Source organism: Culicoides brevitarsis, chromosome 1, assembly GCF_036172545.1.
Source record: "Culicoides brevitarsis isolate CSIRO-B50_1 chromosome 1, AGI_CSIRO_Cbre_v1, whole genome shotgun sequence".
NCBI classification, from domain to species: domain Eukaryota; kingdom Metazoa; phylum Arthropoda; class Insecta; order Diptera; family Ceratopogonidae; genus Culicoides; species Culicoides brevitarsis.
Window position 1 is genome coordinate 14,512,037 of NC_087085.1, and position 256,964 is coordinate 14,769,000.

Genomic DNA, 256,964 nt, shown 5'->3' on the forward strand with positions numbered 1-256,964 from the left:
GCGAGGAGCAACGAAACATTCTATCAAGCTTAATGTGCTTTATGAATAATTTTGTGCACGTAAAATATAAGACGGTACTCAAAATGTAAGATGCAGACATTCATGCGTTTTTTTTCTCTTGATTTTTATTTTATTTTTTTTTTTGCTCGACGAGTGGTCCTCTAGCTTTTTTTTTTGAGAGCAACAAAAAAAAGTTTTGTTTTATTCAATTCATACATAAAATATTCCCTGAGACACGCATTGTTGCTTTATTTTCTAATTTTATGTTGTCTTGGCTCGTGTTTCTCATATTTTTTTTCTCTCGTCTTTTCCTTTTAATGTTTGACCCTTTTTCATTGTTTTAAATACACACGCGCCAAACACGAAATATAGGAAAGTAGTGTCGGTGCCATTAAACGCAAGAAGACAATGAACGAGCAAGAAGAGTAAATTAAACATTCATTTATAAGAAAGAAGAAAAAAAAATACAAAATATAAAGAAGTTGTTGTGTCATACAGGCGTTTTTAATTAAAGAAGAGGAAGTTAAAATAGGCAATTAGCGAAAAATAAATAAGACAAGCGGAAAATTGACCTATAAACATGAAACGTTCGTGAGCTGAGTTGCATTTTAAGTTTTAAATTTTTCAAAAAAGTTAACATTTGACATCCTTAAAATTTTTATTTTAATAGTTTTTGTCAAAAAAAATGTTAAAAAATATTTCATTTTAATTTTTCGTGATTTTTAGTATAATTCATTTAATTGACAATGTATTTTTTTAATGAAATTATTTTAATAATTATAACAATAACTTTTTTACTCACGTAAATTAAGCTTTTCAATATTTTTAACAAAAAATAATGTTTTTGTTTCAAATATTTTAAAAATTAATAAAAATCAAAATAATTAAAAACATTTAAAAAAATAAAAAAAAATATTTTAAAAATCGGTATTCTTTATTTTTTTACCGCATTTTCGAAAAATTAAGGAGATTTTGAGGGAAATCATCTATAGAATAAATATTTATTCAATTTTAGCTTTGAAATCCATCAAAAGTTTGTTAGATCTTGACTTGAAAAATTTCATGACCGTTTTTATTTTTTTTTTTTTTTCGAATAAACGGTCATGAAAAATTTTTTACCGTGTGTGTGAGGATCCTGAAGGTCTGTAGGCAGTTCCTTGGGTTGTGAGGTGTATGGAATTGTGAAAGGACCATGAGGAGTACGAAAATGTTAAATTAGGGGTACAAAATTTTAAAATAAATATATGCATTTCAATGGAAAAAGTCTTCGGAAAATTTAAATGAGGAGTATGAAATTGTAAAGTGAGGACTACAATAAAGAGTAGGTATGTAATATCGAAATGCGGTATAGTATGTCGTCCTTTAGACGACTACTTTTCTATTTTTTTTTTTTTATTTATAATAATAATTTTCTTAATATAAATTTCAATTAAATCAATTAGAAATTGATATTAATAAATTTTAAAAATATTATTATCAAAAATATTCATTTAAAAATTGTTGTCAAAATTATTTCACGAAAAAAATCAGCTAAAAATTATTTTTTCTATAAAAATAAAATAAATTTTTCGAGTGAACTAGTTGATCTTCTTTAAACAAAAATCTCAAACTTTCAAATACTTTCAACTTTGTTAGCCCTTGAATGATAATCTTGAGACTTTTCCTAATTTAGTTGAATTTCCTCTTCTCTTCTTTTGCTTTTTGTTTGAATTTTCTTGCAAAACCGCAACCATAACATGCCGTTTCCGATAAAATTCGTTCTCTTCTGTAATTTTCGCCATGTGAGCTTCAAATTATCACAAAGTTTCCTTTTGATGTCCGTCAGACCAAAACTTTAAATTAGATACAGTGTCATAAGTACTTTGTTCAACAAAGTACTTTTTGCAAGGAAAAACTTTATAATTTGACTTGTGTTCACATTTCACATGTTAGCAAGCAAAAAAAAAGCACTCGAATTACATATATTTACCTTGTCTTGCTTTCTTGTTAAAAAATTGGCGTAACGAGTAATAAAAAAAAAAGTTTTTCCAACCTCTCACATAAATATGTGACTGACCAAATCTATTTCAGTTTTTTTGCTTGTTCTTCGGTACTTGTGCTGCACATGTCGAGTCGAGTCAAAAATTGTTTTAAAAAATGTTTAACAAATTTTCTCGTTGTTCACAAAAAAAAAGTTTTTTTTTCACGAACAGAGTGAAAAAGTTCGGTCATATTATTACGAAGAAGATTAGTTGGAAAATTAGTTAAAATATGTTTTAATTATAAAATTTTTCGTACTATTTCGACGCAAATTTTTATGTTATTCGTGTTCGCGTGTCCAACATTAAAAAATAAAGTTGCTCGATGGGTGTCCAGTTTCTTCCTTCTCTGATAAAATTCTTTTCTAGCGTTGAAAATTGCTTGATTGGACACCTTTTTCAGCAGAAATTCGTGCAAATACAAAAAAAAAACTTTTTGATCATAATATTTTAAGACTCGAATAATATAATTTTATGTGTGTCTCAAGTTGGACCGACTCGGTAGTCATTTTACGAGTAAAACTGAAGTTTTTTACACACACAAAGTACAAGTGCGAGTAGAAAAAATATAATGATAGCATTACTTTTTGAATAAAAATTGCCCATTTATTTTTTGGCATGCTCTCGTTGTTCTTCAAGCGACGACAACGGACCGACGACTTGCAAATTTATTGTGACACTGACAACGGTCTTGATAGAAAAACTTTTGATGTTACATTTCACACATGTGTGCGGGCGGCAGAAATTTATTTCGAAAATTTTCATTAAATTTGCAAAAAAACCAATCAAATGATCCCGAACGAAAAATCATAAATTTGCCCTTTTTTGCCTTACATTGTCAAGCCAGCTGTTTCGTATGACTCGAAAATCTTCTCCACGCAATAGATATAAGCAGCTGTTCTAAGATCCAGACAAAGTTCATATTGATTGGCAGTTGTCATAATACCAATGGCAGCATTTTCCATCACAGATTCTTGTCCCGAACGAACGATATCGGCCTCGGTGGCGTGTTCCAGTTGTTCTTTCAACTTCTCATTCGGGCTCACATGAACACAAGTCCCCGATTTGCGGATGGAATCTTGAACGGATTTCAAAATTTCATAAGCGTGGTCCTTTTCTTGCTTGAAAGTTAATTTTCCGTAAGAGATGTGATTGATATTTTTCAAGTATTCGAAGTAAGATCCTATTAATCCGCCGGAATTGGCAAAAATATCTGGTATTACGAGGACTTTCTTCTTTAACAAAGTCTCATGAGCACTTGGAGTTGTGGGTCCATTAGCACCTTCGATGATGATTTTAGCTTTGATTTGATCGACATTCGATGAATTTATGGATTTTTCCATCACAGCAGGGATTAAAATGTCACATTCGTAGGACATTAAGTCGTCAGTTGTCTCTTGGGCGCCCGAAAATCCAACAAGTGACTTGTTATGGAGTTTGTAATCGATGAGAGCTGGGATGTCAATGCCTTCGGGATTGTACAACGAACAATCTTTTTCAATTATTCCGATTATTTTGCAATTTCCGTGCTCATGGAAGTGCAAGGCGCCATAAGAACCGACGTTACCAAAGCCCTTTTTGAAATTTTTTCATGAAAAAGTAAGTTTTTTATTTAAAATTTTAATTTTTTACCTGAACAATGACAGTTTTTCCTTCAAATCCTGTCTCCAATCCGATGGCTTTCATCCAACTTGGTTCCCGTACGAAGCATTTGGCAGCATAGAACAATCCTCGTCCCGTCGAATCAATTCTTCCCTTCAACCCGCCTTGATTCAGTGGCTTTCCCGTGACAATTGCCATCGCATTGATGTCATTGTGCCCTAAAGTCTTGATGTACTGATCTGCAATCCACGACATTTCACGCGGGCCTGTTCCGTAATCGGGCGCTGCACAATCAATTCCGGGTCCAATGAAGTTTTTCTTGATCAATTCGATCGCATATCGTCGCGTAATGGCTTGCAGCTCTCTTGTCGTGTAATTTGTGGGATCAATACAAACTCCGCCCTTGGCGCCGCCGAATGGGACATTCACCAAGGCACATTTGAAGGTCATTATCGAAGCAAGTCCTCGCACCTCTTCACGCGTCACATCCGGCGAGAAACGAATTCCGCCTTTTGCTGGAAGACGATGCAGTCCGTGATGACATCGATAGCCCGTGAGAAGCTCATATTCGTCATTTTCACGTTGAATTGGAAAAGTAACCTCAATTGTGTTGGCTGGCGTGGAAATCATCGCAAGAATCGCTTTTGTACGGGAAATGCGACGTTGGTCGGACCATCGTGGATACTTTTTTAAACTTTCACACAACTTCGGGGCTGATATTTGAACGCTCTTGTGGAAGTAATACTCAACCATGTCCGATAACTGAGGATCTTCAGCAGTTCCAACTTCTTTCAAGCGATCTGGGATCTCATGGAAACGACGAAAAAATAATTTTTGTTGCCAAAAATTCTTTAAAATCGCGTTTCTAATCATTTTAGCTTGAAAAAAAATTTCAACTGCTGAAAAAATATGAATTTTCAATGGAAACGCCGCCTACTATGCAAAAAAAATAAGTAATTTGCTTGTTTTGACTTGACACGAGAAACGTTACCTAGAACATACAAGAAAAACATAATATTTGTCTTCTACAAGTTAATCCACAGCAGCAGCAGCAAGACAAAATACTCGGATCCGAGAACGAAGAAAAAAAATATATGACTTAAATATGAAGCTATCGCATCGCGGCGTGTTTTTCTGCATGTGTACCGTGTTATATTGTTTTCTTCGTTCTTTGGCAATAATATATTGAAAAAACACGAGAAAGTAATACCAAAACAGAATTTTGTGTAAAAGTTTTCGTGTGTAGGTAGCAGAAATGAATGGAGAACATCATTTTTTGTTATTATTGTTTTTTTTTACTTTATCCAAAAAGGTTTTCGAGACGATTTCTGAAAAGAGACGCAAAATTTTTATTTATTGGATCGCACTTTCCTCTTAACTTTGTATTTAAATTATCATTTCTCTGAATAATAACAAATGATAGTCGATAAAAAAAAATTTCTTACCTTTTAGAACAAAAAAAAGCAAGACACGTGAATCCAATTTAACGTGGTGCGAGACATTTTCCAATTAAACTTGGTGTCTGTCGATTTTTTTACGTCATTACCACTGAAAAAAATTACAATTAAAATTTGCTAATTACTAAATTAACGTTGATTGTCTCTCTTCTTTTATTTTTTTTTTTTTTTGTAAAAAAAAAGAAATTAAATAAAATTTCTTTATCTCATTTCCAGACGATTTTAGGCCAAAGAACGAAATTTTGCACTTTGAACCCATTTTTCGACATCTGTTATTTTTTTCTTTTTATTTTTTGTGAAGAAATGAAAGAAGACAAAAAAAAACGAATATTAACAACAAAATTGAAGATAAATTTTTGGGACATTTTTTTTTAAACAAAAGCAACGAACGACTCGTGAACAAGAAAATCATCAAGAAATTTCCATTTTTTCTTGTATTTTTACATCGGGCTTTCTTTTAGTTTTTTTTTTCGCATGTCCTTCTACAGAAAGTCTCTTTCTACGGAATATACATAACGGAAAAACCAAAACGTGACTCAATTAACAAATGCCTTTATTCATTTTGAGAATAGAATACGTCGGTTGAACTGTAGCCCTTTCTTCTCTTCTTGTTGCTTTCATTGATATATCTAGAGAGATGTGTGCTTCTCAACAACTTTTCTTCTCATATTTTAGGTAAATTAGAGTGAAATCGTCTGTTTTTTCGGCCGTCCCGAGGAAATCCAGTGCAGAACATTTGAATAAAACGAAATAGAAACAAGAAGTTGATGATGATTATTATTGTTGCGGCATCTAACTGAGACGACGAGGACGCGCGACGAGTGAAATAGATGCGAGAAAAGGATGAAAATACAATTTTATCCTATCTATTTGACTGTAATTTTGGACAGAATTTTATGGTAAGTGGATTTTCTATTTTTATTTCTTCTTACTTGCTTGTTTCTTCTTCTTTCTCGTTATTTTATTTTATTTTATTCATTAAATTACTGCGTTGCCTTTGATTATTCGAATGAATTTTGAATGAAATTGACTTTCTTCTTCCTTTGGCACTAATTTTTGACTGTATTTATGATCTTCAAACTTTTTACCTTTTTTTTTTATTCAAAAAACATGAGAAATCAAACCCAATTTAAATACAATTATTCGTTAAAAGAGAAAACGTCATAAGTTTCGCCATTGGAACGAAAGAAGAGAGAAAAGGGTTTAAATGGATTTGAAATGTAAATTAGCGAAGGCCAATTTTAATACAATTATTTCTCTTTTTTAAGGACTTTCGAAGAAAAAATTTCTTGTAACGATAAATTTTCTTGTTACTTTTGCCAGTAATAAATTCAAAAACACTTGTAAATGAAAAAAAGAGGTAAAAAATTGGGAGGCAATAAAAAATTGAACAAGGACGATAAATCCTTCGTCAATTTTTTTTTTCGTTATTTTTTTTTTAAATTAATTATTTAATCAAATTATTCAAGAAAAATAAAATTTTATGTTGATTTTTCGTATTTTTACGAAATAATTTTGTGATGAAAATACATTTTGTACAAAACAAACAATAAACAATTCTTCGAGTAATCTCTGTTCTTTACTTTTCTGAGCAGTAATGCTTAACAAGAAAATTATTCTCCTACAAAAGTTAGTTTTACGCATAAATAAACAAAATATTTATTCTCCAATGACAAAAACAAACAATTCCTAGAAGCACTTTTCGCCAACTTGTATTTTTCCTTGCGTTTCTCGCTGTATAATGATAATAATCAAACACGGAAAAAATTTTCTCGAGTGTATTTTCTGCTGATTTTCTTCTTCTGAGATCAACCTTGAGATGATTTTTGCTTCTGAAATAAAATAAAATCAGTTAGTCAGTTAAAGAACAAACGCAGCATGAGTTTTTTTTTTGCCATACAGAAGAAGTCTCCTCACATACTTTTATTTTTTACAACCCTAATCATGTGCGAAATATAAAAATAATAACCATAAGTGTGTGATGTTGTGGAAAAACATTTCCTTATTTTTCTCCATATTCACTGTCCAACTTCATGACATTGAGCGGCAAAAAATATTCAAGCTGAAAAAAATAAAAAAAAAGTTTCTTTGATATTTTTTTAAAGATTACACAGAAAAGTTTTCGATATATGACCGAGAGATGCCAAAAAAGACAAACAAAACTTTTTGTCAATGTCTTTTTTTATATATATTTAAATAAACTCTGAAAATTCTTCGGTAAGAATTAATTTACAGTCTTGACAAGTCCTCTACTGGGATTTAGTGGTTGGCTCATCTCGCATGTACTGAAATAAAGAAAAACATAAATTATAATAAATCTTCTACATCTTCTTCTAGCTTCTACATTTGCGTGCGCGTCTTTGGTCATGGACGACTTTTTTTTCAAGTTTGCCAAGTACCTCGAGAGAAAACGATGAATATATGATAAAATTGCCATAAAAAGAAGAAAAATTTGAGTTCAATATTGTCATCATCATCATAAGAGAACGACAGAAACATGTAACTTTTTCGTATTTTGGGCAAAATGTCTCTCACGAGTGTCGCTTCTATGTGGAGAGATGGCATGGAAAAAGGACGACGAGTATCATAAAATAATAAAGGATGAAAATGATGACAATCAAATGAAATGTTTTATCAATATATGATGTGATAAGATGCTGAAATATATAACACCTAATTTTCTCACCTTTTTTATTTCGATGTCGAAAACGACACAGCAGAAGACTTGTAACGTGTCGTGCCATCTGAGAGCTCCAACATTGAATATTATTTTGTATGTAAGATATTTTTCCCGTAGCGAGGTACTTGGTGTATGCAAAGTAGCGTAGAGCGACATTTATTCAAATGAAATGTCATAAAATTAGATAAGAATAGGTAATAAACGAACATGAAGATGACATCAATGTAGCTGCGTTGTGCCTATCAATGTTTGAAAGCCTTAGTTGGAACAATGGAATAATTTTTTTGAGTCAATGAGTCACAGGTTTTTCTTGAAAGTATGACCATGAGATAGTTTTCGCATCTGAAAAAATTAATAAAAAAATTATTTTCTACAAAAATCTCTATTTTTAAGCAGATTTTAAATTAAAATAATTTAATTAAAAGTAAATTAATTTAAAATTATTTAAACAAAAAATTGGCAAATATTAATTTTTCATGATCTCATTATCTATATTTTTAAGAATTAAAATAGTAAAAAAAAAACATTTTTTAAATTTCTATACATAAATTTTAATTTTTAATTAATTAATTAAACATACCTAATTTAAGGTCACTTCAATAAGAAATATATAAAAAAAAAATTAAAAAAAATAATTTTTGAAATAACTTGAAAAAATGTTTCAAAATTCGTAAAAAAATTAAATTATTTCGCAAAATTTTGTTAAAAAGTAAAAACTTTTCTACTCAACTTTAGATTTTTAAGCCTAAGCTTAAATTCAAAGCCTTTTGAGTCAAAATATAATTTTGCTTTTACTCAAGTTTAAGTTTAAATCTTTTTAAACTTAACTTAATGTGATAAATTTTTACAGTTCTATTATTTTTAATTTATTATTTTAAAATATTGAAATTTCTTTAACATATTCAAAAAAAATTTTTTTACCTTTAAAATTATTTTTAATTTTTTTTTTTGCATAATTTGCTTGAATTTTAAATCCTAAAATTTCATAAAAAATCGATTTTTTGATAAAAAAAAAAAATAAATTAAATAATTTTTTATTAAAATTACAAATTACTCACCTGAAATGGTTGTTTTCACAAAATTTAAAATATTATTTCAAAGAAATTTCTTCTTAATAAATAAATGTTGATGAAAGATCAACACCTGTATCAAATTAACGATGAGATTGTGGTCTTCACTGCCCATGTCTTGGCAAAAATAAAAGTTAAGCAGAACATGTGTGCAAAGAAAAAGTCGGTAATGAGTGTGAAAAAAATAAATAACACTCCGCAATACTACCAGAGACCTATTCTATCTACCAGCGAGCGGCTTTTATCTCTTCTGTACGCAAAGACACACACACGCATATGGGAAAAAGAAGATGAAAAGTCCTTATTCATTTTCAATTCACGTCTGTTTCATAAATAAATGCGTGTCACCCCTCATAAAATGGAATAATTTTTTCTTCAGCTAAAACTTTTTTTTTCTTTTTCCTACCGTGTGCGACTTCTTGCGTGCATGAGACTTTAGCAGTTTTCTTAACGCAGTGTATATGTTTCTAATTATTTGTAGAACGAGTACACACATGGTCGGTACATGGCATTATTTTATAATATTGAGTGTCGGAGTTCTACGTGAAAACTTTGAAAGGACGAGGACATCTGATTTGCTTTGCGTGTGTTGGTAAGAAATACAGAAGAAAAGTGTTCAATACATGTTTCGTTGATGGAAGTGTCGGCATCTGTTCGATTTTCCAAAAAAATTTCCCCTTTAATTTTTTTTTCGTTAGGGCTTCCATTGATTCATGAACGAATCACTTCGGAAAATGCCATGAAAACTGTTCCCATCCTAATTCACGTTCATGCAATCCCCATTTTCCAGTGACCCCATTGCGCATGTGTCCCTTCCGCATACACGATACACATCCTCGCCATATGACGTCACACATTATTGCCGAAAGGAACGCAGAACGCGCGAGTTACCACCTCACGGTTCACGTTCCCAATGATTCACCATTGAGTTTCAATGAGACGTCAACTTTTCATTGGTTAGGATTGTGTGCGACATTCCGTCTGTCTCTCCAGTTTGTGTGAAATATTAAGTAATCTCACTCTCTGTTAAATAATAATAATATAATTATTATAAAAGAATAAAGATAAAAAATATTTACAAGGAGACAAAGGTTCAAGTGACAAGGCTAAACACAGATTAACGCCTAAAGTTGGTCAAAAGTAACGAAGATAAGACGCGAAGAACGGAATATTATGTAATTTCAGTGAAACTTGTTCGAACAAAAAAAAAATTAAATTTAAAAAAAAAAGTTTTGAAAAAAAGTTGATTTGTGATAAAAATTTAAATGAACCTTTTTTCATCACACGTGTCTAAAATACCAAAAAACAAAGAAAAAAAAAGTTTTCAAACAAAAAAAAAATTCGACGGACAGTGTTTGTGTACCGCAACTCGATATAAATTTTATTGATTGCGTAGAATATCGTAAGAAGAACTGTGAATAACATTACAACAACAACAACAAACGCAATATATAGAACATTAAAGTTACAAGAGACAAGTGAGTGAATAATTTTATGAAGGGTGATTCTATTCATTTTTACCACGATGGCACGTACGGCGGCACATACCCATACGATTCACGATAAAAAATAAAAAAAAAGTTTGTAAGGGGGATTTTTTGTGTCGTGAAAAGTGTCTCCATGCAACAAACACTTGCATTGAAATTTTATATTTTTGCAAAAAAAAAAAAATCTTCAATCAAGAGGAATGTTGAATTCCAATTTATGAACAACTCAACTTTTCTTTATATTAAATTTTATTTACCTACTCTCATTGTTTGAAAGTACTCGGGCAGGCTTGTTGCTATCTCTTGCGTTATTTTTTCCGTACAGCAGTCGGGATGGCTTTAATAAGTGGAAAAAATTGCTAAATTGATTGGAATACATTGATATTGCATTCTATATGATGTGCTAAAATAGACATTCAATTTATTTATTTATATATAATAAAAAAGTTTCCGGTATTTGCGTACCAAATAACATGAACCAGTCCATCACTTGAAGAAATTCCCTCATTCTGCGCCCCGTATCGTTGTCGCCGTGCCTTTTTTCCATGATTGACACAATATTTACTCCTTTATTTTATTTTTCTTGCAGTGACCTGCTCCACATTGTAACTGAAAGAACGCAATAAACGAACGTGAATGACACAAAATTACTGATCAATATCGAAAAATAATAATCAAAAGGAAAAAAAAGTACATTTCCATTCAAATAACAATAAATATAATAATAACAGTTATAAAAGGAAAACATTCATATTCATTACCACCATCATTATTACAGTTATTATTAATATTATTAACTTTGTGTGACAAAATATTTTTTTGTGTGTGTACAGAATAAATAATATAAATTATTAAAAGTTACCCTTACTCGGTATAACGAAAAATCATCAGAACATTCTTGCAATTATAACATAAATATTATATACTTAACGCAAACCATACACAAATATCAACGTTTCAAGAGAAAAAGGAATTTACAAGAATTTTTGGGACTCATAAACTAAAATATAAATATAAAATTACATGGCTTTGGCAAACATTATTTCATGTATTTAAATAAAATATACATAAAATTATTAATAACATACCTAAAATAACATAATTTATTGTGTGGAAACTCATATTTCGTGTTTGTGAAAGAAGTAAAAGTTACAAGAAGAAAAATTTATAAACTCAAGGAAAAACCCAAAGAAAGAAAAAGGATACGCAAAAATTTCTTTTCATTAAAATTAAATATTGATATGATTTAAATGTTTAACACTCAGCTACAAACTAGCTTTGGTAAGGAAATTTATGATAATTATTAAATTTTTTAGCAATAATTAATTATATCTTTAATAATAATAATGTGGATCGTATGTTGGGCCTTTTCATTTACATTTTGCCTTATGGATATTTTTGCAGATAAATATAATTATAATGGAAAGAAAATATTATTGAAGAGAAATTGAATTTTATAGAATTGGCTTGAAAATTCCTTTTTTAAAATTATATATAATATAATATAAAAATAAAAGATAATTGGTATATAATATAATTGGTATTGATATATATAAAAAAAAATAAAAAATTCAAAAAATCTTGTTAATAAAATAATTAATCAAAAATAATTGAATTTTAAAATAATATTATATTATAATATAATTAATATATATTTAATATTATTATTCTTAATATTGTTTTACGTTGAAATTAATTTTTTAAGATTTAAAATTATTTTTTTTTTTTTTAATTAAAAAATAATAAAATAAAATATTTTTTTAATGAAGTATGACTTTATTATTAATATTACTAAACATAATTAAATAAAAGTTTTATTAATATTTAATAATATTAAAAATAAATAAAAAATTAATAATAATTTATTTAAAAAAATAAATTACACAAAAAAAATAAAATTAAAATTCAACCAACAAAGGAAAAATATCCTGCATTTTATATAATTATTATGAATTATTCAAGGCATTTCTTGCTTCCTTTTTTAATTTAATGTGATTGAAAGAAATTACTTTAATTATTTACAGCTTCACACAATTATCACAATTTGCGGAAATGTGTTTGTTACTTGTGATTTCTATGGTTCTTCTCTTCACTTCGGTCCTATATTTCACGTACTTTATCATAAAATATAAAGTATTTTTCCGTTAAAACCGGAAAAAATTAAAATTTATTTTATAGCAAACACAAAAATGGTAAAATAACACGTTTCTGGTCACTGCTAACATTTCAAATGGAAAATTTCCAATGCAATCAAACCATAATGAGACAATTTCAATGACAATTTGTTGTGGAAAATCACAACCAGACGTCTCCTTATTTTTTTTCAGCATTAACCTGAATTCAATTTGCAAACTTATATAATAGTCAAAAGTTTTTTTTTCAATATTAAAAAAAAGAAGAAGAAAAAATCTTTGAAAAATAAGAAACATTAAAAGTAATACCGGAAGCATTTAACCTACATTCTTTATCGTCATCGTTGTCAGATACATTCAAAAGAAGATTTTCAGAAAAAAAAACTTCAACCTGTTCAATTTTCAAGCGAAATAACATAACAAAAGAGTAGCAAAAAGGCAGCGAACATGCATCAACTTCTCCGTCAGAATATAAATGTCTATAAATTGATTTTTAAGCACGAAATTGCTTTGTGTAAAAATAGCTGCAAGGTATCATTTCTCAAATTCACTCGCAATATCTCTCCGATTTATCTGCAACTCTTCTTCTTCTCCGGCGATGTGAATGTGATCAAAATGAATCGCTTCAAGTAACATTTTTTGACGATTGTAGCGATAAATTCGATATCTATCGCTTTTTCTTGCAGAAATTGAGGCAATATTATTCATTTTTCCAATAAAATCGAGAATAAAATGATGAATTTTTCAACATGTCGCATCATTAACCTACTTATCGTTACAATATATCAAACAATAGTCGTTCTTGATGAATGCTGCAAAACTTTCTGAAGCACCTACTTGATGAACAATCACAACTTTGTCATAAAACACAACATTTAATGGAACAATGAAGTGTTTCTACACACACATTCATAATTTTATTATTGCTGCTTTATTAATTATTCATCGTTCGTAATTATGCGACAATTTATTTTCATATTTTTGAAGCATCGGGAGTCGTTTAATTCATAAATAAAGCATAAAAATGACAAAAAAACGAAAAATCTGATGGATTTTCATGCATATTTTATATCAAAACAAAAATCTCTTTCCAAAAAAAATTTTTTTCGGCAATATTTAAATAAATAAGCAATTAATTTGTCCGACACTAATGCAATTATCTTTATTGCTCGACCTCCTCATGTCACATTGTTGGCTTCGAGTGCAAAATGTCACACACATGAAAAATTCGTTCATATTTGACCTTTTCCGATAGATATGACAATCGTGACATGTGAAAGAAACCAATTATTAAAATTGAAATATTTTTTTATTGATTTCAAGCTAAAAATGAAATTCAAAGAAAAACCCGAAAAAAAAATAATAAAAAAAAAAAAAAAAAAAAATTGATGTCAGTCAGAATCTATTCAGGGTGCAAAAACAAAAAAATATTTTTTTTTTGTATAAAAAATTCACCTCACATTTGATTCCATCGTTTTTTTTTTGTTTCACGTATCACTTCCGGAAATCGATATTAATAGAAAATGTGTAAAATGACATTTTTCGTGTGATATTAAATTTTTGGGGTGTTATTTTGCAAAAATTATTCTCTATTTTTAGCGTTGTGTGCTCTAGATCTAGATTTTGTGACGTGCTCGAAAAAATGTACAAAGTCATGCTGTGCAATGTTGATCAATTTTCATTAAATGGGGACTTTCTGAACAAACATGGGGATTATTTTCTTTCATATGAGGCTTTTGAGATTTCTATTTAAAAAAAAAACGTTTGTGGCGAGACGCATCTGTGAGTTTTTGACCGAATTACTAAAAAAAATCCTTTTTTAAGCTAAAAGTAATTTCATTATAAATTCGTTAAATTCTTTTTGCCTTTTTAGTAATTTTTTCTACCCTTTCATTTGTCTTGAATTGCATGTCGCGCGATTTAGAAAGCACAAAAAAGAGAAAAACCAGCGGAAAATCCAAATTTAGTCATATAAGATTTTTTTTCTAATCAGATTTTCGGTTGGAAATCCACTTTCAGTGTACAAAATTCACCTCGGAGTAGTTTTTTTCGTATCAATTTTGCATGCAGGTGTCCTGATGATACGAAAAATATCTCTGAAGAAGAAGAAGATGAACAAAAAATGTCAAATTATTTTGCAAGACGAACGAACGAGCGCCATGCCAACAAGGATAAAGGCAATCATTTATCACATGTGTTGTACCTTTATTATTCGTTTTTCTTTATCTCGTGCTCTTTATGTAAAATTTTTCATTCTTTCTTTGTTACAATTTTTTTTTCGGGTCACATAAAAAAGACAGGTTGGTAGTTTTGACTTTTGCACAAAGAAAAAACTCAATTTTGTAAATATTTGAAGAAAAAAACTTTATTCACAATAAAAAAAAAAGATATTCGAACCAATTTATTTATAAAAGCCCGTCATCCACTAACTCAACAACCAGTTCAACCATCGTCAGGCGACACAAATCGTTCACTGGAATGCCCAATTCGGGTGCTTGTGTCACATGCACGTCGTCCTGCGTTGTCTCATCTTCTTCCTCATACACATCGGGCGCCTCTTCGCTGTCGCACGTCATTATCGGGATCATATCCATGCCAACGTACAACGAAAATTTGGAAAATCGCTGCAAATCCTGCTGAATGAGCTCCCACAAATGATCGCGCGATTGTAATTCCTGCGGCAGTGGTCCATAAAGACACAGTTGTCTCACTAAATTGTCGTAATAAAATCTAATCAAGTCCATTTTATGTGTTCGTCGAACCTGATAAGGTACTGATAAGTACAGTGCGTATGCGAGATCCAATGTCAACGAACCGTATCGCATCAATTGGAAGTCAATAAAGGCCGTGCGATGAAGTTCGCCCGTCGGTGTGTACGAAAAAAGCAAATTATTGGTCCAGCAATCGCCGTGACACAGCACCGAGAGCGGCGTTTCGCATGCCAGGAGATTTGTAAAGTCTTCGAAAAAGTTTTTGCAAAAGTCTTTCACTTTGTTAATGTACTTGGGCCGTTCCGGTAAGCCATCGCACACCATCCCGATGGCATTCGATGTGAGTGCGCCGTAATAATTTTCGTACCAATGCTTGTGCTCTCTCCGAAAAATCCCCTCGGAAATTTGTTCCTTCTGCAGCCGGAAACGTTCAGGCTCTTTGAATTTCATCGCGAGATTCAAAGCGTGAAATTTCGCCAACTCAATCAACACTAACTTAATTTGCTCCACAGATAAGCCTTCTTTGCGGTCCTGCATCCGGTAACCAGTCTCCCGCATATCTTCCAGCACGAGTACATTATCTTCGGCATAAAAGCACTTCGGGAGTGCCGTAAAAGCGTCATCATCTCTCACCCCATGCTCCCTCTGGAACGCCTGAAACTCCGGATAAATGTTCTTATAGAAGGCGATTTCGTTGTGAAAGAGTCCAACACTTTTGTACGTTTCACGTCGCGCTTCACTCTCCGGCAATCTCTTACAAAAAACGGATTTTTTCCATTCCGAAGGCGCCGTTGTGTCCGTGGGAGCTTTTATTGTACCTTTTAACACGACACTATCCAGTACCGACGTGTAATTATCACCTTTTTGACTGCCCTGCGTCTTCTCAACTGTCTGAATCACCAAATTTGGCTCACATTTTTCGAATATTTTCTGATAAAAGTCTCGCTGATTACCGCGATTCATTTTTATTTTGTGACTTTTGTAGTTTGTTCAAGTGCTGCCTAGCACATGTGATCGCCGGAATCGCTACTAATCGACTGATATGTGATGTGTCGCGCCGATTTCGACTTTGCTACCGACGACGACGACGATATTTAACTGGCGGGTTTCGATTCTGATAAGATACAGTGTTGCACTTCCTATAAATGGCACACAGCAAGCAAAAAAATTCCAATGACGAGATGATGACGTTTGGCAAACGGATTATTTGCGACAAAAGAAATTCACTGCGATCTTGTCGAGTACATGTGTCGAAATGACAATAATTTTTTGTGCTGATAAGACGTTAACGTTGCCTTGCCTGCTTGAAGAGATAAAACACAGCTGATAATTTATGAATAACGCTTTTGTTTATTTTACTGTACACTCGATTTATTTACTATTGACTATCAGCGAGAGACTTTGGCAGTTGTAAAACAGAAAATTTTACGGCTCACGGTGCGACGCGTCTGACTTATCTGACGTCCAACTCGGAAATGAAACCCATGAACAAGTGTATAAGATGCGTTTTTTCTATAAAATTTACACCAGTACACTCATCACGTGTGTATTTTTAGACGAAAATGAACAACAATCAAATTTTGTGTGTAGGTAGGTAGCTTTCGGTACGCGTTGTGAGTGCTTGTACAGACACACAATGACGACAACGGCAACGACGACGAAACACCGGTTATACAGAGCATAACATCATTTGTTTATTTTTTTACAAATAGAAATTTCACTTTTAAGACATGTGTTTGTTGCGTTCATTCATGAAATATTTTTTGATGTTTTTTTAACACATGCTTCGTCTTGCAGTAACAGGCAGGCGCAATTAAAAAAAAAATACGAAAACCGGTTCTGAATTCATGACGAAGAACGATGCAAAGGGTTAAATGGTAATTTAATGAGGTCGTTAGAACTGATTTCGGTTTTTTTTTGCTGCTGTTTTTTTTTCATTTCCGATTTTTTTTCCGTTAATTTTTTTTGGTAATTAGAGATCGATTTTAATGTGACATCATCCATTACTAACTAAATATCGGAAATATTTAAAAAAAAATTCTTACCCAAAAAAAATGATGAATTTCTGTCAGCTGTTGCTCCAACTCAATTATTGGCCAATTCCCTTCCAATTATTTTTCGGGTCACATGTGGTACAAAAGTTTGCTACATTTTGCACTAAAATTAATTAAATTACAAGTTTCGCTTCATTTCACCATTAATTGAACAAAAAGTCCCTCCAAGACACAACAATAACAATCAATCTAGGGAACTGCCTGCCATTCAGTGTAAAGTGCTTTTGTTCGAAAAATCATTTTAGAGGAGCACAAAAGACGAAACAAGGACCCATATTATTAAATGAATGTTTTTGAATCATATTTGTGAACAATGTGTCACTTAACCCGAACGAGAAGAAAAACAAGGACTTGCCGATGATAACATAAAAAAGGTACAAACACAACATGTGTCGGCACTAAATAAATGGCGGCGTCTGGTTGATAACATCGAGGGATTTTTTTTTAGTTTTTCATTTTTTTTTTTTTTTTTGAGAAAAACTACACATGTTTAATATAATAATCTAATCATGGCTTTCATGTCTTGTTGTCCTGAACTTGCCCAGTGGGACAAAAATAATTTTTAAGGATCTTGATTTATTTAATTTTTTTTTAATTTTCTTGTTTTTGATTGATTGATTTATACTATTTTTAATAAATTTTTTAGTTTATTTAAAAAAAATTAAAACTTTTTAAATTTATTTTTAAGAAATTTACAATTTTTTTATAAAAAAAATTTATTAATTTTTATTTAAAAAAAAAAAATTATTTTATTAACTTAAAGTTTTATTTTATTAATTAAATTTAATTTTATTAATATTTATTTTAATTTTTTGAAATTACATTATTTTGAAAAAGTCAATAAAAACGATTTTCATTATATCAACAAAAATTTTTTTTAAAAAAAAAATTTTTAATTAAAAATGTTTTTAAATTTTTATTTATTTAAAAATATAAAGAACACAAAAAAGTCAAATTTAAAAAAAATTTTTTTTAATTTAAAAATTAATTTATATTTTTTAAAAAATTAAATAAATAAATTTGAAAAATTTAAAAATAAATATAAAATTTTCATTTTCATATTTTTTTCGTATATTTTAATAAATAATAATAAATAAATAATAATTTTATAAATTTATTTTTTCAATTAAATAATTTATTTATTTCTTTTATTTTAATTTAAATTATTTTTTTTAATATAAATAAATTAAATAAAGTTTATTAAATTAAATAATTTTTTTAAAATAAATTAAATTTTTTAAAAAAATTAATTTTGAAAAATTAAAAATTAAAAACATAACAATATCTTGTAAAAATTTGAAAAGCCTTAACAAAGCATTTTCATCCCACTGGGTAACAATTTTTAAGACAAAGTTTTTTCAACTATCTAATAACAAGCGGTCTTCTTCTTTATTTTTTCTACAAATATGAGACATGGCACATCTTAATATGGTAGTTTGTTGGATTAAATTTTTTTTCTCTTAAATAATAAAAAGACAAGTTGGCCAATGAATGTACAATGGACTAAATTGTGTGAAAGAAACATCCCTTGAATGCCTAAGACGAAATCCACAAAACATCTGTGAGTCGACATCGTCCCACTTTTATGAAAAGTGGTTTTGTTTACTTTCATTTTATTTTTTCGGCTTCTTTTCTAGGCTTGCCTGCATGCATGAAGTGAAGAAAAGAAGAAAATTGGTTTGCTAAATTATCTGCGAGCAACATAATTGGATTGTTTTTACATTTCCGTCTCTGTCTCTCGCTCGAGTGTAAATAGCAAAGGGAGTCTCTTGCGAAAAAATAATTATTGCGCTCGTGTCAGACATAAAAAAAGAGTCGTTGATGCAGCTGCGAAGAAAAAAGAAAAAACGCTCTTGTCAAAATATTCCATAAATGTTTTATGTAACGCGTTATAACAATAATGACGGAGGCAATCTATCGAGCATGAGGAGCATTATAAAACAAAAAGCCAATAACCTTTAACGAATAATGTGTCGTATGTGGGTTCTTGTTGGTTTTGGCAGTGAATGGTGCTAAAATAACTTTGATGTCAAGCCAAGTCTCGTTTTCTCTTCGGTTAGACTTGATCTTTTTGTCACGCAGCATTGATTGATAAAAACCCGAAATCGGCAAATTTCTCGACCACCCTACTAATTTCGTGTCTATCATTATAAATAAACGACGCTCCTGTGTGTGTTTGTGTGTTCATTAGCACGACAAATCCATGGAACAGATTGAACGGAGCAGCTACGAGGAATAAACCAACAAAATAAACAGAAAATAGAACATTTTCCAAATCCAATTATAACTTATGATGACGCAAAATAAAAGCAAACAACTTTATACGAGGGAGCTGCAGTTCGAAATGATGACTAACATATGTGAGCGTCGCCTCGTTCTGCTAGTCTATAAAGTAAACATACATTTTTGCAAATTCACACACAGGCTTCTGAATTCTCTCATTATTGTTGTTTAGTTTGTTTGAAAAAAATTGTGTGTGTTGAAAAAAAAAATTTTTCGCTAAATTTAAAATTTTTTGTGAGTCCTTGACTATGAAAGTCCATGATGTAATCAAATTAAATAAATTGATTTGTATTTATGGAAATTTTTTCCTATTTTCATATCATAGCAGCAGCACTCATAGCGAATGAAAACATAACAAGGATGACCTGAATAAATTTTCAAAATATAAAAAAAAATATTTTAATATTTTATATGCATGTCTTACATCCAAATCAGCCTAGCGCATGACTAATATTTGCTCAATGTTTCATGAAAATAAAAATAATAATAATATTAGCGTTTTTCGTTTTTATATTTCTTTTGTAAAAAACAAGTGCGCACACATGTTGCTGAATAAGCAATCGAATAAAGCGCAACAAGGGTGCTTTGCAGAGCCATTTTCTTTTGTTTTTCTCTCGTGGGACAATATGAGAGACATATGGGCGAAATTCAATATATATATCGACCACTCCTTGATCCAATTTAAATAAATAAAAACATACAAAGTTGCTCGGAACAAAGTAATTCCATCTCGGAATATTGAACATATCAATCTATTTGATTGTATAGGTTATGCAAGTTTATTTTATTTTTATTATTTATTTAAATTAAGTAAGCAAGCAAAGGCTTCGCTTGTGTTTTCCTCTCTATCTGTTTCTGATTTTTTTCTGCATTTTGAAAATAAAATGAAAATGTGCGCCCGTGTATCGAAATTAAATTTAAAAAATATTTTTTTATGTAAAAAATTATTTTGAATTAAAAAAAAATATTAAATAAATTTTAAAAAAATTATTATTAAATAAAATAATTTAATTAAATTAATAAATATAAAAAAAATATTAATTTTGAAAAAGTTAAATATTTTTTTAATTTTAATTTACTTTTTAAATGAGAATAAAATTTTCATTTAATTTTTTTAAATTTTAATTATTTACTCAAATAAAATTAATAAAATTACAGTTAATTTTTATGGTTTTTTATTAAAAAAATAAATTGTTAAATCACATTTTAAATTTTAAAAATTAATTTTTTTAATATCAGAAAATTTTTTAAAAAAAATAAAAAAATAATTTTTTTTAATTTAAAAATAAAAAAAAATAATTTAAAAAATAAAAAATTTAAAAATTTTTAGAATAATTTTAAATAATTTAAAATTAAATAAAAATAAATTAACATTTAAATCCATTAAAATAATTCAAAATGCGACTAAGTCGTTCATTTTTTCTCAAAACCAAAACTTTTTATTATCTGATTTTCTCCATACAAGTGTCACATTTCACAAAAGCAAACTGCAAGTAACTCGTGTCCAATGAAAAAAAAATACTTTTCTCGCATAAGAGCACTAAAAGGAGGATGAGATGCAAATATCACACACACAATGTTTGTTTGGCAAAGTCAATTTGCAAAGAGTAACGCTTTCCGTCAGTCAGTCTCTTGTTTGTACTTGTGCAAGAAAAATATCAATTCAATTTTATGGTAATGTAATTTTGTATACAACTAATAAAATGTTACTGATATTTTTTTTTAGTGTAATGTTCCTTTTGAAACGCAAGCAATAGCAAGAGAGAAAAAAAAATATAATGGACTCTGCTTTTGCTTATTGGAAACTTATTGGCATCTAAAGCAAAGTTCTTTGAATGTATCTGACATTGCTTATTGACTTTCTTTTTTCAGTTAGAACTCTCGGTAATGCCTTTTTTGCGGAATAAAAATAATAATAAAAGAAGAAAATTTCGTTGCAAACCACTTTCGAACTAAAAGCCAACGATTTTATTATTATTACACATTTTTGGAATCATGAATAATATAGAGTAAGAAAAAAAAACACTCCGTGTATCGATTTATTGACTTCGATCATCATCAAATATTTACTCGTGAACAACGTCTTCCATTTGGCATTTGATATGATACCACATTATTGACGCACGGGCCTGTCTTTAATACTTAGTATTAGGTTGCACAAAAAATAATCAAAAAATATTTTTAAAAAAAATAACATAAAAAATTTTTTTTACATTTATATATTTAAAAAAAAAAATAACATAAAAACATTTTTTTATTAAAATTAATAAAAAAATATTTAATCAAAAATATTTTTTTAATAAAATATCCCTTTTTTCTCTTTTTAGGTAAGTATCAACTCCAATTCCGCTTTGAACCAAAAAAAAAAGTTGTAAGTAAAATTGAACCCTCTCTAGTCATTTTGGGTAATGTCCATCCTCAAGCGGAGTCGAAGCTCGAACATTAGTAACGGTGCATATAATTTCGTTAATATTTAATAAGAAACTCGATATTTTTATTCGGCTCCGTTTTATGTGTAAGAATAACGTTCATTCTCCGAGTAATGTCTCCCAAAAGTATCGAAAATGGTTCTTTTGCAGCACAAAAAAAAACTCTTGTTGTGTCAATATAGACAGACAAAAATGTATCAAGTAACAAAACTCCCCCCGAAAAAACAAAATGTTTATTGTGTGGATTAAGTTCTTGTACGAGGAAAATTTTTGGGCTGTGCAAAAAAAATATGTTATTAAAACTCTTACCAATGTCGCATTCAAACGTACGAAAAAAAAGCAAGTGAACCAAAAAAAGCCATAAAATGTAATGTGAACACCTATGCTCTTGTGGTACTTCTTGTTATTTCGATATGTGTAAGACTTCGTGTGTGTGCAAGTTTATTGTCGGTGGCTGATGTGACACGAAAATAGTCGCAAGCAATATAAAAGTGTATTTAAACTGCCATATATTAGAGTGTTTTGTACATACCAAGCATTAAATAAGTTTCGTCTTAATAATAAATACACTTTTTGGCTTCTTGTGACTTTTTATGTCCTTTGTACTTAGACAGAGAGACGATTAACGGCAACATATTATATGGTCATGTGTCTTAGATATAGACGAATACAGGGATGTGTCGATTTGTTTTCCAAATTCCTTTAAATATCTTAAAAAAAGTTCTTAAATTAAAAAATACTCGAATAATAATTTAAAAATAAATTTATGAATATAATTTAGATTATTATTAACAAAAATTATTTTTAAAAAATTTATTTGAAAAAATATTTTTTGTAATTTTTTTAAATAAAATAATAATTTTAAATAAATTTTATAAAATTATTAATTTAATTTTTTAAAAAATATTTTTTATTAATTTTTAAAATGAAGAAAATTTAAAAAAAAACTAAACTATAAAAATTCATAAAATTAATTAAAAATTAACAATTAATAGTTTTTCAAAGAAATAAATATTTAAAAAATATTTTTTTATTTATTTTTAAAACGAAAAAATTTAAAATTAAATTTTGAAAATTCATAAAACTAATTTAAAATTAAAGAATTAATAGTTTTTCAAAGAAAAAAAATATTTAATAAATTAAATAAATATATAAAAAATTCATTTAAAATTAATTTTAATTATTTAATAAAATCGTTAAATAAATTTATTTTTTATGAGCTTATTTTTTTCTTCTTTTCATTTATTTATTTAAATTATTAAAAATGTAAATTTTATTAAAATTATAAAAAACTTACTCATTTTTTGTTCTTTTTTTTTATCCCAATCCGCACCTGAACGAATGACCACTGTACTTGCTGGTTATTTTATTACACTTTTATTTTATTTTTATATGTGTCTAATAACCCACACATCTCTCTCCTTCTCTCGGCATATCGCTCGCCACGAAAATTTTATTATTATATTAGGTAAAAGTCGTGTTACGGTTACAAAAATTTATTGTCCTTTGGTTCATTTCAGTGCCTCCGCATGGCTTCCTGCCTCAACTAGCCACAGATCTCTCTTCGTGAATGAATAAAAATCATTATATGGCATAATTTATGTCCATGTGCCGCTGCACATTTAACGAGAAATACACGAAAATTAGATTAGCTTCGTTGCCCGTTAAGTAGGACAAATTATCTTGCGTCGTTGTAGTTTCGTGAAGTAGATTAAGGAAAATTCTGCCAACCTTCACGCCCACTCGTAGCATAATTACCACAAATATTTATTACTGCAATGTAATTATACCGAAGACGTGCAAATCCAATGACTTGACTTGTGTTGTCAGAGGACGTAAAAAAAAAGTGCCTACCTAAACAAACAGCAGCATTTCACGTACGGGCATCACGAGGATGACACCTCTTCTTCTCGTTCACTTCCTTCTCACATTTTGCTACGTTAGACGACACTTTTATGACTCAATTAAAACCTTACTTTAATTAATCGGTTGTTGTAATGTGTTAAAACGGCAATAAATTGTGTTTGAACGTGCAACGACGGAAGCCTGAAAATAGTTTGGAGACAATTAAAATGAGTTAAAGTGGATTAAAATGTCGAGTAATTGAAAAAAGGATCAATTTTATGTAGTAAACATGCAGTTTATTGCATACTTTGGGGATTATTTGACAGAACTGACCTTCGAACTGTTTTTGTTGTTGAGCATCGGAACAAAAATTTACCAGAAAAGATAAGAAAAAATCTTATCACGAAGAAATTTTAACATTTTTCAAAATAAATCAGTCTAAAAATTCCCTTCCAGAAGAAAGCATCATGAAAAAATTTACAATTTTACTCTTAATTGCGAGTATTTTAGTCGTTTACACGACAAATCAATCTCTTGCATGGCCCTTTGGAAATACTGACGAAAAAATATTAAAAATCGCAGAGTTTGTGAATAAATTCCAATCGAATGTCGTCGAAAATGACCGGAAATTACGAGAATCCATCGAAAGTAACCTAAAAGTAGTGGATAGGTCAATCGAAATGATCCAATACAAGTTGAACGAAGTCATCGTAAACGTCAATCGCTTGCTGGAGTCACGACAAATGAACCAAATTTCGCAATTGGGAGAGAAGGAAATTGAATTCTAACACAATTTATCGAAATAAAATAAAATTTTTCAAAAAACTTGTCTACCTTGAACTTCGTTCTCTCTGTTACTCTCATCTCTTGTCCATAAATTTCATGAGTATCTGTCAATAAATTCAATTAAGCATTTAAATTCAGTTATTAAGTGACACTCGACTTGATCAGAACTTGAACTTGGGTTGAAATGAAGACATCCACAATTGTAATTTGTTTAGTGATTGCAGTGACTTTTGCTCTTGTGCATGAAAGTCGGGCCTGGCCATTCGGTGATACTGAAGAAAATCTCAATAAAATCACGAAAAAAGTATCAAACATCGAGCAACTTTTGGTACGAATTGTTTCGGCAGTCAAACAAAACGCTCACGACATTGAAGCTTTGAAGACGGGTGGCTTGGTGACAAACGCCCGAGTTGATTTATTGCGGAAATTAGAAGAGCTCGAAGCGGAATTAGCTAAAAATTTGTCATAAAGGCGACTAACGAAGCGATCGATCGATTTTCAATCAATTATACAAAAATCCATCAATAATTCGTTGTGTGTGACAGTTGTTTGGCCATATTGTCTTCCAATGCAATAACGTAAATGCATATTTTCGTGTGAGTTGCTGCAACACAAAACGTGAATAATTCAATTTAATGAAACATTTATTTCAATTTAATTCAAATAAATTTCGCATTTATCAATAATTTGTGTTTATCTTTGTGCCACAGCCATTATTTCTCGTTGTAAGTGCAAATGAAAGCTATAAATAGAGGAATTTTCCGAGAAAATGTAATAACTCAATTAACATTTTTGGTCAGTGACTTGACTTTTCTTGTCTAAAAGACTTACTTTTGAGGTTCTAGCCACAAATCAGAGGTCCAATAATATTAAATATGGATCAAAAAGTTGTTCAAGAGCACAAATTTCAATAAAATTATTCAGTTATGTTGTAAAAAAAAGCAATTATTTCGCTTTTTAAGGCCATTTTAATTTTTTTTTTAAAAAATATTTTTTTTTTTTTGAAAATTTTTAATTTTTATTTTATTTTTTTAGCTTTTCGGGAGAATTTATGTGGATTTAAAAAAATTATATGATTTTCTGTCCAAAACTTCTATTAGTTTTTGATGCAAAAATATATTTTTTTAAAAAATATGCTCGATTTTGTAAAAAAAATTTTTTTTTTGATTTAGGAAAAGAAATTTTTTCAAGAGTTTATCAATTAAATTCATTTTTGATACCAAATAAATCATTATAATTACTGAAAATTACATAATTTTTCCCGAAAACATCGTAAAATTTGAAAAAAAAACCATTTGGATGAACTTGAAAACATTAATTTTAGGCCAAAATTTGGAAATATTTTAAAAATTTTTTGGAGAAAAATAATAAAAATTAAAGATTTCAAATTTTTTTTCAAAAAAATGTTTAAATTGCATAAAAAATTATTTTTAAGAAAAAAATTCTTTACAACTTAAGAAAATCAAATTTTTTCCCCTTTAAAAACGACTTAAAAAAAACAATTTTTTTAAAATAAATAATTTTTCACAAAAAGTCATCCAAGCGCAATTGCCAAGAACGCCACTAAAAGAAAAATCTTTCATAATAATTACATCTCTTAATTCATTTTTGCAACAAGAATCGGATTATAAAACAAAATTAAAAACTAAATGAACGACAAGAAAAGGGAAAAAAATGAGATTTACCAAGAAAATTAATTTAACACGGTTGACCTGCAACCACAGAAATCTGTTCCTCCTTGTTCAATCTCTTAGTTTTCCATCGTTAAATGGATGTCTCTCGTTACCATTTTCTCCGTATAATAACGACAATATTGAGTCTATAAAATTTTATGTCCAGCTTAATCGCAGTTACGAAGAAGAAAAAAAAATCGTTCGCAACATTGTGCATTAAAATGTAAACTTTTGTCATGCACGGAACACTTTGTTCATTGTTTCATTTCTTTTAAGTGTTAAATGAAGCATAAGCCATTCTTGCCACTAGTTAAGAAAAAAAATGTAATGAAAAAAAATTTTGAAATTATTACCGCTGCCGAGTGTTTTATTTTTATCAACAACGAGTTTTTTTTCGTTTTTCTCGTAATATAATGGAAGCTCGGGGAATAAATACGGCGAAAGAATGAACTAAAACAAGAGATGATGAAGAAAAAAATGTACAAGAAAAGGAAAAACTATGAAAAATTCATATTAATTTTCTATTGTACTCGAACCACTTTTGTTCTTTGTGTAAAAAAAAACGTACGAAACCAACGGAGAAATGAAAAAAAGTGCTTTTTTTGTTAAACGAAAATGAAAAAAAGTAAATGAATAAGAACAAAAACGATCGCTTCCTCATTATAAAACATTTTTACCTGTACGTTTCTTCCTCATTTAATATTCAGGCTTCTTTTCATTTGTGCATGAATTCAATTCAATTCGCATGTTAAGTAAATTAAAATAAAAAAAAATCGTATGAGTTTTTTTTTCATGTATAATCTAAAATAAAATCATCCTCATAATTTTCTATAAATATTTAAAAAATTCTTTCCCAACTGAATGAACTTTTTTTTCATTGTGAAGTGCTTAAACTTAATAGAAAAGAGGAACTTTGCCCTGTTTAATTTAATATGACTTGATTCCTTTTGCATTTCTAACTAACTCGGTCTGTTATCGATATACGTTTTATTTTTACCTCATGTACATTACAAACAACAAACATGTACTTAGATAACGGCAGCAAAGATAGAGTCATTGTTGTCACTCTTTCTCTATCTCTCTTGAGTAATTGAAATCGAACCTCTTTGAGCAAACTTTCTTCATTTTTATTTTATTTTTTTTTTTCGTCGAACATGAACTGAACACAAAAGATAACGAAAGAACTTGTGTGCAATGTCGCATTTTTCTGCCTGAAGGGAGTACTTTACTCACAAAAACGTACAAAGATGAGTTGAGAAAATTGTCTTTTTCTTTTCAACAATGGACTTTTTTTTTGATACACTTTTTTTTTGTTGGAAGCTCAGCACCTGTGTCATGATTTGCACTTGAAAGCAACCTTGAAAGGAACACCGAGAAAACCATAAAAATGATGTATTGAGGTCATCCGAGTACTGCTGGAAAGCAAAAAATGAATAAAATTTAATAATTTTTGTAGGAAAGGAGGGCATAAAAATGTGTGTTAGCATGCCAAGAAAAAAATTCTTTAATTAAATTTAAAAGGATGTAAAAATTTTTCATAAAAAACGACACTTGTTGAGCTGCAAGACTCGAAAAAAATGAATAAACGCCATAAATTGTGTGTAATTATGTGCATTTATGTCAGACTTATTATGTGGTTGATCAAATTTATTATTATTTTTTTTTTGACGCGAGACTTTACTGAAATAATTTGAGATGTACTTGAATTTATTTAAAAAAAATATTTTTTTATTCACAAAAAAAATAAAAAAATATTTTATTTTCATTAATTAAATTATTATTTTTTAAAAAAATTGATTTAATTTAAAAAATTAATAATTAATTTATTTAATTTTAATAAATAAAAAAATTAAATAAATATCAAATAAATTTGATTTTTTTTCTTCAAAATGCGATAAAATTAATTTTAAAAAATTCAAGATTATTAATTAAAATATTTAAAAAAATTTAATAGTTTGAAATTTCAGTTATTTTATTTTTTTTTTTAAATTATCTTTAAAAAGTTAAAAAAAAATTAAAACCCGATAGAAAATTCAAAAATTTATTAAAAAATTTTTTATTCTACATTTTTTTTTTTTTGAGAAATTTCAATCAAATTAAGTACGAAGAAAAACAGTCCTCAAATCAACAACAACAACCAATCAACCTTGAATGTCAATTTCCATACAAATTTGTGTTAAATAACAACCGAATCACCATAAATCTGTCAAGCGCCATGATTTATTTACCAGCAAGAATCAATATTCTCACTCCCTGCCTTGTCTCCTTTTCAACTATCGACATTATCATAATTTAATATAAGGTTACAAATTAGAGGTCATCGCATCGTAATCGACAATTTCCTCGAGAAAAACACAAAAAAAAATCTGCGAGCCCAATTTAAAATTTCATTTCATGTAAAAATATTCATGCTCGTAAAAAAATTATGTGTATCGTAAAGTCAAGTTGAGACGCCACATTGTCTGTAATCGATCCAGTTGGCTGGTTGAGTCATACAAAAATATTCAAGTTTTTTTTTTGTTCAACACAAACACGAAACAAACGCACCCACACACAAAAAAAAACTCGCTAAACCGATCCTAGTTTGACGGTAATAAGGGTGGTTTGTGTACGACGACGCGCCGTACTTTCATCGGAAAAGCGAGCAAGCAGGCATAAATGAATGAATGACAAACAAAATAAGTATCCATGCTATGTAATGTCGCCTGCTAAATTATTACTTTTCTTGTCGGCGGCGTCGTTGTCGTTTTCGTGCGTTTCATAGGAAAAGCCCGTACAGTGGGTACGAGAGATGACAAGAGTAACGAGAAACGTTGTTGTTTTGAATAAATAATCAGGAATGAAAAGTAGGTACCTTGAGTAGATAGGAATGATTCAACATTATTTCTGGAAACTTGTCGATTGGATGTAACAAGAGATTAGGAAAGTATTTTCTTTAAAGTCTCTTTAGAAAAACTTTTTTTTTTCTCGAAATTGGTTGATTTATGAAATTTTCTTTTTTTTCTCGTTTTATAATGATGACCTGACCATGAACGAGCGACCTCTTTCACTGCACACAAAAAAATTGGAGATAAAAGTTTTATAAAAAAAAACTTTTTTTTTCCTGCAACATTTTAATTCGTTATGGATCGTCGACAGGTACATACATTCATAGACTTAACTAACAACATTTTTCCTCCCATGAGCCCTTATTGCGCCTCTTGCGATGTAAAACATAATTTACTACGTGACAGACTTTGTTTCTTCACCTTTAATTTATGGGAGAGAGAGAGAAAAGAAACTTTGGTTTCGTTTTGTGAACATTATTTTTCCAAGGACTTTTTTCTAGGTTTCTCGTTATTTTTATTTATTTTATGATTACAAGTTGAGCTTTAATCAGGAATTCATTATATTTTATAGCTTTCGGTGAAAATGTGTCGAAAAGGCATTAAAACGAGAGGTCGCTTAGAGGCGATAGGCAAATAACGAAAGTTATTGCGTCGCAGTTAATCAATCAATCAATAAGCAGCACGCAAAGCAAAATAAAGAAAAACAATCGAAAAATATGTCACAAATTAGCCATTAAAACTTCAGGAGCCCTCAATAACAAATAAATCACACGAAAATTCAATCTTAATCCAATCAACACATTACCTTGTTCTGCTTTTCTTGCCTCGCCTTCTTTGGCAAAACTGGCTAGACTCACACCAAAAAAAAAAAAATACTCAGACACACATGAAAATAATAATAAAAGTATAATTTATGGACATCAACGATATTCATTTATGCATTATTACCGTTGGTTATGGATATGTGGATCGGACTCCGATGACTTCTCCACGACGACGCATAACAATAAAAGTCCGTTCGCCGTTCATCAGACAAGAAAATGGAAAAATATACTCATATAATTGAATGTAATAAATATCCGAAAAGAAAGGGAGAGAGAGAAAACAAAAAACGGAAAAAGTTGCCGTTTGGAAACTGACCAACGATTGTATCGCATTTCGAATTTGTGAATCACGATTAACTCAGAGATTCACAAATTCCAAATGCGATACTTAATCAGTTCGCGCGGGGCTTTTTTGAAATTCACATAGTTCACGTCGATATTGAATCCGAAACGCATCATGTCATTCAATAAATTCACTCCCTTGTAAAATAAACAATTCTGTGCAAATGCTGATCTCATTGGGAGCAACCTCAGTTCGTTTCCGCTTCTCAGCAAATATGGTTGAACGTCTCTCACATATTTCAGGTTTCTTGACAGATAATTCGGCAACATTTGATTCTTCATTTTGTAAACAAAGACCAGAATATCATAATAAATTCTTTGCTTCACATCTAAGATATCAAGATTGCCATTTTTTTAACCATTTAATTTAATTTTTTTGTTTTAAATTTATCAATTTTTGTTTTAAAAAAAATAATTTTTATTAAATTTTTTCAACTAATATTTAATTTTTTAAACTTATTTAGGTCGCTCTAAATGAAAATCAAAAATAAAGTCCAAAATTTTTGAAAATAAAATGGGGGGGGGGGCAAAATAAAAAAAAATTTGAAATACTTATTTTCATACAAAATGACAGAATTTTAGCAATTTTTGATTGTTGATCAACATTTTTGTTGTTTTTTAATAATCTTCTTTGAAATTTTCAAATTAAAAATTGATTTTAGATCATTTTAAGTAAAAAATTGAAAAATTAAAATTTCATTAAAAATAATTGTTGAAAAACCGATGAAAAACTTTGAAAAAAAAAAAATTCAGTAATTTTATGAAAAATATTTTTAGAGAAGAAAATTCAAGTTAAAATATGATTTTCAAAACAAAAATTAAAATAATTGAAAAATTTTTATAAATTTTTTTGAAAATGTCTTGAAAAATTATGAATTTACAACAAAAAACGATCAATTTTGATGAAATTTTTAACTTTTTTTTTTTGCCCCATTGGATTTTTAACTTTTAAAATGGGGCATCGGACTTTATTTTTGATTTTCGTTTGGAGCGGCCTTAATTCAAATTTTCAATTTTTTTAAATTTCTATTAACTATTATTTATTTTTTGTTCAATTTTTTCAACGATTTTTTTAATCATTTTACTGATTTAATTTTTAATAATTTAATTTTAAATTAATTTTTTAATTTTATTTAATTTAATTTAAAAATTTAATTTATTTTTAATTTATTTAATTTTATAATTTTTTATTTAATTTAATTTAACCACGTGGTTTATTTAATTCTTTTTTTACCACGTATAACCGAATAATACCACTTTTTTCTTCGAAATGCGATAAAAACGGAAAAGTACATCTCACATGTGTTCCGCACGAAAGAAAGAATGGAAATGGAAAGCAAACGACTGGTATTTTATTGTTATTTGTTATTTTTCCCACTCTTGAACACACAATAATATTTTTGTGTTCGTGCAAAATGTTACAAAATATCTTATTTGCAACATACCTTTTTTTCTCCTCTCCCATGTAATATAAATGAACGAGCTTGATATGAAATTACGACGAACACATTTTTGTTTTTTTTTTTTCTTCTTCTTATGTTTTGTTTTCGGTCGGTGGTTGTTGATTACTTTCATACACACCGCCTCGACGACGGTAGAAGAAAATGCGAAAAAATCATTATTTGTGATAAGGTAAATTTTCGTTTGTTGCACATTACTCGTAATTTGTGATTTTCTTTCGTTCGTTCAACCACCGAATTAAAAATCTACTTGAAAAACAAGATTTTGATTATCTTTATCTCGTGTTTGCTGGCAGAAATCCATTACCGGAGCTTTGTATCTCTCGTTCAGTTAATGCTCGGATAAGTAGAAAATATTGAAACATTTTTCATTGTCTGCCGCTTTTTTTCTATTTTATCTGTGTTCGACCGTTTGTAACAACGCCGTTCAAACACGATTGCAGACATTCAACAATTTACGGCATTTGCAAGTTTTTTTTTTGTGTTTTTAGGTTTTTGTTCGAATACCTTGGAATGCAAAAAGCACTTTTGTTGTCCGTTTTCATCGATAAAAGGAATTTTCACGAGAAAATTGAGTCTTTGTGTGGAAATATTTCATCATATATTATCATAACTGCATGCACGGAAAAATTCTTGAACGTAAATAAATGTTTAGAGACACTCTCAACGGTTCAACAACCTTCAGCGATACTAAAAAATAAAAAAAAAATCTAGTTTAAAGTGAAAAAAAGAAAGAAAATTTGCCGAGGGCATTGTCATTTCAAATTTACAACTCTTTTGTAGCGTCAAGTGAATATTTGTGAAAAAAATAGCAGGAAAAGCAGTTGACAATAACTCAAACTCCAAGAATTTTGTGAGGACAAAGGATCCATGCAGCATAAAGTGTTTTATTCACGTGTGTGTGTGTCGAAGACAAACAAAAGAAAAGTTTTCTGACAGCATTGTCTTCGGTGTCATATACACACACATATGCAGATTCATAGTGAAAAGCAGTCTTGAATACCAAAACGGATTTCCATTGTTTAGCTGCTGGGCGATGAGAGATGTTTGATGCAGTATTCAACAAAAGTGTCGTATTGTTGAGGCGCTGATGTACCAAATGTGTCTTGTGAATTTGAACGTGACGTGAAATTAGACTATGAACTACTTCTGGCGTAGTTTAATCATATCGAACGTTCAATTTCCTATGAACGAAGTATTTTGCACCAAAATATGCTACAAAAAATATAATAATAATATTATGAGAAAAAAAAATAACAGAAAAAAATATATAAATAAACATTTTTACGACAGATCGACGAATCACAAAAGGCGCGACCAAATATCACGTCTCACGTTATCAAAACAATAAACTTTTCTTCAACTTATCGTCCTTGATGCGCGTCACACACACACAAACTGGCTGCTATTTAGTTGTGGCTTTCCTTCGTTCTTTCCTTTGAATGTTGACTGGCTTGCGTGTTTCTGAATAATTTTTTTTTATATTTATTTTTGGAATACATTTACAACTTGTGGTGACATATGTTTTTGTAGAAATTCTGAAGAAACTCAAAGAAAAATAATTTTTCGCGTTGGACAAAGACAAAAGAACTTTACATCACTATCTTCTATGCCAATTTGTTTAAAAAGCGACATGCCGGTGAAATATTTCCTATTTTCCTTAAAAGGTTTTTTAGTACCAGTCGTTATTTTTTCTTCTGCCTCAATGGAGTATGAGCTAAGCGTCTTTCACACAAAATAACATAATCTCCCACAAAATCCTATTATCTTTTTCGATTTTGTTGTTTTTACCTTTCGCAACTCGTTTGTTCAATTTTTCGGTACAAATTGAAAATTTTCAAATTTAACCGAGTGACTGACCTTGACGGTTAGATGAGTTCCTTCTTGTTATCAAGTACCGATTGCATAATCGGCTTTTCATCCGATAATCTTTTTTTATCGTTTTGAAGTATTATAAAGTGAAGTGAATGATCATTGAAAATTTAATAACAGGATAAATGGTGCATGACGTACATAAAAGGAGAAGGAAAAGAGATTGCAATTGATACTTTGTTCGGCATTGTTTATTTAGGATATTGCTTTTGGCATAGTTTTTATTACCTTTTACTGGTTTTCTCATCTGATTGCTCTTTTTGTTTAAAATTTGAATTTTTTACAAAGAAAAATGTAACAATTTAAAGAAAAAATTTATTGAAAATTAAAAAAAAAAAAATTTACTTTGAAATTTCTTACATTTTAATATATTGTATTTTTAGATATTGCATCATTTGGATTTTTAAGTAAAAATTAGGCACAGAAATTGTTGAAAAAATTATTTAAATATTTAAATTTATTAATTAAATTTTTTTAATTTAATTAGTTTAAATAATTATTAATAATTTAAAAAAATATAAATAATTAATTAATTAAATTTTTAAAAATATTCTTAAAAATTTATAAATAATTATAAAATTAAAATAATTTATTTATTAAATAAATTTAAAAAAATTAATTTGATAAATATTTTAATAAATAAATTTTAACAGATTTATTTATTAATTTTTTGTCAATTTAACTTTAAATTAAAAAAAATATTTAAATTTATTTAAATTTAAATTAATTTTTTTTTAATAAATTTAATAACTACCTAATTTTTAAAATAAAATTCACAAATTCAAAAATTAAAGCGATTTATTTAATATAAAAATTATATTTTTAACTCACGAAAATTAATCTGTGGAAAATTTTTGCTTATTAATTTAAAGCAAAAATAATTTAATAAAATTAATTAAAAATTAACGAAGACCACGCATTATTTACCTACAATATAATAATATTAAACAATAAATCAGAGGAAAAATTTAATTATTATCATACTTTTTCTGCAACAGCAACAATTATTATGTTTATCATTAAGTATCATATATTTTTAATAATTGGAGTTTTATTCAATTATAAAATTTTACAAAGTCAAAATTTTCACCTGTTCTCGTGCCATTATCACTTTTTTGTAGAAAATAATTTAATATAATGAACGTTCAAGCCCGAGATACGCAATTAATGTCTTGCGTTATTCATGAGAGAAAATGAAGTGGATTCACATTAAAAGCACTTCAACACCTTCTTACAAAATGTTGCATAGTTATCTATATTTTCCAACACCATCGTCGTTGTTGTAAAAAGACTCTCGAGTTCGAGCCAACCAAAATTTATATTTAATTTAAGCAATATCTTGTTGCTGGTTCGGTTCTGTTCACGGCAATTTTGCTGTTATTTCATACGATGGAGATAAAAAAAAATATTTACATAAAAAATAATTGTATTAAAAACGAGAAGCAAGGCAAGTGTGTTTGTGAGAAAACAAGGTTAATTTCATTTCTATATCCTTTTATTATGTGTTGTTGTTGTTTTTTCGTTGGGAGAACATTAAATTGAAAGATAAAGGAAACAAGAACTAGAAAAATGTAATAACGAACAAAAACAGGAAATCCATTAAAAAACGGGGGGAGAGAATTTTTTCAAAAAAAAATTTTCTCATCGAGACAGAAAGTTGTTCATAGATAAAACAAACTAGGCGTCCACTTTTTTTTTAATTTGCATGAAAATTAATCCTCTGTTTGCAATAAAAGTGAATGAATACGATAGTTGAAGCAATTAGTCTATTTTAAAATCTCCTCGTCTCCGAAAATTTTCTCATATATTTATTCAAAATGAGCGGAGATAAGGTAATGCGATATTATGACGACGACCGAAAATGGAGTCATTTTGCGGTGTAAAAGATGGAAATATTTGTTTCTCTTGACTTTTGAATGGTTTTGCGTTAGATCCCTTTTTCCTTTTCATTGTCTCACTGTCAGTCGTGTTAATGTATCTCCTGATACTTGTTTGGCAAAATATCGCCCGCACACCGTTTTTTGATGAATTTATGCCGTAACTCAACCATAACTGGGAACAATTGCTCACGCAATAGATCATTTTTAATGAAAAAGGTGTGAGCGAGAATTTTGGCGCTGGATGACACAAAAAATATATTTATGGATACGCCAAATTTGCTGACGAACAATGCGCGGCAAGCACACGTAATAAATATCGCATTTCACGTGTTTTGTCATGTGGGTCTCGAAACTTTTCTCCTTTTGTGTGTGACGAAGATTTGTGCTTTCTCGCTTGGCTTAGTGTTAAATGTGTTAAATATACGAGAAAATGATTGAAGGAACGAGAACAAAGGAAAAGTTTGTAAGATGAAAAATTGCTCTCCGATGCAAAATTAAATCGATTTTGTACTTTTCCACGAACTGAGAGGCAATTAAAGACAACGACACAAAATTGCATCTAATTAAAGGGTAAGTTGCTTGGAAAATTGCATAATAATGCAATAAAGTAAACTTCCTTTGACACGAAATTCTAAAGTATTTTGTCGTGCTAAAAGAACAAAAACATGAAAAGTGCATGAAAATTTCCTTTGAAATGAAAAAATAAAAGAAGAAGGCAATTAAAAGTGTCATGCATGAAATAAATTAAATTTAAAATGTTGAAGTAAATAACTAAAGTAGCTACTCTGTGACATGTTTGACATTCCAAAATGGTTTGAAAGTGGCAATTTTCCGCATCTGTGTCCTCCGAGAATTTCTGTTTGTGTGACATCAATCTAAAAATGTGTCCATGAAATCAGTTTTAATCCCAAGGAAATTTTGTCATTAAATTTAATTCTCATTCCTTAAAAACCGAAAACTATTTTTTTTGTTTGTTCTACGTGCCAGAGGATATGAATAATAAAATAAAATAAAATTACACTATCGTTATAAAATATTTTCCTATGAAATTATCATCCATATTCCAAAAGCAAGTTGGAACTAATGTGAATAATTATTGCTGAATATTGTGACTGCGGCTTTGCGATGCTTTTTTGTATCATTTCCCAAATGTACCAGCTCGTGTGTGTGTGGTTTATGGAGAAAATTTCAAAATTGAAAATTAAAATTAAATATTCATGAGTGAATGGATGGATGGAGTCTAAAGCCATATTAAAATTTTAACTGGGAAAAAATGTTCGCTCGACTGGTTGAAAATTGTTGTTCATACGTTTTTTGCAAAAGTAACGATTGCAATATTCATTTATTTTTTTGTAACTTTAGAGCTCTTAAATTTAAGTGAATTGGGAATTATGATGCATTTTTAAACAAACATGCACGTTTTAATTCGCAATTTTTTAAAAAGAGATAATTTTTTTTAAGTACCGGAAAAAACTTTTATTTGTGATGAATTAAAAATTCATTTAAAAAAATAATTTAATGAAAAAAAAAATTAATTGTTTCTACCCAGTCTCGATCTGGGGATCTTCTGTGTGTTAGACAGACGAGTTAACCACTCCTCCATAGAAACAGATACTAAGCCTATGTATAAATTCGCCTTTCGCTCGTACAGTGACCTACATTAAATTTATTTAAACAATTTTTTGACTTTCACTCCTCAATAAATTTTAAAAAGTAGAGCAATTATTCATTAATGAACTTTTTTTGACCTGCGGCTGTTAAAATATGAATAATTTAATGTTCAATTAAAACGTTTGTATTTTTCGAAAGTTTATTTTTAGCGCTTTCGTAATTGGTTTTATCAATATTTTTGATGAAATTTCAAATAAATTACTTTAATTATTTTAAAATTATTTTTTAAAGGAAATTTTCTTGATTTTTCTTCGATTTAAAGACCAAAAGTCAAGCTAGATCAATGAAACTTTATATAACTTCATCGACCGATGAGTTGCCGACGAGCGAGATAAACTTCATTCGCCAACACAAATAATAACCATTGAGGGATCCGTGTATAAAAGTGCAAAATATGCATGTGGGAGTCATCAACTATACCTTCTTCAACATTTTCTATCTCTCAATTTGAATTATCATCGCAACTTCCTCTCTCCCGTTCTCGTTCTGTCTCTCCATAAGCCTCTTTAAGACTAGTTTTCAGCACATTATCGGTATCAACACGAAAAAACAGACAAGAAACGGCATTTTTTTCGTCTTTATTCCCTCAATTTCATTTTGTCTGAGTCAATACCGGTCCTTTTATACGTTTTTTTTTCGGCTATCATTATCGTAAAAATATACGTTCAACCTTTATTATTATTATAATTTCCTCCCTTTTTCTCACTAAAACATACAAATATTTTTTTTTTGAGCATACGTTAATGTTGTTATTTTTACCGCACACCTTACCTCGTCGATATCTAACTATTTATAGCATTTCCGCATGATTATTTTTCTTTTTCCCATTTTTTCCGCTATCCTTGGCAAAATTATTTTGCTGGTATTGATGCATCCGTGCTTGCTTATCCGTTCCTCCGCTTCACTCATGGCCATAAATTATTTTCAACAAAAATGGGAAACCACCATGAAAAATTGCACTCCAGAAAATTTCATTAAATTCACATAAAAACATGTTTTTCAAAAAAGAAAGATTTCGTTCAACTCTTCCTTTTATATTTGTTTTTTTTACACGTTCCCTTGATTCTAACTTGTATCTGCTTTCATCGCAAAATAGGAGGCGATAGGAGAGAATGTGTGCGTTTGTTTAGCAAAAACAACACCTTTTTATTAAGTATTTGTCTTTTGCCGAAGACGAGCAAACTTGGTGAAAATAACATAGTACCTTGTTATTTTATTTACGGTAGAACAGACTCAATGATGCAATGCACAAGCAATAATAATGTTATTTTACTCAAAAAATTTATTGCCTGGGAAGAACTCAATAAAATTTTATGCCATATAATTTTTTAGTAGACATTTTTGCTTCTTTATGTCTTTCTACCGAGACGTTCTTACTGAAAAATTTTAAACTTGACTCGGTGTTTTTTTTTAAAGTCATAAAAAACCAGTGAGTTTTAATTTTCACTCCGGCAAAATCTCTAGAGAGCTTTTAATTTTCTTTGACTTTTGACACGATAACCGTATTTTTTAATATGTTTCTCTTTATTTTTTTTTCTTTCCAGGTGAGTTGAATATCCATCTAAAAAATAAAAACAGAACTTGTTAGTAAGTAGAAAAAAAACCTTCAATTTTGCATCACTTTACGAACAGGCATCATGCAAATATGATAATTTTCCATGAAAAATGAGATGGAAATGAGTTTCCAATTTTCTGCCATTCACATTTTCTGCTCTATTTCTCCGTTTGCGAGAAATTTTTAGCATCTACCTTGCTGCCACAGTTTATTTATCGCAAGTCCTTGAACATTTTATGATGATGATGTCTTTTTAAATGCAACAAAACTTATGCTAATGTTGTCTCGAGGAGTCTTTCTCCGTCTTTCCCAAGCACAAACTTAATTTTAAAACAACAACAACGTCAATGGATGAAAGAAACTGCGCCGCGCTGTGCACTGCAAGCATGAAAAATGCTTTTTGTCGCCATTTTGTTCCATCTAGTTGCCTGAAAAATAAAAAAGAATTAAATATTATAACAAAACATCCTTTTTCCATATAAACGCTCGCACACAGACTCACTAGAGAGCAAAAAAAAAGTTGTTTGTGAAAATTAAGTGCGGTTCTACTTTTCACTTGCATGCCTCCTTGCCACGATGCATTAACTTGTGCGAAAAAATCTCTTTTTTTTTTGGTACGTATGATTTATGGCTGCACCGCATTTTATTGCATAACATAAATTTTTCAAGTAAAAAAAAAATATTCTGATACAACAAACACGATTTTTATTCCGAGAATGTTCGGAAAAAATCTTTAGCATATTCTGTCTCGATTATTTATGCAAATGTATGTTAAACTCATGACATCAAAATTTATCTAAGCATCGCGCAAAATATCAAAAAATTGGTCATACGTAAGCAAAGTAGCTTTAACCCACAAAAAAAAATGTGGAAAAGCAAAAAAGGAGGGGAGTTATTGGCACATATGAAGAAATAAAAAACCCATCCGTGATCTTAAAAGACTTGTTTTTGGAGGAAAATCTCTTTAAATCTCCTTGTTCGTGCTTTTTGATGTATTTGTCATACTTTCGTTTGTGGCAAATATGCAAAATAAATTTTTAAAGTTGAAGGATTTGTCGCGTGCATGGGAAGAAGAGGCAGAAAAAAGAGCAAAATGATTTTTATTACAGTTATTACTTTGAGTATATGTGGCTTTTATGCCACATTTGTGTCTTTTTACATCTTCGGTGACCTTGAAAAGTTCAAAAAACGCAAAATTTTTGAATAATCGAGATAATCGAGCGGAAATACGACGACGAATTTTTCTTTTGATCTGCAAAATTTGCTGAACCGACTTTTCATTCCGTCAACATTATCATCAAGAGCAGCAAAATGACAAAACCACAAAAAAGATTACATGCAAAACTATTCTATTCATAAAAAATAATGACGTCGTCGTCCTTCATCGCTCCTTTTGTCGTCGCAAATTTGCGGTTTTGGCAAAAAAACAAAAGACGCACAGAGCAAAAAGCACGTGTCAAGAATATTAGTTTTTGTGCCATGGCGCTTTAATGTTGGAATTAGAAAATTTATCTCGTGATATTATCGTTTATTGTTGCAAATATGCGAGAGAATATGGGGCGGCACAATGGCTTAAGACGAACGACAAAAGAAAGAAAACGCAAATTGAATTGAATTCTTGTGCGAAAAAAGTAATGTGAGTCTTAGGCAGCATCACAAACGGCAAAGAAAAAAATTATACAAGATAATAAAAATTAAATAACTTACATGTGTGTGAGTGTGCTTCTTCACCGTGAACAAGAGATACCACTTTGGCCAAGTGCCAACTGTTCGTTTGATGTCCCTTCCTGACGACGACGACGACGACGACGTTACAACAGCAAAAATGTATTGTTAACTTTTTATTGGCTGCCACTATCAAAGCGAGCCGAACAAGATAATGCTCTTTGCATGCGAACTCGTCCACGGGACGTGAATACTTTTGATATGCGATAAAATTTAGGTTAAAACTTCGTTCCATTTGTCTTCATTTTCTCGGTGTGTTTTTTGGCATTCGCTTGATTGACACGATGACGACGACGAGCCAAGTCTATGCGTAACTTCTTCCTTTTTTTTCTTGGCAACTGAAATGGAAAAATTAAATAAATAAATACACGTACGTCTTATCAATGCGAAGTGAGTGAAGGAAAAGATCTTTGATTAATTTACTGACGAAATTTCATTTAAAGAGACGAAGGTTTTTCGTTTAATGGTTTAAGGAATTTTTCTTTAATTTTTTTTTCGAGTTGAAAATTATTAAAAAATTGTAATGAAATTAAAATTATTTTTTTTTAAATAGGTACCAAAATATTGTTAAGATAAGAAGAATTAATAATTTATTAAAAATATTTTTGTACTTAAAAAAAAATAATTTTATTTTTTTTTTCTAGAATATTTTACTTCAAAATTTAATAAAAATTATTTTTTTTAATAATAAATAATAGGTATTTTATAATAACTAAAAATTCGTTAAAAATTTAATTATTTTTTTTTTAATTTTAATTAATTAATAAATTTTTTTTTTAATTTATTTTAATTAATTTAAAATTTAATTTTTTATTAATAATAAATTTAATTAATTTGAATAAATTTAAAAAAAATAAATAAATTTAATTTTTAGTTAAATATTTTCAGTTTTTATTATATAATTTTATTTTATTATGATTTTTCTATAAAGAATTTTTGAACAAAAATATATTTTTTTTTACTTTTTTCTTATTCAGGTAACAAATTATAAAGTTTTTAAATATCAAAATTTTAATTATTTTTCCTATTTTTTTATTAAACAATATTTTTGTTGTTTTTTGGTCTATGAAATATTTTTTTGTATGAAAGTCAATAAAACTACCTCAAAACGACAAAAAATCGTAAATTCTTAAATAAAAACTTGCACGTCAGGTCGTGTCAATGTCTGATAAGATATTCAGACTAACCACACACACACAAAGCAATCAATTAGTCCTAATAAAATCTGAATTGACTCTGTTTTTTAATTCAATACACTCAACACTGATTACTTGACCTATAATAATAACAACAAATCACCGAGTGAGCACCGCTGCACGACGAGCGCACAACGAAAAATTCTAACAATAAAAATCAAACAAAGTGATATAAAAGATCATTAAAATGAATGTTTATTACACTTTTGAATATTCTCTTTTTTTCTAAGCTTTTGTCGTGTCCAAGTGAGCAAGTGAGTGTGCGAAAGAGGCAATTCCATGTTAGAATGCAATAAAATAAAATAAATTCAGAGACTGCTTTATTGTTATTTGAATTAAGGATTTTATGGTGATTTAATTAAGGTGAAAAGTGTTTTTAATACCGAATCTAAAGAAGGAAAAAAGTGTCATTGACTCCAAACTCCATAAAAATTCATGCATTCCCCGAATCGATTGTCTTCTTACTTTAAATTACTATTTATCATGCCCATTCAATTAACGCAAACATTTACGGAGAAATTAAAAATTCTTACCTGCTAAGTGTACCACGACACGAAATGAACTGAATAAATTTTAATTTAGAATTTGATCCTCTTTTCAAAGCAACAAAATAACAACTACAGGCAATCAACGCGCTCCAGTGAACTTAAAGAAAATTAAATTTTATGTGAGTGAAAAGAAAAGCCAATCAAGCGATTCACTTACAAACATTGTGCAAAATTTTAAAGTAGCTTTTTCTTTCGATATAACATTGGCGAAACTTTTAAAGTGCTAATTGAAACATGAATTTTATGGTCGGTACCTGTGTCTCGTTTGTTCTAATCCATTAGCAACGATAGCTAGCTAGCTAGACACGAAGCAGACACACTTTTCTTCTGATAAAATCAAAACCTTTTTTTTTTGACCAGCGATGAAAGGCGACCTTTAAATATTTTATTAAACCCAAGGAAAAAAATCTTCACGTGGCTTTAATGATCGAAACTGACACATGTACAAGACAGTAGGCAACCTACAGACAAAGAACGGGTTAGATTGATCCATTTAGGGATTAAATTGACCTCTTAGAAGTCAAATTGACCTTGAATTGACCTCTAGAGTGAATCTTCCGTTTTTTTAATGGATCAACTTAATCTCTTTAGAAGTTCCTTAAGAAGTCAATATAACCTTTGAACTTGGTCATCCACAGACCCAAAAAATCATTTTGAGGTTCAGTTTCTACCTCAAGGTCGAGTCAAGGTCATTTGATCCACTAAGAGATTAATTTGATCCCTTTTAATGATTCCTTTAGTTCTTAAGGGATCAAATTGGCCTCTTAAGGGTTGAACTGAACCTCAAGAAGATCATGATGCTGATGAAAGACGATGATATGAAGGCGATTCAAAAGATCTGCAACAAGGCACTGCGAGCGATTCTACTTAAAGACAGATATGCGAATTTGGAGAGTATGATAAACGACGCAGAGTTACTTGACGTGAAGCAAAGAGTTTACTTTAATGCTCTGAAACTTATCGACAAAGCCAAGAATTGTTTGCTCCCGAAATACTTGACAGAAAGATTAAAAACGTTGGGCAAAGAGGGTTATGTTGACCTCTTAAGGGTCAGATTAATTCTTCAATGGATCAAATTGATTCCTTAAGTTCACTTAAAGGATTAATTTGACTCCAAAGGAATTAATCTGATTCCTTAATGGATCAAATTCACCCGTTTTTCATCCGTAAGGCGCTGGCGGAAAACTAAATGAACTTCAAAGGGAAAATTATTCGCAGCCACATTAAACATTGAATTTATTCTCTTCCGCCAGGCAGATCCGCCGTATGTAATGTGAGCCAGCACGGAATTTATGCTTCGATAAATGAACATTGACCTAGAAAGATGCACGACACGGAAGAAATCTGCCACGGGATAGACATACCTTGAAGCAAGCAGGAAAAAAAACGTTATCGTAAATTTATGTGAAACACATGCCTTTTTACTCGGTCGACTCAATTCCTTTCGTTTTCATATCTTTTTGCAGGATCAAAACGTTTTTTTCGTTTTGTTCCTTTTCCACTGTTTTCTGTATTTTTTTTTTTTTTGCTCTGTTGTTGAGATTGGTTTCACGTGTAACGACAGAAGTTGATAAAATGTTTATGTCTGGGCCTTTGTGACATGCTTTCCTCCTTATGTCGTTATTTATGACTCGTATGATGAACACGTGTTCCTGACACACAAAGCAAGCACATAAATAACGATTGAGACATTTTACCTGTTTCATATTGTTTTCCTCTCAATTTTCCGGCAAAAACCAATGAATTCAGAGTCAAATCAGGCTTATTTATCGCCTAAATAGTACAAAACACTTCCATCAAATAACAAATCAAATAAATATTTTTCCCTTTTTTTTTTGCTCTTCGACATCGCTTGTCGATGCGAATTTCCGATGCCGTGACACATATTGACAAGTATCGTGTTCCTTTCATTACTTTATCGGGGCAAAAATTGTAGTATACTGTCAAGAATAGTAATAATATTACCAAAACGTGACTTTTTCATGAACGACAGGATTAATGATATAACTTTTCCGATAAATTCCCCTTTCCCAGCGAATATTTTCATGTCACGACGGAGGAATTTTTGTGTTTGTCTTGTCCAAAAATAACGAATTTATACTCAAAAATGTCGTTTATTTAATTAGAATTAGGGGAAAAACAATTCAAGACGATCAAGTTTGCAAAATTTTTGGGGTTTCCGTTAACGGCGTGGTTGGGAAAGGAGTTTTTGGCGATAATTTCATCGTAAATGCCAATTTAGTGATCAATTTTAGCTGTCTTAATAGTTGACGAGGGAAATCCAAACCCATTGTCATCCTAAAATACTTTTTAAATTCTTTTAAATCTCAGCTTTAATTTGCATAAAATTTAATTAGAAAACTTTTATCATTATTTGAGCCGTTCTTCATGCCATCCTCGCAAAATTTAATGGCAAACATTAAAAAAGAATAATTTCTCGCTGTTCATTAATTGAGTTATTTGATAATTTTATGCCATTTTTTGCTTCTGACACTCGTTTTTATGCTGGTAGTCGATGGATTTTTTTTTCGTTCGAACGAAGGACAAAAAATGTTCAATTTAAAAAGTGACAATCAGTCGTTAAACTAAATGTTGTGTCATTTATTTCATTTTTATGTGGATGCGTGCCTTTTTGGGCTCAGTTTGTTGATTATTCATCCATTTTATTGCATCCAAAACATTGAATTTTCTAATTTTTAACGCAGAAAGTTCGAGTCACATCTTCACAAAAAGCCTCTTGAACGCAATTTACAATAATTAATGATCATTTGAGCGGCAACAACTGTCACTGGATGGCGCGTCATAAAATTCTCGTTAATGGAGTGAAAATTAAAAACACAAAAAAAAATGAAGGTTGTAATTTTTTTGTTGCCGCATCATCATGAAAATCCACTCCACGTGTGATAATCGCGCGAAAAATGTAAAAAAAAAGGAACAAAGGAGAGGTAATGCCACATAATTGTCGCGGTTTTATGACGACACCACGAGCAAGCAAACACATCCCTAATGACCAATTTTAATCAAACAGTCAATCATCATTTCTATTTTTCGTCCACAAATGACGAGACGAGACTGGAAACATAATTTAATCATTCGTCGCAACACAAAACTTTTTGTCATTTATCACGACGAGCAACGACGACGATGAGTTGATGTCACAATATTATCCAAGTTAGGACATAACGGATTTTTTCGGTAAATAAATTACGCTGAATTAAAGTGAAGGAAAGCAAAGCAAACATTTTTCTGTGTACTTTCTCATTGGAGAATTAAGAATTATGACGAAATGATGGATAGAAGAGAACGGAGTTAGTCAGGGAGTAATTTAATCAAGTTCGTAAAAAAAAAGTAAAAAAGTGAGCTACACTTGCGGGATTAAAAGAGAGAAACTTTTTAAAATCATACGGAAATAAAGAAAATAAATGAAAATGGAAAAAAGAAATAAAACAGACACTGTAATGAAGAGTAACAATGTAAGAAGGATAATTTCATCAAAGAGTTTTTGACTTTTTTTTTCTGAGAAAAGCAGATAAGAAAGTTAAAAATGTACCTAAGCTCATGAGTGCAAAAATGATATACAATTTGTTACTTTTTTAGTAAAAAATAAGCAAATTTGAATAAGAAACAAATTTTTCCATGAGTAAAAATAAACTTTCAATTTGCTTTAAATTTAAAATTTTTTCATAAAGACTTAATTCTAAATTCAAGTAAAAATATTTAAAATATTTTTACTAAAAAAGCTCTTGATAAGTTTTAAGATATTAAAATTTTTAAATATAATTTTTTTTTTCAAATAAAGTAATAATTTTAACTCTAAAAAATAAGTTTTTTCTTTTAATTTATTTTTTAGTAAAATTTTTTAAAATTAAAATCAATAAAATTTATTCTTAAAAAATTTTTAAATAAAAATTAGGTACTCGATTTTCAAAATAAATCAATTAAGTCAAATTTATTGACTTAAAATTTTTAATTTTTGGCAAATGTTTTTTTTAAAAAATTTCAAAATAATGATAGTTTTCAAAATTTTTATTGAGAATTAAAAAAATATTAATTTTTGACTTATTTTTATACTTAAACTTTAACTTTAAGGCCTTTTAAGTCAAAAATTCATTTTTAATTAAACCCAATTTTTTAAAAATTATTTTAAGTCAAAACCTTCTAATTTTATTCCAAAAAATTTTAAAATATTTTTAAAAAATTCAAGAAAAAAAGTAAAATTTTTAAAACCCTCTTAAGAACGTCACAACTCACAAAATATAAAAAATAAAACTTTTTCATCAAATTTTTTTCACTTTCATGTCGATGAAAGATTCCCTTCGATGGTATCGAGTGCACGCTCCCCATTTATGACTACAAAAAAACTTTTCCTAATATAATTTTAGTTAACAGCTTTCCTCAACAATGTCATGTTTTACAAAAAAAAAAACTTTCCTCTCATCGCTTCTACTTTCTTCAACCAGTTTCATGCTATTCCAATAAATTTTTACAAAATGACACAAATTACTTTCTGCACATAAAATTGTGCAAACTTTGTCCAATCTGGTAATTTGGCATAATTTCAACATTCACAAAGGAAAAAAATCGTTCACAATGGAACTCTAATTAAATTGATATTAATTTTCCATTCTCAAACAGAAAATTATATTTCGAACAAAAAACGAAAGCAAACGAATGCAAGACAATGACAACTAAACCAATATGCCTTTTTATTATCATGAACATACAAAACTTTACAGCTGTTCCGGTTATCATTATCATGAATATTGTCGGATTTTATTATTGAAAAGTATACGATATAATAATAATTTGATATTGTTTGCATAACAATATGCTTCAATCAAATTATGTACAAACACGAGACGAGTAGACTTGAGTCGAGTCGAGTCGAGTGTATCTCGGTAATAATATCGAGCTATAATTTTCGAATAAAAAAAGTGTACGACAAACAGGATACGACCAAATATACACTGATAGGGACATCAATCAATAATGGGTTGTAAAATTGATGAATTTCTCTCTCTTTCGTTTTTTTTTTCAATAGAGTTTTCGACTATAGAGCGCTTTTTATGCGTTTCGACATCAAAATTTATGACTTTTAGTTCAAATTATATCAAGAGGGGAGTCAAGGTCGGTTGATTCGATACTTTTTTTTATTTATTTTTGGTGACATTATTGATTATGATCGACATTTCCTTATGAAATAAACGAAAAAAATCCATCGATGGAGACGCCAGGTATTTAAGAAAAATTCAAAATTTCATCGTTTCTCTCAACGGAATTATCATTTTAATATGATATAAAGCTCTTAAAGCCTCCTTGATTGGCATATTACAGTCGACGACGTCAATGTAGCAACAGCTTCGAATAAATGATACTCTTCGTGTGACACTCTTCCCATATTTTATGATGCCAATCTCGAAAAAAGGCTTTTTCATGAAGCACAAAAGCGATGTAGTACCAAAAGGTCAAGGTGAAACGAGACAAAGCAGTTTCCAAAAAATGTTTTTCCAATGATCAAAAAAAAAATATATATAAAATCAACACAGACAGTGAATGAGTCATACAAGTTGTTCGAAATTTTACTCACCACCCCTTTTTTGTGTGATTCCATGCTGAGAGAATCCACCACAACGAAAAAATGTTCGCTCTCTCTCATGTCGGCTGCTATCCATGGAACGTGTGCAACATTTGTGGCAGACAATGAACAGACGGGCGGTGAATGTACGGAACACAGTTGCAATTTTTGTTGTCATTTGCCACGAAAAATGAGAAAATTCTCAATTTTTCAACGAACAAAGACACTCTTGAACGACATAATTACAAAAAGCTAGTGTTTGTTGGTCCTTTATAAGAGACAATTCAATTTAATTTAAAAACAAGAATTCTTTGTCTAGTGCTTCCTTTGAGTTTAGTGGTTAAAAAAACAACAAAAAAGGCTGATTTTCATTAATTTAAGAGCTTTTTTGTTTAATTTTGCGAAAAAATTCAAAAAGTGAACTCAAAAAAAAACTTTTGCATATCGATTTCGTTTCCGGCATGTGCCCTTCCTAAAAAAAATATTAAAGTAAAAGTTGATTCATGACTTTGCGTGCCATACGTGCATCGATCCATCGTTCTAGAACAAAGCAACACACTCCGGAGCAAACGTAAAACCTATGAATCAAGTTCAATGAGGTCATAAAAAATTTTATGGTGTTTTATATTCATGAAAATTATGTTTTATGTCAAAATACGGCATCAGTTCAATAATAAAAACATTATTCTATAAATGGTAACGATGCGGATTTGAAGTTGCGACAAAAAAAAATCCAAAATTTTCGGTTATCACAGTTCGTTTAATTCTGCAAAAAAACAATCAAAGTGGCGCCATTCGAGCATAAAAATTACTTTGCCGTGCAATACACGTCCGCATTAATAACGTTATGCATATTAATTAATGCGATAAATAGTGTTCTATTGACTGCATTAATTAGACTGCACATTGGCACGACGCTGTTGTTGTTGTCGATGAAATTCGCTAATGAAGGATATTTGAAAATGGGATTAAAACGTGCCAGTTTCCTAATAGGTATGTAGGTGCTAATGAGATTTTTATTTTTATTTGTTTGTCGAATGCATTAGTAATTAAGCCCAAAAATAATTTTGAACGCAAAAAGTCAAAATGTTGGTCATTTTAATAATGTTTGTTTGTTTTTTTGGATCGATAAAAAGTGGGACAAAGTCAAAATTTGTATTCGTTTTTCGTGCTTGATGAGTTTTTGTCATTTTTGCTACTAAAAAGCTACAAAAAATTAGTTATGATGTGCGTGAGTGTCAAAAGTTGTTATGGAAAACATGATTTTTTTTAAATTTTAACAAGTGAACAGACGGATTATCTTATTTTATCACCTGAAAAACATTCAGAAAAAAATTAGGACTTCAGTTTAAAAATTGAATAAATAAATCTAAGCGCTTTTTAATAAAATTTTTAATTTTATGAGACAAAAACTTTTTTCTTTGATTAAAATTTTGAATTTAAAATGAACATTTTTCAAAATTTTTAGGATTTCAAGTAATATTTTTTTTAAAAGGCATGAGTTTTATGAGACACAAAAAATTTTCAATTGAGTTTTTAATTCAAAATTATTTTCATTTTAAATTTCAACCAAACCAATTTTAGTCAAAATAATTTTTTATTTCCAACAATTTTTTTTTAGTTTTAAAATTTTTTTAATTAAAATTCAGAACGATATTTTTTAATTTCAACAATAAATTTTCTTAAAACTGCGAAAAATATAAATTTAAATTAAAAAAAAATATTTTTTACAATTTTTAGCAGATTTAATTGCCAAAAGCCTTGTTTCATGCAACATTTTTTTTAATTTATTTAAATTTGAATTCAGAATGATAATTTTTAAAAATTTTACAGTTTTCAGTATTTTTTTTGTTTACAAAAAAAATAAAAATAAAAAAATTTCTAAATTTAAAAAAAAAAAAAAATTTAATTTTCTAAATTTAGGTAATGCAATAAATTTTAAAAAATCGTTAAAATTAGGTAGTAGAAAAAAATAAAAATTTTAAATATTTTTAGAATTACTGACAAAATTCTATTAACAAGAGTTCAACAAAAAAATAAGCAAAAAAATATCATGTCACGAAACACGCCACTCAGGAAACTGTTTAAAAAACCCCCCTAAAAAATTTCTCTCAGACAGTCACGTCTAAAAAAATTCATAACATTTTTTTTATGTCTCTAAAAACTTTTTTTTTACAAACAAAAAAAAAATGTCTACGTCAAACTGACATGAATTTATTAGTTAATTTTGCTACTTTATGACATTTTATTATCTTCATTATTATAACAGCACTTCAGTGTCTACTGCTCTACTGCGACTTGCATTATTTATGTTACGAAATCATTTGCATTTTTGCTCACAATATTTTTTTTCTGTATATTTTTTTATATAAACCCCTTTTTGTTGTTTGTCGCTCCCTTTATATATTTTTCATTGTCCTTGTCATAATATTATATTATAACAACACACACAGAATAATGAGCAACGCTGCATTTTGCTGCTTCCATAGCGTACAAAAAAAATAACGATGAGCAAAAAAATGAACATTTAACTAGAAAATAAAAATGAATGTTACATGGCGAGCTTTAAAAAATGTTTAAAAAATATGCAGAGATAGACGATGGTGATAAGAGCAATTTTATGAACGTTCCTCCTTTTTATTTATATGCGACTCGTTTATGAGCTTGCACTGTTTTTTTTTGTTTTTTTTTTATGATTTAGCACCGTCTGCTTTATTTATTTAAAAATTCGAAAAAAAAAATATTGTGTGAAAAAAATCAAAAGTGCATGACTTGAATTAAAGAGTTAGAAGACAAAAAATGAATTATGTGTGCTTAGCAATATTTTTAAATTTTTTTGGGACTTTGTGCGAACATGAAATGGAGACGACTGGCAATGAGACACGTGACATCCATATTTTATCGACATAAAAATTGCACCGTAAAGTGCATCAATTTGCAGGCCATTTGCCATTTTTCCAACTTAAGCACCTTTTAATGCACATGTCGATGTTGCAACGCGGCACAAAAATTGTTCGAAGCAATAAATTCCGGCCTCGTGTGTCGCAAACAGATACCGACCGGTGCCAAAATTAGAGTTCACACACTCATCAAAACGGCAAAAGACGAGATAAACAAACATATTGAGTGCTAGCTAATATTTATTTTAGCACGGAATGAGGCAGTAAATTTATCTTTTCGTTCGTTCGGCTCACTATCATCCATTGTTGATGCGTTTTCCTAACAAAACAAAACGAAACGGAAAAAAGGGACATAAAAAGTTTAGTTTAATAGTTTTTTTTTTCGATCCTTCGATGTTTCTAGATGATACAAGGAAAGAGATCTGACGAAAAAAACATCAAAAATTTTTGAGCTGCAGTAAATTTATGGGTAAACATTTGGTCTGACAGTAAAAACAAAAGATGTTTGCTTGTCTGCAACACTTTTTCACCTCTTTTTGCTGCCTTTTTGCACGAAGCACTAAGCAGGGTCCTCACTCAAATATTTATGATGGCGATAAAATTTTTAGATAAATGTGCATTGCACTGCCAGATGTGACGCATCTCGTCGTCCTTTCCTACGATTGTTGTTCCGAATTGAGCTTTAAAATATTGTGAAAAATTCATTTTTCGCAGTCAAAATTTTTTAAAGTTTCAAATTTTCAGTTTTTAATAAAATTTCGATGCAAGTTGAAAATGAAAATAAAAATTTTGAATTTTAAAATAATTTTTTATAATTTTTATCAATTAAATTCTCGTTTTAATTCTTCTAAAAAATAAAACAAATATGAAAAAAATCTTAAAATTAAAAAAAATAAAATATTAAATTTTCAAAAAAAAAACTAGTTAATTAAAATTGAATGAAATTTAAAAGTTTAAATTAAAAATTTTAAAAATTTTAATAAAATACTTTAATTAATTAAATAAATTTTTTTTAAATAAATATTTAAAAAATTAAAAAAAATATATATTTTAATTTTTTTATATAAATTAATTTGTTTATTTTTTTTAATTTTAATAGAAAAAAAAATTGAAAAATAATTATAAAAAAAAGGACTTTGATTCATCGAAGGAATTTTTAATTTTTTTGCACTTATATTATTGAAATTTGTTAAAATTTTATTGGATAACATTTTATTTTTTTTTGTGAAAATTTTATTGAATAATTATTTTTGTTTAATTTTTTTCATTTTCTTTATGTCAAACCTTAAAAACTCATGATTTTATAACAAAAAAATTTTTTTTTCATTTTTCATATTTTTTTTATGAAAGTTTTTTCTTCACGAATTACCAATTCCCACAAAACAAAAAAAAACGAAAAAATGTTAGATAGAGATTGAAAAAAAAGATGAATGTGAATGAATTCGAATAAATTTCGCTGGCTAACCAGACAACAAAACAGACTCCATCGACATGACCACATTTTTTGCCAAATAATGAATATTAACTGCGACATTTATCTACAACCACGACGAAAAAAAAATCGAAAACAGAAATTACATTATTATTACATTATCCACAACTACGGCAAAAAATGTTCCACATGTCTGTGGTTTCATTACAAATATTAATCCACAATTATTTGCCAGCTACCCTCTCAACGAAATTCATGTAGCGTGTGGTTAGGACAAGTAAATGTCTCTTTTTCTCCCGTGTGCCAGGCTATGCGGTTTCAGTAAACAAAGATAAATGTATTTAATATTCAATTTCCATACTAATCGTAACTGATACATGTTGAAATGTGTTTGCCTTTATCCTTTTCCACTCATGATAATGATGATGTTGCCTGCTTGCAAGATAAGACGACGCCAGAGCATAAATGTAAATATTGAAGGCAAATTAAATAGAAATCTTCTCATCATCGTCTTATGACGAACACGAGAGTTTGCACAATAAAATTAAGCCATTTCATTTGATTGTAATCACTTATATTTTATCATTAAACTACTTTGGCATTATTTATGGAGCGAGAGAGAGACGCCGTTGTAAAATTTATACACACTTCTCTTATCATCAATTTGTGCCTGTGCGAGAGCATTTCAATCAAGCATGACGCAAATTCACACGAAAGAGACGAGAGATAATACAAATTTATTACCTCAACTTTTGTTTGTGTCAATTTCGTGTAACGAGAAGAAAAAAAAAGCGAAATCGGATGAGATGATGAGAAAACGAATTCAATTTTATTATAAAATTATTATCCTTTATATGTCTTATCTTTATGCTCGCATAATGTATTCCTTTGTGCGCAATAAAAAATGCCAGAAATATATTTTCTTTTATAATTTCCCCACAAAGAACACTCGAGAACAGTGAAAGCAATATTTTTCGTATTATTTATTCATTCACATGAGAAGCAACTTTCCTTCGTTGTTTTTTTTCTTCTTGTGACACACACGTTTGAGTTTATTTTTGTCGCATTTGTATCAATATAAAAGTTTTATCTCGAGACAAATTTATTCGGAATTTATAATAATAATAATGGTAATCTGGATGTTGATAAAGGGGATTGAGAACAAAAGAAGTTAATGAAACCTAACTTGAGTGAGCAAATGGCCTTTTTATACAAAAAAAAATACAAATGAGCTAATTTGTATCGTTTTTTCGATGGATATGGCTTCATTTCAATAAAATATTGGTACGAAAAGGCGATATAGAGTGAGTTAAGCTTATTACGTGTCGCGACAGTTCAATTAGAATTTTTTTATTTTTTTTAATTCAATATTTTATTTAAAAACTATTTAAATTAATTTAATTAACTAATAATTTAATTTTTTTTTTTTAAATTTTAATTTAATTTTATATTTTAATTATGCAAAAAAAAAATAACTGTTTTTTTTATTTTCTCTTATCGAGTATCAAAAATAAAAGAAAATGTCCTAATTAAATTATTTTTCTTGAAATTTTAATTTTATCAAATTTTCATTCTCTTACTTGTAAATGTATAATGAACACAAATATTAATTTTTTAAAATTAATGTTAAAATTAATTTATTTTTTAAAATTAATCATTCATAGAATTTAAAGAAAATTGTAATTTTTTTAAATGTTTTGATACCTTTCTATTTTTGAAATATTTTAAATATTCCTTAACTTGAAAATGAAAGAAAATAAGTACATTAAAAATGTAATTTTTGGTAATCTTTTTACGAATTTAAATTAAGTAAAAATTCACGTATTTTGTGAAGAGTAAAATTTTTGTTTTGAAAAGCTTAAAAACGAATTTTTAGACATAAAAAGGTTTGATTTTGATGAAAAACTGCTAACATAGTTCTGATTTTTTTAAATTTTTACTTTAAAAATTCTTATAATTAATTTTTCTCTCTACTTTTTTATCTTTCCAGGTAAGCACAAAATTCTACATTAAATGGATGTAGAAACACGGGACCTAAAATAAAAGAAGTGCAAAGTGGTGAAAAATTCAAAAATAAAATAAAAATCCTCAAGGTATTTAAAGAAACAAAAAATTAAGAAAAAAATCGCTGAAAAAACCTCCGAAGCGTACTTCAATTGAATGTTGTCGGGTGAAATTTTGAATGGATCTGCGTTAAGCGTGGCCATATTACCGCCGCCTTCTTATCTCGAATTTTATCAAGCCATGGCGGCAATTGTCACGCTCGCAAATCAACAAGACGATGAAAGTTTTTTAGGTAAATTCAATTAAAAAAAAAAGTTCAATTTTATTTTTTTTTCTCAAAATTTAATCGCTTTCAGTGTAAAAAAAGAGCGCTTTCCAATTTTATTATTTTTTTATATTTTTCTTTAATTGTATCATTTTATTTTTTATTTCTTTTTGTCCATTGTGTCCAAAATTTAAATTTTTTGCTAACGGCAAACATTGCAATTGAACGCTGCTGCTGCACTGATAAGCATTTTTAGTTGATTTTTGGCGGAATTACATTTCAAACAATTGGCATGTTAATAAAGATTGTAGGATTGTGAAAAATTGGCAATTTTCGGTTCGTTGCGTTTTCGATTAAAGTTACAGCGAACATGAAAAAAAAGTTTCCATGACTAATAATGACATTAAAATAAACAAGCGAGTCAACAAAAACTTTCTTATGCGCGCCAATCACTTCAGATTGGATCTTTTATTCCCCTTTATTGCTATCAAACATCAAATGAAGGCTAATAAATTTTATGTCTCGCTCACATGTTCGTTGTCGATGTGTCGCTAGACGTGAAACAAAGTAAAATTACGCTTACGTAGCTACAACAATTTTTTTTTTAAATGGAACTGTTTGTTTGGAAGCAGAATGTCTGGCGCCCTACTCGGTTCTGATTCATGTTCGTGTATGATTGGCGCTGCTTTTCGTGATATTACGAAAAAAATAAGTTGAAGTAGCTGTAATTTGTTAGAAAGAATTTTTTCCGGGTGTTATTAACTTTATAGCGTTATTACCGCGCACACAAAAAAATATGTTGAAACTTTTTTCATATTTACGTCAAAAAAAAAAAAAAAAGAGTTCAAAAGTCCCGATTTATTTTTACAAGAAAAATTTGGCAGGAAGAATTAAACGGAAGTCCAGCCATTAAACACATCAAGGTCTCAAGTCATTCTCTTTGAGATAACGAACTTGAGTGATTATGCAAATGACCAGAAAAATTGAATTAATTAGAGTTCTTCCCCTATCTAACACTTTTTCGCATTTAAAGCACCATTAAACTTTTTTTTTGATGAATATTTAAAAAATTACACACCTTTTTCCTCGAATTTCCCGCCACGTCGCTTCATAAATAAGCTCATAAGACAAAATACAAACAAGAAAATGGAATGATTTGTTAAACGAGCGACTTGAAGCAGTACATTTTTCATAATATTAACAAAATAATACTAACGCACACCCAAGTCAAGTCATATTGCTGCGAACACACACGAAAAAAAAAATCCAGAGGCAATTCATTATTGTAGCACCTCACAATTCATTCTTTCCTCTTTGTTTGACCAGCAGTGCTTGATTTAATCTGGCAATAAAAATAGCTAATATTTTTCGGTAGCGCAAATATTTTTGTGCTAATAAAGCAAAAAAAAAAGTATAATAATAAAATTTAGTCACACAGGACTTGGTTTGTGTGTTTGTTTGAGTCATGAGTCGTGTTTATCAAAAATAAAAGGAGATTGGAAGAATTAATTGTGTGGCTTGTTTTTTGTGATTCGGAAGACTTGTTCGACATTTTTTGAAAAATTAAGCTTTTTCAAGCGGTTTGATGTCTTTCGGGTCAATTTTGACACATTAAAATCTTGAATTTTAAATTTTTTTTGATAAAATATTTATTTTAAATAAAAAATTAACTGAAAATTAATTTTTTGGCATAAATTTATCTTTCAAAAATATTTTTTGGATTAAAATGTGTGCAAAAATTAAAAAAAAAAACCTACTTTAATTTTTATAAAATATCCAAGGAGATCATATTTCGTTTTTTATAGTCAAAAATATCAAAAATATAAAAAAAACATAAAAAATTAAATAAAAACTAAAGTTTTTTTTTTTTTAATTTTGCCCGTTTTTAATATTTACAAATTATTAATTTAAATTAATAAAATAAATAAATTAAAAATGAATGAAAAATAATTTTAAAAAATAATAATAAAATGAAAAAAAATTAAAGAAATAAATATTTAACTTATAAAAAAAGATTCAAATTAAAAAATTGTTGAAATTATTGATTTGGTAAAAATGGTTCAAAAATCTTAAAATTTATTTCTCTTTATGAATTGAATATTCTATTAAAGCTCCTTAAAATATTAAAATTAAATTATTTTTTTTAGTTTTTATTATTTTTTTAATTAAATTTAATTTAAATTTAAATAAAAAAAATAAATAAATTAAAAAAATAATTTAAATTTTTTTTTAAATAATTTTTTTAACATTTCTTACCATTTTAGGATCCAAAAAAATTAATTTTAGAAAAATTAAAGGTTTTTTTAATTTTTTTTCATTACAAATTTTTGACTTCGATAAAAGTCGCATATAAAAAATATTTGATAATTCATGACAAAATTTAATTTTCTTCCAATTTACGCAAAATCACAAAAATTTTGTAAAAAATTATCTAAGAAACGTTGAACTTTTAAGTTAATTACTCGCAAATTACTTTACGCCATGTGTCAAAATAGAGCAAACTAACGCATGCAACCGGAAACATCGTTGATTAAATTCCACATCAACGTCAATGTCCAAGAAAAAAGAAGACAAAATCGATTTTCTTTCACGCTATCGCATCGCGTCATTGTCAGCGTATAATTAATTACCGTCCAATTGAGCCCAATAACAAAAGTGCTTTCTCCTTGTTTATTGCGTGTAATTTCTCCGCTAAAACTATTAACTTGAACAAACAATGCAAGCGAAAGGAAGAAGGGTGCGGCTGGTTGTTTTTTGTCCATTATTGTCGTATTTAAAGTGCCAAGCGTAGAATTTGCCCCACGTTAATCTTTGATTAAGCCCGATGATTACCCAACAAGAATTGGCATGTTGTCGTAGGTTTCCACAGCGGGACAGGTTATTTTGCTCAAATTATGATGTGAGAGTCGTGTTCGCTGGTACCAACTAAAAAGGAGAGGGAAAATAAGTTTTGATAAATTACCGGGATCTACTTTAGTCACGCAGCAGGGACAAAAACACGGAACAATCATGTTTCGCAAAATATTGTTTTGTTTGCGTAAACATATTTTTCTCGTCTTTCTCGTCGGCAAAGTAAAAAAATAAACATGAGAAATTTTATTTCTCCTCATTTAAATATCGTAAATCCTTGGTGAGTCGGTAGCAAGTTAAATGTTGTTGTTACAAGCCGCAGGTATTAAACGTAAAAATGTCGTAAAATTCATCTTGGAAGCAAAACCCGAGAAAACCTCTTAAATATTTTATAAATTATTAAATGCACAAGCAACAAGGTTACAAGGTTGATGTTTTTTTTTGTAGTTATTCTTGCTGCGATTATTATGTTATTTTATTTTAAGAAGAAAAAAAACCCGTAAAATTGGACGTTCCCAGTTGAACGCCATCACGTACTACCTTCGATCTGACACGCAACGCACCTATCTAGGCAACATGTGAAAAATAATAAAAACGAGCTTTTATTACTTTTTGCATGCGTTCGCACACACACATCACACGCATCACTTCGCCCACGACGAGCTCCGGCTAACACTATTTTTTCCGTGTTGTTCGGTTCACTTCTCTCACAAACCAAATTAATTTTAATGATTGCGGTCATTCAAGAGTCAAATGAATAAATAAACAACTGGAGAATAGAGTTCTTGCGCTGACACCGAAGACGATGACGTCCCTCTGGTGATTCCGAGAAAATTACTTTACGTGTGTGTGTGTTTGTACCTACAAGAAAGAAAAATAAGTTTAAGATACATTTTTTATCAGTTTTGGGTAACATTTTGGGTCATTTGTTCGTGGAGGGAAAAAATGTGTCAGAAAAGTATGCAAAGGGAATGGAGATTGCAAGTTCGAGATCAAATTCGAGTCTGCTCGAGCTTTAATAGAACTTAGATTTTGTAAAAATTAGTTCATGAAAGACGAAATTAACATATTTTTTAGTATTTTTGATGAAACCGTTCAAAAATATTTAATTATTTTTCAAAAATTTTTAAAGATTTTTTGAAAATTTGACTATTGAGTAACACAAATTCTAGAATAAGGGTTTTTAAATTATCAAAAATTTTTTAAATTTCCTACTTTTAAATATTTTTTAAAATTTTTAAGTATTAACTATTTAAAAATTAAGAGATTTTTATATTTTTAACTAATTTTTAATGAAATAAGAATTGAAACAAGATTTTTTCAAACGAATTTTCTTAATTTCTAAAATTTTTAGAACAAAATATTCAAAATTTTATGAAATTTTATTGTAATTGGGACTTTTTTTGATTAATTTCGATAAAAGAATGGAAGTAAATTCTAGACTTCGTCTTTGTTTATTCAACATTAAAATTTTTAGAATTTTAAAAATAATTTCTGACACAAAATCCGAAAAATTGAGCAAGAAATTTTTTTAAAATTTATTTTCTCGAGAACTCGAGCTTTCAGAAAATTTATCAAATTTCAAGTTCGAAACTCGAGCTTTGGAAAAGTCGAAAAATTGCAATCTCTAAAAAGGAAAAGTCAATCAGTAGGACATTATGACCCTAAATTTGGGTTGTCGTGTCATTTATTTCGTCATGGGCACGAAATTGAGGCTTTTTTGCTTCTACGCTTGCTTAGCCTTCTTTTCTTTTTTGCGTCGTATCCAAAATTTGCATCGCACTAAAATTTATTTTTCCTTTTTTTTTTGTATTTTATAGAAAACGGACTTCTCAGCTACGAAAATCCCAACTACCACATGGATCCGCAACACATTGAACGAAACTCCCATCTGTACGATGAGATTCTGTCGGAAATTCATCAACAACGCGCCAACAATCATCACGCGAAAAACAATGAACTTGTTGGACGTAAAAATTACGCAAAATTAGACATTGGTCAAATGGGGGTGGATCTAAAAGAGAATTTTAAGTGAGTTTTTTTTTAACAAAAATTAAATTTTTTTTCAATTAAAAAAAAAATTATAAATTAGGTCACCCGACTCCGACACAAACAAAAAATCCTTCATAAAAGACGACTCGTCGCCGAGCGAAGCGAAAACCAAGTCCGACCAAAAGCCCGAAAAGAAAGACAAAATTAATGAAATTCGGCACATCAAAGGGGACATGAACGAAAATGACTTGTACGCACTTCCAAACAAGAAACGCGAAGAAATCGAGGAACTCGAGGCGGAGGAAGAGCGTGCCGTGATGTGCTGTGAAGATGACGAAGAAGAAAAGGGAAAACAGGAAGACATTGAGTGTATAGAAGATAAAGATGCGAACAAAGACTTACCGCCGGGATGGGAGAAACACGAAGGTGAGATAAGATTTTTGCTTATTTTTCGCAGAGATTAATTTTTTTTTCTTATCATTTCGAAGATAACGAAGGTCCCTATTATTGGCACATCAAGTCGGGCACGATTCAACGCGAGCCCCCTACTTGGCCTAAGGAACAGACAAAGGAATTACGGACACCAGTATTACCACCTCCAAACATCAACCAATATTATCAACACCAAACTTCTAGGGAAATTAAAAGCTCATTTTCAAGTACGCTAAGTAGTATTTATGGCAATAGGGACGTCCTGAGTGGCAAGGTGAGCTGCGAAAAAAACAAAAGAAACAAAGAAAAGATAAGAATTTATTGTTTTACTTGCAGGACTCGCAATGTTTATCGTCGTCCGTTACGCGAAGCAACACAAGTTTCGCCCTGGATCAAGATGACGAGCGTCGAAGGAAGGAAGAAATGGCGTACAAGTAAGAATTTTCTTCAAAAAAAAAATTTTTTTTTTACTTACGATTTTTTTTTCATAAAGACGTCGTAGTTACCCACTCAAATCCGAATCTGACACGAGGCCCATCCGCTTTGCCGTGCGATCTCTCGGTTGGGTCGAGATAGCGGAGGAAGATTTAACGCCTGAACGATCATCAAAGGCTGTCAACAAATGTATCGTGGATTTATCTCTCGGCAAAAATGATTTGCTTGACGTCGTTGGAAGATGGGGCGACGTAAGTTTTCATATTTTCTTCAAAAAATTCCTAAAAATAAATTTTCTTTTATGTTTCTTCTTTCTTCTTTTGACCGACACAACAAAAAAAACGCCGACGAATGCAATGTAGGGCAAGGATTTATTTATGGATTTGGATGAAGGTGCTTTAAAATTGATTGACCCGGAAAATTTGACAATACTAAATACACAACCGATTCATACGATTCGTGTGTGGGGCGTTGGTCGTGATAATGGAAGGTAATTTATATTATTTTTTGTGTCCAGCTACCGTTCCGTTACACTTTGAAAGTGATAGGTCAAACAAAAAAACAATTTTTTATTAGTTTTTTCCTCCTTTTTGACTGTTTTTCTGCTGTTTCGTCGTGCCAAATGAACCTGAAACGAGGAAAAATAGTGAAAAAGGAGCTGTTTTAGTGAAAAATAATACAAAAGTGTCTCTTTTTCATGCCATTTCATTCATTCATTTTGTTTTTTGTCTCGGTGCGCCATCAAATTTGAATAATGCTAATTACAATTTCATCCTGGTCACTGTTGATTTAACAGGGAAAGGTAAATAAAAGTTCAATTGTCGCATTTTTGTGTGTGTGTTTGCGAGAAATATTTGTTTTACTGATGATTTATTTGATGTTTTAATTTTCTTGTGTCATTTTTAGGGACTTTGCATATGTTGCGCGTGATAGGACGACTAGAATACACATGTGTCATGTTTTTCGTTGTGATACTGCAGCTAGGACAATTGCTAATACATTAAGGTAATATTTATTTTTTCCTTCTTTTGAGTTTTTATTCATGATTTTAATTTTTTTCGCAGGGATATTTGTAAAAAGATAATGATAGAGAGAACGATGCAATCAGACACGAGTAACTTGAGTGCGTTAAGTGCGCTAAATAACTTTTCGGCGTCGAGTATGGCTGCCGGCGGTATCGGAGGACGTGTCATTCGTCCCACAGACTTGCCAACGGAGAATCGCCGATGGATACGACAGCATCGTAAGTTGCATCTCGTATCGCCACATCTCCCATCAGTTGCTCATAGTTCCCATTCGTCCTTACTTCTTCACTCCCAATCCAAAATTGTAGCTCAATCGTTCCCGACGCCCATGGAAGAACCGAAGAAAGTTCTCAAGGCGCAGTACATTGGCGCGACGGAGGTGCTACAACCGACGGGTATGGATGTACTAAATGGGGCTATTGATCAACTATTGGAAACGGTGCCTGTGGAACAATTTGAGAATGTCAGTGTTTCCGTGGCGCCCAGTATGATCAGTATTGTTGGGGTAAGCATTGTTTTTTTAATTTCTGAGCAGTTTTTGATTTTTTAATTTTTTTAGGAAAACGGACAATTGTTCTCCGAATGCCGAGTGCGATATTTGAGCTTTTTAGGCATAGGCAAAAATGTGAAAAATTGCGCGTTCATCATGCATACTGCCCAAGATAAATTTGTAGCACATGTTTTTAACTGTGAGCCGTCGAGTGGACCCCTCTGCAAAACTATTGAAGCTGCTTGCAAGGTTCGTTTTTTACAAAATTTTCAAATTAAAAGATTTTTTAAAAGTTTTAGATTTATTTGAGACTTAAACTTAAGCTTGAAGTTCAAAATTATAAATTTTTTAATCAGTTTTTCAATTTTTGGAATTTTTTTTAAATTTTGGGAAAATTTTTTCAATTTTTGAGAAACAAATTTTCAATTTTGGGAAAAATTTTTAAATTTTTGAAAAAAAAAAAATTTTTTTTTCTGGAAAAAAATTAATTGTTTAGAAAATTTTTGATTTTCGGGAAAATTTTTTATTTTTCAAATTTTTGGAAAAAAATAAATTTTTAAAATTTCAAATAAAAACTAAAAAATCAAATCAATGTCACTCATTTTTAAGATTAAGTCAAAAGTTGATACATATTTTTTTTTTGCAAAATTCTAAAAAATTTAAAATATTTTTAATGATTTTTTATTTCTAACAGTTACGCTACCAAAAATGCTTGGATGCGCATCCCAATCATCCGAACCGCGAATATATCGACGACTCACCAAACTCGACAAAAGGACTCGGAGCAACAATTAAAAACTTTGTGAGTTCATTTTCACTAAAAAAGGACAAATCTAGTTCTTGAGAACGGGCCAAGTCCCTCCAGGTAAATTCAACTGAGTACTAAAAAGTAGCTGAAATGACGTGATTGTTGTCGTTGCATGCTAAAAAAAACTCAAAAAGTGCTCAAAAGTAGAAAATTTTCAAGTAGTTAGAAATAATTTTAGCTTTTATAATTTTTTTCCATGAACTTGTGAAGCAACCAATTCTTTTTTTTTCTATTTTTCTTTTATATAAAATTGAATGGCTATTGTTGTTGTTTGAAATTTACCAAAAAAAAAATTATAAAAATCAGTAAAATCATTTCCAACAAACCAAAACTTAGGAATTGTGGCCCCTACAGACATCAACGATAACATCACTTTTCGCCGCCACATCAAACTCATCATTAACGACATCCACATCGCCAGCGACGACAAATAATACGCAAGTAGCAGTAGCATCAGTACCGACAAAGCCCACCACATTATCAACAGACACGGATCGAGAAGTAATTCCGCATCGGCATCTCCTCTCGCCCACAGCAACCAACAAGCAGATGGACTTTGAGCATGTTGCTGCCATTGCGAGTCCTTAAAGGGAGACGACTGGTTGAATTTTGTGTATGAATTGAAGGGAAGACGCAGGTTTGTTGATCAATGATATATATTTTAAAATGTTACAGAAATAAATTTAAATGAAAAATGGAGATTAGGCTTTATAAATATGTCAAAAAATAATAAAATTAATTAAAAACCAAGGAATTAAAAAATACAAAAAATTGCAGAAAGACATGAAAATAAAATAAAAAAATAAATTGTATCAAAAATAACAATTAAAAACTTATCGCTAGAAAAAATATTTATAAATAAAATTAAATTATATATTATAGACTCAAGAAAAAAATATAAATTTAAAAACAGAAGAAAATGTGTGCTTATAATTGAACAAAAAAAATGCTAAAACGCGCTATTTTTATATAGAATTTTTCTAATAAGTGTGTTCGTTAGTTTATTACAACAAGCAAAAAATTGGAAATAAATACAAAAAATATTTTAGCTATCACGTCCCATGAAAATATTCAATCAAAACAGGACATATCGAATTATAATTTTACTTTCGCGATTTTTCTTTCGGAACTCTTTCATAATTTTTTCCACAAAGCTCACATAAAAAAATTAAAAAAAAAACCGATTACATTCTTAAATGTGATATTTATTCAAAAAAAAAAAAAAATAAAAATTAAAAAAAATCGACTAACCAAGACACTCAAAAAACATGTAAAGCAAGCCATCCATCATTTAGAACTGAGAGGTAGCTCAATAATAAGTGAATTAAAATATTTATCAAAAAAAAATTAGCTAAAAAATAATAAAATATTTTATTTTTGGCGCTGGCGTCCCCAAAAGCAAAAAACCCCAAAACTTACACTAAATAACATACATAAAATAAATAATTAAAAAAAAATACCACCATATCTTAGACAATTCTTGGACATGTTCCTTACGACAAAAAAAAATCCCTCTCTTCTTAATAATTGTAAATAAAATTAAAAAATTGCGTTTTTTATTCATTTTTTCCCGAATAATATAAGAAAAAAAAATATTATTGACAAAAAAAATATAATTTCATGCCTTCAAATTTTATAAATAACTAAAAAATTAAAATTACAGACGATGTAAGTAGGAGCTTTTTGTGAATGCGGAATTATAAATATTTATACTCACGCTTTAGATGAAAATAAAAAAAGATGTTAATCAAATCAATCAACATAAAAAAAATTAACACAAAAATGGACGTAATTAAATAAAATATAAGCTTTTGCTATTTTTTGATGAAAAAAAAATATAAATTAAAAAAATATATATATTAAAATTAGAATTATAAATATAGCATTAAGAAAGAAAAAAAATGAAAAAGCTAATTTTGCAAATAAATTTATTCATTTCTTCAGCCATAAAGTCGATGTTATTCTTTCAGATGGTAGTTAATAAAAAAAACAATGAAACACGCTTACAACTCTCTCGCTCCCACTCACGTAAAACTACACAATATGAAAGATGGAACCAATATATATTAAAAAAAAAAATAATAAAATTGTTGTTTGCTTTTGCATCATCCTTTACCTGCAGCAGCACAATCGAATATATTTAATCGCATCCCACTCATTCACTCACTAACTCACTTTTGCAACAAAAAAAAAATAACCATAGAAAATATTTAAAAAAAAAATAATAAAAAAATAGAGCAGCAATTTTTTGTGTTAAAAAGCTAAAAAAAATCACATTTAATGCCGATCAAAAAAAAAATATTTAATAAAAAAAACAGTTGTTTGCCTTCTACACACTACTGATAAAAATAATTAATATGAAATCGTCAGACTTAAAAAAAAAATAAATATATAAAAAATAGCTGATGAATGTTTTTCATGCTTTTTGGACTCGAATAAGGATAAGAAATATTTTTAATATATATTGTCTGATAAAACGTTGATAAAGTGAGTAGTAGTTGATAAATAATATAAAAGAAAAATATGTAAAACACTAAAAAACTCATGAAAAATAGAGTCAAAAAAATAAAAATGAAAAAAAAAACGACGAGCATGGAAGGAAATGTAATAAAATTGTAAAAAGTGATAATAAAATAATAATAAAAATAATTATTATGATAAAAAAATTTCGTTTTATTTATTATTATTTTCACTTGTTAACAATAAATTTTTATTTTTATGGCAACGTTGATTGTTTTATCTTGATTTTGTTCACTTCTTTAATCACTTCGTTCAACTTGCCTGACAACAATCGCATGTCTTCTTTCACGGAATCTCGAAGTTTCAGCAAATTTGTCCAAATATCGTCGTCAGCTCCTTTGACACGAGCTACCAAGTCATTAACTCTCCTTGACAAATCTTCGTATTTCTCGTCGGCGCTCCCAAAGGGCCATGCTTTCGATGGTTGAAGGAACAGGAAGCAAAAAATTAATGATAGGAAGACAAAAAATGATCTCATGATTTCCTTCAGAGGTAAGAAATGCACTTTTACGCAACAAAATCTCGTTTCGTACTAAATAAATCGTTACAAATTTCTGTATCTAGTTCAGTTCATCATCGTTGTTGTTGCTCAATTCGCTAGTTAACTGTAATTTGCGCGAATAAAGAAAATAAATTGATGTGCCTAAATAAAGACGAAGAAGAATCACAACATAGAGGCATGAATTCTTGAACTTGAATAATAAATTGCTTCTTTTGTGTTCTAATTTGGCATCGTTTTTGGTGTTTGTTTATTTTGCAACGTCTGAAAAAAATATAAAAAATTGTGGAAATTTACGAAAATTCGGGAAAACAGAGGAAAATTGCGGGAAATTCTCGTATATTCGTACAGCGTATGGAAACAAATAAAATTCTGCGCTGTGATTGGTTGATTGAAAAAAATTGTGAGACGAATGAAAGTGATATGTTTGACAGGTTCCTAAATAATCAAAACAAAAAATGAAAAATTAAGCAGCTTGCGTGAAAATTTAGGATTTTCCACGTAAATTTCAACGATTTATTCCTAAAAATGTGTTAAAACTGTAAAAGAAGCAGGCAAGAACGAAATTAAACACGCAATTTCTCGAGTAATGTGTTAGTTTTGGCAATTTTTGCATTCAAAAATACGATCCGCCCATCAGACGACGAAATCAACAGAGAAAATTTTTGTTTTCTCTTCAAAAATCACGAAATGTTTCATCCGAGATGTGGAAAACGCGTTACTTTGTCCAATAATAACAGGACAGCGAAGCGAAATATCACGGAATTCAATCATGGGCTGGTTCTGAGTGCGGAACCCTTGAAGGATGATGTCTTGTTTGAAGTGCGAATTGATGAAAAAGTTGCTAGTTGGTCGGGATCCATTGAGGTAATTTATTTGTTTTTCCTTTTTGACCTAAAATTTATTTAAAAAATTATTTTTTTTTAGATTGGAGTCACAACAAATCAACCGGATAAAATTGAATTGCCAGCGTGTGCGACAAAATTACCTGCTCAATCGTGGATTATGTCGGGAATTTCCATTTTGAAAGACGGTTGCTCATTAATCGAGTACTATGGCACAGATTTAGACAAACTCGAGGAAACCGACAAGATTGGCGTGGTCCGTACAGCAAATGGCGAGCTCGTTTTCTACGTGAATGGAGAGTCTCAAGGCGTTGCAGCAATCGACATCCCCGAAACAGTTTACGCTGTCGTCAATTTGTACGGAAAATGTGTTCAAATATCCGCGTTGCCAACTGACAGTTTGGAATATAGCAACGAAAGTACCCAAATAACGCAGAATTTGGACATTCCGATGTCCGTTGATGTGCATATCAATGGAAGCACATCGACTGCAGGCTCAATTGTGCAAATGGAAGACATAGATTTGGCAGATAAATTACGTTTTCATACGAGATGCGGATCTTTGGTGAAATTAAGTGCGAATTTTCGAACTGCTGAACGTCGAAGACCTCTGGATGAGTTCAATAACGGCGTCGTGATGACCCATCGAGCATTGCGAGATAATGAAATCTTTGAAATTCGCATCGATCGTCTCGTGGATAAATGGAGCGGATCCATAGAAGTCGGCGTAACATCTCACAATCCGGCAAATTTGGCGTTTCCAGCGACAATGACGAATCTCCGATCGGGCACAATAATGATGTCGGGATGTGGCATTCTCACAAATGGCAAAGGGACAAAACGAGAATACGGGGAATTTAATTTGGATGAGTTGCGGGAAGGAGATCGCATTGGAATGGTTCGAAAATCCAACGGGAATTTGCATTATTATATAAATGGCAGAGATCAGGGAATTGCAGCGACACGCGTGGCTCAAACGTTATGGGGTGTCATTGATTTGTACGGGATGACGATAAAAGTGACGATTGTCGATCGTGACGAACGAGAACAGAAAAATTTGGTTACCCGAAGGAATAATATTTTGGCACTTCCGGTTGCGGAACAAGAAGCGCAGATTTTGAGTCCTGATACGGATTTTATTCAATCCGATCGATTGTTGTTTCATTCAGTTTGTGGATCGCATGCTACAGTAACGCAATCTGGAAGAACAGCGTTGAGACCAAGTGGTAAGAAATTCATTAATTTGGAGTTAAACAATAGTCGAAAATGTTTTGGATTTCCTTTTTCATAATTTTTAGTAAATTTTCATGAGACGAATATCGAATATTAATGTCAAAAAAATTGAAAAATTTAAAATTTTGAAAACTTACTTTTCAAATTGAAGGGAAATTCTCTAAAAATTTTCTATTTTTCGGCAATAGCTGTATCTTAAAAGCAAGAAATTGTTTAATTTCAAAACAATTTTTACAAATATTTACCAAAAAAGTTATAAAAATATCAAAATTCGTGGATTTTAAAGTCAAAACTTTTAAAAATTTTCAAATTTATAGTCAAAACTTTTATTTTTTCAAAGAAAAATAATGATTTGCATCAATTAAGAGAATCAAAAGGGATGAATTTTTGAAATTTATACACAAAAAATGCAAAATTTCAAAAAATTCTATTAAAAATTATACTTTTTAATTCTGCTCGATAGTCAATATTCGATAATTTTGCATCGTAAGTTTCAAAAATCTATGAAATTCAAAATATTTTCTACTATTTTACTTAGTAAAAAAAATTATTTCTAATTAAAAATCTTATTTTAGCATGTGAGGATTTCAACAACGGAGTCGTTTTAACTCGTCGCCCTCTTCGACCCAATGAATTATTCCAAGTTCGCTTGGAGCGTGTCGTCAGCAAATGGGCTGGAAGCATCGAAATTGGAGTAACAACGCATTCGCCAACCGAATTAGAATTTCCCTTTACAATGACCTCCGTACGAAACGGACATACAATTATGATGACGGGAAATGGCATAATGCAAAATGGCGTCACAATTATCGAGCAATATGGACAAAATTTAGACAAACTTCAAGTAGGCGATCGTGTCGGAGTTCAAAGAAAAGACGACGGCACCTTACATTTTTGGGTAAATGGCGTCGATCAAGGACAAGCAGCAACAAATGTGCCCGAAAGAGTGTATGGCGTCATTGATTTGTACGGACAAGCAGCTCAAGCAAGCATTGTAGATCCCCAATTGTCAGAATGTGGCAGTCCTGATACCGGAAATTCAACCATATCAAACACAACTCTTTTTAGTACGGAGCCAAAATTAAGATTTCACACGGTTCATGGCAGAAACGCTCGTTTATCGAATGGCTTCTTGACAGCATGTCGCCCCAAAGCGCTGGCAGAGTTCAATAACTCCATTCTCTTCAGTAATCGTCCGTTAAAGCAAAAGGAGCTGTTTGAAGTGCAACTCGACAGTATGGTAGAACATTGGAATGGCAGTATTGAAATTGGGGTATCAGGAATTCGCCCGGATGAATTAATTCTCCCAAATACCGCGACAGATCTCAAACATCAAACCATCATGTGCAGCGGAAATGTCCTTTCCTTCAACGGAATCACCGTAAAAGACGATCTCCCCTTCAATTTGGACACTCTCGTGACGGGATCTCGTGTCGGCGTTATGCGAAACAACGATTTTCTGCACTTTTTCATCAACGGCATCGACTTGGGACCCATTTACGAGTGCAAAATCCCGAATATTTACGCCGTTGTTGATTTGTACGGGCAATGTGCGCAAGTATCTATCGTCGGACAACAAACGGAAATTCGTGCGCCATATGCAACAAGTGAAAATTCCGTAAGTCTTCAAGCGACGTCAGTGATTCAACCGGCCCTCGAGTCAAAACATCGTTGGTCCTGCATTTCTGGCAACGTTTCGTTGATGCAAAATTGGACAATGGCATCGAGAGTTAACACGCCGTCGCCAGCATTGTCCCGATGTCTCGTTTTTTCCGAACGACAACTGATTGTCGGTGAACCGTTTGAAATTAAAATTGCCGAAGTGAATTTATTGTATGCGGGATGCTTGAAAATTGGAGCGACAGATTTGAATTTGGCAGACGAACATGTGCGAAAAAACATTCCATCGACAATGAAACGAATTCCAGCGAATGTTTGGTATGTGACGGGAAATGAGGTCCGTTTCAATAATAATTTGGTCGGGAGATCACTTGCATCACTGGAATGGTTACGCGTTGGCGATAGAATTTCTGTGGAATTGTTGCCATCACGGAATTTACGGATTTTATTGAATTCTGAAGACATGAATATTCAATTTAATAACGTTTCAGAGGTAAATTCTTGAAAATTTTTATAAAAAAAAATTGTTAGTTTTATTTTTGTTAATTTTTAGGAATTGTATGTGGTAGTTGAACTACAAGGATGTACATTGAGCGTTCAAACGATATCCAGTCAAGGTCCTCTTTCACCATTGAGACCTTGTTCACTCCGTTTGCAAGATTCCTTGGATTTAGGACTCGATCCGCTCAATAAACATGACTCAATGTTAGAGTCAATCGATTCTGATGGCATGTTTTTCGAATTTTCTGACGTTTGTGGTAAAAATATTCAATTGTCTGAGGATAAAAAGACAGCTTTTCGTACAAAATCCTATAATCATGGAATTGTTTGTGTTAGTAAGCCATTGTGTAAAGGTCACAGTATTTCCGTAAGTTACATTTTTTCTCGTTTTTCTAAAAATTTCTTTTAAAAATTATTTTTTTTTTTAGTTTAAAATTGCACAAATCAACAACAAATGGAAAGGTACCTTCATGATCGGCGGAATTGGTGAAAATCCGAACACCCATTCAACAGTCTTGCCATCATCCGCAATTTTACTCAAGAAACCTTGTTGGATAATAACAAACGACTACTTAAACTTGAATGAAATCAAGACACCATCGAATTACGGAGCAGCAATGGAGAAAATTCAGTCAGGTCAAACAGTGACAATGAGTTTATCGCATGCCGGATGTCTCAGTGTCACAATTGGAACTGTTGTACTCGAAGATATTATCAGTGGATGTCCTCATCACATCTACCCAGTCTTTGATTTGTATGGAATTTGTGAAAAAATCACAATTCTCAATGGAGATTTGCGAAACGGGACACCAATTATCGAAGATATGCCTCTGTCAACACTCAATGCTGGTCATGAAGGCGGCGAATCTTTGCCACATTGCGAAAAAGCTGATTTGGAAGTGCACGAAAAGGAAACTGAACCACCTGTGCCGCCTCAGGCAAGCAGCTCGATGAGTCGATCCGTCATGGAAAGTGTCTCAGAAAATTTACTTATGAACATTTCCATTAAAAATCGCACCGCAGCTGAAAATCGCACGCATGAAATGTCAAATTCATGTTGTTTGCGCGACACACTGCAATTGCAACATTCCACAAATTTGAATATTCAACGGAGTCAAAGCACGCACAGATTTGTATCGTCTTCAGCTACTACAACAAATCAACCGCAAGATAATCGAGCAGATGTTTTTCCATCGTCAAGTAATGAAAACGGATACGATGAGGGTTTTGAAGATTATGAGCTTCTTCGACCGATAACTCTTGCCACAACTGCTGGAACGAGCAACAATAATCAACAATCAACTGCCGAAACGACAAACAACGACTCAAATTATCTCAATGAAGGCGAGAATAAAGTCGAAAATGACGATGAGTCCAATGACGAAGATGAAATTAGCGAAACCGAAGCAGAAATCGATACAACGAAAGAACAAAATAATCGAGCGAATCTCGCGTTGCCCGTGCAATCAAGAACGGATTACACAAACTCGATTAGCGATCAATCCTCGGCGAATGTTAGTTTAATAGATACCGTTTTGGATCTCTCGTTGGCTAGTAATGTCTCTGCGATGGCAACTGCTATTCCGTCAATTGCTCCGTGTGATTATTTAAAGCTTGTGATGAGTTTTAAGAGGACTCTGATGTTGCCAGAGGTGTTTTTTACGACAGATGCTCCTCAGTGCTATTGTGAGACGTGTATTGGAGGCACAACAGTCACAAATCCGTTGAAAAATTGGACTCGTTTTGTAATTAATCAGCAAGCGGTGCACGGAAGTAACTTGCAAAATACAACAGATCCCAATGTTTGGACGACAGTTTATTATAATGCGCGAGTTGATAAGATTCGGACAGTTTTGGATCAGGGACAACCGTTGCCAATGGGTAAGAATTTTTTTTTATTTTTTTTGTTTTTAAGAAGCTTTTATGTCAAAAGTCGATAAAAATTCAAAAGTAAAAGCATTAATTGCTTGAAAAAAGATTAAATCAAACTTAAGAGATCATTCTTATTATCAAGTAAAATTTTTACGTTGATTCAGTCAAAACTAACAGCTGAAATAATTATATTTTTCAAAAAAAAAAATTTTTTTCTTCAAAAATTGATGTTAAATTAATTGTCTTTTGATTTTTTTTGTTAAATCAACAACCATATTTAATAGATTTCAAAGCTGAAATTCAAATCTCCTCGATTTTTGAAGAAATAAAAAAAACAACGGTTTTATCATATGAGGAGCAAAAACCGTTGTTTTTTTCTCACGTCAAGTTTCAACCAATTTTTGATGGATTTCAAAGCTAAAATTGAATAAATATTCATTCTGAAGATGATTTCCATTCAAATCTCCTCGATTTTTGAAGAAATAAAAAAAACAACGGTTTTATCATATGAGGAGCAAAAACCGTTGTTTTTTTCTCACGTCAAGTTTCAACCCATTTTTGATGGATTTCAAAGCTGAAATTGAATAAATATTCATTCTGAAGAAGATTTCCATTCAAATCTCCTCGATTTTTGAAGAAATAAAAAAAACAACGGTTTTATCATATGAGGAGCAAAAACCGTTGTTTTTTTCTCACGTCAAGTTTCAACCCATTTTTGATGGATTTCAAAGCTGAAATTGAATAAATATTCATTCTGAAGAAGATTTCCATTCAAATCTCCTCGATTTTTGAAGAAATAAAAAAAACAACGGTTTTATCATATGAAGAGCAAAAACCGTTGTTTTTTTCTCACGTCAAGTTTCAACCCATTTTTGATGAATTTCAAAGCTGAAATTGAATAATTATTCATTCTGAAGATGATTTTCATTCAAATCTCCTCGATTTTTGAAGAAATAAGAAAAACAACGGTTTTATCATATGAAGAGCAAAAATCGTACTTTTTTCTCAAGTCAATTTTCTAAAAAAAAGTACGATTTTATCATATGAGGAGCAAAAATCGTACTTTTTTTCTCAAGTCAATTTTCAACCAATTTTTGATGGGTTTCAAAGCTAAAATTTAATAAATATTCATTCTAAAGTTGATTTTCATTGATATCTGATCGATTTTTGATCAAATAAAAAAAAAGTACGATTTTATCATATGAGGAGCAAAAATCATACTTTTTCTCAAGTCACTTTTCAACCAATTTTTGATGGGTTTCAAAGCTGAAATTGAATAATTATTCATTCTGAAGATGATTTCCATTCAAATCTCCTCGATTTTTGAAGAAATAAAAAAAACAACGGTTTTATCATATGAGGAGCAAAAACCGTTGTTTTTTTCTCACACCAAGTTTCAACCAAATTTGATGGATTTCAAAGCTAAAATTGAATAAATATTCATTCTGAAGAAGATTTCCATTCAAATCTCCTCGATTTTTGAAGAAATAAAAAAAACAACGGTTTTATCATATGAGGAGCAAAAACCGTTGTTTTTTTCTCACGTCAAGTTTCAACCAATTTTTGATGGATTTCAAAGCTAAAATTGAATAAATATTCATTCTGAAGATGATTTTCATTCAAATCTCCTCGATTTTTGAAGAAATAAAAAAAACAACGGTTTTATCATATGAGGAGCAAAAACCGTTGTTTTTTTCTCACGTCAAGTTTCAACCAATTTTTGATGGAATTTCAAAGAAATTGAATAATTAAAATTTTTGAAGAAATAAAAAAAACAACGGTTTTATCATATGAGGAGCAAAAATCGTACTTTTTTTCTCAAGTCAATTTTCAACCAAAGCTAAAATTGAATAAATATGCATTTTAAAGATAATTTCCATGCATATTTCTTCGATTTTTGAAGAAATAAAAAAAACAACGATTTTATCATATGAGGAGCAAAAATCGTTGTTTTTTCTCAAGTCAAGTTTCAACCCATATTTAATCGATTTCAAAGCTAAAATTGAATAATTATTCATTCTGAAGATGATTTCCATTCAAATCTCCTCGATTTTTGAAGAAATAAAAAAAACAACGGTTTTATCATATGAGGAGCAAAAACCGTTGTTTTTTTCTCACGTCAAGTTTCAACCCATTTTTGATGGATTTCAAAGCTAAAATTGAATAAATATTCATTCTGAAGATGATTTCCATTCAAATCTCCTCGATTTTTGAAGAAATAAAAAAAAAACGGTTTTATCATATGAGGAGCAAAAACCGTTGTTTTTTTCTCAAGTCAATTTTCAACCTATTTTTGATGGATTTCAAAGCTGAAATTGAATAAATATTCATTCTGAAGATGATTTCCATTCAAATCTCCTCGATTTTTGAAGAAATAAAAAAAACAACGGTTTTATCATATGAGGAGCAAAAACCGTTGTTTTTTTCTCACGTCAAGTTTCAACCCATTTTTGATGGATTTCAAAGCTGAAATTGAATAAATATTCATTCTGAAGATGATTTCCATTCAAATCTCCTCGATTTTTGAAGAAATAAAAAAAACAACGGTTTTATCATATGAGGAGCAAAAACCGTTGTTTTTTTCTCACGTCAAGTTTCAACCAACTTTTGATTTTTAAAATGAATAAATATTTTCTGAAAAGCTAAAAAAAACAACGGTTTTATCATTATGAGGAGCAAAAACCGTTGTTTTTTTCTCACGTCAAGTTTCAACCCATTTTTGATGGATTTCAAAGCTGAAATTGAATAAATATTCATTCTGAAGAAGATTTCCATTCAAATCTCCTCGATTTTTGAAGAAATAAAAAAAACAACGGTTTTATCATATGAGGAGCAAAAACCGTTGTTTTTTTCTCACGTCAAGTTTCAACCCATTTTTGATGGATTTCAAAGCTGAAATTGAATAAATATTCATTCTGAAGAAGATTTCCATTCAAATCTCCTCGATTTTTGAAGAAATAAAAAAAACAACGGTTTTATCATATGAGGAGCAAAAACCGTTGTTTTTTTCTCACGTCAAGTTTCAACCCATTTTTGATGGATTTCAAAGCTGAAATTGAATAAATATTCATTCTGAAGAAGATTTCCATTCAAATCTCCTCGATTTTTGAAGAAATAAAAAAAACAACGGTTTTATCATATGAGGAGCAAAAACCGTTGTTTTTTTCTCACGTCAAGTTTCAACCCATTTTTGATGGATTTCAAAGCTGAAATTGAATAAATATTCATTCTGAAGAAGATTTCCATTCAAATCTCCTCGATTTTTGAAGAAATAAGAAAAACAACGGTTTTATCATATGAAGAGCAAAAACCGTTGTTTTTTTCTCACCTCAAGTTTCAACCCATTTTTGATGAATTTCAAAGCTGAAATTGAATAATTATGCATTCGGAAGATGATTTCCATTCAAATCTCCTTGATTTTTAAATAAATAAAAAAATTTTTTGGGGGTACAAAATCAAGGTACCATTTTTCCCCAAAAAAATTTTTTTTGAAAAAGAATTTTATATTAAGCTCTTAGATTTGACTTAATTTTCCTCGAACAATTTCCTTAATAATTTTTTTTTTTCAATTTTCAGAATTAGGCCAAATCCTCCCTGAAAACTGCAACCAAACAGATGATCTCATGCCAGGCACCCACATCCTGCTGCGTGCCATTCCCGAAACCAGTGAACGTTCGCAGAAACCGTTTATCCATCGATACATGTCCGATTCCGTGTATTATCGCATCTGCACAGCCTTCGAGGTGCGTGTTCGTTCGCAATCAATGTGTGCCATTGACCTGTCTGAAGCCTCGGAAGAGTCTCAAACTGCAGGCGCCGCGTGTTCGAGTCAAGTTTCCGGCACAAAATTGTGGACAACCAAAGAAGCGAACGCTTGTATCATAACTGCACTGTTGCTTTGCCTAGTTCCTGCTTAAAAATAGCAAAATTTTTGACACAAAGCATCTTTTTTAGCCTTTGAAATGATATTCTTGAATAGAAAAATTGAATCTCTAGTCTTTTGTGGTAGCTGTACTTCACACATCTGGCACCTAGAATTATATTAAGTCGAATATAGAGTGATAAGTTGATATGTTACATTCATAGAGAGAGAAAAAAGTTCACTAAAAAAAATAAATTATACAAAAAATCTTAATTTTTTTGAATTTTCATGAAAATTTGAACATTTATTTATTTTTTTCAAAAATATTTCACCTATTTAAATATTAGCAACACCTAATAATCTCACAATTTGAACAAATTTCTAATAAACAAGATAGCTTCACTATCCAAGCCAACTTTCTTCAGTTGTGCCATTATTTGTAATTTACTCGTCGATCCTTGTGGCAAAATCTGCGCATCCAAAGCAATGCCATAAAATACTAAAATTGTAAAAATCTCGTTCAATTCCTTGTCATCTTTTATACTTCGCAGCAACATCACGTCATTTGTGCTCAAATATTCCTTCAGTACGGTCTCTCGCTGTTTCACCAACTTCTCAATACGTTCTTTGATCGAAACGAGAATCGAACTAAGAATTTCATAAGATAACAAAAAATCATCTTCATTCACGTGTTTGTACATTTCCAGAATTTTTCCGATAATTTTTATTTGCCACACGAATTGCAGAGGATTTGCCGAGGTATTGAGGTCTCGCATGGCATCAAGCAGATCGACGTAAATTGAGAGAGCATGCATTTTGTCTTTTGTGAGGCAATTGTATGCCAGCAGCACGAGTTTTTGAACTAAAGTGTTTTCCGTAAGTGAAGCAGGTCCCAAATCTGCCACTTCATTGCCAGTTAGAGGAAAAATGAATTTGTTCGTAAAATTCAAAATGTTTTCTTCGTGCGAGAAGGAAAGAAGACTCTGTGGATCAATTTTCCATGCCTTGAACTGTTCCTCGGTTAATGTTTGTGACAAAATTGTCTTGAGCCTATTTGGATCTTCTAAATGCGAAAAGCAACCAGCTCGTTGTTTGATGTCGATGCATCCGGAACATTGAAGAATTTTCACTAGTTGATCCCAATTTCGTTGACGATCGAAATAAACAGGCCAATAACTCGAGTCTTCGACACTGACAGTTTTGAGGGATTCCAATTCAGGCAACATGCAGGGAGCGACGGCTTCTTTACAACCAGAGAGATCGACGTAGCTGTGAAAAAAAAAGAAATTTTAATAAAAAATTTTGGAAAAAAGCCTTTCAACTTAAGCTTAAAATTTAAGAACTTAAAGTCAAACTTAAGAAAAATAAAAATTTTGACTTAAGCTCAGGTTCGGAGATTTTTAATGACTTAATGCTAAAAATTTACTTCAGTTTGCTTGAGAGTCAGTTAAAAGGCTTAATACTAAAATTTTATTTAACTTAATAAATTCTTAAGTTAAAGTTTTAAGTCAATTAAGTCAAATCTTAAAGCTAATAAGAGTTATCATTAAGCTTAAGTCAAAAGCTTTTGATATTGATTTAATAAATTTTACTTAATATTCAACTCATTTTAGATTTTTTTTGCTTAAGTCTCACAAAACCTCCATTAAGTTAGAGGTCAAGTAAAAGTCATAAATTTTTTTCGAACATGCTTTTAAGTTCAAGTTAAGTTTAAGTTCAAGAATAAGTCAAAGCTCATTAGATTTTGGATTTTTCATCATTTTTGCCCAAATAATTTTTGAAAACTTTGAATAAATTTGTAATTTAACTTTTTTTAAAGTTGACTTAAGCTTTTTTAAGTAAAAATTCAATCAGGGTTTTAGTTAAAAAATCAATTAAGTAATTTTGACTTAAGAAATTTTTCACAGGGTTGCAAAACGTTTTAAGTCAAAATCCAAATCAGGTGACTCATAACTTAAACTTTAGATTAAGTTACTTAAGATTGACTTAAGTCAAATTAATTGACTTAATTTAAATTTTTTTAAAAATTTTCAAAAAATAAATAAATTTCTCTTGAAATTTGGTTGAAAATCCAAAAATATTTGACTTTTGACTTATTGCAATTTATTCTTAAACTTAAACTTAAGTAAAACTCCTATCAAGTCAAAATGTTTTTTAGACTTAAGCTCTAATTAAGGTTTGAATTCATAAATTTTGCAAATACTTACGTCATATTACACAAAGCTAATTTTCCGGTGTCGATATCTCTCGTCAGAAACAATCTCGGTTCAATCGCCAGTACATACAAGTGTCTAAAAGCTTGCAAATGATATCTGTTATCGCTACTGTGATTCGGGAACTTTGGGAAAAGCGAAATAACTAACGCAGCAATTGCTTCCGGTGATCTTGACAACGTATAACGTCCTGCGCCCAAAAAGAGAAAACCAAGCGCCATATGAATTGCGATGTGACTTCCGTACGTTACTTGCGAATAAGCTGTTCCAATGCGAGATCTCATCATTCGGATCATCTTCAAGATCGTCAAGTCTCCGCTTCCAGCGCAAACCAACGAGAGTGACAACAAAACCATAATAGCACAAGATTCAATGGTGGCTTTTCCCGTAAATTCACTGATGTACTGCCATTGCGTGTTGATATTAAGGAAAAAGTCGATAACTTTCTTCAAAGTATTAAATGCTTTTTCATCGTTCGTTCCCGCATATCGTAATCCAATGCAAACCGCAGCTCCGGTGATGATATTGCAATAAGCTTGGCAATTCGCTTCGTGATCAATTTCGATATTAACGTCATCCGGGTCAGGACGTTCCTTGATAATTGCTGCTAATGACGCCGGAACATTCGAATTGATCCAATCTGTGGTCGGTTGAACTTTATCCCACATTATGAGACCTTTCGAGATGATTCGCAACTGCAGCAAATCCGGTCGAATAAAATCCAACAAAAATTTCGTGTCGGGCGGTTTCATCCAATTTGCGACAGCTTCGTTGCCAGTATTGAAAAACATCAGTCCAAGGGCGAGAGTTGCTCCGGGTGCTGTTACATCAATGTTCACCGTGTCTCCTTCCCGTATTTGAAAACTCGGCAATTTGTACTTGTCTTTTTGTGCACCGCCCAAAGGACGTTTATTTCCGCCTACCATGTAATAATGCAACGTATCTGACAATCCCAAATCCCGCAAACCGCTCGTTTCTTCGCCCATTCCGAGAGTTACGAGGCCCAAAGCTAATCCAGCGGTCAAAGCATACGATTCTCGTTCGACGTAATTTTCCATTTCGGGCCCTGGAGGTCTTCCGATCTCTTGTAACAGCACTTCGGCAATGTGTCGCTTGGCAGTTCCTTGATAAACGAGTCCGATGCCCATCAACGAGGCAATTTGAATGTTTTGAGGGATATCCAGTTCAACGGCAGTCGGAGGGAGCAACGCTTCCATGTGAACTGACAATAGTTTTGTCGTTTTGAGGTCTTGAGTGCCTCGATGCGTCGCGGAAATGCCCAGCAATAAACCAACGTTTGTCATTTCGTCACATTTCACGAGATATTCGTAAATACTCATGAACGAAAGAGATTTTAGAAGTCCATTCAAGCCGAGAGCCATCAAAAATCCCGCATGATCGCTCGATTGTTCGGCATTTGTCTTCGGTTTGTTGTAAATAATCCACGTTGAATCGATGTCTTTGGAGTCGGAGGAGATTTTTAAGCCTGCAGCGACGCCATTGTGAAATTGAGGCCACGTTGTCATGTTTGCAGGCACCTCAATTTGTTGCAATTCGATTGTCGCACCGCGATTTACTTCTTTTCCGCTCAAACAAAGTTTTGGAATGGAAAGAGATTCAGTGCATGATGGGGTTGTTGTTCGAATTGTGAACATGCCACGACCAATGGGCAATGCCATCGTTCGAATACACAAAGAAAATAGCTGTTTCTCTTGTTCTTCGATGAATTCGTGATCCGAAACGGAAGGCAGCTGCGCAATATCGATGATAACAGGCTTGGAACTGTTCAAGAAGCTACGAACGGTGTTAATTCGCAGATCTGAGGGGAAGCGAAGACGTAAAAGTTCGGTGTCGGTATTTTCCATGCCATCTTCCTCGTTTTTCTTATCGGGTTTTATCTTGATATCGTTCTTTTGACGCTTTCGTTTGGAAATTGAAGTTTGTTTAAAGTTATCCGAAGCATAATTTTTGTCATTTCCTTCCATTTTCTTCAAGACATTTGCGTGTTCGGTCAGTTCGCGTCGCAATAAGAGCTTGTACGCCTCTGCTGAACATCCGATGGGGGGATTCAAGCGACTATTTTCCAAAGATTGCGCCAAAATGAAATGGATTGCTACTGGAAAGCTTTGAATATTTTTGCGAGTGATACCTGAAAAAAAATTTAAAATTAATTTTTATCTTGAAAGAAAACTATTAAAGTTTATTACAAAAAAAAAAAAATTTATTTTTTTTTAAATAAAAAAATAATTTAAGTTTTTTTTTTAAATTTTTACATCAAAATTTGTTCAAAGAATTATTTCAAATTTTTTAAAAAAAAAGTTTTTTTTTTGAAGAAAAAAAAGGCCAAAAAAAATTTTTTTCTATAAAAAAAATAATTGAAAATTGAAATACTCTGAGATTAAAAATTTTTTTTTAATTTTTATTCATTAATAACCCAAAAATTTGTTCATTTTTTATTTTATTCAAGAGCATTTTTCAAAAATCTTTTTAAAAAAATTTAGAAAAAAAAATTTAAAAAAAAATTTTTAATATAAAAAATTAATTTTTAATCATCGGAAAACATTTTTCGAGCATTTAAAAAAAATCTTGCAAAAATAAATAAAAAAAAAAATTTTTTTTATTTTAAAAAAAACATTTTTCGGGAAAAAAAATTTAAAATCAAAAATTTTTTTTTTTGAATTTCCCAAAAATTTTAAAAAAATTTTTAATTTAATGAAATTTTCAACTTTTTTTAAAAATTTTTTTAAAAACTCACCCATATCAATCAAATGATAAATAATTTTGTGCGGCAATGTAGTTTCCTCATCATACAACGGCTTTTTCTTCTTTTCCTCGACAGCGGCAAGTTCATGTCTTCCCCCGGGAGGCACAACTTTCTTCACGCAAGTACTCAAGTCAGTTACTCTCTCAAAAATTAACGACATTATTTGAGCAATATTTTTCGAAGTCACATTCAAGTCTTTTATGTAAGGATACGGATTTGTTGGAACGCCACAAATCACCGTGTAGACAAATTTAAACAAGTTCGGAACATCAGCTCCAAAATAAAATTGAGTATGAAGTAGCTTTTTACTGTCGACATCTTTAATTACGGCTGTTCGATCATTTCTCACCAAATCAGGGAAATCCATGACGTAATGCGACGCAAAATTACTGAGATTCAAATCGATCGCCAATTGATGCAAAAGTTGAGCCAACTGCTTAATTTCCGTCAAAAGACTCGTATCGAGCTTCAAATCTTCGTACAACAAATGTAAAGTGTAGAAAATTAACGGAATATGCGGAAAAAGTGGAGTTTCCGATTTGTAAGTCAACATCGGGCGATTTTCAATGTCACGGGGATCAGGATGAATCGATCGATGAAAGTTCAAGAGGAATTGCCAATCAGCATCGGTTCCGTTTATTAAGTCACTTTTACGACGTTTGCTGTGAGAATTTTCTGTGGAAGTATCTTGTTCCATATTTTGCTCATTTTGCACGCCGTTGTTGTCAAATTCCTCCGTTGGACGTCCAATTTGTTCGAATAACATCGACATAAAGAGTTTCCATTCCTTGTTGGGACTGAAATCTTTTGTGCCGGGAGCGTTGCGAGTGCCATACCATTTGATAATTAACTAAAAATTTAAAAATTTTTAAGAAAAATTAAATTTTTGAGCAAAAATCGATCCTTACATGAATTGCCAACTCCTTTTGCAGTACTTGTCGAAGCGTTTCCAAGCATTTAGTCACCAAAATTGATTCACACACCAAAGGAACGTTAATGCGATACATTTTTCCTGGATATACTAATGTGAGACTCGATCCTGTAGCGTCACGTAACTCCTGACAATTCGTTCTAAAAGGTAAAATTCAATTTTAAATAAATTTCTTTAAAAAAAAAATCATAAAAAAATTACTTTGACGACGAACTATTCGTTGAAGAGGCATGTAACGGCAGTACTGGCGACAACATGTGCAACTCATCATCGAATTTGGAGTCTGCTGAGTGTCGAGACATCGGTAATAAACTACTTCTGCGTGGAAATGATGAAAAAGATGACACATTGATGCTCGATGGCGTCGTAAGTCCCGATAAAATTCCACTTATATGAACTTTTCCTGTCAAATATGGACCTGAGTACAACATCACGTTACCACAAGGAGCTAAAACAGCGATCATGTTGATGTTCTGTAACGAAAAAAGTAAGAAAAACTCATTTATTTAATGTTTTTTATCAAAACAAAGAAAATTTTTGAAGAAAAATGCTTGAAAATCCTCAAAAAAATCACTTTATTGACTTCAAATCATTAAAATTTAATCATCAAGTGGATTTAAAACTATTTTTCCAGCCTTATTTTGCATCAAAAGGTAAACCACGATAGTTAACGTGCCCGTTGTAATCGTTTTCACACCATAACGACTGTGATTGTCCGTAGGCGATGTCCTTTTAACACTAAAATCTTCTTGGAAACCCTTGTCACCGATGAAATATCGTTTCAACCGATCCAACAGACTGTCAGTTACTACTCGATAACACTCCAACTCTCGTTTTTCGGATAAACCAGGCCTTAATTGAACTCGAGTCATGGTAAAACCCTCAATTCTTTCTCTTTTCCACTCATCAATGGAGATAACTTTGAACGTCATATCCAAAAAATCGTTAAATTTGAATCCCGTTGAACATTCCAGCGCTATTTCATGACAATAACTAAAATTCCAGAGTCCTTTTGAGTTTTTGTACGAAGAATGTGTGCTCCCATACAAAATTCCTGTCTCATGAATCGCTTCTGTGGTCGGAGGAATGCCAATGTTGAATTTTACATGCAAATTATCGTATTCAAAACCCTTTCCTTGCACTATTTGAAACAAGAGAAAGGCTCGTTGAAGCGAAATTTCAGAAGGAAGTAAGTGTAGTTGAGCAAAACTTTGTTCTAATGTCCGAAAACGGTTACTTTGCGTGAAATTTTGAACTTTTTTACAAATCGAGATGTTTTGAAGTCCAAAATGGTACATTTGTTTCGTATCTGCATCAACTTCCAACATATAAGGATTACTCTTGAAGTCATTAAAGTCTGGAAAAACCACCAACAATCCATCAGTTTTGCGATAATTGATTGTTATCAAGACCATTTCCGTGTGCAACTCGATCATAATGTAATAAGACTCAAAACCGCGATTCGTTACATCCAACGAATGACCAAATTTGCGTTGATTTGACTTCGATACGGACGAAATGAGGTCCGACGATGCACTACTGCTCTTCGAATGACTTGAATCCGCATCAAGTTTCGTCGTGTCATCGGGCATTTCAACAACAAATCGCGTCAAATCTCTTTTATCCTCGGCAGTGTAAGTAAAAATCTTGCCCGGAGTCTTTCCTTCCTTCGTTAATTTCTTTTTCTGAATGATTTCGTGATATTGCTTCTCGAGATCCGTTTTGCATTGCTCCGAATACTGATAAGATTGGATTTCCTTGCAGCTCAAACGCTTTTCCTGCCATTTCAGGTCGACAATTTCGATTTCGTCTCTTTGCATTTCCGCGACATTCTCGTCAATTGCATTGTACGGCGGGATTTTGATAAGCGAGAATATCGTCTTGAACGTCACTCTTATCTTGAGGTTTTCGATTTTGTCTGCGGTGCGGTAAATTCCCGTCATTTGGTTGCATTTTCTGCGATGTGCCATTTTTTTACTTGATTTTCAATATTTTTATTTATTTTTTGTGTTTTTGTTTCAACGGCATTGCCATGGAAACGCACGTGGCGGAAATTTGAAAAATGCGTACCGCTCGTACCGTAACGCCGAAACGTCAAATTTGACAGAAAAATTGTAAACAAAAATTTTGGGAATATTTCGATTGTTTGTTTTTTGCAAATCACGGAGTAAAAAGCGGAAAGTTTGGTCGCATTTAGTGACGAAACTGCGGAGAAACGTTGTTCCTACGGATAAAACACACTTTTGCACGGGGATTTTGGGCGCAAGGCAACACAAAAAGCAAATATGTTATACCTCGAAGACTATCTTGAAAGTACGGCATTTGTGTGGCGTTCCTTCCGATGAAATTATTAATTTTTTTGCTTTTTTTTTCAAACAGTGATCGAGCATCTGCCGCAGGAGCTGCGTGATCGCTTCACGGAGATGCGAGAAATTGATTTGTCAGTTCAAAGTGAGTTGCTTAAAAATTTTTCTTTGAATTTTTCGTGATTTCGGATGTTTTTTTCGTTTGCAGATAACATCGACTCTCTGGAAAAGCGCGTTCGGATGTTGTTCGCACAGTGTCGAAGGAACGAGATTCAAACTGCAGCAGCTGATGCGGAATGCGGCAGTATCAAGAAAGACTATTACCGTGTGCTGGAAGAAGCCGACGAAAAAGTCACGATAGCCAATCAAACGTACGAGTTGGTAGAGCGGTATCTGCAAAAGCTCGACGACGAACTGCACAAATTCAAGTGCGAGCTCGAGGCAGACCACAATGGTATTACAGAGGTTTTGGAAAAGCGAGCGCTTGAACTCGAAACGAACAGCATGCAAAGCTCGCAGAAGGAAAACAGGTATTTTGGCGCGATAAGTTCCGGGACGCCGGGAACGCCGAGCGAACCACGACATCACAAAGCCACCGACGGGCGATATCGACACAACAAGCCGGAAAAACGACGCGATAGTGCGTCTCTCACTTACGGGTTACCGGAAAAACGCCCGGTATTGACAGCTAGTCTTAGTGCACCAATTCGAACGCCAACGGGAACTGCCGCCGGCGCCGCAGCAGCATCAATGTCACCGCATCCCTTACTCGCAACCACGACAACGACTCCGAATACGCCAACGCTGCCCTATAATTTGCAACATTTGGGCGCGAATAATGCGATTGCAGCTGCGGCGAGTCAAGCAATTGTTGCCACACAACAAATGCCTCAGGGAAGACGAACCGCAAGTCTCAAGGCGTCTATCGAAGCAATTGCCGCTTCAAATCTCGGCGCTCCAGAAATCGTAATTGGCCGAGAATTGGCAGGAGCGACACAAAATGTCATCCAAGCCGTCGAACGAGACACAAACAACATGACGAATCAAAAAAGACACAAAAAGAAGATGGGCACTGCCGTGATGGGAGGTCCTGCGGGCATTGGGTTACCCGGATCCTCGATGAATCCGATGGGAAACAACTCAGATGGCGATATTTCGAGTAGCGGACCGATGCTCAACGAAAACGGAATGGTAGTTGAACAAACGCCCGAAGGCGAATGGAGTTACGATCCCAACGAACCGAGATACTGCGTTTGCAATCAAGTGTCATATGGCGATATGGTGGCGTGCGATAATGAAGACGTAAGTTTCTCTTCAAAAAATTTCAAAAAAAAAATTAAATTAAATTTTTTTCTGTTTTAGTGTCCCTTTGAATGGTTCCATTATCCATGTGTCGGAATAACATCCTCACCGAAAGGCAAATGGTATTGCCCGCAATGTAGTGCGAACATGCGTCGTCGCGGCGGAAATGTCTCTCGAAAGGCATAAACCCAAAAATATTTAAAAATTTTCGCTATTTTTAAAAAAAATTATCGTTTGACGTGTTTTTGGGTTTTCATGTCTTTTCATTTTTTGATAAAAAACAAAAAAATTGAAACTGTTCGAACGAAGTCAGGCACAACTTTTTCTGTAAATTCAAAATTTTCGCGAAATTCGAGTTAAAAAAAATAAATATTGTAAGCTTAATCTCTGTCAAACTAATTTTTTTCTCTCTCACGATTAAAAATTTCCATTGAAAAAAAGTCTAGACGATTTGCGGTTACTTTAAGATAAGATCTTCGGGTATAAAAGCGAGTGAAAGTAACATTTGTTATTCAAAAATCTTTTGAAAGTCACTCAAACAAGTCAAAAATTGCTCGAAAATCATCGAAAAATGGAACGTTGGCAGGGAAAAGTTGCTGTTGTCACGGGCGCCAGCACCGGAATTGGCGCTGCAACAGCTTTGGAGCTCGTCAAAAGTGGCATGATTGTCATCGGGATGGCTCGTCGCTTGGACAAAGTTGAAAGTCTCAAAGCTGAACTCCCTGACGACATGAAATGCAAGTTGCATTCACGTTTTATCGACGTCACCGATGAGGAAAGTATCAAAATGGCCTTCAATTGGATCGAAAAAGAGTTTGGAGGAGTCGATGTTATCGTAAATAATGCGGGAACTATCAAAGCGGGACGTTTCAGTGACGCCAACAATTCGGATGCAGTTAAAACTAACATCAACACGAATTTCACAGGAGTTGTTTTGTGCACACGCGAAGTCTTGTTATCACTTGAGAAACGAAATGTTGACGGGCATATCATCAACATCAACAGCGTTTGGGGTCATTATTCGCCAACAAAAGAGGAAATCGCTCCCGTTCACAACGTTTATTCTGCAACGAAATTCGCCATAACTGGATTCAGTGAAACTTTGCGACAAGAATTGGATTATTTGAATCGCAAAACGAAGGTTACGAGCATCTCGCCGGGCGCTACAGGCACTGATCGACTCAAAACTCACTTGCCCGCGGAGAAAATCGCGAATGCACTTCGCCCAGAAGACATTGCATCAGCTATAAAATACGCTCTGAGCACGCCGCCAAAGGTACAAGTCACGGAATTAACTGTTACTCCAGTCGGGTCTTTGTAAAAATCGAAAAAATTGACAATAAAATGGACTTACCTTCAATTCGACGGCATCTTTTGCGGGAACACTCGTTACAATTCCAAAAACTTGCGTGTCTGGCGTGTGAGATTTCTCCATGCGAGCTAAATTAAGCTTAAATGTGTGCGGCAGTAGATAACAAAGGTAAGATTGACCAATGAGATCTGTGTGAATGAATCCATGACTCGCTTCTTCATTAAAATCACGTGTTCCGGAGTTGTCGGTCCAGATAATTTCCAAACACAATTCCGGTACAATCGGCTTAGAAGGCTCAATTTGATCAAATTTTCGTAAAGTTTGATAAGAACTTGTTGGCAACATCGAATTTTGAAGATTTCGTAAGGGAGATCCGATCGGTGTGCGACTAAAAATTACAAGAATCCATGAAATTTTTAATTTTTTCATTAAAAAAATTTTTTTTTTACCTGATAGAAAGAAAAGTTCCGGGCTCAGAAACAGATACATTGCTGTGATGATGGAACGATGAGGTATTTGCACTTTTAAACAACCCCGTGTTGTTATGTTTTGACGTGCCTTTACTCAAAAACGAATGATGTCCCGATAAGCTGTGCATCCCAATGTTGCTTGTAACGTTCAATGGGGTTCCATTTAGCGTGTCATTCGTTCCTGCCACTGTTTGAATCTCATCTTCCGTTGCTTTTCTCAAGCGACAAACGAAATGTTTCCCGATTCTCAGGTCAAACATCAAAACCAAGTCCGTTTCGTATGACGAATAAATAATTTTGTAGTCCGCTTCGACTAAATAACTGCAATTTATCTGATTTTTAATCAAAATCGGTGACATTTCCGCCAATGGATGGGTTAGAGAGAAAAGTCGAGGCATTGGAACTACTAAATTTTCAACATTTGCGTTCGAGGGATCTTTTTCCATCAATAAAGCTTGTCGCGTGACCCATACTTTGGAAATGGGATTCTCAATTGCGGTGACATAATCTTCGCCGTTCTTGAAATAAACCTTGAGACACGTTCCATCCAACAGCCCAACGCCGTAATTGAAGTTGTGTTCGTCTTCGACGAGTGTTTCGGATGCTGGTTTTGTCGAAATGAAGCTCGGCGGGCAGAAAAAGGCGAATTTTATGGTCGATTCGCATGTTAGACAAACTCTCGCCATTTGATGTTCGGGACTTAATCCTTGGGTCCATACTGCAGTATACCCTTTCACGTATAGCTCGTCTTCCAAATTGACGTCACGCGTACTGAACGATTGCCCGTTGCTGTTATTGTTGCTGTTTTTCGGGCTACAGAGACTTTTTCGCATCGCCGTGACATCTTGGATCGTCCAAAATTCATTGGGGTTATCGGTGCTTAGATTTACGTTTTGCATCCGGGACAACAACATACATTCAACTGGTAATTGTTGTTGTTTTTTGATGACAAGGGGGCCAGCATGTTCCTCCACCGCTTGACGTCCCCTAGGAATAAATTCCTGCGTTTTCGTGAAAAAAACGAGAAAAATTCATGTAATTTATGCAAATTTTGGATGGAATATGGATAAAAATGTGCGAAAAAAATGGCAAACTTACCACAGGTTCTGAGGCGGTGATCATAATCTCGCTATGTTCATCCAGATTTGCGAAACAATGTGAATGTAGAGTGATATTACTTGGTAAAGTAATTGCCGCTGCTGCTTTTAAAGACAAGTTTTCCGCTTGAAACGAGTAAACTTTGCTTTTCCGATGGAATTTCTCGCAGTCAGCTTTCCGTTTCTTTTTGTTTACCGGTTTATGCTCGTGTACCGCAATCCCGTACCGTACGTTTGACACATGAAACCGCAGTACCGCAGCCAACCCGTAGTAAACAAACGAGTGAAATCATCACAAAAGAAATTCCTTTGCTTCCAATTAATTGAATTAACTCACGAAAAATGGGTCTCTTTGGCAAAACTCCCCAAAAAACTCCGAAAGATCAAGTAAGTGAACGTGAAAAATTAAAAAAAATAATAAAAACTTAAAATTTCCGTCTTTTTTCTAAAGGTAAACGAATGGTGTAGCAAACTCCGAAAAGAGGGCTACAAATTAGATCGACAAATCCGAACCATTCAGCGAGAAGAAGACAAAATCAAGAAATCCCTCAAAGAAGCTGCCGCCAAAAATGACAAGGAAATTTGTACGATTCTCGCAAAGGAAATAATTCGATCGCGCAAGGCTGTGAACAAAATTTACGTGTCAAAGGCGACAATCAACTCCGTGCAATTGCAAATGAAAAATCAACTGGCGACCTTGAGAATTGCTGGTTCCCTCCAATCGTCGACGGAAGTGATGCAAGCGATGCACAGTCTCGTACGGCTTCCGGAAATTTCGCAAACGATGCGCGAAATGTCGATGGAGATGACAAAAGCGGGCATCCTCGAGGAAATGATCGACGAAACAATGGAAAGTATCGAGGATACGGAAGAGTTGGAGGAAGAAGCGCAAACAGAAATCGATAAAGTTCTGTTCGAAGTGACGCAGGGAAAAATTGGGGAAGCACCGTCTGTGCCATCGGACTCCGTTTCTGTGCCTGTTGCGAGCACGAGCGAAGTTGCCGAGGAGGACGACGAAGAGGATATGAAAGAAATGCAAAGCCGATTACAAAAATTGCGGTCCTAAAGTCATTAAATTACTTATTTTTTTTAGACATTTATGTTTTTTTGAAGAAAGTGGAGAATTTACTAAATTAATGAAACGAAAAGAAATTTATTTTAAAGCCTTAATGTAACAAGTGAAGTAATAAAAGCTCCAGAAATTTAATTTTTAACATTATAAAAAAAATATTTTTATTTATTTGTAATGTATCTTGCTCCAAATGGATAAAAATTTGTCAGAGGGCTCTAATTTATCATTTTTAATCATTTTATAACTCAAAACTGCCAAAAAATTGAAACTGAGAAAAAAATTTTCTTTGACATAGTTTTGTTTTGAAAACTAAATCAAGAGCAAAACTAAATCAAAAACTGTGTCAAAGCCATTTTTGTCAAATCTTGCTCCAAATGGATAAAATTTTGTCAGAGGGCTCTAATTTATCATTTTTAATCATTTTATAACTCAAAACTGCCAAAAAATTGAAACTGAAAAAAAAATTTTCTTTGACACAGTTTTGTTTTGAAAACCAAATCAAGAGCAAAACTTTGTGTGTCAAAAACTGTGTCAAAGCCATTTTTGTCAAATCTTGCTCCAAATGGATAAAAATTTGTCAGAGGGCTCTAATTTATCATTTTTAATCATTTTATAACTCAAAACTGCCAAAAAATTGAAACTGAAAAAAAAATTTTCTTTGACATAGTTTTGCTTTGAAAACTAAATCAAGAGCTGTAAAACTGTGTCAAAAACTGTGTCAAAGCCATTTTTGTCAAATCTTGCTCCAAATGGATAAAAATTTGTCAGAGGACTCTAGTTTATCATTTTTAATCATTTTATAACTCAAAACTGCCAAAAAATTGAAACTGAAAAAAAAATTTTCTTTGACATAGTTTTGCTTTGAAAACTAAATCAAGAGCTGTAAAACTGTGTCAAAAACTGTGTCAAAGCCATTTTTGTCAAATGTTGCTCCAAATGGATAAAAATTTGTCAGAGGGCTCTAATTTATCATTTTTAATCATTTTATAACTCAAAACTGCCAAAAAATTGAAACTGAAAAAAATTTTTTTCTTTGACATAGTTTTGTTTTGAAAACTAAATCAAGAGCTGTAAAACTGTGTCAAAAACTGTGTCAAAGCCACTTTTGTCAAATGTTGCTCCAAATGGATAAAAATTTGTCAGAGGGCTCTAATTTATCATTTTTAATCATTTTATAACTCAAAACTGCCAAAAAATTGAAACTGAAAAAAAAATTTTTCTTTGACACAGTTTTGTTTTGAAAACTAAATCAAGAGCAAAACTAAATCAAAAACTGTGTCAAAAACTGTGTCAAAGCCATTTTTGTCAAATCTTGCTCCAAATGGATAAAAATTTGTCAGAGGGCTCTAATTTATCATTTTTAATCATTTTATAACTCAAAACTGCCAAAAAATTGAAACTGAAAAAAATTTTTTTCTTTGACATAGTTTTGTTTTGAAAACTAAATCAAGAGCTGTAAAACTGTGTCAAAAACTGTGTCAAAGCCATTTTTGTCAAATCTTGCTCCAAATGGATAAAAATTTGTCAGAGGACTCTAGTTTATCATTTTTAATCATTTTATAACTCAAAACTGCCAAAAAATTGAAACTGAAAAAAAAAATTTTCTTTGACACAGTTTTGTTTTGAAAACTAAATCAAGAGCAAAACTAAATCAAAAACTGTGTCAAAAACTGTGTCAAAGCCATTTTTGTCAAATCTTGCTCCAAATGGATAAAAATTTGTCAGAGGGCTCTAATTTATCATTTTTAATCATTTTATAACTTAAAACTGCCAAAAAATTGAAACTGAAAAAAAAAATTTTCTTTGACACAGTTTTGTTTTGAAAACTAAATCAAGAGCAAAACTAAATCAAAAACTGTGTCAAAGCTATTTTTGTCAAATCTTGCTCCAAATGGATAAAAATTTGTCAGAGGGCTCTAATTTATCATTTTTAATCATTTTATAAATTAAAACTGCCAAAAAATTGAAACTGAAAAAAAAAATTTTCTTTGACACAGTTTTGTTTTGAAAACCAAATCAAGAGCAAAACTAAATCAAAAACTGTGTCAAAAACTGTGTCAAAGCCATTTTTGTCAAATCTTGCTCCAAATGGATAAAAATTTGTCAGAGGGCTCTAATTTATCATTTTTAATCATTTTATAACTCAAAACTGCAAAAAAATTGAAACTGAAAAAAAAATTTTCTTTGACACAGTTTTGTTTTGAAAACCAAATCAAGAGCAAAACTAAATCAAAAACTGTGTCAAAGCCATTTTTGTCAAATCTTGCTCCAAATGGATAAAAATTTGTCAGAGGGCTCTAATTTATCATTTTTAATCATTTTATAACTCAAAACTGCCAAAAAATTGAAACTGAAAAAAAATTTTTTCTTTGACACAGTTTTGTTTTGAAAACCAAATCAAGAGCAAAACTAAATCAAAAACTGTGTCAAAGCCATTTTTGTCAAATCTTGCTCCAAGTGGATAAAAATTTGTCAGAGGGCTCTAATTTATCATTTTTAATCATTTTATAACTCAAAACTGCAAAAAAATTGAAACTGAAAAAAAAAATTTTCTTTGACACAGTTTTGTTTTGAAAACCAAATCAAGAGCATAAATTTCTTTTAAACACTCTAATGCATTTAAAAATTTCCAAAAATTGGTTTAAAAAATTAAAATTAATTCAAAAAGTATAAAAAAATTTTTCACTTATTCACAATAATATTATTAAGTAATTTAAATTCTACAATTAAAAATGTGTAAAAACTTCCCTTGAAGAACATCTAACCGGTTTTTCGATGCACTTGTCTCATAAAATTCCATTCTGTCTCGTAACTTCTTAGATTTGCATAAAGGCACGATCGCAACATCGCCTCCGTTACACATACATCAACTGTTAAGTCATATAAATTAATGAATGAATGAATGGCTCACATCATTTTTTACATATTATTAAATTTATTAATTGTATATATTTACCACACGTAACAACAATACCTGCAAATTGGCTTGTTAAACAGTACATCCACGTACAAAAAGTGTTGAATGCTCGAAGCATATTCGATTCTGTTACTTGCTTGAACGCGTCAGTCAGTTTCTTACATTTGTCTCGTCAACAACTCTTGACCAAAAAAAAAACCTTTTGTTGACTTAACTTGAACTCAATAAAAAAAAATTACAGACGATCAAAGGTAAATAACAATTTTTTGCTGTAATTAAAAGCCGTCATTTTTCAGATCAAACAAGTAAAAAAACTGGCGTGTGTCTAATTTTACACAAGTTTTTTCAAGCATGAAATCCTCAACAGTCTTGAACTTTTTTGAACTTGACCAAGAAAACACCCGCGTGATCCACTTAAATAGCAAATAGAAGTAATTTAATAAAGTGTTACTATAACTTAACGTTTTTTCAATTGCTCATGAGATGCAAAACCTGATTTGCATTCAACTTGACTTATCTCAAGAGAAAACTTGTATTTGAAAAACATAATGCAATTTCTGATTTTCATCAGAAATAAGTATTCAGTTGCTTTTCGTCGGTCTTCGGATAAAGAAGTCGCATCTCAACCGTTAGTTGATGACTTACTTACCAAAAACAAAAATTATTTCACGTGCGTTACTCGTAGAAAGTTTATTATGTAAAAAAGTTATAAAATTCAGAAGTGAATTTAATTGAAGGACAGCCAAAAAAATCAAAATTGCATAAGTAGTAATTTCACTTTCGAATTTACAATAAATAGTATTTTAAACTGGTTTTACTTGTTTGTGACAAAAATGAAAGAGCTTTTAATGCAGTGTAGTGCTATTGTTCTTGCAATTCTCGTAATTCTTTTAATGTATCGTCTCTATCATTATTTGACATGCGGTAGATTTGTAAAGTACAAAATGACGAATATGGAAGGAAAAGTTGTGATAGTTACGGGAGCGAATTCCGGCATTGGCAAGGAAACTGCAAAAAGTTTGGCGAAAATGGGAGCAAAAGTGATTATGGCTTGTCGTAATATGGAAACTGCGAATCAAGCAAGAGGTAATGATTTTTTTTTTAATTTTAGGCAAGTGCGGTTTGAAAAAAATGTTTCATATTAACGTTAGCCTTTGAAGTAATGAAAAATTATAATTTTGAAGAAAAAATTCGTTTTCAAATATTTTTTGAAGTTTTTAAAAAAGCTTCAAATTAAAATCAAATAATATTTGGCGCAACATATGGTTCAAATTTTAAAAACAAATAATTTTAGTGAAAAAAAAAATTAAGGAAATTTTTTAAAGTATCAAAATTTTAAAAATATAAAATTGAGGAAATTTTTTTTAAAGCTTTCGTTGAAAATGTATCTTATCAAGTATAGGTGAAAATATCATCAAAAAATTTTAAAAATATTTTTTTTATTAATTTTTTACGATTTTTTATTACAAAAATCTTAATTGATTTCAATTTTGACAATTAAAATAAATTATTTTCAAAAAATTATTAAAAATTGTTACAAAAAACGTAAAAATTGACAAATTTGAAATTTTTGAACTATTATTTTACATCACTAGTTTTTTAGATTTTCGAAGGAATTTTTTTTATTTTTGAGCAAATTTAGTTTTTGTTAAATTAATTAAATAAATTTTACGAGCTTTTAGTAAAAATTTTGAAGAAATTGAAAATTTATGTCAAATTTTATTAAAAATAGCAAAAAAAAAAAATTACAAAAATTTCATATTTTAATTGATTTTTGATTTGTGACTCGAAAAATTAAAATTTTTAAAATCCATCAAAATCTCAAAATTTAAAAAAATTAAAAAAGAACATATTATGAAACATTTTTTTAATTACAATTGCCTTTTTTTTGTAGAGACAAACCCTTCCATCCGGTGTTTGAACTAACCAACATTTTCCATTAAAAAAAATATTAAAATTATTTTAGATGAAATTATAAAAGAATCGGAAAATCCAAAAGTAATTCTGCACAAACTCGACTTGAGTAGTCAGAAATCCGTGCGACAATTCGCTGCGGAAATTCTCAAGACCGAACCAAAACTCGACGTACTCTTGCACAATGCTGGTTACGCCAACACCTTTACCAAGTTGAAGAGCGAAGACGGCATTGAACTCACAATGGCGACAAATCATTACGGATGCTTCCTTCTCACGCACTTGCTAATTGACTTGCTACGGAAATCGGCACCGGCTCGCATTGTCATCGTTGCGAGCGAATTATATCGCTTTGCGAGCGTCGACTTGAAGAATCTCAATCCGGTGAACACGTTTCCGGCATATTTGTATTACGTGTCAAAGTGCGCAAACATCATGTTTGGACAAGAGCTGGCGAGACGCCTTGAGGGCAGTGGCATTACGGTGAATTTGTTGCATCCCGGCATGATTGATTCGGGAATTTGGCGAAATGTTCCGTTTCCGTTGTCGTTGCCGATGAATTTGATTCGACGGTGTTTCAAGACGCCCGAGCAAGGGGCGCAAACGAGCATTTATTTGGCATCGTCGCCAGAAGTGGCGGAAACGCATGGGAAATATTTCATGGATTGCAAGGAGGCAAGTCTCTCGAAAGGCATTCAGAATGAGGAGCGTGCCAAGCAATTGTGGGAAGAATCCGTCAAAATTGTGGGACTTAGTGCCATGGACCCTAAAATTTAGACTCAGACTTAGTTTTAATTTTTTTTTACATTTTGAGATATGGGAAATAAATGCATTTAACATTTTTTTTTTGTTTTTGTAAATAAAAAATCACTTAATTTTTCTAATTTCTTTTAGACAACATTAAAAAATGGTTTGGATTTAATACTTTTATTTTTATTTTTTTTAATTGTCAGAAGGAATATCGAATAATTTTTCCTTGAAAAGTAACTATTTTTTGTACATACGAATTTTTAATAAAAAGAAAATTAAAAAATATTAAAATTTATGTTAAATACTCTAAAAATTAGAAAAAAGTAGGCAAATCTCTTTTATAAAAATAAAATTTCTTTATATTTTCAAATTTTCAATGAAAAATATTCAATTTTTTAAATAAAAATCTTAAATTTTCCATCTTATTTTTCAAAATTGATGCCTAAAAACTACAAATCCTTAAAAATTATTTTTTTTTTTAATTTTTTGATACTCGATATCCTTAATTTCTAATAAAATTATATGAAATCCAAAACATTTTCGACTATTGAAAGACCCTAACGTTATTTTTTTCTGCTTAGATGAAATTTTACTGCAGTATCCTGATGCCAACCTCGTAATTCGTAAGCTAGATCTCAGCTCGTTCAAGTCAGTACGAGAGTTTGCCGCCGTAATTAATGAAACAGAGCCCCATCTTGATGTCCTTTTGCACAATGCTGGCTTAGGAGGCGCCGTTTATCAATCTTTCACTTCCGTAGATGGCTTGGAAATGGTCATGGCGACAAATTATTTCGGTAATTCCTGAAAAAAAAAAATAATTTTATTCAATTTTTGATGCAAAAACCTACTTTTAGGTCAATTTCTTCTCACTCACCTGTTAATCGACTTATTAAAACGTTCTGCACCTTCCCGAATTGTCATCGTGTCATCTGTGCTTCATCAAGCGTGGCCATGTACAACGGAAAATTACCTCACACGTGCCGTTCCATTTTTCCAATATTGCAAAAGTAAATGCGGAGAAGTCAGATTTACAGTTGAACTTGCCAAACGACTCGAAGGAACTGGCGTGACTGCGAATTGTTTGCATCCAGGAGTCATTAATACCGATATTTATCGAAATGTGAAATTTCCAGCTTCGATTCTCGTATTTTGCATGAAAATGTGCATGAAAAAGATCTCGGAGGGTATTTTGACGAGCATTTATGCCGTAACGGCGGAAGAATTAAGACACACCAATGGAAAATATTTCGTGGATTGTGCCGAAAAAGAGCTTGCCAAGAAATATCTCGACGATAAAGTGAATATTGAGCTTTGGGATGCCACGAAAAAAGTTGTCAAATTAACGGATGTCGATCCCAAAATTTAGTCAATGATGAAATTTATTCGAGTTTTTAACAATAAAGGTCAAAAAGTACAATTTTTGTCGATTAATTGAATATTTTGTACAAAAAAAGTCAAGTAATAAAGTAAATACTTGTCAAAAAAATTAAGAAAATTAAGCGAAACTTAAAGTATACATGTCGTCTTCGAAAGATTCAACCTTGAAACGGTACTTGCCGTATTCCTCGATAGTTTTTGCCTTGTCACTGCTGCATGGGAGCGATACGAAATGCGATCGGGGCGGCGGATCGATGAGCGTTTCCGGCAATCGCATAATTTCCTTGGCTTCAACTTCGTGAACAGTTCCAAAATCTACGAGAAGTGTTATTATTACGTTTTCTGATGCCACGAGACATTGAGCGCGATACCATGCTCCATCGGTATAACGAACCAAACACATTTCCGATTCTCTGCGGGATTGAAAATTTAATTTTTTTTAATTTTTAGGAAAAAATTTAAAAAATACTCACTGAGGACGATATCCAACGAGATCCTTCAATTTTACGTTCGAAATGAAATTTTCGCATTGAACTATGATATTTTGAAGGTATTCATGATTAGCAGATGTATCGGGGCAAACACCTAAAAATCCGTCTTTGAAGCCACTTGTGACGATAAACTTCGATGTCTTGCCAATTTCGAGTGGAATGATGTTCATGTCCTTGGCAAAAATTTTTCGATCAACTTTTGGGGTGTCATTTTTCGAAGTAATTGCTTCGTTATTTTTCTTTTGTGGCTTTTCTTCATTTAATTTTGCTTGTTCAACGGCTTTTTCAGCTTTTTTCTGTTCAACGCGTTTCTTTTCTTCTTCAATTTTGCGCGCAATTTCTTTCTTGTCGAAGAAATTTTTGATCAATTCTCCCAAAGACTCATTTTGGCTGTTAACAAGTTTGACACGAGTGTTTTCAATGGACTTCAAAATGAATTCATTGTTATAAAAGTCGTTATTTTGCAAGAAATCTTCCATTTCTTTAACATCATAGCATTGAGGACCATCGTTAATTGTCACAAGTCTTCCGTAAAACGGTAAATTTCGAATAAACTCGTTGCTCAACAGGAGTTTCTTCCATTGACATTGCTTCTTTTGACCGTTATCGAAGTCAAAACCTTCAACCAAATCATTGGACAAGTGATTTGTGATCATTAAACGTACCCCACGTGTTCCTTCAATGTGCACTACGACACAATTTTTCTCCGGAATCGTCTTACATGGCTCCAATTTGCTCGATAATTGATACAAAAGACGTTCATAAGCCACTTTTTTGTCAGATGGCACGATCCAAGCACGCATATCGGGATCAATGCGACAAATTGTGACTTTAGTACCTGCGATAATCTTCACTTTCCATCCCGCGATCTTGCAATTGTCGATATCTGACGTGCTTTCGTAAAGACAAACGTGTCCAGCAACCTTTTCATTCACACTTACTTGACCATTGAAGATGCCGTTGCGCTTCTTTTCGATGTTAAACGAAAAAACATTCTCAGGACGGAAGAAATCCATCAAAAATTTCTTGCGATCCGGTTCGGCGTGAGACACAACTTCAACTAAAATTGATTTTCCCGGCATTTGTGTGTATTTTTGGGAACAAAGCTTGATGTCTGCGGGTACGGGCATCAAAAAATCAAAAGTTCCAATGTCGCAATAGTAAATTACAGCAGCATTTACTTCCAAATCGTAATTGACAACGATCGCTCGAACAAATTTCTGCTCAACGGAGTCTTTTACGACAATCATTGAGTTGCATCCAATTTCACCAGTTTTGAATTCCTCAATATTTGAGTCGAAATTCTTCATTAGATCATCGTACTTGTCCGCCATTGATTGGGGAAAATTAACGACGACACTGAAAAAGTTCTCATTGAAAATTGTGCCCAATTTTCCGGTGAATGTCATGATTCCTTGTGTAATTAAAGTGCTTATCAACGCAAATGGTGCATTTTGATCAACACGTTCTTCAGAAACGCTCTTTGCAATTGGCATATTTTTTACCGAATGCTTCGGAGGTCGAGGAAGCTCAACTTTCCGGATCAATTTTTCATTTCTTTCCTTTGTTACCTCTGAATTCACGTCAAATTTCTGAAAAACATTGCCATTGAATGCGCTTGGCGGCTTCGGTAAAGCCAATAAATGAGGATTTGCTTGTGAACGTTCAATTAATTTCCTGGAAAAACAAAAATTGACATAACCTCAAATTTGGAGGGAGATTTTTAAGACTCACGGAAAAGGCATACAAATGTATCGATGAGTTTGCCAATCTTCCTGTTGGCATTTGATGCTGCAGTAGGTGTCGTAACATCGAGAACAGACAAAAACTGAAGGAGTTTTACAAAAATTACAAAATCCAAGATCCTTCTGCTGATTAGAAATGAAAGCGTCATTTTTAAATTATAGATTTCGCGTGGAAAAACTCGTTTTTAACACTTACCTCCATCGTTTTCGGGATTTATCGGTTCAGTTTTTCTTGTTTTTGTTGAAAAATTTTAGTTTTTCGATGTTTTTTGGGATTAAATTGTAATTTTATGCTCAGCAACAAGTACGCGTGCCATGAATTTCAACGACGTGAATTTGACATGTAAACAAATGGAGGATGGAATTAAATTTTTCATGAATTTTAGGATTAAAATGGCTAAATTAAGAGATTTATTGATGCTAAAGGTGAATTTTGAGCAAAAAATTTAAGAATTTATCTATGTTTCGTCAATTTTAAAACAAAAATAGATAAAAAATTAAATTTTCAAGAGAAAAAATATCAAATTTTGAAGGAATTTCATTAAAAATTAAACAAATTATTATTAATCATAATTTTATTGATGCTTTTCAACATATTTTTTTATGCTAGGGTACTAAAAATATTTTCGAAATATTTATTAATAGACAAAAAGAAGAAAAAAATTCGCAGAAACAATCAATTTGTTTTCTTTTTAAAGGGCATTGTGAGTTCATCGGGCTTTTAATTACATTTTCATTCATCTTTTTCAAAAATAAGAAATTAATTTAGTGGATTCTAGTCAAATCCTCAACTAGTTTTATGACATCTTCTACCGTGCAGTCTCGTTTTTGTCCATTTTCTGTCGGAATCTACAAAAAATTTAAAAAAAATTATTTTTTTTTTTATGAAAAAAGAAAATTCAATGAAAATTCTTACTTGTAAGTCTTTAACAACTTCTCTCATTTTCTCTCTGTCCAGATCAAGTAGCTGCTCAATTAAATCGCCATCCAAGAAGTTATCGCACGGCTCTGTCTTGACATCTGTGTGGAAACTCCGCCAGAACGAATGTTCGATTTTTCCCACAGATTTGATTGTTTTTGCCAGTCTCTCCTCCAATTGACGGAGAAATTCGTAAAAATCTGGCGGTAGTTGTGTAATTAAACCGATGCAGCCACTAATTGTTCCGAATAATATACAGCCCGATGTTTGGGTAGTGCGTTCACCAATATTTTGCATAACTACAAAAAAAGTTTTAATAAAAAAAAATAAGAAAAGTTGAAATTCTTACCTAAACTTCCATGACGGAACACATTTACCATGTCACCCAAGTGGAAAAGAGCAACTTCAGGCATTTGTTGTCGTTCTTCGTCTGTTGTAGCGGCACTAAAAATATTTTAAAAAAATTAAAATCAGAAATTATAGAAAAATCATCAAAAATTTTACCTGTCTTTCTGGCAAATGAATAAATTGTTGCTATTTTCGGCGCCCAAAAAGTTGTCATCGTCAATAATCTCAACAGCTGTCATCCAATTTGGCTCGTAGTCGCGTGAAATTTCCTCGAAACTTCCTTCCATCTGTTTGTACTGCAGCAACGTGATTGATCGCATCAAATCTCCAACCAAAATAAAGTCTCCCTTGGTTTTAATGTAAAGAGCGAACACATTATTAAAGTGACTGCACTCCAATCGCAAGTCTTTTTCGTTAGTCCATTCATAGAGACGCACTGTAGTGTTGATGCTTGCCAAAACTTTTCCATTAAACTCAACCAAGGAGTAACAGGCACCTTTAACTTCCTTCTCCGCTACTGGTTTCAACTTTCCATCGGCATACTGATAAATTATAATGCGACCTACTTTCGGTTCAGGCTCCTCCGGATGAACGAATCCCGTGCCTACGAGATAATATGTGTTCGGATCGTCGCCCAATTTCGCCGAAACAAGCGATAAAACGTATTCCGTTTGCATAAATTGATGTGCATGCAATACTTCAAAGGTATTTTGATCGATAATCAGCAAATTATGCATCTCAATTTCCTGTCCGTATTCGACATTGATGCCACTTCCGCCGGCTCCGGGTTTCGGCAAAACACTCGAAGCATACGATATGCTCTGACCTTGGGTTGAAGCACTCTGTCTCGCTGGTACAAGTCCTGTAGAGTCTTGGAAATCCATGCGAACTGTCACAACGCCAAATGTTTGTGTCGCCTCTTGGTATGTGATGCGAGTTGCCGTTTCGCCCAAGGGCACTGTGCGGATGTGTAATTTCTGGATTTCGTCAATGGTGCCCAAAATGACGGAATTTTTGGTGGCTAAGGCTAAGCTATCGGGGTATGCTTCGGCATTTAGTGAACACATGTGATTGACTTCCTTCAAGTTGACATTCGAAAAGACGAGTTTGTGGTTCGAGGAGTAAATGACGGTTGGGCGATCGGAGCACGCAAAGACGTTATTTGTCGAAAGTGATCGAAAAGTGCGCAAAATTATCGGTTGTGTGCCCAAAGTTACTTTCTTTTGATCCAAAAGTACACCAGATTCCTTGTTTAGTGTGAAATAATACATCGCACCGTCACCCAAAGCGCACAATAAATAATTAATTCCCTCGAAATTTGCCATCAAGATTGAACGTGGGATAATTTCACCGCCAATTTTCTCCTTGCAAATCTCTTTCAAGTCGGGTAACTTGAGAATTCGCACGGAAATGTCTGTCCAAAGCCCAACGGCGATCAAATCGGAGCGCGTTGCATTATCTTCGAGCGGTGAAATGTCCAAACATGCCACTTCGTACTCCAATGTCGTTGTACTCTTTTGTGTGAGGGCTCCCGGCGTGATTTCAATGTAGTAAATTTCACCCGCTGACGCACAAACGATCTGTGTCACATTTGAAGCTACCAAACTGATCCGTTTATCACCTGGAGGTTTCCATTCACTGACCATTTCCTTACTTTCGCACGAAATGAGACGTGCGCTAATTGGCGTTACTTGCAAAATTTGATTTCCTTCAACGTTCGCGCAATAAAAAGTTTGTTGGTCACTCAAAAATCCGGGAATTTCCGTTTCTTCGACTTCTTCGCCCGCCAGTGTCAAAATTCTCGTGTGCCCTACGAAGGCAAGTACGAGTGTGTTGTCGAAATTTTTATCGTCGATGCCGACTTTTAAAGCCCACATGCCTTTGATGCCCGGCAAATCGATACAAGCTTGTTCCTGTATGCCAATTCCGTTGCGAATGATTCGCAAGGAGCCATCTTTGAAGCTGCCTGAACAAGTAATCATCTGTCCCTGTCCTTGACGCTCCAAATCAACGACACACATGTCGAGAATGGGTCCGAGATTTGTAAAAGTTTCCATAACGGAGACATAATTGCCCGATTCGTCGGCTGTCGTGTTGAGTTTTATCAGTTGCGAGTCTCCGTGACGAGATCCGATGAAAAGAACGCCGTTATCGAGATACGTGATGCATTCGGGGATGGAAATCTCTCCCAAAAGTTCAACTTTGATGTCTTTGACGAACATTTGGCCCGTTCCCGGCTTTTCTTCGCATTCCAGGAACAGCATGAATAAATTTCCCGACATGTTGCCCAATAAGTACCGCAATCCCTTTGAATCGACACGCGCATAGCAATTCATGACAGATTGTTTGATAATTGGGGGTGCAACGGCGACATATGTAATGCCATCGTGATAGACAATTGATTCCTGACCAATAACGATGGCGCCTCCCAAGGGCGACGGTACGGGAATCAACATCGAGGCATCCATTTCGACGTTATCTTGCTTCCATGCGAGCTTCACAAACTCCTTTTCGCGCAAATTTATCTCGTGTGTCTTGATGTGACGCCCATGCAAGTCCTGATGAATGAGAATGAGGGTCGGCGTTGCACATCCATGCAAAAATTCGATATCTTGCACCGATTGCTCGTCCATACGGATACTTGTGGCTTTCAATTCGACCGTATCCTTGTCCAGCGGGATAATTTTGAAGAGCCCCTCGTACAACCGCATCCCAATTACACGCGCTTTTGGATCAATTACCGCTAACATGCCCGTTTCCGCGGGCTTTCCAATGCGATCCGCCACATTTCCATGTGCCTTTGTAATTATTTCGATATCGTCATCCACTACTTTGCATTCCAGAATCATCACATTATACCGCGATGTTAATATGAAAACTTGATCTTTTGTAGCGTCCTAAAAGAGAAAAAAATTGAAAAAATTAAAATTTACATGAGAAACAAAAAAAAAACGCAATTACCGGAGGACGAAACATTTTCATAACAGTAACTCGCCCATAGATTCCGACTTCTTTGAGGGGCCGCAAGCCTTCCGCCGTCACGACATAGATCTCGATGCGTGTATTCTTCGCCACAAGCAAGTTAATATCGGTTGGCGATGTGAAATTTCCTGCAAAACAAGCGAAAAATTGGCAAAATAAAAAACAATGCTCAACCTAACCTGCCAAAAGTGCGACGGATTTGAGGAAAGTCGTTTTTCGAGCAAATTACGAGGAAATTCACGAGATTTTCATTACCTGTTACGCAAGCACTCACTGCCGTCGCTTTTTGTGCTGTTACAATGTAATTATGAGCCATTTTTCTAGCGATTTTTCGAGTTTTTAAGAACGTAAACAGCGAACTCCATTGAGGATTGTGCACTGGAATGCGAGGGAAAATTCAAATAGTGACATGGGACCTTACAAGTTTTCCATACAAGTTGGATCGGAGACTTGGATCGAAACTTTGACCATGAATTGCTTCCATTATTTGTTGTAATAGTCTCTTTTGACTGAGATTTGCTAGTTTAAAATAGTTTTCACAATATTTCATATTAAAATTTAAAGAATGAAATTTATTGAAAAATAATTCAGTAATTTTATAATATTTTTAGAGAATAAGGCCGCTCCAAATGAAACTCAATAGTTTTGTCCGATGCCCCATTTTAAATTCGAAAATCCAATGGGGCAAAATAAAAAAAAAAGTTAAAAATTTCATCAAAAATTACCGTTTTTCAGTGTATTTTCATAATTTTTCAAGAAATTTTCAAGAAAATTTTTCAATTTTTAGTAATATTTGTATTGAAAATCGTATTTCGACATGAAATTTTCCTTTAAAAATAATTTTCATAAAAATTACTGAATTATTTTTTCAAAAAAATTTTGACCGTTATTTTTTATGATATTCAATTTTTTTTTTTCAATTTGATTTTAATGTTTTTAAAACAGTTTTCAATACCCAAATATCAATGTAAAAAACTCAAAAGAACAAAAATATTGATTAACGATCAAAAATTTTTTAAAAATTTGGCATTTTGTATGAAAAAAAGTATTTCAAATTTTTTTTTTTTTTTTTTGCCCCCCCCCATTTTTATTTCAAAAATTTTGGACAAAACTATTGAGTTTCTTGGAAAGTTGAAAGAAGGAGTCAATTTGAACATTTCATGGAAGAACTTTTCTCTGAAATTATGAAAAACTGCCGAGATATGGGCTCGCAAAGTTATACGCGTTTCTGTAGCATCCTGTACGGGAATTCTAGGTCGTAAAAACACATTTAACGTCAAAATTTTAAATGTCAAAATTTAACTGTCAAAATTTTAACTGTCAAAATGAGTATTTTGACAATCAGCTGAGCGGCCCCAGCATGCAAAAAATAATTCCTTCCATGCTCACTGGGGCCGGCAGGAATTTTTTTCTGCATGCTGGTGCAGAGGTTCAGTCGAGAATGAACGTCGGTCGTGGAAGGATGTATTTCCGCATTTCGCACAAATATTCTCAATTTACCCCCCGAGTCCTTCGACAAAAGTGTAAATAAAGCACAAAAAATTGCTAAAAGTGTCCAAATTAATTAAATTTCATGAAAATAATACAGAAAATCGAGCTTAAAATTAATTCTTGAATAAAGCCGGGGGAGACGAACCTGTTGAACAACATTCATTCATTCATAAAACAAAAAAATCGTCTCCCATTGATGCAATTCGAATAAAATAAATAAATGTTTTTCGTAAATAAATAACAAAAAGTGCATGTTAAGAAAAAAAAATTAAATTTTTGACAAATTCTGTGTTAAAAAAAAAATAAAGCCATTAATGAACCGAAACTAAAGCGGGAATTATTGGGCAATCAAACAAACACCACAAAAGAAGGAGGAATAAAAAAAAGAATGCATGTCTGTGAATAAAATAAATGTTTATAACAAAAAAAGTATCGTGCCCGGATGTCAATGTGTGTGCGCGAATGATGTGATTCAAATATTTAAATAAAAGACGACGACGACTACGTTTGAAATTGCATTCAAATAATAAATAATAATAAAAAAATTATTATTACTTTCGTAATTTGCATTAATTGAAGAGTGTTTGTATGGAAATGTCCCCTCAATGCATCCGAGTTAGCCATAATAAAAAGCAAAAATAACAAAAAATTAAATAAAATTCATCAAAATGGGCTTAGCATTCTCGAAAGCCGAGTCCGAGGACCAAATTGACACAAGTCATCACAACGGTCATCATCATAACAATGGAACGATACGCGATGAAATCCGCTTGGATGCAGCTGGCGACGTCAAATTTCCCACGAAACAACTGCCGAACTACCATTTCCGTCAGAACAGCGTTCGGAGCAAACAACCACTGCCAGATGCGAGCGAAGTCGAGAAACAATTCGCCAAATTACTGGTGAGTCAACTTCCTTCTTAGATTTTGTTTCGTGTGAAGAAGTGAATAACCTACTTAATAGGGTCAAGCATCTCATAGATCACAATGGGTTAGAAAAAAAACGATCAATTTCAAGAAAAAAAAAATAAAATTGTTCCATTTATGGATGTCTCTTTTATTTATTGTTGTTCTTCTACATTTCTCTGCCACAACACAGCACTTTTTTATTTTTTTGAATAAATACTTTTCTCGAGTAACACGATTTCTTGACTCGTTCTCGACAATCAATCGTTAACCCAAGCAACCACAAAGATAAATAAAACGCAATCTTTTTTTTATTTGTATAAAATGGGATTCTTTGTATCACCTTGACAACAATTAAACGAACGTTACTCTCGGCTGATACCCCGTTAGGTTACATGATGAAGTGGGTTTGGATCGGTTGTTGTCGTCGATCGCGTGAGAAAGGTGTCGGAAGTGCTTTTCAAACCTCTCATATGATAATGAGCCTTTTAATTTCCGGAGGTTAAATTTTTTTGCGACTTAAAAATTGCAAAAAAAAAGTTTTTTTTTGTATGAAAATAATTTTTTCGCTTTAAAAAAGCTTTAAAAAATTTAATTTTCATAAAATTTTTTTTTTCATTTTTATTAAGAAACTTTCGAGTTTTTTTTAGACCTCTTGTATGTTTGAAAAAATTTCCTTATGTAATTTTTTTTTATTAATTGAAGCTCAAATTTGTCGAATTATTAAGTTTTTATGCCTTTTGCTTCCTTCTGAAATCCTCCTTAGACGATATCTGGTCTCTTCAATTTCCAAATCATTTCGATTGTTCCTCAAGAGCCATTGAAAAGCCTAAAAAATAAAAGAAAAAAATTCATAAGTTCTCAATGTCTTAAAACTCATCTTTTTTTTGTAAGAATTTCATAATGCATGAAAATTTAAAATTTTGACATAAAAAATTGTAATGTTCCATCTTTGAAAATGAAATTTTGATTCATTTTATGCCTCTTGCCTCAATAAAAAATTATCCTGAGGCCATTTTTGGTCTTTTGAACCTCGAAATTATTTCAAGAGTTACTCAAGAGTCATCAAAAATCGTTAAAAAATTAAATTTAAAAAAGAAGAAAGTTCATAAGCTCTCTTAAGACTTTTTAAGTCGACTCAAAAGCGACTTTCTTCTCCTCAAAATCATAAAAATTAAAAAAAAACTTGTTTTTTCTCAAAACTAACAAATGATCCTCATAAACTTTTTTTTAAAAAAATATCTCAAAAATTGATCACATCAATATTTCATCCATTATTTCGCTCTCTCTACCAAAAAAAGTCTCCAGTGTGCATCAATGCAATCATCATTAGTCTTAACTAACCGCCTTATCACTTCAAATCTGACCCTTTTAACTTTATATTTTCCCCTTAAACTATTTATTTTATTTTTTTTCTTCGATCCGTTCAAACGAAACTTTCTAAAGATTGCATTCCTTGCCAGCGCTTTGCATTTTAATAAATATTCCGCAGCGCAAACACAATAGGCGTAATTTAAATTTGATTTGCAACAATTTGATAAGTCCCAACATCTGCATGTCTGCCTTTTTGATGTCATGTTGTTTACTTGCCGAGTGTTTGTGTATCAAATGTATCAATTCACCGTAAATCACTCGCAACCACAGAAATTTCTTTTTATTTTTTTTTCCTTTTCCGTTGATTCCATTTTGATAAATGTACGACATTTATTTCCAAGGGTTTCTATCTCTCTCGGTAATTTCTCTTTGCATTAGAAATTATTTTTTGTCGGGTCTCTTTTGATTTATTGCAGAACAAACTGGTTTCCTAAAAAAAATAATAAAAAAAAAATTATTAAAATATATTTTTTAGGAATTTTACGTGAAATTTTTTGTTCGAACCCTAAAAGGATCAAAATCATTGTGAAATCGGCAGAAGAAATCCAATAAAATTTCCATCAAAAATTATTGATTCAAAAAAATCAATTTAAAAACGCAAGAGTTTCAGCCAAAACACGTTCCGTTGCCCCTCGAGCCAAATTTGATATGGATTTATAATTCCAAACACATAATTCAATTATAAAAACTTGACATTCTCCGAACACACCCAATTTCAAAAAATTGTTATTTCTCGTCTGTACATCTGATTCTGACGTGAACGATGATCTTTCGTTTCAATTAACAGCAATACGTGGTTGTGTGCATGGTTTTGGCATACATTTGAATGAAATGAGCTAAGAAAGAACAAAAAGATAGAAAAAATTAAATAATTACATGTTTGGATAAATTTTTTATGTCTTTATCGAGATGTGAAGGAATTTCATCACACGACACGTTGATTGAAAAGGGTTCTAAATTGGATTTTATGATAAATTTTTATTTAAATTCATTTCCGCTGGGTTTTTTCCGCTTTTCCATCATCAAATAGCGATCCAAAAGACAAACTCGTTAATTTCTGTGAAATAATAAACAAAACATGTGTGTTAAATTCTATCAGCGAACGAAAGAATTTTAAATTGTAAACAACTCGCTTGATACAAATACATTCAAACAACGACGACGACGAAAAAAAAATGCATCTCGTTAACATAAAAAAAAAGTCGGTGTGACCAAAAAGAAGAGATTAAAAATGAACATTAAGAGCGATTTTGTTTGAAAAATGGGAATATTCGAATTTTTATGTTGGAACAAGATTTTTGAAAATGATAAGAAATAGAAACATAAAAAATTGTCATGAAATTCCTTCATTAATTTCTTCGCTCGAGTCGATGCAAATAAAATAAACGACGATAATGATAAAATTACAAACTTTAATCATTTTGCGTTTCTCTTTTTTTGCACGAAAAAATTCCTTAAATTCGTCAAAACCTGATAAAAAGTTTAATTCGGCGAATTTTCGAACTTCACGTGTGGTTCATTTTATTATTACATGACTCGAATCGACTCGAAAATAAATACATTATTATTTTTTTTTTATTGAAACAAAGTCGTTGTTGTTCAATTAATTTTTTCTGTAAGAAAATAAGTTCTTGTTAAGAGTTAAAATTAAATGAAAATAGGAACTGGGAGTGTTTTTTTGTTGTTTGAAAAAAAAAATTTATTTATTAACAACATGTTGCAGTATAATTGCTTTGAATGTTGTTGTAGTATTCGCATCTGTTTGAAACAGCTGAAAATATAAAAGGACAAGAGAGGAGTGTTTCGACGTTCGGTTCACTCAAGAGTGAGTGAAAGGATTATGTCAAATGTTGTTTCAGTTGACAATTCGAATGTACTTTAAAAGCAATTTATCATTGAAATATTTGAGAAAATTTGAGATGACATCGAGTTGTGAAATTAATAAGCAATGGAATGAGAAGTAATGACAAGCGTCGTGTCGTTAATTAACACTTGTGAGAATTGGTTTTGGCAGTGACAACGAGTATCGATGACAAAGATGGCTTTGAGAGGAAATTCGATTGAATTGACTAATTTTCACCCAAAATTATCAGGAAAAATTTTCAAGTTTTATGAAAAAACATTAAATTTAAAAAAAAATTAAATTTAAAAAAAAAAAAATTAAAAAATTATAAGTTTAAATTAATTTTTTTGAAAAATTTTACGAAATAATTTTCATTATTTTTTTAAAAATCTATCAAGTCTGTAAAATAATTTTCAAAAAGTTAATTAAAAATTATTAATTATTATTATGATTAAAAATTAAAATTAATTATTTTTTAAATTAAATTAAATGATTTTTTTTAATAAATTAAATTAATTATAATTAAATTAAATTATTTTTTAAATTAAATTAATTATTATTTTTATTTACTTAAATAACTACGTTCTATCAATTTTCAAAAAATATCTCTTGAATTTTTAAAAATTAAAAATCTATTAAAAAAAAAAAAAAAAATTAAAATTTATAAAAAAATGATTCGAAAGAAAAAATTACAAAAATTAAAAAAAAAATAAAATTTATCTAAAAATAAAAAAACAATTTTTTTAAGAGTCTTCTAAAATTTTTAATACAAATAAATTTTAAAATAATTTTATTTTTATTAAAAAAAAAAAAAATCTCTAAAAGTTAAAATTTCTTCAATATTCGTAACTTAAGTAAATCTTCTTAACTTTTTTTTTACGAAAAGAACCTTAAATAACCTAAAAGCATGTAAATGCACGCCAAAGGTCAGTAATCCTGATAAATGTCTGTGACACGAGGCGACATGACTACTTAAACAAAGGCAACTAGACCGACAGTAGACAAAGAACAAACGAAAAGATAAAGCGACACAAATATTTTTCAACGTACTTACGGCTCATTGCTTGATAAAAAAAGACGCTTGTTTACTGCCTCAGGTGCGATTTCCTTCTTAAATTACCGAACGACTGCTGCTATTTGATACCGAATAACTTGACATCGCGCAGAAACTTGTAAATATTTGCGTTGATATGCTTTGGGTGGCCTCTTGTTTGCTAATTGTGACTCAATGCCGACTTAGCAAGAACAACAAAATCGCGTCATCATCAAACATCTTCATTCGGATCCATTCAAATTCCAACGATGATCGCGTGACTCGTTAGACAACAACACACAATTTTGTGCTTAAAACTTTAATTACGCCAATTAACGTTCATGCATGTTCTATTCACGTTCACTTTCGGTTCTAGGCATGTCGTTGTAAGTCCCATACTCGGTATTGTTCTAGTTTTTTTGCTTTGGCACATAAGGCCGCAGCAGTTTCAAATGTTTTTCCTACAAAATGCATTATGCATGCATTCTCTCCCCTTTTTCATGTGCACAACATGTGTGTCGAGTCGAGTTGCCGACTCCGTTCAATAACTTTTTAAATGAATAATCAATAAAATGCCCGCATTATGTAAGAGAGTCTCCGCTTTTTTTCGTTGCTCTTGTTGTTGTTGTGGGTGTATTGTTGCAACGAAATGTCATTCAATCCGATTCTGAAAAGAAAAAAAAAGAACAAGATATTTATCCGACTACGACAACAAAAATATTGTAAGACAACGGCAATAAATATTTTTTCATTCAACTGTGAAGGACTTGAAAGGAGAATGAGCCAGCTATTCGTTGGTAAAATAAATCAAGATGAAAACTTTTTTTCTGTAATAAAAAAAATATGAATGAATAGCTGATAAGACAAGTCTCACGTTTCATGACCGAGAACGTGTTCAAAGTTAGCGGAGGAAAAGTATCATTAAGCACTTGATGGTTCTAGATGATTATTGAAGCAATTGCTGAAACGTGGCTTTTGTGACGATGATTTGGCGAAAAAAATGCATCGACGATTTTAATCAATTTGGAGCTCATTTGAATAGAAATCGTAATTTTTCGCAGTAAAATGCCTAAAAATTAATTATAAAAAAATATTTTAATTAAAAAAAAATAAATTTTATTAAAAAAAAAAAAAAACATTTTAAATTCGTTTTCGGTCTACCTCAAAAAAATAAAAAAAAAAATATCAAATTTACAAAATTAAAAAAAGAATAAAATGTATAAAAATTAAAAAGTATAATAAATTAAAAAAATAAATTTAAAAAAAATATAAAAAAATATTAATTGATAAAATAAATAAATTTAAACCCAAAAAATATAAAAAATTTTTAGATTAAAAAAATGTAAATAAATTTTTAAAAAAATTTAATTAAATAAATTAAAAAATGAAGATAAATTCTTAAAAAAAATTACTTTAAAAAAAATAATAAAAAATTTTTCTCCAGACCAAAAATGTATGAAAAATTGTTTTAACCCTCAAAAAGATCCCAAATAAATTTAAATTTATTACCTTTAATTGATGACTTCGATTGAACAAATTCCTCATCGTCGTTTTCGTAACGCGCATACAACTCACAAAACTTACGAGAGTGCAAACGGGTCAAACATATTAAAAAAAAGTCTCCAACTAACGTTATCAATGTTTTGACCTAAAAAATATATATCATTAAAATAAATAACAATAATGACCGCTGAAGGTCACTTCACTTGAAATTCATACAATTTCAACTTGTCAAACATAAAAAATTATTCAACAATCCCCTTTAATGTTCGCCTAGGTCGGGTCCCGTGTGTCTTTTATTATATATTTTTTTCTTATGTCATCAAACCCAAAATAAAATAAAACATTCGAAAAAAAAAATTAAGTATTTGCAACAAAAAATAAAACTTGTTTGGATGAGCTCATTCATGAAACTTTTTAAAAATATTTGCTTACGTCTCTTGCTTTGTTTTTACGAGCAATAATCAACTTTTTTTTTCGTTCTTATCAGTCAAACAAAAATTTGTGTCGACTTTCATGCGATCGACTAACTTTTAAATAATATAAATACTCGGAACGATTGATTAGCCACAATTATTATCAATTTCTGCAGTATTTCAGAGCCGATGGACATGAGTCATCCTTATCTGAATGGATTCTTCGCCGTCTTGTCATTGTGTCAGGAAACTTGATTTCCGTCGTCGAGGCGGTGACGAGAACGAAAGTGACGAAAATAAAAGTTTTCTAGTTCATTTCAAAAAGTGAGAAAAGAGAGAGATGAAAGACTTAAATAGACGAGAATTGTTTATTTTAAATCCTTTTATCTTCGTCACGAGTATTGTAGAATAGAATGTTTTTGACAGATTTCGAATTACTTAGTCTGAAAAAATATAAAAATAAAGAAAAGAAAGACATGAAAGAAGGAAATAAATAAAAAGAAAGGAATTTTAATACCTTTTGATTGAATTATTGGTGCAGACAAATATTTTAAGTCATCATGTTTCGTGTATTTCTGAAAACAAAATTCTCGAAATTTGTTAAAAAAATATTTTTGGAATAAAAAAAATATTTTTTGAAATAAAAAAAAATAATTTTCGAAATAAAAAAAAAATTTTTATAATAAAAAAAAAATTAATTAATCAAATTTTTCCGTATTTTTAGAATTTAGGAATGTGAAAAAATTTTGAATTAAAAAAATGATTAGAAATTAAAAAAAAAAGTTTCACAAACACTTTTACTAAAAATGTGAAAAAATAAATTAATTCATAAACAAAAAAAAAATGAAAAAATTATTAGTAAAATTCAAATTTAATCTTGTTAAAAAATAAAATAAAAATAAATTAAATTTAAAAAAATATTTAATCTGTCCTAAAATTTCAACTTTTTCTTGGATTAAAAAAATAAAAAAAATAAATTAAATTAAAATTTAGAAAAAAAATGAAAAAATTGATATTTTAGCAAAAATTTTGACATTCATCAATTTTTAACACACAAAAAAATACTTTGTGCATTTACCCGGAAAATATTTTCGACACAAAAATCGTCTCCCTCGCACAAAAAATATCACCTTTCAAAGCTCAACAAGCATCATGCCCATCAAAAAATTAACACATCACTAAAAAATTATACATAACTTCCGTTCAGCTCATTTTTTGTCAAACATTTTTTCGTCTAAACAAACAACCGTCAACTGTAATCTGATTACCACCGTACTTAACAACAAACAAAAAAATTACCGCAAAAATTTTTTTTTGCTTCAAAGCTGACGATGATGATTACCAGTGGCAATTCAGTGGCACGGCGACTTGTTCTTTAAAATGGCAATAAATCATGCTTTGCCATTAAAATTATTTACTGCCCAATTTATTAGCAACGACTTACGTGTTACGCAATAAAATTCGCTCTCTCTCGTCGTCGTTGTTTTTGATAAAAATCATCGGATTGGAAACAAAAATTTACACCTTTAAATGCTTGCGACATTGATCTGCCGTGTTTTGACTGCTACCAGTGCGATATTTACACAAATTGCAATTATTATGCGCTCTCTGGGGTGTTGTAAGGTACTTGCCGTGTAATAGCATTTAAAGCGAAAAGGGTGACGAGCGATGTAAAAAATAATAATAGTAATTGAACAAGAACAAAATTCCTGACATGCTTTGTAAAAATTCCGATAGAGAGAACACGTTTAATGTTTATTTTACGACATACGACAGTTTTTTGCCTCTTTGTTGTTGTTGGCAAACGTGTTCTTGCTGGAATTGAATGAATGGCTGGAAAAAAAGAGAGCGAAAGATAGGGACTTTGTTATCGTAGGTAAATCGCTTCTTATTTGCGACACGACAACATTAATGGTTTATTTTCTAGTAAATATCACAGACGGAAGCAATTATTATTTTACCAACATTGTTGAGGTAGCAAGCCAGGCAAGGCAGATTGTTAATATTTATTAATAAAAATAAATAGAAATATTAGAGGGGAGATTAAATTTTGTTCTGTTTTTTCGTTTTTTGTAGTGGTTTTGAGGCATGATGATGCATTTCGATGACGATGACTTGTTCATTTTAAGAGGAATCTCTTGACTGGAATAATTGCGAGGAATTTAAGGGGATAAGGTTTTGTCATGAAACCATGTCTACTTTGAAATTTATGACAAAGCGAATTGATATTGATGATGATTAATTCCTTGATAAATATGACGAATTGTCTTTTTTTAACACAAAAGAGGCCAATGGGACTTTTTTCTTCTTATCGCTATTGAAAAATTCTTTTGAATTGAATTGCGATATGGAGTGTTGTTGGGTAACATGATGCAACGAGAATGTCAATGGCAGGCCTTGGTTCTGTTTGTTTATTGAGAAATTTGCATTGTTTATGAATTTTATCTTCATTTTTATCATATTTCTTATCTTTGTGATTTTTTTTTTTTTTTTTGAAAAGAAAGTAAATTGAATGAAGACGTATTTGACGGAAAATAGGTCAAAAAATATTTATTCAAATAATTTAAAAAAATCAAATTTTAAAATAAATATAATTTTTAATATATTTTGTAAATTTTAAATAAAATGTTTGAAAAATTAAAAAAAAATTAATTTTATTTAAAACTTTAATTTTTTACGTTTTTAATTAAATAAAATTTAAAAAATAAATTTATTTTCGATTAAATTTTAAAAATTTAATTTGTATTTTTCATAGAACATTTTAAAATTTTTTAAAAACTTGAAAAAAGCAAGAAAATATTGACTTTAACTAATTTGAACAGATGTTGAGAAATTGAGAAATTTTTTCTATTTTTTGTTTAAAATTGGTCAAAAACTTTTGTTAATTAATTTTTGATTATCTATACTTGAAAAAATTTAATAAAAATTTCTCAAAAAATTAAAAAGAATGAAATTTAAAAGATTTTCGCATAAAAATTTTTCATAAGTTTTTATATTGTTGTAATCATAAAAAAATATAAATGAAAAATTGACACAAAAACACATCAAAGCAAAATTATTTTAGGAAAATTTTTGAGACGTACCATATTTTTTCTGTCAAAAATTATGTTCAAACCTCAAAAATTCCAAGAAAAATAATTCTTTGTTAAAAATAAATAAAATTTTTAGACCATTCCAATTTTTATCTCATATTTTTATTTGATTTTTGCAAAGAATTTTGCCATTTTAAGACATTTATTTAATCATCATCACGTTTTTGCACGCAATCTTCTTCAGCGATGAACTCATTTGCCAAAAAAAAAAAAATTTTTTTCTTCAAGAACATTTTTTTCGCACTTCTTACACGTTAAAACCAATCCTACAATTCATTGATTAAGTAATTCTAATAAAAATTAAGTGTCAAATGATGTCATAAAATGACCGAATTCTCACATCATCAATTTTTACTATCAAAGAAACTTTTTCGATAATCGAAAAAAAAAATAAACAACAAATAGTTTCTCCTTTTACGTCGTTTCCATTGCAATTCCATGCGAAATGTCGACAAGCGCGTGAACGATGACTCATGAGAATATTTATTATTAAACTTCTAATAATAGGTTTGCCATGTCGTCGTTTTGTGCCGTATTGAGGTTGATAAAATTCTTCGAATTGGTCAAAGAAGTGATTGACTACGAATAAATTAACGGAATGTCTCATTTCCGATTTTTGTTTTATTTCAAAAAGAATTTTGTGTGTTATTGTTACGGACCAGCCAAATATGACGACGACGATCAATATCTAGAAATAATTAACTGCGTGTTTCGTAATGGATTTGTGATTAAAAATTCAAGTGTGTTGACAAACGACATGGAATCGCTCTTCATGAGTCAACTTTCATCTAAAATTCATTCACAACTACAAAAAGAGGGGAATTTAACAAGAAAAAAATGTAAATATTGTCTGCTTCTAGTCTGGAGTCTATTAAAAAAATGTTCTCAAACTCAGTCAATTGCCATGAGCAAGAAAGTTCCTCCCCCTTTAGTCGTACAAAATTTATGATTGCAGTTAAAAATAATAATAAAAAGCATAAACAAACAATAATTTTTGTGAGAAAGGTCAAAAAATAAAATTTCAAGTGCGTTGAAGTAATTCATGAATGATTTTTTTCTTCTTCTTTCTCGTTTTTTGTTTTGTTTATTCTTGTCAATCATCAAACAGCACTCGAAAGTTGTATCCTGTGCCAATGTAAAAAAGCACTTCTTTTGTGTAAATCCGGGAAATGGAGAGTCACGACGAGGAAGTGCAATGATTGCGCAGTCATGTCATGAAGTTTTATTGTTTTTCTGTTTTATTTATGAGTTTCAATTATTATTATGCCGGCGACGATGTCGATGAATAGAATTGCATGTTGTACGTTATGCAAGATGATGGAAATTAGACCACCTACAAAAAAAAAGAAATTTTTGAAATTTGATTTATTGAGTGATTTTGATAAAAATGGGTGAAATCTTACGATTTAAAATTTTTGGTTGAATTTCGTCAAAATTGTCTAATCGGGTTTAATGAAAGATCGAATTTGAGGTTTTTTGAGTGTTCGTTAAATTATAGATGATCAAATATGGCTTTCAAATTCACTTTTTATCTTAAAATTTTGTCAAAGTAACTCTAAATAACATAAAACAAATAAACGAAGCTTCAATTAAGCACACCTAAGATCCATATTTGTACAAATTTTTAGATTTTTTCGATTTTTATAATTTTTAAGTGAATTTTTTCAAATTCAACCAGAGTTCTCACTGACATTTCTAAACTTTTAATAATTTTTCTTTGAAAAAAATTTTAATTTTTAACTTTTTTGTTAATTTTTCACACATTTTACTGAAAAAAATAGCATTCAGACATCTTAATTCAAGTTGAAATCCATCAACAAACAACTCATTAAATGACATTTTAAGCTTTTTCATTGATATTTTTCTCCAATTTCAATTGAATTGTCAATTACTTCTCCTTTTCTAACATCGCAATTCACTTAAAATCTCTCTAAAAATGGAAAATTCAATTTTAACAAGTAAAGTGTTTAATTCTAAATTATTATTCAAATGAATTAAATTAAAATTCAAGATTACCTCACCTCACCCATTGCCACACATTACGCATTATCTCATTCACTCGCACTGGTCGATGACTCACAAGTAAATGTACTGATACGTAATTTATTTACTTGACTCGAGCGACTCAATAACAACGAAATATTGAAGAAAACAAAGTACAACTTTTTTTTAACACATTCAATGTCAAAATTGACTAGAACCTGTTAAAACTCTTTTTTTTTCCTCCATCGTGACGTTTACATGCATCAACTGTACTCGTATATCACTTTTATCTTTATAGGCAAAGATAGGCATAAATTGTAAGTGTCTTAGCGAGCAAACACCGCGTCGTGTTTTATTTTACATTAAAAGTTTTGTCTTGTTTGTATTCGTTGTGTGATAGATGGTTGTTGTCAATGAACTCCCGAAGACAGGTAGAGGAAGGTGTGGAAGACCTCCGGCAGTTTTTGTCCTAATTTTCAAGTTGCTTGCATTTTTTTACAGGAACTGAAGACAAAACCTAAAAATGCAAAAAAAACTTATAACTTAAACTTAAGCACATTTTAACTTAAGCTTAAGTTTAAAAGAAGAAAAAGTTAAAAAAAAGGTCTAAGGTCAATTATTTACTTTTTTGGATTTTTAACCAAACTTCGAGAAAAAAATATAATTTTTTTGAAAATTTTCCAAAAATTTGAAAATTATATCAAATTATTTGACTTAAAACTAACTTAAGACTTAAACTTAAACTTAAGGTTCAAAATTAAGAAAAAGTTGAAATAAATCAAAAGTCAAATATTTTTTTGCTTTTTAAATTGAATTAAAAAAAAGAATATAATTCTTATTAAGTCAAAACTAAATATTTGACTTATGACTTAAGCTTGAGTAAAAGTCAAAAAAGTTTGACTTAAGTCAAATTAATTGACTTAATTTATCATTTTTTTTAATTTTTAAAAATAAAAATGAATTTTGTCCGAAAGTTTAATTGAAAATTTAAAAAATATTTAACTTTGACTTAATTTAATATTTTTTTTAAACTTAAACTTTAACCAAAAATCAATTAAGTCAAAATATTATTTTGACAAAACCTTAAGTCACAGTTTAAGTCATAAGTTTTCCATATATTTTTTTTTATTTTCAAAAAAAAAAAAATTCAATCAAATAATTTGACTTAAGTCAAACTTAAGTAACTTAAGTACTTAAGCTTAAGTCATAAGTCAAATATTTTGAACTTAACAAGTTTTGCAGCCATATGAACGAACAACAAAAGTGACAATGACCTTTTTTCTTGCATGAATGTCTCCGTCATAGTAATAATTAAAATATTTTAAAAATAGATTCTCGAAATGTTCCTACACACATTTTTTTCTGTGTGTTTTGATTTTTTTTATTGCCGCGTTGTTTATGCTTCTAAGTCTATCCCATCCCATTCTCATTAAAGATAGGCCAGAAATTTATGATCCAAAATGTTCCAAAGTCTCGTTTCAGATTTTTATTGCATTTTGCAGCGTTCGATCGACATTTTCTTACATAATAAAAGTTATTTATTCATAACAAGCCGGTTTTACGTACAACCAAGAGCGCAAGAACACCCATACACACATGAAGTCGTCGAGTTTGTTTAAAAACGCATCGAGATGTGAACTAAAAGAAGAAATACTTTGCATATTTTGACGCGGTTCAATCCTTTCAAAGCTCCGTTCCTTTGTTAAATGCCTCGTTTAAAAGCGCTCTATTATTACGACGATAATTTTATAGCTCTTTAGAGGAAGAATAGAGGAGAAAATTGCGGGCTTATCATTTTCTAGTTAATCATTGCGAACTATAGAAGCGGTACAAAGTGCGCAAAAAATGAAACTATTCTATTCAAATGCCGTTTTTTGTTGTCTTTTTTTTTGTTTGTTAAATGAAAAGCCGACACACGAACAACACGAAATATTTGTGCCTTTTTATGGTTATTTTAATTTAATTTGTTGTAAGACTGCGGTGTATTAGATAAAATGCAGCCGCTGTTGTTTTTTTGAGAAAGAAACACAAATCTGGGTCTTGTCTCGATTGTTTTAACATTTAATAAATAAAATTTATACGAAAATGTTATTAAACTTACCTTGAAAAATTTATTGTTTTATTAAAAGCGAACCTTTTATCAGTTTTTCTGCATTTGAATAACATAAAATTTTTACATGAATGAATTTGATGTCTTTTGAGGCTTTTTTGAGAATTTTAATTTTTTTTTTATTTAAAAAAAAAAATAAATTAAAATAAATTAAAAATAAATTATTTTTAATTTTTAACGAATTTTTCTTTAAAGTTATTAAAATTTATTTACCTATTTTTAATTTTTAAAATTAATTTAATTTTTTTAATAATTAATTAATTAATAATTAATATTTTTTCTTAAAATAGTAAAAAAAAAATTAGAAAATTTTAAACTAATTGAAAATATATTTTTTTTTATTTTTTTTTTTTTATTAATAATTTCCTGAAAAATTTTTTTATTATCTTAAGAAATTAAAATTAATATAAAATTTAATGAAAATTTAATTCAATTAATAAAAATTTTTAAATAATTTTATAAGCTTGATTTAAATTTCAAATAAAATTTTTTAAAATTAATTATGTTTAATTTAATTTTAAATAAATTTAAAAAAAATATTATTTATTTATTTAATTCAAAGTTTTATTTAATTAATGTTAATTTTGAATAAAAATACGCTAAAATATTTTTCCATCGACTTTTTGTTCAAAAATTTTTATTGCATATTTTTTATTACTTGTTTATTTATGTAAAATCGTAAAAGTCTATACCAAAATCGTAAATGAATAAATTATTTCAATGCTCGTCTTCTTTTCAAAGAATTCATCGAAAGAACCACGTAAATTTGGGTCAATCTTCATTAATTGTTGTTTTATTGAAACAAATAATCATCATAAAAAAATACAATTAAAGCACTTCCTCGTAATGATAAAAAGGACTTATCAGAAATTATTTTCCTTTGACGGTCGAACGCAGTGAACCACAAAATTTGCGAAACATTTTTGCTATAAATACGAGTCACAAGTCTCATCGTGAGGTTAGTTCAAAACATCATTAAGTGAAGAAATTTCCTGCACTTGGTGAGTTCAAAACGAATTTGTTGCCATAAATCTTGAGCAATTCACGACAATCCGTCATTTTTACTGCAATTTTAACTCGTCATAAACAGCAATTTTTCATGATTCTCTCGAGTTTCGTATTTATTTTTTTTGTTTCATGTAAAGAGAAACTTAGAATATAATCAGACATGCATTCATAAATTCATCTATTTATGGCATTAGACATTCATTTAAATAGATTTATGGTTGAGTTTAGTTTTAGACAGTTTGTATTGCCTGTTTATACACGGAGGACTTGTACCAGGCTAATTTAACAAAGACGTAAATTGTAAATGCAACTAATACATTACGCATAGCGGCATGACATGTATAATGGAGACAAAACCAAGCGTTTTATATTGAAAAAGTTTCTATACTTTTTTTTGTGTAAATAAGACGCCTGGATTCTTTATTATTATTATTCTTATGGAGACGCGGTATTAGTGAGTGAATAATAAAATACTGTATTAAATTGATATGGAAGATAGAATTAAATTACTTGAGATTATTAAGAAAAAATAGTTTTAGCTCTATTTTTGTAAAAAAACTTAAATATCAACTTTTTAACTCACAAAGTTATTTTTTTACCAAAATTTCAAAATAATTTCACGAAATATGAGAAAATTTTGGCAATATTATTAAATTTTTTATCCATTTTTTTCCAAATTAAATTGATTTTTTGAATAAATTTTTATTTTTTTTAAAATAATTTTTAAAAATTTAAAAAATAATATAAAAATGTTTTGTTGAGTAAAATTTTTTATCTTAAAATTTTTTTTAATTTCGAAAAATGTTTTAGAATGTTCTCGAAGAATAATTTTTTTTCTGATATTTAAAAAAAAAATTCTCCAAAAAATATTAAAAGATTATCAAAAAAATTATTTTAAAAAAAAAAATTCAAAATTTTGGTAATTTTACTACTAGAAAATCTAAATTTTCTTCCAAGAAAAAACGATGTTTTAAAAAAAATTGTCAAACGTTCCTCCCTAACTGCATTTGCCACTGATGTAAAAAGCGAAGCAGAACAAGATGATCGCTTCCGTAAGACGACATATGCGTCATTATTAATAACGATCAACTGTGCTCCATAATAATTAACCTCTATATTAAGATTAAGACGATTATTATACTGTTGGGAGACTAATGAAAATGTTTTCTTTTTTTAATTTCAGGCATCAATGGATCTTCCGCCGGATAAAGCACGACTTCTCAAAAATTACGACCTCGAGAAGAAATGGGACATGATATGTGATCAAGTAAGTATTTCTTCGCTAAAAAAAACTTTACGTAAACTTAAATTAGAAACAATTATCGTGTTTAGTGAGCATTTTTTCCATTGTCTTCATTATGCCAACTAAAAAGTTTAATAACAATAATTTTGTTTTGTAACCAAAATCGCAAGTTAGGCGAAAATGACTGAACAAAAAATATCGCACGTCTCGCCGTGGCTTCAATTAAAATCATATTAACGGCGCGCGATAGACAGCAAAACAAAACAAAAACAAAAAAAAACTTCGGTCTTTGACCTGAACCCCAAATAAAAGCATGTAACAAAGATTATCTGGTTTCCATCAACTCTTTTTCCTGCTCAAAAAAACAAAAATCAAAAGCCATAATCTTCACGTATTATAATTAAATCTCGCCAAAGTTTAAACTCGACGAGATTGAATCTCATACATTGTTTTTGAAAATTTTTATTCCATGTGATTATAATATCAAGTATCCAACTTATGGAAAAAAAAGAAGGTCAAACCATCATAAATGCGATGCAGAATTTCATTTCGTAAACATGAAATTCGTGAATTTGTTTCCTAATTTCATAATTATACCTAAACTAACGAACGAGCGGATTTTTTGCGGTCTCTAAACAAGCGACAAGGTCATAATGTCGAAGATTTTAAAAGTGAATACAAAAAAAAAGTAAATGTTCAAAGTACCTCTAACTTAAGTTAATGAGTCAGCGTGAGTTGATTCGTGCTCTGCGCTTGTTTTTTTTTCTATTAGATGACATGACGTTACATTACATGAAAACAACTTTATTTCAGAAAAATTGTCATGCCACATATGCGCATAATCCGAGAGTGAGCTCATTAAAAAATAAAAAGATCGCAATTAAAAGTCAACTCTCATTATTACATCTGAGAGCTGTGTGTCGTAAAATATGAAATTAAAAAGATTCTGTGATAAAATATTTTATTTACGACTTTTTTCTGTGATAATGAAAATTTTTCATTAAGTGACTCATTATTAGAATTGAAATCAAAAGCCGTGACAGAATAACTAACAGAACAGCAGCAATAACAATTTTACGCAGTGATCATTGAAAAACGAAAGTGTTACAATAAATGACGATTACAATAAAACTTTAATGTAATTGTAGTGCATTGATGTTTGTTTTTTTGTTGTTGATGAACAAAAAATAAAGAGAGAAAAAAAAATAAATAGAAAAAAATGCATGGAAAAAATGTATCATGTTCAACATTATTAACTGAAGTTTGTTTGTAACTACAAATGATGATGACAAAAAAAAATACATCTACAGGGCGGTCGATGAGAAATTTTATCGTTTGAAAAAAAATTAATTTTTTCGAGGAACAAATAGTATTTTAAATATATTTTAAAGATACAGTTAATAAATTAGTTTAACTGTTTGAGTAAGCTGAATTTTCATTGTCAAAAACATTCGAGAAAAACGAAACGAACAAAAAAAACGAAAATATTTACCAAATTTATATTGTAATTGCTCAAAAATTTTGAAACCAATGATTTTTTGGCAAAACTATACGTTTCGTAAAACTATGGAAAAATGTTAATTTGAACATATGCTGTTGGGATAATATAAAATAATATAATAATGATTTCTTTATAGAGACAAATGGAAAAAAATAGTTAGGGGGGTTTTGAACTTAACTTATGCTAATGTTAACAATACTCATTATTTTCTAGGAAAATTTGAAAAAAACCTTTGAAACTTCAATATGCTGTTGGAATAAGAAAGAAAGTAGAAGTAGTATTTTAAGGATTTTTATTTAAGTATGCCTTTTATTCAAACAGATGACAAATTTCAAGTTTCGACGACAAATTTCATTCGAGGTTTGTGGGTACATTTGTTTGCGACGCTCTTTATTCCTCGAAATACAAGTTTATCCAGCTTTTTCATCTTCTACTTAGTTTCTGCATCGGAAGATGTTGTACCTTCTTATGCTCGTTTATGAGCTTCTCGGAGCTATACCCCTTAGAGCATGTATCGAACCTGGCATTCTTTGACGGTTTTTAGGCGTTTTATGCGCTCGTCAACGAAGCAAGGGGAGTTTTGCATATTTGATCCTAATTGCTTTGCATTAAAGGGAAATCCACGTATCGAAATGCTGGGTCGATTATTAATTTTTTTTTTGATGTATTCTCATCTAATTTGGAGTATGTATCGTAAATTTTAAATATGTAAAATCTTTATTTTAAAAATTTCATTTAAATCAGTTTGAAATTCGAAAATTTTTTTATTTTTTTAAATTTTCCGCGTAAAATACTGAATTGTGTAAAAAAAGTTATAAAAATAATAATAAAAAAACCCTAAAAATTAAAAGAACCACTCTGTACTTGCGCTCAACTATGAAATTCACAAACACAAGGTCCATTCCTCTCTCCGTATAACGATAAATAATTAGGTTTGTGGTGTAAGTGTAATTATTATTAAATAATAATATTATAACACAACTCGATAATAATTTTACAAACGAGATTTTTTTTTCTTCTTAATTCTCCTTTTCTTTCTCTTTCAACTACGTCTTTAAAATTTCAATTCGAATGAAAGTAAAAACGTGATTTATGGCGTCAGTTTATAATTACAATTCTGAAAAACAATCAATTGATACATATTTTCCGTGGGCGTTTATTAGAAATTCGCGTCAGATTACTCACTCATGGAATGTTTTTTTTTTTAATTTTTTCTTTGAAAAACCTTTATTGAATTCTTTATTTATTTTATTTTTTCTTTTCAGGAAATGGTCCATGCAAAGGATCCGCCGTCACATTACTTGACCAAAATGCGAACGTATCTAGACCCAAAAGCATCAAAAAGTATCAAAGTAAGTATTTCAATTAAAAATTTTTTCGCTGATCCATGTAAAAGATATCAAATCCAATATAGTTACAAAGTTACAAGAGCTCATTGTTTGAATTTCAATTAACTTTCATTCAGTGCACAAACAGAGTTCATTTAATAAATTTATTCTACCTAGTGAGTTGCATTGCGAAAAAAAGTGCATTTTGCACATTTTGTATAAGGCAATTTTTATTAAATTAAAATGAAACAAGGCGATATTTGATGCCACGCTTTTTGCAGCGATTTTAATAGTTTTTACATGAAATGTTTTAATTAAACATTTTTTTAGGAGGTAAAAATTGAAATTTTGCTGACAATGCGGTTCATGGAGGACAATGACATCGATCGTTTCCTCTATAAATCTTTGTGCAAAAGTGATTTACTTGAGTAATTCTTAAGGTTTATTGAAAAATATTGTTAATTATTATGCAAGAATTCGTGAAACCGGCATCGAAGGTCGTTATGGTTATGGATTTTCGATATTGCGAATTGAAATTTATCGTTGAGGGACTAATTTTTGCTTTTTCTCTTTCTTTTGCAGAAGCGAAAAATGGTTGGCGAAAGCACAAGTACGCAAGTCTTGCGTAATTTGGAGATTTCGCTGCGAACCAACAACATCGAGTGGGTGAAAGCATTTCTCAATGACGAAAATCAAGGTCTCGACGTACTAATTGACTACCTGTGCTTCCGATTGGCAATGTTGCGGAATGAGCAACGCATCGAAGAAGCGCTTATCGAGTCACGTGAAGGCATGAACAACAGTTCGCAAGCGATCAGTACGAACGACGTGGAATTACGACCAAATAACAACAATGGTTACTTGCGACCTGCACTCGGACAACTTCTCGATAGTCCGACGAACAAACGGAATGCCAAACACATCCACAAACTAAATATGGGCAATACGACAGACGATATTCACGTCTGCATCATGTGCCTGCGTGCAATCATGAACAACAAATATGGCTTTAATCTGATGATACAGCACCGGGAAGCCATTAACTGCATAGCTTTAAGTTTAATTCATAAGTCGCTGCGAACGAAAGCACTAGTCCTTGAATTATTGGCTGCCATTTGTCTCGTAAAGGGCGGGCACGAGATAATTCTTCAGGCATTTGACAACTTTAAGGTTGTTTGTCACGAAGAACGACGTTTCGAGACACTCATGAAGTACTTTATGAAGCCCACGGACTTTAATATCGACTTTATGGTTGCCTGCATGCAATTTGTGAACATTGTGGTGCACAGCGTCGAGGATATGAACTATCGCGTGCACTTGCAATACGAATTCACGACATTAGCCTTGGATGAGTATCTCGAAAAGCTCCGGAGGAACGAAAGTGAGGAGTTACAAGTGCAAATATCCGCTTATCTGGACAATGTTTTCGATGTGGCGGCATTAATGGAAGACAGTGAGACAAAAACTGCCGCTTTGGAACGCGTCAATGAGCTGGAAGACGATTTAAGTCGCGCTAAAGATCGAATCGAAGACTTGGAACGAGAAATGCTCTACAGAATCGGCGAACTGGATGCTGAATTGGCAACAACTCGTGTAGAACGCGAGAATTTAATGCAAAAATTGACGGCATACGAAGAAGAAATCAACAATTTGACGCAAGTAATCAACCAATTGGAACAATCATCGAAAAATCGCGAATCTCTGGCACTCGAATGGGAAGCTGTAAGCAAAACATTGCCGAAAGGCATCTCAATCGCTGACATTCCAAAACTGCTGGAACAGAAATCCACAAGCAACTCACCTACATCGAATGGACCAACAACTGCTTCAGACGCTTTGAAGGTTACTCAACCACGTAAGTTGAAAATTAATAATTTTTTTTTAAAGAAATTTCTAAAAAAAAATTAAAAATTTCAGCTCCTGCACCTCCAAAACCTCCTCCGCCGCCAAATGCTGCACAAAAATCATCTCCTCCGCCGCCGCCTGCCCCGCCAGGTTCGATGGGTCCTCCTCCGCCCCCAGGAATGCCAGGAGGAATGCCTCCCCCGCCGCCAATGATGGGAGGAAATGTCGACATGAAAACGCTGCGACGTCCCGTACAAACTTTATACAAGTTACCGACACTCAATTGGCAGGCATTGAAGCCGAATCAAGTCAAAGGCACAATTTTCAACGAACTAGATGACGATAAACTCCATAAAACGATCAACTTTAGCGAATTCGAAGAGAAATTCAAACTTGGCGGAAGTTTGGTGAATGGACATGATCAAAGAGACGGCGTTTCGCATACGATGACGAAAAAACCTGAGAAACAATCGTTACTCGAATCGAATAGATTGAGAAATTTGGGTAAGATTTCTATAAAATTTCATCGATTTTGAAGGTTTTTCTAATTTTTTTCTCATTTGCAGCAATCTTACGACGGAAACTCGACAAACCCATTGAGGAAACGATAATCTCTGTGAATAACTTTGACCTTCGATCATGCTCGTTAGAAAATGTAGAGTTGCTACAAAAGATGATGCCGACAGAACAAGAGACGAAACTTTTCAAACAGTTTGTTATCGATCGGAAGGATGTGAATCAACTCACCGATGAAGATAAAATGTTGCTGCAACTGACGAAAGTTGAACGACTTTCAGCGAAATTGTCTATTATGAGCTACATTGCCAATTTCGTTGACTTAGTTCATCAAATTGGACCTGTAAGTATTTTTTTCTTCAATTTTCAAACAAAAAATTAATTAAAAAAAATTTTTTTTAGCAAATTTATTCCGTTATCTCCGCATCAAACAATCTCAAGTCATCCAAAAAATTCCGTGAAGTTCTCGAAATCATCTTGGCGTTCGGAAATTACATGAACAGCAGTAAACGAGGCCCCGCATACGGATTTAAGTTACAAAGCTTAGACACCTTATGCGACACAAAATCCAACGATAAACGAATGAGCTTGTTGCATTTCGTGGTTTTGACAATTCGTGATAAATTTCCGCATTTACTTGATTTTGACGCTGAACTATCAGGCATAGACCAGGCAGCGCAAGTAACGTTGGAAATTGTCATGGGAGATGTCAACGAATTGGATCGCGGCATGGAAGCTGTGCGCAAAGAAGTGAATGGCGTCAAAGGAAATGCCCAACAAAATCCCGTGCTGAAAGATTTCCTTGCCAATAGTGAGGAAAAGTTGAAAAAGATGAAAACTCAAGCGAAAAATGCACAAGATGCGTTCAAGGATTGTGTGGAGTTCTTTGGAGAGTCACCTAAAAATACGGATGCCAATGCTTTCTTCACGTTAATCGTGCGATTTGTCAAGGAATTTAAGGTAAAAATTATTATTTTCAATTTTTTCATGAAAAAATATTTAAAAAAAATTTTTTTTCGTAGAACTGTGATCAAGAAAATGAAAAACGTCGCCGTTTGGAAGAAGCGACAGCCAAGGCATTGAATGCCCCGAGTCCCGTTATCAGCAATGGCGAGCCCCTAGCTTTGCGACCACGCAACACCAATCTCTCAAAGGTAACACGAGGACGAAGACCCAGTTTTTCAATAGCAGACACCACAAGACAGAGTTTGCTAACGATTAACGAGGATGTGCTAACAGTCCTAGCGGACGATAACGTAGTTGTAGTGTAGTTTAGAGACTAACATTTGTGTTTTGTGTTAATTTTCATGCACCATCTTACTAATATTTGCTATCCTCTAGCTTAAGAAAAGTACTTGGACCATCAATGATCCAAATAACACGGAACCAAAAACCAAATTAGTGTTTAATAAGAATCTCGAACGTCTCTTACAATAAAAAATCTCACTTTTCTATCATTTGTAAGTCTCTGTTGCACGTTTCGTAGAATTAAAAGTAGTTCCATGTTGATTGTTAAAAAACTTAAACAAAAAAATAAATTTTTCATTCAAATTTTCTCCTCAAGGACTTGTTGAACGAGTTAAGTCACGCCGTACAAGCACAAAAACGCAAGCTGCTGGATCAGGATCAAGTCAATCACGGAACTTTCGAAGATTTGTTAGTGCAACTCAAGAGCGAGCCGTACCGCAGAGCAGATGCCGTTCGACGAAGTCATCGCAAACACCTGGATAGCAACCGATATTCACGAACGTTTGAAGAGATGAACGTCTAACACGAGAAAATCGACCCTCGCCAACGCGTTTATGTTACTATTTTTATAAGAAATCCATTTATATTGAGAAAAAATATATATTTTTTGTACATACCTATATTAAAGACTATATCAAAGCTTCTTGTTGCTTGTTTTAATAAAATTTTTAATTTTTAACTTTTTTGGAGATTTCCTCAAATATACAAAACGATCAATGTTGTAAATATTAAATATACAAAAAAAAAATCCAAAAAACCGACCAATATATAAAATTGTTGCCTTATTTTGCTTTTTATAAAAAAGTGTAAAATAAAGATAACTAAGATACATATATCTAGTTTGTAAGCTTTTAAAGACTTGTAAAAGCACAAAAATAATCATTTTTATCGAATATTAAAATTATATGAATCAAAAAATAATGGAAGTTAGGAGCAAAAAAGACATTGTGATAGGATTTTACTTTTTAAATTTTTCATAAAATTTTGAGAGGAATAAATATTTGCTTGTTAGTGGCATATAATTGATAAATAAAAATGATTAAAATAGTTAAATTTTGAGTTTTAATTAAACATCATCACTTTTTCTCGATTTTAAGGTAAGAATAAATAATTTTTTGAATAATTTTAAATTTAAATTAATTTTAATTACAAAATTATGAAAGTTTCAAATAAAATTCCATAGTTTTCAAATTATTTAAAAATATTTAAAAAACAGTTTAATGTAGGAATTTTAATTAAAATTAAAAATTTAATTAAAAATAATACTTTTCTATTGAAAATGATATTTAAAATTTAAATAAAAAAAAAAAATATTGTTAAAAGATTTAATTTAATTTAATAAATTTTTTTTTTAATTTTTTTTTTTTATTTTAAAATCATCCAACATATTTTTTTAAATTTCAAAATTTATTAAAAGATTTTTAAAAGAAAAAAAATCTTTATTTAAATTTCAAACAATAAAATTTAATTTTTTCTTTGGAAAATTTAAAAATAGGTATACTGAATTTATGACAAAAATCGACCATTTTTTTTAATTTTTTTTAAATTTAATTTTAATTTTTTTTATTTTAAATTTTTTATTAGCAATTTTTTGAAATTTTTTTAAATTTATGACAAAAATCGACCATTTTGGTACTAATTTTTTTTATTAAATTTTTGAATTGTTGAACTCACATAGAATTATTTGGAGTAAATTTTCATATTATAAAAAAAGTTTACCTATTTACTTGAAGATCAATATTTCTGTTGAGATTTGAAATATTTTTTATGAAAATTAAAAAAAAACGTGCACTTTTTATGTTTATTTATTTTATTTTTTCCATCAATATGGTTCTATTAGTATTAAAATTTTTCATAAAACAAAAAAAAAACAAATTTTCTTGCACTTATAAAGTACATCTGTTGCATCGCTAACATTCATCACAATGATTCACGACTGTTAGTTGTTTCTTCAATTCAATCGAAATATCTTTAATCGTCTCTTTGCAGCTGTAATTAAAGTTACAAACTTACGAATCTAATAATAATCAATATAATAATAATATAATGTAATCAACATTCAATACATAAATCGGGCAGTCAAAATGTCCTTTTCTTATAAAGTTTTCAGTTTTACAATTATAACATCACTTCTTATTAATCTATAATGATATCAGGGTTAACATCTTATTGGACTATCAAAAAAGGTCTAGAGAGAAACTTTGTGAGGATTCGATCCCTAAGAGGTTTATCAAAAGCTAAATATTATTAATTAGTTACGAGTACGGTCTCAATGACCCTGCATTGAGTGTTTTTTCGTGTCTGGTTGTGTGTGTGTGTGAAAGAGAGAGATTACTACGGTGGGGCATTTTCATCAAATGACTTTTCTTGTTCGCGCATGAAACGTAAGTGGGGTGAGACTTGCGTTTGTGGCGTACTCCAAATGCCGTACATCCCGCCTGGTTCCTCGATGAAGGGCGCTCCAATCGAATGTTGCATCGGCAATGTACGTTGCACGGGTTTGCATGACAGCAGCTGTATGGCTTCCGTCAAACCATCGACACTGGATTCCGATGTAATACTATGACTGCGATCGCCACTCGTTTTCGCGGGAGGCGGAGGACCGGTTTGATGCATGGGAACCGCTAATTTACTTATCGGCATGCGTGAACTTTGTTTGTCAGTCTTGTGCTCCCACGGCATACTCCAACGACGTGCCTGGTTTTCATCTTCTTGCGCCGCAGCACTTTGAACAGCTGCCGTTTCGGACCATCGACGTTGCCCATTTGACGGAAACAGCGGAAAATTCAAGGGACTTCGTGAACCGCGATAAAAAGGAGTCTTCATCGTCAACAAATGCCCCGGGTTTGGTAAAGGACCTCGAATGTGATCTAAATGACCCATACCTTGAATGGGACTTGGACCACGAATTTGCTCAAATTGATGATCGGATGATGCGTGAGTCGATCCGGAGCCGAAACGTTCACATGCCTTGACTAGATGATCCGCTTTCAATAAACCCGCGGGACTTGGCGTTTGAGATCGCATATCGGTCAATGTGAGTCCCTGCGTTGTGCACGAAACAGCATTTGTTGGTTCAACCGGATAGCCCGATTGGAAGATGCATTGAACGAAAAACTCACAACTCGCCACGGAAAATTGATGTTGCAGGTTTGTGAGAGTTTGGAAGGAATCGTGCACGACATATTGATTGTGTTCGCGAGCACGTTGCAATTCGTTCTCATTTTCGAAGGTAGCAACGGGCTGCGTAATGAAATCCTGCAATTTCGAGACAATGTGTGACTTGACAGTGGATGTCGCGATGCTCGTTGCTTTCGCCAACTCGTCCCATGCCGATAAAATTTGGTAGGCTGTAGCGCTGGCGGGCGTTGCTTGCGACTCGGCATTTGTCCATCCCTCTAGCGTGGAGATGCATTGCGTTAAACGGTATCCTGAAGCAACCAAGTTGTTCAACAACTGCAAATAACTCAACCAGGCGCCCAAACATTCGGAAACGGCACTCTTTGCGGAGCCCGTGGATGAGGTTGTCGACGAAGTTGACGGAGAAATTGAACTGCCAGAGCTGAAAATGAACAAAAATGGGAGAAATTTTCGTGCAAAAAGTTATGGGAAGAACTCACCTTCTGGGCGTACTCCGTTGCGTTGCATTAATCTCTTGGTTTTCCGGATCGCTCATTGCAATTTCGTCAAATATCTGCAGTTACGAGTCAAATGAACCCTTTAAATCAAGGGTTTTTACACGGTAAAACGAGGGACTTTTACTAAAAATTATTTTTTCATCACAAAAAATTTTCCGTCAAGTTGTCAATTTTTTTTGACGTTTAATTTTCTTGCAGTGCCGCGAAAAATGAATTTTATTTTTAAATTTTTTTATAATTTTCTTTAAAAAAAATCATATTAAAATTTATTTTTGTGAAAATTTTTTAAAATATTTTCGATAAAAGAAAATTTAAATAATTTTTATTGAAACATTTATTAAAATGGGGCTCAAAAACCCTTTTTGAACTCCGTCACTGCAAATGTCAAATGAAATTTTGAGCGCGAATTTCAGTTGATTCCAATTGACGAGCAAGCCGAGAGTTTCTTGTTAAAAAATTACATTCCAAACGAAAAATTAACAATTTTAACCTTCATTTTTTACTCAAAACTGTCCCGTACTTTGAAATAATTTAAAAAATGCCTGGTAAGTCAATTTTTCTCGTAAAAAAATGAAAAACTAAACAACTTTCTTTTAGGTCCTCGCAATCCCGACGCTTCCCAAGAACGCAAGGAATCCATGAAGAAGCGAACTCTCTCCTCGAGAGCTGGTCTTCAATTTCCCGTTGGTCGCGTACATCGCAAACTCAAGCAAGGCAACTACGGAGAACGGATTTCGGTCGGAGCTGCTGTCTATCTCGCTGGCATTATGGAGTATTTGAGCGCTGAGGTCCTCGAATTGGCAGGAAATGCCGCGCGTGACAACAAAAAAGCCAGAATTGTTCCTCGTCACATCACACTTGCCGTTAAAAATGACGACGAATTGAATACTTTCCTCGGCGGCGTCACAATTTCCGAAGGCGGCGTCATTCCAAACATCGAGAAAGTTCTTTTACCTGTAAAAACCACGAAAAATCAGAGTGACAAGGAAAATATGTCGCGCAACAACATCCAAAGCCAAGATTATTAAAAATATTTGACGGAACATTGACGAAAAAAAATAGATTTTAAGATTTTTTTTTATATTGCTTGTATTTTGATAAAAAATTTTACTAAAAAAATAACATTTTATGTAAACTTATCGCAGGAATGTTTCCAATTTTGAATTGCAAGTGCAGGAATGTCTCCGCTAAAATTGCAATTGACACATTTGAACTCTTCCACGCAATGAGGACCCAAATGTTCAGACAAGTACGCAATTCGTTTCGTGTTAAATCGACCTAATGGTGAATTTCCATCTTTTCGACAGCCAACGCAGTACAAAAAGTATCCCTCTGGGATCATCGTATCAAAAACTTCTTCTTCACCTTCTTTCATTCGTTCCAATAATTCTTTAAAATATACGGAAATTTTGTCTTTATCGATTTCTGTCTCTTCATTCGTTCGTTTAATGCTGAAAACGATCTCAGGATTGAAAGTTTCACATAAATTCAAGACAATTTCCGATTTGCTTGTTTCAACGTCTTTTTGCTCGAACACTCGATAATACTTGAAATCGTTCAGAAAATAGCTGTACGAGACATTTTCCGTGCAAGTTACTAATTGACTGAAATCCTCCAACATTTTCTCTAAAATGTACTTGATTTGTCCTCGACTCACATATTCCGAATATTCGAGACATTCAAGCATCGAGTTGATATAACTACAAATTAAGGCACCGGAAAAGACTCTATTTGAAGTTTTACTTGTGTCGTGTTTGAAAAATTCGCTTGAATTGCGTTCGTTGTCAATTTTCACGTAATTTGGTTCAAATAATTTGTACTTTTTGTTCGAGGCGCAATAACGGGTAATGGTAAAGTCAGGCAAGACGAGTTTTATTCCCACATCTGGCCAATAAGGCAATTCTGTGAGCTGAAGAGTAGCACGAGAAGACCTTTCAGCGGGAGATCCGTTTAAAATGTATTTTTGGGCGTCTTTTGATATATAGAGATGATCGTAAATAGCTCTGCCGGAACCTTTTTTCAAAGAACAAGTTTTGAAATGAGCTTCTTCTGACGGTGTAAAGTCAAAAGAAATGTATTTTGAGCGGGAACGTGGCTTTTTTCTGTGTTCCAATGGAATTTCGTCTTCTTCAAGTGTGTTTTGTGGATCTGGAGCGATATTTTGGTCATTTATTGTTTCATCAATATCCATTGGAGGATTATTTTCAGGAGTTTCTGTCGTTTGTTCTTCTACAATTTCTTGGTTTTTCGCTTCTGATGCCAAATTTTCATCGATAAGCTCTTGTTTTACTTGAAGAAGCTCTCCGTCGTTGCCTTGAGGGACAACTTCGCCAGATACAATTCTCGAAATTGCTCTGTTGATTCGACGTCGGAGATATTCCTTGAGCCATTCGACCTTTAAAACGGCAAATGGGATGTTGCGACGCTTTACGCACTCTTTAAACGCTCTCATGTTCCAATGAACTTCGTTGTAGGCTTTTCCTCTTTGGTCTCCCGTGAGATGAGATACTTTAATATTTAGATATTCTTTAAGAACTTGCGACAAAAATGACTTTTTCATCAAGTTTTCAGGCACTTTGGTGTCTTTTGACCGTAAAAACGACTCAAGTTCAGTTTCGATCGGATCTAAAATGATAAAAAAAAATAAAAATTTTGGAAAATTTTAAATTTTACGTCTTACCATCGTTGTTCACTTCAACTTTTATTGGGATAGGAACTGATTCAGTTACTGTTTCAGGAGTATTTTCAGGAATTTTCTCAGGAACAGTCTCAGAAACTGTTTCAGCAACTGGTTCGGCACCCATTACGTCAGCTTTTTCCATTTGACGCTCGTTCATTTCCAACAATAACTGTTTCGCCTGCTTCTTCAGAGATCCCTTTAATTCTCTCAAGTCAATTGAAGCGTTGAAACGTTTGAACCGCAGCAGTACTGATGGCAGTTTGCTGAAAAATTCGTCTAATAATGCACCGCAAAGGTTAATTTCCAGCTGAAGGTAGACAGTAACAAGACACTCGAGGAATTCCCTGTCTTCAAGTATCTCAGAACTGTTTTGTCTGTCTTGCATGTACTTTTGCAATCTTTTTTCCACATCTTTTTCTACATCTACTGAATAAATTTAATTAATTAAATCGCCTGAAATGCTTGAAAATACTTACTTTGAGCCATTTCTATCCAAAAATCCAAACATCTGGAGTTTAAAGTCGATCTCGAACAAGAAACGACATCGTCATCGAGTCCCTTTTTTCGTTCTCGACACAAACAAATCACAACAAAAAACAAAGAATGCCGACATATACTCATGAATGTAAGATTTTTTGTCCCTTTTGTTATTTAAATGAAAAGTAATTAACAATTTTTTCAGATGTGATAGCTCACATACAGATGTTTTTGCTGGAGCGACGCCATGAAGTACCTTACCGAATGCGGGAACCGGAATTTCTGGAAAATATGATAAAGCATTACCTGGAAAAGAACATAGAATTGAGCGCGTTGCAGAAAGAGGAGCTTTTTGATCGATTGATACTGGCGTTGGCTTATTTCAAGGAAATTTATCGGATGGAAAGGAATACTACGGCGCTCAAAGAATACCTGGATGCGGAAGTGGATGAGATTGTGTTCGACATCATCTCGTTACAAAATGGAGAGGAATGAAAAAAATATTAGAATAAGAAGAAATTAGACTGACAAATCAATAAAATCAAAATAATTAATATTTACAAAAATTTAAAAACACAAATTTAAGATCCATCTGAGATGATTTATAATTAAAAGTCAATAAAATCCTGAAATATTTCTACTTTACCAATTTTTGTGCATTTTTTGCCCCTAAAAATATTTTTAAAAAATATTTTGTTCAGAAATGTGTGAAATTTGATGATTCATAAAAGGTACGTAAATCCTTCTCTTCAAAAAAAGTTTCATTTTTGATATCTTCAGTTAGAGACCGCACGCTGACGAGTTAATTTGCATATCTTCTTTGCCGCTGGGTTTCGAAAAATATTTCGATTCGACAAAAACGTAAACAAAAAGGTAATTTGAGAGCAAACGAACAAAAAAAAATTAAAATCATGTCTCATTCGGAAAGTAAGTCCTTTTATTTTACCAAAAATTAAAAAAAATCGTATTAAAATTATTTTTTCTCTATTTTTAGCCGAAAGAATGCAAGCAAAAGTACAAATGTTTTTGTTGGAAAAACGCACAAATGAATTACCGCCAGAGTGGAAGACGCCTGAATTCTTAGACTCTTTCATCAAAAAATTTCTGGGACAGAAAATAAAGTTGAAAGAAAGTCAAAAAGAACCTTTTTACTCGAGTTTCTACAACAAAATGAAGACATTCAAGGACTTGCATCCATCAGACAAGAATACTGAGTCGTTCAAGAGATATTTGACGAACGAAATGAACGCATTACTTGGTAGATCTTCCAAAAACCGGGATGAGTTTGATATTGATTTGGAAATGGATGACTACGAAGACACAAAAAAGGACGAAATAAAATCCAAAAAATCTGAAATTAAAAAGCCAGAAGTACAAAAGAGCTCGACATCTACAAAAAAGGTCGAAGAAACAAAAATAAGTGATAAAAAGAAGGAAAAAGAAGCTGAATCTCACACGAAAAAGTCGGAAGACACAAAACCCTCGAACAGTTCGGAAAAGAAGACCAACACTCTCTTCGACAGTTGGAAAATACCGAAATTATCAAAGAAACAGGACGAAGAGAAGAAATGTGAGAATGACACAAAAGGAACAATAGACACAAAATCTGACATTTCTGCAGAAAAGAAATCACAACAGGTAGAAAAACAGGCAGATGATGCAAAAAATAGTACAAAAGAATTCTCAAAACCTGCCAAAATATCTGAAACTCGACGTCTTTCACAACGACGCTCAACTTTAGAAGTCAGTCCTACTAAAAATACGGAAAAAATGAAGCGAAAATCCGATGATATCTCAAATGAAACCCCAAAATCCGAATTTGTTGAGCCCGTTGAACGCGTCAAAGCAACAGCTAAACGTCGCTCAAGCATTAACGTCGATTCAATCGCTTTGTCGAATCCATTAGAAGCAATCAAAAAAATCCAACAACGAAGACCATCGCTAATGATCGCACTTGAAACTGTTCCATCGACATCTACTGCACCTGTTGAGTCTGTAGTTAAGCCTAAAATCGTAGAAAAGCCTGTAACTTCGTCGATTTTGAAGCCAATTGAAGAAATCAATCGTCGTCAAGTCACTATTGAACCCCCTGTTGAAGAAGAAGCCGTTCCTGAAGACGAACCGAGAATGGAAACGCCAGTAAAAGCTAAAAAAGGCAAGAAAAAGCACAAACCTGGTCCAAAATCGCGAACCAGAACGAATTCGACGACATCTTCCAACAACGATGTTGACTTTAGCTCGCCTCCGGTACAAGCAAATGTCGATAAAAGTCAACAATCGTGTGACATTTCAAAGTTGCTTGATGAAAAAAGCCCAAAAGACTTGAGTTTAAAGATTTCTGGCACCCAATCGCAACTTTGCAACAATTATATGGAGCTAAATGAGCAACTCAACATCCTCACGTTATCCAAAGGTGTCGAACAAGAAAAAACTCTTATTGATTTGTTGACTTTGAAGGAGCTTCTCTACTGGCCCGGCGTCGGAATCAAAGTCGAACTCAAAGGTTTCACGATTCAGCGACATATTGTAGGCAACATCCGACAAGAAGCCGTCAAACAAAACTGCACGAACAACCTTTGGAATCACAACCAGCCAAACGATCAATCGATTTATCGTCACTACGCCTCGAAAGCGGATAAGAGTCTCGCTAGTTTGCAGGAAAATGTTGACATCTCCCTCGACTACATTCGTACAATCATCGAAATTATGCTCGTTAAATGTCTTCCGCTTTGCGGCAAGAAGCTCCAAAAGACGTTTGAGACGATTTTCGATGCGATTCTTATTGATCTCGATCACAAGGACTTCAAAAGGTTCTTCCAAAATACGCCTTACAGCTACTTTCTGAACAAGTACAAATATTTCCGTATCTTCGAGCACGACGTCGAATTGAGTTCTGATGCAGTTTTGCTCGTGGAACGGGAATTTTTCAATCCGGAAGTCGTTTTTAGTGTTCCAAAGTGCGATTTTCAGGAGTTAAAGCCCTCGAACTACACCGAGTACATCGAATACTTCAAGAGTATTTGCGTGTCGAAGAACGAAGAAGACGTCGCCGACTTCCAAATTTCCCTAAATAACGGATTCTCGCTTTACTGTGTCGAGTGTGGCGTGCAATTCAAGTCTGCGAACAAAATTCGTGAAATGAGCGAACATCTCAAGTCGTACCGTTCGAAGAAATTGAACTGCGTCAAGTGCGAGTTCTCCGCCGACATGCGAGAAATCATCAAAGGTGAATGGGTTCATGAATGTTTAGTGCCTTAATGTTCAATTTTTCCATTAAAAAAGCTTTTTATGAATAAAAATTCCATTTTTTACAAGAAAAATACTTTTTTGAAACCCGAAGACGGTAAATTTGAGTCAAAACGTGACCCGATGTCGTTCATTGTCAATGACGGACTCCTTTTACAACGTTTTACTCATTAAAATTTTGTTGAACTTGCAAAATTTTTGCACTCTCTCAAACAATTTTTGTTCATTCATGTTAGTTTCGTTTGATTCATCGTACAAAATGGTCGGAATTCTTCGAATTTTGGTTCTTTTAGCAACATTTTTGGAATTTTCCTTCTCCTGGGACCTCCGATCCTTGAATATCACTCATTTTTCCGTAATTCACGTCTCAATTTACTGCAATCGTGCCTTTTTATCGATCGAAAGTCGCAAGCAGAAAAAAAGTAAGTATCCATTGTTGACAAAATTCAAACAAAAAACTGTTTTTAAAGTCATTTCCTGTCTAGTTCCAACTCTAATTGAAGCATCATGGCCTGAAAACATTTTGAGTGTTCGTCCCAAGGTGTTTGCTGAAGACCCAACTTTGAGATTTTTGCGTCCCGGATTGGTTTGCGATGAAATAATCAGCTCTCGTGTCACAGATATCGATCGAAAGGGCAACTTGTGGGTGTTGGATAATGGCGGAAGTCATTTCGGAAAACAATGTTTGCCAAAGTTGTCCATTCACAGTCTGATTTTGCTGAATGAAAGGGTAAGAAATGATATTTTTTGATTAAAAAATGAGATTTTAATTAAATTTTTTTAGATACACGTTCATGAATTCCCGGAATTTCAATTTTTGAAGTTTACGTCGATGGTAATGGATCCCGTGGTAGTTGACGAATACGATACTCGTGTATTTTTTACGTTTCACGAGAGTGATTTTATTGTTCTTTATTCATTGAGGGAGCGAAAATACGTTAAAGTTACTTTTGAGTAAGTTTTTTCCTCAAAAAAAAAATTTTTTTAAATTAATTTTTGGTAATTTTTTCAGAACTAACGACATTTATCTTCCTCGACAACCATTTTTCACGGAAGCTGTTATCGGTAGCAACGATGTCATGTATCTCTTGGACAACGGACGACTTTTTTCCACTTACATCACGTCATTACGCTTCACTCCCATCAAATTCATGGAAAAGCAACGCGGGAGAAAATATTCTCATTCAACGGTTTCGATTCGCGTTCCTTTAACGTACAACGGACCACTTCTGGGACGCGCTAAAGGTCTCGCTGTTCATCCAAAAGGCAAAATTTATTACATTTTACCACGAGATGGCGCTATCATGTCATGGCACCCAAAGATGCCGCTTGCTGCGGAATATCACGATGTTGTCTACTTGCATGGGGGAAACATGTCTCAAGTGATTTTCGGTTGGAAAGGCAGTGTTTGGGCAGTTTCCAAAAATTACCTTTACGAGCCAGGAAGAAAGTTCAATCACGCAATTAGAATTAAATACAATTAATATTTATTTTTTTTTAGAAGAAAACTTAAATTAAAAGACCTGTCACATGCAATTCGGGCAGTGTTTGTACAACTTTTGCTAAATCTGGGACTTTACAAGCGTAGTAATAACCATCTGAGGGTCTTTCTTGTATGTTGCGAACCCATTTTATCTCCGGACTGACATCATCACAGTAAATATAGTCTCGTTTGATCTCTTTCAAGGTCACGTAAGGGTTATTGACGCCAATGAGAGCGACTCCTTTCATAGATTTCCGATCCACGATGACTTTAAAATAGATTTTCGGCACAGGAATCAATCCATTTCCATTTTCATCGTAATTTAAATAAAATTCTTGCTTCGTCCCGTTGATATCGCGATAAGAAATGACTCCATGGGTGCCTGTATAGACGTCAGCTATCAAATCTCGTTCTGCCACGAGCTGTCTGACACTCTCTTCGATCTTTAACCAGTTCCCGGAATTAAAACTCGCCCATTGAGGTGCTACATTTACGAAATAAAAGGTCGCTCGTTGTCCTGTACCCATAATTAGATCTGCTTTGGGCGTCAAATGACCTCTATTAAGAAATTGTTTCTCAGTAACGAGGATTTTTGGAGCAATTTCAGTCCCCAAAAGTTTCGTTAATTGCTCAATTTGATTATTTTTGCCATATAATGCGTTTAAATTCTTGCTCGTGAAATGATCGCGCCCTGTGAGAAAACTTGGTCTTGATACGCCACTCTGTTTGCCCATATTTGCTGCCGTTAGCGTGACATGACTCCAAAAAGTTCGATCTCTGATGATGTCGGTGCAAGTTGTGATCAATTTATGAAAAGTTTTTTCCAAATTATTGTTGATGTCAGGTACCAACGACGGGATTTCATATCCGATTTCTATGAGAGTTCCATTATTTTTGCATTTTCCCGCCTTTTGTGTTGTGTGAAAGGTATTTCGCTTGCACGAGACTTCTTTTAGTGTCATTTTACGATTTTCGATGACGAAAGTTGTTCCTCGCAAACATCTCGCTTTAAGGGATTTCCCATCAAAAGTTTCTTTGAAGCCATGACTGCAATGAAGTTCAAACTCCTCATTGGAATCGAGATGAATTAAGCCTTTGCTGTTGTTCAGCGGTTGTAAAAAGTCACGTTTTGTCCCTTCCGCATGATGTGTCATCAAAAGTGGCTCCGGAAATTTAAAATCTTTGTTAATATCAATTGTACATCCAACAATTTCTGCATCTTCGATGAAAAGTTTCGGAATTTCTGATAAAATTTCTATCAAACTATTCGGCAAGGCAACTCTACTTTCGAGCACCGCGAGAAATGACGTTAAAAATAAAACACAGATAAGTGTTTTCATGGCAAAAGCTAACACGATAATGAGATATGAATAAAAATTTCTCACAAAAAATAGTTTTTTGTTTAAACAAACAAAAAAAACTCGCGAATGAGAAAGAGAAGAGATGTTAACGGGATGCGTTGTTTTACGGTACTAAAGTGGCTCGTAAATTTTTCGTTATTTTTATGTAGAAAGTTACGAGAGCATCGTGATGACGTGGGGAGATTCCGTGAATCTGGTCTGTAAATACTTTCTAATGATTCACAAGAAGGGCTTTTATTAGAATTTCGACGAAACAGGTTTAAAAAATTATTTATAATTAATTAAATTGACATTTTTTAAGAAATTCTAACGATTTAAAAAAAAATATTCTTATTTTTTAAAATATTTATGATAAATTCAGTAAATTTGAGAAAAATCTTTTCAAAAATTATTAAAATCGTAAAATTAAAAATTTAAAACTTAAGAGATTCATTTTTCTCGCAAAATTGCATTTACTATTCAAGGATAACGAAGTCACGATCTCAACATTTATTGAAGTCTTAACTCAATATCAATAGAATTTGTATGATTTTTAATAATTTTTTTCATAACAAATTCAAAATTAATTATTTTTAACAATTTTTTCTAATTTTAATATTTTTTCTTTATTTTTTTTTGAAATTTAACTTTTTAAATCCCTTAAAATTAATTTAACGACATGAAAAAAATTAAAATTTCAAAAAATTTTTCCCCTTTTAACATTTCAGCTTCTCTGTCACATTCCCTCGCATGTCAATACAAACGACAACAAATAACAGACAAAAATTACCGGGTAAAAAATTTCACAATCATGTCTTCTCTGTACAATTTTCCCCACAATCCAAATGAAACAACGAATTTCGCGAAAAATGAACGAATGGTGACGTCGCTGCCTTCCATCGAGCTCAATGCTGGCTCCCTTTCGTTCTCAAATTACCCCGAAATCAACATAAATCGCGAACTTTTTCACGCAAGTCGTGCTCGCGACGAGAAAAATGTCCTCGTTCAAGTGGAAGAATCAATCGTGAAAGCTGTTATCCGAACGTACTTTGAAAAGGGGCTATTTTCTGCGCTGGAAGCTGCCGCAAAGGAACAGAATTTGGTCGGCGCAGGAGCTCGTTATGTCATTCGAGTGTTGGATGTTGGGAGACAAATCAAAGTTTTCTTCAGACCACATTTGAAGATTCAAGGCGTTGAGAGTATTGCAAAATTTTCGCAAACACGCAACTGGGCACAGAGTCCTATTCGATGTATTTGCTGGCATCCGAATTTTTTCAAGTTGGCTGTTGCTGCGGAAGATGATAGTGTTCGGTTGTACAGTGATAAACAAGGAATTGTCCCGATTTTGAAGGTAAATTTAATTTTTCTTAAAATTTTTGACGAATTTTAATCATTTTTCTTCACAGCATGGCTTACAAAAAGGAATTTGTTGCATGGCATGGCGCCCATGGAGTCCCTCAGAACTCGCAATTGGCACACAAAACGGCGTTCTCCTATGGACAATCGAAAATTTCATCCAAAACGCTCCGATCAAGCAACAAACGCAACTTCTCAAACACGAATCCCACGCTCCCGTCACTTCGCTTCAATGGAATCCCGATGGAACTCTTTTGGCTTCTGCGAGTTCATCAGATGCCGATGTCTTGATCTGGGATGTCGATCGTAACAAGTGTCAACCATTGAAACGTGTTGGTTCACCAGCAGCTCTTCTCGCATGGGCCCCAAACGCAAGCACACTTTGCACCACAACAACCACAAACGTTTTTCGCATCTGGAAAGCCAATAATTGGACAATGGATCGCTGGATTATCGGCTGTGGCACAATTCAGAGTCTCGTTTGGTCGCCGTGCAGCACATTTTTGTTGTTTATTACGACGGAAGAGCCGTTCCTGTATAGCTTGGGGTTCGTTGATGATTATGTCTTCACGAGCGGAAGTAATAGTAAGCAAGCGATGCCTGTTGTGGACTTGTCTAAGATGGAAGTCGATGGAATGGAGATCGGCGGAAAGGCACAAACGATGTGTATGAGTCCGCAGGGGAATTTGTTGGCAATTTCGTTCAAAGAGACAAATGCTATTGCGGTTTTCAGTGTTTCTATAAGGAAATTTTTGTTAAATGTAACAGCTCTGGGTTTAATTAATGGATTGGGCAATGAATTTCCGTCGACAATTTGCTTCCAAGACACGAAAGAGACAAATGTGCTAACAATTGGATGGTCAAGTGGGCGAATTCAATATTTTCCTTTCGTCTAAAGTCGTACTTTTCATAAAGTTTTTCGTTAAATAAAATATTTTTTGTATAAATTTAGTATTTTTTTTAAATTTTTCTCATAATTAAAACATTTTAAGTCGAAATTATTTGATTTTTGACTTAAGCTTAAGTAAAATTCATTTAAGTTTGTCTTAAGTCAAGTAAAAAAATTTAATATAATTATTTTTCCTTTAATTTCTTTCAAAAAACTTATGACATATTCTTAAACTTATTAAGTTACTTAAGTTTGATTTAAGTCAAATTAAAAAAAAAATATATTTTATAATTTTTTTTATTTAAAAATAAAATTAAATTTAAACTTAAGTCAAAAGCCGAAGAAGTTAAAATTATCTCTTAACTTTAACCTAAGTCAAATAATTTTTATAAGTTTAAGTCATAAGTTTTTGCTTATCAATTAACTTAAGTTTGACTTAAGCCGAATTTAAAAGTTTTCTTTACAAGATATTTTTAACATATTATAATTTTCCCATAAATTTGGTCGAAAAGTCAAAAATAATTGATTTTTGATTTATTCTTAAATTCGTTAAGTCACTTACGTTTTCTTTAAGTCAAAATTAAGGAAAAAATAACTTAAGGAAAAATTTTTTTTTTCAAAATTAAAAAAATCCTTTTTTTTCGAAAAATTTGCTTAAAAAACAAAATTTTATTGACTTATTTTTAAACTTAAGCTTAAGTCAAACGACTTTAAAATCAAAATATTTTCTACTACTAAAAATATTTAAATTTAAGTCTTCTAAACTTAATTTTAACTAAAAAGTTTTTGCATCCCTGTTCATCTTTACGCATAAAACGTCAAAAAAATCACTAATTACGCATCAATAAATGCCCCCCTCAAAGAATTTTATTAGCGATGATGTCACCTTCACGTGTCAAACCGACCTTTGGCCTCATTATGCTTTCATCCGAATTCAACAAGTCAACACGTGCATCGACCAAACATAAATGTGCATCAATTCTTATCACCACTCAACTGTCCATACGAGATAAAAACTCTCTGTTTACACTTTTAACTCACATTTCATTCAACAAGTGTTCGAGTATCGAAATTTACGTTTCTCTCTTGTAAACACTGAATGAGTTCCCTTTTTCATTCAAACATTTTTCATATATATTCGAAATCGTGTTCGCGAGAGTGCCATTTCAGTTGTGAACGCGTAACAAAGAACATCGGTTTTCTTTCCCTCTACAATAAAAAAATACGCCGTTTTGGCCGTTTAATTATTATTGAATTGTATTTTTAGTCGGTTGTCGTCAAGACGCGGTCAAATCTAAGGCACAACTAATATTTGTGCAGTTGAACTGTGAAATTAAAAATTATTGTAGAGGGCCAAAAAAGCAACAAAATTATTATTAACGTGTGATTACATAAAAAAATAATACGAGACAAACAAAAAGTAATTTGCGCATCATTTTTATGTAAAAATACACACGTTTTTTCTAAAAAGTTATATTCAAATGGAAACTGCGTGCGACCTATTTTGACATCATTTAACAGTCAAATCTACGCACTGTGAAGAAAAAAAAACGAAAAATGTGAGAAGTGATAAACTGAAAAAATAAAATGAAAATAGTTTATTGACTCGTTTTTCTCAAAATCATTGATAAACATACAAAAAAAAGCAATAAAAGTGAAAATTTGGTGAAATATTTTTTTTTGCGGATATTCTTATCATCAAATGTAAGTCAAAAAAAGTAAAAATTCTATTTTTTCAACATAAAAATGTGTTTTGCAACTCTTCGAAAGGCAATCTATAAATCTCTTTACACGAGAAGTGTTTGTTGAGAAACGATGTGAAGAATTCAATAAACTTAACGCGCGCGTCACACGTCTCATGCGTGATATTTTTCTCTGACAAGCGTCTTTATAAAGATATAATTATCGCAATATGAAACATTACTTACATGTCAAATGCTGGTGAATTGTGTTTCTCGTGGCACAAAGTCTCTCGCTTTGTTGTTCCCAGAATTCAGACGAGTAAAGTTCGCTTATAGATAATGGAAGAGATCGGAATAAGGCGAAAAAACAATGAAATTTATGATCTACATATTTTCATTGTTGTTGATTTTGTGAATACGGAAGATTTGGATGATGTTCAAAAGTGCACGAAAATATTTAAAATTGCTGTTTTTGATGATTTTAGTGTAAAACGCGGGAAAAATGAATAAAAATATTGCGGAAAATGACATCCAATGTAACAAAAATTTTTAAATGATTTTTTTTTAGATTTTTTTTTTTTTGAAAAATATTAAAAAAATTTTTAATTAAAATTTTAAAAGTAAAAATTTCAAATTAAAAATGTAATGTCAATATTTTTTTTTATAAAAATAGTTTTAGTAATGACCATCATCGTATAATTAAAAGGATTTTTTGAAAGAAAAAAAAACTTGGAAAAATTTCTTATGAAAACTTGGAGGACCTTATTTTTTAAAACCTCAGGTATTAAAAAAAATATTTCCGACCGTTGGAAAAAATTATCGTAAAATTTTACATAAAAAATATTTTTGACCCAATTTAGGATTGAGAAATTGTCTAGTTTTTACCTTAACATCTTCATTAAGGGCCTTAAACGACTATTCCGCTTTCACATTTGAGTCAAGTTTTGAACAAATTACGCATAAAATTACTCTAAAATGCATTTAAAGTGAAAAAATTGAGTTAATTTGGGAATTTAATGACAAATTTATTGTTTTGAAATTTTTTTAACTGTTATTTCATTGAAAATTTTTAAGTAATCTTGATATTTAGAATTTTAAAAAAATTTAATTTTCAACTCCAAAATGCAATTTTTTCATATTTATAATGATTCAAAGACAATAAACCAAGAAAACAAGACATACCTATGCATCAAATAAGGAAGTAAATTAATTTTTAATTTTATTGATATTAAATTAAGCATCAATTATATTTTATTGAGCCACATATTTGTGTTCATCAAAGCGAGATCGATTTAAAATATGCTGAAATATTCCTCATTGACTTCACCTACGCTTCTAATTAACCTGACTTGAAGTTACAAAATATTTTTTTACCTGCGAGGACGTAAATCATCGAAAAAATATTAAATAACGGGCCCTTATGCTTCAAATTTACTACCTACTTACTATTGCTAAAGCGATCAAAACACACCCATAACTCATACAAACAAAAAATAAAAAAAAAAATATTAAATCAAATTTTGAATTGCGCGCCATGTGTGCGAAATCGACAGAGATAAAATTCATGATCTAAGAGTCACATAATGCCACGATCATCGCACATGTGTGTGACATTTGAATAGCTTACCGCTAGAACAGAATAAAATAAATACTTTGCCGGTTTATTCAAGGCCTAATAATTTAAATGGTTCTGCATATCTAACACAAATACCGCACAAAAGGCTCTGTAGAATGTGTTTGCGAAGCGATTGGGAAGAGAATGTAAAATAAAATAAAATTAAATAAGTCCTCAGATAAGATAACGTTTATATGTTTCTATAGATGGAGGTGCCTTATCACTTTTTTTTTGTTTGTCGTAAATTAAATACATGTCGAGACTCGTAATTGTCTGTTCAATTTTGATTTTTTCTTTAAATATTTGCAGCTGATAAGCGGGAAATCCAATAAATTTCCTTGGAAACACACGACCAACCTCAACATAGTTGTGAAGTAGTTCATTAAAGGGTCATTTGCCTGATAAGGAATTTAATTTATCAGATCTTGACAACAAACAAGAACAAAAAAAAAATTATTTCCTTGTACGCCCTTTGTTTTGTTTTTGTTTGAATGTTTGTGAGAGTTATTGTGTAACGATATCACCCAACGTCGATCTTTGTTCAAATTAAGCGCTTAAATTCACAGCTGGTCTTTGTTTTTACATAACAAAACATCTCTCAAAAAATACAAAATAAAGCCGTATAAATTAGTCGCTCTTCTATATTCAATGGATGAATCGTGTCTCTTGAGTATTTAATGCGTGCACGTTGATTTGTGGTTCTCTCAATTTTATTTTGTTACATACAGGGCAAACACGTGAAGTTGTTTTTTTTTTTTTTTTTTTTTTTTTTTTTTGTAAAATTATAAAAATTATAAAAATAAATTAAATTGTAAATTTAAAAAAAAATAAAAATTATAAAAATAAATTAAATTATAAATTTAAATTATAAATTTAAAAAAAAAATAAATTTTAAATAAAATACTTAATATTAATTAAGATTAATTAATTAATAATGATTTTATAATTAATTAATTTTTTAATATTTATTAAAATTAATTTAAAAATTAAATTTAAAAAATAAAATTCAATTAAAATAAATTTAATTATAAAAAATTTTTTATTAATTACCTATATTAAAATATAAAAAAAATATATTAACATTAATCAAAAAATTTATAATATTTAATTTCAAAAAGGTTTGAATAAAATTAAAAAAAAAATAAAATAGTGAATAAAAATTTAAAAAAAAATATATAAATTGTTTTAAATTAAAAATTTTGTAAATTAAAAAAAAAAATAAAATTTAATTCAAATGATGTTTCCATCAATTCTTTACCGAAATTTATATTTTTCAAAAATAAAAAAAATCTACCATCACGATTGAACCCTTCTTTGTACTTTAAATGAAAAAATAATACACAAAACCCAAATGTAAACGAAAAATGTTGTAATAGACACTCACACAGTCGACGTCAAGGTCATAAAAAAATTTAATGTCTGATTTTATTTAATATTATTATATATAAAATACGTTAAACGAATACGGAATCGACGATAAGATATTATTATTTTTGTGTGTTTCTTTAACTTATGTAACACTATTTTCGGTCAAGCCGAAGTCAATTTATGGTAACGATCGATAGATAATGAGGACGCCTTGTCATTAAAGCGATCAATGAGCCATTCAGTGTGATCTCACCGAACAATGAAGCGACTTTCAATTTTTTTTTTCTTGCAGACTTGTACTTTAATTAACAATTGACAGCGTTCATTCAATTTATTTTAATTGAACGAATTTTGCAAACTGCAAACAACTTGAGAGGCTCGTTCATGTAGTGTCGCACACTGTTTATTCGTCTAAATTCGATTCAATTTCAAATCACGTGTGACTAGATGATATTCAATATTTGTATTTTAATATTCACGTTGCTGTAGACGATCGTCATTGTTATCAATAATGTCTCCTTCTCTCTCTTGCACGCAAAAAAAATGTCGATCTCCTATTATTTGCTTTAATTAGTGCCGCTTCATTGACGTTTCATGACATTTTTAAAGCATCGGTTGGACAAAAATCATCGTGCTGCGACGTCGATGGGCATGCATCTGGAATGTCAAAGTGCAGAACCACCAAAAGCATCCAATGGCAAGTCCGATAATTTGTATCGCAAACACAAAATAGCTCTTGAGGTAAATTGCTGCTGCGATGTACACGAGTCGCAACAAGAAAATTGGCAGACAAATGTATGCCAACAGTAGGACATAATTTGGTATTGTCTATAAATATTTAATTTGACGAAAAGTGTGACGTTAATAATAAAAATCCAGGGCTGAAGAAACTTTTTTTGACTTAAGCTTAATAAATTGAGAGACTTAAGCTTAAGTTTGAGTAAAAATATTAAAAATTTTGACTTAAGTTTAAATTAATTAAGAATAAGTCAAAAAAGTTTTGAATTTTTGGGAAAAAAATAATATTTTATTTTTGAAATTATTAAATAAAAATCAAATTAAGTTTTAATATTTGACTTAACGTGACTTAAGCATTCTTACGCTTTAAGTCAAAAGTCATTTGAACTTAAAATTTTTTAATATTTCAAAAAAATAATATTTTTTAAGAAATTGTTAAAAAAATTCCAAATTAAGTGACTTAACGTAACTTAATTCTTAAGTTTTAGTAAAAAAATTAATTGATTTTCGATCTTTTTTGTGAAAAAAAAACTTTTTCAGTTTTTTACGTAACTTTAATAACTTAACTCAACTTAATTCTTAAGCTTAAGTCATTTAATTTCATCTAAAAAAGTTTTTTCAGCCCTGTTAAAAACAAAGAAAACAACTTACAGGAATCATTCCGAACAATTGCAACGCGTCACAAATTAGTGCCGGTATTGTCACCACAATGTACAAAATTCCGCTAATGAATGAGATTAACCCGCCAATTGTGAGAAACCATATTTGTGCGCAAAACTTATCGATTTCCTGTCGAAGGACGTCTTCAAAGCCCGTGAAACAAATCATTGTCAAAGAAACGCTCGTATTAAAGACATGAATATCCAGCACGATCCCAATTGACGCAAAAATCGCCGAAATTATCCTAAAATCAGCTTCACAGCAACAAAACCTCTCAAAATGCGGGAACCGATACAACAAATTAATCGCTTTTTGTGTGCGAGACGGTGACATTTTGCCAAAAAATTTCAAAAACGCAACAGGTCACTTTGATTTTTCGGCATTTTTGAGTGACACTCACCTTATTTTATCGATTGCAACTCTAGAATCCGCTGTTGGTCGATACACGTGAACGCCTCATGATGATGCACTTGAGCATAGCTTGACTCATCGGCACATTTTTGCAGCGCTCGGATATAAATGTAAACAAAAATTCCGTGTCTCGATGCCAAAAGTAGCTAAACGCGAACCAATGTCACACGTAACAACAAAAAAAAAACGAGGAGCGTCGTCAACAAAAATTCGCCTAAAATAGAACGTTCAACGGAAAATACGGATAAATATTGAGTAAAGCAGATCAATCACCTTTTGCAAACAATTTTCGGTATTTCTATTTGGGTTGAATTTTTTTGGCCACCTGCCAAGAGTTGAATTGATTTTGAAAAAAAAATCATCATTATTACAACTTTCTTTCGGTTAAAACCTTGAATGTGTGTTTAATCACCCCTTTTTAGCGTTTCAAGTGTTTCGCCTTTCAAATAAATGTGAACAGCTGTCGTAAAATTTGCCGGGTGCGCGCCTATTTTTTACGTTTCATGAGATAATAAAAACGAAAATTCGCAAAATATTGCCGGTAAATATTTTTTTTTCGTATTTTTAATTTTTTTTTTCGTCATCCGTGATTTATTTATTCGTGTCAATGACCTTTTGTTAGTGACAGAGATTATCTCTTATCAAATAATTTTTGTGTAAGCGAAAAGTCGTTCATGTTATTTTATTTCGAAATGTGGGTAAATTCCATTCTAAGCATTTCAAAAAGTTTTCAATTAAGATTTTTTCGCTGTTTCCAACGCCCGTCGTCGACCATATGTGATAAAACTTTAAATCGGTCAAACGCTATAAATAGCCCCATAATTGTGTTCTCTCACGTTTCAACATTCATGGAGATGTCGAGACGAGGTTTCTTCGAAATGTTTCGGTTTTTCATAAAAAAATTTATTTTAATAAATTTTTTGGCATGAATTTTTATTCAAAGTAAAAATTTTTGGTGTGACTGAACACAAAAGACGACCTTCGATGAATTAAATAATTGTTAATTTCAAAGTAAATATTGTCTGCGTTTGAGGTGCATTTGCCTACAGCTGATATAATCTAAAAGTAAATATTTATTTTTGTTTGCTCAGAGCTCGCTGAATTAGCAAATAAATATTAAATAAAAAAATATGTGAATTTGAACAAACAGCTGGTGAAAATTTTATATAAACAAGAGTATATAATTAGTTTAACTGATAATAAATTGAATTTATTTAATGAGCAATTAATTATTTACAAGAGAATCATTATCAAGATTGTTTGCAAAAGAGAATTCTTCGATGATGCTCATGAATAAGAGTTCAATTAATATTATCAAATAGGTCAAGTGACACGTTTTGTTATGACAAATGAATGGAATGTTTGGCAAGGCGTCTCCATCAATTATAAATTAAGAGTTAAAGGGGTGAATGGGTGCATGTGTACTTAAAAAATTAAAATTTTCAATAAAATTTCACTTTAATAATATTTTTAAAAAATTTAAATTAATGAAAAAAAAATTATAACAATTTATTTTAAATTTTTAGTAAAAAAGTTTAACAATTTTTAAGTTGTTTTTTAAAAAATTTTGAATTTTGAATTAAATCCAATTTATTAAAAAAAAATAAAATTCAAATTTACATTAGCTTTAATAAAAATAATGAAAAATTAAAAAATTTAAATTAAATAAAATTAAATTAATAATCAAATAAAAAAAAATTAAAAACTAAATTTTAATTAAATTTTTCATAAACTCATAATTTTTAAACGAAATTTTTTTTAATTTAACAAATGAAATAAATTTAAAAATTAATTAAAAATTAAATTTAAAAAAATAATTAAAATTTAAAAAAAAATTAAATTAAAAATTAAATTAAAAAATAAATTAAAAAATTTAAAAATTAAATTAAAAAATAAATTAAAAATTTAATTTAAAAAAAATAAAAATTTAATTAAAAACCAAATTTAAATTAAATTTTTCATAGACTAAATTTCACGAAATTTAAGTTTTCATAGAAAAATTGACGAATTTTATTTTCAAGTACATAAAACATCAAAAGTGCTCTAGTTTCCCATTTTCTAAATATGTTAAATTCTCGAAATTTATTTTTTCGTCTCACCATCACGTTCAAATCATATTTTGATTTCCACGTATTCGGCCAATTAAAAGTAAAATATGCCAAAAACATTGCTAAACTTAATAATAAAAATAATGCTAGAAAATCCTTTTTTGACAGATTCACTGGAAATCACTTTATTTGCTTCGAAACAAAAAAAAAGTGTTTTATTCGAAAAATATCTATTTTTACGAGAAAAATTCTCAGAAACAACAAAAATAGCAAGACGCCTCCATTGTTATGAAAAAATCAAGGTAACAATAAAAATCGTGTGATTTTATCTCCCTGTAGTTAAACTTTAAGATAAGAATCAATCGTAAGATCAAAACTTTAATTAATTACACAAGAAATCATCCGATTTAATTCAACAGGAAATAATTTCGAGCACTTATCAACAATTTTTTAATTTTTTTTTATTTGATCTTTGTTCTAATGCTGAATCTTATCTATTCACACGATTTCAATAAATCAAAGTTTTAAACAAATTATCGCTCTTGATAACATATATTGTCAAAATTATGATGAATTATTTTTAATTTTAATTATTTTAGGAAATTTACAATTAAATTTAATGCAAAACACATTTTTTGATAAAAATAAAAAAAAATTAATTAATTTTTTTCAATTTTTTTCAGATACACGACAACTTGATAAATATTAATAAAAAATTTCATGGTTCAACAACCTGTTGCGTGACACATATTTTATACAAAAAGCCATAAAAAACACAAAAAAAATATCGATTAAAGTTCATTAAAATTATATTATGAGGAAATGTCAGCGCTAAAATTCATCGATAGCAGTGAACAATTTCTCACGAATGCGATAATTGGCGATGACAGTGACGATTTGATGCACTCGACGACATCCCATGTCGCTGCATACGACGATGGCAGCGATTATGAGCATGCTGAAAACAGCTGTGATGATAACAATGATAACAGCTTAAATGTAACAGGAGAACAGAATCTTTCACACATGCATGATAACGGCAATGACGACGATGTCGCTACATATTACGGCAATGACGTTCCGGAACAGAATCAACAAAAAGCTCTCATTTCGAGCGGTAATGAGATGCGACAACGAAAAAATTTGTTATTTAACTTGATAAACTCAATCATGAAGTATTTGGGTAGTAGGCAGCATGACAATGACTGCGGAGACGACAGCAAAATGAAGACTGTCGATCGTCGCGGTAGTGATAAGTTAATAATAATGGATGAATATGATAGATTTAACAACAGCTGTGATAATAGAAATAATAAAGTAAGTACCACAATGGATGATAACAAAGGGGAAATTGAGTTTATGTTTGATCGGAGCGAAGAATGCCAGACGGAGGTGGCTATTGTACCAAAGACAGACGCTTATGCAGTTACTTTAATGTAAGAAATTTCAATTTTTTGCCTCAAAAATTTTTTTTTATATTAAATTTTTTTTCAGTTCGGTGAATAGTCGCATGCGAGTCGCTCTCGGCGTTCTCATCCGCTTACTCTTACCAGTAGCTAATAAGGTCTCCAATGGCTGGAATGACTTGCGAGGCAGTGGCATGCTCCGTTTACTCAACAAAATTCGCGAGACAAAGGGACTCATGACGACATTATTGGCCTTCGCCGCGAACACACTGTCCATGAGCTTATCTTCCGTGCAAGGCAAGTACATTTCTCGCGCGTCAAATAAACACTTTTATTGCTTCTTATGCACTCAATCATCATCAATCGCCGTAATTTGCATAAAAACAAAACAACAAAAACATTGTTTTGACGATCTTCACCGGTATTGTTTGTGGCAAAAAACGTGCCTCGTGTCATTTTAATTCGAAACACAAGAATCCTTCGAAAATTTCACTACCTCATTAAATTATACTCGAAAAGTCCGTATTCGGTGACATAATAAGAGCTCCACATGTTTCCTACAATTTCCGATTGTGGATTGCGGTTCAAGGCATCAAGAGTTTAGTGTGTGAATAACTAATTGTAAGAACCATTTTCGCAATCGTTGTTTTGTTATTCAAAGTCAGGGTCGACATACGACATACTTATGAAAAATAAATCCAATTTGCAGGTTTAATTTGCGGCACAGCGATATTAAATGAATTATTAAAGTGCAAATACAGTTCAAAAAATCATTTTTTTGCATGTCGTATTCGGAAACTAATTAAAATTTAAATTAAGTTATTTTTGAATTTTCAACGCGTTTCAATTAAATTTGCGCGCTTTTTTATTTTTGTGTCTGTCTGTGCAGTTTTTTAAGTTAAAATCATTAAAAATTAATTTTAAAATGAACGTTGAAGATTTTTTGGAGATAAAAGTTAATTTTTTGGAGCTCAAAATGAGCGTTTTGGAACTAAAAATGATAGTTTTGGAGCAAAAGATTAAATTTTTAGAATTAAAATTGGAATAAAATTTTCCTGCCTCAATTTCATGAACATTACATGCAAAAAATTAGAAAATTATTGTAAAAATTTTGATCTATCATGATGATAAATTATAAAAAAAGAAAAAATTTGAACTAAATTTTACAATTTTAAATAAAAAATTAATTTTGATATAAAAAAAATGTTTTCTTAATTTTCATAAAAAAAAAATAATCTTCAAGCGAAAAAAAAAATTAAAAAAATAATAATTTGTATAAAAAATAATAATTTATATAAAAATTAAAAAAATAATAATTTTTATAAAAAATTAAAAAATGATAATTTTTATAAAAAAATAAAATTTAAAAAAATACAAAAAATGATTTTGATGAAAATTGTAAAATACGCTCACATATTTTTGACATTTTTTGCACGTAACAAGTCGTTTCGTGAATCGTCAAGTACTTGATCGTTGATGATCTAATCAAATATTCTAAACAGACAGTTACTAAGCTCCATCATACTTGGAAGAATCACAATAAATGCAGAATAAATATTTGTTTACCGTCTCACTAATTAATTGCATAACAACCAAGTAGTCATAAAACTTTTCGATTTTCTTCCATTTTCACCTTTAATAATTTTTTCCTTCTTTCTTTCTTACAGTTACCAATCGCTTCGACCCAATCTTGCGTAAAATCAAGCTAAAAAAGGATCAAAATGCTCTAACGCCTTGCCCGTCGTTCTCCAGTGAGCTATCGCGCATTAGTATTTCCTCGAGCAGCAGTTCCGACTCACTCAACTCGCTTTCCTCACCAATTACTACAATTCCAAAGACGCTCTCGGCGTACCTGCGCGACGAACCAACGGAAAAATGTGTCAGTTGTGTCGTCATGGCTGAGCCCCCAGCTGGCGAAACCATCACTGCGGATATTGTTTTCATCCATGGATTACACGGAAGTCTCGTAAATACGTGGAAACAGGGTTTGTGGAAGAGCGAAGGACGTCTCGAAGGATTTGATCGCCCGCCAAAGCCGCCAATTAGACCGCCGAAGCGACAAAGACATTCGCGTAGCACGTTAGTGGTTCCCTCAATTAAACGGGCTCGGTATTCGGATGCATTTGATATTCAGGATGATGATGGGGAAAATGATACGTTCGAGCTGAAACACAAAACGCAAACAGTGAAGTACGATAATAAGCAATACACGTACGAGTGTGGCGATATCAAAGACGTTCAGTACATGGATGATGTTGAATATAGTTTCCCGACGTTCCGATTGAGACTTGATGACTTGAATTTGAATGAGACAGTGAAGCAAGGATTGCGACGAACATCGGAAGCTCGTAAGTACTGCAAATTTCTCATAAAAATTTTTTTTTAACGATTTTTCGCTTTAAACAGCAAATCCCAAAAATAATTTAAATTACTCGAAATGCTGGCCCGGCGATTGGCTTCCAATGGATTGTCCCGGAGTGCGAGTTCTTTCCGTAAATTACACGACAGACCCCTATCTTTGGCGTCCCGCGTGGGTGCGAAAACGCAGTCGTTCAAATTTGGTCGATAGAGCTCGTGAAATGACAGATTTGTTGATCGAGAAGGGTGTCGGCAAAAATCGTCCCATAATTTGGGTAGGACACTCCAAAGGAGGTCTTTTCATCAAACAAATTCTCGTTGATGCATGGGAACGAGGTCGTCCTGAGGCAAAAGACCTTTTTACATCATCACGCGGATGCTTCTTTTATTCCGTGCCGCATCGCGGATCAAGTTTGGCTGACTTTAATTTGCCGCTTCTTCGACAATCGGTTGAATTGAGGGAAATTCAAAAAGGTAAAAATTTAAAAAAAAAATAATTTTTATCAAAAATTTTAACAAAAGAAATTTCAGATTGCTCGTCACTTTTGGATCTCCATCACAGATTTGTAGCCTTGTACCGTGCTGGTCACCTCAAAGTCGATGTTTTTAGTTTCGTTGAAACGGCATTAACGTTAATGTCGGTCCTGTACTTAAGAATTGTCACTATCGACTCGGCAGATCCGGGCATCGGGGAAGTGTGTGGCGTTCATTTGGATCATCGGGAAATCTGTAAACCACGAGGACGTGATTGTTTGTTGTACACTGAGCTAGTTAAGATGATAAATAATGTAAAATTTTAAAGCAAGATTTGACATAGCAACGAAAGATTATTAACTCTAAGGCGGTTAAATTTAATTATTTTAATTTTTGTCATTTTTTCATCGATTTTGTTAAAAAATTAAAAAAAAGTATTTTTTGATTGAAATCATGAAAAAAAAAATTTTTTTTATTCTATTTTTGATTGAAATGATGTAAAAAAATCATCTTTGAACGGTCAAAAACGTTAAAATAAGCATAAAAAATTTAAAAAATATTTTTTAATAAATTTTTTAAATAAAATAATTAAATTCAATTGCCTAAATTCAGCAAAAAAAAAAAAAATCAAAACCCCGACCAAAAATTAGATAAATAGTTAGAATAATAAAATATGTGATACGTTTTAAGAAGAATGAATCAACACCGATAGCAAGATTTATGAAAAAAATGAATGATATTTTGAAAATGTCAATAAATTTTAGTTTAAAATATACTTAGAAGCGCTTTTATTTCAGTTTGCTTGTCATTCATTTGTCTTTTTCTCTATTTCTCTACAAAAAAAAAATAATTATTTCTAACCAAAATTAAATAACATATGATACATTTGTTGCTTGGCGAATTTTTCATATTCCTGTTTGTCTTGTTTTCGAGCGTTTTCTTCATCAATCTCACTTTGTTCCGGTTTCGTGGCATTTCGAATTAATTTTTCGAGTCTTTGGTATAAAAAGCTTTGTCGGCACATGGGTTTACTTAAGCCTAAATGGTCGTCTGACGTGAGATAAAACTCGCCGTGCTCAAAACGGGCCGAATCTTTAGCCACAATGAGCAACGGGAATTTCCACGACGTCATAATTGTGGGTCTTCCTTCGCCCAAACTCGCAATTTCGACGTTTTCTTTGCCGTTTTTGATGATTTTCAAAAAATCTTCATTGAGTTTGAGCAAAGTGCTGTTGCCTTCTTTCATATCTTGCACTTCGGCGGATACCCAGAGAATGGCGGAAGTGCTTTGTTTGAGCTTGGCAACGGGTGAGCCTTTGTGTGGCGTCCCGAGGAAGATAATTCCTTTCGTGTTGTTACAAATATTTTGTACTGCTGGGTCGGGATGTTGGGATGCCTGAACGATAATACTTTTGATGATCAAGCCACCCATGCTGTGACCGATCCAGACTATGGGGCGTTGTCCAACGCCGGCTTTGGTTATTTTATCGAGAAATTCGGTAGCGCGTGGCTTGAGTTGACTGGCATTCTTGAGACAGGGACAATTTGTGCCGTACCATTGCGTGAGGGAAGACTCGTAATTTAGTCCTAAAATACGGGCATTTGGAAAATCTTCGGGAATCCTAAAAAAAATTACAAAAATTAATTTTTTTTCATTAAAACTTGTCAAAAACTCACCATTCCATTGGCCAACAGTAAGTATAATCATCTCGACTTTCCTCGTTAAGCCATTCATCTCCCGACACGGCATACGAATCAGAGTCATTTTCTGACGCTCCAACTGGCACATCATGAAAAACCACTTCCCAATCATTTCCGATGCCCTCATCCTCCTTCAGTGCTTTTATAATCTCCTGCGTTTGAGTATCTGCGATATTAGGTACTGTATCTTCCGTTACATGCTTCATCGGAATTAGTGTCTCGCCACGGTCCGAAATAACAGTTTCCACAACGGGTTCTTCCTTTTTCTTAAAAAAATCCGGAAAATGTAAACTTTTTTTAATTTTTCTTGGTAACACGGCATTCGACTTTGTATTTGAGATACTGCTGACTTCGGGTGTCATGGTCTTTTTTTGACGCCACGTAATGAAAACACCTCCCAAAAGCCCATGAACGAAAATTACATCGACATTTGGTTTGAGTTTTCGTTCATTTCTCGGATACAATGGATACACTTTCGACGGATAAACGATCGGAAAATTGTCTTCTTTGTCCAAATTTGCAAGGGCGAGCGATGCCGTAACCTGAATTCTCATGTCTTCATCACGAGACCATTTTGCGAGGATTCCAATCCATCCGGTAACGAAAAAATCATAACTGAAATCGTTAAATTCCGTCAAATTGGCAACAATTCGACACAGGGTGAGACGATAATTGATGTCGGTTTGGTCAAGTTTCTCCATTTCCATTAGAATTTCCAATCCACGAGCCTCGATAAACTACAGAAAAGAAGAAATTTTTATCTTAAATTGATCAATTAACGCGAAAAAGTCTCACCTTTTCACAAAAATCCTTGAAAGTTGTGAGATGTAACAACGCATCAAGTGCCTGCGTCATTATTTCGTTTTCGTGTTTCGTTAATCGCATGCCATCGACAACGGTGTCGCCTTCCGGGTCACGCATCTGATGAATTTGCAAGTTATTTTCGAGCGCGTATTCGATGCAACGGTTTGGACCCATTTGTTCGAGTAGTGCTTTGAGGCTGAGAGCAGTTTCCAACGGGGTTTGCTTCACGCCATAACATGGGGGACGCAAAAACCATCGGAGATCACATTCAGCTCGTGCTAGAGCAATTGCTGTTCGGTAATCACATAACTGAGCGAGGTGTTGAAAGTCCCAATCTACAAAAAAAAATTTTTTTTCATAAAAAATTTGATTAAATTTGCATTTTTTTACTATTTACCTTCTAACAACACTATTGACATGCAGCAAATTTACGATAAAAAGGAGGGAATAACGCCAATTAACGACTCTATTCTGCATGTAAACAACGAATAACAACTACTTACCTTTCAGATGATCGATCAAGGCGAGTTGTTGAATTGCCTTGATGCGTTCATCATGACTTCCCTCCTGTGCCATCCTCAGAAGTCGCCAGGCGAGTGAATGTTTGAACTTTTTCCACCATTTTCCAAAGGGATGTACAATAACATTGACGAAATTCTTGCTTTGTTGAGCTTTGAGTTCCTTTTCCAGTGACTTTCGGTAGATATGATGCTTGATATAGATGAATTCAGGGCCCTTTCGGTGCAGATCGAGCACCCGAGTGTTTACGACAGAGTTTATTTGTTTGTGTATCTTGTAGAACTCGTACGATATTAGTCCAAGGCTGCAAATTTGTAGGTCAAAAACAATATTAGGAGAAGCGGAATCGGGAAAAGTGGTACTTACGCCGATGTCAGTCCAATGCCAGTGCCGAGTCTCTTGTAATTCGCGTAAATGGACTGTTTTGTCATCGTTCAGTCATGTTTTCCGTGCTTAGTTGCTAACAGAAGGTGCTTTAAACGTTAAAAAAACATCGAACGATTTTGCTATTGTTTTTGGCTTGAATCAACAAACAAAGTGGATTTTCGAAAGAGGTGAATGAAAATGTGAAACGCGCGAATACCGTAATGTAAATAATTTTAAGAGAATTTTAAAAATTTAATTTTTTAAATTTTGCGCCAAAAGATATTTTAAAATTAAATTAAAAATTAAATAAATAATTTTAAATTTAATTTTTATATAATAAAATAAATTATTTTACTTTATTTCATTTTTAATTGAAATAATTTGATAATTAAATTAAAATTAAATTTAATTCATTATTTAATTTTAATAATTTTATAAATATTAAAAATTTTTAAAAATTTAATTTCAATTTAATTAAATTTTTTAAATTTATTTAAGTTGATTTTTAGTTCGTTCTTCGTCAAAAAAAAACATTTATAAATTTATTTAATTTAATGAAAATAAATTAAAAAATAAATAAAATTAAATTAATTAAATGAAATATAAATTAAATAATTAATTAAAATAATTAAATAATTAAAATTGATAAAAATTTATTAAAAAACGTAACAAATTTAAAAGAAATTATTTAAATTTAACTTCAAATTATAGAAATTTTTCCGTTTTATTTGAATTTTTAACAAATTTTCCTCTTAGAATTATTTAATTTACGGTTAACTCATTAAATTTTTTATACAAAAGACCTAAACTCATAAAAATCAGTTAAATTTCCATCAGTTCTTTAGTTTTCTTTCAAGTTCAGAGGCAAAAAGATGCAAATAATCCTCATTCTATTAATTTTTGATGTTGTCACGTGCAAATTCGTGTGCAAGTCAGGAGATGATCTCGAAGTCTCCAAAGTTTGTAACGGAAAAGCTGATTGTCTTGATGGCTCAGATGAGAGAAAGGAGCTTTGTACGATGTCATTGTGAGTAAAATTCAAGTTTTCAAACATTTTTTCATAAAAACTTTCATTTCCAGATGCGACATCAAGGAATTCAAATGTTTCTATGGAGCTTGCATTTCCCGTCATCTTCTCTGTAATGGCGCCAAAGACTGCGTTGATGGTTCAGACGAAAGTCAATGTGGTTTGTCGTCGACTAGTTGTGAAAAAAACCAATTTCGATGTGATTCTGGAGAATGTATCAACAGCACTTCCATTTGTGATGGCATCAAAAACTGCATTGACACTTCCGATGAGTCGCCAAAAATTTGTGAGCACGAACTTTGTCCAGCAAACACTTTTAGATGTCGTTACGGGAGCTGTATTCACCTTAATTCGACTTGTAACGGCTTTAATGATTGCATTGATGGCTCAGATGAAGCGCTTGATCTCTGTTCTCACAAAAACGTGAGTTGTCCAAGCATCGTAAGCACTCGACTTCAAGTCACATGTGAAAATTCCGATGGAATTGTGCCGTGCGATGGATTTATTAAGCCTGGAACTCGCGCGATTTATTCGTGTCGTGAATATTTTCAAGCCCAAAAAGACGTTTAACCTGTTCAATAATGCATCAACGTGTCAGGAAAATGGATTTTGGTCACGTGACATCTTAAAATGTGAACCAGAATGCGGAAGAACGAACACAATTTCGCCTTTGATTGTCAAAAGTATGGAAACTAAAGCTCCATTTCCGTGGCATGCAACGATGTACGTCCATAAAAACGGAAATTATACTTTTTGGTGTGGCGCAACGTTAATTAGCGAAGCACTTTTTGTCACAGCAGCTCATTGCACCTACAAATTGTCCGCAGATGTGATAAAATTGTATTTGGGGAAGACAAAAAAGACTTTTGATGTTACCTCGGAAGAACCAGAAGCGACAGTTTATCAAGTCAAGCGTGTTATTGAGCATCCTTTGTACTTGGATCAGGTATTTTTTTTACTAAAATTTTGATTTTTTGATTAAAATTTTGATTTTTTTAGAACGGAAATTACGCTTCTGACATCGCATTACTTGAAATCACCGAAGAAGTTCAATTCAGCGAAAATCGACTGCCGGTATGCATTGATTGGGAGCTCGACGACATCACGGAACATTTATCGGAGAACAATTTGGGAGTCGTGATGGGCATGGGAGTCACGGAAAATGATACTTTTAGTGAAAGTCTTAGATTTGCATGGCTTCCCGTCATTCCCAACGAAAAATGTATTGACAAGCACAAAGTAGATTTCAAAAAATATGTCACAGTAACATCATTTTGTGCTGGATGGGCGAACGGAACAGGCGTTTGTAACGGAGATTCAGGCGGGGGATTGGCATTTCCCATCAAAGGCGTTCAACGATGGTGTTTAGAGGTAAAATTTAATTTTTTTTTGTCAAAATTTAACGTTTTTTTTACTTTTAGGGCATTGTCAGCTTAAGTCCTCGTCGTCAAACATCATCATTTTGTGACCCAAACGAGTACACAATCTTCACAAAAGTTGGAATGTACGTCAAATGGATCGAGCACGTCATGGAAGAAGTTCATGCAACCCATAATTTCACCCGAAAAAAGTACGAACCGATATTAAAAGGCAACTAACCAGTCGTTTCCATCCAATTAAATTCCTGAGACGAATGAAAATGATAATTTGATTCACAGATGGCGCTGATCATTTATCAATTTCATTCGTCTCCTTGCAAAAAAATCGGTGCACCGGAAACTGAAAATGGAACGTAATTAAAACTGGAAACTGAAAATGGAATTCTAAAAAATAACAAAAGTATTCGAAAATTTTATCTCGCACAACTAGAAATTGATAAAAACCTAAATTGCGCGATAATCTCGCGACTTTGATAATCAAAAAACGGCAGGAAGTGCTGTCCGATTAGAAGGCAACGATAAAAAATAACAAAAAATATCAAAATTCAACGGACTTCCCGAAAATCTTAAATCCGAAAAAAAAATCTTCGATTGGCTTAATTGATTTCCTGTTCTCAATTTGATTAAAAGTTATTTAAAGTGGTCATTGGATGACAATTGAAAGTCATTTGATAGTGGAATTGAATTAAAATCAAAGAAAATTGCGATAAAATCAGCTGGATTACGATAAAAAATCATCAAGGTCTCTGATGCAAACAATTTTATCAATGGCGAATTTTTATGAATGAATGAAATTTTTACGCTGGTCGTGTTTTTAAAAATATCTCACAAAAAATAAGGAGTTTATCGACATTCTGGAGCCAATCGAATTATTTAAATTAACGAAGTTCGAGTAAATTTGCAATCGAGATTCATCTTTCAAGGTAAGTTTTCCTCAATTTTTCGTTCATTAACACACTTTTAGCGATTTTCCCACTTTAAATCCCTCGTGAGGGACCTCGTGTCATCATCGTCATATCTCTGAGCTCCATTTTTTTTACACAACAACGTTTGCTCTTCTTTCGTTAAACGACATGACCTTCATGCAATACATCATTCATTATTTATTTGGTTTAAATGCGTGGGTTGGGCTCGTCACAGAGACGTATCGCGACTCAATTTATCGTCGTAAAAGAATTTTTTTCGTATAAAAAAATAACAAACTAATTACAGAATGAATGAACGTAATAACGTCGTCGATTGACTCATCATTGCTATTTTTGAGCAAATATTGTTCGAAAAACGAAGCGATTTCGTTTGAAAAAATTTTTGTTTTTTTTTCAACAAATCTTTTAGTGAGTAGGATTTCTTTAGAAAATATTCTTTTCATTATTCACACATACCTTTCGCAAGAAGAAGAGTTATTTCATTGACATTCCATTGTATTTATTAATCATTTCACACATGTTACTCATAAAAAAGTCTCTCATTTCATTTCATTTCAATAAAATAATCATTAATATTTTTATTTATTTTTTTGTTATAATGCATCACTAACTGCACTAATTTACATCTGTTTCATTCAAGTTTTTATGACTCATTTATGCATAAAGGCATTTTATTTCTCTCGCTGCGTGTCGTTTGTATCGACTGTCGACCTTTTGTGTGCTCTTTTTGCTTTTTTTTCTCCATTCTTTTGTCTGAATTTAAATTGAATAATCATTCTGTAAGCGAAGCGTCAATGATGGTGTATTACAATCATTTGCATGCGGATTGTGTTGGTTTGACGAGAAAGAAGAGTAATAAACGAGGAAGAAGAATGTTCAATGCACAACTAAATTGTCTTGTTAATGGAATTTTTTTTTTTCAAAATGACATTCAGGGAAATTGTGCGATGGATGGATGTCTGGTTAAGCGGTTGAGTCACTTTTTTGAAGTTTTTGTTAATTTTGGTTGGATTTGACGTCCGGAGTTTTCATAGTTTGCTTCGAGTCGACTCTAATCAACTCCGAGTAGAGTTGAGTCTGCTATATCGAACTCCAAATTTTTAAAATTTTTCACGATTTTTCCTCATGCTGACATAAAATCGAGTTTTTTGTACCACGTCAATTTTTGACCAGTTTTAAGCCTAAAATTGAATAAAAAGTCATTCTGAAGATGATTTCCATTCACATTTTCTCAATTTTCGAACAAATAAAATTTATCTCGATTCTTCCTCATGCTGAATTAAAATCGAGTTTTTTGTACCAAGTCAATTTTTGACCAATTTTGCTTGAAATTGAATAAAAAGCTAAAAATGATTTTCTCAATTTTTGAACAAATAAAAAACTCGTCATGCTCATAAAATCGAGTTTTTTGTACCAAGTCAATTTTTGACCAGTTTTAAGCCTAAAATTGAATAAAAAGTCGTTTTTAAGATGATTTTTATTCATATTTTGACAATTTTCGAACAAATAAAATTTAGATCGATTCTTCCTCATGCTGACATAAAATCGAGTTTTTTGTACCAAGTCAATTTTTGACCAGTTTTGGGCTTGAAATTGAATAAAAAGTCAAGTCAATTTTTGACCAGTTTTAAGCCTAAAATTGAATAAAAAGTCATTCTGAAGATGATTTCCATTCATATTTTGTCAATTTTCGAACAAATAAAATTTAGCTCGATTTCTCATCATGCTGACATAAAATCGAGTTTTTTGTACCAAGTCAATTTTTGACCAGTTTTAAGCCTAAAATTGAATAAAAAGTCATTCTGAAGATGATTTCCATTCACATTTTCTCAATTTTCGAACAAATAAAATTTATCTCGATTCTTCCTCATGCTGAATTAAAATCGAGTTTTTTGTACCAAGTCAATTTTTGACCAATTTTGGGCTTGAAATTGAATAAAAAGTCATTCTAAAAATGATTTGCATTCATATTTTCTCAATTTTCGAACAAATAAAATTTAACTCGATTCTTCCTCATGCTGACATAAAATCGAGTTTTTTGTACCAAGTCAATTTTTAACCAGTTTTAAGCCTCAAATTGAATAAAAAGTCATTCTGAAGATGATTTCCATTCATATTTTCTCAATTTTCGAACAAATAAAATTTATCTCGATTCTTCCTCATGCTGAATTAAAATCGAGTTTTTTGTACCAAGTCAATTTTTGACCAATTTTGGGCTTGAAATTGAATAAAAAGTCATTCTGAAGATGATTTCCATTCATATTTTCTCAATTTTCGAACAAATAAAATTTATCTCGATTCTTCCTCATGCTGACATAAAATCGAGTTTTTTGTACCAAGTCAATTTTTGACCAGTTTTAAGCCTAAAATTGAATAAAAAGTCATTCTGAAGATGATTTCCATTCATATTTTCTCAATTTTCGAACAAATAAAATTTATCTCGATTCTTCCTCATGCTGACATAAAATCGAGTTTTTTGTACCAAGTCAATTTTTGACCAGTTTTAAGCCTAAAATTGAATAAAAAGTCATTCTGAAGATGATTTCCATTCATATTTTCTCAATTTTCGAACAAATAGCCTAAAATTGAATAAAAAGTCATTCTGAAGATGATTTCCATTCACATTTTTTCAATTTTTGAACAAATAAAATTTAACTCGATTTTTCCTCATGCTGACATAAAATCGAGTTTTTTGTACCAAGTCAATTTTTGACCAGTTTTAAGCCTCAAATTGAATAAAAAGTCATTCTGAAGATGATTTCCATTCATATTTTCTCAATTTTCGAACAAATAAAATTTATCTCGATTCTTCCTCATGCTGACATAAAATCGAGTTTTTTGTACCAAGTCAATTTTTGACCAGTTTTAAGCCTAAAATTGAATAAAAAGTCATTCTGAAGATGATTTCCATTCATATTTTCTCAATTTTCGAACAAATAAAATTTATCTCGATTCTTCCTCATGCTGACATAAAATCGAGTTTTTTGTACCAAGTCAATTTTTGACCAGTTTTAAGCCTAAAATTGAATAAAAAGTCATTCTGAAGATGATTTCCATTCATATTTTCTCAATTTTCGAACAAATAAAATTTATCTCGATTCTTCCTCATGCTGACATAAAATCGAGTTTTTTGTACCAAGTCAATTTTTGACCAGTTTTAAGCCTAAAATTGGCAATATATTTTGGCTGACATAAAATCGAGTTTTTTGTACCAAGTCAATTTTTGACCAGTTTTAAGCCTAAAATTGAATAAAAAGTCATTCTGAAGATGATTTCCATTCATATTTTCTCAATTTTCGAACAAATAAAATTTATCTCGATTCTTCCTCATGCTGACATAAAATCGAGTTTTTTGTACCAAGTCAATTTTTGACCAGTTTTAAGCCTCAAATTGAATAAAAAGTCATTCTGAAGATGATTTCCATTCATATTTTCTCAATTTTCGAACAAATAAAATTTATCTCGATTCTTCCTCATGCTGACATAAAATCGAGTTTTTTGTACCAAGTCAATTTTTGACCAGTTTTAAGCCTCAAATTGAATAAAAAGTCATTCTGAAGATGATTTCCATTCACATTTTCTCAATTTTCGAACAAATAAAATTTATCTCGATTCTTCCTCATGCTGACATAAAATCGAGTTTTTTGTACCAAGTCAATTTTTGACCAGTTTTAAGCCTAAAATTGAATAAAAAGTCATTCTGAAGATGATTTCCATTCACATTTTCTCAATTTTCGAACAAATAAAATTTATCTCGATTCTTCCTCATGCTGACATAAAATCGAGTTTTTTGTACCAAGTTAATTTTTGACCAGTTTTAAGCCTCAAATTGAATGAAAAGTCATTCTGAAGATGATTTCCATTCATATTTTCTCAATTTTCGAACAAATAAAATTTATCTCGATTCTTCCTCATGCTGACATAAAATCGAGTTTTTTGTACCAAGTCAATTTTTGACCAGTTTTAAGCCTAAAATTGAATAAAAAGTCATTCTGAAGATGATTTCCATTCACATTTTGGCAATTTTCGAACAAATAAAATTTATCTCGATTCTTCCTCATGCTGACATAAAATCGAGTTTTTTGTACCAAGTCAATTTTTGAGCAATTTTAGGCTTGAAACTTAATAAAAAGTCCTTCTAAAGAAGATTTTCATTCATGCGGGCTTTCATTAAATTTCATTAAAAAATTAAATAAATAAATAAAAATTAAATTAAATTAAATAAATTAATTATTAAATATATAAAAAAAATGTTTAAAAAATGTTCAAAAATTAAGATTTTTATTAAAATTAAAAAAAATATACAATTTTTCACGTGATAATTTTTAATAAATTTTTATCCGTTATGAACGTTGTTCCAATAAAACTCCATTAAAAACGGGAAAAAACTATCACAAATTGAGTTTTAATTGAATGATTAAACGCTGACATGACAGTTATCTCTAATTACAAGTAATTTCCCATTGAACTTTCTAAGAATAATCAAAGCACATTAACGCCTAGTTTTTTCGTCGTCGTCGTCTTATTACTCACATTCACTTGCCTACACGATCGAACGCGTTTGCTTAACGCGCAGTCAAAGTAAACCTTCCAATTTAAACTTCCTGTTTGCTCTCTGGCATATCTTTTTTTCACTTCACATTACTTTTTACATGAACAAGCAATTAATTATTATGATGTGACAACCATTTATGAAAGCCATTTCGTTGATAAGACAAATGCATCTAGGCCAGGCGTGTTGTTTTGTTGTATAGCGGTCAATGGATTCAGACAAAAAAGACAACAAAATAGAAGCAAAGAACGGATTTTGATTATTTTTTTGCATGGATTGCAGGCATGATGCTGGACTTTTTGATAAGAGATCTTGGAACGATGATTTTTTTTCACTTCCTTTTTGTTGCTTTTTGCATTGCTGCGTATCCTGCAGCAGTTGCAGTTGATTAAAAATTACACAAAGAGCTGCAGATAAATTAGCAGCCCGCAGGAAAGGAGCAAAAATAAATTTATGGATCCGTTTGATTGCTGCAACTGATATGCTTTTGCGTTTTTTTTTTGTTTCATGAACTTTTTCGAATAATTGGCTGCAGTAACGCATCCAGTAGTAGGTTTGTCTCCGGAAGCGATCGTTGTTGCACATGTTACCATCATCGAATTTAACGCGCAATGCAACAAATGTCTCTGCAATGAAAAAAAAATTGGGTAATAAAGACCAGTTATTTACTGCAAAATGGACAGAAATCGTAACTTTGAGAGAATTATTTCTTTCATTCATCTGCTTCAATGGATTTTTGGCACCGCATTCGACGACATTCATTTTAATTCGTCATTTTTTGTTTATTTTGAAAAAAAATATTTAATATTTTGTAAAAATAAAACACGAGTTTCGGGCGAAATGAATGACATCTATTCTTAGATTCTATTTTTGGGTATTCAAAAATAAATAAAACGACATTTTTACGGTTTTTTTTGTTGACGTTGCTAATTATTGCCAACATGCACATGATTTATTTCGTTTTTTTGGATATTTAAAAAAAAAAATTTTATTTTAAATTTTTTTGAATTAAAATTAGAAATTTGAATGATGAGAACCATTTTTCATAGAAAAGTTAATAAAAAAAGAATAAATATCCAATTAGTGACAAAAAAAAATATTTACTACGAAATCACTGTTGGTAACAATTGATCTGGCTTGTGATATAAAACAGATGTCGTAGTTTTTATTTCGTATCAAGTCGTCAAGTCGAATATTTGAGCAAGTGTCATACAAATAAAAATATCTCTTTTCTTGTTTTTTTCGTGTTTTTACTACGAATAAAAATATTTCCATAGAAACTTCGTTTTTTTGATCGGAATAAAATTTTAAAAAATATGCAAAGTGCTCAGTAACAAGTCTCAAATGAACATTTAGCGCGAAAATATTTACACAGCTTCAAGTAACAAAAAAAAAAATATTTTTATTGTTTTTCTCGAAAATTTGCGATTTTTTGTACAATTTTTCAGTGGAAGTTATTAAAATGTTGATATTTTGTATTATTTTTGTTGAAAAAATTGAACTTTGTATTTTTTTTTTTGAATCACTAAAAAGGTCTGGATTTTCAAGTTTTCATGATTATTTATTGACACACTTCTGGAAAAGAATTGAAAATTTAAGTAACAACAAATTTTACTCCAGTATCTGTTTCGAAGTCATTCAACAATTTTTGTACAGTTGTATTAAATGTTGTATCAGCATTGGCTTTACAAGATTGGAAATTTGCACCTCCCGATAAGTTCTCCAAAGCAGCATAGACGAGGGGCAATTGTTCAGGGAAAGTGATGTCAAATTCCTAAAAAAATAAGAAAAAAATTAAAATTATTCACAAAAAAATAGGATTAAATTAGGAAAAAATTAAAAAATAAAAAAAAATCAGTCAAAAAGTTTTTTTTTTCACAAAAAAAAATAATTTAAAAAAAAATTAAAAATTTTTCATCTAAAACTAATTTTTTTGTAATTTTTTCAAAATTTGTAGAAAGCCAAAAAAGTTAAAAATTTTCAAAAAAATTAAAATTTTCGCAAAAATTTTTAAAAAATTAAAAAATCTCTCAATTTAATTTTTGTCGATCATCAAAAAAATTTTTTTTTTTTCAAAAATTAAATTTTTTCACTTTTTCTTAAAAAAATAATATTTTTTCCTAAAAATATTTTTCAAAATTAAAAAAAAATCCAGAAAAAAAAACTTTTTAAAATATCTTACGTTCATGCAAACGTCAAATCCTCGTGCATCTGAGTGACACTCTTCAATTTTATTTTGTAGAGCACTTTGCGCATTGTGATAATCAAACATAATAATGCTCGCTTGTTCATTCATGTCATTATGGATATTTGCTACGCAAGCACTGAGCTCTGCATGGGCAGTTGTCACAATAGGAACCAGCGCTTCATACATATTTTTAGCATGGCGCGCGACTTTGTGGCAATCATCTCCATCAAAAGATGCCTTTAGTTGGTCCTGAATTTGCGTTGCAGTGCTATTAATGTGTGCAAAAGATTGTCCAATGTCATTTTCGATGAAATTAGTGATATCAACAACGGATTGGGCAACCTTAGTAACGACTTGGTCATGCAAGGTATCAATATTGTGCACTAATCCATGAAGATCGAAGGTACATCCGTATCTATAGGGATGTTGGAGACCCCAGGATGCGTAATCGCGACGTGCGGGCTTTGTACATTCCGCGAAATCCTGTAAAAAGGTGAGATTTTAGTTAAAATTTGGAGAGTTTGAGTAATTTTTGGACTTACAGTTGTAGTTGAAGGTAACAAACATTGCTCCTCGATGAGAAGGGCACTTGCTTTCATGTTGTTGTAAGCGTCATTCGTGTATTCGCCAATATTTGATGCCAGTTCCGGATACAAAGACAGTGATTCAGTGTGAATTGCCTTATGAGACACTTCGCTGTTGTACATCGCCGCGGTATTTGGCGGAATAATTTGCGACAAATTGCTGCGAGTGCCGTTATTTTGGTGATCGACGCACAAAAGAACGATGGGATCATTCATTTTTTTCATGTAAATGCTGGACATGTTCGTCAAACCGTGCGCGATATAACTAGCAGCGGTAAACATGAGATGATACGTAGATCCGTTGAGCGAAGCTTGCAATGCGAGGGTCGGAAATTCGGTATTAGCACGATAAATATCCACCATAAGGGCAGCGACGTCAGCTTGAGCTAAAATCAAGTCATTTTCGTATATTTGTGCCTCAACAGGAGCTACTTTGCGGAAATGTTGAATGGTAGTGTTCATAACCTGAAGACTGCGACCCCAACAAGCCTCAATTGTTTCGCACTTGACAAGCGTAGTTTTGTACACCAATCCCTTGGCACTCGAAATAATGGCATCTTCCGTGAAAATGACATAAATATTCGCTTCCATGTACAATTTTGCCTCGATCACGGTCGGATAGTTTTGGGTCTTGTTTTTGCGACTGTTTAACATGGGCGTGATGTACGCTGCCAAAAGATTCGCTCTACTGTGCTTATCACATAAAGTATTGTAAGGTTGTTTCTCCGCTGTTGTTGCCGCTCTCACACTCGGAAGTTCCAGTTGCTGCGACGGAACAAGTGTAAAAACTAAAAAAACGAAAATTACTCCAATAATTTTCATCCTGAAACTCTTAATTCGAATTGTTATTCCACAGAAATTTAAGATGAAACTGACAAAAAATTTGTGAAATTCTTTATTCGCCACGTAAAAATCGACATTTGGACCAGATCTTCTACGTCAGTCGTGACACTTGATAAAATATTGACTCAAAAAAAAAAAGTTTTCAGTTCGTTGTAGCTAACTGCCGAAATTGTTATTGTCGTTATTAATAATTTTTTGGTATTGCTGAGCAACAAAACGAATTTTTTTTTAGAGGAAACATTTTCATTCATCTCGCGAGACATCTGTTCCAATTGCATGCGAGCGATAAAGTTTCATGCTCGAACATGTTCAGACAAGGAGAATCACATGTGACGAATGTTTGTTTATACAATTGACCGGGAACAGCGAATGTTATCAATTTAAAGTTTTTGTGCGAATAAAATAAATAAACATGAATCATGTTGCGACAAGTCCTCGATTTTTTTTATAAAATGAGATTTATTTGTAAAATTATTTGAAAAAGGTGATGCAATAAGTAATAAAAATGTTTCAAATTCTATTTTACTTATATCTGGAAGTTAAGATTTTTCCAACTTAAAAACTTTATAATTTATTGCAATTTTCTCACTTTTTGATACAATTTAAAAAAATCAACACGGAACGTTTTTTTTTAATTTTGAAAAAATAATTTTCGCCAAATATAAATAGTTGTGATGTTTTTTTAAATTGTTTTTGAACGATAAATTGTTTAATTTGAGCTAAAAATTTAAAAAAAATTAGCTATACATATTTGGCGAAAATTATTTTTTTAAATTTCGATTTTGTCTAGGTACTTGATTTAATTTTGCTTATCTTAATTTTAACAATTTAAGAGATTTAAAGCAAGTTTTTTTTTTCATATGATTTCAACACAAAATGACTTTTTTAATTAATTAAAATTTTTTAAATTAATTAAAAAAAAAAACAAAAATTTACATTTTTCACTAATTATTATTATTAGGTATTTTTTTTGTAAATTTAATATGTTTGATAAAATTAAAACAATTAAATTAAATCGCTTAATATTAATTATATTGCTTATCATTTTTAATATATATTTTTTTAATTATCTTATTTAAAATAAAAAATCAAATTAAATTTTCAAAAAATAATTTATTAAATTTAGGCTTTCAAACCTTTTTAAAATTATATTTTCATTAATTTGGCATTTTTTCTATAAATTTATTGACTGTTTACTGTAAAAAACAATTTTTGTTAAAAAAAAACAAATTCTTCTCTAAAAGAATTCACATCTGATCGTTAGAAATACTTTTCCCAGCACACCTCTCTTTTATTTTGGTTCCGTTTACACAAAAAATCAAATCCAAAAATAAATCTCCATAATATTGATATAAACTATCCATTAGTTGAACGACCTTTGTCATGTTTAACACTACGTTCGCTGCTTCTTTTCATCCATCTTTCGTTATTAATATATTGTTCTCCAATAACAAATGTCCAAATAGATAAAAGACACAGTCTTAAATCACATCCACTTTGAATGGTACTGCACTTCACTGCGCGCACCAACAATAATAGTAAACATAAATCTTTCAAAAATTATCTTTTATTATGTTGTGTTACTAATTTACGTCTTCAGAAACGTTTCTTTGGTGCATTTTGAATCAATCTTTCCATTGTCCGAGAGTATTTCCCTTCTTTTTTTCATGTTAATAACACTTTAATGATGGCCCACAGACAGCAGGTTGTTCTACATTGACATCGAAAATTATCATAAAATTGTTAAAATATTCAAATAAATGCATCGTAACAGTCATCTCGGCATTTCGTGTGGTCGGTCATTCATTCAAGAACGTGAAATACTTCAAAACTCGTTCACCGGATGACCGACACAAATGACTCATGTGATTGATGTGGTCATAGAAATTGTCTCATTTTGTGTGGCAATCAGACGAAAAGTGATTTATCGTGTCTCGTGTTGCACAAAATTTATATCAAATTTTTTTTTGCGACTTAGCTAAAAATTATTATTTTTTATTATGACATTAGAGAAATGTGTCATGGCCCTTCTAATAAAAAATGCTTTGCCAAAATTGCTGTAACTCACGAACTTCATGCCAGTTGTGCCTTGATAAAATTTCCAAGAATTAAATTACGCACAAAAACAAAAAAAAAAGTTTTTTTTTTTCGAAGGTAACGAGAAATTTTTAACGAGCTACCGGGAAATATTGGGCTTTGTGAACATGTCGACGATGACGACGCGTTGCTAGAATACAAAATTAAATAGAATTAACAGCAAAACACGACATTGTTGTAACTAAATGTTCGTCTGATTGTAACACGTTTTTGTGCAGCAATGCGTAAAATTCTGCTTGTTCTGTGTGAGGATTAATTGATGTGAATAATTTGAGACTTGCGGAGAAGTTCATGTTAGCTGTCGTTAATGATTATTTTTTTTGTGTCTCTTGGAATTTGAGTGATTGATGTCATAATTCTGGGATTAACGACGAGAAATTTGTCATTTTTACGAAAAAATGATAATCTTTCATTGAAGCCAGGCTTGTAACGGTCATTCCCTTCCATTTAGTGATTAAAAATAATCTTCAATCAACTCAAATTATTGGAACTCCTTCATTTCCAACAATTTTAAATTAATACATTTGTTTTTTTTTCACCCGCAACCTGACAAACAGCAAATAATTTTTCCTGCAACTAAATGTAAAATAATTGTTTTCAAAAGAAATCCATTAAATTGAATTATATTTACCGTGTGGTGTTGTGCAACAATAATAATCATTTTTTTTCATGACGAATTACACTTTTTCGCACCTCTGCCTACTGGATTTTACTGAAAAAAAATAAAATAAAAAAAAATAATTTCTGATGACTCAGGAGAACTGCATAAAATAGACAAAGTTTAATAAAAATAAATGAAAAAAAAAAATATTATGTTGTGGTTTTTCATGAGAAGTCATTAAATTTCTTGAATCACGTACTTATTGACTTTAATGGTTTTCGGTTTTTGTTTGTTTGTTATGAAATATGGTAAAAGGTAGATACCGAGTAAAGTGACTCAAGAAAGTTTTATATCATTATACGAACGATGATGGCGAATTAGTGCACTTATTATTTCAGAGAAATTTTTAACTTCGCATGAAATGCCTCGCAAATTATCTGGGTAAATTTTGTTCTTCGAGCATTTCCCGGAAATTTATTAACGTTTGTGAATATTTTTTTTTTCGCAGTGCTTTATAGTAAAGTGTTTCGTTTCAAAGCTTTATTTTTTTATAGTTTAATTTTTTTTTTTTGCTTAACTTTTTATCTCTTCACGCTTGTGTAAATCTCCAGATGAAAAAGAGGAAATTTTTTCCAAGAAAACTTGACGATTTGTTGACGACATGAAATTATTTTTCATTCCAGGAAGAGCTCGACAAAGGATATTCTGCAGGAACTATTTTTTGCTGAAAAAAAAAATCAACACTCAGCAACAACAAGAGGATCAAGGTAAATATTTTATGCTATTATCTGGCTTATGTGAAATGCTTTGTCATTCAAAATCAATAAAATCTGTTTTTTTTTTTGCATAAATATTTGTGCCTACAACTCCAAGTATGAAGCGTGTAACAATGATAATGAAAACAGTATTGTTATATTTTATTTTCCGCATAAAGATTATTATTTATTCGGATTTGCATACCAAACGGAGGAATTTTAATTTCAAAGTTAATCGCAGGTAAACATTGTTGTGCAAGGGAGTGAGTGAGTGAAAGATATTTAGAAGGAAAGAAGTGACATTGAAGGTAAAAATCAATGTAATAAATTGAAAGTCAATTGAATTTTTTTAAAGAAATATGGGTTTTTTACAGATTTGAGAAAAAATTTTGAATTTTTTAACTCGAAATAATTTTTTTTAAATTAAAATTTAAATTAAATTATTTTTTTTTTAATTATTGCGATTAATTTTGATAAATAATAAAAATAAGACGTTAACATTAGAAAAAATCTAATAAATTTTATCAATTATTTAAATATTAATTTTAAAATTTTAACGGCATTTTTTAAATTGACATTCATTAAATTTTTATTTTTAATATTTTTTTAATATTTAATTATTTTTTTTATTTTTTATTTAAAATTCAAAAATATTTTTTTAAATATTTAGTTTTCTTTCATTTGGAGGCTAAAAATTGTTTATTGTTCAAAAAAATAATGCTTAATTTTTTTGGTTTTAAATTTTTTGCAAAAATTGTCAAATTGTTTTTGTTTAAAATTCATTAGAAAAAATTAAATTTGAAACAAAAAAAATTATCATAAATTACCGAAAAGTTAAAACTTAAAATATAACTTTAATTTTTTTTTTCATAAAAAATGTTTCAAAAAATTTTTAAAAATATTTCAAATTTTAAGTTAAAAATCTCATTAAAATTTTCAAGTTTTGGTTGAAAATTTATATTTTTATAAATAAAATTCATGACTTAATTTTCCGATTCTCGTGTTTCAATATATTTTTAACATATTTCAACAAATTGTGCAATTTCATCATTTTTTTAACATCTATTTTTTTTACGACTTCCCTTTTGCGCAAATAAATTAACAAAGTAAGTCATCAAATTGCCTCCAATTACTCATCTCATCTCGTCATCTCGTAAAGATTGCTCTTCCACATCTTCCTTCCAATCTACTGTAATAATAAAAACAATGCCCAAGTACGAATCGGAAGTGCTCCATTAGAATGGAAGTCATAAATAAATTACTTTTAACACTGAAACCGACAATCATTATTAGAGTCTTTGCTTCTTACAGCTGAGCAGCGAACGTCTTAAGGTTATCGGTTTTTTTTGTGTTGTTCTGTGTCGAGCAATTTAACCACAAGTCCACTTTTAAACGAATTAACGAAAGGAAAGAAACGTAATTTAAATGTTAACTGATAATACGGCTGTTTCTCAGGGCAATTAAAAAATAATTTGTAATCAGCAAATGTGTGTGTGTGTTGGATTGTCATTATATAGGGGTGTTCCGGTTAACAGCAAAAAAAAAGTTGTAATTTAACCTCCGCTAATAGAGTGGTCTCTCACAATGAAGGGATGTCAAAAGGGAATGTAATTATTCGTATGCCAATTTCCGAGAAAATTATACTTTGTGTTGTCAACAGGTCCGTAATGATATGTTTTCATTTTGTACTTCATGGAATCGACTCAATTTAAAAAAAAAGTGAAATTACAGACCCAACATTTCATCAAGTTACTGCGATATGACAAAATTTATGAACTGCTAATACGCATAAACCACTTGACTCTGGAAAAACAGACGCATATTCGTGGGTTTGATGGAATTACGTCGAAAACTACGTCTGACACAAAGTTTATTTTAAAAAATGACGAAGTAAGGAAGAAAAAAAGGTTGAATAAACAACCTACTGCTGTTTTCATCGAAATTTCGCTAGAAAAGTCATAAACTATAAAGTTTTTTTTTCTCTCTTCTTTCTCAAAAATATAGATAGATTACATCACAATGACACTCATTTTTCTCTTCTAGCATCGACAATTCATCACTCCGATACCTAAAAACTTACAAACAAACAACTTTAAATTGACTACTGTTTTCATTTGTTATTGTTGTTGTTGTTTTTTTTCCTCTATTCCACGTATTCGTCGAGGTATATGATAAATTGTAACCGATGCCGTACAGAGCCAAGTTGTAAGAAGATTGCATGTCAAACTAAATATACAAGTATATATTTTGTATTGAATGGTGTTTACGAAAGTTTGTATCTCACATTCTATGGATGATATAAATGGAAGACGTATACAGCAAACAACAACGGCAACGTTTTTTGAATGAATTCTCCGAAATTGAAAGAATTAATGAAAGATTTACACAAGCGAGTGCACGACAGTACGTAGCTACGTAGTACAACGTTTGTTTGTTGAGTAAGGCCATTTGTACGAAAAAAAAGGTGTTTGTATAGTGAGTATTTATATTTTTGTTTGTAGGATGTCCGATTTACAGAATTTTGAAAACATGGTCATTTTTTGAAATTTGTTTCATTGAAGAAAAATTTCAGGTATGATACGAATTTTTTTTTTGGTTTTAATTTTTGACAGGTGTCCAAATCTGAAAAAAATGGAGTGCAATAACTTAAACTCTGCTTCGTGAGTCTATGATTTTTTTCAGTTTAAGCTAAAAGAAGATTTCGTAATAGAAATTTAAGAAAGTTAAGAAAATTTGACAAATATGAAGTGTGAAATTCAATGCATAGAGGCAAACATGAAAAAAAAACTTTCGACGGGTAGAACGAAGTCAACGGGTCCACAATCTTTCTTAAAAATGAAATTTTATTTCCTTAAGATGGCGGTTTTCCATGAATTTAACAAGAATTCAACTAATGGAGATGATCTAAGAGAACTGTTCAGGAAAAAATGGGAAGTTACAGCTACCTTAATGAAATGACAACTCGATGTTGATGAGAATTTTGAAGGCTATAGGCATCACATATCATTGATCTGCTTCTTAGAAATAAGCGAATGTCTATGCTCTGAAAGATCTAAACTTTATCTTCATGCAGCCTTTTAGAAAAAATCCATAATTCGTCTCCATGTTTTCCATCAAAATCAGAATACTACAAGGCACCGAAGGGAGGGTTTGGGCTAGGAACGGGTGAAATGAAAAGTTGAAAATGACGGGAAGTTGGGTTAGGAAGAGCCACAAGATAAACTGAAGCGCAAAATGAAAGATGACTTTGATGCAATGTTTTTGGCCTGTGTGAGGTCTATTTCTCCTTCAGCTTCAACTCTCACCTGCACTGCCATATTAATATACACATTTTTTTTTTATTTATATCTATCACGCTCCCAGACGGACCTTATAGGGGCCTCTGATAAGATATATACGATTTTTTTAAAATTAAACTAAATTGATTTCTGAATCTTATGAAGATAGTGAATCTCCGGACGAGCTTTAGCTCAACTCAATTTTGTTTTTTTACATTTTGATGATTGGAGAAAATAAATTTTATGATAATAATAATAAATGTAAGGACTAACTTGTATGAGTCAAACCTGAGTTGAAAATAATCTTATAGGCAGAACTTGAAGACAAAGCTTGAAGACTGAGCTGAAAAAATCCGATTTTGAAAGAAATATCATAATTGAAGATTAATTATTGCGAAACAAAACTCTAATAGAAACAAAGAGGAATTTAGTCAAGTAAAATTAACTGCCAATAGGAAAAGGAAACTATATAACATCTGATTATTGATTTAACAAAATTTTGTGTTAAAAATTTTTTTTTTCTAATTTTTAAACACAATAAAACTCTTGAACGATCGCTTTGATGCCCTTGACAAATCTTCAACTTAAATTTTCCAAATGAAAAAAATCTCTTTCATCGACACTCTACTGCACCACATGAATTCCCTTTCCCGCTGTATTGGTATTTTTACTACGAATTTGACACACAAACACATTAACATCGCCTCAAGTAACTTGCATACACACGCACACGAGGAGGCATCGTCATCATTACCCTCAAACCTCAACGTCGTCGTTAAATCGTGTGCACAAGCAAAACCGGATCAGAATGAACGAACGACGACAACATGTGTCGTTATTGCGCTTGTTCATTTCGTTGCTCTACTCAGCTATGCTCTGTCTGTGCTCATGTATTTCTTTCGTCGTTGTTTGCGATTTACGATCAGTTCACGTTGTAGTTTCGACTTGTTTGGTTGTGTGTCTCGGCTCACATATATTTTCGAACAAAATAAAAGAAAAAAAAAATGATTTCATTCAAAGAAACAACAAATGTACAATTTTCTATGAGATGTTAATAAAAGTGTACTAAACTTTTGTACTTCATTTACTATTCAACACAAAAAAAAATATTATAAAAAAATTGTACGTGAAGCATAACAGGTACATTGAAGCTCGCAGACACAAAAAAAACGTTGTTATTGTGATTCCATTCATTTATATTCATTGAGTCGATGGAGGACAAGACACATGGAACAACTATTATTACTACACCATTACAATAAAAAAATATAATTATTTTAATCTCTTCATTATCGTAGAGAAAAAAATAATAAAAAAATTCCAAGAAAAGTGTGTGCAAAATAAATTTATGATAATTATAATCTCGTAATCTAAAGAGGTGTGAAAATAGTAAAAAAAATTAAACCTTATCAAAAAAAAAAAAATTAAATTAAAAATAGAAAGTCAAAATTTCCGAGAAAAGTGTCGACGAAATAGTTTTCGTTTCCAAGAATTGACAAAACAACGGAATTATGCGTTTCGTGTACTTTTTTCTGTGTCAACCTTAATGAAATAACAAAAATAAAATAATAACATTGCGTTAAGAGAAAATAATAAACAAAAAATATTTATTGATGTTACACAAAAACAAAAAATACTAAAGAATTGTGTCGTTCATGTCAATTACAATTATTCGGCACAAAAATAAATAACAAAAAATTTTGTGAATGAAAAATATTATTTTGAAGGTAAGCATTTTTGTTTATTGTTTCAAGCTTCAAGTAAATACCTCGCTTATCTATCTCGCGTTCTTGAGAATTTCAATCATTTTACGTCATCGTCATTGATGCCGATAACGATCAAGAGAAAAACACACCTCTCACTCGATCCATGTGTGTTTGTGACATTCTCTGACGAAATATTGACGACACATCATCACATAAGACAACGCACATATCCCAGTAATTTAATAAAATAAATATTTTTTTTTGTGTGTGGGCTAATTCGAATGAAAATTTTTTGGCATTCACTGAAATTAAGGCGAAAAAATGTATTTTGATGTGACGCGAATAATTGACAAAAAGATTTTTTTTTGGCATGAAGTGATGATTTTAGGGCGGGGTGAGCCAGACAGACGCACACGAATTTTTCGGGGAACTTGGTTCAATTAAGGAATTCCAATAAATTTTGACAGCGTCGAGTGGTGATGGTTATCGACTGGCTTTTATTGTTTGAAGGGGTTCCATGAAATCGAAAATCAATATTGATGTAGATAATGAGTTTGTAGAAAATTCATTAAGCAAAAGGGAATTTTTATCACAAAGAGTCAAAGCAATTGTTTTGTGGATTATAACGAAGTTAATTATCGATGTTGTTGACTTTGGCGATAAGAGCTCTTGAATGAGGTGAAGAGGAAGGAGACATCACTTCAAATGGACTTCCTTGACAAAAAACTTGAATTATTACAAAATTTATCATTTGGGGATTTCTCAATGAAATATTTTTTGGAGAGGGTTTAAGTTTGAATCATATTTTTTACTTAAACTGGTTAAATTCGGATTTAATCTGACCTGCATTTAAATTGAATATTGATATCGTATCAATTCAGAAGAAATTTTAATGAGATATAATTGTATTTTTTTCGTTTGAATTTTGATAACGAAACTGTGATAATTTTCATAAAAAATTGGAAAAAAATATGGAAATATTTAAAAATTTACCAATTTTTTTATTTTTGGTTATTGGTATTTTTGTTTGTTAAAAGCTTATTTTTTTATATTTTTTTTAAATTTTATTGCAAACTCAATTTTTTTTTTATTAATTTAAAGATAAATTTTTATTTTGCAAAAACAAAACCTAAAAATGGTCGAAAAGTACAGAATTTATCGTCTTAGATTCTTAAATATAGATTTAAATTCAAGTCAAAATATTTTAATTATTATTTTCTAAAAATTAAATTTGATGATGATGATTCTAAATTTATCACAGCTCCTCCATTTTTGAGCTTATTTCTCAAAATTTTAATTTTATTTCAAGTAAATTTTTTTTTTCCTGATTTTGATCTGATTCTGATCACATTTTCCTACCAAAAAGAAAAAATTTTAAGAATTTTTCTTTTCTTGAAAGAAATAAAAATCTTCCACGAAATAACTTTTCCGTAAAGTCTAACTTGCTCTTAGCTCCTTTTTGGGTCCAAACAAGATATTTTTTGATAAAAATTATATCTCATCGCAACTGTTTCTTATTCTCTGATACGATATCTCAAGAAAAAAACCTCCAATCTCGTGCCGATCCTCAATAATTATCTATCTACAAAGAAAAAAGCACCTGGTTGATAAGTTCAAACTACCTTCATTTATTTTTTTTTTTAAATAAAAAAGTGAAAGACACGCAGATGTTCGACATCTCCCATGCAACGATCGCCTTGAAGTGCAAGACAAGAGGAAATGTCAATTGTGATTTGTAAATTACTTATTTTTTTGCTGTTTCTACATCAATATTCCTCTATTTTATTGTACAATAACAACCATTAACTATCTAGGTTTTCTAAACTAAATTAAATTACTTGTTCAAAGATCATGTGAAAATCGTAGATCTGTCGCGTAAATGCATCAATAACGTACTGTGTCTCTAACAAGTTGCCTGATTAATTGAAAGAAATAAAAATTGGCCTCCCATGATGGGTGTGTGTGTGTGACTTTGCATGCATTGATGCACTTTTGTGATAAAATAAAAAAGAAACGAGTTTCATGAATGAAGACGAAATTTTCTCACACAAATCACACGGCGATCGGATTAAAAGGTTTTAATTTCTGGCGAAAGTTTTTTTTTATTATTTTATTTTTGTCACACCTTCAAACACAAATTCTAACAGCATTTTCTATTCAATCAATGAACTCCTTTCAAAAAGAAATAAAATAAAATTTCACAATCAGCGCTATTTGTTTCATGAAGAGTGACAAAGCGGGCAAATAACCTGCTGTTCATAACTGCGAGTACACTTGAAACCGGTTTGCATCGATCGCTCGTGAATAATCAACTAGTTTGAAATAAAAAAAATCGAAGCGATCGATCGATGCCGGTGCATTTGTGTCATCATCATAATATAATCTTCATTCATTCATTTATCGCCATTCAAAATTTTAACGAGACGTTTTCTCTTGATTTCCTTTTTTGAACGGAACTTGGCTGTGCTCGCCAAAAAAAAAAAAAAATAAAAATCGCACGATGAATCAATTTATTTTTAAAACCAAGGGTGATGTCAATAAATTTTTGTTTCATATTTCATAAAAATAAGCGTTTTGTTATCTCTTCATTCATTCACTCGCATCATTTTTTGTATAAACAATTTCCTTTTTGCAACAAAAAAAAATAAAATAAAATAAAAAAGATGATGAAGTAGAGAGAAATAGCATCACCTTGTTGAGTCATCATTTTAAAATAAAATAAAAAATCCACACAAACATACACATGATTAAACAGACAATGGCGAGCGATAACAAAATATTTCTTTCTGTGTGTGCAAAAAAAAAAATAAAATAAAATAACGAAGACGATGAAAGAGAGAAAAAAATCAAAGATTTGATCAGACACTTGAGGAATTTCGTAAGAATAAACTGCAACATGCAACGAAAAATGCCAGCCATGCCTTTGTTTCGTGTGTCTGTGCGTTGTCTCTCTCTGCTAAAAGCATCATCAAACACATGGCGATTTTCGTAATAATAATTCGAGACTTTTGTTTACTTACTTGCACACTGGACGATAATCAAAATGATTACTCTTTTATTAACACAAAAAACGAGGTCGTAATTCGATTTAAGTACAGCAAAAATATCGTCTGATATTTTTTTTTGGCACCAATTTTCGTGCTAAATATAAATTTTTTGCACTTTTATGAATTCTATAGAAATCTCATTATTATTTTTTTTTATTGTAGTCTCATTATTTTGCTCTTGATGTTTTTGATGCGGAATACAATAAAAAAAAAAGAGTGCACGTGTAGTACGAAAAAAATGTTCTAAGAATCGTTGCTTTGTAACCTTCCCTTTGTGTGTTTTATGCTCGCTTGTTACAAGAGACGTTGTGCGGTTGCACTATGGCTTTTGTGGTTTTCTCATGATATCTAGTTATGATGGTTTCAGCTGAACGACAACGTCGACTAAGAAGGTTTCACTGTTTGTTTTGTGGAGCTTTGTGGTTTATGTGGCATGGATTAAGCTAAAAGTAACAAAATAAAAGATATTGAATGACTTTTCTCATAATTTTACGAAGAATATGGATTTCTAGTTCTTACCGGTTATGGAAAAGTGCAAATTATGTAATAAATTTTAGTTTTTTTTAGAAATGTAAAGATGATGTTTTCTGTAATTCACGCGGAATATATGAAAATTTATTAATATTACTAGAGTCTTTTGACGTTCTTGATTGATTTATAGCAGAACTGAACAGTAGCGAACATGTTAACTGAGGCTCTGGGCAACTTTTTTATAGCCCTGTAAAGAAAAATTTTAAAATTATTAATTTATAAAAAAAATGTATAGATAAAAATTGAAAAAAATCGATAAATTTACCTGATTTTCTAAAAAAATTTTCCGAAATTGTTAAATTTTCATCTAAATTCAATAAAAAATTAATATTATTAAAATTAAACACCTTGAAAAATTTAATTTCTGTTCCATAAAAAATCTTCTAAGAATTAATCCTTTCATTAAAGGCATTCAACTGACCGCAAAACGACATAATTCTACAGAAACTATATCAGATAATTATTTATTTGTAAATTTATTTGAAATTTATTGATAATAATTAATTATTTTTCTGACATTTCCGACTTTTCAAAGTTACACGTGTAATAAAAACACTTTGAAATTACGTAAAAGTCCGAGGTTTCTCGTAAACCACAAAAGGAAATAATTTTTGCTTCCTTTGGTGTCGATTGGCTTCTTTTTCTCATCCTTCCTTACAACAATAACCGACAAAGGATATCCTTTCTTGACTTTTTTTGAACCGTAATTCACTTGTAAATTACCACAATCTCTCGTTTTTTTTAATAATTACACGACATCATCAACGAAACTTGCTGACTAATCGTTGATTGAAGTTTTTTTGTGGGTTATTTTTTTTTCTTAAGCCGGACATAACCAATCATCTTTTCTTCTTTTGTTCTTGTAAGATTTTTTTTTCTGACAACTCCCGAAAGAAAGCGATTCTGGTGTGTGTCCAAGAATTTGTCGTCGTCAGACAAACAAAAAATTATCAAGACATGAGGCCACATGTCGTGCTAATTGCCTTTATATGGAAATATGAATTCTGAAAAGAGAAATATTTTTAAAGCTTGTAAATAAACCGATTTTTTTTTTCATGTGTGTTATTTAAGAAAGATGTTACAAAATGTCATGTGTCTCGTTCTCGGTGTGTGACTTGGATGGCAGAAAAACGGTCTCACACAAAGATACAAGACAAAATTCTTGACGAAACGAACGACGAAGGAAGGATCAAATGATGTGTTGATCACACAAAAATACCGAGAAAAAAAATTAACAACCGCCCGTTATAAAAATACTTCTTGTGCGTAGAGTGTTTGCATTTTTCATTAATAACTTTTGAACGGGAATTGTAAATTGACGAAATTGTTGAACAGATGTTGTTTCGAACATATTGATTGTCTGTCATTCTTCAAAAAAACTAAAAAAAAAATGTTGAAACGCAAGCAAAAGGTAGACAAGGCACGTAACCAACAGCTGCATTCTTGATATGAATCAATTGTGTAAAACAAGGAATATTCATTTCGGGCCCGATAATAGGGGAGATACTTGGCATGTTCCAGGAAATGATTATTTTTAACTGTAATCTCCCTTCGTCGCTGCGTCGTTGTCGTTCAATAAATCCGTTTCCATCCCGGGATTTCGCAGAATTAACATTTAATATGACTTCCTGGAATTACCAAAAATGAGAATAAAAAACCGTTGCTTAGAGACAATTATTAACTTGCACTTACCTCACAAATATTTCGCATCGAGAGACGTTAATTAAGCGAAAAGACACTTAGGCGCCGCTTGTGTTTAGATACCAAATGGTTCGATTGGTTGAATTAATTACGAAAACTTGTTGAAACACGAAAAAACGTGTTATTTTCGCGAATAGTGATGAAATTGGTGACTTCTGAGAAGAGAAAAAAAGTGATAAAAAATTTAAAAAAATAAAATCTTGCATAATTTTGATCAAAAATGTTAATTGAAAGATCATTTCATGACAAAAAATTTTAAATTTAAGTCAAAATATTTTGAATTTTTTAAGAAATTTTAAATTTTTAAAGAGAAAATTAAAAAAAAATTTTTTTTTGAACAAAAATATTCCACAAATTCACTTAAAATGCAAATTTCCGTCCTACAAATGCATGCATGACACCGGAGGTCAACAAACCAATTAGGTGCCATTTAATAAACATATCCTCTTGCTGCATCAAATACAAAATACTGGAGGCAAAATAAAACCGGTTAATTTGTTATCGCTTGCATGTCGTTGTCGATGATGGTAATGATGATGCTATCCCGTAACTTAATTAATGGGAAATGGGAAAATCAAGCTAATTACTTCGTACAGATCCATAACGAGGTAAAATTCCGAATCATAACTCGTACTAATGAATTTTGCAAGTGTGGAAAATTCCCCATGATGAAAATTTGATCGAAATAAAATTTTAATTCCACGAATCACTTGAAATATAAATAATTTAATTTATCGTTCGAGCAGAAAATTGTGTTATTGTCATTTGTCCCAGGCAGCTACGCTTCAAAAACGCTTTATTGATTTAATGTTTAAGTGATTCCAGGTATTTTATTGCAATTAATTTCGCTGCTATGATGGATTTGTCGTGCTTTTAACAAAAAATGACAGTCAATTTTGTCACAAAAATTATCGTGACTGTCATAAAAGGTCTAAATTCAAGTGTTTTCATGTCAGGTTGAAGGTCACGAGTGAGATGAAATTCTTTAGAGATACTCCGTATGGCGGAAGAATCGATTGATGTGCCATCTCCAAGGGCTTATCGCGTCAATTAAAACAAATGTGTGTACTTGGCGTCATAAATGCAACGAAAAACACGTTTTAATTACGATTATCTTCAAAGGAAGTGCCCGTAATCACGTAAACACTCTCAAAGGCATTGGCAGATTCATTCATAAACAGTATCTTATCAATATTTCAACGTTCGAGCATCCTGTATTCGAGAGTTGGAACGAGTGGTATTTGCATACCAAGTGTCGAGATACTTGTTGCCAATTGTCATCTGGCATTATTTGCATGTCTTGAGGGTACTTACGATGTAATAACTAGAGTTCGAGTCTCCGGGGAGATTGATTTTCCATTGAAATGTGGCACAGATATCTAATAGGAAATGAAATGACAATGTTTGTCCATTTGATTTAATTTAATATAATCTCTGACAAATCCCACATTCATGTCAATTCAATCACTAATTCATGTTTTTTTCTCTTTTTTCTCATTCCAGGTACGTAAAAAGTGTCTTTTGTGCCCTTTTGACGCACGAAACGAAAGAAATATTAATACAGGATTATGAGAGATGTGACGAGGGATCTTCTCGTATTTGATTAGGTGATGAATTCATTAATTTTAATTTAAATTTGAGTCAGCCCAAATTCCATGAAAGGAGATTTTTGCATATATCGTGGCGTGGAATGACAACTTTCTGTCCTGCAATGGCAATTATTCCGCCCTAGTACGTTCGGGTGTGTGTAGATTGTATTTCAATCAGAACGAAATTCTTGGAAGGATGAAGTGCTGCTCGTGTATTGTGCCTTCTTTCATGGAAGAGAATAAAATTTCATAACGGAGACAACAAGCATGGTGTCTATATGATGTACGACGACAACAAAGAAGAAGAAACGAAGAACACATAATAATAAAATGTATTTCAGGAAATATGAAATGATGTTCATGGCAAAAATTTCTCGTCTATTTTATGAGCGAGAGAAAGGTTGATCAACTTTTGGGACTGCCTTCAGTGAAATTCAATTTTCATGTCAAATATTGACATTTAAGCTTGACTTCGTCAAATTAATTAAATTCAAGTTTTTTTTGTTGTTGTTGCTTGACCAACAATTGAACATCCCCGATGATTCCCATTTCGTTAAGTTTTTTTTTAATCAGACCATATAAATTTAATATTAGCAACTCTTTTAGCTCGTATCCCAAATATAGCCCGCCATACAGCCGCACGATTGTATGATAATTGAAAAGGGATTCCAAGAAGCCACTTAATGGAATTTTATTTTTCAACACACACACACGCGCAAGTGAGAGGAGAAGCAACAAAAAAAGAACAGAAACGAAGGAGAAGAGATGTGAATTCATACAAGAGCAACCACAGCACAAAATGTATCAAAGCATAAAAAACGTATCAAAGGCAGCAAGCAAATGTTTCGTCGCCTTTTTTGTGTAGTAAAGTACAAAAACACGATATTTTTGCAAAGAAAAGAGAGAAAAAACCTTTTAACGTCTCAGTTTCCAATGAATTCAATGAATGCAAATGTATCAAAAAAAAAAATATTTTATGATTGATGGATATGAAATTTCCAAGAAGTGATTTAATTGGTTGATTGTTGTCTTCCAGAGGCAACGATTTGCACGAGTTGCCATGCCAAAGGAGGTCAATAAATCCTAAAGTGCGAAATGTCTGGAGCAGAAATGTGATTTATTTCACACAAGTCAATCAAAATTGCTATCCAGAGGCTTTTCTGAGTAATCATCGATGTCGTAAGCAACAATATTTGCAGTACTTTGCTCGAAAAAGAGCAAATTTCATCGTTCACGGTGATACTTATCGATATACTAACACGTAAAAAATTATCTGAAACCCGGAGCGAGTTGTTTGTCTCCCGAAACGGGGATTAACGAAATTGATTGCAACTAAAATGCATTTATTTCTCTCACCCAGTTACTCGTTTCTCGTGGAAAAAAGCGTGATTGCCATATAACAAACACAATATGTCACTTACCCATTTATTTATTTAATCAATTCTATATCTTCGTGCGCTGTGCGAAAAAGTGTGTCAACTAACAACACATCGAATTCCAATGCATCCCACTGAAATTGCATTGCAAAAAAAAACTGTACGACGCATTAAATGAACTCATTCACATAGAAAACTTAGTATTTGCTGCCATGAGTCGCAATACATTTTTTTCTTCTCAGCTTCTTCGGCGATGTTGAAAATAATTTTACGCCAACACACACAGGCAGTACGCGGAATAAAGTGACTGCGTTTATCTAATAAAGTAAATACATAATAAAATATTTACCGGTCTGTTTCGTGTCAACAACATAAGTTGTCTGTCTATTCGGTCACTGTTACTAAGTGATTGGTTCTCGCTAAAAATATTTTTCGTCTATTTTTAGGTTCATTCAGTCTTTTGGCAGAAAAAAAAATCTTATCTAACGAAATTCCTCGATCGAGAATGATGAGAATTAGTCTGCACTGCGGAAATCAATTAACACTGAATGAATTTCTGTTAAATATGTTAAATATTTTACTGCCTTTTTAATGGTTTAACTTGTGTTTCACGAGAATTCCAATCAAATAATTTTTTTTTCGTGTAATTGAAATCATTTCTTGCGTCGTCGATTATAAATAAATACTGCAAACTAATAAAAAAAAATTAAATTTCCACGAATTGAATATGTAAAATTTTATGTCAGGTCAGGGTTTTGCGATTTCCAGCGAAAAACGAAGGCGCCATAACGTTTAATCAACACATAAAGTGAACGCCTCACGGTCTATACTTAAAATTTCTTGAGTACCGCGTAAAGTGTCATAAAAAGGTGTGTCGTCGCATGATAAAAAAATTAAAGATAAAAAAATCAAAAGGCACATTTTTCTGGGAAGTCATTCAAAGTAGTAAAAAAAACAGTTCATAATGGGTTTGAACTTTGAATGATTATTATTATTAATATTGAATGTCTCTCTCCCCCTCCGGTTTTTATCATCATGTCAAAGCGAAAGTGTGTACACATAAAAAACACCGGTTTTGATCAAATATTCACCTTCTCTATGACTCATTCGATTGATGGCTGCCGTTTTGTCGTTTGGCAATCCAATGCAAATACAAGCGAAACAAGTGAAAAGCATTCAATCGTAATTCCCATTTATTTATATTTGTTTGTCTAGTTGATGGTCTGGCAGCGTATTTATTATCATGTGACATGTGTTGCACACTTGACTCGGGAATTTCGAGAATGCCAGCGATATAATGTTAGTTTTGCCAGTGAAAATTATATCTAATCACTGAAATACGTGGAAAAGGTCATGATTATAATTTATCGTTAAACAACTCACCCACAATTCACGATGACTTGTGAAAATTGTGAGGTTTGTAAATCGCAATGACAGACATTTCGGGTTCATTAGAATGAAATGGAACACGAAACATCCTTCGGAGGGAGTTATCTGCTTCATAGAAACTGTTTTCTTCGATGCCAGAATTAATGCGAATCATAAAAATAACATTTCCACGAATTGTTTTCCTTCTCAAAAGGACACGTTCCACGAAACTTGCTTACTTGTTAAAGTACTTTTTTTTGCAGGAGAAATGCTCTACTTACCTGCACATGCCTTAACTTACCCAATTCCTCGTAAGAGTCCAAACAAGTCTGATAATTTGCTTGCTTCTAACGGTAAATCAACTAAAATATTTATTTACATTTTCCAATAAAATTTCTTGCGAATTTCAATTATTGTGTGTTTTATGTGGCTTTGCTGTTTGTTCGGCTTGGCAAATGTAACTAGGTGCTCTATTGAATGAATAAAAAAAAAATAAAAAACGAGCACACTCCATTTACGTGAAATAAGCCGTATTATTGGAAAGGCTGGCTTGATTAGAAATTTTCATATAAAATTCTGATGAATTGTGTTCGATATCGAATTTCGATGAAATTTCACATGGCAACAATCTATTTACAAGTATAATTTATATTTTTTAATCAAAAATTTCGTGTGAATTATTGTTTTCCCCGAAAATTATTGTTATTATTTTGTCGGCTTCCCATTATCATTACGAGGTAATTTTTTAGATTATTATCAGCATTACGAGCAACCCGTACGTTGGAACTTGTGTGAATCACAGTTTTCGCGAAGATATTCATTCATGAAAAATAAAAATACATACAGAGCGAACACTTCCGCAGAATGTTGTTAATTCTGAAAAATACACATGTACAGTCAGAATAAATATTGTATTGGTTATCAGTGAATTTGTTGTTAATAAATGAATGAACATGCGATTTTTCGCTTTAGTTCGTAATCGACTATTGGACTGTTTGAACGTGTTTCATATTTTAAGCAGTTTAGCTAAAAAAAATAAATAAATAAAAAAAAAAAAAACATAAAAGAAAATTTCAAAGTGAGTTGCTGATAATTTTTTTTAATTTAATAAATAATTTAAAAAAAATAAATTAAATTGAAAAATTTATTGAAAATATCAAAAATAATTTTTTTTTGTTAATTTTCAAAAAATAAAGAAATTAAAAAAAAAAATATAAAAAAATTAAAGTTAGTTCCTAACAATTTTTTAATTTAAAAAAATTAAATTAAATAAAATTAAAAAAAATATTTAAAAACAAAAGAACTTTTTTTTTAATTTTCAAAAAAATAAAATAAAATTAAAAAAAAAATATTTAAAAATCAAAGAACTTTTTTTTTAATTTTCAATAAAATAAAATAAAAATAAAAAATAAATGAAAAAAAAATAAAATAAAATAAAGTCAAAGAAAAATCCATAAAAAAATTAAATTGAAATGAAAATAAAGTAGAAGATCCGGGTTTCCCTGAGCCACATGTCATTTAAATACTTTTCAAACGCGATACAAAGGGAATGACTAATCAACGGGTAATGCACGACATAATGAATCATTTAAAAAAAAGTGAGATTCTTTGGAAAAAAAAATTATTAAAAAAAAAGTAAATACGATGAAATTACATGAGTTACAAGAAAAGCTGTTTGTTTGGACAAACACACGAAAAGCTCGTCGTAACTTTGATGAATGACACAAACAATTTACTCGAAAATTTATATAAGCCGTTGTTGTGAAATATTATGTCAAGTATTTATTTTCAAGAATTGTTTGAGCGTGATGTTTGTTTCTTGATGTGGATTAAAAGAAAAAAAAACAGATGTATGGAGACGTCTGGTTGAGAGTCCTGTATAAATTTTAATGAGATTTTCAGTAATTTATATTCATGTCGTTTTTTTCCTTTTTTTTCTAATTCCAGGAAGATACTTGGGAGAAATAACATTTTCCGAGAAAAGAAGGAAATAAGAAGCAGAGAAATTGCGCGTGCGTAATTTACACATCTATTTATGGGGCAGAACAATGCAAAGACGCAAGCAACCTCAAAAAGTACAACAAACAACGACGACGACCTAAAACAGCCAAAATCCCAAGCTGGTCAAAAAAATCAAGTACCGCATGCGACAACAATAGCAGCAGCAACAACGCAAACCGGAAACTTAATAATTAGCATACACATGTTAACGATGAATAATTCTAATGAAGTGAACAGTAACACAAGCTGTCGGCCGAGTGCCGTTGCCGACTGTAATAGTAATAATAACACACCAGCAACAGATATATCCGCTTGTAGTAAAGATCAATATAACAATAAACAACAACAACAAAGCAGCAGCGAAAAGGCGAGTACTAGTGTGTATAAAAAATTCAACAGTAAATACAACAAAGCGACACTCATCACGTCGCCGGGCAGCAGCTCGTCATCAGCCAATTCGCCGACATCATCGCCCGACTCTAAAACCTGTGATAATCAATCTAATAATAATGCGTCGATAACTAATAGCAGTAGTAGTAGTAGTAATAGTAGTAAGGAGGAGGCAGTTTCGCCATCGAGCAGCTTCCGGTTGAGCAGTTGTCCGTTCGCCGATAAAATTAGCAACATGTTGGTGAACAAGTGCAAATTCGGAAGTAGTTCGTCGTCGTCATCATCATCGGGGACATCCAAGGTGAGAAAAGGTCTCTTGGGAAAATTCAAAAGTAGCACAAAGCAAAAGAAAAGTAGGGACGAAAGCGATGCCAACACATCTCTTAATACGAGTTCCTCGAGCAATGATTCCGAAAAGACTGACACCACGTGTACACATTGCTCGGCATCAGCGCATCGTGTCGCAGCGACATCTGACGAAGCATCCGCGTCATCCTCAGCAACAGCAGGAACTTCTCCAATTCCTTCCTCGAGCAAACTCACGTTCAATCCGAACAATTCCATGTTTCCGTTGCCAAATACGTCGTTCTCCATCACGAGTGGCGGTTCAGCGACAACAGCACCTGCCGCGATTATCTTGCAAGATTCGTCACTTTTGCACACGAATGGATGGTACGGAAGTCTCAATAACACGAGCGGCGGGAAAATTATTCTCGTACAATCGCTTTTTGATATGACCCGGTTGTCGGATGACTCGTTGGAGGATTGTGACGAAGCAGCTCGCATCCGACGGGCGCGACAAATTGCGGAAGGTGTTGAAGCGCCGCCTGGTTTTGTGCCAAGTAGTGGCGGAAGTGCAACAAGTAGTCAGTTACAGACGTTGTTGTGCCAATTTGGTATGGATCCGTTCAATGTTGCGCTGAAAAATCGAATTTTGCAACAACAGCCGATTTTGTGTGGCGAAGAGTATCCACGCGTGCATTCACAAGTGAGTATTTGATAAATTTAATGATGCCCGAAGGCAATGAACTAATAAATTTTTTTATTTGTAGGCCGATTACATTCATTGTCTAGTCCCGGATCTTAAGAAGATCACAAGTAGTGTCTTTTATTGGGGTAAGATGGATCGATATGAAGCTGAGAAATTGCTGGAAGGCAAACCAGAAGGTAAATTTTTAATTTTTTTAAGTTTTTAAAGCAAATATTAATGAAAATTTGTTTAATTTTTAGGTACATTCCTGTTACGAGACTCTGCCCAAGAAGAATATTTGTTCTCGGTTTCATTCAGAAAGTATGGACGTTCCTTGCACGCTCGTATTGAACAATTCAATCATCAATTTAGGTAAATTTCCTGCATTTTTAATTAAATTTTGATCAAAAACTTACATTTTCTTTTAAATTTCAGTTTTGACTCGCACGATCCCGGTGTTTATACAGCAACGACAGTTACGGGTCTCCTCGAACACTATAAGGACCCGTCTTGTGTGATGTTCTTTGAGCCATGTCTCACGCTTCCACTCAGTCGTAACAATGCATTTTCGCTGCAAGAGCTCGCACGTGCCACAATTGTCAGTCAAACAACGTACGATGGCATCGATCAACTTTCCATACCAAAGATGCTGAAATCCTACCTGAAGGAGTATCACTACAAGCAACGCGTTCACGTAAAAGTCCACGAATATTCCGACATTTAGTGATCCGATTGGGAAACGGAAAGTGTGGAGCATCCGACGACATCGATGCAGATCCTTTTGCTGAAACGCTTGAAGTCAATCTTTTGCAAGGGCAGTCGTCAAACATGAATCTCCACGTTTTCAGAACCAAAATTGAAAATTTCCTTTTTTTTAATCACAAAAATATATTTATTTTTTTTCTGTATTACAAAATTCTCCTCTTACTACTAAAAAAAATTGTAATTTAACTATTTTTTAAGTTATTTATATTCTAATTCTATAAAAAAAAAGTTCTTTAGTTACTATGTATCATAATAATTCAATTATAATTTAATTAGGCTGAGCCAATTGTTAATTTGTTTTTGTTTCCTTTTGTCTCATTACAATCCAAAGTATTAACAGATAAAAAAAATTAGTAAAATGGAGCAAAAATGCTTCATTTCAGATTTAAAAAAAAAAATAGATGATAATAAATTTAAAAAAATAAAATAAAGAAAAAGACAAATCAAAAATTAAAATCTTGTACCTTGTATTCTCTATTTACATACTATCTACTACTAAATAATTACTAATGAACAAAAAAAAACCGTAGAGTTCGAAAAAAAAAAACAAATTGTTGTTCTCTTTGTTAAATAAATGTATAATAAAAATTTAAATAGGATACATAACATATAAAAAATTGTAACAATTAATTAATTAATTAAAAAAAACATTCACAAATCAATCACAAACCAAGTCATTAAAAGATATATTTAGAAAGAAATAATAAAAAATGAAAATTATTGATATTTATGTGAATTATAACTTGATTTTTTTCTTTTTCCCTTTTTTGTGGTTCGTATTTTTGAAGATTTTCTGAATTTTCTTAAAATTTTCCGAAAACTCTCGTTTTATTTCTTAAAATTAAAGAAAAATGACCCAATGAGGTTTAAAATTCTTCAATTTCGGTAGATTTTTAATGACTCGTTCAATTTTCTACTTTGGTATCCTTCCTTTGTGCAATTCTTGATTGAATCTCTTGAGTAATGCGATCACTTCGGGATCTCTGATCAAACTTGCCTTCTTTTCATTGAGAATTGTCGTCAATGGATCCGGTTTGTAGGCATGTTTTTCACTACTTTTTGGTTTTTCTTCCTCTTTTTGGCCATTTGACTCGGAATCGACATCTTTCTTCGAGCGTTTTGTGGCTTTTGGTTGTTGTTGTTGAACGACACTTGTGGATTCTCCCATCACGGGCGACGAAGTCATGATTCGTTTTTTGAGTTTGTCACGAATTTCGGATGGAGGCACTTGTAGAGCTGATGATGGATTGTAATTTTGCATGATTTCGAGTTGATGTCGACGGAGATTTTATTGACTAATTGGAGGAATGTGGCTTCAGGAGAGATTTGAAATGGTAGAAGGAGTTGTAAAGTGTTGATTTAACAAGAAATCTATTAATTTTTAAGAGATTTTGGTTTGTTTACGTCTTAAAATGAATGTCTGAGTGAAATACCAGGCGTTTCCAATAATTCCCAATGCAATATCTTCGACGTACACGATGCTACAGAAACACGTATAACTTTTAACGGTCATATTTATGAATTTTTTTTATAATTTTCGAGAATCTTTCTTCCATAAAATATAGAATTTGACGAAATTTGTCGACTTTTCAGGGTTAAAATTTCTTAAAACATCACAAAATCTCAGAAAAACAATAAAAACCTTTTCGTGAGACGAATGAAAATGATAAACCCCCAGGCGTATTTTGCAATTCAACATAGCCCAGTGCACCATTGGACAAATAAATTTTTGCATGCTGGGTCCATTCAACATTCACCACTTAGCTAATTCAGACATAGTTGTTTTGCTGGCGAAAATTTAAGAGAAAAATCAATTTTACCCAAAGAAAACTAATTTTGTGGCCATAAAAACAGCATCAAAGGATCAAGATGACGGCACAGATGCGAGCGATGTTGGACGAATTGATGGGAACGGGCAGAAATGGTAAGTATTTGACTTTATTAAAAACGCTGATACGCTCCATCAATTGCCTTGGAATTTTCCATTGCTTGCTTTGTGTTTATTACCATATTTCACAATATTTTTATGTTCAAACAATATAATAATAAAATTAAAATAATTAACATATGGCAAAATTCATTCGAATGCAATTGATTAGCGTAACTGCGCGTTACACGCCTTTGTTAATATTTTTTGCACCCCTTTTTAGGCGAGACGGGACGAAATCAAATCAAATTCAGCGACACCCGAGTATGTAAGAGTTTTTTGCTTGGCTGCTGTCCTCACGAAATTCTCGCGTCAACGGTAAGTGTCTGCTATCGAGTCAAAATTCTCGATTTTTCAGTATTTATTCGTTTAAAAAAAAAAGTTAGAAATTTGTCAAAAAAAAAAATACTATAACATGAGCAAAGAACGAGCCGTTTTAAAAAATTATTCTTTGTGTATGTATGTATACTTTTCAGAAAATGCCATCGCTTTTCTGTAAAAGAACTTAAAAATATTTGTAAGTACTCTATCTCTACCACATATTTTTTGAAAAATACGACAAACGCTTTGTAAGACTCACCAAAACACCTTCAAAAAGAGATCAATAGGGTCCACACAGGTTCATAGTGCGTACGTATAATAATAATTTTCTTCTTCTACAACTTATATTCCTTTCATATAACAAAAATTTTACTTTTTTTCCGGCAAGATTTGAGAAAAAATCAGAATTTTTTTGTAGAAAATGATAAAAATTTTTTTGCCAGAGCGACCAGAATTGTCCTGGGGGAAGGCAAACGCCTCCTTGTTGTACGTATAATACTTTTTTATTGTCTAAATATTAACATCGATCGTTAATTGTGGGTCACTTTCACTCAGTTTTTGCCTCCGTCTCACGCATTTTCGAACTTTTTGAGACAAAAATTTGCCAAAAATTGACTTAGAGTGACTTGCAAGCAGAAACTAGTCCAGCGAAATCGTATGTAGTTAACTTAAAAAATTTTATTAACTGATTACCAAATTTAACAATTAAGTTGGGCAGACCAGAAAAGTTGATGGTTTTGGATTTCGGCTCTTTTCACACTTAAATTGTTACATTTGGTATCAGCACGTTGACGAAAAATGAAAAAAATTAAATAAAATATGATTGATAGAGAAAAAAAAAGTAAAAATGAAAGAAAGAAAGAAAAGAGAGACAAGAGTATGAGCAAAAATTGATGGCGGTTCATATCAAGAGTGCCGTTGGTGAGTAAAATACTCTGCACTAAATTAACAAAAAAATCAAAAAAATTACTTAGAAATCGGACAAAAACTTTACTTACTTACCTACTTTATTACTTGACCGCGAGAGACTATCGACTCTGAATTTTCTAAACAGGATTGAGTTGATTTTCAACCGTTGCTTTGTTGATGCAGCTGTTCGTTCCCGCTGAAACTTTGGTTCGTTACACTAAAATTTCTACCCTATTATAACTATTTTTGAAGTACTTGTAGAAAATAGAAAAAAAAAAAATTTTTTTTTGAAGATTTGAAAGTTCTGTGTCTGTGTCTTACAGAGAAAAATGAACTAAAATTTTGTTTAAACGACGTTACTAATGCCATTCTGTTCCTTTATTTTTCTTTCATTGTGTCTTCGTGTGGATCTTGTAGCGCATGGATCTCGGAGAATGTCCCAAAGTGCACGATTTCGGACTTCGAGCTGATTACGAGAATGCTGCCAAGGAGAAGGATTACTATTATGACGTTGAGGTAAGAGATTTTTTATGAAAAATTTATTGAAATTTACTAAAATTTTGATTTTTTGTAGGCAATGGATCATTTACAAGCTTTTATTGGGGATTGCGATCGTCGTACAGAGTCGGCGAAGAAACGTTTGGCAGAAACGCAGGAAGAATTGACTGCAGAAGTTGCGGAAAAAGCCAACAAAGTGCACAAATTCTCCGAGGAAATCGGTAAGAAATTAGCGGAAGCCGAAAAACTCGGGCAAGCGGGCGAAGTCGAGGCAAGTATGACTCTCATGTCCGAAATCGAAGAATTACGTGCGGAAAAGACAAAAGCAGAGCACGAATATCGTTCAGCCATCCCCGCAAGCAGTTATCAGCAACAAAAACTCCGCGTTTGCGAAGTTTGTTCCGCCTATTTGGGCATTCACGACAACGATGTGCGTCTCGCGGATCACTTTGGAGGCAAATTGCATTTGGGATTCCTTGAAATACGCGAAAAACTTGCAGAACTGGAGAAAACTGCGGGTCCCCGTAAGTCGGAACTCAAGAAAACCGGACGAGATCGTGATTACGAGGAACGACGCAACAAATACAATCGATACTACGTCGGAGGACGAGAACTGGATCGTCGTTCACGCATTCATCGGTCACGGAGCAGAGAACGTGCCGAGAAATCCAGCGAAAAAACCACTGGTGCACCACGATCAAGATCTCGTAGTCGCGAACGACGCTCGGAAAAGTCACACAGAGACTATCGTCGTGATGGTAGAGACGATAGACCACGTGATCGGAGTCGTGATCGACGCGAAAAGTCCTACAACAGTCGGGATTATCGGAGAGACGATCGCAGACATGACGATCGTAGACGTTCACGTGATCGCCGTTAAGGAAAAAAAAATAGCAGAAGATATGCCGAAAACCCATCGAGACAGCACGTAAGCAATAAACAAATTATTTTTTTTGTTCACAAACACTTTTGAAAAAAGATAAAAAAAAAATATTCTTTGAAAAGTTTTTTTCTGATACACGCAAAAAAATAATATTATCAATAAGTACCCTAGTTTTCGGTAATCAAACTTTTTTTAAGACGGTGTTTATTTTTACTATATTTAATATATTGTATTAACTTTTATATCTTGAACGAGATAATCTTTATGCATGGTTATGAAAAACGTGTAAAATATTTTGCAGTACAACAAACTTTAAAAAATTACTAAATAAATAAAGCTGAAAATTAAATTTCTTGTTTTATTTAAAAAAAGATTATTGAATTTCTTACCTTTTGAGAAAATTAGGTGAGCGAATTTTAAATAAAACATTAATTTTTTTTGAACATTATTTTCTGGATTTTTATATTTTTCAATCAAACTTATATCTTTTATATTAGTTTTATTTTTCGTTTTATAATATATATATTTTTAAACTTTTTTTTTCTTTCGTTATAATTAAATTTCCTGATTTTTGCATCTTTTTCTCTTTTTTTTTATCATTAATATTTATCTCCAACTTATAATATAATGTTTTAAATTAATCTAATCAATATGGATTGTATCGTTTTCTTAACATTATATATTTTTTAACATTAATATAATTTTACTTTATAATTTTTCTCTTCTTTCAATATAATATATTTTCATATTCATTACTTTTTCTATTTTTTTTGCATTTATGTCAAAGAATTATATTCTTTTTGTTGTTTTTTACTTTTTCTTATTTCACTAATTTTTAATTATCATTAATTATTATGTTTTATATTATTTTAATTATTAACTTAATGTTATAATTAGAAATAATAATAATGATAATTGTCTTAGTAATAAGAGGGGTAAGTAAATTGTTTTATATAATGTTTTTTTTTCTTCAAGATCAATAAAAAGGTGTAACTTTAACTTTTTTCTTAATATTAAATTAAAGTAAACTTAAATCTATATGTTTATTATAATACGGAAGAAAATGCATAAAATAAGGAATAACTTTTTACAATCATAGCGATTGATCGCAAGCTGTCTGATTTGTCTTCGTTCTTTAAATTTTAATAATATTATTATTTTTATTTATATATATCACTTATTTATCCTTATATTTTAGTTTTTTACTGTATTTATTATGTTTTAGTTATTTTTATAAAATAATATTATACATCATCAGAGGTAACAATTTATTTTGATAATAAAAAAATAATAATAAAAATAAAATTTAAATGCCTATATAAATGTTAATAATTAATAATGTTACCTACATAATTAAAGTACAACATGTTTTTTTTACGATATCGATGAGCTACTTTTTTTTTGTTTTCTCGAAAAAATATTATCTTTTAGTTAACCTGTGTAAGTTTTCGTTATCAGTTTTTTCTCGATTATACATTTGATAATTCTTTGTTTTTCTTCTCTGTGTTTTTTTTTCATGTTAGTCTATTTACAAGTCTAAAGTTAGTGTTACATCAAATGTAATCCACAATCGTAACTATATAATTTTTCTTTTTTTTTAAATTTTGTATATTTTCCTTAAAATATATGTACGTTAATATTGGACTCAATGTTATATATTTTGATATCTCGTTTTTTTTTATTGTAAGGTACTTTATGTTGTAATGTAAATTTTCCGTTGTTAATATAATTAAGGCGATATATTTACTTTTTTTTCTTTCTTGTTAAACATAAGGAAATGTGCATTAATTAAATGATAATAATTATGATAAAATTTTAAACTTATTTTTCTAATAACTAAATGTCACTCATTGTCCTTTTTTGTTGATTTTTTTTTGCCTTAGTGCAAACTAAACTAATTTTTGACCAGGTAAACATTTGCTTCGTCGTCCCTTTTTCTTAGTATAATACTAACAATATGATAATTAATAGGAAAAAGTACATTTAACGAACCCTACGAATGATAGTTACAAGCTAATTTCCGCGAAACAAGAAACAAAATGAACTAAAATATATGTTTAAAATAAACAAACTTTGTGAATATTTCGACTACATCAACTATTTGTACAGGAAAATAAAAATATCACAAAGTTCCTAAAACTAATATCAGGAGAGTGATACAAAAAGGTCCTTTTTTCTTTTTGAAAAAGTTTTAAGTAATTTATTTTTGTTGAATTTTGTTAAAATTAAAATAAAGCGAGGTGAGATAAGTAGGAAAATTGTCAGTTTAGACAAAATATAATTTTAAAAATTGCCAAAATTGTCGCTAAAAGACCTTTTTGTATCGGAAATTGCCATTTTTTGTGTGTCTTGAATTAATAAAAATACTTAAAAAAGCTTTTAAAAGATTAAAAATAAATATTACCACCAATTCCCAGCATTCATTGCACAATATCAATCATTTGCAGTATTTACAAGCGTTTTTGCATATGACTTCGTATTTTCTTTAAAGTTAGATAAATAGAACGTACAAGTTCTAATAGGATTTAGAACTAAGCTAATAGTTAATTATATTAGTAAAATGTAATAAAATCTTTTTATTTAACTGCATTCTCTCTTTGTGTAACAAAAAACGTTACGAAAAACTATTTTTTGTATGAAAACAAGCAAATATAAGTAACAATTTTACAGCTTCTTTACAAAAAATAACATTATTGACAATAATAATGATAAATATGTACTTTGTTTATATAAATTATGTTTTTCAAAATAAAAACGATCATGATTTTTAGATATATATTTTTTTTTGGGTTTAAATAAGTTGCTTTGATACAAAATAATATCGGTAAATTTTGCATTTTATTTTTTTTTCTCCGCAAAATTAACTTTTTTTTATTATTAAATATTACATTTATGATAATTATTAATGTTTGTTGCACTTTTTTCGAAATGGTAACAAATTTCGCTTCGTTTCATATTTAAACATAACAAAATATTAGAAACGAGCTTGTGTGCAACTGTTCAACAAAAACAATATTTATCGTTGTTTCGTTATTTTTTCCACGTATTTTGGTAAATCATTAAGTTTTTTTCTTTTTTTTATACTTTGTATAACAGCATGTTAAAACTTTTATAAAAATAATGCGTACATCGAGTGTAAGCAATATATTATTGTGAATGCATTTTATACATTTCATTTAATATTTAATATAATAATAAGCAAATATCCTTCATAATATATATTTTTAAATTGTATTTCTTAATAATATTATTATTTTTTTAAATATATATATTTATAATAATTTATAAATAAAAAGGCACATATTTTTTCTTTAGTAATATTATTTACAAATATTTGACTTGTTTGTAAGTTGCCAATTTTCACTCACATTTTATTATATATTTTATTTTGTCTGTCTTGTATTTCTCCGCATTTAATTTTCTTTATGCAACATGTTATACATAGGTATATTATTATTGATAAACATAATTTTATACATTTTGTTATTATTGTTTTATGTGTTTTTTATGTTTGTGAATTTAAATACATTTATTATTATTAAATTAATTAAAAATATATTTTAATAATAATATTTGTTGTCTTTTAACTTTGCGATGTTATTGTTGGTGTTCTTTGCTCTAATTAGGCTTTTGGAGGCTTTTCCATAAAATTTTGGAATTCGATAATATTTTTTTTTTTATTTAAATAATAAATTATTATTTTTGAAACAATATCAAATTATTATCATTGTTAGTCACTAAATGTTTTATTATAATTATTATTTATTAATAATTTACAATAAGAAATGCAAAATGCGAGAGACGTTTTCTAAAAATAAAACTTTTTATCTATATCTTTAAGAGACCTATAACATAATGTTAATAATTATATTGATATTGTTCTTAAAATTTTAACATTAATTTTTAAAGTATATCATTTATAACACAGGAAAATTATATTGGATTGGAAATGGATTCAACCTTATAAATTTTTTAAATTTTTTTTAACACTAAAAATGGAATGAAATAAATATTTTTTTTTGTTTTACGTGTTCCAACTTACTCAAAAAGGATCCCATCACAATCAGAGAGCTGTGTTATTAACGTCGTCGTTGGTATCATTGTCTGGTGTATTGTTTTATTATTCTTTTTAAGTACTGAACTTGAGAATCATTTTTCCGATTTTTGATTTGCGTTTAATTTTTGGAAAAAATACGGAGTTGGAAGACATAATATTTAAAAAAAAAATTATGAGCAGAAGCATCGACATTATTTTTATGCATTTTCTATCACTTTTTTAAATAATTATTAATTTTAGTTCTAAATTCACTATTTTTTTTTTGTAATTTGTACAGATTTCTAAATTTAAATTTGACACATTTGAGCTACTTTGTTGATGTTTTTTTTTATTTGGATGATGATTTACTTTCGGTTTTGTTGCTCGACGAGCTTTTGCAGTCTCTTGAGTTGCATCATTAGACTGTTATTGCTGCCCTCGAGTTCATCACATCGCTTTTTGTAGTCGCTGTTTGCGTGTTCAAGGAGCTCAACTTTACGCTCAAGTTGATCCATGTATTCTTTCTTCTTTCGTCGACTCTCTTGTGCGGAGATCTAAAAAATTTTTTTTATTAAAAAACATTTAAAAAAAAAAATTAAAAAATTACCTTATTCTTGATTTTCCTCCTGATTTTCTTGAGAGACTTTTCTTCGGCTTTCGTCAATGGTAGCCTCGTTGGGATCGGATATCCCTCCGCAAGTAACGTGCGCTTTTCTTCTTCCGTCAACATTAGTGTTCCCGTTGATCCTTTCTGTAAATACAAAAAAAAATTAATTTAGAATTTTTTTTATAGAAATTTCATAAAAAAAAACTTACCGGTTGGGTACTAATTAACGGTGTGTGAATGGGCTGTCTCGAACTTGAGCCATTCGTATAACCGCGTGACGAGGAATTGTTCACGGATGTTCGTCGACTGCTCGTTGCTGGTGCCTGTGGTGACAATGGAGCGTGTTCGGGACTTTGGTTACCTTCGCTTTCATCACTTGGGACTGAGGATGGAGGTGTTGGCGGTAATCCAAAGCCTAAAAAAATATTTTTTTGTTAGGAAATCATCAAAAAATTCAAGAAAAATTCACAAACCTGCTCCATTTGACTCCATTTTCACCTTCGGTATGACCATTCTGTGCGAACCATTGCCCAACATGACATTCGAGTTCTTCAACAAGCTCTGCGATCCGTTTGACATTTGAACAGTTCCATTCTAAAAGCAAAAAAATATTAATTTTTATATTTTTTTTATCATTTCAGACACTTACCTTGTGATCATATACCAAATCTGTGTTATTATATGCCGCAATGTTCGCTAAATTAACTGACGACACCGTATATCCAGCACCGCATTGCGTCGGCGACGGAGGACAACTCGATCCCGGCGATAATGGCTCTTCTTTAATCGTCGCCTCGTCCGAATCCATCTCAAAATCCGAACCACTCGTTGTCGACGATGCATCACTGCCCTTCTTCGAATGGCTGTACTTGTTGTAGCTGTGTAACGACGACAAACCATTCGCATTCAACAAGTTGTTATTACTCAAATTGTTGTTGTTGTTGTTTAGACTCGGATTATTTTGCAGCGACTGAATCAGATTAATGTAGTTATTGTTGTTGTTGTTGCTGCTGCAATTGTTGTTGTTAGCATTCGCATGGTTGACATGCTGATTACTGTGGTGTATGCTGTTCTTGTGAGCACTTTGCATGGGTATCGCGGGATAACATTCGTCCATGTCTGCAGGAAAAATAAGAAAAAAAAATCATTAATTAAATATTTCATAACAGAAAATTTTAATTATTTAATTTAGAAACATCTGTAACAACATCTCATCTTGAAAAACTGACGACAAATATTTACTTTTGATCGAGCGGAATGAGAAAAACATCGCTGCAATGACGTTATTTATCTTGAAAAGCAAACAACCTGGAAATATTTTACTTTTGACGCAATCTCACGCCACTCAAATCATCAAAACTGGAACAAAACAAAGGAGACGCCTCGTAAAAGTCCCTTTCTTTCCCCGAAATCATCATTTCACGGATTTACTTTCACTCGAAAACACAATTTTTCGTAAAAATTCGCAAAACATTCACCGAACGACGCCAACTTTCGCAGACAGAGCATCGCCGTCACTTGTAATACACACGTCACCAAGTGATTTAATTGCCATTCGGAAATTATTAAGTAATAACGAAGAGATAAGAGGACACAGGATGCACCGCATTTCACTTATCAGCCTTGACCATGACATTTTAGAAAGTAAAAATGAGATCTCAGGTTATCATCTCTTTAATTTTTTACGATTTTTATTTTATTTTTTGTCGTTTTTCATTAGTTAGAGGCTGATAAGCTGCGTCGCCGTTTAGAATTGCGAAATTAATTATCAATTTTGCATGCAAAAGGCGATTACAGCCGGTGAAAAAAGGTTATCTCTGTTTTTGTGTGTGCATGATGCGATGCAGGTGACGATGTTTGTTTAGCTAAAACGAGATTTCAAGGGCAGTCGGCTATCGTCGGACATTCAACTTTCATCGGCGGGGTCATTTTCGCGAGAATTGCGGGCACACGCGTGAAATTCTCGCTATTTTAAATTCATCCATCGATTGAACTACTCTATTACGTCTTCTGCGAACATCGCCTTTTCTTCTGTATTTTTTTTTTTTGTATTTAATGCATTCCGAAGTGGCAAACTATCAGTCGTGACTTGTGTGACAAATTAGCGTCAATTCCTTTTCAATTTGTATTCCTTTACAATTATTTTGTATTTTGTGTATGCTTAATTCACTCCAAATTGATCACTCAATCAAAATACCCATTAAACAGTTATGTGAGTTGGTGCTGTTGCGAAATTATTTTTTTTTTTAGTTTACAGAAGAAAAAAGAACGTTACACATAAATTCGCGGAATAAATGAGGCAGCGCATGAAAGAATGTTGACAGCCTCTCTTAAAATGTGTCTAACAATAGAATAAATTTAACAAAAAAACGCTGAAAAAGGGAGTGTGATTCGCATGAAAAAGTCTCATTATGGCGACAACGAGTAAAAATGCGTGCGAAATGACATCCAAGTCCCTTTTGGACACCAAAGACAAGAAATAAATTTGAAAATAATTGACATTGACATGAAAAATAACGAGAACCGAGTATATGTATAACGCGGGAAAACAAAGACCATTTGAACAAACATTGAAATATTTTTACGGTTTTTTCTTTCGCGTCATTACGACATTATCAGTCGTCGACAGATTGTTCAAATATTTTATATTTAATACTAATGATGAAAAAAAATTAGTTTTTTGATAAAAATAAATATTTGTCACTAGATCTGTTTCATAAAAATTTTTCAAAATTCGCTCCACTTACCGTCCATTTTGTTGTGCAGACTGTTGGGCGAGTCCGGCATCGAATCCCCATCGGAATTGAGACTGTACGAGTGCTCCGTCTTAATTGGTAATGGTCCAATGATGGCGTCTGTCATTAATTTATCATTCAATATGACTTGGGGAATTTTCGAATCACGATCCGAAAACCAATCAGGCATGTCTGGATCTGAGGACAACTTTAAATGGTCTTGCATTGTCTGAAAAAAACATAAAAAATAAATTAGCAAAAAATAAAAAAAAAATTTTTTTTGTTAAACAAATGATTTGCATTGCTAACCTTATCATAGACAACGAACCCCGAAAAAAAAAATATTTTTTTTTAAATTTATTTTTAAAAAACGGTGAATGAACGATATAATTTATTCAAAATATTTTAAAGACTCGAAATTCTTATTTAAATGTTATGATTACGCATCTTAACACCTCTTTATAATTTATTGTTATTTACTGAACTTACACACGTCGTAAAAATTTTTACAGCAGGTACGGCCTTACACTTGAAATATTTAACAATAAAATTATGACAGTACGTGTTTTATGCATGTCTTTGCGAAATTAGCCATCAACGACAAAAAAAAATGACTCATTAAAAAAATCTTTGAAAGTAATTTTTTTGTTTATTAAAATCTTGATGTTTTGGGTCCCACGGGATCAAACATCGGCTTTGTCTAATGATGTCAATAAATTATTAAACATTTAAATTTTATGTTAATTTTTGTCTTTCTCTTTGAAGTGAGAATTAACTTCATAGAGAAATGTTTTTTTTTTGTTTCGATAATGGCGCTTGATTCGTCTTTATCTGTAATTAATGTAAATTCGAACAAGTTCTTCATCGCAGAGATCATCGACACTTATTATATTTTTAGAGTTTCGATCAGAAATAGTATTTTTCGGAGGTCAAATACCTTTGTTTCTATGTGAAAAATGTTGAATAAACAAAAAATTTAAAAATCCCTTAAGATCAAGGGCCTTGCCTTTATTTGAAAGAAATATTTTGGCAAGCACGCAATACTTTTTTACGCGTTTTTTGTTAAGAAACAAACAAACATCATCGACGATGTCGCGGACATTGACATCAAACTTTTTTTTATTATTATTTGTATTTCTTCTTACTACCACCTTCTATAACTAGAATTGATGACTGACTGAATCTGTTTATTATTCCATGCCACAACTTGTGTATGAATATAAAGTAAATACTTGTGGTTGTTGTTTTGCCGTGTAGATGACTTTACTTCTTACTAATTCAGCAATTTGTCATGATGCGAAGATTTTACGCGATATTTCATTTCTCTCTCTTTTTTTTCTCGTTTGTTATTACTTCATCGTGCATTCATGTGGTACCTATGTGATAATATATTTTGCAAACAAAATAAGAAGAGCTCTTTTTTTGCATGTTTGTTTGTGGTTATGATGTAAAAAAAATAACAAATTTGTATATTTAAATATGAAAAAAATACAATAAAAATTTGTCAGAGATAACTTTTTGACAATATAAACACTTTGACGACAATGTCAAGGACATTTAAGTGTTTTGTTTATCTTGTTATGTATTATATATGATAATACAATAAATATAAGTATAACATAATAAAACAAAGAAAGAGAGAGAAAAATGCCTTTGAATGTATAAATTATTATACTTTATTATAAGCGAGCTAATAAAAACATCAATTCAAAATAATTACCTGTCAATGATATGACTTAACTGAAATATTTTAGTGTCTGAGTGACAAACAAAGTAAAGTGCATATAAATGCAAAAATGTATATTATAACGTTTGGTTACCTCGTTAAAGACAACAAAATGAAGGAAAAAAATAAAGTTATAGTATACAAACATTCCAGTCATACCTTCTATTTTGCGTCAGAAATGTGTATTTTTACCGTAACTAAAGAAAAAGAGCCAAGTTGTTTTTTTCTTTCTTACTTTTCATATAAAAATCGTATAAAAATATATATATTATTATAAAGTTACAATGAATAATAATAAACTTATCATTATAATTATTATTTATTTTTTTTATTAAAAAATTGCGACGATCATAAAAGTTATTTTTTAATAAAAAAAAAATATTATTATTATTATTATTTATAATTAGTACCTAGTTTGGTGTTTTTATAAAATTTTTTGGTATTTTGTTTCAATTAAAATTCTTAAATATTTTTATTTAACTTTCTTCACATTCTTTTAATTTTTTTTAATTAAAACATTAATTTTTATATATAATAAATATTATTTTTTAATGTTTATTGTTATAGTTATTATTATTATTAATAAATATTAAAGAAACAATATAATAAATAATAGATATAAAAATAAAATTTTAATCCCGAGGCTGCTGACATACTTTTTGTCCATTATGGGGTTTGTATAGTAATTATGACGTCGTTCAGTTAGAATTTATTAATGAAATAATAAATAAGTTCAGCATAAAGAGAAAGAAATAAAAACAACAAGCTTGCACAGTAAAGTTCATTTGCCTCTAAATTATTGCTTACGATGACCAAATAATACGACTTGCATTATAATTCAATGCTTATTATTGCAAAATAATTAAAATAATGACGATTTACTTCAGTCATCACATTATTTTTTTTTTATTCAGCTCAGGGAATCAAAGTATTGTAATTAGAGTGCCGTAGATTTGATTGTTTGTTTATCATGTAAAGTAAATAAAATAAATAATTACTAGGTTAGAAAATGACATTGTACAGTTGCTATCTTTCAAATTATTTGTTGTCATCATGATATTATTTTATTTAGTTTTTTTTTTTCCAACGAAGAAGATTTGCGTAAATCGCTGCAGGGTCCTGCATTGTTCCGGCGCTCCCAATAATAAAAGTTACTCAATCCGCAAATTACGCCATTGCACGTTGTTGATAAGGAAAATGGATTATTATTATTATTATTATAAACCAGTAAGTTGCACAAAATAGTTTTTATCTTAATTTATTTAATCAAACCGTTAGAAAAATACAATTTTCATATTGTATGCAAAAAACCAGCATGACCAATTTATTTATTAAGTACGTTATTATTTTTTTATAAGGTAACGCGTGCATGTCATTTTTATTATAAATACTCATAATTAAAAAAAAATAATAAATTTATAAAAAAGTGCAACGCGGTCCATAATTGGCAATATATGCAAATTTTTCTGATAGTCAATATTCTGATTTTTACTTTTTTTTTGTCTACCTACGAATATATGCAAACATAAACACCATTAGTTACGAGGGACAGATAATTAAATTTTATAAATTATTACTTTAATTGCAGAAAATACGTAGAAAACGTACCCAAAGTGATAAGAATATCGAGAATTTATGAACTGATGAATATATTATGAGGTGTTTTTATTATTTTATTTATTTACCTTTGCAGTCATTAGAATGTCGAGTTCCTGCCCGGTCGGTAATAAACTCATTAAATGCAAATTTAAATAAAATTAAAAGCTTTGTCTCCTGTTTTTTTTTTCGTAACAATAAGCAATTATTGCCAGTCTGGTACGACAGGAGTGGTTAAAAAGATAAAAAAAATAATTTCACGTGGGTTTTTTAAAAATAATTTTTAGAGAGGAAAATATTAGAAACTTCCGTACAAATGATTTTTAGCTCAAGGCAATGTCATGTCAGTCAGCCACTTACTGCAATTTATGCATTTTTCCCCCTCTCTCTTTCTTTCTAACAATAAATGTTAAAAAATACGATCATCTTCCTTGTTTATTATTATTATATTTGCACAATGCAGAGATTTATTACTACTGGCTATTAATATATATTTTTTATTTTTTTTTTTAGTGAAAATTGAATCAAGCAAAGGTCTCAAGGTCTGTCTGAAATAATTCAAATCACGATTCCCTCGGGATTTTTTTCTAATCTGAAATTTATTCGTGATGCGTGACTTGGCGCCTCGTCGATAAGACATCCAAAAATTTTACACTTGATGATTCCGTACGAGCAAAAAAAAAATATTTTTTATTATTCAAGCATGAAGACACACATTTTTCCGCAAAATACAAAAAAAAACTAATAATTATTATTTCCAATAAATGTTGCATGCATGCAGGTTTTCTTAAGAATCTTTTGTGTGTAACGTTCGTATTATTATTAAATAATTTCGCATTGAAATCAAATCAGGAACGGAATACAATAACAATGTCATGCATTCACTTGTGACATTCTTTGCGGCTTTCAAGTCGTCGTGAATAGGGAATTTCTCGACTTTTTAACGAGAAGCAGCAAGGAGGAGGCATCGTTCTTCATTGTTGTTGTTGTTGTTGTAATAATGTATAAAATAATGGCAAGAAGCTGTCGAAGACAAAAGAACATAAAACTATGTATGGATGTAACTGTACATAATATTGAATAGTCGTCCAGACATTAAGTAGCATAAATAAAGAAGAATTACCTAGTTTTTCAATCAAGATTGCAGAAAAATAATACAAAAAATGCATATCCCGTATAAATACTTGTCGATGCCAAACACAAGAAGACGACGAGAAAAAAGCCAATTGTTTGCTTTCTAAGCTGTTGTTGTTTCGTTGCTCATTTTCTATTTATAGTGGAAGAAGCAAGAACCTGCTTTGCGGAATTTTTTCCTGGGATTGCAAATAACGCAACATTGTAAACAATTCCAGCGATAAAATGAAAGTTGGCTCGATTCCAATGTGTCACGAAGAGGTCATCCTCTCACTACTGATTGATGAGCCAAGAAGGTTTCGCAAAAAAAAAAATTTAAATATTAAACCTGCAAAAGATATCACTAAATTGATCAATTAATTGAACAACAACATCGAAAAAAAGGCATTTTGTAATGCCTCAGTAGATATAATTCAACTTTGCACTACCGTTGCAGCAACTACACACGTGAGAAATAATCAAGCGTCAGTTTTTACACGATTCATAAGACAGAACAGACACTTGAATTGAAACTAAATTAAGCAATTACCGGTAGAAATACGAGCATAAAATGTACGGAGAGTAGACAATATGGTGTTTGTTAGATTTATAATAATAAAAATAAAAATAGTAATAATAGGTACAAAATGTGCACGGCAATGGAGTACGATGCCAAACAATAATAATAATAAAAACGTGTTTAGTTTCACTTTCACCTTCGTCCGTTGCTTGTTTCAAGCATTTTTTTGTGTGTGTGTGTTGTATGTTGTGCTCATTTTACTTTGATATAAAATACCTTAGGTCATGTTTTTGTTCTCGTTTAATAATAATAACAACACAAAATATTTGTGAGTATGTGTCTAGGTAACTTTTAATCGTCTGTCTCGGTGAATGTCTCTTGTAGGTACATGAAAATTATGAATGGAATCTCTGGAGTATGATTGTCATTTTTTATTTTTAGTTAATATTAATAATTATTTTTACATGTATATTAAAAATATATGTTATACATATTTAACATATTATTTAACAGTCTATGAACTTTTCAAATTTTCTGCAATTTTTTTTTTATTTGACTTTAATTTTTTAATTTTTTTTTCATTATTTTATAATTTTAGATAATTCGAAAATATTTTTAAAATTAATTTTTATTAATATATTTATAATATTGATAATTATTTATAAATTTTATTATTTTTATTATATTTTATAATTTTTTAATATTTTTATATTTATTATTTTTTTTTTTTTATTTATTTTTAATATAAATATTTTTATTTAATAATATTTAATATTTAAAAAACTTTTTTAAAATATTATTATTCAATATTTATTACAAAAATTAATATTTTTATTATATATATTTATATTTTTTAAAGATCTATTAAACAACTTGAAAGTTTAACAATTTTATATATTAAAAAATTAATCTAAATTTTTAATTTTTTAAGGATAATTTTAATATATTTTTTAGATTATTTAATTTTGAATTATTTTAAATACTAATTCAAATATAATTTATTTAAATTATTATTCGTATTTTTTTTACGTTGAACATAATAAGAGAAATTCAAGAATATTATTTTTTAAAAATCAACTTGAAAATATTAAAAAAATAAAAAGAATAAAATTTTAAACTTAAAATTCAATATCAACTATAAATTAATTAAATTTCTTTAAAATTCCAGGAATTCATGTTCTTCAAGACACGCGACCGATAATCAAAACATTTTATGTTTATAAATTTAATGAAAACATATGCATCATAACGCTTTATTTACTACTAGATTTACAAATGTTTACATTATAATAAAAGTAATAAAAAAATTCTAAGTGCATTAACAAGAAATCACGCCGCATCACGAAAACTTGTTGAACTTCCATTTCATGCCGAAAAACAAAATAAACAAAAAATTTTTATATTCATTCACTAAATTTCGGCTGATTCATGCATTTTTTTCTCGTTAGTGCGGATAAACAAAAAGATTGGTAAGTAAGTGTAAGCTAAATTAGAAATAAAATTGTACAAAACTATTAAAGTTACTGAACCATATAAAATACCGGACGTCCATTTTTGTTTTTCCCTATTTTTTTTTTTGGTGTGTGAGAGACGCGTCATTGTTATTTATTCACTTTTTTCGGTAGTGAGTATTGTTTATTATTTTTTAAACATCAACATTAGCCAAGTAGAGCTACATCATCGTCGTCATAGGTGTTACGTTTATTGTTTTCGGGATTTTTTTTAATTTAATTTTTTTTTGTTGGTAAAAGTAGAAGATAATGAATTTTTTGGTTAACGAGTATGAAATGTGTCAGCAGATGATAAAGTTGAATTAATTATCATATTTAATTGTGTGGAGTTGTTAATTAGCGATGAGTTTAATTGTGGAAGAAGCAATTGTTGTGCAGGTTTATTTATAGAGCTTATCATTAAAAAAATAAAGCAGTGTAAGAAACCGAAAATGGATCGTGTGAAAGTTGATGGGAAGCTTCTCACAGTAGAATAATTTTTTTTCGCGATTTTTTTTTTTTTTTTGTAAAATTGATTTTTGCCACACGCCGACCTTTCATATTTATATCAAACAACACGAACTTGCAAAAAAAAAATAATAATAAATTTCCAGCTATCCAGGAAGTTTGCGAAGGGAAACACTCAATTATTATTGATTCAAAAGTGAATATAAATATCTATTCTTAGAACAATTATGTTACATTTCCTCATGTGTACTTTTATTTTATGCGAAAAAAACGCTTATTTGTCCTTTATTCTAATCTCTCACTATTATTGTAGGCAAAAAATAATAAATATAAAGGTTATTGATGTCAAACAAAAGGCGAAAAAACTTATCTGGGACACAATCCGCATCATAAAGTCGGAGATGTGAAGTGAAGTGAGCGCATAGAACAAAAGAAAAAAAAATAATAATAAACAGAAGACACAATTCACAGAACACTGACAACAATAACAGCAGCAACAACAACAACGACAGCTAGCAAGAAAATAACAACAGAAGAGAAAGATACAATTTAATACAACAAATTAATTGAATTATATTCAGTGTACGTGTAAATGCAAGTCTGCGAGAAAAAAAAATCTCATGTGCTAAGTTAATTTTATTACATTTTATTCTTACTTGCTACTCTCTCGTATTCATTTTAGTCTCATATGATAATAATATTATTAACTGCATTGTCCGGTCTCGACAGCAGTGTGTAATAACGTGTGTCAAGAAACCGGTAGATGCGAAAATAAGATTTTTAATGAAATTTTGGTTGATTTGCTTCGGCATAAGCGCTCTTTGTATGTAAAAATTTTTAAATTATAAAAAAAATTTTTTTATTTAAAAAAAATAAATTTAATAATAATAAAATTAAATTAATAACAAAATAATTTGAATATTACCTATAAAATGAAATTTATTTAATGTTATTAAAAAATAATTGTTTCAAAATTAAATATTTTTTAATCATAAATAATTTTATTTTAAATTAAATAAAGAATTATTTTATATATTTAAAAATTAAAAAAGTTTAAAATTTTTATAAAAAAATAAAAAATTTTAAATTCTAAAAATTCTTTAAAAATTTAAATTTTCTTTAAAAATAAATTAAAAATTTTAAAAATTTAAAAAAATTATTTAAAATCTTAATTAAAATTTTATTTTTAAGAATTCATTGTATGGAATCATTATGTTTTAAAAAATTTTTTAAAAAAAATTATTTATTTGAATAAAATATTTTTTTTCTTCAACAAAACATTTATTCACGATTGTTGACTTTCTTTAAAAAAATTATTTATGATAAAATTTAAAAAATTACTTAATAAATTAAAATTTTTATATGATTATATGATTGATATAAAATAATTATATTTAATTAAAAATTTAATTTAAAATTATTTTTTTTAATATAAAAATCAAGACAAAAATTGATAAATTGATTTTTTTTTTTAATATTTAACATTTATAAAATTTTATAAAAAAAAAACTTTTTTTTTTAAACTAACGGACAGACTCAAAAAAATTCCTGACATTTTCATTTAAATAAAGAAAAAAAAACAATCATAGAAAAGCTCACTTAGATCAATACGATACAAAACGAATCCACAAGAATGTTGAGCGACAGAGAAGGAAATTGCTCATTCAACAAGTGTATTTTCATGTTGTTTTTATGCCACTAATTCAGCGTGTTTCACATCTTTTTTTTTCTTCCATTCTTTCTCTTTCCTCGTTTTTTTTCTGTAGATGTTTTCATTGTTTTGTTGTGTTTTCAATTTATGATAGATTTTTACAGCATGACATATTCTGGGAGCACTCGAGAATTTCTTCACAGCGCGCAATTAACGTTCTATTCTCGTGAAATCTCTTGACGATACCACGATATTCTCTCTCTTGCGCTCAAGTGGAAGGTCATTCACATTTACGCGCGCGTTTTTTTTTTGCACCACATCATAATGTTGTAAATAGTATGTCGATGTAAGTCAAAACGATGTAACATAAATATGTTAAAGTTGTTGTTGTTGTTATTTTTTATGATTAAGATTACGATGATAATGGATATTTTTGTCTAGAATGGAGAAAATTGCGTTATGCCGTGTTGTGTCACGACTTTATTTGTGTCTGGCTTTACTTCCTGTGAACTTTGATGAGTCTTGTGGTTTCTTGAGGAATGCAAAAATTAACTCGCCAGAGAAAAAAATTTGCTATTAGATTTGGCACATCAACCTTTGTACCTCTGACATCTGGTCATAGCACACTTTCTCATTTTTTTCATCGTAACTCGAGAGAAAAGTAGAAAAAAGCGAAGAAAGATTAACCATGACCATGAAGAGTTGATGAGAAACCGTTAAACGGAATTATTGGAAGTTGCCAATTTTGCTCGGGCTTTGCAAGAGAACCGACGCAACTCTTTTAGAACATGGAAAAAACACATTTATTGACATGTTTATACTCTCTCGCAGCGCGGTTGGATGTCTGCTAAAGTAATTATCTTGTACGATGCCATAAATTCTTCGATATCATATTCTGGTCTTGTGTGTTGCGCATGTGATGAGAAAAAGAAATTAACCCGATGTCAAAGCCATAAGAGGTCATTATGTCATCATCAAGTGTTTTAATGCTAGAAAAAAATGTGCGTCAGATTTCTTTGTGTAAAAAGTTAAAAAAAAAATATTGAAGAGTGAAATACAAAACCAAAACCGCCTTTCACTTAGCTGGCTCGCTCGCTGATGCCCACAATGAACATGAAGCATAATTATCTTCGCGAAACATAAATCAGTGCCCTAAATACCAGGAATTCCTTTTAAATATATGTTTGTTGTGTATATTCTTGCAAGAATTAAGTCAATTAAATTTAATGCTCTTTTCTTTCTTTCTCTCTCTCTCCTCACTTCATCTTGTACCAATCCACTCGTCTGTGATCTTTTTGTTTAAAATTCGTAATCATGCCAATTTTTTTTCACCTGTTTACTTTGCGCTCATGAATAGAATGGAAGAAAGAAAAAATGTTTTGCGTTGTTCAAGAGTTCACGTTTTCTGAATACTTTCTTCTCCGTTTCGTTTTTGTGTGAATTTTCTTTTGAACATTTCATTAATTACGTCTCTCAATCACAGACAGGAGCGTTTTTGACATTTTTAAGTGTCTGTCGCGGTGGTCCGCCCAAAAAATTATTTAAGTACTTTTCCATTGGACCGTTATTTAGTCATTTTTTTACAACAAATCAAACAAACATCAATGAATTTGGACAGGGTCGAAAAATTTTTTGGCTGGTTTTTGACCTAAGTCACGCTTTTGCTTGAGATTAAGTTAAAATTAGAATCAAGCTTTTTAAATCTATTTATGTATTTTTAAGTAAAAATTTTAAGTTAAAAAAATATTAAACTATTTAAAAAAAAATCCATAAATAAAATAATAAATTAAAAATTAAATTAAATTTTATTTATTTTTAAATTTTAATTTAAATTATTTTTAATAAAATAATTTTTTTTTAATTTTTAAATTTTAATTGAATATAAAATTAAATTAAATTTTAAAAAATAAAAAAAAATAATTAAAAATTATAAAAAAATATGAAAAAAATATTAAAAAAAAAATAAATAAATAAAAAAAATAAATAAATATATTTAAAATGAATATTTTTATTAAAAAAGGTTAATTTTCGGCGAAAAATTATTTTTTTTTATACGTAAGTTTAAGACAAAAAATTTATTTTTTTAAATTTATTTGACTTAATTTGTTCAAAAATTTTTATTAAAAAATTAAGTCAACTTATTTTAACTTTTAATTTTAAATTTAACTTTAAAATTTATTTAAGTCTTAGATTAATTCCAAGAAGAAAAAAAATAGTAAAAAGCAAAATTATTTCCTGACCCTGAATTTTGCTCTAAGCCTTTACAATTTTACATGAAGATTTGTTTTGGCAAACACAAATTATCCAAATGATTAATGACAATTTTTTTTCTTTTACCTTTCAAACGTGACCTACTTTGGTGATCAGCACGTGCCAAATAGATTTTTCGCGTTAATTATTTATTCGAAACGTATTGATTTAATAAAAAAGGTGCTTCATGCGTCATTAAAGACGATACTTCCGACTTGACTTCCTCAAAAAATAATTTCTTTTGTTTTCTTTGAACACCGTAAGTCTCTGTATTTGGTGCCTGATTGAAATCTGCATTTCTGTGGAATTCTGATCGATCGTGCCATACGGAAAACGTTCAGACAACGAGACGCCCCCATTACTGCAGTTTGTGCAAGTTGTCTCTATGAGTAGGCAAAAAAGTGCAGTTTTTGTCTTTCTCTCAGTACACAGTCCAATTAACATTCCTACCTAGTTTTGTTGCTGTAACGAGCGACAACGAGCGACGCATAACGAAGAAAAAACAACAATGTTGTCTGTTTGTAATAAATGTATGATAAAATAAGCAAAAGTTGTACAATAATAATAAATAGAAAAGTGCGGATTACATCAATTGTGTAATTTATGTACTCTCTCTCACTCTCTCGCTGTTTCTCCACGTTTGATCAGCGGAATTTTCCAAAAAGGAAGTCGACTCGAGAGAAACTTGTCATAAAAAAAAATCCTATCAAACCTTCTCTTTTACTTAATTCATTAATAAAACATTTTTTCCGCCGTTACAAAAAAAAAATCACAAAAAATTACATGTTCACAGACATGATCTGCATCACTAATAAACTCGCAAGTCGCCGATCTAACAGCCATTCGCATGAAAATTGAAGAATTTATAAGCAGGGTGTGGTTTTAATGTGATTTCTATTATGTCTGTGCGCACCATTTTCTAACTTGAAGTGTTTATAAATAACTAAAGTCTAACTTCACTCTCAGCAATATCGATAGGAAATAGCTTAGCACGAAAAAAAAATCTCAAGCTGGTACGAAAAGTGAGTTATTGTCTTGTTACGGGGGATTTTTTTGTGTTTGTGCGCGAAACAATTGAATCATTTAGAGAAGAAATGGGTGTATTGTCTGTTTAGCAACAATTTTTCGGCTTTCACAAGATCATCGATTAGCGACGTAGCGATGTTGAAGAAGAAGAGAGAAGAATGGATCAAAACAAAACAAAACATTTTAAAAAAACTACAATATAAACCGTTGATTTTGAGAATTGATGCCCACCATCAAAGTACGAAAAAATATGTTAACAATCTGTTCCATTTTTTGCTTGTTTTTTGTATTTTTAATGTGTTACTCTCGTGAATATCGGTCGTTCACATATGAAACACGCAAAAAATATTCTAAAACTGGTCGATACAGTTATATTGATTATTTATAGTGGGTTTTTGGGTAGAAATTATTTTTTTTTGCTTAGATCATAAAGCGGAAATGAACTAAAATTTTACAAAAAAAAAATAAATAAATAAAAATTCTAAAAAAAAAAAAAATTAAATTTAATTTTAAAAAATTATTCAAATATTTTTAAAATTATTTAATTTAATGTTTTTTTCAATTTAATTTTCAAATTTAATATTTTAAATAAGTTTCTTTTTATTTTATTTTTAATCATTTTTATATTTAACCATTATAAAATAATTTAATAAGATAAATAAATAAAAAATAAATAATAAAAAGATAAATAAAAAAAATAATTAAATATGTATTTAGAAATAAAAAATAATTAAATTATTTTTTTTAAAACAGGAAAAAAAATAAAATATCTGTTTTAAATAAAAAAATTAATTTAATTATTTTTTTATTATTTATTTTAAATTTTTATTTAAATTTATTTTTAATTTTTTTTATAAATTAATTTTTTTTTCTACTTTTAAAAATTTCAACTTCAATACCCAAAATTGGCCCATTTTTTTAGACTTTGAGCTTAATTGCCATTTTTTGTAAAAAAAAAACATTTAATGGACAAAAAACCCAATTATCCCAATCTTTTGTCGGAAATCCCCTCAAGAAGATCACCGAAAATGAAGAAGTAATCAACTTTATAATTTTTTTCGTGCCTTGTCTCTCATATGTAACCCACAAATTTACTCGAGTCATGTTCATATTTTGACTCTACAGACCGCTCGGAGGCTTTTAATTCTCCAAAAAACACTCGAAAATTGATCTATCAAAAAAGAAAACCGTTATTTCCCCATCTCTCATCGCCATTTCTTTATTATTAATCTCATCGACGACGACAACGACGACGCATGTGCCGCAAGATTATAACCGGATTTGATTTCTACTTTTTTTTATTCTTCAAATTCGATTTTTTTTTGTTGTTTTGTCTTATTACTCATTTTGTGCACGATTCCCTTCCGCATGTTGTTTAATTTCTCCATTAATTGATTTTTTTTCGATTGTATTTTTTTTTTGCAAATACAAGCGTGGCTGCTTTTTAATTAAATGACCAGCGAAAAAAAAAGAACCGTTGCTCAATCAGGCAAATTAAGTTTCCTCGTTGTGTCACCAAAAGAGGTTTTATGTTCGAAAAAGTTAAATACACGACAGGTCAAATTAAAATTTTATGTCTTTTTGTGTCCTAAGTATGATTTTTTTTTGGTAACACCGCAAAAAAAAAAAAAATTAATCTGACATGATTTGCAAGACGAGCAAAAAAATGTTGTAGGATGCTCTTCTTGTAAATCGCTTAGTCGCTGCATAAAATTGCACTCATTGCTGTGTACTTTCATGTCACTTTTATTGGTGTCACGTCAGTAATTATCTCATTTTAATGCAAAGAGATTAATCTCCTGACATTTCATTCAGTTGCGCTTCTCTCCATATAAAGTACTGTTTAAAATTTTTTTTTCTTTTAATTTTCTTCTTAACTCTTTTTTTTTCTCGTGAGGATTGTAAAGTAATTTTTAATGTTTTAACGCAATGTTTCAAGCAAACATTCACTTTTTATTTTAAACAAGAATCTCGAGTCTCCGCAGTCTTCAAGATGTTATGTAATGGCAATTGCTGCAAAGTGAGTGAGATCGATTCTAAATAAATAAATTTATATTTGTTTTGGTTTAACATGCAGGCGCAAAAAAAAATGCTGAAGAAGAAGAGAAGAGAAGATAATCGTGACTTTATCAATGACACGGAATATTTTAAAAGGAGGATTTAAAATGTTGCAATAGTTGGGCCATTTTTCGCTTGTTCAGCAATTATAAGTGAATGAAGCAATTTTTTTTTCGATTAGAAAGCTTCGCGTTGCCACAAAAAATTATTTTTTTTTTTATAAATTTTATTATTTAAATTCCCTCCAAGGTTGTTTGGAAATCCCCTATTTTATTGTTTATTATTCCGAAAATCTTTGATTTTAATGGGTTTTGTCACTAAAAAGTGCATTTTATTGAATTATAATTGCTTGTGATTCCCCTTCTCGCCTCCAAGCAACGAAAAATTCAATTTTTTTCGTGTAAAACTAATTTATTTTTTTTGCGAAACCTTGATCCCAACTTCACTTCTATTAACTTTCAAGTCTCGTTCCTGCATAGTTTGTAAATTACTTTACTTGCTATTGATGTTTCGACATAAATAAATAACTCTAATTACTCGAGAACCTTAGAAATGTTTTAAAAAAAAAAAAATTTTTTTCATGTCATCGTCGTTCGTTCGTTCATTGGAAGTGTGGTATGACATCACTTTGATGAAATTCGAGCCTACTTACTTACTTTGCGAACGTGTTCAAGGTATGGCAATGCAAAATCTGTGGATCAGTCAGTAACAAACTTGTTGACAAATGATTTGGACTTACCTAGAAATAGAGAGAAAAAGAAAATTATTTCCCATGAATTTCAAAGAAATATTTCAGATAAGGAGTTTTTCGAGATAAATTAAGTTCTAATAGTAACAAGAAAAGTTTTTACGAGTCATTTCACGTGAAATTCGTCAGTGTGTCAATAATGTGAGAATTTTCCGCTGTTTATTTGTTTTTGATATTATCACTATCTCGAAAGAGGTCGGCGATGAGTTTGGGTGAGTCAGTGAACAAATAAATTATTATAAACGTAAAATTTTAAATATTTTTACAATTTTTGGTTTAACCAGAAATTTCTTGTTTTCAAGTAGTTGTCTCATTGGCGGATTTCGGATTTAGAACAAAAAAAATATTTTTTAATTTTTTTACGAAATAAAAAATATTTATTTCCTTATATTAAAAAATTAAAATAAATTTTAATAAAGTTAATAAAATAATTAACTAAAAAATAAATTAATTTAATTAACATTTAATTTAATTTTTTAGTTCAACTAATTTATTTATTTAATTAATTAATTAAAAATTATATTAATTTTATTTTTTATTAAAATTAATTTTTTTAAAAATATTTATTAAAAGTTCTATTTTTCTTTGGATTAATTATTTTTTTTTTTAATTTATTTTAATGAAATTAATTTGAATCAAATTTTAATTTTAAATTAATTAAATCATATTTTTATATTAAAATAGTAATTTTTAAAATTTTTCATTTTTTTAGCATTTTTAGCAATTACAAAAAAAAGTTTATTGCCATTTCTCGGAATCTGTTCAAATGTTCTTGAAAGTTCGGTATAAAAACAGAGATTTATACTTAATTAAATACCAGTTACTCGTATTTACATGTTTTTCAAACAAACATCTCTATCTGTCTACTACCACACATAATACCTCGTAGACTAACGATTAAGCGATAAATAACGACCATGAACTTGACTTTTATTGACTTAGAGCTTTTCGTATTTTTTGTCGGTACATTTCCATCATTTCCCGTTGTCCCAAATATTTTTCGCGCAAAACTTTCTCCAATCACGAGCGAATGACCTTGTCAAAAAATGTTGAAAATTTTTTTTTTTCAATGTAAGTCACATTATTACGCTAAAATAATAAAAATATCTACAAAATAAATTAAATTATCACATGTCACCTCGGTATGGCACAGAATCGTGCACAACTCGCACATACACTGAAACACATGAAGAGAGAAAAAACCGGCGTTTTATGACTATGACCGGCGTTTTGATTACGATTACGCAATCTATAATAATAATATATGTATACAAATATATAAAACAGACATACGTTCGTGCGTCGAGTACAGCAGGCGGCATGGCATGGCGCGTATGGTGAAAAAAAAAGTGAGTGACCATTCACATTATTATCAATTATTATTTGTTTCATGTTGTTCATGTTTTTTTGATGATGATTGCCAAAGCGCGAGATGCGAAAGACCTTGATTTGTTCTAATTACCTAGAAACATTTTTTTTCGGTACAATTAGAAATGATGTTTTATCGCAATTTCTTGGCCTTCAAAATTTTTTGTTTTTGTTGTCTTGTCTCTCTTATCAAGACTGTGAGTTTTTTTTTTTAATTATAGACATTTTTTATGAAATAAAGAAGAGAAATAGAGAGAAATGTTGTATATTGAGCGATGGTAATTAAAATTGCATGCTTCATGATTACTCTTATCTTGTTTACTGATTTATTGTCTGTATTTCTGTGCGCGCAGGTAGCAAAGGCAAAAATTAGTTTGTGATCATTCATTATGAAATTAAATTGATTTTAATTATTACATGAGGTAATTGATGCCGGTGATTTACCTCGGAAGCGTTCATTTTCATCTTTCTTCAAGTTATTTTTTTATTTTATTTTAGGCTGATTTTAAATTTATTTTAAACTTTTTTTCCTTACTTCATATGAAAAGTAAAAAAAATAAATCGAATTTAATTAATTAAAATAAACAAATAAAAAAAATTAAAATGACGGATTTTTAATAAATACTTTTAAATATTTATATGAATAAATAAATTTTTAAATAAATATACCTTAATGCTTTAAATTTTTAATATTTTTTAACATTTTAATATTTTTTCAATATTTTAAATACTCAATTTATTTTAATTAATTTTTTTAATTTTAATTTAATTTTTTTAATCTCTTTATTACTAAAATTTTTGTCCTCAAAATTATAAAATTTTACAAAAAAGAAAAATTTTACGAAATAAAAAATACTTTCATTTGCCTTGTTAAGCTTTCATCTTCAAAAGTTGAATGATTTAAATTAAATAAATAAATAAATTAATTATTATTTTTTTTTTGATAAATACTTTTTAAATTTTTATCTTGAAGTTTTCTGAATTAAAATTAATTTTTTTTTTAAATGAACGAAAATTAAAATTTTGTATGAAAAATTGTTTCATAATTTTTTATTTTTTTCAACACAGTTATTTCGAAAAAAAAATTTAAAACAAAAAAAGTTCAAAATAATTTTTTATCGACTTTAAGTTGTTGATGATCAGTGACCCGCCATTCAAAATGCCATAAACTGCATACAAGACATAAAATTTCCGATGTTATTGAACTGTGTGGTGCTTCTTTAATAACTTGTTGATCGACCATAAAATCGATGATCTTTTAATTTACACGCGTTGTTGTCTCGTATTTTATGTGTCTGCAGCAAAGCGAGTGCCAGTGCGTGTCTGTACTGAATATTAATAATAAATCGGCAAACAAACAAACAAAACAAAAAAAAAATATTTTAAAAGAGGTGAGGTGCGTAACAGTACAAATACGCACGTTGCGTACAAACAAAAATATTTTTCTGAGATTTTTTTGTCCGTACAAAGAGGTTATTCACCTGCTGCCAAGTTGTTTGCTCTTTTTTTTTGGTGGTTATTAGATGCGAATGTAGTGACGACATGACAACGATATTTAGAGGTGATGATGATGATGACAAACAGGTTGGTGTGAAATTTTTGGAGATAATATTTCCAAGTAGTCGTGGGATGCCAAACTTTTTTTTTGTGTTTCTTAATGCGAAAGAGATCATCGTCCTCTCCGAAGATTGCAATGATACACAAAAAAAAACTTGAAATCCATCAAAATTGTTTATGTTTTTTTTTTAAATCGTGTTCATAAATCATTTCGCGTTCAAAATTATTAACTGTGATTGTTTTAACATGCAACGAACCAAATTCTGGATGATTGGTGAGACATTTCTGATGAACTTAAAAAAAACACATGTACCATAAAAGATCAAAAAATGCACTTTCGTCATAAAAATTTTGTACAAAAACATGAAAAATGAATGTGGATCAAATTCTTTTTGTTTTTGCCCAAAAATATGTTTAAAAAGTCATTTTTCTTTCATTTTTTTTTATTTTTCATGAGAACGTGCAATAAGGAAATGTTCTCATTCTCATCCATTTTTACTTTATCGCGTGTATTGCTTATGGATTTATCATTTTGTCTTATTTTTTTCGGAAAAAAAAAACCAAAAAAAATCTTCGTTAATTTAAGAAAAAAAAAATTTTTTTGGGCAATATCACTTCTCATGACATGCGAACAACTAAAATTGCTTTAAAATAAAGACAATGCACCTTTAGGCCAAATAATTTCTCGTTATTTTAACGATTTATCAAAGTCCTAAAGGTACAGTTGTAATACTTTGTTTATGTCATGTTCGTTGCAAGAAAAGGGCCGACACATTCCCTTTTTTTATTATTGTTATTATTTTTGCTTTCCTTTAAGGTAGGTTTAAATATCTTTTGTGATGATGCCTACATACGCGCGCATTTTAATGTGTTCCACTTTTCTTTTTGTTTTGCTTTGTTTTTCTGGCTACTCTCTTTTTTTGCTGTTCTTCTGCACGTCCATCGAATTATTTGCGCATAAAAAGGTTGCTTGCTTATCACATCTTCTTATTAATTTATTCTTTTATCATTCATTTTTTTTCCTTTTATTTGTTTATTATTAGCTCCTTTCTTCGCCCTATGGGTTGAAAATTGTTGAATTTACCTCATATGGGGCTATTTTACTTCCTTATTTTAGAAAAGTTGTTAATTTAACATCTTATGGGGTCAATTTAACCTCTTTTAGAGTTGATCTTCTACAGCTCTAAAAAAATAATTTATTCAGGAGGTAAATTTCATGGTTAATTTAACCTTCTTAGATGTAAATTTAATTCTTTAAGGTGCTAATTTAGCCCCTTATGAGAATAGTTTAATCGCTTTATAGATTATTTAAATCCCTTATGAGAAAAAAAAGATCAAAAGGGATTTGAATAACTTCTTAAGGGGTTAAATTAACCTCTCAATGTATTAATTTAACCTTGCCAGGGATTAAATTAACCTCTCAAGGGATTAATTTGAGATGTTAATTTAATCCCTTATGATGTTAATTTAGTTCCTTTAGAAATTTTTTTAATCCCTTGTGATAAAAAGGAATAAAAATAACTTTTCAAGGGGCTAAATTAACCTCTAAAGGGATTAATTTAACACCTCAAGAGGTTATTTAACATCTCAAAGGAACTAAATTAATATCCAAAGATGTTAAATTAACCTCTTGAAGGAATTATTTTTAGGGCTCTTGATGATCTAGCTCAAAGGAGGTTAAACTGTCCCCATAAAAGGTTAAATTAACTCTTTTCCGAAAAAAAAAAAAATTATTGAATTAACCCTTCAAGGACTAAATATCACCCCTTTTTAATCCACAGATCGCACAAATTATAAGAGGAACAAATAAAAGCAAAAAAAAAATGTTGCAGGCAGACAAGCAAGCAAGCCACTTACAGAGATATTGTGCAATTTTAATAATAACTGTTTGTTAAGTGAATGCATGGATGTAACAAGTGAATAACCTGAATATCTTCTCGCTGCATGCACGGAGCTACGTAAGAAAAATAAATGTAAAATGCACTTTCTTATTGTCTTTGGGAAGTGAATGCACGTTGCATGGAAGTAGATGCAGCAGCAGCAGCAACGACGATGATGATGATGAAGAACATGCATGTTACAGTATATAAGAATTGTAATTACTTTAATAATAATAAATATTTTGCGTGTTTTTTTCCACTATGCACATTCTCTCATCATCATCATCATCATCAGAAGAAGACGCCAACGACCAAAACAAAGCGCAGTTCAGTGACCATCTTACGAAAAAAAACACGGCAACAACAAAAAATCAGGAAGCATGTAATCAGGTAAGGATTCTACCGTTGCGAAAAATAAAATAAATATATAACGAGAAATGCAATTAATCATTATCTTGTTTCATTTTAACGCAAAGTTATTTCTCTATTCGAAATCCGTTGCACTTTATCGCATGAAAATGGCAGCAGCATGTGTATGACTAACAACTATTATCAACTATATCGCATTATTATTAGTATTATGTATGACCACCATCGCCGGAATGTGTCAAGAAGCGCGCACGCAGCACACAAAATATGCATAACTTTATTTATCTCGCAACGCAAGTAAATCCGGTTAATGGAATCTCAATCTGTTTAGACTTGTTGGAGCACTGTTATTATGCGAAGATAGAAAAATATGTAATTTAAAAGAAAAGTTCTTGTTTATTACGCTTAATAAATCTCTTTTTCGCGTACAAAACATAACTTTAAATTTTTTTTTTGTTTATCTCACAAAAAAAAATGTTTCGATAATAACATTATTATATTATTACAAATGCAAGCGAGCGCCATATTATTATTAATATTAGTCATGTACGCATTTACAGATGATAAGATATAGTTTTAAAATGTATACTCTATTATTTTGTGTTTTATCTGGACCTTTGATGTACATACACCTTTTTGTTAAATAAAAACACGAACATCAATCATCATTTTGTGCCATTCAGCAACGACGACGATCAATCTCTCCGGAATACAAATTACATCAAATGTGCCGAGATATTTGTTTTTATTTTTTTTTCTACTGTAAACTCGGAATGTTAAAAATGTTCTAGAATCAAAGGAAAAAACATGAATTTCCCATCAGTTTTGTTATTTTTATTGAAGGTCATCAATAAATATTTTTTCTCTCTTTTACTCTCTTCAGTTCGATGCATGTATGTTCATGACAACAATGTTTGATATTTTATTATATATATAAAAAAAATGATAATAATGATAACAATTATAGTTAATGACATTAAATAATAATAAATGGTCAACGAACATTATCTAATACATGGTCAACAGTTGTTTCAATTTGTTTGAGCGCATCTGCTGTGTGCAAAAATTTTTTTCTGAAGGACTTCGTATTGATATATTATTGAGTGACATGATAATAATTATTATTAATTTCATGTGAAACAATATTTCTAAGACAAAAATCTAACAAAATTCCTAAAAAAATAAGTTAAAACGGAAATTCTTCAAACGATATCAAGAAACAATTGATAAGAAACGACATAATGATAAATTTTAGTAACTATATAATACTGCAATAAGTTATAGTTATACATTTAGACACTCACAAAAAATTGTCGCTTATCAAATTAAATACATATGTGTCGTATTGTTTTCTATATCTAAATAATTATAACGTACAGCGAGAACTGGCACATGCGTTCAAGCATTTTTGTAGTAAAAAAGCGGCATGTGATCCATGTGTTACATTTTTTTTGTGTGCTGTTTGTACTTATTTAATTTACTCACAATATGGAACAATGTTGTTCTTGTTATCAGTTTACGTAAAATTTCACTGTTTTTATTTTTTCTTTGAGATTTTTTTGCTGTCATCATATATAATAATAATAATAAAAATATATATATTAATATATACATTAATATTTATATATACATATTATTATATATAATATATAAAAACATATATAATATTAATTATTATCATTCTTATCGTCTGCGATTTTTTTTAAAAGTTATTATTATTATTATTTGTACCAGAAAAATAAAATTAATTAATTTTTAATTGACGTATAATATTAGGTTAGGTCATAATTTTGATAATTTCACCAAAAATAAACATCATGCAAATAAATATGAACGTCAACAACCGATAAGGTAGGCAAATGAAAATTAACAGATATTAATTTTTAATCATATATATGTTTTTTTTTATACATAAACGCTTTTAATGAATACGTATTATTATGCAAGATATGATTCTTGCCTTTTAACGTTTCGAAACAGGTTTTCGACTCCAGATTCGTACATTTTTTTCTTCTTTTGCATATTTCTTAATAAAAAACCTTATTATTATAATGTAATATAACTTGCGATGTTGGTTAAAAAGCGTATATATGTTATTATGATCACAAAAATTCAATTTAATGATATAATAACAGGTTCTTTCGAGCATTTCTCGGGTCTGAATGTGTGCACCGCTTATCAAGATAGTGTTAACAACGCCCTTTTCAACTACTGATCATAAATAATTTGTTCTATGGTAGTTCCTTTATGCAATCGTTATTTATTACCAACTAACTATTTATTATTAATATTTGAACATAACTCTTGATAACTTTTTTTTTCGCTTTACCCAATAAACTTTGATTGGAAAATTAATAGATACGATTAAAAAAAGTGGCTTTCTTGCCCGAACTGCTCTAAATAGTCTAAATATTAATTAAAAACCATGCTGTGGCTGATCATCGTCATTCATCATCATGCCACTTAGTTAAATCTGGAACATATATGTTAACTAACTTGACAAGTTACATCAAGTAATACGACGGCAAGTCGTGTCATGACGCGAAGTCATGTGCGTTGAAGATGAAAAAGGTAAATTCTGGCGGTTTAATGAACCTTTTTGCGTTTTAATATGAAATAATGCTACAAATAATTAGAAATAACTTGAGACAATTCTAACTGTGCTGTCAAAAGTTTCAGTTCAATCAACTTTTTTCGATTTTATCTACCGATTTTACACTAATTAATTTAAATTTGTAGCTATGAACCGGTCAATCAACGAAATCATTCAAGCATGTGATCACTTTCTACGCGATTCGGGGAAAAAACTCTCTCACAACCGAAAAAATGACTCAGACTCAAGATTAATAAAAAATAAAAATACTTTCGTACTAATAAAAAACTAAATAAAAAAAATAATAATGGCGAATATTAAACATTCACGAAAAAAAAAAATAAAAAAAAAAGATTTAAGGTGTAAATGCGCATTTTCTTTGCTAAAGTCACCACTCACACACACTCAAAATATGCGTGTAATATTCGAATTGAATATCAAAAGTTCATTCAACTGACGACAACGACGACGCTGCTTACCAAAAAAAAAGCGGCGAAACTCGCTGTAACTCGCTGGATGAAGAGAAATAAAAGAAAAAAAAATCACGTCATTTTATATCAAAAAAATTATTTGATGTTTAAAAAATGTGTGTGGTGTTCTTGTTTATTTACAACGAAATTGTTTATATTTTTTTCTGGCCTTAGTGAAGTTCTAATGGAAGGAAAGAGAAATTTCGATAAGAACGCCTCCGTCTCGTGTAGAATTAATTAGAGAATTAGTGAATTCTTAAAAAAACGTCAAATTTGACTCGATCGACGAAAAAAAATTATGTAAATATTGTAAATTGAATATTCAGTTGTCAATGTAAAGGGAATTTAGAGAGATCAGTGATGCTGAATGATGATATCGTGTTTTTTTTTCTTTCTCTCGTGTGGAAGAAGAAAACTGTTTCCATGCAGAAAGAGCTTTAGAACCGGTTCAATTACCACTGCGTGTAATATAATTTGTATTTGTTTATATTTTATGTCGTTTATTTATTTTTATGGAAGTATATTGAGATAATTTGTGTGTAAAAAAATTATTTTTCGGAAAATGTCAATGAACTATGTAAAATGTGTGTTTATTATTATGTTCAACTGGTTAGAACATTAAAAGTATATCGCGTTCGATGTATGTTTTGTACAAGGGAAGCATCGCAGATGAACGAAAAAGAGACGAAATTCTTGATTTTTCTCAAAAAAACAAAATTTAATAAGAATTTGGCATGTTATTGCACGCATTCTACCGTTGCTTGTGTCGCCAACTACCGCATTTTTGTCTCAAATTCACAAAAAAAAATAATTAAAAACAAAAAATAGACAAGAACACGTGTTTTTTCGATTAATCGACATTTTTGGGCGCCTTTATTTTGGATTTGGTGTTTTTTGCTACCAACACACACATAAAATAGTGGAAGTCTTTTAAAATTTCAATGCGAGAACTGTGGAATTAGGAACTTATTTGCTTGTCTAAGATAAAATAACATTTTTTTTTTGTTTAATTTAGTAGCCATCGCTTTGACTAACATCCGATTGGACATTCATATTTTGACGACGCTGACTTTGCGAGACTCCCGATTGGGCGTTCATGTTCTGACGACGTCCTGCTTGCGCCGCAGTCAATCCCGTGAGCCAATTTGTGTTCAAAGCTTGAACGCCAGCACTTGAATCGCCCGCTCCATACGCTCCGGGTCCAGCAACTGCCAAAGCAGCGGGATCTGCGCCTGCAGCAGCAGCTTCAATGGCAGCAGCTTCGTCATCGGCGCCTCCATCGGAGATTTGCGAGACATCCGACTATTTTTTCAAGTCAAAATTTAATTTTTTTCTTTGATTTTTTTTACATTCAAGACGTTACCTGAGCATTCATGTTCTGACGACGGGATGATTGGCTGACCTGGCTTTGGGCATTCATGTTTTGACGACGCGATGATTGGCTAACTTGACTTTGTGCGTTCATATTTTGACGTCTGCCGGCTTGTGCTGCACTTAGACCGTTTGCCCAATCGGAATGGAGAGCTTGAGCACCTTCGGGAGCATATGCATAACCGCCAGCTGGAGCAACGGGTACTAAACAGGGGCATAATGGACCTCCAGCGGACTAAAAAATTGGATTTTAAAGGTATTTTTACTAAAAAAAAAAGCTGAAAAAAAATTTTTCGTTAAAAAAAGGCTTAAAAGTCATCAATATTCCTTTTTTTTGTGTGGGTTAAAAATCCTGTTAATTTATTTGGAACACCCCGCATGAAAGATAACAATTGAATGAGATACAGTTCAACCTCCGACTTGCGTTACTTGGCTCTGGGCATTCATGTTGGCACGTCGTTGCGATTGCCCGATATCCGATTGTACATTTTGATTGTTGTTCCCGATTTGGATGATGTGCGATTGAACATTGAGGTTTTGACGACGCAGAGCTTCGGCATGTACCGCTCGTGCCTGATACGGATCAAGAGTAATTGTTTGCGCCGAGCCATAGGGAACGTAAGCGTATCCAAGAGCAGCTGGAGGAACGTAGTAATAGGGACGAGGACCTCCTACTGCCTATAAGATGATGAAAAAATTCGTTTAAACTTTCGTTTTTGACCGGAAAAAGGCAGTCATGTATCTTTCATCCAACGTTTCATCCGTTCCGGGGCTTCCATGGAGGTATAAAATGAACTATTGACTGCCTTGGGGGATCATCGCTCCAATTGCAGTAGCGGAATTTTGACTTGATGACATTTGGTTACCAATTGCGGGCAAAAATTGGAAGCAATCGTTGCAGAAAAGTCCCCGTCGTCTCGCTTTTCGTATTTTTCCGAGTTGAATTTGTTGCACATTGCCTTGCAAAATGTTATTTCCCGTGCCAATTTGTTCAATTCCGCTCTGGTTGTGGCTCACGGATCGGCGCGACGCCAAAATGCGTCTTGCGGGCATCACTTTTCGTGGATAAACGAAATACGCTGGTCGATGGATGATTTGCGGGATCGGTTGAGGTCGTGGTTGAACGACAATCGGGACCGGAGCTCGAATTAACGGCGGATTCGGCGGCGGCGCAAGTAAAGCATCTTGCACATCGCGTACTCGTTGATTAGCAACAAATGCTAAGACTGCAGGGGGCGGAATTCCCGTTGGAGCCGCCTTGAGGGAAGGAAGGGAAGGCGAATCAAAGTTTGTGTCACGAAAGCCACTACACTACACACTACTATGGCAGAGAGAGAGACCCTGATAGGGAACTAATTGGAAGAAGGGATATTGATGACTGCCTTTTTTCAACAAAAAAAATCTCGAAAATTCTCTATCAAGACTCTTGATTCGGTTCGATTACTTACAGCAACAGCTTGACTCGCAGTTCCATGGACATAAAGTCCCAAGAGTACCAAACAAAGTGGGAAGTATCCAGCCATTTTTCACTTATTTCTCTGAAAATTCAGATCACTACTGACTAAAAAAATTTTTTTGCAGCTTTTTTTATAGCAACGAAGCTCATTGCCCTGATAGGGCTTGTCAAAATTGTCCAACGAAATAAAAATTCATTCTAATTCGATGCATCGATCAATTTTTCGCACCGTATAACCAATAAATCATGGCAAACGACGATTACGAAACAGCAATAAAAAAAGAAGGTTACACTCAAAGTCTTCTCATAGTCCGAAAAATAGTACAAATTGCATCCTTCATCTGTGAACAAAGACAAACGACGACGAAGAAGAAGACAATCTATTCCCAGCTACATTCGCAAATACTAAAAACACACCTTGATCTTAATCTTTTTTTTTTTCATGTAATTTTTGCGAGTGAATCTCTGAGAGTTGAGTCGACTAGACACACATTAAAGCATAATTGAAACTGAAGATGAAGAAGAAATTTCACACAAATGCACTGCAACGAGGAAAGTACCGTAAAAAGTGTGCGGTATAGACAAAAAGCAAAGGGGAAATAAAAAACCACAAATTGGAACATGTAATTTGTGTTTAAACAATGTTGCAAAAAATACAAAAGAACGGATTATATAAGCAGAACCTTTGATCAGCTGACTGATTTTCGATCGAGTCGACAAGTTTTCAATATTTTTACAGAAAAAAAATCTCCGGAGAAAAGAAAGCAAAATCATGAGAATTTAATTTTCTAAGCGCAAAACGTGGATCGTGTGTGTTCCTCACTTCATAAACAATTTTCCCGCAGTTCTTTTCTTCTTTCGCTCGCTGTCCATTGATTTGGCGTGAAACATATTTATTATTATTAAATTATATTTTTCTTTTTTTTCTCGATTTTTATTAGAAGACAACTTCGTTGTTTGTTTGTAAATGGAGAAAAAAAAGCGCGAAGAAAATTAAGAGTTACTCTATCATGATAACTACTATCTCCATAATTCAATAATGATAGGTATGAATTTATGAGAGTCACGATTTGGCATCTTTATCTCTCTATTCAGCAAGTATGCCAAAAAGTAGGTTTTTTGTTTCTTTTCTGCCAGTGTGTTCTTTTCCTGGCTCTTTTTTATTTTTTGCATAGACAAAGTAATTGTTTAATGATATGCCTGTGTCTGATTATAAGGTGGCGATTATTTTTCATTTTCTGACAGACTTTTATTTATTTATTTATTTTTTCATTTGTAGAAAACTCGGTAGGTACGTGTGTCAATTCATTTGAAATGCAAAAAGAGAGTTAGTCGTTACTGTTGCAGCCCATAAATGGAACGAAGGGAAAACGTGCTGACCAACGTTAAGAATCAGGAAGTGTCAAAATTTATTATTGAATTAAAATGAGAAAAAAGTAAAATTTAGGCAAATGTGGTTTGAAAAAAAAAATTTAGGGTTAAATATTATTATTTTAAATCTTGAAAGGTTATGGTTTCTATTTTTTTTTTTTTTTAATTTTTTTATCATTTTTTTTTTATTAAGAAAAAATATTTGATAGTCTTAAAGAAATATTTTTAACAAGAAAAAAAAAAGAAAATAAATAAATATTTTTCCAATAATTTTTTTAAAAATTAGGTGAGTTAAAAATTTTTATTTTTTTTTTTAAATTATTTTAGGAATTCAATTTATTTTTTCATAATTATAATTCATTTTTTTTTTAATTTTTCATGAAAGAAAGATTACTTTTGAATAATTAAAAATAGTAGATATTTTAAAGAATTTTTTTCATTTTTTTTTAAATTTAATAATTTTTTAAATTATTTTAATGTAAAATTTTGATTTTTTAACTTTTTAAAGAATTTTTTAAAAATATTTTGTATAATTTTTGATATTGAAAATTTTTAAAAATTTTATTTTATTTTTGTCTATTTTAATTTAATTTTTTATTTTAAAAAAATTTTTTGAACAATAAAATAAATTTTTTTAAAATAAAAAAATTAAATTAAAATAGACAAAAATAAAATAAAATTTGTAAATAATTTTTTGACATTACACTTGCCTAAATTAATAAATAAATAAATAATGACAAAACTAACATAAACCCATGGAACAAAATAAAACAGGAATGTCGGTTTTTACGCCATGCCATTAAAAACGCACACAAACAAGTATTAATCATTCAAGAATTCAAGGAATTCCTGTGAACAGCACCTGTGTAATGTTAGAAACTGACCTGATTCGTGCCCCGAGGTGAGAAAAGTTGTTGCAGTTCTTATTTCTTTACCTTTATTTATTTTATTACAATTGAATTCTTCACTTTTAATCCTTTTAAAGAACAAAACATCAAATTTCAAACAACTTTCTTCCACTGTATTAATCCCCCGAAAAAAATAAATTAAACTTACATAATTCATAAAACACAAAAAAATGTGGTTTGAACTAATTTCAGTAAAGTTTTCGGGTTCCTCTTTTATTATTATTTTTTTTTTTTGTATTCACCAACCGAGTTAACATGTGCATCGCACACTTTGTAAACATAACAACCGAAAAAAAAATCATAAAAATATTTTTTGTTTGGTAAATAAATAAAAAAAAATCAGGTAGTCGATGATGAGCGGCTACTGTTTGAACTGTTTTCGTTAAATAAACGGTGTCACATCCCGTAACGTAATACGATGGTTATTAGATCAAAAACGTACCAAAAGTTATTCAATCATCACAAAAACAACACAAAAATTAATAGTGGTAAATTACATGTAATTAACTTCAATTCGTCTTTTATTTTAGAAGATACGACAAAAGTTAGTCAAGTAGAAATTTTTTTTTGAAAAATTTGTGTTTTTACTATAATGACTTCATTCAAGTTGTCGTATGTGTGTAATTATTACTGTTCTTTATTTTTATTTATTTTTTTTTCAGATTTTTTTTCGAAAGAATGAATGGGTTAACATTATATGTAGTAAAAAGATGATAAAATGTGAGTAACTTATTATTATTATCGTATTTTGCAGTGTTTTAGCGATCATTTTACAAAATACTCGTGTTTAATTGTCACTTCTAAGCGCGCAGTGGAAATTTGATACATTTGGGCCAACGACATAAAAGATATGATATTGCACACACTTTAATCGTATCATGTTTAGGGTCACTGTATGCTGTTGGCTTTCACTCCGGCAACAATGTAACGTCTCTCAGTTCCCCCCGAGAATACAGAGGTCGAATATTCTCGATGAAAATTTCACTTTAAATGTGCTTCATGTGATTTTTAAAGGTCTGGAATCACTTTAAAACAGGTTTTTGCAACGAAAAAAAAAATTGTAGCAAGACAGGCACGACAAAGACGATTTATTTGCACAAAAAAAGGGACAAACTATAACATTATTATCATTTTATTGTACATTTAAATGTCTCTCTTTCTCTCGGTCGTCGTCTTGTCCGACATAATTTTCAACAAGACATGCAACTATTGGTTTCTGAAAAGGGAAAGTGCGTGAAAGGGAGTTTTTTGGCATTCCTCTTTCCTTTCGCCGCCGTTGTCCAGAAGAGAAATCGAATTCTTGATTTTTTTTGAACCTTCACAAGTTGCTGTGAAACCTTAGAACGAAAAATAAACAAAAAATAATGTCTACTCGTTAGTTTTTTTTTCCATCGTGTATCGACAAAGGTGAAGCTTTGCTCTCGAAAGGTAAACAACATGCTTCGTGTGTAAAAAAAAACACTTGAAGATTTATAAATAAAACTCGTAAACAATCCTTTAGAGCTATAATTGTCCCTCAAAAAGTACATGGCTCGGTCATAATATGATTATTATTACATTATCTAATGCAATAACACAAATTATTTTTACAGGTTCCGTCGGTGAGGCAACGTCAATAATTGGATTTGAGCACAACAAACTTGCATGCATTTCATAATTCAATGTCATTTTTCTTCTGCGACTTGAAACTTTGAACGTTTGGCATCAAGACGTTGCACGTTAACGGCAACACACGTGCAAGAAAAACTTCTTGCGGTCAATTCCTTTCACGTGTTACATAAACTCTTCAAAATGCCCAGCAAATGAAGAGAAAACGCGACTTAAGTGTGTTGACCTTCAACATTCTCTTGTTGATCTTCTTGCTTTTCTTATCCAATGGTCCACCATTTTGGGCTGATTATTGAATTTTTTATTATTATTATTGAACATTTGGTTTCATCGTCGTCGTCGTCGTCGTTTGATATGTTGCTGCTTTTAAATCTGATATTAAATATGTTCTACACATGTCTCCGCTTCACTTTGTAGGTATATAGGAAGAAATATCTCGTAAGAAAAATAAAATATAAAAAAAATCTCATTAGAATATTTTTAACATAAAATTTGATTTTATTGATCTTTTTTTTTTTTGGTTAGACATACTTCGAAGACATCGACGACGACTACATGACGCTTCTTTCTTATGCGTTTGCGGCTTTTTAAACTAGTTGCGTCGATTCAACAACGTGTAGAAAAAGTGTAAAAATCAAATTCCAATTTGCATGCAGATTTTTTTTTGGACACTTGGCAACATAAATTTCTTTCAGAATGAATTTATTTAGCACAGTGGGCAAAAAAATAATTTTGGAGTTCAAAAAAATATTTTCTGAAATTTAATTTTTTTGAAAATGAAAAAAGTTGGAATCTGCCTTCTCGAAAAATCTTTCAAATTTCAAGAGAAGAAAAAAACTTATAGTTGAAAAATTTTGAAAAATTGCTAAATTTTTCTCAAAATTTCAAAAATCAAATCAAAAATTCAAAAATCATTTCAAAATAATTTGAAAAAAATATTAAATTTTAACCATTTAAGGTGAAAATAATTGACAACAATAAAAACAATAATAAAAATAAAAGTAAAATAATTGATTAACAATTTAATTTTTATCTAAAAAAAAATTGAAAAATCCTTAGGAAAAAAATTATTAAATTTTTGGGAAATACAAAGAGAAGGTTACCAAAATTTATGCACGGTTTTTTATGCAAAATTTATATTTTTTTAGCTTCTATGATTTTTTTTAAGAATTTAATCGCAAAATATATTTAATTTTTTTAAATTTTAAATTTTTTTATGAAATTTTTTTCCAATTTTAGATCACCGTGCGTAAATATTATTTTTTGTAAAATAAAAAAAATGATTCAAGCCCATTGTGCGTTATTCCCGTGATTTGTTTGGCAAAAAACATTCAGAAGACCTTGTCTTTGCTTATATATTTACATTTGCATGTCATAAATTTCTGGATTTTTTTTTTGCTTTACGACGAAACACCGGGAACGAAGGAACGCCTGACAAATCATTTTTATAGTATTGTCATTAGTATTTATTTATTAGTTTTTTTTTTTGCATATACATAGGTGCATGACAACAACAACGACGACAGTGGCAGCAACAGCAAAAGTATTTCAAAGTTGCGTAAAAACTGGATTTTCGACTGTCGACACAAAACCACTTACTTTCATAACCAAATTGGAGTGCAAATATGTGCGTTGGGTGTGGTTTGGGGATTTCTATTGCATTTTTTGCACATTTTGGCGCTGATGCGTTGGCAGTCAATGTCATGCCGCAAAAATGAAAAAAAGGTGAAAGGTGACGATTTCAATTTATTTTTATTTTTTTGCTATTTCAATGAACATTGTTCAAATGAGGCAAAATAATAGCAAAACAATGCAAACAAATAAATCATAAAAAAATAACGTTCCTCATTCTCATGTGAATATAAATAATTATAATCCACACAATATCACGAAAAGAGGCACAAATTGGAATGGAATGGATGATGATCGAATAGAAAGCGAATGGATTCTTTTATGACATTCACTTTTTATTTTTATTAAATATGTCGTCACTCGGAGTCCTCGGAGCCCGCATTGCAACTACCGCCATTCTAATATATGTATCGGTGTCGATATCGATGATAAATCAGAGCCTGCGGGCACCTTCCCCCTTTCAAAGTGCAATAAATATCGACTGAATAGAAACCGAAAGTGACTAGATTACATAAAAAAAAAATGCAGAAAAAATCTATTTATTCAGTTAATTTATCTACTCTACTCCAACCGACACTCGGAGTACGCGAGGTAATAATAACATTAAATTAATCGGGTTGCTATTTGTGTAAACTATATGCATCGACATTTAAGAGATAATTACTGGTTCGAGCCACATTGCACAAAAATGCAATAAAATGCCGGTCGATTTTCAAATGAATAAATTACATAAAGGTATGTTAATAATCAATTTCCTTTTTATACGATTTTTTGCGATTTTCGCTCTTTCTTTTTTGAATTGATTTTTTTTTATTATTACGACAAAAAGGTTTTTTTTTATTTAAAATAAATGGCGTGTTAATGGAAATGACTTCGAAAAACTTACTCTTGAACTCTTTTTTTTTAATAAATTGTGTTTTTTTGCTTACCTGAAAAGAAAAAAAAATAAAAAAAAATTATTATTAGGCGCTAATTTATCTTCAAAAGTCGCAAAATTGATCATTAAACGAAAATAATGAGTTGATACCTCCTATCGGTTTCATGAACGGACTCAAATTCATCATCATCATCATGAAAAAAAATTATAAATTCCCGAGAACATCACAATAAATTTGAATAATAATAACACAGACGATGAAAAAATTGCACACAAAACGAAACTTTCAAAAAAAAAATTTTTTTTTTTTCATGAGAGCTGAGCTGAGATGAAAAATTAATATACAGTCCGTTACTTTTTACCGCTCAGTTATAATTTTATTTGAAGATCAATCAGATTATTATTAAAAGTCGAAGAGGAAGGAAAACGTGTGTGTACATGAAAATAACAACAACAACAAGTACGCTGAATTTTTTTTTTTGGAAGACGGCAACAAAAGATAAACAACAAAAATATTACAAAATCAAAAAAAAAAATTAAAAAAATGAATTCATTTACGTGTTTGTATGTGAGATGTGCGTACATACACGAGATTCGAAAAAAAAAGTCAACAAAGTAAACGTTGTTTCAGTAGTGTTACTAAAGATTTCATTGACCCCTGTCAGTTTGTTAGTTTCTCACAAAAAAAAAAATTTTTTTCGGTGCGCGCGATGTGATGCGATGCTTTTTATTATACGGGCACGTCTATTCGTAATTTTTGGTCGTGCTTTGCAAAATTCTTTTATTTCGCTTTTTTTATAATTTTTTTTTTTTTTGTGTGAATGATAAATTAAATCGATAGTCAAGGTAGATAAATCATCCGATGCAATTCTAATATTTTTTTTCTAGAAAGCGAAAAAAATGCTGGCTTTTAATTTTTCGGGGGTATATGAGTTAAATAGCCCGCATTTTTAATTTCTCACACGCGACAATGCGCGTCACATGCATGAAGAACAAGAAGTCAACAACTACCGGTCTTTTTAAATTATTTCTCATTTTATTTAATTTTGGGTGTTGTAACGTGTTTTTGATGCAAATCTGGTTTTTCGAGACCTCCCAAAAATGGAAAGTTGTCCCGCGTTCAAAATTTTCGGTACATGATTGACAAGGTGACATGAGACAAAATAATATTTTTTATACTGATTTATACGAGAAATGGCGTGACCTACTAAAAGTACAAGGAACTCGTCTTTCTCTCTCTCTCTCTCGTAATTTCTTCGTAATGGAAAATTTTCGTAAATTAAAAAGGACACTTGATGTGTATGTAATTAATCCTTTCACTTGATTATTTAAATTTATTTAATTTAAAAAAAAAAGTAATTTACGTTGGAATGCCGCACAGAGAAAAAAATCCCATGCATTTAATGATAAATATTTTAAAAAACACCTGATTATAATGTGATGTCTCTCCAGATTTATTTCATATTTAAATTTTTTTTTTATAGCATAAAGAGCATAAATAAATAAATGTGAATAGTATAATATTAACTTGCATACTCGACACACAGAAGAAATTAAATATTTAAAACTTATACAAATGGACTTTGAAAAAATCAAACCTGTTGGATGCTTTTTTGAATAGAAGCACGGTAAAAAATAATAAAATTGATTGCCTTTAAGATTTTTTTTTTATTTTTTTCTCCTATCACAAATATGTAGATTTGAAGATGCCTATAACGGTGCATAATTATAATTTATTCGTCAATTTTATTTATTTTTTTTTATGTTTAATTAAAATGACATATTTAGAAGATATTTTTCGTATAAATAAGCCCGAATTAATTTAATTGCGTTCAGCCATTTTTTTTTTCGATCAAAGTAGTTATGAATCACCGGCCTAATTTTTAATAATGATAAATTTATTCAACGCGATAAGCTTATTTATTTAAATTTGTCGATATTTCTGCTCTTTTTATGTCATTTTTTACAATTTCAAATATTTCTTTAAAGCCAAAGTCCAAAAGAAAAAAAATTATTGACTGCAAAATAATAACTTATATATTTCACACATTATTTATCACTCTCATTATTATTATATTAATAATATATTTTGTTCATGCACACAAATTTGTTGCTACATTGTTGCATTTTGTGTTTTATTTTATTTTTTACAAACACGAAAAAATATCCTTTCACTTTGTGATACTTTTTTCGTGTCTTTGTGCGTTTTATCTTATTTTTTGTTACTTTTGTGTAAGATGAGTCGCATTATAATACACATTAGGAAGAAAATCTGATACGAAATGAACACAAACAAAAAAAAAGAAGCGGAATAGAGAAGTGACGCAAGTCGTAAAATTTTATACATTTTTATATTTATTTAACAAAAAAAAAGTATAAGAAAGAGAGAAAAAAACTAGAAATTAATGTTTGAGCTTCCAGTATCTAAAATCAAGTCTCTCTTATGCTTCATCTTTCCTTATTGAAAAAATGCTCTTTATATACATTGTGATATGATATGATATGAATATGTATAAAGAAAGATATGATGTACATCATAAAAAAAATATAATATTGAAAAAAAAGCGACACACAAGTGAATGTAAGAGAATTAAGCATAAATTAAATATTGTGTGTGTGTGAAACCGGCTTTTTAATATATGGAAATACTTTTTTCTCTGTTGCTGCTGGATGCTTCTCTCCGAGTTGTTATTCATCGCATAACATATAGAAAGGTGACTTTACCACGTGGTTGTGAGCGTAAGTGTAGGTAACATAATAAAATAGTAGAAAAAAAATTAATACGAAAAAAAAAAGATTTATAAAAAAAATAACAAACAAACAAGGTGAGAGACCTTCTATGGTTCGGTTTTGAAGAATAAAATTACTTATTTAATTTTTGCATTCCACTGTGTGGGGCGTCGTCGTCATCCTTAAATAGTCAATTGAACTTGCTTGTTTATTATTATTTTTTTTTATTTTCTGCAAAATTCTAACGATATCCGGTTTCAGTCCTGTGTGTCAAGTCCATTTTCTTATTGGGTCATGCAATTATTTCACAAAAAAATCGCCAAAACATTGAAAAATAAATAAAATAAAATATTTTTAAAAAAATCAGCGAATTTTGTTGCCATGTTTATATGTATATTTAATAAAAAAGTGACGTAAATAAAACAAAACTAAAAGAAAATAAAAAAGAGATTGGACTCCACCCTTTCAAATCCGTTTGACTGTCGAATATTTTATATGTCAATTTTTTTTTTATTTTAAATTTTATTGGATTAAATGCATGATGATGAGTGAATTTTTATCTACAAAACCATAAAAAATTTTTTTGGTTAAAAAAATTGATGCTATCTAATGCGACGATTTTTATATTATTTTATTGAATTAAAATACCGCCAAATAAAATGATGCTTATGACATCAATTTTATTTGAAAAAAAAAATTAAACATCTGGATATTTATATAATAAATGCACAAAAATTGCAGTGCGAACAGGAAATTTAACGAAAATTAACAATATTTAATTTTAATTAATTTTTTAGTGTGTGGCGAAATGTGATATCTACCGAAAAAAAAGAAATTTATTGAACTTTTGATAAATGTCATCAAATTTGCTTACAAACTTCCTTTTATATTATTTTTATTATTATTTTTTTATTTTTAGTTATTCAGAGCGTCAGAGCGATAGAAAGAGAAAAAAGTGAAATTTTTACACCTTCGTCCATTCGGGTATGTATGTTTTTCCGTCATCGTTGTGCCTATTAAAAATCGCTTCTCACTCATTTTTTCCACAGCCGCACACTGTTTATTATTAAAAAGTTCCAATTTTGATCGAATCATTGAATAATAATAATAAACGCTAGACATTTTTCTCGCAAGAGAAGCGAAACGAGAGACAATCGCAAGAGGAATGAAAAAAAGAAAAGAAATTCAAGCACCGTAACTGGCTTTGTACCATAGCACAAAATGAGTTCCGTTAGATGTGCGATAAAAAATATTGCACACATATTCGGATATAAATAAATAAAGAAAGACTCACACACAAAATACAACAATTATAATTCTCTCAGCTTCTTTTTGTGTATTCATATAGACATTCACATTTTTTACGAGATTGGACACTTTTAACCTATTTGGAATGTTGTTTGTAAAAAAAATATACGAGGAACTTGACCTGTATATTTATAAAAAATCGCATTTTTTTCTGACCGGTATAGAAAATGAATAAAATTTCTAAATCATGAAGAAAAAAATAATAATTCATTATAATAAAAAAATGTTTAAAATTTTACGGCAACTAAACTGATGAATTTTTCATGTTTATTTTGTTAATTTTTGCCAAATATTTATCTTTATTAATTTTTGTTTTGTTTTATTCATAAATTCGTTACTAATTGCGAAAATTATAACTTTTTAAAAAGTTTTTGTTTTGTTTAACAAAATAATAATAATTATTTTTTTTAATATTATTATTTATTATTATTATAAGCATATCATTAAAATAAAAAAATGAAGCTCACCACATGATATTTGTTTATATTTTTTTCTATTACTTTTTTTTCAGATTGTTTCTCTTTCCGTCAAACAGTAGGAAAGAAAAAAAATATTATAACATGTAATGAAACTGGATCCTGTTTCGTCGCGGTCTGTCTATTCCAGACGATCTTCTTAAACATATATGATGATGAATATGTATGTTATTGCGTTGCATCATGCATACAATTATGATTACTTCACTTCTTTGTCTACACACCTCTCTCGCTCAAGTTTCTGCAGCCATCAACTAGTAATTAGAACATTGATCTCTTTTTTTTACAACAAGACAACAACAACAAATAATCATTATCTTATATAAAAATAATTATTCTAGGGCATGTTTGTAACTAAGGTGCATGTTTGCATGCAATTTTAATTTAAACTAGTTGACTTGCACTGATTTACTTTTGTTTCTTTAAAAAAAGTTTAAAAATCTTTAAAACATAATTTCTTTGAATCAAATTTCTTATCAGCATCGGTTTATGTAATAATTCAAAGAAAAAACAACAACATATATAAATTTTGAATAAATATAAAAAAAATTAAATAACATTGTGTTTTTTGAATAGGAATTGTGATAACATTTTTGTCTTCATTCCATGTTTGTATACTTTTTTTTTGTTGTATATATAAATAAAAATAATTACTTTAAAACAATTTTATTGTTCACTTCATATTCGCTGAATGTGTATGTTATCATTTAAACTGCAAAAACATAAACTTTTGTGAATAAAAATACCTGTTGATTGTCTCGTACGTACGAACAAAAAATGTGACCATATCAATTTTTCATATCAGTAAGTTTAACAATTCATAAAAAAATGATTATTATTTTTTTAAATTATAAAATATATCAGGCCCTCTAGAATTTTTTCATTCAAATAAAAATAACAACAAAAAATCGTACCAAAAAAATTCGAAAGGGTATCACTTGTGTAACAAATTACACACATAAATAATGAGGCCACGCTGTTAATTGTGACAGTTTACCCGAAAAAAGCAAAAATAAAGCGCTGTAAATGATAAAGTTGTTAAAATGTAGTTTGGTTTCGCACTATCACGTCAAAAGTAATTCACCGGTAATTGATAATTTTTTTTCCTGTATGTCTTGTTTTTTTTATATATGTTAACATTTTTTATATTAAATATTACTTTCTGTGTTTTTTTCAGCACTTGATAACATAATAATTAAGGAAATGTCATGTTTTATCGTTGTCGAAAAAAAAAGCCGAAACTTTTTTAAAATGTTATAAAAATTGTATAAAGGGCATAAGATATAAATTCATAAGACATAAGAGATAAAATTTTTAACATCGATCGGTTGTCGAATCATTTCAATGGAATTTAGCTGCAGCAAAATTTTCCCACATACGTCACCGCACCACAACCGCACAGCTGAGTTCTTGCAATTTTAATAACAGGTTTTGAATTTTTTTTTTGGTCAATGGAATAGGTTAGCTTTAGTTTTTTTTTGTTTAGTGGTAAAGGTAAGAATGTAAAATAAAAATCATGTTGAAAGTACAACTATCTATTAGTTAGTTTTGTTGTTGTTGTTAGCTTTATTGTACCAATGTATATAGGTTTAATAATATCGCTTGCTCTATGAACGAAAAACGAAAGAAATTGATCACTTAAGGAATTAGATGGACCCCTTAGGAGTCAAATTGACCCTCTTTGGAGTCAACCTGACCCCTTAAAAGTTCAAATGGGCCGCTTTAGAGATAAATTGACCCCTTATGAATCTTATTGGTCCCTTAAGAGTCAAATTGACCCTCTTTGGAGTCAAACTTGACCCCTTAGAAGTCATATTGACCCTTTGAGAAAATTTCTTAAGGGACCCATTAGGAGTCAAATCGACACTCTTTGGAGTCAACTTGACCCTTTAGAAGTTTAGTTGACCCGCTTTGGAGTTAATTTGACCCCTTAGAAGTCATATTGACCCCTTAAATGAATATTTTTAAGGGATTAATTTAACTTCTCAAGCCTTAAGAAATCAATCTGACCCTTTAAGAGGTCAATTTGACCCCTTTTTAGAATATGCTGGATATGGCAAATTCCAAAAGGGGTCAAATTAACTTTTTATGGCGTCAGATTGATTTCTTAAGGAGTTAAATTAATCTCTTAATAAGTTAGAAAATTCACTAAAGGGGTCAATTTGACTCCTTAGAGGTCAATTTGATTCCTCAAGTGATAAATTTCATCCATTTTTCATCCGTAGGGCATAAAGCATATTTTACAGGAACGATCGTCGTTTATTGTAATGATTTAACTCACATACATAACATAATATCTTGACCTATTTCTAAGTTTAAATAATTTTTTTGACTCTCACTACAAGTTTTGGGTAGGCATGTAACTTTGATAAGATCTTCCGTTAATTTTTTTCAAAGAGCTCTTTAACAAGTGTCGAATATTAGTGGCAAAACGATAAATAAATCCCTTCGATGCTATCGATATTGAATGAAGATAGACTCCGTCACGCAAAAGTAGTGAAAAAAGAGAATCATCATTCCAGAACAAATTACTTTCAATCCAACGATGATGATATTTTTTGCCATTTATACTCCCGACTCGTACGCGGTACTCGGCAAAATATAATAATATTAAACTTATCTTATTCGATACATGCAACAAGTATAAAGCAAGTGAAAACAGTTATTTAGTTATGAATGAATGGTTTGGCATGAATGAACACACAGAGTACATGTTGTTGTTGTTTTTTTTTTTGTGAGTCTATTGTATCTCCGTTCCAGCAAAAAAAAAAAAGTATAAAATAGACCAAGTAATTTTTTTTATGTGTGTGGGTGAATGTTAGAGGAGCTGCTGAGTTACCGATAAAGAAAAAGCTATTTATTTCATTTTATTTTATTTTTCTTTACAGAAACGCTCGTTCAGATCCGGGTGGTGATGGTGACATATTTATTGCAAATCAAACTCGTAGATAAGTAACATGAGTGCTCGTGACGCAGATTAACCAGATGTGGTCTCCTCCAATAATTTATCCTTGTTGCGTCATTTTTTTTTCTAAAATGGAATTGGGTCACAAAGGGGTGCGAGGAAATGATCTCAAGTTACACCATATTAAATCAATTATTTTTTATCCGCACGAAAACTTCACTCGTGCCAGCTAGTTATGAACGTCATAAAATGTGTGCCTACGGTTGAACACACAAGAACCTTCTTCTTCATCATTTTTCTTCCACATAAATCGTCGTCATGCATTACCTAATGTGATTTTAACTCTCAATTATTATATTTTTATGATTATTATTTATGGATTATTTACTTGCCAATGCGGAAATATTATTATTTTATACTACAAATCATCGAACCGAACGTTCTTCTTACAACATCGCGTTTAATGAAATGTGCATAAGTTAGATTTTCAACTTTTTTTTCCTTCTCTCTAATTAATTACCTCGTCAAAAAAAAAGTGATTAAAACGCATCGTCTTTCAGCAAGGCATCGGAGCGTGACAAGAATTTTGGCTTGTGCAAGGAAAACATTGTCATTGACCTTCTGAGCGAACGAACTCAAGTAGTTGCTCGAAAACAAAACGTGCGGCGTTATCAAATACGACACTTGAAATGTCTTTAAATGGATTAGCTTCATTGTACTTAAAATAGCGAAAGATAGAGAAATTAATTAAATTTTCGTGCGACGTGCACTTTGTTGTAAAACACGATTAGGGGCTTGGTTACTTCTTCAAGAAATGAAAAAAAAAAAATCTTCATAAAACACAAGATTATGTCACTCCATAAAAAAAGCCGGTTCTGACAGATTTGCAACTACAAACAAAATCGTCGATGCCATGACGTGTACTTGTGTGATTTGCGATTTTTTTTTTCGTTGTTATGTATTGCAAAAAGGTGCAAGATGTTGGTGAGTGGCGAGTTCACATCACGCAGATTATTCAATATCATTTACATTTATCGCATCGACAACAACGTGTTTTGTGTGATTTTTTTCTATGTATATTTACTTAGAACGTCTTGGTTACCTCTCTCAATTAATGCAACGTGACGACGATCTGCCTTTGGATGATGATTAATGGTTAAGTCGGCAGTTTTTTGCAGTAAGTTTCGTTCAAGGCTTGGTTTTTTTAATTTTTAATCCTTGGAACTTTGACAAGGTTTTAATAACTTTTGACATTTGAAAATAAATATATGACCAAGAATTTTTTTGTAAAGTTTCAAAATTTAAATTTTGTATAGTTTTGTTTAGTAATTCGAAATTACAATAATAAAAAAAATATGATAAAAAATAAAATATTTTATTTTTTTTTATTTTTTAAATAAATTTTTTGTCCCAATTTTCATTTATTAATTTTTTAATTATTTATTATTTTTTAAAAAATGTTCATAAATTTTGTTTATATTTTTAGTTTAATTGTTAGAATTTTTATTTTACATTTTTTTTTTTTTTTTTGAATAATTCTCAATTTTTTTTTTCGAAAAATAGTTTGATATTTTTTTTATTAAATAAATATTATGTATTTTATTTTAAAAACCTTTAAATTAAATATTTTTTTTATCTTTATTAAATTATATTTTAAATTTTCTAAAGAAAATAATTTTGCCAATATTTTCATTTTTGAGCCGTTCCTTAATTTATTTTTAAAATAATTTTTTAGTTTTATTTTTTTATATTAATTTCTATAAAATTAATATTAAAACTTCTAAATTCTATAAAAATAATTATTTAAATTTTTTTTTTCAATTTTTATTTTATTTTATTTTTTAAAATTTATTTTAATTAAAACATTAAAATTAAAACTCAATTAAATTTTTTTTTATAAAAAAAAATCTTGTAAGTGTTAAAAAATTAATTTTTCATTAAAAACGTGACACAGTTTCAAAATTGTCAAAACTATTGCATGGACCCCAAATTCATAAAAAATAATATTCCCATAAATGTGAGAACACATAAAATTTAGAGGATGGACATGATTTCAACTCATCATTGTGTATTTTTCAAATGTGTGGGTTTTTCCATGACTTGAACATGAACGAATGAAGAATGTTTAGAAATAATATCATTATATATATTTTTGTTTGTTTGTTCAAAATTAATTCAATGCAAATTTTATGACTTGATTCAATGCATGCGATATGCGCGCGGGAGAAGACAAGACAAGACAAAGTGAAAGACGAGAAAGAAAGATCTTCGTCTTTATTTCAATTTTTATTATTAAGTGAAATATCAAAAGGCTTTGGGAATGCGTGAGAAAAGAAATGCTTCACTTTTACTCTTGACTGTGTGTTGAGTTTTAAGTTGAGGTGAGTGTGTTTGCGAGACGGCTTAACTACATCTCAGCTATAAAACTTGTACAACATTCATAAATTTTATAAGAAGAGAGAAAAAAAAACGAAATATAACTTGCGGCTTTTATATTCATTTATACAATTAGTAAAATGTTGAATAAATGAAAGGTTTCAATATGCGAACTACACTCGCAAGTACGAGGTGTTAAGGAAGTTGTTTTATTTTTTTTAAACAAAAAAATGTTTTTTTTTTCTTTTTGTGTAATGCGCCGCATCAAGTAGTCACTAAATGTCTGTTAATCTTTTTAACTTTTCGCGTAAAAGTAAGTTTTTTCTACTGAATGATGCCCTCTGGGTAATATATAGAGCTCAAGTTACCGCATCAAGTCATCGATAGACGATAGAAGCGGCACGAATTCAATGCTAATGCTTGTTAAATACACATAGATTCACTGCTAAAGGCTCATTTTTGCGATAAAGTGAAGGTATTTGATGCAAAAAGATGATCCTTCCGCATTTCAAATACCCAAGTCGTCATCATGTGACGTCACAAAAGAAGGACGAATGACGTAGAATGTCCAAAATGATTAAAATTTCACTCTGTGATGACGTAATGACGCGCACTGAGATAAATATTCACACAAAAATGGAGAGATAACGTGAGAGAGAGAGTCTATGACGTCGATCATTTGTTATTTTTCGCTACAAAAAAATTCAGTGTAAACTTTCTAACCCACGCAGCTATTTATTTACTTAGAAGCGTATTTTTACGCAGAATTAGCTATTTTTGGATAATGCAACAACGATTACCATGACAATCGAGTGTTAATGAATTTCCATTCAATGGAAGAAAATCGTGCCCACGCACGATAAACTGGCGTAAAAGTGCGAAAATAAGAGTAAAAATGTGGGACGAATAATTTTCCATTCATAAAAATTTACATAAAGCGTCATTATGATGACGATGACACATGTTAAAAAGGAAATAAAATCCAGACATTAAATGTTTAACATTAATGCATTTCTGATTGTTACAAGAACATTAACACTTGTCGTCGTCCATTTCGTTAATTTGTGCGTCGTCACTTAACAGACAATTGATATTCTCAGTCTTATTATTGCGGTGAGAAAAAAACAGCTTAAGTCGATTTGTGAGGAAAATTGGTTCAAATCACACAACGACGACACTGAACTAAACGTTTTTATGGTTTGACAAATCAATATTTATGAATTCTTTGTGTGTGAACAAGAGTTAAATAATCTGATTTTATGAAATTTTATATAAGGCGAAAAAATTTAAGATTTTAATTTTTTACGAAAAGTCGAGCAAAATAAAAAAAAATTAAAATTTCATCAAAAATTTATAATTTATAACTTTTTAAGAAATTTTCGAGAATTTTTCAAAATTTTCTTAAAATTTTTAATAAAAAATAAAAAAAAAAATCATAAAAAATTAGTAACTAGTTTTTGGTATATTTTAATAATTTTTCAAGAAATTTTCGAGAATTAATTTTTTTTTTAAATTTCATTTTTTTAATTTTAATTTTTTTATTTAAATTATTTTATTTAATTTTTTTTACTTAATTTTTTATTTAAAAGTATTTCCACAAAAACTTTCTTCTTTAAAAATATTTTTTCGAAAATCACAGAGTCATGTTTTAATTTTTTTATGAATTTTTTAATGAAAAATTTTAATTTTTTAATTATAAATTTTAATTTTTTAATGAAAAATTTTAATTTTTTAGTTGATTTGTTCTAAAAAATTTTTGAATTAAATATTTTTTATTTTATATGAAAAAAAATCTAAAAAAAAAAAATTGTGGGACAAAAAATTCGAAATAAATTTGGAACGGCCTAAATAAATTAAAAATTAAAAAGAAACAAGTGCAAAAAAATAATTATTTTTTTATGGCAAAACGACAAATATTTCATCTAATGTGGTCTCGCATATCTCGTCGTCGTCGCTGTATGTCGTCTACTCCAGACACTGTGTTTAAATTTATTTATTTATTAAAAACCTACCTCAACTAGTCTAGGATACAGATAGTCTCACTTTTCTATTATTATTAAGTGCACAACATTAGACAATGTCTCTGGCAAATGCGAAAATAGAAAAAAAAGTTTCACATAAAAGTTAATCGATTTACAATTGAAAACAATAAATTATTCATTTATTTTCAATTATGTGATAAATGAACTTTATAATAAATATTTTATCTAGATATAGACGGCGATCAGTTTGTTCAGTTTGCTAAATATGGATATTAATGTATGTTGCATGCATGCGCTTTGTCACCAGCGTGCTTGAAATGCAAATGAAAGCAAGTCCGCAAATCTCCGATAATAATCGTAAATAATAATAAGTCGAACAATAGGGCGTCAACTGATGATTATCTGCCCGGCCTGAACATAAAAGAGCTTTTTATGAAAAAAAAAATTAAATTCAATCAGCTTGTAAGCTCAAGCCTTGACTGTCATTGATAAAAAGTTGAATGGAAAATTTTTTATAAAAATATTTATAAATGAAAGTGAAACAAAAGCAATTTTCTGTACATTTAAAAATATTATTTAATAATAAAAAAAATGTATATTTAAATTGTTCTAAACGGAAGTAGTTTCATTCAAACGTTTTTTTTTTCGCACTAAAATGACACACTTTTGTTTCAATTTGACTCGACAATGTCAGTTTTTTTTTGAATATTTTTATCTAAAAGTATCAATTTATCGCGCGATCACAATTGTCACCGAAAAATGACCGATTTTTAGAGAGGCAGTAATCCGTTAAATTATGGCCCAGTTAGAATCTGAGGGATTAACAGGTAAAAAAAATCAGACGAAATTACCGGAAATTCATGTACAGCCGAATTTTTTGGAACAAAGCGTCGTCTGGATGTCTGTTTTGTGTCTTTATACTATTAAAAAGTCATGTCTTTCGTCTGGCTTCGAAAATTTAAGGGACTTTTGTTTATTGCATTAGACATCATTGTTGCACCGACACAATTTGCCGATGATGACAGTCTGTCCCGTTCACAACAAAACAGTCAAAGGTAATAATTTTGTTCGTGTGCTGCTGCTGATAGTGATTATCAGTTGTAAGTAACATATACTTATGGACCAAAAAAAAAATGAATGAATAATTTTTGTATTTAGAGGTGATCGTTCGAGGTGTGTGTGTGAAGTTGTGTGGCAAAATGTGCAACGCTCATCAATTATTATATTTTTCATGTGTTTCATACATGATTTTCACTTTATCTTGTTTCTACCTCTCGTAAAAGCACACGTTTTGATATATTTTTTGCACGTTATTTCATAATAATAAATTTCATTTTATAGTATACTATATAATAATGTCTCGCTCGAGCTAATCAAGTGTGTTGCAACTTTTTAATGGCGTTGTCATGATTTTGTGCCTATCAGTTGATTCTTTCTTTTTAATATATATTTTTATGGGTTTTTTTTTTCTTGAGATGAATTAAGTTCTTTTTAGGAGTTACTTAATAAATCGATTAGTTTTTAATCATTTTTTCGTCATCATCATATATTTTCTTGATAAGCCGACGATTAAAGGGCATTATCAACATATATTGTAGTATTTCCCCCTTTAACGTAATATATGTTGGTATTAAATATATAATGGAAAATTTCTTTCTCATGTATATTTTGTAATAATAATCATTAAATTATATTTTTAGAATACAACAAAAAAAAATCTTTCTTATCTAATGTAGAAAGAAACTATGACAAATGAGGTAAAAGGTTAAAATTTCTCCCGATAATTAATGTTATAACATTAGTACCTAATATTGTATATTTTTTTATAAAAAGTTATAAATAACTTATAAATTTTATTTTAAAAAAATAATTAAATAAATAATAATTTTTTTTAATTTATAAATATTTATAAAAATTACTTAAAAATATTTTAAAATATTTACATTATTGCTTTTTTTGATAAAGTTATTATTTTTATTAATATTTTCAATATAAACAAAAAATATAACATAAATAACAATATATTAAAATATTAAACAATCAAAAAATTGTTTTAGATAATGAATAAAAAATTTTAATTCATAATACTGAATAATTAAAAAAAAACTCAAATTAAAGAATAAAAAAATTATTATTTTTTTTAGTTAGTTAATGAATAAAACTATTTTAATTCGAGAAAATAATAAAATAATTAATATTAAATATTAAACAATTAAAAAATTGTTAAAATTAGTTTGGTTCATTAACGAATTAAAATATTTTAATTAATAATGTTAAATAATTATTATATATTTAATAAAATAATTAAAATTAAATTTTAAACAATTACAAAATTGTTTAAATTTGTTTATTAAATTATAATGAATAAAAATATTTTCATTACTTAATAATATTTTACTTATTAAAATTAAATAAAAAAAATAATATATATAATAATTTTTGTTACCAATTAAAAAATCACTGAAAAAAATAATGAATGTTTAAAATATTTTGTCACACTTCATTCAATATTATAAAGACATGTACATTAAGATAAGAAATTATCTCATGTTAATTTTTTTTCTTCTTCTAAGTATAAATTACTTGATAAGCGTTTGTCTCGAGAAAAAATCAGAGATAAGACCACATTGATAACCATACTTAGAATATGTTCAATGCTATAAAAAGTAGGAAAACCCCCAAGAGCCGCAAATCACATATGTGAAAAAAAAGTAAATAATAATCATAAGTTCCAAGTTCATAGAAAATAAAAAGTTATCAGCATCCAGTTCAAACTAAATAATAACGTCTCGTTGTAGCATGATACTATTTAAATTGTTCCCTTACAATTGAATTGTAAAATCTTCATCATTGTTGTTCATTCAGCAATCATATTTATTATTATTATATATGAGGTCACACATTTTGTTCCGAGTGTTTGTGTCGTTTTGTCTAATCAGTTAAGATATTTCTTATTGTATGTTGTTAAATTAATTCCGACAAAAAATATCATTCATGTCGTTTGACATGTAGGTACGTCGTAGATAGAGAGCATATGGCCTGAGTTTGTCAAAAAGTCTCGTCGAATCGTCGCGTAATGTGATAAGAGTTTATTTTTCGGATGAAGTGATAAGATGGTGATTTACGTTTTTTTTTTTGTTTTTTATCAAAACATGTAACGAAAAAACAGATTTTCATTCATCGGTTCGAAAAATGAAGAGAGAACGAGAAAGAGAGGATACAACAACGACGAAAGTAGGAGTATCAATACGTCAGCATTTATCATTTAATATGAATTTTTTTTACGTATACAACGACCGACGACGTTATTGTTACACACAAAAAGGCAAATATAGAGCAGACGCCTACGATGCACCATGTACACATCTCCTGCATATTATTTATCAGATTCTGGAGTATTTGAGCGTATCACCGAGAGCATGCTCAGTCGCATAGCGAGAAAAAAAGTTATGAATGAAATTCTTTTTTTTTTCGCTAAACATATGTTTGCATTACTACGTTCAAAAAGTCACGTGTACTTACCGGATCGAGATCAGAATCCCACAGATCTGCACTGATGTCATAGTAATCCATGTTGTACTCCAGCTTTACCGTGATTTGGGCAACCGTCTTCTACTTTTTTCTTTGCTGCTAATTTTTTTTTCTAATTTTTTATGTGAAACACGCCTCAATTTTTGTAATTTTTGAACGTACACTTTTTTTTAATGTTCTTCACGAGTTATTTTCTCATTTATCTAGGTTTTTTTCGAATTTAGAACGAAAATCAATGCCCCAGAAAAATTAGTATGCACAATTTATTTGTGTAAAAATTTATGTATGCGCGTATAAAAATGCGAGAATCTAAAAATAGGATTCTTTTTGCGTTTTTTTCCTTCCTTTTCTTCTATTTTTATTTATGTTTTATTTATATTTTTTCACAGTCTCACTTTTTTTTTTGTTTCATACAACAAAAGATCGTTTAGTTCATGTAATAATTGTAATTTATTTATTAATTAATTATTTTTTTTTTGCACAATTTTAAAAAAAATATTTTATTTTTTTATAAATATTTTTTTAAAAAAATATATGAAGTCACTTTTTTCTGTCTAAGTTTAAATATGCATCAAAAATATTTTGCTTTCACCTGCGTGTGGTTTATTTTTTTTATTTTTATAGTCTTTTTTTTATATTTTGTATATATCATATATAAATTTCACCAGTTTTGATTAAATGCAAAAATTTATTATTCAAATTTTTTGCAATATTTTAGTTTTTTTTTTTGGTTTTCAGGTCAAAAAACTGTTACATATATAAAACTGAAATTAGAAAAAAAAATAAAGTTAGTTCGCACTTTTTTTAATAAAAAAAAATAAATTAAAATAATAAAAAAAATCGCAGAGAGAGTATACAACATGCCTTTAATGATGATTATTGTTTAAATAAAATCTATGTAATTTTCTTGTGTGCGAGTTTTTTGTCTGAGAAGACACGCGTATTTTTCTCATCCGATTCTTATGCGTTTATGTTGGGCACTGATTCTTTCCAACTAAATACAATACAAACACCTGTTAGAATATCGCGTCGTCTGCCTTCTTCTCGTGCTTGTCGTACGTTAAGTGCCAACTACACCTCAGCGCTACGATGTTGCGTGTGTGTTTTTCTTTTTCCTTTATATTTTATTATTATTCACACTTTTTTGATACTCTTTCTACATATCTTTCATTTATTTTATTGTACGGGCGGCGATGGTTGTGTGCGTGCACACATCAAATCAATGCTGCTTGTGGATTCTTTAGGTTGGCTTTGTAACGGAATAGACAAAAATGGTTTTGTAAGAATGCTTAAAAGTTCTTTGACCCGCATATTCTTCCAAAATTGTACGATCGGAATGACATGGACAAAAAAAAATTTGTTGTTTTCTTTTTTTGAACAGAGAATTTTTTTTTTCAATCAAGAACTTTTTTTTTTGAATATTGATAAAAATTTAAATTAAATCAACTTTGTATGTATTAGAATTTTTTTTTTCACAAAAAACTAATTGAATATCATTGCGTCGACAACGACGCGCAGCGGCATGAATGTCATGCCAAACCGGCTTAGAGAAAAAATTATTAAAACGTAAAATGATTTCATCAAAGTCACTTTTTCTCCTTTGTTGTTAATTTATTCATAATAATTGTCAAAATCGCATTATCATTATACATATATTATTATTATTATTTATACAAAACTCGACACCTCATTGTAAAATACTAAGTACGGGAGAATCGGGAGAGAAAAAAATTACTCACACACAAAAAAATAACATTCACAAAAGAACTTTCTAACAAAACTATTAATATATATAAAAATAAATTTTGTACTGTTTTAACAATTAAAATTATTTATTATAAAAAAATATTTAATATACATAATTTTTATTATTATTCATTGTAAGTACGATACACTTTACTTTACGACGACTCACCGACTTATATTTTTAGTAAATAGTGTATCTACGTATTTTCACATGAAATGCAATTTCTGGTCTATTTAACAAATATTGTGTGAGTGCTCTGTTTTATATTTAATGTATATTATTTGGCTGCTTTTAAAAACTAACTTATTTAATATATTATTATTTATTTAAAAAATTATTATAACATTCTGACTCACTTTAATTTTCTCTGGTTGTAAAGTCGCACATTAAAATTTCATGTGTACTTTTATTTTATTTTATTATTTTTTTTAGTGTATATGAAAAGTTTATTGTTTTTTTTTATTATTATTATTTATTATTTTGAATTTATATATTTTTTTTGATTGATTGTCAAATAATAATAAATAATTTTATTTATTTATTTTTTTGAAATTATTTAACACTGCACTAATTAGATTATCAAAGCAAAGATATTTTTTCCGTAAAATATGTTTAACTTGTGAATTTTTGATTTTTCTTTAATAATTTATTTTATTTGATATTTTTGATTTATTTGACGATTTTAAATATATTTTAATTATTTTATTATATTTTATTTTATTTTTTGTATAAGTAAAATATGTTAATATTATAACATGACGGACGTTACAGTAACACTTTGTCTTGTTGACTGTATAACTTTCAAATAACAACTGAGCGCTGAGTGTGAATAATTTTTATTCAATCGTATACATTATATTATTATATTTTACTTTTTATTTATATTCATATACACACCAACGGCATACAGCAGTACGATCGCAAGTGAATGTGTGTTGCCGACCAAACGATGTATAATATATATAACTATATACAAAGAATCAAGTAAGTATTATCATGGCTCGTAGTGAAGTACATTTACTTTTTTTTCCTCCGCTTCTTCTGTACACGGCATTTTATAAATCATGAACATCGTCAATGAGCTTTGTACCCGTATGAAGTAGTGTCTACGGGCTTTTTAGTTGGTAATGACTGTATAAATCAAACAAATAGGGAAAAACTATGTACTTACGCTATCAGTAAAAACCATTACAAATTTTTGTCTGTATTTCTCTCTCGTTTGATGTTCGGTCGCTGCGTTGTTGTAAATGTGATGTCGACATGCGGAGAGCGGCGCACTTGTTGAATGTCTTTAAATTGTACATATTTTAATATATTATTAAAAGTATGTGTGCACTGAATGAATTTTCTCTCTCTTTTTGCGTGATTTCTTCTCTCTGGCTGTAAAAATAATATTTTGTTCGTCCATATTTTCGTGAAATGAACGCCAAAGCTTATCGAACTTTCTTACGCATTTACATGGTGATTAATTCTAGAGATTATATTGAGATGTTATATTGCCTAATTTTGACCTCGATTTTATTTTTTTCTAAATTTTATCTTAATTTCTGCCTTTTTTTGGTAAACGTACCGCGTCAAGGGCGTTTAAGTCAAACATTATGGAAGAAATTCAGCTGAATCAATAACAAAAGTATATTTTATTCTTCATTTCGATTAAAATTTATTGAAATTATTTTGCATGATCTGAAGTGAAGTGACGCACGGATCAATTTTATAAAAGTTTTTCTTCTCCAAAGGGACTTTTCCAACATACATGGGTCGATAACCAGCATATCCGGGCATTGGTTTGTCATATAAGAGACGAATTTTGTCCTTTTTTACTAAATTTTGTATTTCAGGGTTTAATTTTACTTCGGAATTTTTAATTTTTTTCATGTTTTTTAAGTTTTCTTTGTGTTTTTCATGAGCTTTTATTAAAGTTTGGCACGAACGATCATCAAAAAATTCATTTTTAGGTATAAATTGTACAGGATTTGTTGGAATGAGCTCAAAAGGGACATTTTTTGGTTTAGGATATGATTTCCTTTGATAAATTTGATCGACATAAAATTCGTATGCTCGGATATCTAGATCATCGACACAAATTTGATACGGCATACACACCCGCGGTTTTGTTTTTCGGTATCTTTCACGCGATTCTCCGGTGATTATCTCATCATCGTCATCTTGCGCCGTCGTCGTCGTTGTTGTTGCCACATTCGGGCTTGTTTGTACAATTGGCTTAGCGCGGTGCGTCAAATTGAAGGGAACATATGAATAAAATGGCATCAAAGATTCGGTATCAATGTGGATTTTTCGTGGCACGACCATTTTGAACGAAAAAATAATTTTTTGACAAGCTTGTCAGTGACTCGTAAGCTTAGACACATAAATCAATGCCTCACTTTTGTTCATTCAAAATATTTTATTACTGTTTTATGAATGAAAAGTTCAGCTAGATTACCTGTTTAGACGTCGGTACATGTGCAATGACACATTCTCTTTGCCTTAAATGCTGCCATTGCGAGAAACAGCCAACAACACACACACGACACTCGCATGGCTTGCAGTACATAAAGCAAAAATATTTCAAAGACCGTTATATCGAATATACGGAGTAAAAGGTAAAAGTAAAAGATTATTAATTTTATATAAAATAAAACAAGATGTAAAAAAAATTGAAAACTTAAAACATTCTTTCACTTCTTTCTCTCGCGCTCTTCGCGCTTTGATTCATGAATAAATACATAAAATAAAATATTTATTTATTTACACCGATCGCATATTTTTTTTCGTGTGTATTCAATGACATCGCTCCATGACGCAACTACTATCTCCTGTTCAAAAAAAAAAAAAAAAAAAGAAAGAACGCACATAAAAACACAGAAAATGAAGATAAATAGAAATGATGAAGATTTATTATTTTGAATTTTACGATCTATACAAAGCGACGCATTACAACGAAAAATACCAAACATTACTTTTTAATACAATAATTATGTTTATTTTGCTTTAATACAGTTATATTGAGTACTTACCGGTCTCCGCACACGCAAAATACAAATACACACTGTCAACCTGTTGATATTTGTTTGATTGAGAAAAAGAAATGAAAAATTACATGAAAGCTTTGAACATACAAGAAAGCGTTTTAGTGTTCATTTTGAATGAAAGCCCTTTCAATATTGGATTTGAGCTAAGCAGTTTTAACGGATATTGGTATGAGATTCAAGTTTGAATGAAAAAAACATGAATGAATTCAGTATTCACTACGGTTTTGAATGAATTTTACGTTGTAAATGTGATGAAGTTTTATTTTTTGTATTTTATGAGGAAATTTTTTTTTTTAATTTATTAAAAAAAAAAAAAATTATTGTAAATTAAAAAAAATTTAAAATGAAACCATTATTTTTTCAAAAACAAAAATTTTAAAATTTTTTAAATTTTATAAATTATAAATACAATTTAAGAATTTTTATTTATCTAAGTTAATGATTTCAAATTTGATAAAATAATTAATGTAGAAAAATTACTTAAGCTTAGAATTAAAATCTTAATGAATTTTATAGAATTATAATTTATCAATATCATATGAAATTTATCAAAATTATCAAAATATTTAACGTTTCAATTGATTTTAAAATGTTTTAGCTTATATTTGAATTAAAAAAATAGATAAAAATATATAAAATAAAATAAATTTTTTTTTTTCGTTAATTTAATATTTTTTAACCAATTTTTGTCTCTGCTCAAAAATTTAATTTAATTTAATTAAAGTTTTGTAAGAAATTAGAAAATAAATAAAAACTGAGATTTTCTTAATTTTTCGAAAATATTGTTAAAATTTCTAAAAAACGAGATTTATACAATAATTTTTAATTTTTTTTTTAATTTAACTTAAAAAAATTATTTTTTACGCCTTCAAAAATTCATTAAAAAAATATTTTTTTTTATTTCAAATTCAATCGAAAAAAAAATTTTTTGTACTAAAAAAATGCAAAAAAAAAATACCAAAATACCAAAAATGACAATCGTATTTTCCATGCCTTACCATCGAGGAAACTAAATTCTCTTTTGATAAGGCAATCAAAAATATCCTTCACTAAGCGTGGTTCTTGTTTAGTTGCAAAGAAAAAAAACGATCAAAATATTTGTTGAAAGGTATATGTTTTTAAATGACTTTCCACTCGCGACTTTTATTAAAAAAGCATCGTAATTTGTTTGTGAAATATATTTCAGCGAAAATAGTTTTCCATTTACTGATATTTAATCACCATTAAGTAATCAATTATTTATTAAAAATGATTTCCCCAACGATGTGCCAGCTAATTTTTTTTATTG

At 30.6% G+C, this 256,964-nt stretch overlaps 26 protein-coding genes and 1 non-coding gene across 40 annotated transcripts; 15 read left to right on the forward strand and 12 right to left on the reverse strand.

Annotated features, from left to right (window-relative positions):
* Positions 1 to 2,848: 2,848 nt before the first annotated feature.
* On the reverse strand, positions 2,849 to 4,493 carry LOC134837317 (glutamate dehydrogenase, mitochondrial-like). The gene is made up of 2 exons (XM_063852687.1): positions 3,651 to 4,493; positions 2,849 to 3,592 (listed from the first exon to the last, which is right to left on the reverse strand). Exons 1-2 carry the CDS (start codon positions 4,491 to 4,493, stop codon positions 2,849 to 2,851), a joined length of 1,587 nt encoding a protein of 528 aa, XP_063708757.1.
* A 6,827-nt stretch (positions 4,494 to 11,320) lies between these two features.
* On the forward strand, positions 11,321 to 63,077 carry LOC134837133 (protein Fe65 homolog). Of its 4 annotated transcripts, XM_063852472.1 has the most exons (13): positions 48,603 to 48,696; positions 58,975 to 59,185; positions 59,247 to 59,572; positions 59,635 to 59,852; positions 59,915 to 60,012; positions 60,072 to 60,264; positions 60,376 to 60,503; positions 60,920 to 61,018; positions 61,078 to 61,256; positions 61,347 to 61,543; positions 61,598 to 61,777; positions 62,223 to 62,393; positions 62,643 to 63,077. In XM_063852472.1, exons 1-12 carry the CDS (start codon positions 48,636 to 48,638, stop codon positions 62,370 to 62,372), a joined length of 2,040 nt encoding a protein of 679 aa, XP_063708542.1. In that variant the 5' UTR covers positions 48,603 to 48,635; the 3' UTR covers positions 62,373 to 62,393; positions 62,643 to 63,077. The 4 variants fall into 4 exon arrangements, with proteins under 4 accessions (XP_063708541.1, XP_063708542.1, XP_063708539.1 ...); XM_063852471.1 differs by lacking the exon at positions 48,603 to 48,696 and adding an exon at positions 11,321 to 11,595 and having other exon boundaries at positions 61,078 to 61,543; XM_063852469.1 differs by having other exon boundaries at positions 61,078 to 61,543.
* On the reverse strand, positions 14,785 to 16,606 carry LOC134837176 (uncharacterized). The gene has a single exon (XM_063852531.1). The coding sequence runs from the start codon at positions 16,118 to 16,120 to the stop codon at positions 14,852 to 14,854; it is 1,269 nt and encodes a 422-aa protein (XP_063708601.1). The 5' UTR covers positions 16,121 to 16,606; the 3' UTR covers positions 14,785 to 14,851.
* Positions 36,970 to 37,042, reverse strand: Trnav-aac (transfer RNA valine (anticodon AAC)). The gene has a single exon. It is a non-coding gene; the product is annotated as a tRNA-Val (tRNA).
* A 2,732-nt stretch (positions 63,078 to 65,809) lies between the features above and the next one.
* Positions 65,810 to 75,524, forward strand: LOC134838278 (neuralized-like protein 4). Its single transcript, XM_063853774.1, has 6 exons — positions 65,810 to 66,222; positions 66,283 to 67,426; positions 68,009 to 69,546; positions 69,607 to 69,921; positions 69,983 to 71,435; positions 75,003 to 75,524. Exons 1-6 carry the CDS (start codon positions 66,046 to 66,048, stop codon positions 75,341 to 75,343), a joined length of 4,968 nt encoding a protein of 1,655 aa, XP_063709844.1. The 5' UTR covers positions 65,810 to 66,045; the 3' UTR covers positions 75,344 to 75,524.
* A 51-nt stretch (positions 75,525 to 75,575) lies between these two features.
* On the reverse strand, positions 75,576 to 87,868 carry LOC134827717 (anaphase-promoting complex subunit 1). The gene is made up of 8 exons (XM_063840490.1): positions 87,685 to 87,868; positions 86,566 to 87,587; positions 86,159 to 86,504; positions 81,398 to 81,669; positions 81,174 to 81,336; positions 80,257 to 81,115; positions 77,496 to 79,650; positions 75,576 to 76,557 (listed from the first exon to the last, which is right to left on the reverse strand). The coding sequence occupies exons 1-8, from the start codon at positions 87,706 to 87,708 to the stop codon at positions 75,651 to 75,653; spliced, it is 5,748 nt and encodes a 1,915-aa protein (XP_063696560.1). The 5' UTR covers positions 87,709 to 87,868; the 3' UTR covers positions 75,576 to 75,650.
* On the reverse strand, positions 81,791 to 83,192 carry LOC134827718 (tectonic-like complex member MKS1). Its single transcript, XM_063840491.1, has one exon. It carries the CDS (start codon positions 83,164 to 83,166, stop codon positions 81,796 to 81,798), a length of 1,371 nt encoding a protein of 456 aa, XP_063696561.1. The 5' UTR covers positions 83,167 to 83,192; the 3' UTR covers positions 81,791 to 81,795.
* Positions 83,310 to 85,178, forward strand: LOC134827719 (inhibitor of growth protein 3). The gene is made up of 4 exons (XM_063840492.1): positions 83,310 to 83,509; positions 83,576 to 83,647; positions 83,711 to 84,804; positions 84,865 to 85,178. The coding sequence occupies exons 1-4, from the start codon at positions 83,482 to 83,484 to the stop codon at positions 84,988 to 84,990; spliced, it is 1,320 nt and encodes a 439-aa protein (XP_063696562.1). The 5' UTR covers positions 83,310 to 83,481; the 3' UTR covers positions 84,991 to 85,178.
* On the forward strand, positions 85,334 to 86,173 carry LOC134827720 (farnesol dehydrogenase-like). The gene has a single exon (XM_063840493.1). The coding sequence runs from the start codon at positions 85,376 to 85,378 to the stop codon at positions 86,123 to 86,125; it is 750 nt and encodes a 249-aa protein (XP_063696563.1). The 5' UTR covers positions 85,334 to 85,375; the 3' UTR covers positions 86,126 to 86,173.
* A 76-nt stretch (positions 87,869 to 87,944) lies between the features above and the next one.
* Positions 87,945 to 88,902, forward strand: LOC134838023 (charged multivesicular body protein 3). The gene is made up of 2 exons (XM_063853460.1): positions 87,945 to 88,070; positions 88,135 to 88,902. Exons 1-2 carry the CDS (start codon positions 88,026 to 88,028, stop codon positions 88,747 to 88,749), a joined length of 660 nt encoding a protein of 219 aa, XP_063709530.1. The 5' UTR covers positions 87,945 to 88,025; the 3' UTR covers positions 88,750 to 88,902.
* A 2,940-nt stretch (positions 88,903 to 91,842) lies between these two features.
* On the forward strand, positions 91,843 to 95,771 carry LOC134831862 (retinol dehydrogenase 14-like). Of its 3 annotated transcripts, XM_063845707.1 has the most exons (4): positions 91,843 to 91,923; positions 92,601 to 92,758; positions 94,918 to 95,130; positions 95,191 to 95,771. In XM_063845707.1, the coding sequence occupies exons 2-4, from the start codon at positions 92,617 to 92,619 to the stop codon at positions 95,700 to 95,702; spliced, it is 867 nt and encodes a 288-aa protein (XP_063701777.1). In that variant the 5' UTR covers positions 91,843 to 91,923; positions 92,601 to 92,616; the 3' UTR covers positions 95,703 to 95,771. The 3 variants fall into 3 exon arrangements, with proteins under 3 accessions (XP_063701777.1, XP_063701760.1, XP_063701768.1); XM_063845690.1 differs by lacking the exon at positions 91,843 to 91,923 and having other exon boundaries at positions 92,288 to 92,758; XM_063845698.1 differs by lacking the exons at positions 91,843 to 91,923; positions 94,918 to 95,130; positions 95,191 to 95,771 and adding an exon at positions 93,639 to 94,428 and having other exon boundaries at positions 92,288 to 92,758.
* Positions 95,685 to 98,272, reverse strand: LOC134831845 (uncharacterized). Of its 2 annotated transcripts, none has more exons than XM_063845679.1 (4): positions 98,146 to 98,272; positions 97,939 to 98,072; positions 96,187 to 97,881; positions 95,685 to 96,126 (listed from the first exon to the last, which is right to left on the reverse strand). In XM_063845679.1, the coding sequence occupies exons 1-4, from the start codon at positions 98,149 to 98,151 to the stop codon at positions 95,832 to 95,834; spliced, it is 2,130 nt and encodes a 709-aa protein (XP_063701749.1). In that variant the 5' UTR covers positions 98,152 to 98,272; the 3' UTR covers positions 95,685 to 95,831. The 2 variants fall into 2 exon arrangements, with proteins under 2 accessions (XP_063701749.1, XP_063701741.1); XM_063845671.1 differs by having other exon boundaries at positions 97,939 to 98,075.
* A 240-nt stretch (positions 98,273 to 98,512) lies between these two features.
* On the reverse strand, positions 98,513 to 102,566 carry LOC134832432 (DNA damage-binding protein 1). The gene is made up of 6 exons (XM_063846452.1): positions 102,454 to 102,566; positions 102,178 to 102,326; positions 99,373 to 102,113; positions 99,218 to 99,312; positions 98,866 to 99,167; positions 98,513 to 98,798 (listed from the first exon to the last, which is right to left on the reverse strand). The coding sequence occupies exons 1-6, from the start codon at positions 102,512 to 102,514 to the stop codon at positions 98,715 to 98,717; spliced, it is 3,432 nt and encodes a 1,143-aa protein (XP_063702522.1). The 5' UTR covers positions 102,515 to 102,566; the 3' UTR covers positions 98,513 to 98,714.
* A 1,079-nt stretch (positions 102,567 to 103,645) lies between these two features.
* Positions 103,646 to 127,579, forward strand: LOC134836985 (formin-like protein). The gene is made up of 9 exons (XM_063852287.1): positions 103,646 to 104,591; positions 120,137 to 120,220; positions 122,963 to 123,049; positions 123,608 to 124,880; positions 124,943 to 125,374; positions 125,437 to 125,729; positions 125,789 to 126,346; positions 126,409 to 126,540; positions 126,951 to 127,579. The coding sequence occupies exons 1-9, from the start codon at positions 104,358 to 104,360 to the stop codon at positions 127,155 to 127,157; spliced, it is 3,300 nt and encodes a 1,099-aa protein (XP_063708357.1). The 5' UTR covers positions 103,646 to 104,357; the 3' UTR covers positions 127,158 to 127,579.
* An 879-nt stretch (positions 127,580 to 128,458) lies between these two features.
* LOC134836989 (uncharacterized) lies at positions 128,459 to 130,430 on the reverse strand. Its single transcript, XM_063852291.1, has 2 exons — positions 130,255 to 130,430; positions 128,459 to 130,196 (listed from the first exon to the last, which is right to left on the reverse strand). Exons 1-2 carry the CDS (start codon positions 130,308 to 130,310, stop codon positions 128,969 to 128,971), a joined length of 1,284 nt encoding a protein of 427 aa, XP_063708361.1. The 5' UTR covers positions 130,311 to 130,430; the 3' UTR covers positions 128,459 to 128,968.
* Positions 130,431 to 130,684: 254 nt separating this feature from the next.
* LOC134836990 (histone H2A, sperm-like) lies at positions 130,685 to 131,411 on the forward strand. Its single transcript, XM_063852293.1, has 2 exons — positions 130,685 to 130,817; positions 130,870 to 131,411. Exons 1-2 carry the CDS (start codon positions 130,811 to 130,813, stop codon positions 131,298 to 131,300), a joined length of 438 nt encoding a protein of 145 aa, XP_063708363.1. The 5' UTR covers positions 130,685 to 130,810; the 3' UTR covers positions 131,301 to 131,411.
* Positions 131,342 to 133,465, reverse strand: LOC134836988 (uncharacterized). 2 transcript variants are annotated; one of them, XM_063852289.1, is made up of 3 exons: positions 133,429 to 133,465; positions 132,953 to 133,378; positions 131,342 to 132,897 (listed from the first exon to the last, which is right to left on the reverse strand). In XM_063852289.1, the coding sequence occupies exons 1-3, from the start codon at positions 133,436 to 133,438 to the stop codon at positions 131,399 to 131,401; spliced, it is 1,935 nt and encodes a 644-aa protein (XP_063708359.1). In that variant the 5' UTR covers positions 133,439 to 133,465; the 3' UTR covers positions 131,342 to 131,398. The 2 variants fall into 2 exon arrangements, with proteins under 2 accessions (XP_063708359.1, XP_063708360.1); XM_063852290.1 differs by having other exon boundaries at positions 132,953 to 133,375; positions 133,429 to 133,447.
* An 824-nt stretch (positions 133,466 to 134,289) lies between these two features.
* Positions 134,290 to 136,733, forward strand: LOC134836986 (titin-like). Its single transcript, XM_063852288.1, has 2 exons — positions 134,290 to 134,356; positions 134,424 to 136,733. The coding sequence occupies exons 1-2, from the start codon at positions 134,341 to 134,343 to the stop codon at positions 136,685 to 136,687; spliced, it is 2,280 nt and encodes a 759-aa protein (XP_063708358.1). The 5' UTR covers positions 134,290 to 134,340; the 3' UTR covers positions 136,688 to 136,733.
* A 197-nt stretch (positions 136,734 to 136,930) lies between these two features.
* On the forward strand, positions 136,931 to 138,223 carry LOC134838058 (uncharacterized). The gene is made up of 4 exons (XM_063853502.1): positions 136,931 to 137,097; positions 137,161 to 137,405; positions 137,460 to 137,629; positions 137,688 to 138,223. The coding sequence occupies exons 1-4, from the start codon at positions 136,935 to 136,937 to the stop codon at positions 138,157 to 138,159; spliced, it is 1,050 nt and encodes a 349-aa protein (XP_063709572.1). The 5' UTR covers positions 136,931 to 136,934; the 3' UTR covers positions 138,160 to 138,223.
* Positions 138,066 to 139,498, reverse strand: LOC134837318 (uncharacterized). Its single transcript, XM_063852689.1, has one exon. The coding sequence runs from the start codon at positions 139,496 to 139,498 to the stop codon at positions 138,185 to 138,187; it is 1,314 nt and encodes a 437-aa protein (XP_063708759.1). The 3' UTR covers positions 138,066 to 138,184.
* A 757-nt stretch (positions 139,499 to 140,255) lies between these two features.
* Positions 140,256 to 141,805, forward strand: LOC134833274 (aladin-like). The gene is made up of 2 exons (XM_063847544.1): positions 140,256 to 140,849; positions 140,905 to 141,805. Exons 1-2 carry the CDS (start codon positions 140,310 to 140,312, stop codon positions 141,748 to 141,750), a joined length of 1,386 nt encoding a protein of 461 aa, XP_063703614.1. The 5' UTR covers positions 140,256 to 140,309; the 3' UTR covers positions 141,751 to 141,805.
* Positions 141,806 to 142,923: 1,118 nt separating this feature from the next.
* Positions 142,924 to 154,962, forward strand: LOC134838172 (uncharacterized). Its single transcript, XM_063853649.1, has 6 exons — positions 142,924 to 143,447; positions 150,949 to 151,701; positions 151,760 to 151,968; positions 153,339 to 154,019; positions 154,078 to 154,503; positions 154,561 to 154,962. The coding sequence occupies exons 2-6, from the start codon at positions 151,088 to 151,090 to the stop codon at positions 154,827 to 154,829; spliced, it is 2,199 nt and encodes a 732-aa protein (XP_063709719.1). The 5' UTR covers positions 142,924 to 143,447; positions 150,949 to 151,087; the 3' UTR covers positions 154,830 to 154,962.
* A 152-nt stretch (positions 154,963 to 155,114) lies between these two features.
* On the reverse strand, positions 155,115 to 158,032 carry LOC134838155 (protein SERAC1). 2 transcript variants are annotated; one of them, XM_063853629.1, is made up of 6 exons: positions 157,894 to 158,032; positions 157,512 to 157,831; positions 157,406 to 157,417; positions 157,000 to 157,343; positions 156,181 to 156,941; positions 155,115 to 156,125 (listed from the first exon to the last, which is right to left on the reverse strand). In XM_063853629.1, exons 1-6 carry the CDS (start codon positions 157,956 to 157,958, stop codon positions 155,360 to 155,362), a joined length of 2,268 nt encoding a protein of 755 aa, XP_063709699.1. In that variant the 5' UTR covers positions 157,959 to 158,032; the 3' UTR covers positions 155,115 to 155,359. The 2 variants fall into 2 exon arrangements, with proteins under 2 accessions (XP_063709699.1, XP_063709707.1); XM_063853637.1 differs by lacking the exon at positions 157,406 to 157,417.
* Positions 158,033 to 158,765: 733 nt separating this feature from the next.
* On the forward strand, positions 158,766 to 160,518 carry LOC134837319 (suppressor of tumorigenicity 14 protein homolog). The gene is made up of 5 exons (XM_063852690.1): positions 158,766 to 158,920; positions 158,974 to 159,343; positions 159,519 to 159,866; positions 159,920 to 160,291; positions 160,342 to 160,518. Exons 1-5 carry the CDS (start codon positions 158,766 to 158,768, stop codon positions 160,516 to 160,518), a joined length of 1,422 nt encoding a protein of 473 aa, XP_063708760.1.
* A 213-nt stretch (positions 160,519 to 160,731) lies between these two features.
* On the forward strand, positions 160,732 to 191,914 carry LOC134836719 (suppressor of cytokine signaling 5). 5 transcript variants are annotated; one of them, XM_063851913.1, is made up of 7 exons: positions 160,732 to 161,222; positions 172,774 to 172,857; positions 184,612 to 184,715; positions 189,389 to 190,820; positions 190,885 to 190,999; positions 191,063 to 191,174; positions 191,238 to 191,914. In XM_063851913.1, the coding sequence occupies exons 4-7, from the start codon at positions 189,477 to 189,479 to the stop codon at positions 191,524 to 191,526; spliced, it is 1,860 nt and encodes a 619-aa protein (XP_063707983.1). In that variant the 5' UTR covers positions 160,732 to 161,222; positions 172,774 to 172,857; positions 184,612 to 184,715; positions 189,389 to 189,476; the 3' UTR covers positions 191,527 to 191,914. The 5 variants fall into 5 exon arrangements, with proteins under 5 accessions (XP_063707983.1, XP_063707984.1, XP_063707987.1 ...); XM_063851914.1 differs by lacking the exon at positions 184,612 to 184,715; XM_063851917.1 differs by lacking the exons at positions 160,732 to 161,222; positions 172,774 to 172,857 and adding an exon at positions 177,096 to 177,850.
* Positions 191,915 to 193,340: 1,426 nt separating this feature from the next.
* On the forward strand, positions 193,341 to 196,454 carry LOC134837218 (putative RNA-binding protein Luc7-like 2). Of its 2 annotated transcripts, none has more exons than XM_063852589.1 (4): positions 193,341 to 193,491; positions 193,718 to 193,812; positions 195,142 to 195,240; positions 195,299 to 196,454. In XM_063852589.1, exons 1-4 carry the CDS (start codon positions 193,437 to 193,439, stop codon positions 196,100 to 196,102), a joined length of 1,053 nt encoding a protein of 350 aa, XP_063708659.1. In that variant the 5' UTR covers positions 193,341 to 193,436; the 3' UTR covers positions 196,103 to 196,454. The 2 variants fall into 2 exon arrangements, with proteins under 2 accessions (XP_063708659.1, XP_063708666.1); XM_063852596.1 differs by lacking the exon at positions 193,341 to 193,491 and adding an exon at positions 193,971 to 194,011.
* A 4,052-nt stretch (positions 196,455 to 200,506) lies between these two features.
* Positions 200,507 to 251,317, reverse strand: LOC134838371 (cyclic AMP response element-binding protein A). Its single transcript, XM_063853887.1, has 7 exons — positions 250,889 to 251,317; positions 203,496 to 203,712; positions 201,398 to 201,867; positions 201,222 to 201,342; positions 200,958 to 201,163; positions 200,749 to 200,892; positions 200,507 to 200,695 (listed from the first exon to the last, which is right to left on the reverse strand). Exons 1-7 carry the CDS (start codon positions 250,937 to 250,939, stop codon positions 200,507 to 200,509), a joined length of 1,398 nt encoding a protein of 465 aa, XP_063709957.1. The 5' UTR covers positions 250,940 to 251,317.
* Positions 251,318 to 256,964: the final 5,647 nt, after the last annotated feature.

Excerpts from the sequence above, each read along its gene's own strand:
- LOC134832432 (XM_063846452.1), bottom strand. The coding sequence starts at position 102,514 with ATGGCTCATAATTACATTGTAACAGCACAAAAAGCGACGGCAGTGAGT. Across the intron at positions 102,327-102,453 it reads AGTGAGTGCTTGCGTAACAG|GAAATTTCACATCGCCAACC; the intron begins GTAATGAAAATC and ends CTTGTTTTGCAG. Across the intron at positions 99,168-99,217 it reads GTTCCGTCATGGAAGTTTAG|TTATGCAAAATATTGGTGAA; the intron begins GTAAGAATTTCA and ends CTTTTTTTGTAG.
- LOC134837317 (XM_063852687.1), bottom strand. The coding sequence starts at position 4,493 with ATGATTAGAAACGCGATTTTAAAGAATTTTTGGCAACAAAAATTATTT. Across the intron at positions 3,593-3,650 it reads GAAAAACTGTCATTGTTCAG|GGCTTTGGTAACGTCGGTTC; the intron begins GTAAAAAATTAA and ends AATTTCAAAAAG.
- LOC134837176 (XM_063852531.1), bottom strand. The coding sequence starts at position 16,120 with ATGAATCGCGGTAATCAGCGAGACTTTTATCAGAAAATATTCGAAAAA.
- LOC134838278 (XM_063853774.1), top strand. The coding sequence starts at position 66,046 with ATGTTTCATCCGAGATGTGGAAAACGCGTTACTTTGTCCAATAATAAC. Across the intron at positions 69,922-69,982 it reads GTAAAGGTCACAGTATTTCC|TTTAAAATTGCACAAATCAA; the intron begins GTAAGTTACATT and ends TTTTTTTTTTAG. Across the intron at positions 71,436-75,002 it reads GGGACAACCGTTGCCAATGG|AATTAGGCCAAATCCTCCCT; the intron begins GTAAGAATTTTT and ends TTCAATTTTCAG.
- LOC134827717 (XM_063840490.1), bottom strand. The coding sequence starts at position 87,708 with ATGATCACCGCCTCAGAACCTGTG. Across the intron at positions 81,670-86,158 it reads AAGATGCCGTCGAATTGAAG|AACATCAACATGATCGCTGT; the intron begins GTAAGTCCATTT and ends TTTTCGTTACAG. Across the intron at positions 81,116-81,173 it reads AAAAGGAGTTGGCAATTCAT|TTAATTATCAAATGGTATGG; the intron begins GTAAGGATCGAT and ends TTAAATTTTTAG.
- LOC134837133 (XM_063852469.1), top strand. The coding sequence starts at position 48,636 with ATGAAATTCGCTAATGAAGGATATTTGAAAATGGGATTAAAACGTGCC. Across the intron at positions 48,697-58,974 it reads ACGTGCCAGTTTCCTAATAG|AAAACGGACTTCTCAGCTAC; the intron begins GTATGTAGGTGC and ends TGTATTTTATAG. Across the intron at positions 60,013-60,071 it reads AAGGAAGAAATGGCGTACAA|ACGTCGTAGTTACCCACTCA; the intron begins GTAAGAATTTTC and ends TTTTTCATAAAG.
- LOC134836719 (XM_063851913.1), top strand. The coding sequence starts at position 189,477 with ATGGGGCAGAACAATGCAAAGACGCAAGCAACCTCAAAAAGTACAACA. Across the intron at positions 190,821-190,884 it reads ATCCACGCGTGCATTCACAA|GCCGATTACATTCATTGTCT; the intron begins GTGAGTATTTGA and ends TTTTATTTGTAG. Across the intron at positions 191,000-191,062 it reads GCTGGAAGGCAAACCAGAAG|GTACATTCCTGTTACGAGAC; the intron begins GTAAATTTTTAA and ends TTTAATTTTTAG.
- LOC134837218 (XM_063852589.1), top strand. The coding sequence starts at position 193,437 with ATGACGGCACAGATGCGAGCGATGTTGGACGAATTGATGGGAACGGGC. Across the intron at positions 193,492-193,717 it reads GATGGGAACGGGCAGAAATG|GCGAGACGGGACGAAATCAA; the intron begins GTAAGTATTTGA and ends ACCCCTTTTTAG. Across the intron at positions 195,241-195,298 it reads ATTACTATTATGACGTTGAG|GCAATGGATCATTTACAAGC; the intron begins GTAAGAGATTTT and ends GATTTTTTGTAG.
- LOC134838155 (XM_063853629.1), bottom strand. The coding sequence starts at position 157,958 with ATGACAAAACAGTCCATTTACGCGAATTACAAGAGACTCGGCACTGGC. Across the intron at positions 157,832-157,893 it reads GGCATTGGACTGACATCGGC|CCTTGGACTAATATCGTACG; the intron begins GTAAGTACCACT and ends ACAAATTTGCAG. Across the intron at positions 156,942-156,999 it reads TCAAGGATTTTTGTGAAAAG|TTTATCGAGGCTCGTGGATT; the intron begins GTGAGACTTTTT and ends TCTTTTCTGTAG.
- LOC134838023 (XM_063853460.1), top strand. The coding sequence starts at position 88,026 with ATGGGTCTCTTTGGCAAAACTCCCCAAAAAACTCCGAAAGATCAA. Across the intron at positions 88,071-88,134 it reads AAAAAACTCCGAAAGATCAA|GTAAACGAATGGTGTAGCAA; the intron begins GTAAGTGAACGT and ends TTTTTTCTAAAG.
- LOC134838371 (XM_063853887.1), bottom strand. The coding sequence starts at position 250,939 with ATGGATTACTATGACATCAGTGCAGATCTGTGGGATTCTGATCTCGAT. Across the intron at positions 203,713-250,888 it reads GGGATTCTGATCTCGATCCG|ACAATGCAAGACCATTTAAA; the intron begins GTAAGTACACGT and ends TGTTTTTTTCAG. Across the intron at positions 201,868-203,495 it reads TCTGCACAACAAAATGGACG|ACATGGACGAATGTTATCCC; the intron begins GTAAGTGGAGCG and ends TTTTTCCTGCAG.
- LOC134836989 (XM_063852291.1), bottom strand. The coding sequence starts at position 130,310 with ATGAGCGATCCGGAAAACCAAGAGATTAATGCAACGCAACGGAGTACG. Across the intron at positions 130,197-130,254 it reads CAACGGAGTACGCCCAGAAG|CTCTGGCAGTTCAATTTCTC; the intron begins GTGAGTTCTTCC and ends GTTCATTTTCAG.
- LOC134827718 (XM_063840491.1), bottom strand. The coding sequence starts at position 83,166 with ATGGCACATCGCAGAAAATGCAACCAAATGACGGGAATTTACCGCACC.
- LOC134831862 (XM_063845690.1), top strand. The coding sequence starts at position 92,506 with ATGAAAGAGCTTTTAATGCAGTGTAGTGCTATTGTTCTTGCAATTCTC. Across the intron at positions 92,759-94,917 it reads AACTGCGAATCAAGCAAGAG|ATGAAATTTTACTGCAGTAT; the intron begins GTAATGATTTTT and ends TTTTCTGCTTAG. Across the intron at positions 95,131-95,190 it reads CATGGCGACAAATTATTTCG|GTCAATTTCTTCTCACTCAC; the intron begins GTAATTCCTGAA and ends ACCTACTTTTAG.
- LOC134837318 (XM_063852689.1), bottom strand. The coding sequence starts at position 139,498 with ATGAAAACACTTATCTGTGTTTTATTTTTAACGTCATTTCTCGCGGTG.
- LOC134827720 (XM_063840493.1), top strand. The coding sequence starts at position 85,376 with ATGGAACGTTGGCAGGGAAAAGTTGCTGTTGTCACGGGCGCCAGCACC.
- LOC134836985 (XM_063852287.1), top strand. The coding sequence starts at position 104,358 with ATGGGCTTAGCATTCTCGAAAGCCGAGTCCGAGGACCAAATTGACACA. Across the intron at positions 104,592-120,136 it reads AACAATTCGCCAAATTACTG|GCATCAATGGATCTTCCGCC; the intron begins GTGAGTCAACTT and ends TTTTAATTTCAG. Across the intron at positions 126,347-126,408 it reads GATTTGTCAAGGAATTTAAG|AACTGTGATCAAGAAAATGA; the intron begins GTAAAAATTATT and ends TTTTTTTCGTAG.
- LOC134827719 (XM_063840492.1), top strand. The coding sequence starts at position 83,482 with ATGTTATACCTCGAAGACTATCTTGAAA. Across the intron at positions 83,510-83,575 it reads CCTCGAAGACTATCTTGAAA|TGATCGAGCATCTGCCGCAG; the intron begins GTACGGCATTTG and ends TTTTTCAAACAG. Across the intron at positions 84,805-84,864 it reads TGGCGTGCGATAATGAAGAC|TGTCCCTTTGAATGGTTCCA; the intron begins GTAAGTTTCTCT and ends TTTCTGTTTTAG.
- LOC134837319 (XM_063852690.1), top strand. The coding sequence starts at position 158,766 with ATGCAAATAATCCTCATTCTATTAATTTTTGATGTTGTCACGTGCAAA. Across the intron at positions 158,921-158,973 it reads GAGCTTTGTACGATGTCATT|ATGCGACATCAAGGAATTCA; the intron begins GTGAGTAAAATT and ends TTTCATTTCCAG. Across the intron at positions 160,292-160,341 it reads TTCAACGATGGTGTTTAGAG|GGCATTGTCAGCTTAAGTCC; the intron begins GTAAAATTTAAT and ends TTTTACTTTTAG.
- LOC134836988 (XM_063852289.1), bottom strand. Across the intron at positions 132,898-132,952 it reads AGTTGAAGTGAACAACGATG|ATCCGATCGAAACTGAACTT; the intron begins GTAAGACGTAAA and ends TTATCATTTTAG.
- LOC134833274 (XM_063847544.1), top strand. The coding sequence starts at position 140,310 with ATGTCTTCTCTGTACAATTTTCCCCACAATCCAAATGAAACAACGAAT. Across the intron at positions 140,850-140,904 it reads GAATTGTCCCGATTTTGAAG|CATGGCTTACAAAAAGGAAT; the intron begins GTAAATTTAATT and ends TTTTCTTCACAG.
- LOC134831845 (XM_063845671.1), bottom strand. Across the intron at positions 97,882-97,938 it reads TACATTTGTATGCCTTTTCC|GAAATTAATTGAACGTTCAC; the intron begins GTGAGTCTTAAA and ends TTGTTTTTCCAG. Across the intron at positions 96,127-96,186 it reads CTCGTTGGATATCGTCCTCA|AGAATCGGAAATGTGTTTGG; the intron begins GTGAGTATTTTT and ends TCAATCCCGCAG.
- LOC134838058 (XM_063853502.1), top strand. The coding sequence starts at position 136,935 with ATGGTCGGAATTCTTCGAATTTTGGTTCTTTTAGCAACATTTTTGGAA. Across the intron at positions 137,098-137,160 it reads AAGTCGCAAGCAGAAAAAAA|TTCCAACTCTAATTGAAGCA; the intron begins GTAAGTATCCAT and ends TTTCCTGTCTAG. Across the intron at positions 137,630-137,687 it reads TACGTTAAAGTTACTTTTGA|AACTAACGACATTTATCTTC; the intron begins GTAAGTTTTTTC and ends TAATTTTTTCAG.
- LOC134838172 (XM_063853649.1), top strand. The coding sequence starts at position 151,088 with ATGTCAGCGCTAAAATTCATCGATAGCAGTGAACAATTTCTCACGAAT. Across the intron at positions 154,020-154,077 it reads GCGACGAACATCGGAAGCTC|CAAATCCCAAAAATAATTTA; the intron begins GTAAGTACTGCA and ends CGCTTTAAACAG. Across the intron at positions 154,504-154,560 it reads ATTGAGGGAAATTCAAAAAG|ATTGCTCGTCACTTTTGGAT; the intron begins GTAAAAATTTAA and ends AAGAAATTTCAG.